Consider the following 288358-nt stretch of genomic DNA (forward strand, 5'->3'; position numbering starts at 1 on the left):
AAGAGAACTTTGTGCTTTTACCTAGCTACAAGAGATATTGAACTTATGTTTGTTAATGATGCTCCAAATTAATTCGATGATATTGTATTTATCGGCTCCATGTGAGGTCAAATAGGGTGCTTAGGCTGAATTTATATTCTTCTAGGCTGACATGGTGTGGAGGATACATAAATCATATTTGACTCAATACTTAACCTTTCTACATGATTCAAAAGCCCAAGAAGGGTCTCTTTAAAAGTACAATAACTCTATTGACTCAGAATAAATCCTAGAAGTCCTGAATTTGGACTTTGACCTTAAACATGGTGACCCAAGCATGAAACCCATGCTTTAATAAGTCACAATAATAATAATAAAATTCTTTTTCTTTATTCTTTTGACAAGTATAATACATGATGACTCAAGTACATTAATGAAGACCGAACATTGTTACATTTTCCAACACTCCCTCTTAACTTGGGAGATATTCATAATGTACAAATACAATGGAAGATCTCAAACTATATGAACCATGAAGAAATTTAGGCATCACAATGCCATGGACTAGATTCTTGATGAGGGAAATCTATCCAAGTGGTCTCTGAACAATTTAGGCACCGCAATGCGACAAACTAGATTCCTGACCAGGGAAATCTATCCATGTGGGAATAAGATGGACTCAACATTTCAACCCCTATAGGTACCCTCAAGCTTACTTTCCAACCACTAACCCAAAAATTCGTGTATCCAAAACATAGCTCAATAACCAACACCACCTTTCCAACTTCGAGACCCAGACATCAACACAAAGTGCTGGCCAGATGTCTTCCCAGGCAATGCTTCACTCACAAGGCCTCGGAACCCCTTGATCCAGCAGAACAGGGATGACCAATCTCTCCTAATAAAACTGATTGGTAACTGGCATGTTATCAAAACCTTCGAGAGATTCACCTCTACAAACACAATCCCAATCAATAATATACTTTCACATCTACATAATAAAATACAAACCTTCGGGGTCGTTCTAGATGTTTCTCCTCAACTTAATAGGACTATCAACTGAATATTTGATAGAATATTCCTCAATTATATACTTTTCTTTCCTACTTCTCATGCAACAACATATCCTCCAAAATTCATTTTTTAATCAAAACCAAGTTATGCCATCCCTCTAAAACAGGAAGTGCATCTTCATCTGGACTCCCTCTTAATATTAGGGATATCTCTTCTATGAAGGATTCCTCTTAGAGATTAACTTCTTCTTCTTCTTCATCGGAGAATATTTCGTGGCTTTCAACCATTTCGTCATAGTTATTATCATCCTCATCATGATTGTCACATCGAGAATCTTCACCAAGTTGAAGATGGTGTACCTGCACAACTTAAATAGCAAGTACAACCAAAACTATAGAAGCATGAAGTTAGCCATATCAGAATCACATAAGCATTACAATATTATATATATCAGATATCTAGACTTAATTACAAACAAGAGATATATACTCTTCAACATCTTGTTAGGGACTTTGTCATAAACCCTAGACTACTTCACAACAAATTTCATTCCATCTAGGGTTTCAATGTTCCTTCCAAAGGTATGTCCTACCTTACTTCAACATATAGAAAACCCTAGAAAAAATTCAAACAAATATCTGCATGTGATCGACATCAGTGTGTATGTCTGACAAGATGTGTGCTCTCCTAGCACAACGTTGTTGCCAACCATTAAGATTGACAACTGACTTATGCACGGTGACGAACCTGAAGTATAACTTCCACATGACTGTCTCGAGACACAATACTTCATCAAATATCGCTTTCTTCAACTCCGCCCTGGCGGATTCTGTAGACTACTCTTCTCCCTTCTTGGCTACTTGTAGCTCCTTAGCCATGCACTCGTTCTCAGCTATCAAGAATCTTACACTTGAGTTGGTGGCTTTGGCATATGCCTTTGTAGCATCGGCCAATGTAGCTCGATGTCTATGCACATTAGACACGATCACTCGTTCTTCAAACTACACAGGAGATACATGGACATGCGGAGTGAGAACTATGTGTGAGTGCACAACTCTGTGTTGTGACTCATCCAAGGATATGTTGTGCACATCTGCTTCCAGATTGTCCTCAAGGATTTCAGTGTCTCCTTGATTGCTTGGGACTTACTCTGCTCCCAGATCTAGTGAATCCGGTGGGGTGACCCCTTTGTGTTTAGGCATGAGGTCAATGTCCTGATCTAGCTCGGGTTGAACCACATCCATGTCCATATGTTCCAACACATGTTCTATCTCCTGAGCAAAGTCCTGCTCCTATGACTTCTCACCCTGTTTGCTATCTGCCAGCTGTTCGAATGAATCAATAACCTGTATGGGTGCAGTTTCATCAATGTGTGCATGTTGCGCCTCCTACTATTTTTGTTCCTCCTACGCTTCCTTCTCTCTTCTGCATAGCTCTTGTTCTTCCCTTAATTGTTGCTTCAACTCCTGCAACTCCTTTTCTGCCTCCTCCAGCTTTTGCTTCTCCCTCTGTCTTTGCGCAATCCTTCTGTCGCACTAGTGCCTCTTCGCTTCAATATCCAAAGTTGCTCTCTATACAAGAGGATCTTCTTTGAACTTGCAGCTTTGCTCCGCCTCTGCACTGTCGGAAACCTTCCTCTTGCCTTTGTCAAGTGCAGGTCTTCTATCCTCTGCTGCTGCTGATGTTGCTTCTCTCTGGGATGTTGTTGTCTTCTGCATTGCTAACCATTCTACAACCATTCCGACTGGTTCATTGAGCCTTGAGAAGTTATAGTAGTATCTCCATGGATCTTCCTGAGGACAATGACATGCCCAGTGGATCCAAGGATGATACACTCTCGTACAGTGGTATTCCACTGAGCGATGTGGGTCATATGGATTGAAACTTCTGGTGTTGAAGGTGAGTCTATTGAATCCCTCTGTCTTGGCCTCGGCATGCTTGAGATTTTGGATCTCATACAACCCGATCTGCAAAGGAAGAGTGGGCCAAGGTACCTTCTTCTTCCTGTGCAGTCTTACTTACAACCTTATCAAGATGTGGTACGCAACCTCTTGCATGACCAACTTATCCATGGAAAACTTCGGTAAAACATGCAGAGCCTTCTCCGCATTGTACATTCGGATGAAGGTGCCAAGGGGTGAGACATACCAATCTGCTATGTTTACCAATGCGTATGTCGCTTCCTGTGACATGCAAGGTGGATCCTATTCAAATATCATCTTATACACTGGGGTGATGAAGTGGTCTGATAGCTATATTACAACTCCACGGAAGCTACATTCAGAGAACAACCTGCAATAGGTGTGCACATAGGTTTTTGAAGGTGTTCATGCCCAACCCAAGATAGGGAACTATTGATGGGCACAGATTGCATCAAGTATGTAAGCGGACATGAATAGATTTTCTTGCTGACCTTTGGGCGGATGTCAGGTATCTGTTACTTGTCCCTTCATCTAGAGAGCCAACATGTCAGACCAATTGAAAGGTCTTCCTTCGTTCGCCAGTTGATCCAAAACAATCACCCAACTCTACGGGAAGGTCTCTTTTCTCTCTTGGTCATATAAGCAACATGTGAAGATGACCAAGAGATCATAAGCCTTCCGCAGTATCCTTGTCTTGTAAACCTGGTTGGGTGTTGTCCTGAACTTAGATGGCTCTTTCACCCAGCTCTTCAATATGTCTCTTGAGTTTGCACTGCTGCTGGCCCTGGTGAAGGGTGCATCCATTATGATCACCGACTGCGGCAAGTGATACATCACCTGAAAGTCCTTTTCCCTGAAGGTAGCAAGTTATGTTCCACTGACACTGCTCAACACCATTGTCTCTAGATCAGTATGCAAGACAATCTAGTGGATCATGTCTATGCATGGAAACGTGGGATACTTGCATGCAACCTAGTACAAGCCAGACTTGTGTATGTTGACATAGACTCTGCAGTCCTCCATATTATCCTCAAAGGTACCTGAAAAATATGTCATTGATGTCCTTCCATTTGATATTGATCTCCTTGTCTATGAACAACTTAGTATCTTCATAGATGGGCAAGCTCATAGACACTTGCTCGACCATATCTCCAGATGCACTCTCAATGGTGTCCTTTGACCCTGCTCTCTTGGAAGCCATTGTACCTATACTGTTGAGAGACTGCTAAACACTTGTGATACCTAGAAAACCAAAAGAAACTTGAGGACTGACATCCAACACATCTGGGTGACTGACTGGAAGATTTGCACAATTTTCACTGGGAGGCTGGGAGACTGATTGCCAAAACTGCGAAAAACATAGTCCAGACTATCAGTGAGTTAACTAACTATTGAAACTACACAGAGCATAGTCCATCTTGGCCTGCTGAGGACTAAAACTGTGCATTGTGCAGTTTCAGTCAGCATGACTGCAACCCGGGAAAACTGCATTGCACAATTTTAGGGGCCAACTGAGGCACTGCCTCTCAGAATTGCATAGAGCACACTCTAGGAGGCCAATGTGAGGCAAGCTCTATGCAATTTTTTGGATCAAGGCAAGGCTTTCAATCCTAGAAATGCACAGTGCAAGCTGGGTAAGGCAAGGTCCAGGCCAAGGCTGTTCAGACCCGCCAACGGACGACTAAAAACAATAAGGACTGAATGCATGTGTGAAACTGGGTGCAGACATGAGTGAATGAACATGCATGCAATCAATGAGTGCAGGATTCAGTAAAATAGGAAAACAATGAAGTGTGTGAAATGAGTCACTGCGATGATGACCGTTAGTGCAGAAACAGTGTCATGCACGTAACAACAAGGAGATGCGATGAAAAACTTGAAACAATGCTTCTACAAGCTAACATGCATTAAAACTACAACAAGCATTCAATAAAACCAAGCAAAAAACATTCACACAAACCGAAACAAAAAAAGTGAGAAAAAAGCAGGAAAAGACATGAAGGGTAGACTTACCTAGAAAATGTTGAGCTGAGTGTGCTGAAAGTTTCTAGATGCGATGGGGAATGCTGGAAATCTAAGATCGAAGTGAGGAATGAGCTTTGAAGCATAGAATAAATAGTTTTGACAAGATCGAGGCTTATGACGTGCATGCCACAAATCTAAGAAATAATGACACTTGGCAGGAGGTTTCTAAAATGGTTTTTGCATGTAACCCACAACTGCTAAAAATAGATCCCTAAAATCTAGGGATGCTCTCTGCTTTTTTTCTTTTTTCTTTTTCGAGAAAAAGCTGCCCATGCATGCAAAGCAAGATTTCTCAGTCCTAGAGGGAATCGGTCAACTTGGGTGCACATGCAATGGACTGCAAGCCTCTGGATGACTTCTGCACAGTTTTTGGGTTGAGTGGCTCTGGCTGCCCCTCAAGCTCTACACAATTTATGCACTGAAGCCAAGGCTATCAGCCAGAACTAAGAAAATTCTGAGACCAAGCCCAGTCATGGGCTACTCTACGCAATTTTCAAATGGAAGGCACTCTGCTTGCTTTGTGCATTTCTGGAGAGTAGCAGGATGCCTTGATGCTCTGCATAATTTTGGAGAGCAAGGTTGGTTGCCCTCTAGTTATGTGCAATTCTCCAAGTGAGCACAAGAGCCAGTTGAAGACCAAGTCACGGGATGTCAGCTTGTGAGTGAAAGGAAAACAAGTTAGCAAACACAAGCTGATAAGCCAAGAAACTCAACTGGAAGCATATGTACCTAGGAAGTGCAAGACATGCTGCTAAGGATGGTTGGTAGGGAGGCTCCAAAATGAAGCTAAGGAAAAATTTTGGAGGATGGTTGTAGCTGATACAACATTGACGACACACTGGTAGAAATCTAGCTCTCTGAATGGACCTTGTTTCGTGAAAAGCAAGTTTAACTCCTCCGGAAGTATTGTTCGATTCTTTGATCATCGTGGTTTCCACACTAGATTGAGTGAAAGATGTAGCACTTACCATGCTCTTGATCAGTCAGCACACATTCCAAGCCAAGTCAACTTAGTTGTTTTGATTGGGGATGAGGGGTATATTGGTGCACAATTAATATGACTATCAGAGTTTAAGTTTCATCTCTGGTGTTTCTCCACTGCCAGCATGCCTGGACAGTACCTTGGCAGAGTCATGTAGGAAAAAAAGCATCACTCTGCTGCCAGCAAGCCTGGTCAGTACCCTGGCGGAGTTACTTGCATCACCTCTCCGCACAGGAAGCCTTTCTCTTCTTTCGCCTTATTCATTTTTTCAAAATTTTCATATTTTCATTTTTTTCATTTTTCAAAGCACTGTGCATAGGAACTTATTTATTTCAGAGGCAGAAGAGGGATCACGACTTATTGAGAGCAGAAGAGGTTGTTCCTTCAGAGAAGTATGTTATGTATACCTCTGACATACTTGTTAAGGTTCCCCCCCTCACCTTACTCTACTTGACTGAGTTGAAAAGGATTAATCCAAAATGATCGACTAGAGTAGGTGGTACTAGTTAGAGCGCAAGTGTTGTGTTTTCACCAAGATTCACTTTGAACAGAACGTATTTTCCATTGGTGTATCATTGATTGAAGATAACAAGTTGCATAAAGAGAGAGGATTCCAGATAACCAAGTGTTGATATTTGTACAAGTCCTCTTGTACTTTACCCTGCTTGTCTTAAGAGTCACACACGGTTTCATGCGAAACTATCCTACGTACGTAAACAAGCAACAAGACAATAAAGCAAAGAGCAAAATAAAATGCGAAAGCAAAGAAAGTAATCAAAGTAGGAAATCAAGAAAAAAACAAACAAATAAAGAAATAAAACATGCATGCAAGCAAATACTACTCCTACTCCTAAGCTAATGATGCATGGGTTTGCTCACGTGAAGTGATATTTCCAATGCAGCCACTGGTGAATTGGTTGACCCATGTTGGTGAAGGCATGGTTTGTGAAAAGAAAAGTTAAGTGAACCAACAAACATGAAAGATATAACAATGAATACTAACACACTCTGAGCTTAAACGTGTCCATAGAAAAGAAAAGAGTGAAAGCACATGACAAGCACTCTATGGACTTACCATGGTGCTGTGACACACTACGTGTAGATGATAAGCATATGTACTCTCTTGACTGTGACAGATAAGAAAACATGAGAAAGAGAGACAACTTACGTCTTTCAAGTGTGATTGTTGTGTATGACTCCTCCAAAGCATGAGCAATGGGATCATGTGATTCGGGTGGAGGAAGCACAATATGTGTGTTGGATTGATCTTCAATGCATACATATGAGTGATGAGGAGCCTTGGGTAGTTCAACAATTTCCTGATCAGAAGTGAAACTAACCTCAGCACAACGAGGGCCTAACATAACCATCAGCTCATGCTGAAGTGCCTCGACAGCCTGCGGGGTTTCGACTTCATCGATAGATAGATCATCCTAAACAGGTGCCATTGAAATATCAACAATGATTGAATCATCATGATCGAATATAGGAGTAAAGAGATCATGACAACTACGATCAGAAAAATCAATGAGTTCATCGACATTCTCATGATTTGATGAATCATACAGATGGGTAGATGAGAAGCAAGAATGTTTACCCTCTGCGTTTCCGGAAAAAGTAGATGAAAAATCGAGTGGATTTTCAATGAAGAATTTGTCCTCTTCGCTATCAAATGATGGACTGACATTGGGTGTGTTTTGTGAATGATCAGAAGTAGATGCATTCGTGGATGGATTTACACAAGGAAAATCAGAGATAGTAGAATCACCAAAGATGTTAGGAAAAATCACAAGAGGCGCAGACAGAAGGAGATCATCCTTCACCGCGGGTTCAAGCTCAGATTCCCAGTCATACTCATCGTGAATGAGAGCACGGGTTGGTTGTGCAACACCAACTCGTCGATGGCTTGATTCTTGTTCACAACAGGTGTAGAGTCCGGAATGGAAGAACACAAGACAGTACAATCCGGAGGATCAGTAGAACGCGGGGACATAGATTGGGGTAACAAGTGCATGTGACAACCCATGGGCTTCCCAACCAAATCTATGCAGAAATTAAGAGTAGTGAGGGTGGGAGAATGTAACAGTTGAATAGTATTATGTGCATGCTCTCCCATACCACTCTGCGGGGGTGGAGCTACTTGATGAGGGCAAGGCGGGTAGTCACTTGTGACAATGACTGTGTCCGCTTGTGATTACGCAGCTCCATCATCGAAGTATGTTGAGGGGGGTTTCAACTTTTTATTCACTTTAAGACGAAGTGATTTGTGACATACATACTCATATATGTCCATAAGATATTGGAATTTCATCTGACTTTTCAGAGCTTCAAAAGAGAGTAGACGAAAGCGCACCCAAAATTCCATTAGCGATTCATGCGGGGCCTTCCATTGTTTTAACATATTCTTATCAAGTGCTTCAGGATCAAAATGATGAAAAATAGATTCTATTAGATCATTGAACTGCTTGAATGAGTGCATGCAATTAGGAGGCAGTTCATGGCACCATAGTGACATGAATTCGCGAAGTGTGTGTGCAAGCAACATACTGACCTCTACTTCATCAAAACCTTACACATTCTCCATGAATGAAAGGAAGTCATGTAAGTGCTCAGGCCAGGCCACTTCACCTTCACCATCATATGTGAGTTCAGACAAGTCATCAAAGAACCCCTTCTTGACTTCAAAGGGATGTCCGTTGGACAAACATTGCGGAGGGTTAACTATAACAATATCCATGATAGATGTGCGAAGATTCAAAACAGGACGGTGCTAGACACACCAACATGTCAGGTGATATCCCTAGTATGAAGTCCCAACTAGACCTCAAACCATTTGTAGTAGGGGTCCCAGCAGTGGGTAGTACGGTATCGCCTTGACTGCAGTTACTCGCAGAGGTAAGTAAGATGTCCTTGTTGGAAGTAAGGGTGTGACCTTGCAGCAAGTCAAGGAAGGTGTATGAAAGGCTATAACACACGGAAGGGGAGAAGAGTGTGCCCCTTAGAAGCCTCTGATACCATGCAACTTGAAAGGGAACACATGAGATGAAAGACATCACAAGATGGAAAGTAGGATAACCGATGATCAAAAGTGATGGATTATACCAACCACACACTTCTATAAGATTCATACAAAGACATACAGAATAGTCCATACATACATGCGTAAATTACAACTACATACATCATTTGAGTAACTAGGATAACTGAACTACAATAACAATATATGCATGAAACATGTTTCCTTTGTTATATTAAAAGAGTGAAAGATCCAATCATACATACAACCATGACAACCACTAGCCCCGATAGCGGAACATTATAGTCACTGTCGCTTGCTCCTCCAAAGAGATGTACTAGCTCTGCACTGTGGAGAAGCCAAGGCTCGTTACAATACACTCCAAGCTTTCTCTAAGTTATACCTATCAGAAGCTTGGCTCCCAAAAACCTGTACAATGAGTTATGAGGTTCTATATATAGAAAAGGGTGGGGTGACCCTTGAAATTCCCCTTTGTGACTCTTCAACTACCCTCATGACTCTTCAACTTACACATGATTGTTTACATTCTACTATTGACACTTGGTCTTTCACTTTACAACATGTTTACAATACAATCTGCACATGTACCCATGTGAGACAAGAATAAGCTTGAGTAAGCCACACAAGACATCACTAAGACTCGGACAACTGTGGGAAGGCTAACTCGTCGACATCCTCTTGATGATCGATGGTGGCGAACTGATTCCAAGCTTGGTAGTATGTTATGGTGTCTGCGTACTCTGTGGTGACATCCTTCTAAAAGTGAACTCTTGCCTCCGTTGCATCTAGGTACACTAATTTGGCACCTCTCTCCAACTAGTCAGATAACATGCGCATCATGGTCTTGAGTGCAGCCATACCAATGACATACTGGTGCATAGTGCATGCGATCATCTGCAAGTCTATGCTGGTGGCTATGCGCATCAACTAATCGAAGTACATGTCAAACTCAAGTCGGACTTGGTTCTTTACTTTCATCTCGGTGAGTGTGCCAATGGATGGGATTGCATGCGTGTGCACAATGACATCCATGCTTCTGAACACTCGTGCATGTGAAGCCTGTAAGATGGTGATGAGTTGTGGGAGTTCCTCATAATTCTGGATTTGACTCCGGATGCGTGCCTTCAACTCCACTACCTTTGGCTTCATCACCTTTGGCAAGTGCAACGGGGCTCCCTTGTACCTCATTGTCCATATCTTCATGTGATCGACAACAGTGTGTATGTCTGACAAGATGTGTGCTCTCCTAGCACAACGCTACTGTGAACCATTAAGATGGACAACTGACTTATGCACGGTGACAAACCTGAAGTACAACTTCCGCATGACTATCTTGAGAGACGACACTTCATCAAGTATCGCTTTCTTCAACTCTGCCCTAGCGGATGTTGTATCCTACTCTTCTCCTTGCTTGGCTGCTTGTAGCTCCTTAGCCATGTGCTCATTCTCATCTATCAAGAATCTTACACTTGAGATGGTGGCTTCGACATATGCCTTTGTAGCATCGGCCAATGCAGTTGGATGTCTGCTCACATCAGACACGATCACTCGTTCGTCAAACTATGCAGGAAATACATGGACATTCGGAGTGGGCACTCTGTGTGACTACACAACTCTGTGTTGTGACTCATTGAAGGATATGTTGTGCACATCTGCTTCTGAATTATCCTCAAGTATTTCAGTGTCTCCTTGATCTCTTGGGACTTGCTCTACTCCTGGATCTGATGAAGCTAATGGGGTGAACCCTTGGTCCTTAGGCATGAGGTCAATGTCCTGAGGTAGCTCAGGCTGAACCACATCTATGTCCATCTATTCCAACATCTGTTCGATCCCCTGAGCAAAGTCCTACTCCTGCGACTACTCACCCTGTTTTCTATCTGCCAGTTGTTCGAATGAATCAATAACTTGTATGAGTGTAGTTTCATCAATGTGTGCATGTTGCACCTCTTGTTGTTCCTATTCCTGCTACACTTCCTTCTCTGTTCTACGTAACTCTTGTTCTTCCCTTAGTTTTTGCTTAAAATCATTTTATGCCTCCTCTAGCTTTTGCTTCTCCCTCTCTCTTTGCATAGTCCTTATGTCATGTTGTTGCCTCTTTGCTTCAATCTCCAAAGCTACTATCAATACAAGAGGATTTCCTTTGAACTTGTAGCTTTTCTCTGCCTTTGCGATGTCAGAAACCTTCCTCTTGCGTTTGTCAAGTGTAGGTCTGTTGCCCTCTCCTACTACTGATGTTGCTTCTCTCTGGGATGCTACTACCTTCTGCGTTGCTAATCATTCTACAACCATTCCAACCAGTTCATTGAGCCTTGAGAAGTTATAGTAGTATCTCCATGGGTCTTCCTCAGGCCAATGACACGCCTCGTGGATCCAAGGATGATACACTTTCGTACAGTGGTCTTCCACTAAGACATCCACATCATATGGATTGAAACTTATGGTGTCAAAGGTGGATCTCTTGAATTCCTCCGTCTTAGCCTCATCATGCTTGAGATTCTAGATCTCATACAACTCGATCCGCAAAGGAAGAGCGGGCCAAGGTGCCTTCTTCTTCCTGTGCAGTCTTGCTGACAAACCTGTCGAGATGTGGTATGAAACCTCTTGCATAACCAACTTATCCATGGAAAACTTTGGTAAAACATGCGAAGCCTTCTCCACACTGTACATCTGGATGAAGGTGCCAAGGGTGAGGCATACCAATATGCTAAGTTTACCAATACCTCCATCGTTTCCTATGACATGCGAGGTGGATCCTATTCAAAGATCATCCTGTACACCGGGGTGACGAAGTGGTTTGATAGTTGTATTATAACAACACGGAAGCTGCATTCGAAGAACAACCTGCAATATGTGTTCACATATGTTTTTGAAGGTGTCCATGTCCAACCCAAGTGAGGGAACGGGCACAGATTGCATCAAGTATGTAAGAGGACATGAATAGCTTTGTTTGTTGACCCTTGGGCGGATGTCGAGCATCTGTTACTTATCCCTTCTGTTGGAGAGCCAACATGTCAGACCAATTGAAAGGTCTTCTTTCATTCGCCAGCTGATCCAACACAATCACCCAACTCTATGGGAAGGTCTCTTTGTTCTCTTGGCCGTATAAGCGGCATGCGAAGATGACCAAGAGATGATAAGCCTTCCGCAGTATCCTTGTCTTGTAAACTTGACTGGGTGTTGTCCTGAACTTAGAAGGCTCTTTCACCCACCTCTTCAAGATGTCTCTTGATTTTTCACTGTTGCTAGGCCTAGTGAAGGGTTGTTGTGGCAAGTGATACATCACCTGAAAGTCCTTTTCCCTGAAGGTAGCAAGTTCTGTTCCACTGGCACTTCTCAACACCATTGTCTCGAGATCAATATGCAAGAAAATCCAATGGATCATGTCCGTGCATGGAAACGCGGGATACCTACATGCAACCCGGTACAAGCCATACTTGTGTATGTTGACATAGACTCTGCATTCCTCCAGATTCTCCTGAAAGGTAGATGAAAATATGTCATTGATGTCCTGGCATTTGATCTTGATATCCTTGTCTATGAACAACTTAGTATCTTCATAGATGGGAAAGCTCATAGACACTTGCTCAACCATATCTCCAGTTGTGCTCTCAATGGTGTCCTTTGACCCTGCTCTCTTGGAAGCCATTGTACCTCTACTGCTGAGAGACTGTTGAACACCTATGGTACCTGGAGACAGAGCAAAACTCATGGCAAGCACAATGTTAGTTGAAAACCAAAAGAAACTTGAGGACTAATATGCAACACACGTGGGTGAATGACTAGAAGATTTGCGCAATTTTCACTGGGAGGCTCGGAGACTGATTGCCAAAACTATGCAGAACATAGTCTGGACTATCAGTGAGCTAACTGACTACTGAAACTATGCAGAGCATAATCCAACTTGGACTGCTGAGGACTGAAACTGTGTAATGCGCAGTTTCAGTTAGCATGACTACAACTTGAGAAAACTTCATTGCGCAATTCTGGGGGCCAAATGAGGCACTTCCTCTCAGAATTATGTAGAGCACACTCTGGGAGGCTAGTGTGATGCAAGATCTACACAATTTCTGGGAGCAAGGCAAGGCCTTCCATCCCATAAATGCGTAGTGCAAGCCAGGCCAAGGCAGCTCAGACCCGCTGACGGGTGACTGAAAACAGTAAGGACTGAATGCATGTGAGAAACTGGGTGCAAACATGAGTGAATGAACATGCATGCAATCATTGAGTGCAAGATTCAGTAAAACAGGAAAACAATGAAGTGTGTGAAGTGAGTCGTCACAACGACGACCGTTAGTGCAGAAACAATGTCATGCATGCGACAATAAGGAGATGCAATTAAAAACTTGAAACAATGCTTCTACAAGCTAACATGCATTAAAATGACAACAAGCTTTCAATAAAACCAAGCAAACAACATTCAAACAAACCCAAACACAAAAAGCGATAGAAAAGCAGCAAAAGACATGAAAAGAGGACTTACCCTGAAAAAGGTGTGTTGAGTGTGCCGAAGGCTCCTAGATGTGATGGGGAATGTCAGAGCTCCAAGATTGATGTGAAGAATGAGATATAAAACGTCGAATAAATAGTTTTGACAAGAAGGAGGCTTATGACGCACATGCCACAAATCTAGGAAAAAGTGACACTTAGTGGGAAGTTTCTAAAATGATTTTTGCATGTAACCCCCAGCTCTGAAAAAATGATCCCTAAAATATACGGATGCTTTTTGCTTTTTTTCTTTTTCTGGAAAAGTCTACCCATGCATGCAAAGCAAGATTTCTCAGTCCTGGAGGGAATCGGTCAACTTGGGAGCGCATGCAATAGACTGCAAGCCTCTAGATGACTTCTGCACAGTTTCTGGGCTGAGTGGCCCTCGCTTCCCCTCAAGCTTTGCACAATTTCTGGACTGAAGCAAAGGCTTCCAGCCAGAACTGCACAAATTTGAGAGCAAGCCCAGTGATGGGACGCTCTACGCAATTTTCAAAGGGAAGGGAGTCTGCTTGCTCTGCACATTTCTGGAGAGCAGTAGATTGCCTTGATGCTCTGCGCAATTCTGGAGACCAAGGCTAGTTGCCCTCTAGTTCTGCGCAATTCTCCAAGTGAGCAGAAGAGCCGGTTGAAGACCAAGTCATAGGATGTTAGCTTGCGGGTGAAAGGAAAAAAAGTTAGCAAACACAAGCTGATAAGCCAAGAAACTAAACTAGAAGCATATGTACCTGGGCAGTGCAAGACATGCTGCTAAGGATGGTTGGTAGGGAGGCTCCAAAATGAAGCTAAGGAAAAATTTTGGAGGGTGGTTGTAGCCGCTACAATAGGTCCCCAATAACAATTTGGGAGTATAAAATTAAATATTTAAAGACAACCATCAAGAAATTGGTCAAGGAGAGGAAAGAGGATAATGCATCCAAAATTATCCAACATAAAACCTCCTTGAAAGGAACTTAAAAGATAATAGAGCAAGACATTGTGTCAAAAGAACTTCTTCTCCAAGAATGGAAGGAGTTTGAATAATATCATAAATCCCTTAAAGAAGAGGAAGAGGTGTAGCGTCTTGAATCCTACAAACTTCGACTTTAAGCTAGGGATATTAACACATAAAATTTTCATAATCAAGTAAAATATTTCCCATGGAAGAATAACATTGAAGCCATTTTGGTAGATGGCACCTAGCTCAATGAATTTGGAAAAATCAAGAAAGAAGTGGTCTCCCATTACAAAACGCTCTATTTTGAGCCACAGGTTCCGAATGTGGTTGTCATTACATATATAATAGAGGGAATTATGCCACAAATATCCATTACAAAACACTCTATTATGACCCACATGTTCCGAATTCGATTGTTGTTGCATATATAATAGAGGAAAATACTCCACAGAGGAAAACACAGACTTGTTGAAGGAAGTAACAAAAGAGGAAGTCAAAACATGTTTTCCCTATGTTGGAACAAAGCACTTGGCCTAGATGATTTCCCGACTCATTTCTATCCATTGTTTTGGGAGGTGATCAAGTTCAATTTAATAAGGAAAGTAGATTGTATGTTCAAAAAAATTGCATAGGGCTCCTTCTTAGCCTTAACGCTCAAGGAGGTCAGTCTGTCCTCTTTTGCTAGATTTTGGCCAATTTCTTTGTGCAACTTCTTATACAAAATAATCTCCAAAATTTTAGCGCAAAGATTGAAGCCTATTCTCCCAAAACTCATCTTAGAAAATCAGGGAGCATTTGTTGGGTCAAAGGAAAATTATTGATCACATTGTGCTAGTGCTTCACTGATCCTCTTGTTTAGTTGGTTTTACATTTAATGTTGGATTTAGTGGGTCTCTGATCCTTTTGTTTGGTTGGTTTTGTATTTAAGTTAAGATTGAACTTTTTGAGCTAATTTTGTTGTTCTATCAAAACAAAATATAATTTAGCTTTTCCAAAATTTTGTGATGTCAATTTAACTCATTTCTAATTTAGAGTATTGTATGGAGCAAGTATTTTTAAAAAATAAAAAATGTATTGCAATAAATAAAGGATGTATTTTGTTTTATAAGATAAAAAGAAAAATGTATATGTGTATTAAAAATTAAAATATAATTTTTATATTATTATATGTCTTTTTTAAGGATTCTCAAATGTAATCTCTAATCATTACTATTATATTTGAGAATGGTTTTTCCTTACTTATATTTGGTGTATTTGTAATTTCTCTTTGTATATTTTAATAATTTAGACTCTTGTGTGTTAGTATTAAATTTGTTCTACTTCAAATAGGGTGGCAAGATAGTTTCAGGACATTCCCGATGGTAGCAGATGTAGCATGATCTGGTAGCCAACTAACCATAAGAATATGAAATTAAGGTTATAAAAGGGCTCTTTAACATTGTCCATCGACCACTATTAGTTTAACATTGACTAATGAAATTTATAATGTTTATTTTTCAAAACAATATTTTTTCAATATTATTAAAAAATTAAATTTAAAATATTTTAATTATATATATGAACTTTTTTTATAAAATGACATCCCACATAGCCAGGCCCCTTGGCACACTAGACCTTGAAGAGATACCCAACCTGTGAACGCCTTTGACCAGTGAATCCCTGACCTCCAATTAGACATTAGAAACCATTATATTTCAAATGTTATTGTATACATATTTAGATGGTAAAAGAAACCCTAAAACACCTCTTAGTGATGAGCTCATGGATTGAGCAAAGCATAATTACATAAAACCAATGCAATATGGTGCATGTCAACATTTCCATATATGTCTTCTTCCGCTTTAGTCTCATTGTTTCAACAAATTTAATTTCTAAGTGTTTACTTGCTTGATTCATTGTCTTCCCTATTAGCTTGTGGTTATCTCTATATCCTCGGTGCTTCTATGAAGGCATCTGATTGTTGGGACAAACTCACTAGATTTAGATAACCCACCCATGTCCTACTTGCAACCCTCTACTTTACCAATTCCTTCCAATTCCACCCCACCCCTAGCTTCTTAATTCCTCATGCTTTTCACATCCTTGTTTCCTAAAACGCTACCGCTACATCATTCTACATTCATCTACACTTCTATTGGCATGTATTTGCACCCTTTTTGGTGCAAATGCTAGTATACTTTGTTTGGATCCTTTTGTCAACCTAAATAATTGAAGCTATGTTCCTTCTAGTCCATGGCTACAATTTCCCATTTTCATAAGAACTGAGTTTTAATCAATTGGATATCATGTTCGACTTGTTAATTTCTCTAGATGTATACTATGTCTAATGAGAATTATTTAATTCCTTTATTCATATTGACTTTGCAAGGGGTTGTAATTGTTTGGTACAATTCTTTACCCATTAATTGCATTTCCTATTGCAATGATATGAGATTACTATTTCTTAAACCTTTCTCCAGATTTGAAGATGATAAATAATTCCACATGATGAGCCTAGTCCTCTAGTGAAGTTTTCTTGGTATGGATTTGATGAGGAAGAGATCTCAATGAAGAAATGGAGAGAGAATTAGGAATTGCATCCTTAGACTACATGGAGTGTGAGGATTTAATCTTTAATGGGGAAGAAGCACATTCTTCTTCTAATATTCACACAATATGCAAAAACATGAAGATGATGAAGGAAATGAACAAATATATTGGATCTTATGTAGGGAGCTCAATGTATTAGGTGGGATTTATTGTTATGGGTTTGATTTTAAGAAACTATATGTCAAGAAATATGTAAAGGGGGTGAACCAATGAGTGGATAAGACAAAAGTTATGGATCAACATTCCATAGCTATCACATGAACTAATTTGATATTTGAAAGGAGTTTGGACTTTGTGTGGTTTCCCAAGAATCATCACATGAGCTATTGTCATGTTTTAAGGGACTAGTTGAATTATGACATCATATTGAAAAGCACTATTATGAAGGTTCTACCCACTCAACTGTTACATGAATGGTTGCACTGAAATTATATTTAGATGAAACTTGTGTATACTTAAGGTAGGTACCTAGGGTATTCAATAGATAGGTCATTCCTTGTTTCATTTTCATGGTATTAGAGTTTGGTTCCTTAGAGATGAGTTTCATTCATTTCAAAATTATGTTTAATTAGAATCCTAACCATTGTATGCCCTAAAATAGCTAGCTATAGAGTGATATCTAACCCACACGAGTGTATCCCCTAATAGTTGGTGTCATTTGATAACCCATTTGGGGTACCCCTCTAAAACATTTTTTGGAAACTTGCATATAGTTAAGGAAGTGGTTGGTTGCAAGTCACTTCTTATGAATGTTTATTGACCCTCATAAAGGTGGTTAACAATAGTTTAATCTACAATATATTTTTTACAATGCTTCTTAGCTTGGATCTAAATATATATTAGAACTTAAATAGGTTGAAGTTGCATCAAATATAAGTCTATTTGGGATCAATAAAAAACCTTGGGTTATATGGATGGGTGAGTGCGAGTAATATATTGACTATGTTACTTTAATTGCCAAGATAATTTGATGGCGCTTCATAATGCGATTTCATAAAGTGTTGGCCCAATCATTATGTCAACCAATGTTGATCTATGTAAAGGATATACATTTAGCTACATCTATCCTAATACCCTAAGATCTATATTTTAAGTAAACTAACATGATCAACCTACCTTGTACACCAATACAATGATTCCACGTTTGCATTGTACTTGGAGGCATATTAGTCATAAGTCAATGAAACTTCAACAATGATGCTAACTAGATGAAAATGTCTACTACTTGCAAGTGGACATGTACTTCATCTAGCAAGTACATGTGTTTTCCTTGTTGTAGGCATCACTTTGTTAGGGTAGTTTGTGTTGTAGAACTCCAAAGGAAAATGGGTTTTACTTGGATACCAAATGACTTGATCAACCAACATTCATAGTGCACAATTTTTTTAGTGTTGACCCCTCATTAGGTCAAGGGATGTAAATTAAGACATCATTATGTTATCCAAACTCTACTATTATACCCAATACCTTTTTGAGATCTAACCCCAATTAGTGAAAACATGCACATTGCATATCAAAATGACTTCAGTTATATAACGAGAAAAGATGTTGAGCAAGATGGCTCAGATGCTTTAATTAATGAAGTTGATGATGACTCTTCCAAAGATCAATTCTTATTCCACATCTTTTAGAAATGGGTTCGAGAATAAAATATGTACAGATTTGAGGGACAAGTAGACATACAAATTAGAAAAGTGGAAAACTAAAGGCAACTAGACACCAAATGAAAGTAGAATATTATGCATGAGACTATGTGGTGAAAAGCATTATCCTTCTTCCTTGTGTTTTTCATTCCTTAAATATTTATTGCTAGACTTTTGCTTGACACAATTCCAACATTATATAGGAGTAATGGCATCTTCATGAGGCCCCCTTCTTCCACACTTTCCTCACATAAATTGCATTTAAATAATGGTATAACCATAAAAACATATGAAGCATTGCATGTCTTTGATATTGTATTTCATTTTCTCTATAAAATCATTGCAAAATAAACTTAGTTTATTTTAAAAGTTTTGAAAAAAATACATTTAAATTAATTTCATTGTGGTTTATAGCCCAAATTACTCCAACAAGTTACCCATTCACAATGGTTTAAAATAAAAATAATAATAACAATAATCTAATTTTGATATTCTAGTATAGCCAAACATCAAGTTATTGTATGAGGCCCTCTTGTTTGTAAACAAAAAATTGCTTCTACATAACAATTTCATTATTTATATTACCAATAAGTATATATTCTACCATTTCAAATTGAAATCTATATCTTACCAGAAAAAGATTTTTTTTTTAATAAATAAGTCTACTCAAATTATACTTTATATTTAAAAAATATTCATTATTATACCAAATATGAAAAAAAAACCACCCTATATTAATTAAAATTAATAAATAAAATATCCATTATTCGAAAGATCTAATTTTTCAAAATAACCAAATATTATAAAGGCTATTTCTGAAATGTGAAGAATTCCATACTCAACAAATGCCATTAATTCTTTAGATGGGGAGGACCAAGAATTCCAGCTATAGGATTGTTAGAATCAACCGATGAATTATATTAATCAAATAATAAAAAGCATAGCATTTAATATTTTATAAAAAAACCTCTCACATAATTAAATTTGGAATTGAGAGGTACCCATTCAGAACGTAAAACAAAATGTCATTACATAGTTTTCCTGTACCCAAAGCAGAGGACATAGTTTTCCTGTACCCAAAGCAGAGCCTCCTCTACATTACATGATGAACCCACAACTTTCCATTTCAGAGCACTGAAAAACGTCCATTGAGAAGAGCTGAAAGAGTACATAATCGATGAAAAAGTCTGCATAATTATTAGGGAAAAAAATCAATCCTGGAAGAGTACGTCTGCCACGATGGAAGTAGCAGCTCAATATATATCAGAGTAGAAGTCACTGATCATGATCGATGAAAGAGTACGCCTTTTTCCATTTCAGAGAGCAATGAAAAACGTCCACTGAAGAACCCCAAATTTGACATTAACAGGGCATTGAAATTTCTGAAAAATGGATAACGATTTCATTGAACCGAGCATTGAGAATACTGAAAAATGGATAACGATTCATGCTGACTTCAAATTTTGAAATAATAAGAACTTTTAACATACCTTTGAGAAAAGACTAATTGTTCGAAGCTCCTGGGACTGTCTTGGGATTAAAGCTCCATTTTTAAGTATTCTATAGAGTATCGAAAATTGATTAGTACATACTGGGAATATATTTAAGTAGCAAACTTCATGATATAAATCTTCACACTTCCCACTGTAAACTAACAGAATGCAATTAATTTCTTTTCCATTTCTGTTTAATTTATCACATATAGTTTAATAGTATCACATATAGTTTGGGACCCTAAAATTCATGCCAAATTCTTCACTTAATGAACAGGTTGATCTTCTTTCTAGAATCAATCATAGGAATTTGGTATCTTTACTGGGTTACTGCAACGAATCCAGAGAAGTTATGCTTATTTACGAGCACATGCGTGGAGGGTCGTTAAGGGACCACCTTTATGGTAAATAAATTATATTGCTCACAGAGGTATCTTCGTTTCAGTTTATAGAATAACCATGGTATCGAACACGCAATTGGCTATTATTTTATTTTCCAGGACCTAGAGCAGAACATTCCAAACTAAATTGGAAAACAAGGCTCAAAATAACTTTAGATGCAGCCCAAGGTAGCGCTTTCTCTTCTAATCTGAACACTGGTTGTTTCAAGTTATACCGATTACAGTAAAATAAAAGTACATTTCCAGCGTAAATATAATATATCTCATGTGTTCTACCTGCGAACTGTATTTGAAGGATTGGAATACCTGCACGTGGGTTCCACAGCAAAGATAATTCACAGGGACGTCAAGACCGCGAATATCCTAAATGCAATTAATTTCTTTTCCATTTTAGTTTAATTTATAAATACTATGAAAGAAGAATAAATCTAACCAAATTTTAATCGACTGTTGAAAAAGCATCTAAATTTCATATTCGGGGTAATTATAAATAGATAATACATGGTAACAGAAATTTGTTTGAAATTTTTAAAATAAAAAATAAATATGAGATTGAAAAAATAATGATATGATTGAAATATTTTGTACTTACAATTGTCACACTAGAATGTTGAAGAACTTTGGTCATTTGGTGTTATGGAATTTATATTTGGTGCATTTGTATGGCCAAGTAAATTGGATATACTTCTTCTTATAGCAATTGTTTTTGCCACCAAATCTTCTTTGAGATTTTCCAACACTATTACCACATCTCTCATAGTTGGCCGTTCATCAGGTGAATCTTTTGAACAAAGTAAACCAACTCGTAGCAAAGAAAGTAGACAATTGTGTATATTATTTTCTTCAAATCCAGCTCCATCCTGTGCACTAAACAGATTGTTGTCAATCACCTCCTTCACTTTGTTTGGAAATGCTAGGCTCACCCACTTGTGCAAGTTTAGGTCTCCAATAAACATGTTGTTGGTTGGTCGTTTTCTGGTAAGCATTTCCAATAACATAATGCCATAGCTGTAAACATCTCCTTTGGTAGAAACTCTCTCACCCAATCCATACTCTGCATTAAAGGAAACCTCAATAAATATTTATCTCACTAGTGTATACAAAATTGTTGATGAAAAATGACAATTAAAACTAATTTTTAAAAAATCCATACCTGGAGCAATGTAACCCATAGACCCTTTCAAAGTAAGTGTTGAAGTAAGTGAATCACCAAAGTCTGCACCAATCAATCTTGCAAGACCAAAATCTGTCACATGGCCTATCATGTCTTCATCCAACAACACATTGCTGGGTTTTATATCACAATGCACTACTTGCACATGAGAATAATGATGTAGATATTCAATGGCATGGGCCACATCAATGGCAATGTTTAGTAGTGTTTTTAATCCCAGGCCACACACTTCCTCATCATTGTTGTCATTTCTGTCATGATACAAATGCTTCTCTAGGCTTCCGTTAGACATAAATTGGAACACTAAACCTTTGAAATGGAGGTTGGAGCAAGAGGTTATGATTCTCACCAAATTTCGATGTCGAATCTTTTGCAAGACAGCACACTCTGCTTTGAAACTCTTCTCACCTTGGTCATTTTGCAATTGGAAAACTTTCACAGCAACAATTGTGCCATCACTCAAAATTCCTTTATAAACAGATCCAAAACTACTTGATCCCAACAAGTTGCTCCTGCTGAATCCATTGGTTGCTATGTGAAGCTCTTGAAATGAGATCCTTTTGTGCTCTAACTTTTGAAAAATGGATTCTGAGAAATCAAAGCTTTGCACATGTATATTTCGTCTCCAAAGGAACCCCAAAAGTAAGCAACATAGTATAAAAACAATAGCTCCACTCATTGGAAATAGTATTTTCTTCACAAGTGCAAAATGACTTCTTGATGTTGGACATGCAGGTAACATGAATACTTTTGGTCCACAAAGGCCTGGATTCCCAATGAAGGACATGATAATTGTTTGATTTGCAAAAAATCCCGCTTTTGGGATTTCCCCTGTGAGATTGTTGAAAGACAAATTCAAACACTGAAGCATTTTCAATTTTTGGAGAGTCACTGGTATTGGACCTGATAAGGAGTTGAAAGAGAGATCTAGGTTCACAAGACTTAGTAAAGTTCCAAGTGAATCTGGAATAGAGCCTTGGAAGGCATTTCTAGATAAATTCAATGTTTGTAGTTCACTGCAACTTCCAAGTGTAGGTGGAATGAGCCCAGTCAAGTGATTGGAGGAAATGTCTATAGCTTGAGCCATTGCAATTTTACTAATCTCCATGGGCAACGAGCCATCTAATAAATTCCATGACAAGTTCAAATAGAATTGTAGATTAGAAAGTTTAGCAATTTCTCGTGGAATGCTTCCAGTGAGCATATTGTGAGACAGGTCAAGCAATTCCAAATTTATATAGTTTCCTAAGATGGCAGGTATGCTCCCTGATAACTTGTTGTCATGAAGTAAGAGTCTTCTTAGTTGTTTAGACGGTGGAAGGGAATTGGGAATCTTTCCAGTGAGTTTGTTTCTACTAATGTCCAAGAGACCAAGTCCTTGTAATTGTTCAAATTGATTGGAGATGTTACCTTCTAATTCATTGTTTCCTAAGTCCAATCTTTCTAATTTTGTAAGGTTTCCAAATGGTGGAATGGTACCATTTAAAAAGTTTCCACTTAAATTTAGAAAGATTAGGCTACTAAGATTGCCAATATGTGGAGGAATGTTTCCTTGTATTTTGTTGTTTGCTAATGAAAAGTAAGACAAATTGGTAGAAAGTCTCCCTATGGAAAGGGGCAAGACACCACTTAGTTTATTGTCACTCAAGTGTAGTTTTTGTAAGTGAGAACAATTCGTAAGAGATACAAGAAAAGGCATGGTTGTGGTGCTACCACTGTCAAGCTCATTATTATGCAAGTATAATTTTTCAAGGAGGAATAGGTTACCCAACTCTATTGGAACACTCCCACTCAAGTTATTGTAGTGTAGATAAAGTATTTCAAGTTTGGAACAATTCCCAATGGTATTTGGTATGTTCCCACTAAGTTGATTTCCCCATAAAGAGAGCTAGTTCAAATTGTTGAGTTTGGCACCAAATTCTAATGGAATGTGCCCTGTAAATTTGTTTTTAGAAATGTCCAAGTGAGTCAAAGTGGAGATATTGGACAATGAAGGGGGAATGCTGCCAGACAATTCATTTGTATAAAGGTAAAGAGTTTGCAGATGGGTGAGAAGGCCCAGTTCTTGTGGAATGCTGCCAGTGAGGTGGTTGGTGGAAATTGCCAAGTGAGTCAAAGTGGAGATATTGGACAATGAAGGGGGAATGCTGCCAGTGAGGTGGTTGTTGGCAATGTCCAACTGAGTCAAAGTGGAGATATTGGACAATGAAGGGGGAATGCTGCCAGACAATGCATTTGTATGAAGGTAAAGAGTTTGCAGATGGGTGAGAAGGCCCAGTTCTTGTGGAATGCTGCCAATGAGGTTGTTGATGGAAATTTGCAAGTCAGTCAAAGTAGAGATATTAGACAATGAAGAGGGAAGGGTACCTGTTAGACTGTTTTCGCCCAAGTAAAGCTCTTGCAAATGTGACAGGGAAGACAACTCCCCGGGGATATTTCCGCCCAGATTGTTGTAGGAGAGGGCCAACGAAACCAAATTTCTGCAGCTGCTGAGTTGATGTGGTATATTTCCTTCCAATTGATTGCTCCAAAGCCAGAGCCACTTCAAACGAAAGAGGCGTCCCAATTGGGGTGGGATATGACCGTGGAGCTTATTGTCTGAAATATTGAGTGAGCGTAGGAACGACAAATTGCCAAGCGAAGGGGAGATGGTGCCGCGTAGATCCATGCCATCGAGATCGATTGCGACGACTCTGTCTGGATGACGGCGGCCGCAAGTAATAGCAGTCCAGTTGCAAAGGGGGACTGTGGGGCTCCAATTGGCCAAGGAATTATTGGGATCGCTAGTAATGAGCTTCTTAAATGCCAACAGGGACTGTGCATCATCATGAAAATGAAATGAATGCGCAGAGGAGAAAGGGAAAAGGAAGAGGAGAAAGAGCGCAGGCAAAGCGAAAGAGGGAGACGGCATGGCGATGGAAATGAAGGGCTTCCGTTACAGTGGGTATGGGGATTGTGGCAACGAGTGAGTATTTATAAAGGGCAAGGGGAGGTCCCTTAAGGGCTTCAGGAGAGACACAGAATTTCAGTGGAGAGGAAATGGTCGTGAGAGGTGTGGACGGAGTGAAGATAGGAAGTGGATTGATTAATCCCTTAGCCGTCCTTTCGACACTCGTGAAAAGTCACTCATTTCGAAGTGCACATTATCTGGAATGGATCCCTACGAAACCCATTTTCCATTTAAATTAATAATTTACTTTTGGAATATAGGAATTCAATACCTGTTTTACTTGGAGTCAATTACTTAACGCACAATTGTTATTTTAAATAAATTAATTTACTTGTGCAACTCAAATTTATTAAAAAATTAGTTTGCCTTAAATAGATTAGCCCAGCATCATAATTTTCATATTAATTATTTTATTTTTACGTGGATTCATTAATCCCTTAACTTGTCGTTGTGGTGAAGCTGCGAGTCCGCCCGGAGAAAGTGAAGATGGGAAAGACGTAACGGTAGGATGAGAGTGAGCATGGATGGATAGGATTAATTGAAGACGAGGGAGAAAGTGAAGATGGGAAAGACGTAACGGTAGGATGAGAGTGAGCATGGATGGATAGGATTAATTGAAGACGAGGGCATGATGATTGCGAAAATTAGTGGGTTTTCCAAATATCATTTTCACTTTGTTTATTGTGATTAAATATCAGTAGGATTTTATAAAATCATATCTAACAGGACTATGTGAAATAAAAAAATTATAGAAATAAAAATAATAGTAATTTTTTTAGCAATTCAATATTTAATATTAAAATATGAAATAATAATAATAATTATTTATTAATATTCAATTTTTTCATAAAAATAATTAGTTATTTAATTACTTTTTATTATATTTAATATAGAAAGTAATTTATATTTATTTTTTATTACATTTTAATATTCAACTAGGGAAAATGGAAAAAAAAATAATTATTTACAGTTTTCATCATATTTCAAGTTTAATTACTTTTTATTATATTTAATATAGAAAGTAATTTATATTTATTTTTTATTACATTTTAATATTCAACTAGGGAAAATGGAAAAAAAAAATAATTATTTACAGTTACTTTCATTATATTTCAAGATGGAAATATGAGAGGGAAAAAAAGAAACAAGTAAATTAATAAAATGTAAAAATAACTGATTAATTACTCATTTTTCATATGACATCTTAATATGAGAATATTAGTAGGAAAAATGAAAAATTTGTACAAATTTTTCAAAATATTAAAATAATTAGATATTTATATTTATTACTTATTAGATTATTTTAATAGGGTATGAATGGAAAAAGAAAACATTATACAAATGAATAAAAATAATTTTTTTTTTTCTATTTCATTTTCACATTGAAATATGAGTGATTTTTTTTTTCAATGAATAAAAGTTATTAATGTTCTACAACATTCTCGTCAATCTCCCAACGGTTTAACTAGGCCCTGGTGTCTTTATACCAACCTCATTTGAGCCTTAAATGGTTTTGGTTGGAATTTAAAGCTAGCTTAGGTAGTCTATGGTCTCCTATGTTATTGAGTTTGTGTTTGTACACCAGAAGCCTAGTCATAGCTAGGCTCTCGATAGGGGAAAGACCCACTTCTATAAGGAGAATAGGATGAGGTGTGTTGTTTTTAATCTTGAGGTTATACATTATAAAACGCTTTTAGATTTTCTCAATCTTTCTTCAGGATTCACTAGAGATGCTTCAACCCCAAACCTCACAGCCATATAAGATAACAGGAGTGACTAACGTTTCAAAGAGGAACTTTTTTCTATCCCACATTACGAGGTTTCCCATTTTACAATTATTTTCAAGACCAAAATAAGTTTTCCACCCGCCATTAATCCTTTTATCAATGCTATAGTTCCAGTTGAGCTTGTGATGAATATAAATTCCTAGGTACTTGTAAGAACACACTTCCTCCAAGTTACTATTGTCATACATAAAATTAGCGTAAGTGTCCTTCTTGGATTTGGTAATCATAACTTTTGTTTTTTTAGTGTTAACAGTCATAACCATGGTAGAGCAGAAATCCTTTAGGAGTCTAAATTTCTTATCGAGATCAGATGAGCACCTTGTGAGAAGAACAATATCGTCAGCATAGAGAAGAAGGATAATGACTATCTCAGCTAAGATCATGTCAGCATAGTCTGGTTCCTCTAAAAAACCTTCTAGCTTGTTGATGTAAATGCCAAATAGGGTAGGGGAGAGGGAGCAACCTTGTTTAACATCGATATTACACTTAATATCTTTCGACCACCCCTCATTGCTCTTTAACTTGGCAATTACATTATCTTATAAACTTATAGCAGCAGCTCTCAACTCAAAAGGAACCTTTAGCTCTTCTAATCTATTCCATAGGTTGTTTCTAGGAACCATATTGAAAGCCTTTCTAAAGTCCACAAAGCAACAAAAGAGATTGGATTTATCATTGCAACATTCCTCCACAATGATCCTAAGTGTAACGAGGTGGTCCATTGTTGAGTGTTGCCTTCTAAAACCCATTTGGCCTTTAGCCCGCTTACATTCACTTTCAAGCCATACATTCAACTTCTTTTCCAAAATAATACCATATAACTTGGCTAAGAGAGGGTTGATCATAATTGTCTGATAATTGGAGGGGTTATTTGTATCCACACTTTTAAAAATAGGGATAATGAGGCTCTGAGTCCATGGTTTAGGGAACCCTCTCTTGATTTCTTAATTGAAAAGCTTGTGGATGTGGGGGATGAGTACGAGACCTCCAATTTTTAAGATTTTCACCTGGTAACCTTCAATGTCCTTAACTTTCCCATTTTCCAGGCGTTTAACCCAAAAATCAATGTCTTGTAATCAGAAAAATTATTTTGTTGTGAGCAGGGTTTCAAAGTTATCCATGTCATTTGGAGATTCATAAAGCTTTTCAAGATAGGAATTCCAGTCGTATAAAGAAATTTTATTATTACCTTTAGTTTTCCTAATTAGAATCTGCCTCCAGAATTTCTTACCAGCTACCTTAGAGAGGTGTAAGAGATTCTCTTGTCTTTTACGAATATATACTGCCTTTTTTTCCTTTTAGTTAGGGCTTTATATATTTAAATTATCTTGCCATTTTTAAGAGATTCATCAACAAATTTCTTAATTGCTCTCCTCACACTTTTACACTCTTTGTCATACCATGGGTTGGTTTTGTTATTTCCTTTATTACTTGAAACTTCAATTGAGAACTTGTTAATAGCATATGAGAGGGTTGTAGTAAAATTATGATAGAGGTATTCTATGTTGTCTATACTAGATAAATGAAGCAAATTAGTTTTTAATTCATTTAGAAAGAGATCGTTTTTATTTCTATCAAAGATTAAGTTCTTTTGGCTATAAGGATTATCTTCTATGGGATCTCTAGGCATGAAGAAATTGAGAGTTATAAGTAAAGGCCTATGATCAGAGCTAGGCTCGTGGTCGTTTAAGATGTCAAAATTTATTATTTTGATTTATAAAGGAAGATCGGAAATAAAATAGTCTACCACATTGTTACCAAGCCCATGGATGCAAGTCATTTGGCTAGAATTGGGCCACTTCTTTAGACCGTTGCATAATATGAGATCCTTAGCACTACAGAGCTTGACTAGCTCCGACCCAAACAAATTCTCCCTAAGGTCTTTAGAGATCCTTTTGTACTGGCTAGCCAGAGTAAGGTCTTTGTCTAACTAAAGAGGATTAGGGTTGGAATGATTGCTCTGTCTGTCTTCTCTCTTAACATCCCTCCCAGCAATCCCTCGACCTCGGTTCAAGGGACCCCTCAAGAAACATCATCAGCGGCACCTCCATCGGGTAGCTACACGATAGTGCCCCCACTCTCGAAACCTATCCCTACGGATGCACATCATAGCACTGAAAGACCTCCCTCAAACCCTTCTCCACTATAGGAACAACCAGACTCCTCTGAAGTTGCTGTTAGGCCAAGCAAGAAGCGAAAGTGCTTCAAGCCGAAAGGTGAAGACATCATCATCAGGCTTGGGGAAGATATCTAGTGGGGCGACACCATGGATACGATGGACCGCGTTCTGGTTGGAAGGATCTAAGGTAGAACCTACACAGCAGCTCAATTGAAGCTTTGGACCTCAGAGGTATGGGGGTAGCACCTCGCTGACCTTCCATTTGTACAAACTTTTGTTAGGGGTTGGTTCACTATGTGTTTGCCAGAGCTGAGCACACGAATTGGGTCCTATCCTCCTTCTGGCACTTTGAACATGCTTTTGTCCTCCTCTGCCATTGGAACCCTCTATTCGATCCGGAAAAAGAATAGATAGGAGTCAGGCCTATTTTGGTTTGGCTTCCGGGATTGCCCCTCCAATTCTGGTCAGAGGACATATTTCAACGCATCGGCAACACCCTTGGCACATACCTTGAGCACGATAGATCGTATTTAGCTACTGGAATGATGGCTTATGCCAGGGTTTTGGTTCATCTGGACACAAGGGGGGGCCTCCAGGAGCATATCACATTACAATGGAGATCTTTCTCTCGACAACAAACCCTGGATTACGGAGGGGTCTTGTTCCGTTGTAGACGATGCCATAAGGTGGGACACCTTTTCAAGGACTTCCCCTTGAATTGGAAGGCAAGAGATGGAGAAAAGGAGAAGGTCAATACGCAAAAAAGTTCTCACTCACAAGGAAGCCCCCCCGCGATTAAAGAGGCAGTAAACTTGGCACAGGCTGATGCAGAGAAAGCACCCTCAAAGGATCTCAGGAAGAAGCGTGGGAAAGCACCTTTCGGGCCACCATCTCCTCCTCTGACCAGAGCAAGGGCGGTCCCCGAGGTTTCATTCTCCACAGATATGTTGGATTCATCCTCCTCCTCTTCTTATACTACTGCTTCATCATTTTGCATTGCATCAAATAATGTTCAGCTCTCTGATCACTGCAATATACCTCCCATTACTCTAGCATGTCCCCTAAAACCCTCTTCTCCCATCATATCCTGCGCCTCACCATTTTTCCCGAGGATCCCACAGCCATCACTTCCATTCCTGCACCCGTCCCTCCATCCACTAGATACCCTCTATGTTCTCGGATTCAATCACAGGCTCCTGATTCCCTGGGCATTAGTCTGATTTCTTCTCCCCCACCTTCGAAACAACCTCGAGGCAGACCCTCCTCCTTATCTAAAGCCATTCTACAAGCTGGGGAAGAGATTGCAGCTGGCAGACAACATTCCATCGATTGGGTACTTAGAGCAGTGAATACCCTTGTGCACCCCCCTCCATGAAGATGTTATCCTTCAACTATCGAGGGCTGGCTAGCCCTGACAAAAAACTAGCCATGCAAAGACTACTAAAATCTGAGATGATCGATGTCCTCTTTCTACAAGAAACCCTAGGTCAGGCTAGGTTTATCACTCACCTTCTCGAATCATGGCTACCAGGGTGGAATTTTCACTCTCTTTATGTAATTTGCCACTCAAGGGGTTTGGCTCTGGGAATTAACAACCGTACCATCAGAATTTGTAACATATGGGGAAGCTCTGGGCACATTGGGGCAAAAATATACTCATTTGAACTTGATACAGAGCTCAGGATTTTTAACATCTATGGTCCCTGTCACAATAGGGAAGAATACTAGAACAGGCAGCTAAAATCTCAAATTTTGCAATAGGATAAGCTCATTTTTTTTTTTGGGGGGAGGACCTAAACTTTTCCATTGGTTTTGCGGAATCATGGGGGCAAAATGCACAAAGAGGCATCCTCTCGGATTTTTCTGAGACCATTCTGGAGGATCATAATCTTATTGATATCCCCTCAACCAAAATTCAACCTACATGGAGAAACAACAGATCAGGCGAGGATAGCCTATCCAGGAGACTTGATCGATTCCTCATTAAGGAGGACCTGCTGAACATGGGACATAGATTTAGACAGTGGGTCGGATCAGGGGGCATATCGGATCATAGGCCAATTTACCTGGAAATAAGGAGAGGAATGAACAAACCTAGGCCCCCCTTCATATTCAACTCTGCATGGCTAAGAGACATAGAATACATCAGACTAGTCATTGAATTCTGTAAGACTCATCCCCCAGTGGCAGGAAGGAACATCACAGAAGGGTTTTCTCAAAACCTAAGAGAACTGAAGAATCTCTCCAAAATATGGGAACACAAAAAGTGAACCCTGGAGGACCTTACCCTCAAGGCTACTAAAGAAGAAATAGAGGCTTTTGAGAATGATCATCGAGGGATTTACTCCTCCCCAGGACACAAGGATAAAATTACATCCCTTCTGGCTAGAAGGAGTCAGATATGTAAGGATTGGGAGGCAATTTGACGAATGAGAAGCAGAGCCATTTGGCTTATGGAAGGGGATGATAATACTAAGTTCTACCACAAATTTGCGAACAAGCGCAAAGCTATTAATACAATTTGGCGGCTAACAGATGAGGAGGGAGAAACAATGAATACCTTCCCTAAATTAGCTTCCCTGGCTACATCTCATTTCAGGAACATTTACAAGGCCCCTCAAAATGATACTCTAGCTGAAGTCATGAGAACAACTCAATTGTTTCCCAGGTTCGTCGACCAGGAGGATGCATTGGAACTGACAAAGGAAGTCACTTTAGGAGAGCTGGAAGCCACACTAAAATGGTTCAAATGAGACAAAAGCCCGGGCCCGGATGGATGGAATGTGGAATTCTATCTAGATTTTTTTGAAAATATTGGAGGGCACCTCTTAAAATTTGTAGAGGAGTGTAGATCCAATGGAAATATGTATGAGGCCTACAACTCACCCTTCATTGCTCTCATCCCCAAATCTGACAATCCCACCTCCTTCAATGGCTTTTGTCCCATTTCCTTGTGCAACTGTATTACAAAATCATATCCAAGATCATAGCCAACCGCCTGCAGCCGATCCTGTCTAACCACATATTAGCTGAACAAATCACTTTCTTGCAAAACAGACAAATCCATGAGGCTGTCAGAACTACACAAGAAATCCTGCACTCCATTCAGACAAAGAAACTTAAAGGTATGGTCTTGAAAGTAGATCTCTCGAAAGCTTTTGACAGAGTTAATTGGTTCTATATTAGAATGTTTCTAACTCACTTAGGATTTCCATATGAGTTCATAAGATGGATTATGTGTTGCATTACTAATTTATCATTCAATGTCCTTGTAAATGGGGCGGCATCACCCTTCTTTCACTCTGAGAGAGGTATCAGGCAAGGATGCCCACTATCCCCATTACTATTCTTACTCATCATGGAAGGTCTCAGCAGAATCTTAAAGGAGGAACATCGTCGGGGAAGACTAAGAGGTATCAAGATCGCAGATAGATGCACATTGACGCACTTACGCTTTGTAGACGATGTTCTTCTCTTCCTAAATGGGAGTATTGGTGATTTGACCTCACTACAAAACACTTTCTCTATTTTCCTATCGGCCACAAGCATGATGGTGAATAATGCAAAGTCCACTATAACGACTATTGGGTTCTCCCTATACAAGATACACTATGCTCTGAGCAGATTCCCTTATACCCTACTGCAACTAGACGAGGGTCTCAAACACTTGGGCTAAATATTAAAGCCTCATGGATATAAGATCGCAGACTAGATTTGGCTCATCACCAAGATGGAAAAACAGCTTAACATTTGGTACCACAAATATTTATCGAGAGTAGGCAGGTTGATCCTCATCAAAGCAGTTTTGGAAGCCACACCAGTGTACTAGATGTCGCTAGGCTGGATACCAAGGGGAATCCTTTCTAGAATAAAAAACCTATGTTGCAGATTCTTGTGGAAAGGGAAGCAGCCAAGGAAAATATTTGCTTTCGGAGCATCGGTCAGACTAGGGATAGACCCTTGGATCGGGTGTGGAAACACTCATAGGCTCCCTGAGGAGCTAAGAACCCATCTCTCTGCCAAGGGGATCACTCATCTCAATCACATAGCAGACAGAGAACGCTCAACATTTGCACAATAAGCCTGGAAATCTGGGAGGGCACTGCAGATCCCTCCTCTATGGCAGCAACATTGGAAGGAATGCATAGAGGCCCTTACTGAATCACATATTAGAATACTGGAAGGAGAGGATGAGCTAATATGGGCACCAGCAAAGCATGGGAAATACTCACCAAAAGAAGGCTATATAGTACTAATGGACTCTAAAAAACCACCACTATGTGAAACTTGGTGGAGCAGCATATGGAAGTTAAAAGCACCACCTAGAACAAGGCTCCTCATGTGGACTATTCTGAGGAACAAGATCCTCACAGGAGATAACTTAAGCAAAATATCCTTCCATGGACCCTTCTGGTGCGGTCTATGTAAAGCTGCTAATGAAACTATGGATCACCTCTTCCTCATGTGCTAGGCTATAAAAGATCTATGGAGTTCTATACACTCTCATCTACTCTCTCTCTCCCTTAATGGTAGGGCATGTCCGTTCGTGGGGCTTGGGAAGCATGGTGGTCTGTTTCCTCCTCGACGAAAGCCAGAAATATCCCTATTCTCACATGGTGGGGTATCTGGATTGCCCGAAATCGATGCATTTTTCATAACTCTCCCCCTTCTGGTTGACTATCACAGCTTGCATCCTATCTGATTACCAAATCATTCTTGAGGATGAATCTATCTCTACTCCAGGACATATTATCCCTGAAAGCATAAATCATTCACATCCATTGACTTATTTTGACGGCTCAACACAAGACATTGGCTGTGGGGGTGGTGCCATACTACACCTTTTGGAATCTCATTCTTTCAAAACATAAATGGGACTGGGCAGAGGCACAAACAATTTTGTTGATCTTATCACAGCCAAATATACCATACAATTTTCACTGGAAAAACATTGCAGAAACTTACAATTATATGGGGACTCAAAAATTATATGCAATTGGATAAACAAAACTGCAAATTGCAATGCATATTCTCTGAGACATATCATGGAAGAAGTTCATAGACTCATCAATATTTTTGAAACTTTTGTTTGTCATCATATATATAGGGAGTGAAACACAGTTGCCAATCTCCTATCCAAGGAAGTAGCGCACAGGCCTATAAGGACATGGAGGATACTGGAGTAGAGGGATGGAACCTTTCATCAGCATTACCATAGACCTTATATAGACATATCAGATTAACCAGCTCTGAAGGACCCTGAAAATACTTTTTGTTTATATAATTTTATATATACATAATGATACTAGACTTATATATGACAATTTAATACTCAGTGAGTAGAGTAACTTTTTATCTTATTTTGAACCTCAGTGAGTGACAGTACAATGTCTCCCTCGGTGGAGTACACCTTTTTTTTTTACTACACAAACATGATGGGTTTTATGCTTCACGTACAACATATGCTTTTGCATTTTCTTTGCTTAATGAAAATTACGACTTTTTCAAAAGGAAAAAAAAATAATATCAATTACTATGCAACAATATTATTTACGTTATATTACTATTATTAATTATAATTATTAAGCATCAATATTATTAACTCAGTTTTGTTTTCTTCGATTATTAATAATAATTTATGGATTCACTCCAAAAAGTGTTACAATTTCAAGTGAAATTTTGATTTCTCTATTTTAAAAATATACAAAAGTTTAATATCAAATATTAAATAATAATTTTAAATAGCAATTTTTATTTATTTATATGATATATTAAATTTTGATTTTAAAAAAATATTTAATTGTGTTAAGCAATGGAAAAAAACAAAAAAAATATTTAACTAATCAACCATAAAAATAAATAAATAAATTTTAAAATATATAAAATATAATTTTATAATAAAAAAAAATAATTAAAATATTAAAACAAATATATTATCAATAATAAAGCATTCAACATAAAATCTTATCAAAATTGATTAAATTAAATCAGTGGAGTAAAACATAGAAAAATAACTTACTAACAAAATAAATAAAATAAGTTTTATCTTAATAACTCTTATCTATATATATATATATTATAGTGACATTAAATATATATATAGAGTTCACATTAAATTTAAATTTAAATAGTTATAATATTAAAATTAAAATTAAAATAATATATTAAATAATTAATTATGTATTAATATATTTTTATTATTTTTAAATATTTTTATATGAAAATTTATTTTTTATATTATTTAATTTAATTTAATAAAAAATAGTTTTAGATTAATTTAAAAATAAAAATAAGAATAAGAAATAAAAATAAAAAAACAAATATAATATATGAAATAATTAAATATTTATCAATATTTTAATATATTAAAAGTTTAATTTTAGTATCTCAAATTAAATGTATAAAATCATCCGGACTACGAAGGATAACCCCTTGATAAATATTTTCAAAGTACCAAATCACGCAGACTGCGAAGGAGAACCACTTCAAAGATATTTTCAAGATTGCGAAGGATAACCACTTAATAAATATAGCACAATTAAAGGTATGAATTGGTGAGGATTACGAAGGATAAGCCCTTAATAAATATTTCAAAGTACCATACCATCCGGATTGCGAAGGAGAACCACTTAATAAATATTTTCAATGTCAAATCACGAGGCTTGCAAAGGATAACCACTCAATAAATATTTTTAAATCATCCGGATTGCGGAGGAGAACCACTTAATAAATATTTTCAAAGACTGCGAAGGATAGCCACTTAATAAATATTTTCAAAATCAATTCATGAAGATTGCAAAGGATAACCAGTCAATAAATATTTTTGAAGTATAATAACCAATCGTCAGGACTGCTAAGGATAATGGCCACCAGGGTAGGAATTTCAAATGTGACGCATTGGTTAAATTTAATAATTTATTTAATTTTAATGTCTGTTTCCACCGTTTAAATATTTAATGTTTCAAACATTTTAATACATAATTTTGATGAGTTGAAAAACATTTTAATACATAATTTTGATGAGTTGAAAAACTAAACTGTATTTGACTGATAAATAACCCAGTCAAATTTAGAATTTCAAATTACCCAGCAAATCACCCTGTTCATTTTGTCAAATCCCATCTCTGAATAAATATTTTCAGAGTATCAAATCATCAGGACTGCGAAGGATAACCACTTAGAAAATATCTTCGAATCTTCAACACAAAATGGGAGAGTCCGTTTTCCATGTTGTTGCTTTCTTTTATACTTCTCGTGCTGCTGCTTTAGCGTGGTAACATGGGAGGAATCATTCACTACTCTTGATGGTAAATGAGGTAAATTAAGTGTTTAATTTTGAAGTATTTTAAAGGATCAAGAAAGTTGAACTTGTGATTTTTTCATTTTTTTTTCTTGAGATTTAAATCATAATTATTAAAGTAATTTTACAAACTTAAAATTTCTCAACTACTTAATATATAAATATTAATAAAATATTAAATCAATTTTTTTTTATTAATTTTATATATATATATATATATATATATATATAATTTTTATAATTTCTACTTGTGATTTATCTAATTTTACAAACCTAATATTATTTTATATCTAGTCAATTCTTAATTCTCTCATACATTTATTTTATTGTTAATAAAAAATTTGTTAATACAATATTAAATTTATTATCACATATGTTAACCCTTTCATTGTAATTATATTTACTAATTTTCCATATCTCCATTACATTAATATTCTTTTGCATGTTGATAAAAAAGTCTAAAAAATTTTGAATTACCTTGTTATTTAATTCAACAAATAGTTTTTAATTTTAAGATTTATGATAATATATTGTTAAGTTATTATTTTAGTGAGATATACATTATATCATGTTTTTTAAAACAGTAGGAAAACCTATCATAACTTTGTTGTAAAATCTCCTATGAGGACATCTATCTCTATTCAAGAAAATGCAGGCTGACACATTATCACTACTCAAGAAAACACCCCACTTTATCACTACTCATGAAAAAACCTCACAAGTTAGTAAAGAGACAAGCTTTCACTCCTGCCATATATCTCTAAGTCTTAAATCTTTCCTTAGGTCTAAAAAAATAACTCTTATCCAAATAAAATAAATATACATATTATAAATAAGATTTATAATAATTTATTTTTAAATTTGTTAGATTCATTTTCATTTCGACTTTAACAATCATTCATAATTGTATCTCAAGCCTAATTATGAACTCACAACTAGCTTCCAAAATACCTTAAAATCAAAATCTAATTACCAAGATTTTAGGCATAAGAGTAGATTTTTTATTAGATATAAAAGATAAAAAGATTATCTTAATATATCGGATAAAGAGATTCTCTTAATATATAGACCTTCCCTATCTCCATTATTTGAGTTGTGAGACCTATATAATCCTTCCCTTCCCGTCCCTGTCAAAGAAATGTCGGGGACGGTGATGGTTTAACAGTAAATAAATAAGGCGACCGCGAAATATCGCAAAGTCTTTTGAGTTCTCTCACCAAGTCTTCTTGTCACAGTTAAATGTGTTCAACACAACACAAGATAGTTACATGTCTCAAATGATGGATAACCACTTAATAAATATTTTCAAATTATCAAATCATGAGACTTCGAACCATAACCACTTAATTGATATTTTCAACGTTTCAAGATTGCGAAGCATAACTACTTAATAAATTTCAAAGTTTCAAGATTGCGAAGGATAACCACTGAACAAATAATTAATAAATATTTTCAAAGATTGTGAAGGATAACCACTAAATAAATATTTTCAAATCACAAGACTGCGAAGACTAACCACTTAATGAATATTTTCAAAGTTTCAAGATTGCGAAGCATAACTACTTAATAAATATTTTCAAAGTTTCAAGATTGCGAAGGATAACCACTAAATAAATATTTTCAAATCACGAGACTGCGAAGACTAACCACTGAACAAATATTTAATAAATATTTTCAAAGATTGTGAAGGATAACCACTAAATAAATATTTTCAAATCACGAGACTGCGAAGAATAACTACTGAACAAATATCTAATAAATAAATTCAAAGTTTCAAGATTGCGAAGATAACCCCTAAATAAATATTTTCAAATCACGAGGCTGCGAAGAATAACCACTGAACAAATATTTTCAAAGTATTAAATAATGAGGAATGCGAAGGATAACCACCGGATAAGTATATTCAAAGTATCAAGTATCAGTGTTTTCAAACTTTCAAGATTGCGAAGGATAACCACGTGATAAGTATTTTCAAAATATCAAGTATCAAATCATCATGAGTGTGAAGGATAACGATTAGGGTAAGAATTTCAAATTTGAAGTATTACATCATGGTTTTTTTTGCATTTTTAAGGTTTGTTTCTATTATTTTAATATAGAATGTGGATGAGTTGGAAAAAAATAAATTTGATGGCTTATACAAAATGTGGATGAGTTGGAAAAAAAATTAGTTTGTAATCATTTTGTTATTAACAGTTTGATCTTCAAATTCCATCTATGATAACCATTTAATAAATATTTTCAAAGTATCAAATCATCATAATTGTCAAAGATAACTACTTCATAAATATTTACATAGAATCTATATCAAATCTTCACCATTGTCAATGATAGTCAAATTAAATCACAATCAAATCACCTTGTGACTAGTAATTTACCTATCAAATTCCATACTCTATTTACCACTTAATAAATATTTTAAATGCATGAAATCATCAATATGTTCACCTGACATTTTCTTCTACACATGGCATTTGTGCATTAAATGACCTCACATGTTTACCCTTTTTGTCTATGCATGATATCTGTGCATCATATAACCTCACATTTTTACATCTACGTCCTGACATTTTTGCACCATATGAGTGTGAATTTTTATTCATTACCACCATATGAATCTGAATTTTTCTTCATTACCACCATATGAGTCTGAATTTTTCTTCATGGAGTCTATGCAAGACAATGCTTACTTTTCCATCTCACTCATGTAACCTACAATGTTATGTGTACATGCATTCATTAGTGTGTTTCTTCATAGGATAAGGATTATCCAAAACCACCCTTTTTTTGGCGAATAAAACTAGGTAAAATCTAGCAGAAATTCAGTGGTCTCACATAGTTCTATGGGGTCAATGTTCCTCCATGCCCCTAGGGGATTTTGATAGCCTCTGAATCAACAAAGAACCTTGGATTTTTGAAAAAAAAAACAGAGGGTTGAATGAAACTTGGACTTTTTGTTTTGCCTAATTCCAATCCTAGTACTTTATTACAACGATACAACTATCATTTCCACTTGCTCCATTTTCGGAAGTGTGGCTGCAAGACTTTGCGAGCAAGTTTCATGGTGCATGCCCGCACAACCAACACTTGTCGTGCACAACCAACACCCTGCTATTTCCATGACACATGATCAACACATTTTTTATTGTCTCGGGTCAAAGTAAGTTCATTAGCAATATTATCTACAACGAAGTTGTGTATTTTCCCTCTTTGTATTTATTTTTTCTCATTTACCTGCTTCTATTTGTTGTTTCCCAGTTTGAATCATTGGGTAATCTTGTTTGACAAACAAAATCATTTAATGCGAGCAACTGAGATTAAATTTTCATATATGGAGCCCATAGAGACCATAGAAGGTAGGTGAGTACAAAGCTTTCGTAATTTTATATTTTGAATTTTCTTTCTTCTGCCATGGAAATTGATGCGGAATAAAATGCATTTAGCTTTGTGGGAGAACCATATATTTATTTTTAAATCTATGTTAGGGTTCATGGCCTTATTTACTCTTTCTTTAGTCCTTGTGATGTCTGAAGTTTGAACTTGTTATTATGTGGGGATTGCACTCGTGACTTCCCTTATAGGAAATGTCACTCTAAAATTAAGGCGAAATTATCATTTCATCACTCCTTATTTGCATCTTCCAACACTATTTTCTTGGTGGAGTTCCCCATGGAAATGGAGTCAAATCAATTGTTGCATTCGAGATGCGATAGTGTTATTTGTGGGGAATTAGTATCCATGTTATGGGAATTTAACTTGTCAACCTGGTAACTATTATGGAGTCATCGAAAGTCATACATGAAACTTCCTTTATATAGGCCTTGCATTTGCACTATCCTTCATAATATGACGATATCGTTCAAGCACAATGAACCTTTTGGATTCGCACACATGCATCCATGTTGTAAGGAATTAATTTTTTTTAGCACAAGCCTTAGAGATGTTTAGTGTACTTAATCTTGCCTTAGGCTTATGTAGTGATATCAATATCGCTTAGAGTTTGAGCCATCACCTTCCACTACAGAGGAAATATCTTAGACTTAACCCATATTCCTTCCATGTATAAGATAGTTTTTCAAAATCTCTAATTTGTTTCATTAGAAAAGCTCGAAATTAAGAAAACTTGCAGCATAAGAAAGTTTCGTGAGATGGTCATTACCACCATATGATTTTGAATTTTTCTTCATGGAGTCTATGCCAGACAATGCCTACTTTTCCAACTCCCTCACGTAACCTAAATTTTTATGCATTCATGCATTCATTGGTGTGTTTCTTCATAGGATAAGGATTATCCAAAATCACCCTTATCTCTCGATGTGAATAAAACATGGTAAAATCCAACAAAAATTTGGAGGTCTACCATTGTTCCGTGCGGTCAAAGTTCTCGGGCATATTTCCTCCATTCCCCTAAGGGTTTTTGATGGCTCTTAATTGACAAAGAACCTTGGATTAAAAAAAATAGAGGGTTGAATGGAACTTAAATTTTTGTTTCGCCTTATAAGATATAATCTTGTGCAGGATGAACTTATGTTTTCTTTCAATCTTTTGTAAAGCGGACAAGGACTAGGTAATATGCTTTCAGTATAGAAAGTGTAGGGTTCATATTTTACCATTTGGACATCTCTCCCTCCATATATTTCTCACCATTTCGTTGAAGGTGGAAAACAAGATAAATCCTTCCATTTGTCAACTAACTGAATCTTAATGAAAGGATAATACTTTAGCTTTAATATTTACTTGTTAGCCATGCTCATTGTTCTTTCATAATTCAATTTTAATTTTTGATCATAATTGTTTCCTGTTTTCATAACATTACCTTTGAATTGTAGAATCCATAATCCATTCTAAAATAGGGAATCGTTAGGTAGTTAGCTTAAAATAATGGTTAAAGGAGATGCACAAGTAGAGTTGTTTCAAAGGATCATCATGTGTGGCATAAGATTGCTCCAATATTTCGCTATGAGAAAAATAAAAAAACCCATGCATGATTAGTAGTAAGCCAACCAACATAAAGTTTCGCTTAGGAAGATCTTTACACTCTTTAGTATAATTTCCAACAATGCACGCGATTCTCTAAGGTTTGTAGGCAATGTGCAAAAGCCTACAAGGAATTATAGGATATTTCCATGCTTATTAAGGAGTTTTATTTGACTGTAGAGATGGACAACTGCACGCAGACCTCCGCATCACCCCTAATTGTGTTCGCTATCAACATAGTGGCATGTGCTTGTCATAACATCCAAAATTGAAACACTCTTGGCAACCCCCCTTGTAGATAACAACAAGAGTCAAAGGACAGAGCCTAACTCTATAAAGTTTGGTATACACAACACCACACATGCTAAGTTCCATCCTAATGTGCACCATGTCAGCATTGTGTACAAACACCTATAACTAATAGTGTCAATTATCACCCAAAAAATTTATGGAAGATCAATCATATTTGTAACTAAGTCTTCGCATGATGCCCATAGAAATGCCAACTATCAACTAAGACCATTCTGGACTACGAACAAGTATGTGGTGATTGTCACTCTACAATCAAGTTCATCTCCAAGATTCTTGTAACACCCTCCTCTCACATTTACCCAAGCTAATCGATTCACCGGAGTAAACATGTGATGAGAGGCTACTATGCTGTGATTCAAATCCCCATGTACATTTAAGCAAGTGGAACCGACAAAACATAACCAATATGTCCTTCCTTAGGATTTACAGGCCCTTCAGGAGGTAACCAACCCTTCCAGGTGTTTAACCCATGAGACAACTTGTCTTTTTGTTGATCTGGACCCTCAGTTGCTCCCATGACAACCCATGCATGCGACTGAGTCCCTCTAATCACTCCCATAGCATGGCATGCTAATGAATGTGGCCTTTTTTAGGAAGTTTTGAGCCAACGACCCTAGATTATGTGCCACTTTTTCAGGGCTAGGTCTCAGGCCTCTACCCAAAACTTCATGAAACCTTCAGAAATGATAAATAACTATGAATAAAAGCTATTAATGCAAACATTGATACAAGGAATTGACCAAACCCCCACTATCCATGACAACCATTTCGTCAAACATATCACAAATATGCAATCTACAGGTCATAACAACAAATTTGAGCCAGGGGGTCTCATAATTATATGAGATTCGTAATGAAGCATTGATGTCTTATCAAAATAGTTGCATTATCATCTATTAGGTAATATATTAATTCACATTTCATTTATCAATCAAATCATGATGATATCCATAATCAAAGTTTGTCATGAACCATACTTATAGCCAACATATAAGAAATAGAAATAACAAGGATATAACAACCATAAAGACAACATATTAACAAGTACATTTACACATGAAATACTAAAGGAAAACAGGTTCTTATTAATGAATGCATAGACCAACTAGGTCAGGGACTTCCATGTTGAAAATAGAAACAAGAAATGGTAAAAATAACATCAAGAAAGATCCTGATTTAATTTGTCCTTGAATTACATTGGGAATAAAATTATAATTCCAAATCTCATGAAAAATTGTAATAGTTAACTAAATTAATTTGACTTAGTTGGCTCAGCTAATTCGAGTTGAGGGTCTAACTCGAGTCATGTAGAGTGTCTCATACAATTAGGAGCACTAGTTGAGTTTATTTTGAGTTGTAATTATTTAATTCACTCTAACTAAGTTAAAGTTAGTTAAATTAGTTCCAACTTAGGGAGGAATTAGTGGGAGGTCCAGTAGTGGGGTATAACCTGCTGTTAGGCCCCTATACTACTAGTGTAACCCCTTATTGTTATTAGTACAACCCACTTATTATATTGATGTACCCATGTAGTGCCCATATTATTACTATTGTGCCCCATAGAAGCCCACTATTGTTATTATTGTGCCCTTACATTATTATTGTTATGTCGGCTCTGATTATGTTATGACCCCTTAGACTCCTATATATAGAAAGGAGGTCTTTTCATTTGTATCATCCAAGAATTGTTCATTTATGTAATGTAAAGGAGGTTTCCCCCTCGAAGAGGCTGAATTCTAAGGCGTTTATCTATCTTTTCTTGAGCTGGTTCCATAACATTTGGTATCAGAGCTTTGGATTCTAGGGTTTCTCTACTCCAAACAGGTCATCGTGGCATTGTCGCTATAACTTTTTTTCTATGACGTTTCAGAAGTTGAAAAAAAAAACCCATTTGAGAAGAAATCGCTCTGAACCTTGGGTCCAAATTTCAGATCTTTTCGCGCGATATTTGCAGAGATATCATCTGAGGAAGTTGGTCTCTTTTCAGACTCCTGAATTACATTCCAAACAGGTGACCTGGGGAAAATCGTCATAACTTTCTTTCTGAGCATCGGATTGAAATTTCGCAAAAAGGTACAGAAAGAGGACGGGCTGTAGTTTTCTTTTATATATTTTTTAGAGTCAAAGCTTGAAACAGTGACACGTGGCACTTCATACAAGTTCGCTCTACTGAACTAGTCTACAATCAGGTCACTACGGGAGATTGTGCATAACTCTTTCTTGGAGAATCCAATTTGGATCATACTAGTGGCATTGGAAAGAGGACACAAAAGGCTGCTACAGGTTGCAATTTCAGAACTTAAAGAAAAAAAATTACAGAGTTACAGTCATTTCAAGGTCAAGCTCCTAAAATCAAGAAAAAGCAAGATGAGGAAGTTTGATGGCAAGGATCCGGTAAATTGGATACTTCAGATGGAGCAATATTTTGATCTACATGGTGTACAACTGTTACAAAACGTATGTATTGCATCTTCATATTTAGAACCAGATCCATTTTTATGGTACAAAGGGCTTTGTTCTCGTAAACAACTTGTTACGTGGTCAATTTTCACGGAGGAAATGATAGCACATTATGAGGATACAAAGAGCAACACATTCTTTAGAGCAACACCACAACAATTGGAAAGAGTAAAAGGGCTTTGTGACATAGTGGAAAGCAAAATTATGGAAACCAGGAGGCGTACCCCTCACAACTATAAAGATGGAAGTGTTGTTTCTCCTAGTCTTCCACAACCTACAAGGGTTACACCACAACAACTGGAAGAAAAAAGAGAAAAAGGGCTTTGTTACAATTGTGATAGCAAATGCACTAAAGGTCATAAGTGTGTTGAGAAGAAATTATTTTACATAGAATATGAAGAGGAGGAAGAAAAGGATCAAGAAACATCAAAAGAAGAAGATATACGCCAGGACCCCACCCCAGAGAAAGAAGAAACGAATCAGACCATATCTTGTAAAGCATTGGCAAGAATTACCACTCCTCAAACTCTCAAGATAGAAGGGCATATCAAGAAGAAAAAGGTGCAAGAAGTGAAAGATCACATCGAGAAAGAAGAAATGAATCCAACCATATCTTGTAATTCATTGTTCGAAATTACCACTCCTCAAGCTATCAAGATAGAAGGACATATCAAGAAGAAAAATGTTCAAGAAGTGAAAGATCACATCGAGCATCAAGAAATGAATCCGACCATATCTTGTAAAGGATTGGAAGAAATTACCACTCCTCAACCTCTAGAGATAGAAGGACATATCAAGAAGAAAAAGGTTCAAGCAGTGAAAGATCACATCGAGCATCAACAACAAGTTCTCCAACTTTTAAAGGATAACGCCACTTCGGTGCAAAATCAAATGAAACAGCACGTAGATCAACATTGTAGTGAAAAATGTTTTGATGTAGGTGATTGGTTATCTTTACCGCTACATCTCAAGCAAGCTGTTACACAGTAATTTGTCACTGCCTTCCTGTCAGTCACCCTGCTGTGTCAATCACTAAGCTTCATGCCTTCTGAACTAGCCCAAAAACCCATTTTTCTAAAGTTTTATGCATCAGCGCGTCTGTTTGAAAAATAACCGCGATGACCGGCGCTCCATAGTGCATTCCGTGCGCTGCCAGCGCGGAAGAACATCCCTTTCCCGCGCTGGTGAACATCGCGCCTTTCCCGTGTGCTTCCGCGCTGACATGATTGTCCCAGTTATTGAGATGCGCCGACAGCGCGACAGTTTCCTCATTATCCGCGCTGATCCAGTTTGGGCGAATTCGTTCAAACAACCAGCCTTCCAGATAACTCCAGGCTTGGTTGTTAGCTTTGTGAATGTCGACTCCTTTCTATGGCATGACTGTTCGACCCTTTGCAACCGTTTCCCTCAAAGATAAGCTCATCCTTCCACCCTTTTAGGAGACCCCTTCTCCTATATAAACTTCCGCCATTACCATGAGCAGCTAGTTAGACTTAGCTTGGAATAGCCTGGATTGTACAGAGCTTGTAGTGCTCGGATTGCTGCTATAGGTGTGGTGTGCTAGGTGTGGAAGTGATTGATTGCTTAGGGAAGGTTGTTTTGTGCTATTTGTGTGAGAGAGAGAGTTGTTTGTCTTGGGAGAATCATCCTCAAAGGTGAATGCTTGAGATACATGCTGACTGGCCCCTCCTGAGAAGGTTACCGACGTCAGAACATTTGGTTGTACTCTTCTCTATTCTGATTAATAATAGATGACTGCTATTATTGTTCCATTCTCATTTGTCTATGCAATGTTTAAATGTGAATTACATCTTTTCTGACTGATGTATGGTTGCTTTTACTAGATTTCACGCTTGTGTTTGTTTCCCTTTCGTGTGTGCAGGTATCTATTCGCGGAGATCGCGGAGGATTGCGACCGGCCGAAGCGGAGGAGCGAAGGCAACATCTCTTCGTCAAACGACAAGCGCAGGAATCCAAGTAGGTGCTCTTTACCTCTTGTTTAATTGCAATTAGGAACATGCGTAGCAGCATTGTGTGATTGTTGCTAGACCCCTGCTGGGCTAGTAGGGATCGCCTCTATCCGTAGAGGGGATTTACCTCTCCAACAATTTGGCAACTCCGCTGGGGATCAGCCTTTTTGTCTCTTGAGTCCACTTTTGTGTTTGGCTTTGATTGATCTCGTTTCGAGTTTTTGGGATTGTCTCTTTTGCTTATGAACTTTCTGGGCGTTTCTGGGAAGCATCTTTATTGTTAAAAAGCTCTTGCCTTTGGTTTGGGAAGTTTTTAGTTTGGCCATGGTTGTTTTTGCGCTCAGCGCGTTTTAATTCCAAACAGTCGTGCTGACATCGCGTTCCTGTTCTTTGGTTTTCTTTCCATCGCGCCTGTACGTCTAACAGTCGCGCTGACCTCGTTTTCAGAGACAGCGCGCTTTATTCGTGTCCTTCCGCGCTGACATCGCACCTCCGCTTCTTTGGGTTTCTTGTCATCGCGTCTGTGTGTTTTCTTTCCGCGCTGACCTCGTTTTTCCGAGACAGCGCACTTTATTCCTGGCTTTCCGCGCTGACGTCGCAAAGTTGCTACAGGCCTCCCCCTGTCAGCGCCGAGTTGCTGAAGGCTACCCACGTTGATCCTGTAAAACTCATTTTTGACCAAATTGGCCTCCTGAACCTCTTGCTGTGACTTTCCCTTCTTCTCTCCTCCTGTCTGATGACTTGTTTTTCATTGTTTGAGCTTCGAACTGCTTGATTGCGGAGCTTGTTTCCATAAGGTTTCATTTTTGCTCAGTTTTAAGTTTGCAAATACCTTCCCTTTCTTGCTTTCGCTACTTGGTTCGTGTTCCCATCATCACTTTTGCAATTGCTGGATTGTGTTGTGTCTCTACTTGACTGGTTGTGACTCTCGTCCTTCGGGTGTTTGCCTTTTTCTATTGATTTCGCACTCTAACTCTAGGACATCTAGAGGCTGCGTGTGTGTCAAGCCTACCGTAGGGAGCTTGTTTGCTTGTTCAACCAACCAAGTTCAGATCTGTTCATGCACTTGTTCAGTGATTGTTGGAGTGTTTTGGTTTGTGTTTCCAAGTGGTTTCTTTTCGCTTCCTCCTTGCTTGCGATCCTTGCTTGTCTTGCAGAGCTTAGATCACATAGCTCGTGCAGACCTTTGTTTTCCTTTGATTTGGAAGCTTTGGTTGAATGTTTTGGGAACTTTGTGTGCCTTCATTAAGTAGTTTACTTGGTGTTCCGGTTCCTCCAAATTATTTTAGATGCTTTGTGTCACTGAAAGAAAATCAAACTAGTGGCTTTGCTTTTGAAAATTGAAAAGGAAAAGAACATTTCATTGATTTGCATCTTCAAAAGAAAAGTTTCCTTTCCTCGCTTTAGTTGCATTAAGTTGCTTGTTTGCTTGTACTTGTTTTGTTTGGAAGAAAATTTCTTGCCCTCTCGTAGCTAGAATTCATCAAACAAAACGAAATTCTTTGGCATATAGATTGCATCTAGGTAATTGTGAGCGAACATACGATAGAGCTTGAAATCGAAACTTAATCTCAAGATCAACTATAAAATGAACCAAATGAATCTAAAAACGCATTGGAACTAAACGCAAATATCTAGAGGTCTAGGTTAGAGACGTGTTCCGGCGTCTTTAAACATAGTCACTGTTGTTTCACATTAGGTTGGGTGATTCCTCCTTCTGTGACTCGATAGTGGTCTAACACGGACTGCGCTCCCACGTACCGTCGCGTATATAGGGAGACCCCACTAGGCTTTTATCCTTTATCCATAGGAAGCCGAGTCGGCCGCCCTACGATTCGCAATGCAGTGAACACAGCATTCACGAAGATTGACCACCCGTACCCTAAAAAGTATTCTGTGGTTTTGCGAAAAGTTTGGCACACCCTCTACCTAGAATTCCAGAGCAGTCACTTTTGATCCTTTTCGGACTCCCTAAACGAAAAGGTGCCTGTGAGCGTCTTGTCACTTCGTGCTCATAAAACATTCGAAGGAGACTGGAGTCATCTTTTCGTCCTTTTCTCGACTCCTGAAACATGAAAAGGTCAAGTTTGGTTCTTGTGTCTTAAAATTAATTTGGCCACGATAACATCACCTATTTTAGATCTTGTGTGCGATAGTTTTGAGTAGGGTTTTATCGTTAGTTTCCTTTAGGTTTTCTAAGGGGTCTGGTCATCCTGGCTGATCCATCAACTCCCGGTCCAAGTGATCAAGGTTCTCCGTCCTCTGTTGCTCCAGAGGTACCAGTTGTAAGCGGTACTCTTCCCATTGTTCCAAGTATCCGACCTATCAACGTACGTGCCCCAGGCGACGAAGATTACATAGAGGATTGGAATCCCATCTGGGAGCCCGATTATACCCCCCGTACCCCTCGTACCCCTCTCGGTATGTCGTCTCCAATGTCTTCTTCCCACATGGATGAGACAGCTTCCAGCACCGGTGAGACACCCGTGGTCACAGACATCGAGACCCCGATCCCAGCTTCCTCTCCCCTCCCTCCACGATATCAATCACTGAGGGATAGGTATGCCGCTAGAACGACTTCTACAACTATATGAGATCCTAGTCTTGCTGCTTCCACTGGGCCTTTTGTTTCGCAGCCCCTTAGTACACCCCTTACGTCAGGGCTTAACATGCTCGTCACCTCAGTTCCCACTCAACCTACTGTCTGTGTAGCACGTTCGACTCCGATCGTCAGTGCTGTACCGGTTTCCTCGTCTGAAATCCCTCAAGCTGGTTCATTTGTTGGTGGAATTCCAGGATCAGGGCCGTATGATGCTTATGGGGAACCCATAACGGACCCGGATTACGAAGGTCCCTTCTTTTTCTATGATGAAAATGGTGAGTTCCTTGAGAGCGTCTCAGGCCTCCCTCATCGCCCTTTCGAAGAAAACGAGGAACCCTTGAATGTCATGTACGATTACACTACTCATATGTTCAAAGGGAACCGGGATCCTCCCAGGCAGCCTATAGGACCACCCAATCAAGGCCAGCCATTCTACGTGCAAACCCCCCAGGGGCAACCACTTTATGGCCCACCTGACCCAAGACAATCTGGGGGCCCACAAGGTCAACCTTACCAGGAACAACCCATGGGCATTGGAGGTCTGCCATATGCATATCAAAATCAACCCACTGGACAACCGGAGCAACCTTCTTTTCAACAAGGCCAACTCGGTTTCCAGCAAGGGTACCCCTCTAGACAAACTGGCTCAGTTTACAATCCTCCAAATCAACCAGTAGTCCAGCAAGGGTATCCTCTTGGGCAGGGTGGACAACCCTATGTACAACAGGGCCAACCTACCGCCCAGTCTGGTCAATTCCCTGGGCAGGGTGGACAACCCTATGTTCAACAGGGCCAACCCACCCCTCAAATCACGAATCCTTCTGGGCAAGGGGGGCAACCTGCTATACAGCAAGGCCAACCCTCTGCTCAGCCCATACACCAAGGAGGGCAGCCTGCCATGCAGCAAGCCCAACCCTCTTCTCAATTTGGTCACGCTGGGGGACAAACGGGCCAACCGTCTATACAGCCAAATCAACCCGGTGTCCACCCTCATCGTCAAACTGGACAAGCTGGCCAACCTCGGCGTCAACCAGCTATCCAGCCAATTCGACCATCCGTTCCGCAAAGACAACCCTTGGTGGCGCATGGACAACCTGGCGCCCAGCAAGGCTACCCTGCTGGCCAACCAGGTCCATCTCGAATCCGACCAAGTCAACCTTCGGGACATATGGTTCAACCCCAGCCGGTTCAAGGACATTACTCTGGGCCTCAAACTCAAACAGGTTATCAACCTTCATACCAAACGCAGCCTGCCTACTAGGCTCCGTATGGGACCCAACAGTCATCTGGCTACCAGCCACCCCAGGGGCAAAATCAGTACGCTCCTTATCAAAATTATCAGCAACCACAGGTCACTCCTTATCAAAATTATCAATATGGTCAACCTGTCGGGCAAGCTGCTAATACTTGGGGAGCTGGGGGGCAGACACAGGGACAGCCGTCCGCATATGGCCAAAATCCATACGGACAAAACTCCTACGGACAAACTCCCTATGCACCAGGTCCTTTTGGACCAGGTCCATCGGGACAAAATTCCTACGCGTCAGGTCCTTTTGGGCCAGGCCCGTCAGGACAAAGTTCGTGGGGGCAACCCCAATCTGGGTGGAACCCTAATGTCGCCTCGAATCCGCAGCCACAGATGTCCTTCAACCCGCAGCTACCATTTTTGGCAACGTTGGAACTACCTGATGTGTCCAAGTTAACAAATGACCCTATCTTGCATAATCCATATTGGCCACCGGTTCCAACCAAAATACCAGGTGACTATCCAAAGTTCGACGGCAAAGCCGGAGAGGATCCTCAGGCCCATGTAATGACTTATCACCTTTGGTGCTCATCTAACTCATGGCTTGATGATTCTATCCGACTTCGCCTCTTCCAAAGGACCCTCACTGGTTCAGCTGCTAAATGGTACATCGAACTCAATCGCGGCATGTTTTCTGATTTTAACTCGTTGGCTATGGCCTTTTTAACTCATTTTCAGTTACCCATTCGGTACAAGACTGGGACCCATCTTCTCACGTCTCTAAAACAGGATACGGCAACGCACATCTCCGATCATATACATGAATGGAGAAGGCGTCGTCGCTTGATTAAATTTTGGATCCCTGATCAACTCCTGACCGACTGGTTTACCACGTCCTTTGTCCCTAAAATTGCCAAAGATATCGCAATGGGGGCGTGTGTAACTGAGGAGCAAGCAATCGCGCGAGCTCAATACCTGGATTTAGTGTATTCCCAATCAGGTACTTTGTATGAGTATTTGCCAGATGCCCCGAGGCCCGGACAACCCAAAGCTCCACCAAAGCCTTCTGTTGATGGAGTCATTGGTTCCGTAAACTCCTCATCTAAGAAATCGGCCGCGAACCCTGGGAAGCAAAAACAAAATGCCTCTAACGAAAATGCTTCTCAGAGCCAATCTATTCCTGGGAATACCTCCGAGGTAAATGCCGTTCAGTCCACCGCGGCAGACAAATCCTCGAAAGGCAAAAAGAAAGGGAAGGCCAAAGATAAATCTGGACAGCCTAAACAGAACCCTCCTAAACCTCCCTCTGATGAAGGAGCCAAACGGAAGCCTAAGTATCCTTGTCTCATTTGCGAAGAGGATCACTACACCAAGGATTGCCCTAGGCGGTCCGAGGTTAGTCGGCTTTTGAAAGGTGCTCCAGGGTCCCCTGCCGTGCTTAAAGAGCCTTTCCCGTCCCAGCAGACGCATCAGGTGGCAGATCCTTCTCAATCCTCTTCCTCGTTCGGTTCTCAGGTATTCATGGCTGGAAACATCCCCATCCATGTTACAACTCGAGCGAAAGATTATCCATCTTCAGCCGGGAAGGAGCCGGAAGTTCCCTCCAACGCTCCTCCGTCCAGTTCTGGTCCCCTTCACATCGAAAGGCCCAGCACTGAGACGATCCCCCGACCCCCTCCCAAAGGTGTACTCAGGAAGTCATCTTATAATCCCAATGCTCGTGCTGCACAGCATTATAGCATTGTCGAGGACTTAGCTCAGGCTCCGTCTGCTATGTCCGCATTAGAAGTCCTCCAGAGCTGCCCCTCTCAGAGGAAGTCCCTGCTATCAGCGATTGGTGGCATCGACCCGACAGATTCGGATTTAATCTCTTTTGATCTCGAGGGTTTCGCGCAGAGATTGCCTCACCAGGTGGCCTTCCTTATACAGGTTCTCATCAACGGCAAAACGATTCATCGTACGGTCATTGATGAAGGTGCCTCAACCTGCATTATGTCGGTTGCTTGTTGGAAAGCTATTGGTTCTCCTGCTCTGAGCCAGTCTCCTACCACCCTAGAGGCTTTCGATGGAAGAGAATCTCATCCATATGGTATCCTCCCGCGATTGCCTATCTCTTTAGAAGGGAAAACGGTAGAGGTCGAGGTTGAAGTCATTGACGCTAATCTCACTTACAACCTCCTCCTTGGACGAAGTTGGACGTATGCCATGCATGCCGTGGCTTCCTCTTTGTTCCGTGTCGTTCGTTTTCCTCATCAAGGGAAAATCGTCACAATGGACCAGCTGTCCTTTTTCGCTTCCTCTTCTGAAGGGAATGTGCCATTCATAGAGCATACCTCCAAATCGCTAGTGAGTGTGGGTGCTGGATTATTTAAAGATCCCTCCCTGATGGGAGTCTTTCCCCTCCCACCTCCAAATCTCGCCTCCGTTAACATGATCGCAGTGCGTTCCGATCCATGGGCTCTCCCTCCTTTGAATCAGGAAGACTCTTGGGGCGAGATGATGCCGTTGAGTCCCGCCGAGCTCAACTACATCGAAATAGTCGCTGCATCGGCTCCACCTCCTGAACCTACTTTTTTAAGCAGCATTCCCGATTCATATGACCGCTTCCCTTGGATGGGAGGAGTGGCCACTTCGGATCCCCTAAAGGAATCATTTCCCTCCGACGAGGCTATCATTGAGACTATGTCTCCCGAGGAGCTCCCTTGGTCAGATTACCACCATCGCTCTTCGTTTCTCCCTCCTCATTCAGAAATGGCCACATGTCTCGAGCGGTTTGCCTCATGTGTCCCATTTATCCCTCTCCAAATGCCTGTTCAGTTGTATCAAGTGTCTTCGGAAGGAAACATGGGTAACATTACGCAAAATCTGGCTATCGACATCTCTGTCAAAACAGGGGTTGTCGAAAATATTTATATTGGAGTCACATGCACTCCTGAGGAAATTCAACTTTACACTGATTTATTTCGTGAATTCTGTGACGTTTTCGCATGGTCTTACGAGGAAATGCCCGGCATTGACCCCAGTATCGTAGAGCACGAAATCCCTACTTATCCCGGCGCTAAGCCTGTTCGTCAGCGTTTACGCCCAGTGCACCCTCGAAAGGCTGCAGCCATCAAGGCCGAAGTTGAAAAGCTCCTTCGAGCTGGTTTCATCTATGCCATTCCTCTCACGGAATGGGTATCGAATATAGTCCCTGTGAATAAAAAATAGGGTACTATTCGGGTTTGTGTTGATTATCGCGACATCAATCGCGCCTGTCCAAAAGATAACTTTCCTACGCCTTTTATTGATCAGCTTATCGACGATTGCGCAGGAAGCGAAATTTATTCATTTATGGACGGCTTCTCTGGTTACAACCAGATCAACATAGCCCCCGCAGACCAGCACAAGACTGCTTTCATTTGTCCTTGGGGCACCTTCGCTTACAAGAAGCTACCTTTCGGTCTCAAAAATGCCGGTGCCACTTTCCAGCGTGCGATGTCGTATGCTTTTCATGATATCCGACACATCGTACAGCCTTACCTGGATGACCTACCAGCTCATTCAGCTAAACGTCAAGACCATCCATCTCATTTACGCGAAATCTTTCTCCGCTGTCGACACTACCGTATTCGACTCAATCCGCATAAATGTGTCTTCTGCGTAGAATCTGGCCGACTGCTCGGGTTTATCGTCTCCCGGGAAGGTATCCGTTTGGATCCCCTTAAAGTCGAGGCCATTTTGAATCTTCCTCCCCCTGCCTCTCTACAGCAGTTACAGAGCTTGCAGGGGAAAGCCAATTTTCTCAGACGATTCATCCCAAATTATGCCGAGGTGGCTAAGGGTTTCACACGATTATTGAAGCGAGACACGCCCTTTCGCTGGGACGCTATCGCTCAGCAATCTTTTGAGCGTCTTAAAGACCTTCTGGTCTCAGCTCCGCTCCTAAGACCTCCAAATTACCATCGTGACTACACCCTTTATCTGGCCGCCGCCGATACCACCATCGGCATGGTTTTAGTGCAAGATGACGACGATGGCACCGAGCATGTTGTATATTATCTTAGCCGCAACCTCCTGGATACGGAAACTCGCTATGCATACGTCGAGAAGTTGGCATTGGCAGCTGTCTGTGCCGTCCAACGTTTCCGTCATTACATCCTGTTGCGCACGACGACCGTGATCTCTGATTGCAACCCCATGACCTATATTTTGTCACGTCAGTTGCTGGGGGGCAAATACTCGAAGTGGATCGTAATCCTCCAAGAGTTCGACTTGGAATTCACTGCAGCCAAGTCTAAGAAATCGCTGGTCTTCGCCGAACTGCTCTGCTCCTTACCATCTCAGTCTACACCATCTCGTTCAGAGGAACATATTCCGGATGAAACGCTATTTCTCATTAGCACTCTCGACCCGTGGTACGGGGACATTATCGTATATTTACAAACCTCTTCATTTCGTCCCAACACATCGAAAGATGCTCGACGACGAATTCGTCACCAAGCTCAACCATACCGCATTTTAGGCGATACCCTGTACCGCCTCGGTGTCGATTCTATTCTTCGCCGATGCTTAACCCTTGAAGAGGCTGAGCGAGTCTTGAATGACTGCCACTCCGGCGCTTGTGGCGGCCATATGTCCAGATATGCTACCGCTCAGAAGATCCTCCGCGCTGGTTATTTCTGGCCTTCTATCTTCAAGGATTGCATCCTTGTTGTACGTGCATGTCACGAATGCCAGGTTTACCACCGGAAGATGCGTGCACCTGTTGCACCACTGCACCCTGTCGTAACCGTAGGTCCATTTGCAAAATGGGGCATCGATTATACGTCCTGTAACCCTCGTTCGGCCGGGGGGCATGGGTACATCATCGTTGCTGTGGACTATTTCACCAAGTGGGCCGAAGCGATGCCTACATTAAATGAAGACGGTTACACCGCGGCGCAGTTTTTATTCAATCATGTTATCAATCGTTTCGGAGTCCCTCAGGCTATTGTTACAGATCATGGAAAGCATTTCCGAAATCATATGATGACGGAGCTAACAACCCAACTAGGCTTGCGCCAAGATAGTTCGACACCGTACTATCCGCAATCCAACGGTCAAGTCGAGGCCGTGAACAAAGTTTTGATCACTATGCTTCAACGCACCATCAATACGCACAAGTCTAATTGGCACCTTATGCTTTTCCCAGCCTTGTGGGCCTACCGGACTTCTGTGAAGGATGCCACCGGTTTTACCCCGTTTCAGTTAGTTTACGGACTGGAGGCAACCCTTCCCGTCGAATGCGAGATTCCTTCATTAAAATTAGCTGTCGAGTTGCTTCCCAACACCACTCCGGTGGAGGAACGGCTTCTTTACCTAGAACGGTTAGACGAGACTCGTCGTTTGGCTTCTCTGGCTATCGAAGCACAGAAGAAGAGAGTCAAGGCTCATTTCGATCAGAATATTCATCCTCGTTCCTTTGTTGAGGGAGATTTAGTACTGCTCTACGATCAAGCTAAGGATAAGCTGGGGGCAGGAAAACTCGAATCCATGTGGTTAGGTCCCTACATCGTGAAAAGAGTTTTACAAAAGGGCGCATATGAGTTGATTGATTATGAAGGAAATCCTCTGGACAAGCCCCGCAACGGGCTGTATCTGAAGAAATATTATGCATAACTTCGCGCATTCACTTTGTATATACGTGTGTTTTGTGTGTTGTGCATGTTTTCGTTTTGCCTTGGTGTGAAAGCGTGTTTGCCTCTTATTGTGTTTTCTTCTTCTTGTGCAGATGTCTAGTGCACCTTATGTTGGTTTCGTTGATGGCGCCTGTCGTAGTACTTGCAATTTGTCATCTACGGCGTGGGTGATCTACGATCCTCACGGAGAATTGGTAGACCTTCAGGGTGTCTGCCTAGGTCGTACCACTAACAACGTTGCCGAATACAGCGCTGTAATTGAATTACTTGCCGAAGCGGTTGACCTCAGTATCCGAGAATTAGTAGTGAACCTGGACTCCCAGTTGGTCATCCATCAACTTAACGGGCGATATTCCATCAGAGACCAACGCATACTAAGGTTGTACCTACGTGCAAGATTGTTGGAGCGGAATTTTGATTATATTACATATCAGCATATTCCGAGACGATTAAACACATTGACTGATGCATTGGCAAATCATGTGTTAGACAGACATTTGCGAAACAGATAACATCATACAAGAAGACATAGAAAGCATAATAGATTAAAGCATATGTAAATAAATCATTTCAAGCATATTTTGCATATGGGTGCTTTTAAGCTTGCATTAAAAAATATAAAAATTCATGGGTCATGTGTCGTGCAAATTCATACATGAGATCACAGTTGTACTGAACAATTGCATAACATAAACAAAACATCATCACATGTAACAATGATCCATACAAAAACCGGTATGTATATATATATATATCGTGTGGCGCACTAAGACGCTAAAAAATAAGTGTATATGTCCAAAAATCAGTATGTCTGAGTCATGAGTCTCAAAATGACAGTGGAAATAAAGCCTAGGTGACTATTCGGCTGGATGATGCTCTCTGTAGTACACAGCTGCTCGTGCCACCCGCCTCAGAAGGCGGTGCACCCTGGGTTGCACCCCCACTGTATGGATCTGATGCTCTAGGGGGACCTCTTCGACCCCCTGGTAGTCAGGCACTCCCTCCAGCAACCCCTCAAGGTTGCGAGCTACAGTCTCTGACGTATCAACCCCTGGAGGGACTAAGGCCAGGGCTCCAGCTCCCTGTCCTTCTCTCCGTGTCGTGGCAGCCATGCCAATCGGTCTAGTAGGCCCCACATCTGCATACCATGACATTTGTCAAGACATGTACATCAAAAATCCAAAAACATTTAAAAAATTCAAAAGTCAAAATGTTATACCTGCATCATCCCACTGTTCACCTGGGGGCAGTGCCAGATCAGGGTCATTGCGGAAATCCATGCCCGCATATGGCCAGTCCTCTACAAAGATCTCCTGCTGATCCAGCCAGTCCCGGAAGAATGTCCCCAGGCATGTGGCCAGCCACCACCTCCGCGTGGCATGATGCGAGCCCATCGTGTGGCCCTCGTCTCCCGAGGATCCCCAGGAGCATCCATGGCCATCGTCTGCAGCCGCATGGCTGGCACTCGCTCCAGAATGAGCGGGACTAAGATGGACCCGTAGCCGAACTGTTTCGTCTCCCCGCGACGACAGTTGCTCAGCTACCTCTTCATGTTATTGGTCACTGCTGTGCACCAATCAAACACTGTAGGCTCAAGGCAATCGAGAGCTAACAGGAGGTGAGTCTTTGAGGCCTCGTGGTTGGCCATACTACCCGCTGCCCGGGTCACCATGAACAGAATGGTGCGAAGCACTATGTTTCCCACTGTGGGGATTGCTACTTTCCCACTTCGCGCTTTCTCAGCCTCCGGACATACCCGAGCCATCAGATCATCTAGCGTGCCGCCGCTAGGTCGCTGTCCCTCTATGATGGGCCTCGCACCTCGGCGTGACAGCCCGGTCAAAAAGAAGATATCCATGTGGTCAAATTCGATATCCTGGCCCCGGATAGTGAATTTCATATCCACCGGGTTCCATGCCCTGATCAGTAGCTCGAGAAGATCATGCTGAGCTCTTAGGCGAGGTGTGAGAAAAAATTTCATAAAACCGCAAGCCCGCATGGCATTGCAGCAATCCACATTCCCCCAAGCAGCTATATCTTCCACATCGTGCACTCTTTCCTGCCATTGGAAAGCCATGGTGTCCTGCACAAGCCATAGAAACCAATTAGAAGCGCTAGCATTGGAGATTTTACGTTCATTTTAAAACAAAATAATTTTTCCGTGCCAGCGCGGCTGTTTTAAAAACAGACGCGTTGGCCTCGACAGCCCTTTGTTAATTTTCGAGGTCAGCGCGGAAGAACAAGGGTTTTCCGCGCTGACCCGAAGTTGGCCACATTTTGTTCTAATTCGGTCAGCGCGGACCTGCGTGGGATATCCGCGCTGACCGAGGGCGCATCCATGCACCAAAAATTCACCCAATTGGGCAAATTTAACCGTTAAAATCCTACCAAAAACGACCAAAATGCAGGGCAAGGGAGCGAGAACCTACCTGGAAGAAGCGGTTCGAGAAATGGTGTCCGTACGGGCTGGAAATCACTCCGTCAATTTTCTGGCTTCTCCACGTCCTTCACATCCAGAAATGGTAAAATGGTAAAAATGAGTTTTCACCCTCTTCTATTTATAGCAAAAACTCATAAAATTGTCGTATTTTTGGGTTTTTTGCTATCTTTTGACATAAATTTGGCCCTAGTTTTGTCAAATACATGTTTTAATATGTTTTTTACTCATATTGAATGGATTTATGCGGGTAGTGCTCTTGTGCAGGTTACTATAAACGGTGGAAATCATCATGGTCCTGAAATCGCTTTGTCCCAAATATGTCGTCTTTAAGCTCTTTTCCGACATTAAACAAGAGAAGATAGCCGAGCCTCCTTTCAGCTCGTTAAAAGGAACGAGAGGCGGTCATTTTAAGCTCTTTTTCGGACCATGTAACTTAAAAAGATTGCCGGGTGTTTGTCGTTTCGCACTCGTTATAGGCCCTAAAACGACGTGTTTTCGACCGCTTTTTTACTTTTTCGGGTCAAAAGCACTATTTACGAAAAGTACTCCTCGATCGTAATGGTCGAGCGGTTCTTTCGAGCATAGTTTTATACTTTTTCGGGCTCGAGAGACACAACTGTACGAAAAAGGACCCCCCTGGAGTCTTCTTTTTGCTGTCTTTTCAGGCTCTCTAAACAAGAAAAGACGCCGAGTTTTTCCTTTGTCAGGCTCGTTAAACACTTAATGACATCGGGTATTGTCAAAATGACACTCTTCGAGCATATGCTATCCCCGTCAAGCTTGTCATCCAAAAATAACCGGGGTACCTGCCAGAAATGGTGGGGAAAATGGAACTGTAATCATAGTCGTGTCGGCAGTATGTCGCTCTTGAACATGGCACTCTTCTGCTTCGTGTCTGGGTGGGACCATCTCATCTTGTCTTTCACTGGCCTCCGTGGGTTTGGGTTATCCTATTTGACCTCTCATCTGCTTATTGCCCTGTCACCATGACCCTTACTCATTTGATGTCAAATACTGCCAAGCCTGCCGCAGTGCCGCCGATATGTTCAAGAGAAGTTGACTTCTGTAATAATACAACCTCATCTGCTATCTCACACAAATCATTTTTCCTCTGTCTCGCGTCGATGATGTGGGAAACATTATGGCCCACCTTCGATCAAGGTCACTTCCTGTCGACTTCAGCTCATTATCTGGGAAGGCGACTTAGAGACTCCCTTCAGGTGCCTTAGAGCCTGCATGCCTCAATGGCAGGTTCTTCGTGTTCGACGAGAGGTTTTCATCATTGGCCTCCGATCGAATGATTCCGTGGATGTTCGACACCAGCTCATTGATTCACATACCACGGATTGTACCTATAGTACCTTGAGGGCCATTGTCATTATTGGTGGTACCTCTCGCGTCTGTTAACAGTTTTCACCATTGACTGGTAATCAGACGATGTTCATGCATGTTCGACTTCGACTCATATATTCACATGTTTGAACTTGTACTTTGTTCGGATCGGGACGGAGCACAAGACCCTGGATCCGTGTCTGTTGTGGGCCAGGTTGCGATTTTGTGGATGATCATTACATGACTCATTGATGGATGGCTGCGCCCATACCCGAGTCTTCATGGATGGCTGCGACCATACCTTGTCATTATTATGGTCTCTTTAGCTGGGTGGCTGCGTCCATTCCACAGACCTTTTCGCATGTCTTTTGGATGGCTGCGCCCATGCCTAGACTGCATGTACTTGATTATCAGAGATGTTTCGGTCCTTCCTGGTGGTGTTCCAGTTCGGCGTGTGTTGTAAAGCATTTCACCCCTCCCACTCTCTCGGTCTTCATGCTTTAGGGGGCATCTGTTACACAGTAATTTGTCACTGCCTTCCTGTTAGTCACCCTGCTGTGTCAATCACTAAGCTTCATGCCTTCTGAACTAGCCCAAAAACCCATTTTTCTAAAGTTTTATGCATCAGCGCGTCTGTTTGAAAAATAACCGCGATGACCGGCGCTCCATAGTGCATTCTGTGCGCTGCCAACGCGTAAGAACATCCCTTTCCCGCGCTGGTGAACATCGCGCCTTTCCCGTGTGCTTCCGCGCTGACATGATTGTCCCAGTTATTGAGATGCGCCGACAGCGCGACAGTTTCCTCATTATCCGCGCTGATCCAGTTTGGGCGAATTCGTTCAAACAACCAGCCTTCCAGATAACTCCAGGCTTGGTTGTTAGCTTTGTGAATGTCGACTCCTTTCTATGGCATGACTGTTCGACCCTTTGCAACCGTTTCCCTCAAAGATAAGCTCATCCTTCCACCCTTTTAGGAGACTCCTTCTCCTATATAAACTTCCGCCATTACCATGAGCAGCTAGTTAGACTTAGCTTGGAATAGCCTGGATTGTACAGAGCTTGTAGTGCTCGGATTGCTGCTATAGGTGTGGTGTGCTAGGTGTGGAAGTGATTGATTGCTTAGGGAAGGTTGTTTTGTGCTATTTGTGTGAGAGAGAGAGTTGTTTGTCTTGGGAGAATCATCCTCAAAGGTGAATGCTTGAGATACATGCTGACTGGCCCCTCCTGAGAAGGTTACCGACGTCAGAACATTTGGTTGTACTCTTCTCTATTCTGATTAATAATAGATGACTGCTATTATTGTTCCATTCTCATTTGTCTATGCAATGTTTAAATGTGAATTACATCTTTTCTGACTGATGTATGGTTGCTTTTACTAGATTTCACGCTTGTGTTTGTTTCCCTTTCGTGTGTGCAAGTATCTATTCGCAGAGATCGCGGAGGATTGCGACCGGCCGAAGCGGAGGAGCGAAGGCAACATCTCTTCGTCAAACGACAAGCGCAGGAATCCAAGTAGGTGCTCTTTACCTCTTGTTTAATTGCAATTAGGAACATGCGTAGCAACATTGTGTGATTGTTGCTAGACCCCTGCTGGGCTAGTAGGGATCGCCTCTATCCGTAGAGGGGATTTACCTCTCCAACACAAGCTATTTATGAGAAGGAAATGTTGGCAATACTACATGCACTTAAAAAATGGCAACCTTACCGAATGGGAAGACTCTTCAAGGATGAGGATGTGGAAGCATTGTTTTGTGCTATTTCTATTATCCAACGAGATTGGATAAACAAAGCAAGGGATGAATGGAAGAAGGACGAAGAAGTATGGCCACTTATTCAAAAGTTGCAAAAGATCCCAATTCAAACAATATTGCCAGAAATTGAAGAGGAATGAAAAATCATATTGGAACTTGGAGCAGTCATAGAAACAAGAACTCGACAGCTACGAAATCGATCAATTTCAGAGTATCTCATCAAGTGGAAGAACTTACCCACTGAAGATTCCACATGGGAGGACAAGAATTTTATACAGAAGCATCAAGAACTACTCAAGCGTTGAGGACAACGCTTTTTGAAGGAGAGGGGCATGTTAGGCCCCTATACTACTAGTGTAACCCCTTATTGTTATTAGTACAACCCACTTATTATATTGATGTACCCATGTAGTGCCCATATTATTACTATTGTGCCCCATAGAAGCCCACTATTGTTATTATTGTGCCCTTACATTATTATTGTTATGTCGGCTCTGATTATGTTATGACCCCTTAGACTCCTATATATAGAAAGGAGGTCTTTTCATTTGTATCATCCAAGAATTGTTCATTTATGTAATGTAAAGGAGGTTGCCCCCTCAAAGAGGCTGAATTCTAAGGTGTTTATCTATCTTTTCTTGAGCTGGTTCCATAACACCTGCAATAGTGGGGCGTAACCTACAATATTGGGGTGTAACTTGTCGAACAGTGGGGTGTTTCCTGAAGTGAAGTGTGGTGCCGCCTGTAGTGATCAACAAGGAATTTGAAGATTCACTCATAATTAACTCATGCATGTCAGATTAGAGAAATACCAAGGTGATATTGGAGTTAAGGGATAATGTACTATAAGTTGTAAAATCATCTAAATTAAACAAATGGTGCATGTAGTCAAAAGGAGGCCTAAAATAATCATTCCTTAATTAGAAAACTCACTAATTTTAATCATTTGAATTGCCTTTAGAAGGAGGAATGAAGGCACAAGTTTAATCATTGTTTTGGTGAGCACAAGGAATTAGGAGCTTGGAGGCTTGGAATTTTAGCTAAGTATTGGCCAAGGGTAGTGACTCAAGGAGAGGATAGAAAATACTTGTGTAGGTTGAGCTCGAGGTTGAGCTAAGCATATTTTATTCATCCATATTCTTTGACTAATGCAATATACATATAGCAGGGGTTTTTAGTTGTGGCTTTCCCCAAGAAATCATTGTGTAATGTGTTGATATAATTCTTTCTCTTATATGCTTCATGATTTCATTAATCATTTATTGTTTCTGTTGACGAGTAGAGTAGATTTAAGTCTATTGTTTTAGCATCTTACAATTAGCAGTTTGAATCTACAAGGAATTTCTACATGGTATCAGAGCTAGATTTGTAGAAATTTCTACATGGTACCAGAGTTGGATATGTAGAAATTTCTACATGGTATCAAAGCTAGATTTGTTGAAATTTATACATGGTATGAGAGCTAAAATTATGATAGAAGAGAAGAATTCAAAGTTGTCCTTGCACGTGAATAGAATTTGCATAATCATTCTTCAGAGCTAGCAGAATGTCCTTCTATGGATTGAGACTCTAATATGCCCTTTAGGGTAGTTCAAATTATATTTCTTGGAAGGACAAGATCAAGGCAATGTTGGAAGATAAATAGCTTAAGCAATTCATAGATCATGATATCCCAAAACCTCCAACATCTGATGCTAAAGATCTAGAAAAGTGAAATAAGAGTGTAGAAAGAGCCAAGAGGATCATCTAGAGGGCGTGAGAGACCACATAATCTTGAAAATACATGGAAAAGAGAATCCCTTTGGTATGTGGAAGAATCTCAATGAGTTATTCGATAATACCCATGAAGCCAAGAAACTTGAATTGATAGAGAAATTGAGGATTGAAGACAATGGGTATGAGGTAGTATTAAGAGATGGAAAGGCCTGCCTCAAGTGCCTTGCTTCATGTCAAATCAAGAAATTTGGTGTCAGGGTTGAGAGAGGAAGAGTCATTCATAGCCTTGAGGAGAAAGGCAGGGATTAGAGATGTTGTGGTTGAGAGGAAGCATGATTTATCTCTCAAGAGGAAGCCTCATCTAGTTAGCAGTTGGGCTGACCAGGAGGATGATAATGAATAGGACTTGTTAAAGACCTACAATAGGAGGAGAGTTTGAGCCAAGTGGGATGAGGGAGCACATGAAACTATACCTCCATGAGTAAGGTGGAGCGACGTAGATTCTTAGTCTCAGGAGTGTAGAGATTTGGGTAGGGTCCAACGTAGTTGCAACAAGGAGATCAGTCAAATCAATTCTAGATTGTTGCACTGAGACCACCACCTTTGCTATAGGAGCCCACAATATTATAGTTGTAGATTCAGTGTCAGCAGGTGTAGGAAGTCATCCAGATGACAATTGCATAACTAGTTAGAGTCATTACCTGGGAGACAGTTGCAGAACTAGTTGCAGTGACACAAGCAATGCGAATTTCTTAGTTGTAGTATATAGGTGCAATTCCAACCAGGATATTCCTAGCATAGAGCTTTGTAGTCCAGGTCCTAGTGTAGGAGGACAATGCAAGTTTCCAGGAGGGAGTAGAGAGATTTCCCTAGGGAGATCGAGACTTAGAGGGAGTCTAGCTTCAGAGGGAGACATCTTATGGAAGCTAGTGCTTCATGATCAGAGAGATCAGACTCACTATTGCAGTAGTTGTAGAAACATTGAAGAGGTAGCAACAATAGTATGAGTAGATCAACGTCCCGGAGTTGGGGAATTTGGGCATGATCCATTGAGGTGTGTTTGTCTCATGGATCATTACCCTTGCTACAGGGCCCACAATATTCAGTAGCAGGAGGATCAGTGTTAGTCAGATACTGAGGAGTGCAGAGCAGAGTTGAAATTAGAGTAGGAGGCTCAGTAGCAAAGTTAGCAACAACACAATTTTCCTAGTAGATAGTTGCAGACATAGTTGATTCTATTTACTTTGTTTGGATTCTTTTTTGTTTTAGATGTCGCTGTAGAAACAACAATAGTGACAAGAGTTGCATGCATAACATTCCAAAGGTGCCATATTGAGATAGATTTGATTTCCTTTCTAGTTGAGAGGGAGTGTTGAAAATAACAACAAGAAATATTAAAAATAACATCAAGAAAGATCCTACTTTAATTTTTCCTTGAATTAAATTTGGAATAAAATTGTAATTCCACATCTCATGACAACTTGTAATAGTTAAATAAGTTAATTTGACTTAGTTGGCTCAATTAATTCGAGTTGAGCATCTAACTAGAGTCATGTATAGTGTCTCCTACAATTCTGAGAACTGGTTGAGTTTATTTTGAGTTGTAATTATTTAATTCAGTCTAACTGAGTTAAAGGTAGTTAAACTAGTTCCAACTGATGGACGAATTAGTGGGAGGTCTAGCAGTAGGGTGTAACCTGCAATAGTGGGGTGTAACCTGCAATAGTGGGGTGCAACCTGCAATAGTGGGGTGTTGCCTACACTGTGTGGTGCTTCATGCAGTGGTCAGCTAGTAAACTGAAGATTCGTTCATAATTAACTCATGCATGTCACATCAGAGAAATATCTAGTTGATATTGGAGTTCAGGGACAATGTACTATCGGTTTTAAAATCATATAAATTAACAGATGGTGCACGCAGTCAGTAGAAGGCCTAAAATAAATCATTCCTTAATTAGAAAACTCACTAACTTTAGCCATTCAGTTTTCCTTTAAAAGGAGGAAAGAAGGAACAACTTTAATCATTGTTTTGGTGAGCGTGAGTTGGTGAGACGAAGCAATAGGAAGCACAAGTTTTTTCATGGAGCTTGTGAGGGCAAGGAATTAGGAGCTTGGAGGCTTGGAAATTTGGCTAAGCAGTGGCTAAAGGTAGTCAGTCAGGAAGAGGATAGAAAATACTTGTGCAAGTTGAGCTCAAGGTTGAGCAGATCATATTGCATTCATTCATATTCTTTAACTAATGCAATATACGGATAACAGGGGTTTTTAGTTGTGGCTTTCTCGAGGAAATAGTTGTGTAATGTGTTTATTGAATTCTTTCACTTATACGCTTTGTAATCTTATCGATCGTTTATTGTTTTCTCTAATGCGTAGAGTAGATTCAAATCTATTGTTTTAGCAATTTGAATCTACATGGAAATTATACATTAAACTTGGAATAAGTTTCCCATGACCTTGGTTATTATTTTACCTTTATTAACTTTATTACGTGGAATTTTGACAAGGGTTGTTAAAAGAACCCTCCCCCTAGGTGAACACCGTCCTTGGTGTTCAATGACACCTACAACCAGCAAGACCGCTAAAAAGAAAAACATATTACCCATGGAGCTTTATAACTTAGCTTGATCCAATGTTTATGTAGCGTTAGGATCCCTACAATTAGTTTTGGGGTTAATTTAACCCAAATTTTGTATAAGTGTTTGTAAAAGAATGTAAAGTCTCTACGATATGTGGATGCGGAGCATGCAACTAGAGAGGAGTCAAAGGGGTCTTAGCCCCTTGTTTTTTGTCAGTTTTAAGATTCTCCCATGGTCTATGTGTAGAATTTTCTCTACAAATCAGCTAGCTCACTGATATCATGTAGAAATTTCACCTGCAGATCAAACTAATATATGCAATACATGTACTAAAGCATAATACTAGATCTACATCTACCATAAACTTAGCGGAAGCTTAATTGAAAATGAGCAACATCAAGCATGAACAGATACAACTGAGAATGAGAAGTAATCAACCATAACATAGAAGATATAACCTGGGGAAAGCACCAGCCTAAAACCCCATCTATATATTATCAATCAAGTGGAAATCCTTAACAACATACAAAAAGAATCAGCTCAAAAGCTATCCTGCTCTCTCTGTACTCTTATGATGTAGCTCATGGACTACTTAGGCCTGTATATATAGGCTGCACAAATCCTCCAAGCTCCTATTTACTTGAGCAGTTTTGATTGGGGTCCAATGTCATAACATGTGTGAATTGGCCATATCATACCTGCTGTAACGTCAGGTCCAACTACGCAATCCATAAGGAATAATATTCCTTCTACATGCAAGGAATATTCAACAAGGAATATCCTAGCAACTAATAGTACATTGTCCCTCCATCTGATCTCAACTAGGTCTCTGTCTGAACTAACATGCATGAGTTATCCATGAGTGAATCTTCAGTTATCTGAAAATACCAGTTGTTACATGCATGCAAGCATTAACAAACTGAATCTCATTAATTTAACAACTTGTTAAATTAATCTAACTAGACTTAACTCAGTTAACTGAGCCAACTAATTAAAACTCATCCTCATCCTTTAACTAACGGTTAAATCCCTCAATAAAAGGAGAAAATGTTGCATGTCCTCACATAGACTTCAAGTTCATAATTCCTTAACTAATTAGCTCAAACTGAATTAATTAATTAATTTACAAACTGCTATTAATATCAAATTCGAATTTTACTTCCTATTTCTAGTCCAGGGACTAACTAAAATAGGAATCCACACTAAATTACTAAAAATAGAACTTCTATTTTTAGCACTTCCATTTTTCATTCCTTGTTGCCCAATCCAGAACTGATACCCAAACTTCTATTTTTAGTAGTGCTATTTTTAGCACTTCTATTTTTAGCAATTTCTTGTTGCCATTTTTCAACACTGTGGACAATGGTATTGTATGGAAGGAAGCTATAACTAGTCGAGTCATAGCAAGTCTTAGAGATAACTTTTGATGAAGAATTGGGTACGCTGAATGGTTTTTGTTGTCTTGGGCAAGTGCTAAGGCAGGAAGGCTCTGATTCCTGTACTTAGGCGAGAAAGGGATGGCTCCTGAAGCTGAGTGCACAAGAGGCCTTGGATAAGTCCATAGCTGAGTGCGTGGACCCCTGTAGCTGAGTGCGTAGGGTGAAGGAATCTATAATCCGAACATTGAAGATCAATAAAGGTTGTTTTTGAAGAATTACTGTGCAATATGAGCATTTCTGTTGATTCCATTTATGTTATGATTTGTCTCTTATAATGTGTTTTCTATGGAATAATGAATAAATGTTGAGCGAAATCACTGGATCTGTCTGATTTATACATGTTTTGAGTATTTATCTACATTCGCAAAGTTAAGGACTATTTATGTTATGTTTTCTGGTGAATTAGGTAGATCCGCACGAAGGCAGATCTAGGGTTCTTTATTGATGCAGGAAAGTAGATAATCTATTTGTTTAAGGTCTGCAAAGACTGATTGTAGACCTTTGCAAAGGTCTAAAAGCCATTTTACCCTAGTCATAGTAGTGAGCCCTAGGAAGATACCGATCTACACGAAGGAAGATATGAGCTCCAAAACTACTTATCACATGTCCTTGGATGCAGAAACCTAGTTCTAGTATCTCCCAATACTGCTTTAGGTGAGACTACAGCCTGCGCTACGCAGTTTTTTGCCAAAAGGGCCAGCAGTTGAGGATTTTTTTGGTTGATGTGAACAACTCTAAACCTGGGTCAGCCCCCCTTAAGCCAACAAATGGTTCCGTTGTCAGGACCGCGATCTGTCTAAGAGATGTGTGATAAATGGTTTTCTATGAAGAAAGAGCTTGATAAATGGATTGATTGGAAGTTGCACGCATTCGTGACTCAGGAGAACAAGAGCCCTAAATTATCCAAGGAGTAGTGGTTTTAGATATTTTGTATACAGACGAGACCGACACGTTCTTTTGTTTCTTCCTTGGAGAACTATACCAGTGGTTGTCTAAATTGGTCGATAGTCAAGCGAAGTGGAGGCTCGAAGGTCCTATAGTATGGACTCCTTAATTGGTGTGACATTTGGAGGTGTCAGGAAGAAATATCACGCGGGATGTGGATCACTGGATTGATCGCACATTGGGAAGCTTTGTGACTTATTTTGTGATTGACAGGAACATCAACTATAGCGAAGCGGAACAAAGAATCTTTAAAGGACTGTGAGGTAAGTATTTGAACTCACTGAAAATATGGATTAAAATGTTGTTATATGAAAAGAGGGTTATGCAGTTACCTTGATGTTTGGGGCTATGCAAAGTGAGAGGTTCTTTAGAAGAAATGGAGGATCTAGCCCAGAATATAGTCTACTCATTGAACCCACTTCAAGCGACGACGAATGGATGGTGTTGACTACACCGCAAAGTGAAGTTCAGTTGATAATGCAGGGTATTACAAGGACCCCTCATCCATCTACTCTGCCTCCACCTCCACCTCCACCTCACACACCTTCACCTACACCTCCACCTCCACCTCCACCATTCAACATGGTGAACATGATGAAGATGCCGATTTTTAAAGGAACATGGACTGAAGATCCAGAACAGTTTTGGTTTGTTGCAAATGATGTTTGGACAGAACAACAGATTATGAATGATAATATTAAGAAAGTGTAGTTGGTTACAGCCTTACAACACCATGAATTAACATGGTATATCAAGTATTATACTGATAATCCCACCGTTTCATTGGCAAATACCTAGCTAGCTTTGAACAAGGAGCTTAGTAGGCCTAAGTCGGAGGCGCAATTAGTAATTGAATTTAAGGAGATTCAACAGAAGGTCGATGAGAAACCTTGGGACTTTGATTAGAGGTTGAAGTGCCAGATCAGGCAGGCTAATATTAAAATCTAAGATACCCAGCATCGCGACTAGTTTATAGCATCACTCTTGCCACATTTAAGAATACCTTTGTCACAGCAGAAAATAGCAACACAAGAAAAAGCTTTGGAGATCATGATGAGGCTGGATGCATCACTGATTCAAGATACAAACCTTGGGGTGCAACATGTTCGTTCACAACTGTAAAGTCTGCACTTGGAGCTACAAAACTTGAAGAAGGGAAGGGAAGGGAAGCTGGAGGTGCGTGCTGATATCTAGTGTCTAAAATGTAAGAGTCATGGACATGATAAGTATCATTTCCTGGTCCTTAAGAATTATATTATAGGGGGAGGACCTGTTCCTCTAAAACCAGAGATAAATGTTGGGATTAGCGTGAGAGCTGTGCTATGGTGCGCTATCTATCAGGTTATAGGGCAGCATGCTACTGATAACTTCCATTTGTTGCAAAAATTTGTATAGACCCCTCAGTAGTTGTTTTGTAATTTCTGTAATTCTGTAGGACATGATGAACGCCATTGTAGGAGCTATGATTTGATGATGGATAGAACCCCTACCTATAGAATGCAGGCAGAAACCCGACCTCTAGATTAGGGCACAGGGGCTGCGCACGGAGGATTCCAAGGCCGAGGACGAGGAATGGGCATTGGACCAGATCGAGGGCGTGGGAATGTAATCTGTTATAACTTATGGTGAAGCAGGGCACTTCACGTGAGATTGTACAAACCCCACGCATCCATCATGCCAGTATTGTCGATAGTTTGACCATGTCATAGAGGAGTGTCCGGTCCTTTTGGAAAATATGCAAGAGAAGAAGGTGTAGCTGCAGCAGCTTACACGGAACATTTAGATGATGAGGGCTGAACCCTGTGAAGAGGATCTCAATTGCAAGGTTGGGTGTGCAAGATTGCTAAGAAGGAGATAGGTTTTGATCTCAATTTCTAAGGAAACCTTCATGGAGGCTAAAAATAACTTTGCTGAGGCCTCTACCTTAGGAAGTCAAGAAAAAGCAGCTGAGGCTAGCGCGACGCAAGAAGTAGATCCTTCAGTGCTAGCTACGTTTCTGGAGACTTGTATGAAGTTGTTCCATGATCAGAAAGAAGTAGAAGGCTTGCAAGATTTAATTAACAAGTGCGCACATAAAGAAAAAAATCCCACTGAACAATGCACAATTAGAAAGATTTCTAAGCATAAAGCACAAACAGAGCATGAGATGAGGCTAACCACGTAGATAGGAGAATACGAAATGGACCAAGTAATTTTAGATCTGGGAACGGATGTGAATGTCTTGCCTAAACAGACATGGGAAAGGGTGGGGTGACTTGTGCTGCAGTGGTGTCCTATTCAGTTGTTTATGGAAAAACAAAAGAAAATTATTCCGATGGGATGCTTATATGGTCTAATGATGGACATTGAGGGAGTGAGCATGTTGGCTGACTTTGAGGTCATCGAAGTAGTGGATGACTGTAATCCCTACCCTGCGTTGCTAGGGATTGACTAGGCTATTGATATGAATGGGGTAATCAACTTGAAGAAGCAGATGATGTCTTTTGAACGGAAGTCGCTCAGGGTTATTGTGTCGCTAGACCCTGCAGAGGGAGCGCGGTATACTAAACATGTCCACGACTATGTAGAAAGTGATGATGACCTGGATCAAATATACAAGATAACAACGCAAGACAAAGATTGGATCAATCCCACATCTGATGGATGAATTGCGTGGGACAGGGATAGTTCCTATGCCTTAGATTCGGATGAAGAACTTGAGCACTGGTAGAATCGACTGCATTTAGTATCTACGCTCCATTGTAATATGATGACCAAATCATTGTGGTGTGTCTCAACCGAGGTAATAAATCTTCCGCATCATGATGGTTTGAGTGATGTGGAGTTGTTTTTGGATGAATTTGAAAGGGAGATACCGAAAGAGCATCGATTCGAGGCACTAGAATTGTTGTTGCGCACTACGCCTGCCCGTTGGTGGGGTACGCACAATGAAAACTTTAGTGGATGGAAAGAATACAGAAGGATGATGAAGTTAAGATTAGGGTATGCTAATACAAAGATGACAAAAAAATACAGTGGGAAGGATGATCTGCGTGATCATTTAGCATGATGGACTAAGACCTGGGGAACCTAACCTCAACCAAAATGGGTGCGTGTTTTCTGTCATACCTTGGATACAATCCCCATGAACTAGTATATGGAAATGGAGCTTCGCCACGGAATAGCTGAATGGGACATTTAAAGTGAAAGATTCTTGCTAACTTTTAGCTTTGAGTATGGGTTTTCCTATAACGACGAAGCGCTCCAGGAAATTAAAGCAGCGATATTTAGAACGCTAAAGGAACCGTAGAATGGGCTCAACCTGATTGGGGTACGCAAGTGCGCCATGCGCTGGAATGTTACAATGTGACCACTGAACACAATGATGATGATCCACGGAATATTAACATTCCAGAGACAGAAGGATAGTGCGAAGTTGAAGGAACTAAGGTGGCGAACTTGGGTATATCAGAACCATTGAAAACTCGGCAAGTGAACATTGGGTCTGAAGCAAAACCTAAGTTCGTGAAGATTGGAGATTACTGGGTTGATGATACAGTCAGTAAGGTGGCTGAACTTCTGCGTAAGTACCAGGATTTATTCCCAATGAAGTTCTCAGATTTAAAAGGGATTGTTGAAGATTTAGGTGTTATGAAGGTTACGTTAAAACCAGATGTGAAGCCCATTAAGCAGCAGCCTTATCAGTTGAATCCAAAGTATAAGGAAAAGGTGCACCAAGAACTTGATAATGTGTTGGTTGCCGATATTATTGGACCTCTTGAAGAGTCTGATTGGGTAAGCCCTATGGTGGTCCATGAGAAGAAACAACAAAGACGAAACTTAGATATGCGTAGATCTCAAGAAGTTGAATGATGCATGTTAACACGATCCATTTCCTACGCTATTCACAGATGAAGCATTGGAAAATTTTGGGGGACAGGAGGCATACTCCTTTATTGATGTTTTCTCGGGATATCATCAAATCAAGATTAGGTCGGAAGATCTAAGCAAGACAACCTTCGCGATAGAATGGGGTTGCTTTCAGTATACAATTATGCCATTTGGATTAAAGAATGTGCATGTAATCTTTTCTCAGGCCGTGAGCGCGACGTTCAAAGAGTTTATTCATAGATTTTTGGAAGTATATTTTGATGACTGGATGATGTTTGGCTTAGTAAAGTGCCATGTTGTGAGTCTACGCCTTATGTTGGATGCCTGTCGAAGGTATAAGATCGTGCTAAATCTAAAGAAATGTCTATTTTGTGTCCCTTTTGGAATTTTTCTTGGACACGTAGTATGTAAACAGGGATTGATGCTGGACCATGCGAAGATCGATGTCATTGTGAATTTGGAGGCTCCAAGAAACGTGAAACAATTGCGTGCAACATTAGGACACACTCGGTATTACAGGAAGTTTATCAAGGCATATGCCCAGATCACCGCGTCGATGGAGAAACTATTAAACAAGGATGCGATGTTTTGTTGGGACAAAGAATGCCAACGCAACCTGGATGTCCTGAAAGAAAATATGGTGACAACACCTATTTTGGTATCTCTGGGCTAGAAGAAGGAATTCCATGTGCATGTTGACGCCTCTTGCATTGTGCTTGGAGCGTTATTAATGCAAGATGGTGAGGGTGAGATTGACCATCTGATAGCTTTTGTAAGTAGAAAGTTATCCAAAGTTGAGAAGAATTATTCCACTACAGAGCGCGAAGGTCTCGCGATGGTCTACGCGTTGCAAAAGTTCAAAAATTATTTATTGGGTAGACACTTTAAAATGTACAAAGATCACTCCGGGCTGAAATACCTGGTCAATAAGCTTATGTTGGGGGGGGAAGATCTGCTGATGGTTACTGTTGTTCTAGGAGTATGAATTTGAAATGATTGTGAAGCCGTGTAGGTTGAATGTTGGACCAGACCATCTGTCAAGGATTGAAACAGGGGAAGAACCAAGTTATTTGGAGGAAGGATTACTGGACATGTAGCTCTTTGCAGTGCATGTCGCGGACGATCATTTTGCTGATATTATTCAATTTTTAACAACAGGAACTACTCTTGAAGGTTATTCCACTTAGCAGAAGAAGGAGTTAGTAGTCTGTGTTGCGGATTTCTCTATGATTGCGAGTCATTTGTATAATATGGGAACGAATGAGATACTATGACGGTATGTTCCATAGTTTGAACGTGCTAGTATACTATCTGAAGCCCATGGAGGAGTGGTAGGAGGCCACTATGTCAAGAAAGAAACCACGTATAATATTTTACGTGTTGGGTTATGGTGGCCTATGTTACATAAGGATTCTAAGGAGTATTTTAAGGCATTCGATGCTTGCCATCGGACGGGGAAACCTTTGCAAAGAGACAAAATGTCGTTACATCCCCAGGTTTCACTGCAGGTATATGATAAATGGGCCATTGATTTCATAGGTCCTATCCAGTCACTAGGAAAGAAGATAGGAGCACGTTATATAAACACTGCTACAGAATAGTTAACTAGATGGGCGAAAGCGCAACTGATGAAAGATTGTACCACGACCATTGCCGTGAAGTTTTTATTTGAATATGTCTTAACTAGGTTTGGTTGTCCTAAGATATTGATGAGTGATAGGGGTACCCATTTCTTGAATGTGACTATCAGCGCGATGCTTGAGGAATTCCAGGTGTATCATTAGAATAGCACGCCCTATCACCCGTAGGCGAGTGGAACAATGGAGGCTTTTAACAATATTTTGGAGAATATGTTATCACTCAGGTTGTCCCTTGGCTCCTTAAGGGATACGACCGAGGTAACCACAAACCAATATTTGGGCTGCAGGTCCTAGCCTACCCGCAGTCAGAGAGGGCTCTCTCTTAAAAATTTAGCTTTGTTTTGGGTTGATTTTAGGCTAGTTATGGTGTACATGGGTTTTGTTTTTTATTTTGGTGGGAAGGATGATGTTTTCAAGCAGAGTTGGGATGCATAGTGTGAGAAATTCAAACCATTGGGCATGGAGTCATGGATTAGGGCTTGTTGTTGCATTTTCTTGGTCACAAGAGGAATACAGAGCAGGATAGCTACACATAGAACAATATCAAGCTGGAATAAAGATGGAATGAAGGTTAGAGATGAAAGGCAACTAAGAATCTTTCATTAGCTAACAGAGAGGGAAGGTGAATGAAAGTTTATCTAGGAGCAGTCAAGAATTCCTAAATAACAGTCATATGTGAAAGAAACAGTGTAAACATGATCATTTAAGTATGCATATTCATAACCATTTCTAAAGAAAACATATAGAAATAACAAGAACTGAGCATAGAGTGCAGTCAAGCAAAGCCTAAGCTATTCTTCTTTCTTGATATTTAGATGGTAACACAATGGTGGCATAAACATATAAAAACTATAAACAAAGGTAAGAAAACACTTATTGAGCCATGTAGTAGAACAGGAATTCCAAAGTCACTCTTCAGCCATTAAATAACACAACAGACAGTTCTTCATCCAAAGCATTCCAACAGTCTTTGATTATAGAGCTCTCAAAGTATACAACGCAAGTCTAGAATGAGGATTATCAACCAACCAACCCTTTAAACAATGAACAGGGTGGTTTATATAGAGAAAATATCCACAACAAACAGATCTAAGATAGATCTGATGAAATAACTGTCTTAACCTAATTTGTACTGAAATAAATGCAAGAAATATCTATCTAAGCTGCGCTGGAGGCAGCAGCATTCAAAATGAGTAAATATGGTGTCCTTTGAGGCCTGCGCTGGCCAATTTATCATAACTGCACTTTTAATCTCTTGTCTGCACCTTGTAGGCGGTTCTGCTGCTTTTAGGTGGCTTTAATATGCACTGATCTCGATCTGATGAGCCTTAATGGGCTTTCACTGCTTTCTTTGACTTTGATGGAGGCTATTAATGTTCACCTGCTTTGATTTTGTCGATCTGATACTCTTTTCCGCTTCACTGATACTCTTTAATTGAATCTGGGCTTTATCTTTCCTCTGATACTTTTTAACACTTGAATCAGGCCACTTTCTCTCAATTGATATGCTTGAAACTATCAAATCGCCCCTTTTCTGCCCTTTGAAGGCAAAAATAACTGCTGCAAATGCTTTCCGTGGCCTCTAGAATGCTATCGAAGCTGGCCGATTGAATATGAACATACATGAAGAAATACTGCAAAATAATGGCGGAGGAATGCTTTAAAGATAACTGTGTTGGGCCATGCCTCTTGTCCAGAGCAAAATCTGGACTTTGGAGCGATCAAAATGGCTTAAGAATGCATGTTTTCCCTTGACTGGGCGTGCGCAGGCGCAGATGTGAAAACAGCGAAGAAATGGCCTCCTTTCCTTTTACAAGGCAAAAAACCCATTTACACGCAAAAATCGCGAAAATTTGGAGCGGGAGCGACACTGTATTAAGAATTAAATCCTGGTTGTTGGATTGCGCGAAGGCAGATCCAATGGTTGGTGCTAAATCGGCGATCGGCGGATCGGCGGATCCCAACACATAAAACCTCCGAAATGCGATGAAGCCCGCGGAGCCGAAATGCATTACAGGCCCACTTTTTATTGAGATCGGGTCCGGCCCATCGGCGATTTCTTATCGGCGGATTTTAATAAAATGGATAAGCGGACCCGAAATCCCTTTGAACTGCTGTTTATAACTTTTCAGCTCCGGCCAATCGGAGCTTTATATGGGAGCGATGCGACACAATGTGGACCATTGATCTGAGGGCCCAAATGGGCGACCGAGATTAACTCGGCATTTCACTATCGGCGGGGACATGGGGTTTATACATATGCGATCGCCGAAATGATCTGAGTTGTTGATGTGGGGATGCAATGGACGGCTAACATTAATTCGGTGATCGGCAATCGACGAGGACATGGGTGCGGGCCTTTGTATATGCCGATAGTGAAATAGCGGAAAAGCAATGAGGCTTGCGATACATGGAAAATGCATGTTTTGCGATAAAACTTAAGTTTTATGAAAAACTTAGGTTATAACAATAAAGCGGGATTCAACGATAAAATATGTATATGCGGAATATATGGAAAATGCGACAGGAATGGTTCCCGATAGCGATATCGCTTCGGGTGCAATAGCGATATCGCATCGGCGGAAAGGGGAAGGGGCATATAACATTGTGATACACTGATTGCGAAATCGCATCGGTGACTATCCATCAGAGAAATGCATAAAAGAGCCAACTTTGTCATTGCCACCTCCGACAGCGATATCGCGTCGGAGGGGGGAAACTTTGATTGGAAGCATGTTTTATAATTCAGCCAAGGGTTATTGTGATCGGAAGAAGGATTTCGCAATCGGAAGGAGTCCAATGCAGTCGGAAGAGGGTTTTTTGATTCGGAAAAAGGCTATTGCAAATCGGCTAAGGGTCCATGAGATCGGAGGTAGATCCTTTTGATCGGAGATGGGCTTAGATGATTGAAAGAAGGGTATATATGCTTTAGGAAGGGTCCTTAATGCATCGGAAGGGGTCCGGTAACATTTGAAGGGGGTTTTATGCCTTTAAAAGGTGAAAACAAGGTTAAATGGAGGGTTTTTATACATCGGAGGAGGGATTTTATGCAATGGAAGAAGTCCAAATTCATTTGGAAGATGGTTAAGGAGGAAAAAGAGGGTTCTTGCTAAGTTTCGGGCAAACTTAGCAATACCCAAGCATACTTATGGTTATTTTTCAACCACAAGGAGGGGATATATACATAGACGAGCTATTTAGCATATTTTAGTAAGGGGAAGGGAAAATAGATAGGGATTTACATAGTAGAGTTAAAAATTAATATGGATTGTGACAAGGAAGCGCTAAGTTTAGAGATCTTAGGCTTAAAAGGGGAGATAGAACTTTGTAGAGGACATATGAGCACTCCTTAAGTAAAGCAAATCTTTACTAAGGGAAATGATATGAAACATGATGGGTTTAAGAGATATCAATCAGATCTGGACCTCTTTAGGGGAATTAGTGAGTGATTTTGGGAAGAGGAAGAAGGGGAAGCTACACATGCCTCGCTTGAGCTGATCCAAATGGAAAACTGCCTCATACTTGTGATCTGAATAGATATAACACTTGAAAACACAAAACTGATCACAATCATTGATTCTGCAACCTCAAAACTACCTACCCAGCCTACTTACCTAGCATTTTCTCTTCTTTTTGGTTTGGGTGCACTTGAACTAGCAAACCCATCTTTTCAACTTTTCTTTTGGCTATCCTCCTATCTAAATCTTCCCTTATAGCTTCTAGGGGCTCAGATTAAGCTGTTGAGCACCCTTGTTTCTCTACCTATCTAATGATTTGCCAAGATTAAACAGTTTGGACAGATATTTATTCTCTATCTCTACAACAAGAAATTTTAAACCTAGGGAAGCCAAGATTAAGCTGTTTGGCCTTCCCTTAACTGAGAAATCCTTCAAAAATGGAAGTTTTGCAGCATGGAAAAGATGAACATTTTTGGCACTTCCACTGTCAATCATGAAAAATGACACCTATTGCAATAGGAGGCTAACAGAATACATTAACGAAGGTCTGCAACATGTAGAGGACTAACTGGAACATGCGCATACCTACTATGTTATGGGCTTATAGGATGACTTGCAAGAAGTTGATAGGTTAAACTTCGTTCAGGTTGGTCTATGGGATTGAAGCAGTAATGTCGATGGAGTATATTGTGCCAATTTTACCGATTGTAGCCTTGACTAAGATGGTGAACCGACCTTGGAGGAATGACTTGTGCAACTGATGGAGTTAGAAGAAGACCACTTTCTTGCAGGATTCCATCAGCAAGTGCAAAAGGAGCACGAGAAATCATGGCATGATAGGCATATTAAGCTTCACATGTTCAAGGTAGATGATTTGGTGTTGTTATATGATAGCAAGTTCATGAAGTTTCCAGGAAAGTTTCAAATGCACTGGTTGGGGCCGTATGTTATTAATGAGATGATGGATGGTGGTGCATTTCAGCTCGCAAAGCTGAATGGGGAACCATTCCGTGGTAGAGTGAGTGGAAGTAGGCTGAAGCTGTAAATAGGGGATCTTGCCCCTATGCAATGAATATATGGTAGAAGGATAGTCTTAGTAATCCAGGCAGTTGTAAAGGATTGCGAGACTATAAACTTTGCTACCCAACGAAGTGAACAAAGTAGAAGGAGGGATGCGCGAAGGATGACAGGGGTGCACCAGGCGAAGCTGCGGTGGATGAGTTGTGCCATGGAGGATGGTGTCGTGTAGAGGAGTCAAAAAGTAGCTTTTGAGATTACCATTCATGATTTGATGGCCAAAAATCAGTTAAGAAGAGCGGGTAAGCACTATTTATGCCAGAGATATTTGGAGATCTGCCACCAAAGTTACATTTATTACCAGAATTTGGGGGGAATGGTCGAATTTGAATTCAAAACTTTCTATGAATTACGTGTGTTGGTCCAACAGAGAACAATTTGCATTCTGAGAGTTAGTTGGGCACTTTGCTATTTGAAGCTTATGAATCGTGAGTTCTGAGAAGAGTTCATAATGAACCCCTCTTTTGCAAGCTACTTTGCAGCAGCCCGTGAGCTATTCATTGAGCGAATGACTGCTACAAACCCCACCGAAGCCGTAAGTTATAAAGCCATTGTGTCTGACGCACTGGGCCCTGAGAGTTCAAGTATGGAAGCTTCAACCCTTGTACCTACCACACCGAGGTCGCTAAGGACATAGAAATGTGTAGCAAAAGAGAAGAAATATGTTGCAAAAGAGAAGCAATCTGCCACAAAAGAGAAGTAATCGATCGCAAAGGAGAAGCAGAAGAAGCCGGTGCGGGTAAGAATGTCACCGAGGAAGAATCTGGAGGTGTGCCAAAAGGAGAAAAAGGAAAAATACCCAGACCAAGTGGTTGATTTAGAAGAGGAGGAATACCAAGGTGTGGAAGAAGTGGATGCCAAAGAGGTTGAGCCTATCTCCTGACTTCATGAGTAAATCCCTCCATGAAAGGGAAAGACCAAACTTACTAAGGACCCGAATTCTGGGAAATTTTCACTTTCAACACCCCTGTTGCCTAAGCAGGTGGAATTTGAAGGTACTACCTTAGTGCACTTTCTAGTGCTGAAAATGGAGGATTGGGACGTCGCGGACCATGAGAGTTTACCACATTTGGCAACCAACAAGTACATGGCCAAAATATACTATGAGTACACAGGGGTTACGTACTTAGAGCCCATGAAGTTGGTTAGAGATGTTGAGTAGGTTGGGTTGTTAAACATGATTTGCAAATCGCATTTTCATCGCTCAACTATCAATATGGTATGTGTGCACTAACTGGTCGCGATGGTACATGATGGGTGTGTATGGATGGGGGAGCCCATCGTGATTACTAATATGTTAATTCACCAGATTACGAGGCTACCTTACAAAGGAGCAGACCCTGCCAAAGAGTTTGTAGAGAAAACTGGGGAAAACGAATTAGCAGATAAGATGAAGACCGAGTATGGGCTTGTTAAGAAGTCACGCGGATACTCTATTCGCTCTATTCAGGACCAGGCGGTGCAGTTCACTGCACAAATTCTTACAGGAAAAATCATGAGGAAGTGTCCCACAGATGAGGTTCCGGCGCCAGTAGTGTCATTGGCATCCCAATGCGCGAAGGGAGTGCAATACAACTAGTCAAAATATCTATGCAAGGAGTTCCTCGCAAACTGTCGGGAAGCTCAAGAGGAGAGAAAGCCATTCCATTATGCATGGATTTTGTTATGTATTATCTTAGTAGCTTGGAGATTGTCGGAGGACAGTTAGTTCCCCCCGCACAAGGAAGATTTACCTGAGGTAGCATGGTTCACCTCGTTATGGTCAACAAAGGATCCGACGAGGATCAAGGAGTAAAAAAAAAATTGGATTTTTATAAAGATGGACCGTCATATGGTGATCAGTCAGAGGCCAAGGTTGTCCCCAACCTTGTTCATGCATTTGACAACTTACACAGAGTTCAAGGACGATTTCCACAATGTGTCAGTCAGAGTGCGGAAGGACCCAAAACACACATGGAAGAATTTTCCCTTTTTGGTATTTGAGATGGACTTATAAGAGATTGTGGGCTATTGGCTAGTAGAGTGGCACGAGCCCACAGGGGGTGATGTAGGCACTAACAAAGGTGAGGAGAGCTCTACTGCACAGAAACATAGGGAAGCTGCTTAGAAGGCTACAAAAGCTGTCGCTGAGCCGAAGAAAAAGGAAGCTGCTACTAAGGTAGCTATGGAGGAAGAGCAGGAATCAAAAGAGTGTGCTGCCAAAGAGCAGGTGTAGAAAGAGCGATAGGATAAAGATGAGGGTGAAAAATCATCTTCGTAGCACACTAATGAGTAGGAGCTATTAGACCATGAAGGAGGCGGTGGTGAGGAGCAGCACACTCCTTTCTCCTTGAAGAGACGAGGAAAGGAGTAGACTATTGGACAATGCAAGAAGCATAAGTCTGATAAGCAGACACACATCGACCCAATGGTGCTGATAGAAGGCGATCTTGATGAGATCGGTGACAACATTAGAGACACGATGACTAAGGTGTTGCAACAGTTTGAGAAATAGTTTATGCAGATGCTGGGGAGCATCTAAAAGGATTTGCATGAGCTGCAGATCTAGGCTAACAGGATTCAGGTGGGTGTCGGGCAAGTGAGTGGGATACAAGCGAGCCTGACACAGGGGAGTGGAACAGTAGTAGAGCTAGAACGAGCTCTGGACTTCAAAGTCATACCATTGCCAGAAGGGTCCATTCACGTAGAGTCAGATGAGGATCGCGCTGTGATCAACACAGTGAAGGAGATGGGGCTGAATTTGGCTGCACTGCCACTCTAGACCTTCCATGTGTTGCACCAGGGGGTTTCAGATGAACTGAAGATTTGAGAGCAGCGTGCACTCACAGTCGTCAGTGAGTTTAAAATCACCAATGAACAGATGTTCGTGGAGAAAACTCAGGCACTGAAGGCATAGGAGGAGATGCAGACATGAAAGCAGAACTTGGAAACTGCGATTAAGCAGGCCTGCAAGACAGTGCCAGAATGAAATATCCCAGAGGATGTTGAAGCTTCGAAAAAAGTAAGGAAACTGGTTGCTTCAGCACGTGCATCTAAGGATGAAGTTGGCAGGGTTACTTTTGATTTTCAAATGAAGATATCATAGCTGCAGTTGAAGTTGTAGCCAATGACTTTGCCAGAGGTCCGGGAGAAACGTGGAGAAGCAATTAAGGAAAATATGATGACATTGGATACCGAAGTCACAAACTGTGGCATGATGTTTGACGTAACAATGCAAATATGGACTAACCTGCAGGAGGAGCCAAATTTGCAAACGCTGCAAACAGATGTCAGAGAAACACAACAGAAGTATGATGAGGTCTGAGAGACTGCACACAGTGGCTCGTGAAGTTGCAAGAAGGCTAGCAACTGCAAGCATAGGCGAAGGAATTGTAGAGGAAAGAGGCCCTTCTGAAGGCAAGACTGAAGTTGTGGCTAGAGGAAGCTTTTCAGCTTACACTTTCACTTCAAGAAAATCTCAAGGGGCTCCAGTAGACGCAGAGGATGATGCGCCTAGCAGTGGAGGGTCCGACAAGAGAAAAATGGTGGAAGAAATTAAGCAGGTTGCGGCAAAGAGCATTGCTAAAGTTTCAGTGTTAAAGGTTGAGCTTGGTGGTCTATGTGGCAAGATCGGGGTGCCAGCTGAGTGACTCGAGGGTGAGTCACGATCTTTGTGTTGGGGGCCTGCTGGGTTAGGGTCGCTAGGGTTAGTTTTAGGGTTAATTTAACCCAAATTTTGTATGTGTTTTTAAAAGAATGTAAAGTCTCCACAATATGTGGATGTGGAACGTGAAACTAAGTAGGAGTCAAAGGGGTCTTAGCCCCTTGTTTTTGGTTAGTTTTAAGATTCTCCCATGGTCCAAAAACCATGGTATTTTATGGAAGGAAGCTATAAATAGTCGAGTCATAGTGAGTCTTAGAGATAAGTTTTGATGAAGAATTGGGTAAGATAAATGGTTTTTGTTGTCTTGGGCAAGTGCTAAGGTAGGAAGGCTTTGCTTGTTGTACTTAGGTGAGAAAGGGAAGGCTCCTGCAGTTGAGTGTGTAGGAGACCTTGGGTAAGTCTGCATCTGAGTGCACAAACCCCTGCAGCTGAGTGCGCAGGGTGAAGGAGTCTGTAATATGAATATTGAAGATCAATAAAGATTGATTTTCAAGAATTACTATGCAATCTGAGCATTTATGTTGATTCCATTTATGTTATGATTTGTCGCTTATAATGTGTTTTCTATGGAATAATGAATAAGTGTTGCATGAAATCATTAAATTTGTCTAATTTATACATGTTTTGAGTATTTATCTTCATTCGCAAAGTTAAGGACTATTTTTGTCATGTTTTCTGGTGAATTGGATAGATCTACGCGAAGGCAAACCTAGGGTTCTTTATTGATGCACGAATGTAGATAATATGTCTGTTTAAGGTCCGCAAAGACTGATCGTAGACCTTTGTGAAGGTATAAAAGCCATTTTACCCTAGTCACAATAGCAAGCCCTCGGAAGATACTAATCTGCGCGAAGGTAGATCTAAGCTCCAAAACTGCTTTATCACATGTCCCTGGATGCAAAAACATGGTTCTAGCATCCCCCAATACTGCTTTGGGTGAGACTGCAGCCTGTGCTATGCAGGTTGTTGACAAAGGTGCCAAGAATTGAGGGTTTTGTTGGTTGGCGCCAACAACTTTGAACCTGGGTCAGTCCCCCTTAAGCCAATAGTTTACAATGATCAACCCATTGAAAAGAAAACCAACATGAAAACCATAACAGTCATAACAACCATAATGAAATGACACCCATACCGCTTATTGGAGCTTTATAACACAACTCATGGTGGTATTTACATCCGTATATATATATATATATATATATATATATATACCAAAACATATGCTAAAAACATTTGCTCAACCAGTGAATAGAGAAGGATACATAGCCCGCATATGATTAACCATCTTCCATGTAGCTTCATTGGGCCTAAAGTGCTTCCACTACACTTTAACCTACTCAATTGCTTGGTTCCAGAGCATGAGAATCTTTCTCTACAAAATACACTAAAGTTCCTGCTAGAATTTTCGTTATGGATTTACCTACAATACAGACTAGTCAATCACATGATCAACATCTATAACATAGTTCTTAATAAATGACACAGGGAAAACCTCATGGAATTTCACTGCAAGTCGATAAGGAACTGGTCCAATCCTTTTAAGAATCTTGAAAGGTCCACAAAACCGAGGTGCCATCTTGGCACATCATCTAATCCTCAAGGAGATCTTCTTGGGCTTGATGCACAAGTACACCTATTCCCCAACTTGAAGCTCCTTAATCATCATGTTTCGGTCTGCATAACCTTTCTACCTGTCCTGTGCTACCTTCAAATTCTTCTTGATTACCTATATTTCTTGTTCCATATTTGCCAACATGTCTAGTCTAATCAACACCTTGTTCACTAGACCACTCCAAATTATGGGAGTGTTGCAACTCTGCCCATACAATGCCTCAAATGGACTCGTCCCTAGTGACCCTTGATAACCATTATTGTAAGAAAACTTAACCAATGGAAGGCACTCCTCCCATCTACTCTGTTGATGCATCACATACATCGTCGGCATGTCCTCAAATATCTTGTTGACCCTCTCTATATGTCCATATATCTACAGATAATAAGCAGTGCTAAAGGCCAAATATGTCCCCATACTTGCAAACAACTCCTTCCAAAATTTGGAAGTGAACTTAGCATCCCCGTTTGACACAATATTCCTTAGAACACCATGCAACCTCAATATATCTCTGATGAAGACCTGTGCTACATCATTAGCTTAGTAGGTAGACTTCACTAGAATGAAGTGCACTAACTTTGTCAACTGTAAACCACAACCATGATGGAATCATGTTGTCTAAATTTTCTCGACAAATCTATGATGAAATCCATGGAAATAACCTCCCATTTCCACTCTTGAATCATAATAGGCTCTAGTAAGGCACCTAAGTACTTACATTCTAGCCACAAAACCTACCACTTCCTTCTTCAAATTTAGCCAATAATAAAACTTCTTTATTGTTTTCAATGCCTTATGGTATCCTAGGTTACCTGAATACGGTTTAGAATGAAATTATTGCAAGATAGTCTTCTTGGTCTCATTGTTATTCGACACATAAACCATGTCCCGAAATCTGACGAAACCATATACTATGAGACGATAGTCCACATCCTGATCACTTGTACCCCTGTTGTAGCTTGTGCATAAGCTCCATGTACCTGTCATCCTTCTATCCTTCCTGAAATATCTGATTTTGTAAATCTATCCCATAGGAGCTCATAGCTTCTATAAGATTCATTTGTTCTCTCCTGCTAAGATTTTCTGCAACCATGTTTTCCTTCCCTTTAATATACATGATATCAAATCTGAACTCATTGATCATGGCCAACCATCTAGTTTGCCTCGTATTCAGGTTTGGCTGGTCAATTAGATACCTCAATCCATTATGATCGCTCATCAATACAAACCTCTTGCCAACAAGATAGTGTGTCCACATCTTTTATGCATGGATGATTGCTACCAACTCAAGATCACGTGTCAGATAATTTTTCTCATGCCCATTCAGGTTTCATGACACATAGCACAATACTTGTCCTTTCGGCATTAAGCCTTCACCAAGTCCTCTCTTGGAAGCATATGTACAAATGACAAACTCTTTGTCCTTTTCAACAATCTTTAGAACTGGAGCATTTGTAAAAAAATGTTTCAATTGCACAAAATCGTCTGCACATTCCTCTGTCTATTCAAATTTCTTACCTTTTCTCTGCAGTGACGTAATAGGATATGCAATCCGAGAGAAGTTTCTGATGAACCTCCTATAATAACCTGCTAGGCCCATAAATGATCTTACCTCATCCACATTTCTAGGAACTATCCACTCCATGATAGCTCTTATCTTCTCCAGGTCCACTAGGATGTCTTCCTTAGAAACAACATGTCCCATGTAATGTACCTTTGTCTCAAAGAAACTACATTTACTAAGTTTCGCATACAACTGATGCTCTCTCAGCAATCTCAATACTATTACTAAATGCTCAACATGCTCTTCCTCATTTTTAGAATATATCAAGATGTCATCAATGAACAGAATAATAAAATTTTCCAGAGAAGGATACAACACACTATTCCTCAAGAACATAAAGGTAGTTGGAGCATTAGTAAAACCAAATGGAACTACAACAAACTCATAATGCCAATACCTATTCTCGAAAGCAGCCTTGTAAATGTACTCTTCTTTAATTTGTACATGATGGTATCAAAACCTAAGAGAACTGAAGAATCTCTCCAAAATATGGGCACACAAAAAGCGAACCTAGAGGACCTTACCCTCAAGACTACTGAAGAAGAAATAGAGGCTTTTGAGAATGATCATCAAGGGATTTACTCCTCCCCAGAACACAAGGATAAAATTACATCCCTTCTGGCTAGAAGAAGTCAAATATGTAAGGATTGAGAGGAAATTTGGTGAATGAGAAGCAGAACCATTTGACTTATGGAAGGGGATGATAATACTAAGTTCTACCACAAATTTGCGAATAGGCGCAAAGCTATTAATACAATTTGGTAGCTAACAGATGAGGAGGGAGAAACAATGAATACCTTCCCTAAATTAGCTGCCCTGGCTACATCTCATTTCAGGAACATTTACAAGGCCCCTCAAAATGCTACTCTAGCTGAAGTCATGAGAACAACTCAATTGTTTCCCAGGTTTGTCGACTAGGAGGATGCATTGGAACTGACAAAGGAAGTCACTTTGGGAGAGCTGGAAGCCACCCTAAAATGGTTCAAACGAGACAAAAGCCCAGGCCCAGATGGATGGAATGTGGAATTCTATCTGGATTTTTTTGAAACTCTTGGAGGGGACCTCTTAAAATTTATAGAGGAGTGTAGATCCAACGGAAAGATGTATGAGGCCTACAACTCATCCTTCATTGCTCTCATCCCCAAATCTGACAATCCCACCTCCTTCAATGACTTTTGTCCCATTTCCTTGTGCAACTGTATATACAAAATCATACCCAAGATCATAGCCAACCGCCTCCGGCCGATCCTGTGTAACCACATCTCAGCTGAACAATTTGCTTTCTTGCAAAATAGACAAATCCATGAGGCTGTCAGAACTATACAAGAAATATTGCACTCCATTCAGAGAAAGAAACTTAAAGGTATGGTCCTGAAAGTAGATCTCTCGAAAGCTTTTGACAGAGTTAATTGGTTCTATATTAGAATGCTTCTAACTCACTTAGGATTTCCATAGGAGTTCATAAGATGGATTATGTGCTACATTACTAATGTATCATTCAATGTCCTTGTAAATGGGGCAGCATCACCCTTCTTTCACTGTGAGAGAGGTCTCAGGCAAGGATGCCCACTATCCCCATTACTATTCTTACTCATCATGGAAGGTCTCAGCAGAATCTTAAAGGAGGAACATCGTCAGGGAAGACTAAGAGGTATCAAGATTGCATATAGATGCACATTGACGCACTTACTCTTTGTAGACGATGTTCTTCTCTTCCTAAATGGGAATATTGGTGATTTGACCTCACTACAAAACACTTTGTCTATTTTCCTATTGGCCACAGGCATGATGGTGAATAATGCAAAGTCCACTATAACAGCTATTGGCTTCTCCCCATACGAGATACACTATCCTCTGAGCAGATTCCCTTATACCCTACTGCAACTAGACGAGGGTCTCAAATACTTGGGCTACATATTAAAGCCTCATGGATATAAGATCACAGACTAGATTTGGCTCATCACCAAGATGGGAAAATGGCTTAACATTTAGTACCACGAATATTTATTGAGAGCAGGTAGAGTGATCCTCATCAAAGCAGTTTTGGAAGCCACACTAGTGTACTGGGTGTCGCTAGCCTAAATACCAAGGGGAATCCTTTCTAGAATAAAAAACCTATGTTGCAGATTCTTGTGGAAAGGGAAGCAGCCGGGGAAAATATTTGCTTTCGGAGGATCGGTCAGACTAGGGATAGACCCCTGGATTGGGTGTGGAAACGCTCACAGGGTCCCTGAGGAGCTAAGAACCCATCTCTCTCCTAGGGGGATCACTCATCTCAGTCACATAGCGGACAGAGAACGCTCAACATTTGCACAACAAGGAGGGCATTGCAGATCCCTCCTCTATGGCAGCAACATTGGAAGGAATACACAGAGGCCCATACTGAATCACATATCAGAATACTGGAAGGAGAGGATGAGCTAATATGGGCACCAGTAAAGCACGGGAAATACTCACCAAAAGAATGCTATATAGTACTAATGGACTCTAAAAAACCACCACTATGTGAAACTTTCAGAAATGACTCAAGTCATGTGACTCAAAAGGCCATAACCCATCACTATACAAGATCATATGATTTAGAGGAGGTGAATATGACAAGATAGGCTGCAGGCCAATGTGAACAAGGTGTAAACATTCATCCGATCATCTATATGAACCTGCAAAGCACTCAAAATTCAAACTGTATCTATTGAATTCAATTTATTTACTTTATCTAATTCCTTTTCTCCAAAATATTACTTAAATAATGAATGAGGACATAAAATGAACAAAATTAGGGTATTCTAAATTTTCATAAAACTTTTTAAATATATAGTTTTTTGCTTACAAGAATTTTTTTTGCAAACTTTGTGAATACTTCCTCATTAGGGGAAGATGGTAAATGAGGTAAATCAAGTGTTTAATTTTGAAGTACTTTATGTTAAAGGATCAAAAAAGTTGAACTTGTGATTTTTTCAATTTTTTTTCTTCAGGTTTAAGTCATAACCATTTAAAGTAATTTTACAAACTTAAAATTTCTCAGCTACTTAATATATAAATATTAATAAAATATTAAATCAATTTTTTTATTAATTAAAAAAAATAATATAAAATCTTTATAATTTCTACTTTTGATTTATGTAATTTTACAAATCTAATATTATTTTATATCTAGTCGATTCTTAATTCTCTCACACATTTATTTTACTGTTAATAAAAAAATTGTTAATACAATATTAAATTTATTATCACATATGTTAACCCTTTCATTGTAATTATATTTACTAATTTTCCCTATCTCCATTACTTTAATATTCTTTTGCATGTTGATAAAAAAGTCTACAAAAAAATTTGAATTACCTTTTATTTAATTCAACAAATAGTTTTTAATTACCTTTTTATTTAATTCAACAAGTAGTTTTTAATTTTAAGATTTATGATAATATATTGTTAAGTTATTATTTTAGTGAGATATACATTATATCATGTTTTTTAAAACAATAGGAAAACCTATCATAACTTTGTTGTAAAATCTACTATGAGGACATCTATCTCTATTCAAGAAAATGCAGGCTGACACATTATCACTACTCCAGTAAACACCCCACTTTATCACTACTCATGAAAATAGCTCACAAGTTAGTAAAGAGACAGGCTTTCACTCCTGCCATATATCTCTAAGTCTTAAATCATTCCTTAAGTCTAAAAAAAATAACTCTTAACCAAATAAAATAAATATACATATTATAAATAAGATTTATAATAATTTGTTTTTAGATTTGTTAGATTCATTTTCATTTCGACTTTAACAATCATTCATAATTGTATCTCAAGCGTAATTATGAACTCACAACTAGCTTCCAGAATACCTTAAAATCAAAATCTAATTACCAAGATTCTAGGCATAAGAGTAGATTTTTTTATTAGATATAAAAGATAAAGAGATTATCTTAATATATCAGATAAACATTGTAATTATGGTAAAGTTTCGTATGCAGAAATGAATTGTGGTAGAATAAGTTGAATAACTAACAAAGTAAGTCAATAACAATTAAGGGAAAGGTAATTTTGTCGTTGTTGATAGATTATCCAAAGAGGGGCTTACAATGCTTCGAAAGCAAATCAGGTTGGGATCCTTTCCATGTAGCTAATGGTCATACCATTTTTTCTTTCCATGATTGTTTATTGTTTTTTGCAAAAGTGAAGTCCTAATTTTGATTTCTGGCAATCTTCTATAAATTTTCAGTGTGTGATAATCATGTATTGTGAGCTACGATTTTTATCTAGAAAGCTGGTAGATTCTCAATATAGCCAATAGTCTACTACTAGCAATGTTATAGGTTTATTCCTCTGAAAACATTTGTGTAAATCCTGATAAAAATTTAAATCAATAGTAAGTTTTGAATATTTAATATTTACTTAAATTTATAATTTATTAAGTCAATAATAAGTCTTGAATATTTATTTAAATTTATGATTTATTTTATAATATAATGATTTCTAAATTTCTCCTGATCAAAATAACATATGAAATAACATTAATTTTTTTTATTAAATTTACTTGATTTTATTTCATTATATACATAATTATTTAATAATACTCTTATTCTATTATATTGTATACGTAACTATTTAATAATAAATGCATTAATAAATTTAAATATTAAAATAAATTTATGATTTAAGTTGTGAGACTTATATAGGCCTTCCCTATCTCCATTATTTGAGTTGTGAGACCTATATAATCCTTCCCTTCCCGGTCAAAGAAATGTCGGGAACGGTGATGGTTTAACAGTATCGCAAAGTTCTTTTGAGTTCTTTCACCAAGTCTTCTTGTCACAGTTAAATGTGTTCAACACAACACAAATGAACTGCTACAACGAAGACAGCAGTAAAGACAGAAATGTACATATGGAGCGGGAGATGAGAAATGTGCGTATGAAGCGGGAGATAGAGACTTGACTCGGGTTCGTAAAAGGCGCAGCTGAAAGCAATGAGGTGCAAGCAGGGGTTAAATTTGACGCCCGTATGCCCGTTTTTAAGTTTTTTACACGTAAAATACGTTTTAATTTCGAATATCCGCGTCAGGGGTAACTTGCTATTAATTTTTAATACCGTCAATATGACGGGCATGTTTGAAAATGGAAAGTTTTAAGTTTTTTTTTAATAATTGTTATATATATTTAACATTGCAACTTCCGTGTTACCCGTCCGCCGTCCACCAACTTTCAAGAATGGAAATAAATTTTGTGGGGTCGTCTGATCGCTGGAGCATTTACTGTAAACTTACCAAATACAAGTACCAGACTACCGCGGCCCGCGTGTCCAAGATATGGAAAGATATGGAAACAGGAAACTTAAGTAACAAGTTACAGAGTCGCAAGGAAGAGTCCTTGTCCACAGGTTGCTTCCGACTGGTCTCGATCCATTGCTTGCCGCCCTCCTCTGTCATCTTTTTGGATATTTAATCGCCTATAGAAGGAGCAATCCTGCGCGTTTCTCTGCGTTCTTAGCTCCCAAAGCGGAGAAACTGTGCATCTGAAATTCCCCTTTTCTTCCTCTTTATTTCGACCTCAAAGATTTCTGTGCTTTCGACCTCAAAGATCGACCGAGTGTGGCTGTTTTTAGCAAATAACGGAGGTTGTCTGTGGTATAGCCGGTTTAGGCTCAAGACGGCGATATCTAAAGTATATCGGACGGAATTCGGCGCTGATCCGGCTTCTTTCAGGTTAGATTTTGGCGAATCTATGACGTTTTCTTTTATTCTTTCTTCTGCGTTATTCATTTCAAAGACTAACGGCTTCCATAAAATCTCAAGCTTTCTTGGACCTAGCGATGTAGCAGATTCGTAATTCATAAGATTAAAGCATTAAGTCAGCCAAAGTAGATGAGTAATTAAAGCTATCTGTATGAAGAAGCAGCAGGGGAATCGATACAGAAATCATAAAGCTGTCGTTGCGTTGTTGGTAGAGAGGGAAGCTGCCGTTGTTCGTCCAGAGGACAAAGACGGTTGCGCCTGTTCGCACAATTTCATTTAGAAATCCGCGTGCAGATCATTTTGATTGATGGAACCTGTAGTTTTCCGCACAGGTTGGAGATATAGTTGTTTTTCTCTGTATTTTTAATTTTAGAATTTGCTTTTACAAAATTAGATTCATCGTTATATGGAGTTCCTTTTAAATCTATGGGATGACTATTTATAGTCCTTAATAATAAGGTGAAATGATTGTTTTTGTTTTGGTTTGAAATTGTGGTTATTATTAATTCTTAAATAATAAGGTGAAGCCATCGTTTTTGGGTGTCAAATTTATTTTTGAGTTTCATTATACAGTTATATTTGATGTTAATTTATTTATTAATGACTGTATATATGTATTCAGTATTTTAATCAAGAAATCCCATACTTTTATAATTAAATGGTTAATGATAAAATAATAAAATCTCCTGGAAACGAACAACCATGTTAGACTCGTTCATACAAACAATTGAAAAGATTAAAAAAGTTAAACTGCTTTTTTTAGATTTTTGACCGAAAGAAAGAATCGGACAAAATATCGCGATTCGCGGGCATGATGGTCCGGGGAAATGAGGAAATGACATGTGCCATACCAAGAACGCTAGTGCTTTTCAAAGCCGCAAGACCAAAGGCCGAGTAGTTTGAGAAATTACCTTCTGCAAGCTGAGCAAATGCCAGAGTGTCTTGAAAGTATTCAATTGAAATTTGATGGTAGTGATTTAGCAGTGATTTCACTGTACGTTCACAGGGAATAACAAATTCAGCCTTTCTGTAATTTCACTTGAGTAATCTGGATTTTGCATTTAATGATTATCCATGTTAAATATGAAATATAGGGTTTTTATAAAAATTTTCAGATTAATTATATTATAAGTTGTTGGTTAATTTGAAAGACTATTAAAATCAATATAAATTATAAAAATCTAAAATCTAGGTTATAGAATTTGTAATTTAATAAAACAATTTGTAATGTCACTAAATAATTTTTTTATTATCAAAATTTAATATAAATTACAAAAATTTTAAATCAAATGTATAAATTCTATAATTCAATTGAAACAAGCTTTGGGACCTTGCTGCAGGGTTTCTTAATGTAGTGGATAATCAAGTAGAAAACGATTCCAACATTTCAGAACAAATCAGAGCAGTGGGCATGGCGAGTACAATGACTGTGACAAGAACCGCAGACTCAGAGCCACTGGTAATTTCAAGATCCTTTACTGGAGAGTAACTTTGCATTTATAAAATATCAGTTTTATTTGTTTGCTCAGAAAGCATTTGAAGGTCTAAGAGATAATATAAAGAATATAGAGAAAACTTTATTCAGAATTTTGATCTCAATTATTTCAAAAGATGTTTTAAACAGCAATGTAGACATTTTTGTGGTGGTTTGTTGGTAAACTAAATGATTTAAATTTTATTTTGTTTATTTTTTATATGTATTAAATTAGAAAATATTATATATATGCCGTTCTTAAATAATTGTTATTTATTTAAGGTATTCAAATTTTTCTTTGTAAGAGGTATATTTAGGCTTATCATTTTTTAAAAAATGTAAGAAGCATGGAAGTGTTGTAGATTTATTATTTTTCTATTTTTTATTAATAAGGTGAATTATATATATATTTCCCATCTATTTTATCAGTGTTTCCATTTTAAACAAAAAAACTCAGAACATTTGAACAATCTGGAAAATTTGCAGAAAAATTTGATCAGCAGGTGTCAAAACAAAGTGTAGCAATGAGACTTGAGCCGAATTGTACAACAAAAAATGAAAAATTTGAACAATTATGAGTACAATTTGAAATTAGATGAAACTTGTACAAATAAATTTTAAAAGTCATATGATGGGCAGTTTAAAAATAAAAACGTCATAAAAAAATTCCTTGACGGGTAGGGTCACCCGTCAAATTTAACCCCTGAACACAACACATAGTTACATGTCTCAAATGATGGATAACCACTTAATAAATGTTTTCAAAGTATCAAATCATGAGACTTCGAACCATAACCACTTCATGAATATTTTCAAAGTTTCAAGATTGCGAAGCATAACTACTTAATAAATATTTTCAAAGTTTCAAGATTGCGAAGGATAACCACTAAATAAATATTTTCAAATCATGAGATTGCGAAGACTAACCACTGAACAAATATTTAATAAATATTTTCAAAGATTGCGAAGGATAACCTCTAAATAAATATTTTCAAATCACGAGACTGCGAAGAATAACTACTGAACAAATATCTAATAAATAAATTCAAAGTTTCAAGATTGCGAAGATAACCACTAAATAAATTTTTTCAAATCACGAGGCTGCGAAGAATAACCACTGAACAAATATTTTCAAAGTATTAAATAATGAGGAATGCGAAGGATAACCACCGGATAAGTATATTCAAAGTATCAAGTATCAGTATTTTCAAACTTTCAAGATTGCGAAGGATAACCACGTGATAAGTATTTTCAAAATATCAAGTATCAAACCATCATTAGTGTGAAGGATAACGATTAGGGTAAGAATTTCAAATTGAAAGTATTAATCATGGTTTTTTTTGTATTTTTAAGGTTTGTTTCTATTATTTTAATATAGAATGTGGATGAGTGGGAAAAAAATAAATTTGATGGCTTTTGTAATTTTAATGTTTGTTTTAATTACTTTAATACGAAATGTGGATGAGTTAGAAAAAAAATCAGTTTGTAATTACCTTGTTATTAACAGTTTGATCTTCAAATTCCATCTATGATAACCATTTAATAAATATTTTCAAAGTATCAAATCATCATAATTGTCAAAGATAACTATTTCATAAATATTTTCATAGCATCTATATCAAATCTTCACCATTGCCAATGATAGTCAAATTAAATCACAATCAAATCACCTTGTGACTAGTAATTTACCTATCAAATTCCATACTCTATTTACCACTTAATAAATATTTTAAATGCATGAAACCATCAATATGTTCACTTGACATTTTCGTCTACCCTTTTCGTCTACGCATGGCATTTGTGCATTAAATGACCTCACATGTTTACCCTTTTATTTATTTTTAAATCTACGTTAGGGTTCATGGCCTTATTTACTCTTTCTTTAGTCCTTGTGATGTCTGAAGTTTGAACTTGTTATTATGTGGGGATTGCACTCGTGACTTCCCTTATAGGAAATGTCACTCTAAAATTAAGGCAAAATTATCATTTCATCACTCGTTATTTGCATCTTCCAACACTATTTTCTTGGTGGAGTTCCCCATTGAAATGGAGTCAAATCAATTGTTGCATTCGAGATGCGATAGTGTTATTTGTGGGGAATTAGTATCCATGTTATAGGAATTTAACTTGTCAACCTGGTAACTATTATGGAGGCACATTATGGAGTCATCGAAAGTCATACATGAAACTTCCTTTATATAGGCCTTGCATTTGCACTATCCTTCATAATATGACGATATCGTTCAAGCACAATGAACCTTTTGGATTCGCACACATGCATCCATGTTGTAAGGAATTAATTTGTTTTAGCACAAGCCTCAGAGATGTTTAGTGTACTTAAGCTTGCCTTAGGCTTATGTAGTGATATCAATATCGCTTAGAGTTTGAGCCATCACCTTCCACTACAGAGGAAATATCTTAGACTTAACCCATATTCCTTCCATGTATAAGATAGTTTTTCAAAATCTCTAATTTGTTTCATTAGAAAAGCTCGAAATTAAGAAAACTTGCAGCATAAGAAAGTTTTGTGAGATGGTCATTACCACCATATGATTTTGAATTTTCCTTCATGGAGTCTATGCCAAACAATGCCTACTTTTCCAACTCCCTCACATAACCTAAATTTTTATGCATTCATGCATTCATTGGTGTGTTTCTTCATACGATAAGGATTATCCAAAATCACCCTTTTCTCTCGACGTGAATAAAACATGGTAAAATCCAGCAAAAATTTGGAGGTCTACCATTGTTTCGTGCCGTCAAAGTTCTAGGGAATATTTCCTCCATTCCCCTAAGGGTTTTTGATGGCTCTTAATTGACAAAGAACCTTGGATTAAAAAAACAGAGGGTTGAATGGAACTTAGATTTTTGTTTCGCCTTATAAAATATAATCTTGTGCAGGATGAACTTATGTTTTCTTTCAATCTTTTGTAAAGCAGACAAGGACTAGGTAATATGTTTTCCGTATAGAAAGTGTGGGGTTCATATTTTACCATTTGGACATCTCTCCCTCCATATATTTCTCACCATTTCGTTGAAGGTGGAAAACAAGATAAATCCTTCCATTTGTCAACTAACTGAATCTTAATGAAAGGATAATACTTTAGCTTTAATATTTACTTGTTAGCCATGCTCATTGTTCTTTCATAATTCAATTTTAATTTTTGATCATAATTGTTTCTTGTTTGCATAACATTACCTTTGAATTGTAGAATCCATAATCCATTCTAAAATAGGGAATCGTTAGGTAGTTAGCTTAAAATAATGGTTAAAGGAGATGCACAAGTAGAGTTGTTTCAAAGGATCATCTTGTGTGGCATAAGATTGCTCCAATATTTCGCTATGAGGAAAATAAAAAAAACCCATGCATGTTTAGTAGTAAGCCAACCAACATAAAGTTTCACTTAGGAAGATCTTTACACTCTTTAGTATAATTTCCAACAATGCACACGATTCTCTAAGGTTTGTAGGCAATGTGCAAAATCCTAAAAGGAATTATAGGATATTTCCATGCTTATTAAGGATTTTTATTTGACTGTAGAGATGGAAAACTGCACACAGACCTCCGCATCACCCCTAATTGTGTTTTCTATCAACATAGTGGCATGTGCCTGTCATAACATCCAAATTGAAACACTCTTCGCAACCTTCCTTGTAGATAACAACGAGAGTCAAGGGACAGAGCCTAAACTCTATAGAGTTTAGTATACACAAAACCACACATGCTAAGTTCCATCCTTATGTTCAACATGTCAGCATTGTGTACAAACACCTATAACTAAGAGTGTCAATTATCACCCAAAAAATTTATGGAAGCTCAATCATATTTGTAACTAAGTCTTCGCATGATACCCATAGAAATGCCAACTATTAACTAAGACCATTCTAGACTACGAACAAGTATGTGGTGATTGTCACTCTACAATCAAGTTCATCTCCAAGATTCTTGTAACACCCTCCTCTCACATTTACCCAAGCTAATCGGTTCACTGGGGTAAACATGTGATGAGAGGCTACTATGTTGTGATTCAAATCCCCATGTACATTTAAGGAAGTGGAACTGAAAAAACATAACCAATATGTCCTTCCTCAGGATTTACAGGCCCTTCAGGAGGTAACCAACCCTTCCAGGTGTTTAACCCATGAGACAACTTGTCTTTTTGTTGATCTGGACCCTCAGCTGCTCCCATGACAATCCATGCATGCGACTGAGTCCCTCCAGTCACTCCCATAGCATGGCATGCCAACGAATGTGGCCTTTTTCAGGCAGTTTTGAGCCAACGACCCCGGATTATGTGCCACTTTTTAGGGCTAGGCCTCAGGCCTCTACCCAAAACTTCATGAAACTTTCAGAAATGATAAATAACCATGAATCGAAGCTATTAATGCAAACATTGATACAAGGAATTGACTGGACCCCCACTAGCCATGACAACCATTTCGTCAAACATATCACAAATATGCAATCTACAGGTCATAACAACAAATTTGAGCATGGGGGTCTCATACTTATCTGAGATTTGTAATGAAGCATTGATGTCTTATCACAATAGTTGCATTATCATCTATTAGGTAATATATTAATTCACATTTCATTTATCAATCAAATCATGATGAGAGCCATAATCAAAGTTTGTCATGAACCATACTTATAGCCAACATATAAGAAACATAAATAACAAGGATATAACGACCATAAAGACAACATATTAACAAGTACATTTACACATGAAATACCAAAGGAAAAGAAGTTCATATTAATGAATGCATAGACCAACCAGGTCAGGGACTTCCATGTTGAAAATAGAAACAAGAAATGGTAAAAATAACATCAAGAAAGATCCTGATTTAATTTGTCCTTGAATTAAATTGGGAATAAAATTATAATTCCACATCTCATGAAAAATTGTAATAGTGGGGCGTAACCTACAATAGTGGGGTGTAACTTGTCGAACAGTGGGGTGTTTCCCAAAGTGAAGTGTGGTGCTTCCTGTAGTGATCAACAAGGAAACTGACGATTCACTCATAATTAACTCATGCATGTCAGATCAGGGAAATATCAAGGTGAGATTGGAGTTCAGGGATAGTGTACTATAAGTTGTAAAATCATCAAAATTAAACAAATGGTGCATGTAGTCAAAAGGAGGCCTAAAATAAATCATTCCTTAATTAGAAAAATCACTAATTTTAATCATTTGAATTGCCTTTAAAAGGAGGAATGAAGGCACAAGTCTAATCATTGTTTTGGTGAGCACGAGTTTGTGAGACCAAACAATAGGAAGCACAAGTTTGTGCATGGAGCTTGTGAGGGCAAGGAATTAGGAGCTTTGAGGCTTGGAATTTTAGCTAAGTATTGGCTAAGGGTAGTGACTCAAGCAGAGGATAGAAAATACTTGTGTAGGTTGAGCTCGAGGTTGAGCTAAGCATATTGTATTCATCCATATTCTTTGACTAATGCAATATACATATAGAATGGGTTTTTAGTTGTGGCTTTCCCCAAGAAATCATTGTGTAATGTGTTGATAGAATTATTTCTCTTATATGCTTCATGATTTCATTAATCATTTATTGTTTCTTTTGATGAGTAGAGTAGATTCAAGTCTATTGTTTTAGCATCTTACAATTAGCAGTTTGAATCTACAAGGAATTTCTACATGGAATCAGAGCTAGATTTGTAAAAATTTCTACATGGTATCAGTGCTCGATATGTAGAAATTTCTACATGGTATCAAAGCTAGATTTGTAGAAATTTATACATGGTATGAGAGCTAAAATTACGATAGAAGAGAAGAATTCGAAGTTTTCCTTGCAGGTGAATAGAATTTTTAGAATCATTCTTCAGAGCTAGCAGAATGTCCTTCTATGGATTGAGACTCAAATATGCCCTTTAGGGTAGTTCGAATTATATTTCTTAGAAGGACATGATCAAGAAAATGTTGTAAGATAAATAGCTTAAGCAATTCATAGATCATGATATCCCAAAACCTCCAACATTTGATGCTAAAGATCTAAAAAAGTGAAATAAGAGTGTAGAAAGAGCCAAGAGGATCATCTGGAGGGCATGAGAGACCACATAGTCTTGAAAATACATGGAAAAGAGACTCCCTTTGGTATGTGGAAGAATCTCAATGAGTTATTCGATAATAGCCATGAAGCCAAGAAACTTGAATTGATGAAGAAATTGAGGATTGAAGACAATGGGTATGAGGTAGTATTAAGAGATGGAAAGGCCTACCTCAAGTGCCTTGCTTCATGTCAAATCAAGAAATTTGGTGTTAGGGTTGAGAGCCTCTACACATTAGAGGAAGAGTCATTCGTAGCATTGAGGAGAAAGGCAGGGATTAGAGATGTTGTGGTTGAGAGGAAGCATGATATATCTCTCAAGAGGAAGCCTCATCTAGTTAGCAGTTGGGCTGACCAGGAGGATGATAATGAATAGGACTTGTTAGAGACCTACAATAGGAGGAGAGTTTGAGACAAGTGGGATGAGGTAGCACATGAAAATATACCTCCATGAGTAAGGTGGAGCGATGTAGATTCTTAGTCTCAGGAGTGTAGAGATTTGGGTAGGGTCCAATGCAGTTGCAACAAGGAGATCAGTCAAATCAATTCTGGATTGTTGCACTGAGACCACCACCTTTGCTATAGGAGCCCACAATATTATAGTTGTAGATTCAGTGTCAGCAGGTGTAGGAAATCATCCAGACGACAATTTCATAACTAGTTAGAGTTAGTACCTGGGAGATAGTCGCAGAACTAGTTGCAGTGACATAGGCAATGCGAATTTCTTAGTTGCAGTATGTAGGTGCAATTCCAACCAGGATATTCCTAGCATAGAGCTTTGTAGTCCAGGTCCCAGTGCAGGAGGACAATGCAAGTTTCCAGGAGGGAGTAGAGAGATTTCCCTAAGGAGATTGAGACTTAGAGGGAGTCTAGCTTCAGAGGGAGACGTCTTATGGAAGCTAGTGCTTCATGATCGGAGAGATCAGACTCACTATTGCAGTAGTTGTAGCAACATTGAAGGGGTAGCAACAATAGTATGAGTAGATTAGCGTCCCAGAGTTGGGGAATTTGGGCAGGGTCCATTGAGGTGTGTTTGTCTCATGGATCATTACCCTTGCTACAGGGCCTACAATATTCAGTAGCAGGAGGATCAGTGTTAGTCAGTTATTGAGGAGTGCAGACATAGTTGATTCTATTTATTTTTTTTGGATTTTTTTATTTTAGATGTTGCAGTAGAAACAACAATAGTGACAAGAGTTGCATGCATAACATTCCAAAGGTACCATATCGAGATAGAGTTGATTTCCTTTCTAGTTGAGAGGGAGTGTTGAAAATAACAACAAATATTAAAAAATAACATCAAGAAATATCCTACTTTAATTTTTCCTTGAATTAAATTTGGAATAAAATTGTAATTCCACATCTCATGACAACTCGTAATAGTTAAATAAGTTAATTTGACTTAGTTCGCTCAGTTTATTTGAGTTGAGCATCTAACTAGAGTCATGTATAGTGTCTCCTACAATTCTGAGCACTAGTTGAGTTTATTTTGACTTCTAATTTTTTAATTCAATCTAACTGAGTTAAAGTTAGTTAAACTAGTTCCCACTGATGGAGGAATTAGTGGGAGGTCTAGCAGTAGGGTGTAACCTACAATAGTGGGGTGTAACCTGCAATAGTGGGGTGTAACCTGTAGTAGTAGGGTGTAACCTGTCAAATAGTGGGGTGTTGCCTACAATGTGTGGTACTTCATGCAGTGGTCAACTAGTAAACTGAAGATTCGTTCATAATTAACTCATGCATGTCACATCAGAGAAATATCCAGTTGATATTAGAGTTCAGGGACAATGTACTATCACTTTTAAAATCATATAAATTAAATAGATGGTGCACGCAGTCAATAGAAGGCCTAAAATAAACATTCCTTAATTAGAAAACTCACTAACTTTAGCCATTCAATTTTCCTTTAAGAGGAGGAAAGAAGGAACAACTTTAATCATTGTTTTGGTGAGCATGAGTTGGTGAGACCAAGCAATAGGAAGCACAAGTTTTTGCATGGAGCTTGTGAGGGCAAGGAATTAGGAGCTTGGAGGCTTGGAAATTTGGCTAAGTAGTGGCCAAAGGTAGTCAGTCAGGAAGAAGATAGAAAATACTTGTGCAGGCTGAGCTCAAGGTTGAGCAGAGCATATTGCATTCATTCAGATTCTTTAACTAATGCAATATATAGATAACAGGGGTTTTTAGTTGTGGCACTCTCGAGGAAATAGTTGTGTAATGTGTTGATTGAATTCTTTCACTTATACGCTTTGTAATTTTATCGATCATTTATTGTTTTCTCTGATGCATAGAGTAGATTCAAATCTATTGTTTTAGCATATTACAATTAGCAATTTGAATCTACATGGAAATTAAACATTAAACTTGGAATAAGTTTCCCATGACCTTTGTTATTATTTTACCTTTATTAACTTTATTACGTGGAATTTTGAGAAGGGTTGTTAAAATAACCCTCCCCCTAGGTGAACACTGTCCTTGGTGTTCAATGACACCTACAACCAGCAAGACCACTAAAAAGAAAAACATATTGCCCATGGAGCTTTATAACTTAGCTAGATGCAATGTTTATGTTGCATTAGGATCCCTACAGTTAGTTTTGGGGTTAATTTAACCCAAATTTTGTATAAGTGTTTGTAAAAGAATGTAAAGTCTCTACAATATGTGGATGCGAAGCGTGCAACTAGAGAGGAGTCAATGGGGTCTTAGCCCCTTGTTTTTTGTCAGTTTTAAGATTCTCCCATGGTCTGTGTGTAGAATTTTCTCTACAAATCAGCTAGCTCACTGATATCATGTAGAAATTTCACCTGCAGATCAAACTAATATATGCAATGTACTAAAGCATAATACTAGATCTACATCTACCATAAACTTAGCAGAAGCTTAATTGAACATGAGCAACATCAAGCATGAACAGATACAACTGAGAATGAGAAGTAATCAACCATAACATAGAAGATATAACCTGGGGAAAGCACTAGCCTAAACCCCCATCTATATATTATCAATCAAGTAGAAATCCTCAACAACATACAAAAAGAATCAGCTCAAAAGCTATCCTGCTCTCTCTGTACTCTGATGATGTAGCTCATGGACTACTTAGGCCTGTATATATAGGTTGCACAAATCCTCCAAGCTCCTATTTACTTACGTAGTTTTGATTGGGGTCCAATGTCATAACATGTGTGAATTGGCCATATCATACCTGTTGTAACGTCAGGTCCAACTACGCAATCCATAAGGAATAATATTCCTTCTGCATGCAAGGAATATCCTAGCAACTGATAGTACACTGTCCCTCCATCTGATCTCAACTAGGTCTCTATCTGAACTAACATGCATGAGTTATCCATGAGTGAATCTTCAGTTATCTGAAAATACCAGTTGTTACATGCATGTAAGCATTAACAAACTGAATATCATTAATTTAACAACTTGTTAAATTAATCTAACTGGACTTGACTCAGTTAACTGAGCCAACTAATTACAACTCATCCTCATCCTTTAACTGGTGGTTAAATCCCTCAATCAAAGGAGAAAATGTTGCATGTCCTCACATAGACTTCAAGTTCATAATTCCTTAACTATTTAACTCACACTGAATTAATTAATTAATTTACAAACTGTTGTTAATATCAAATTCGAATTTTACTTCCTATTTCTTGTCCAGGGACTAACTAAAATAGGAATCCACACTAAACTACTAAAAATAGAACTTCTATTTTAGCACTTCCATTTTTCATTCAATGTTGCCCAATCCAGAACTGATACCCAAACTGCTATTTTTAGTAGTGCTAATTTTAGCAATTTCTTGTTGCCATTTTTCAACACTGTGGACCATGGTATTGTATGGAAGGAATCTATAACTAGTCGAGTCATAGCAAGTCTTAGAGATAACTTTTGATGAAGAATTGGGTATGTTGAATGGTTTTTGTTGTCTTGGGCAAGTGATAAGGCAGGAAGGCTCTGCTTCATGTACTTAGGCGAGAAAGGGATGGCTCCTGCAGTTGAGTGCATAAGAGGCCTTGGATAAGTCCATAGCTGAGTGCGTGGACCCCTGCAGCTGAGTGCGTAGGGTGAAGGAATCTATAATCCGAACATTGAAGATCAATAAAGGTTGTTTTTGAAGAATTATTGTGCAATATGAGCATTTCTGTTGATTCCATTTATGTTATGATTTGTCTCTTATAATGTGTTTTCTATGGAATAATGAATAAATGTTGCGTGAAATCACTGGATCTGTTTGATTTATACATGTTTTGAGTCTTTATCTACATTCACGAAGTTAAGGACTATTTATCTTATGTTTTCTGGTGAATTAGGTAGATCCGCACGAAGGCAGATCTAGGGTTCTTCATTGATGCAGGAAAGTAGATAATCTGTTTGTTTAAGGTCTGCAAATACTGATTGTAGACCTTTGCGAAGGTCTAAAAGCCATTTTACCCTAGTCATAGTAGTGAGCCCTAGGAAGATACCGATCTATGCGAAGGCAGATATGAGCTCCAAAACTACTTATCACATGTCCTTGGATGCAGAAACCTGGTTCTAGCATCCCCCAATACTGCTTTAGGTGAGACTACAGCCTGCACTACGTAGGTTTTTGCCAAAAGGGCCAGCAGTTGAGGGTTTTTTTGGTTGATTTGAACAACTCTGAACCTGGTTCAGCCCCCCTTAAGCCAACAAATGGTTCCATTGTCGAGACCGCGATCTGTCTAAGAGATGTGTGATAAATGGTTTTCTATGAAGAAAGAGCTTGATAAATGGATTGATTTGAAATCGCACGCATTCGCGACTCAGGAGAACAAGAGCCCTAAATTATCCAAGGAGCAGTGGTTACAAATATTTTTGTATACAGACGAGACCGACGCGTTCTTTTGTTTCTTCCTTGGAGAACTATACCAGTGGTTGTCTAAATTGGTCGATAGTCAAGGGAAGTGGAGGCTCGAAGGTCCTATAGTATGGACTCCTGAATTGGTGTGATGTTTGGAGGTGTCAGGAAGAAATATCACGCGGGATGTGGATCACTGGATTGATCGCACATTGGGAAGCTTTGTGACTTATTTTGTGATTGACAGGAACATCAGCTATAGTGAAGCGGAACAAAGAATCTTTAAAGGACTGCGAGTTATTATTTGAACTCACAGAAAACATGGATTAAAATGTTTTTATATGAAAAGAGGGTTATGCAGTTACCTTGGTGTTTGGGGCTACGCGAAGTGAGAGGTTCTTTAGAATAAATGGAGGATATAACCCAGAATATAGTCTTCTCATTGAACCCACTTCAAGCAATGACGAATGGATGGTGTTGACTACACCACAAAGTGAAGTTCAGTTGATAACGCAGGGTATTCCGAGGATCCCTCATCCATCTACTCCGCCTCCACCTCCACCTCCACCTCACACACCTTCACCTACACCTCCACCTCCACCTCCACCATTCAACATGGTGAACATGATGAAGATACCGATTTTTAAAGGAACATGGACTGAAGATCCAGAACAATTTTGGTTTGTTGCAAATGCTGTTTAGACAGAACAACCGATTATGAATGATAATATTAAGTAAGTGTACTTGGTTACAACCTTACAACACCACGAATTAACATGGTATATCAAGTATTATACTGATAACCCCACCGTGTCATTGGCAGATACCTAGCTAGCTTTGAACAAGGAGCTTAGTAGGCCTAAGTCAGAGGCGCAGTCAGTAATTGATTTAAGGAGATTCAACAGAAGGTCGATGAGAAACCTTGGGACTTTGATTAGAGGTTGAAGTGCCGGATCAGGCAGGCTAATATGAAAATCTGAGATACCCAGCATCGCGGTTGGTTTATAGCATCGTTCTTGCCACATTTAAGAATACCTTTGTCACAGCATAAAATAGCAACACAAGCAAAAGATTTTGAGATCGTGATGAGGTTAGATGCATCGTTGATTCAAGATACGAACCTTGGGGTGCAACATGTTCATTCACAACTGTAAAGTCTGCACTTGGAGATGCAGAACTTGAAGAAAGGAAGGGAAGGGAAGCTAGAGGTGCGCGCTGATATCTGGTGTCTAAAATGTAAGAGTCATGGACATGATAAGTATCATTTCCTGGGCTTTAAGAATTATATTATAGGGGGAGGGCCTGTTCCTCTAAAACTAGAGATAAATGTTGGGATTAGCATGAGAGTTGTGCTATGGTGCGCTATCTGTCAGGTTATAGGGCAGCATGCTACTGATAACTGCCATTTGTTGCAAAAAATTTTACAGACCCCTCAGTAGTTGTTTTGTAATTTTTGTAATTCTGTAGGACATGATGAACGCCATTGTAGGAGCTATGAGTTGATGATGGACATAACCGCTACCTACAGAATGCAGGCAGAAACCCAACCTCCAAATTAGGGCACAGGGGCTACGCACGGAGGATTCCAAGGCCGAGGACGAGGAATGGGCATTGGACCAGATCGAGGGTGTGGGTAGGTAATCTGTTATAACTATGGCGAAGCAGGGCACTTCACGTGAGATTGTACAAACACCACGCATCCATCATGCCAGTATTGTCGATAGTTTGACCATGTCATAGAGGAGTGTCCGATCCTTTTGGAAAATATGCAAGAGAAGAAGGTGTAGCTGCAGCAGCTTACGCGGAACATTTAGATGATGAGGGCTGAACCCTGTGAAGAGGATCTCAATTGCAAGGTTGGGTGTGCAAGATTGCTAAGAAGGAGGTAGGTTTTGATCTCAATTGCTAAAGAAACCCTCATGGAGGCTAAAAATAACTTTGCTGAGGCCTCTACCTTAGGAAGTCAAGAAAAATCACCTGAGACTAGCGTGACGCAAGAAGTAGATCCTTCAGTGCTAGCTACGTTTCTGGAGACTTGTATGAAGTTGTTCCATGATCAGAAAGAAATAGAAGGCTTGCAAGATTTAATCAACAAGTGCGCACATAAAGAAAAGACTGCCACTGAACAACACACAATTAGAAAGATTTCTAAGCATAAAGCACAAACGGAGCATGAGATGAGGCTAACCGCGTAGATAGGAGAATACGAAATGGACCAAGTAATTTTAGATCTGGGAACGGATGTGAATGTCTTGCCTAAACAAACGTGGGAAAGGGTGGGGTGACCTGTGCTGCAGTGGTGTCCTATTCAGTTGTGTATGGAAAACCAAAAGAAAATTATTCCGATGGGATGCTTATATGGTCTAATGATGGACATTGAGGGAGTGAGCACATTGGTTGACTTTGAGGTCATCGAAGTAGTGGATGACAGTAATCCCTACCTTGCGTTGCTAGGGATTGATTGGGCTTTTGATATGAATGGGGTAATCAACTTGAAGAAGCAGATGATGTCTTTTGAAAGGAAGTCGCTCAGGGTTATTGTGTCACTAGACCCTGCAGAGGGAGCGTGGTCTACTAAACATGTCCACAACTATGTAGAAAGTGACGATGACCTAGATCAGATATACAAGATAACAATGCGAGACAAAGATTGGATCAATCCCACATCTGATGGATGAATTACGTGGGACAGGGATAGTTCCTATGCCTTAGATTCAGATGAAGAACTTGAGCACTCGCAGAATCGGCTGCATGAAGTATCTATGCTCCATTGTAATATGATGACCAAATCACTGTGGTGTGTCTCGACCGAGGTAATAAATCTTCCGCATCATGATGGTTTGAGTGATGTGGAGTTGTTTTTGGATGAATTTGAAAGGGAGGTACCGGAAGAGCATCGATTCGAGGCACTAGCATTGGTGTTGCGCACTACGCCTGCCTGTTGGTGGGGTACGCACAATGAAAACTTTAGTGAATGGAAAGAATATAGAAGGATGATGAAGTTAATATTAGGGTATGCTAATACAAATATGACAAAAAAATATAGTGGGAAGGATGATCTACGTGATCATTTAGCACAATGGACTAAGGCTTGGGGAACCTAACCTCAACCAAAATGGGTGCGTGTTTTCTGTCATACCTAGGATACAATCCCCATGAACTGGTATATGGAAATGGAGCTTCGCCATGGAACAGCCGAATGGGACATTTTAAGTGAAACATTCTTGCTAACTTTTAGCTTTGAGTATGGGTTTTCCTGTAACGATGAAGTGCTCCAGGAAATTAAAGCGGCGATATTTAGAACGCCAAAGGAACCGTAGAATGGGCTCAACCTGATTGGGGTACGCAATTGCGCCATGCGATGGAGACAATGTGACCACTGAACACAATGATGATGATCCACGGAATATTAACATTCCGGAGACAGAAGGACAGCGTGAAGTTGAAGGAACTAAGGTGGCGAACTCGGATATATCAGAACCATTGAAAACTCGGCAAGTGAACATTGGGTCTGAAGAAAAACCTAAGTTCATGAAGATTGGAGATTACTAGGATGATGATACAATCGGTAAGGTGGCTGAACTTTTGCGCGAGTACCAGGATTTATTCCCAACGAAGTTCTGAGATTTAAAAGGGATTATTGAAGATTTAGGTGTCATGAAGATTACGTTAAAACCGGATGCGAAGCCTGTTAAGCAGCGACCTTATCGGTTGAATCCAAAGTATAAGGAAAAGGTGCACCAAGAACTTGATAATGTGTTGGTTGCCGATATTATTGAACCTCTTGAAGAGTCTGATTGGGTAAGCCCTATGGTGATCCATGAGAAGAAATAGCAAAGACAAAATTCGGATATGCGTAGATCTCAGGAAGTTGAATGATGCATGTGAACACGATCCATTTCCTACGTTGTTCACATAAGAAGCGTTGGAAAATTTTGGGGGATAGGAGGCGTACTTCTTTATTGATGTTTTCTCGGGATATCATCAAATCAAGATCGGGCCGGAAGATCTAAGCAAGACAACCTTCACGACAGAATGGGGTTGCTTTCAGTATATAGTTATGCCATTTGGATTGAAGAATGTGCCTGCAATCTTTTCTCGGGCCGTGATCGCGACGTTCAAAGAGTTTATTCATAAATTCTTGGAAGTATATTTTGACGACTAGACGATGTTTGGCTTAGTAAAGTGCCATGTTGTGAGTCTGTGCCTTATGTTGGATACCTGTCGAAGGTACAAGATCGTGCTAAATCTAAAGAAATGTCTATTCTGTGTCCCTTTTGGAATTTTTATTGGACATGTAGTATGTAAACAGGGATTGATGGTGGACCCTGCGAAGATCGATGTCATTGTGAATTTGGAGGCTCCAAGAAACGTGAAACAATTGCGTGCAACATTAGGACACACTGGGTATTACAGGAAGTTTATCAAGGCGTATGCCCAGATCACCGTGCCGATGGAGAAACTATTAAAGAAGGATGCGATGTTTTGTTCGGACAAAGAATGCCAGCGCAACCTGGATGTCCTAAAAGAAAATATGGTGACAACACCTATTTTGGTATTTCTGGGCTAGAAGAAGGAATTCCATGTGCATGTTGATGCCTCTTGCATTGTGCTTGGAGCGTTATTAATGCAAGATGGTGAGGATGAGATTGACCATCTGATAGCTTTTGTAAGTAGAAATCTATCCAAAGTTGAGAAGAATTATTCCACTACAGAGCGCGAAGGGCTAGTGATGGTCTACGCGGTGCAGAAGTTCAAACATTATTTATTGGGTAGACACTTTAAAATGTACAAAGATCACTCAGCGTTGAAATACCTAGTCAATAAGCTTATGTTGGGGGGGAGGAAGATCTGCTGATGGTTACTGTTGTTCTAGGAGTATGAATTTGAAATGATTGTGAAGCCGTGTAGGTTGAATGTTGGACCAGACCATCTATCAAGGATTGAAACAGGGGAAGAACCAAGTTATTTGGAGGAACGATTACTGGACGTGTAGCTCTTTGCAGTGTGTGTCATGGACAATCATTTTGCTGATATTATTCAATTTTTAACAATAGGAACCACTCTCGAAGGTTTCTCTATGATTGCGGGTCATTTGTATAAGATGGGAACGAATGAGATACTGTGACGGTATGTTTCGTAGTTTGAACGTGCTAGTATATATCTGAAGCCCATGGAGGAGTGGTAGGAGGCCACTATGTCAAGAAAGAAACCGCGCAAAATATTTTACGTGTTGGGTTATGGTGGCCTATGTTACATAAGGATTCGAAGGAGTATTTTAAGGCATTCGATGCTTTCCATCGGATGGGGAAACCTTTTCAAAGAGACAAAATGTCATTACATCCCCAGGTTTCACTGCAGGTATATGATAAATGGGCCATTGATTTCAAAGGTCCTATCCAGTCACCAAGAAAAAAGATAAGAGTGCAATATATAAACACTACTACAGAATAGTTAACTAGATGGGCGAAAGCGCAACCGATGAAAGATTGTACCACAACCATTGCCGTGAAGTTTTTATTTGAATATGTCTTAACTGGGTTTGGTTGTCTTAAGATATTGATGAGTGATAGGGGTACCCATTTCTTGAATGTGACTATCAGCGTGATGCTTGAGGAATTCCAGGTGTATCATCAGAATAGCACGCCCTATCACCCGTAGGCGAATGGAACAATGAAGGGTTTTAACAATATTTTGGAGAATACATTAACGAAGGTCTGCAACGAGTAGAGGACTAACTGGGACATGCGTGTACCTACTATGTTATGGGCTTATAGGACGACTTGCAAGAAGTTGATAGGTCAAACTTCGTTCAGGTTGGTCTATGGGATTGAAGCAGTAATGTCGATGGAGTATATTGTGCCAAGTTTACCGATTGCAGCCTTGACTGAGATGGTGAACCGTGAGACCTTGGAGGAATGACTTGTGCAGCTGATGGAGTTAGAGGAAGACCACTTTCTTGCAGGATTTCATCAGCAAGTGCAAAAGGAGCACGAGAAATCATGGCACGATAGGCATATTAAGCTGCACATGTTCAAGGTAGATGATTTGGTGTTGTTATATGATAGCAAGTTCATGAAGTTTCCAGGAAAGTTTCAAATGCACTGGTTGGGGCCGTATGTTATTAATGAGATGACGGATGGTGGTGCATTTCAGCTCGCAAAGCTGAATGGGGAACCATTCCCTGGTAAAGTGAATGGAAGTAGGCTGAAGTTGTACATAGGGGATCTTGCCCCTATGCAATGACTATATGGTAGCAGGATAGTCTTAGTAATCTAGGCAGCTGTAAAGGATTGCGAGACTATAAACTATGTTACCCAACAAAGTGAAAAAAGTAGAAGGAGGGATGCGCGAAGGATGACAGGGGTGCACCAGGCGAAGCTGCGCTGGATGAGCTCTGCCATGGAGGATGGTGTCATGTAGAGGAGTCAAAAAGTAGCTTTTGAGATTACCATTCATGATTTGATGGCCAAAAATCAGTTAAGAGGAGTGGGTAAGCGCTATTTATGCCAGAGATCTTTGGAGATCTGACACCAAAGTTGCATTTATTACCAGAATTTGGGGGGAACAGTCGAATTTGAATTCAAAACTTCCTATGAATTACGTGTGTTGGTCCAACAAAGAACAATTTGCATTCTGAGAGTCAGTTGGGCACTTTTCCATCTGAAGCTTATGAATCGTGAGTTCTCGGAAGAGTTCATAATGAACCCCTCTTTTGCAAGCTACTTTGCAGCAGCTTGTGAGCTATTCATTGAGCGAATGACTGCTACAAACCCCACCGAAGCCGTAAGTTCTGAAGCTGTTGTGTCTGACGCACTGGGCCCTGAGAGTTCAAGTATGGAAGCTTCAACCCTTGTACCTACCACACCGAGGTCACCAAGGACATATAAATCTGTAGCAAAAGAGAAGAAATCTGTTGCAAAAGAGAAGCAATCCACCACAAAAGAGAAGTAATTGATCGCAAAGGAGAAGCAGAAGAAGCCGGTGCGGGTAAGAATGTCACCGAGGAAGAATCTGGAGGTGTGCCAAAAGGAGAAAAAAGACAAATACCCAGAGCAAGTGGTTGATTTAGAAGAGGAGGAATACCAAGGTGTGGAAGAAGTGGATGCCAAAGAGGTCGAGCCTATCTCCTGACTTCATGAGTAAATCCCTCCATGAGAGGGAAAGGTAAAACTTACTAAGGACCTGAATTCTGGGAAATTTTCACTTTCAACACCTCTTTTGCCTAAGCAGGTGGAATTTGAAGGTACTACCTTAGTGCACATTCCAGTGCTGAAAATGGAGGATTGGGACGTCGTGGACCATGAGAGTTTCCCACATTTGGCAACCAACAAGTACATGGCCAAAATATACTATGAGTACACTGGGGTTACATACTTAGAGCCCATGAAGTGGGTTAGAGATGTTGAGCACGTTGGGTTGTTAAACATGATTTGCGTACCGCATTTTCATCGCTCAACTATCAACACGGTATGTGTGCACCAGCTGCTCGCGATGGTACATGATGGGTGTGTATGGATGGGGGAGCCCATACTGATTACTAATATGTTAATTCACCAGATTACAAGGCTAACTTACAAAGGAGAAGACCCTGCCAAAGAGTTTGTAGGGAAAACTGGGGAAAACAAATTAGCAGATAAGATGAAGACCAAGTATGGGCTTGTTAAGAAGTCATGCGGATACTCCATTCATTCTATTCAGGACCATGCGGTGCAGTTCACTGCACAAATTCTTACACGAAAAATCATGAGGAAATGTCCCACAGATGAGGCTCTGGCGCCAGTAGTGTCATTGGCAGCCCAATGCGCGAAGGGAGTGAAATTCAACTAGTCAAAATATCTATGAAAGGAGTTCCTCGCAAACTGTCAGGAAGCTCAAGAGGAAAGCAAGTCATTCCATTATGCATGGATTTTGTTATGTATTATCTTAGTAGCTTGGAGATTGTTAAAGGGCAGTTAGTTCCCCCCCCCCCCCATAAGGAAGATTTACCTGAGGTAGCGTGGTTCACCTCGTTGTGGTCAACAAAGGATCCGACGAGGATCAAGGAGTAAAAAAAAATTGGATTTTGATAAAGATGGACTGTCATATGGTGATCAGTCAGAGGCCAAGGTTGTCCCCAACCTTGTTCATGCGTTTGACAGCTTACACAGAGTTCAACGCCGATTTCCACAATGTGTCAATCAGAGTGCGAAAGGACCCAAAACACACACGGAATAATTTTCCCTTTTTGGTATCTGAGATGGACTTATAAGAGTTTGTGGGCTATTGGCTAGCAGAGTGGCGCGAGCCCACAGGGGTTGATGTAGGCACTAACAAAGGTGAGGAGAGCTCTGCTGCATAGAAACATAAGGAAGCTGCTCAGAAGGCTGCGAAAGCTCTCGCTGAGCAGAAGAAAAAGGAAGCTGCTACTAAGGTAGCTATGGAGGAAGAGCGGGAATCAAAAGAGTGTGCTGCCAGAGAGCAGGTGGAGAAAGAGTGACAAGATAAAGATGAGGGTGAAAAATCATCTTTGTAGCACACTAATGAGTAGGAGCTATTAGACCATGAATGAGGCGGTGGTGAGGAGCAGCACACTCCTTTCTCCTTGAAGAGACGAGGAAAGTAGTAGACTATTGGACAATGCAAGAAGCATAAGTCTGATAAGCAGACACACATCGACCCAATGGTGCAGACAGAAGGCGATCTTGATGAGATCGGTGACAACATTAGAGACACGAAGACTGAGGTGTTGCAACAATTTGAGAAATAGTTTATGCAGATGCTGGGGAGCATCTAAAAGGATTTGTGTGAGCTGCAGATCTAGGCTAATGGGATTCATGCGGGTGTCGGGCAAGTGAGCGGGATACAAGCGAGCCTAAAACAGGGGAGTGGAACAGTAGTAGAGCTAGAACGAACTTTGGACTTCAAAGTCATACCATTTTCAGAAGGGTCCGTTCACGTAGAGTCAGATGAGGCTTGCACTGTGATCAACACAGTGAAGGAGATGGGGCTGAATTTGGCCGCACTGCTATTCCAGACCTTCCATGTGTTCCACCAGGGGGTTTCAGATGAACTGAAGATTCAAGAGCAGCGTGCACTCACAGTCGTCAGTGAGTTTAAAATCACCAAAGAACAGATGTTCGTGGAGAAAACTCAGGCACTAAAGGCATAGTAGGAGATGCAGACATGAAAGTAGAACCTGGAAACTGCGATTGAGTAGGCCTGCAAGACAGTGCCAGAATGAAATATCCCAGAGGATGCTGAAGCTTCAAAAAAAGTAAGGAAACTAGCTGCTTCAGTACGTGCATCTAAGGATGAAGTTGGCAGGGTTACTTTTGATTTTCAAATGAAGATATCAGAGCTGCAGTTGAACTTGTAGCCAATGACTCTGCCAGAGGTCTGGGAGAAATGCGGAGAAGAAATTAAGGAAAATATGATGACATTGGATACCGAAGTCACAAACTGTGACATGATGTTTGACGTAAAAATGTAAATATGGACTAACCTACAGGAGGAGCCAAATTTGCAAAAGCTGCAAACAGATGTTAGAGAAACACAATAGAAGTATAATTAGGTCTGAGAGACTGCACACAACGGCTCGTGAAGTTGCAATAAGGCTAGCAACTACAAGCACAAGCGAAGGAATTACAGAGGAAAGAGGCCCTTTTGAAGGCCAGACTGAAGTTGTGGCTAGAGGAAGCTTTTTAGCTTACTCTTTCACTTCAAGAAAATCTCAAGGGGATCTAGCAGATGTAGAGGATGATGTGCCTAGCAGTGGAGGGTAAGAAAAGAAAAAAATGGTGGAATAAATTAAGCTGGTTGCGGCGAAGAGCGTTGCTAAAGTTTCAGTGTTAAAGGTTGAGCTTGGTGGTCTATGTGGCAAGATCGGGGTGCGAGCTGAGTGACTCGAGGGTGAGTGACGATCTTTGTTTTGGGGGCTTGCTGGGTTAGGGTTGCTAGGGTTAGTTTTAGGGTTAAGTTAACCCAAATTTTGTATGTGTTTTTAAAAGAATGTAAAGTCTCCACAATATGTGGATGTGGAGCGTGAAACTAAGTAGGAGTCAAAGGGGTCTTAGCCGCCTGTTTTTGGTTAGTTTTAAGATTCTCCCATGGTCCACAAACCATGGTATTTGATGGAAGGAAGCTATAAATAGTCGATTCATAGTGAGTCTTAGAGATAACTTTTGATGAAGAATTGTGTAAGCTAAATGGTTTTTGTTGGGTTGTGTTATATTATTTCCATGACTAACCTACGTAGTGAACCGGGGGGTTAGAAGGGGGGCGAAGCCCCCCCTTCGTTGCGCCGATTGCGTAGAGGGGGGGCGGCAGCCCCCCCTAACTGGGGGGTTTGAGGGAGGCGGGTAGCCCCCCTCTACGGGGTCCGGGGCAGTGCCCCGGGGAAATTTTTTTTTGGACCCTATATTAGGTTGGGCGAACCTACCTATGGTTTTCGGTCCATGGTTTTGGACGCGATGGTTTTTCGGTCCATGGTATTGGATGCTTCGGCATGTATAAATATGTATTGTAACATTGAAAGGAATATAATGAAAAATCAAGCTGGTAGTCCCGGTTTTGGGATCCAGGGGAAAATCTCTGTGTATATGTGTTTTATGTGTTATGCTCTCGCATTGTTTTTTTTTTTCTGTGATTTAGAATTCGTATGCAGGTAATTTCTGTACGGGGTTAAAACCTACATTTTTTTTTGTCTTGGGCAAGTGCTAAGGTAGGAAGGCTCTGCTTCTTGTACTTAGGTGAGAAAGGGAAGGCTCCTGTAGTTGAGTGTGCAAGAGACCTTGGGTAAGTACACAGCTAAGTGCACAATCCCCTGCAGCTCAGTGCGCAGGGTGAAGGAGTCTGTAATCTGAACATTGAAGATCAATAAAGATTGATTTTCAAGAATTACTATGCAATCTGAGCATTTATGTTGATTCCATTTATGTTATGATTTTTCACTTATAATGTGTTTTCTATGGAATAATGAATAAGTGTTGTGTGAAATCACTAAATCTATCTAATTTATACATGTTTTGATTATTTATCTTCATTCACAAAGTTAAGGACTATTTTTGTCATGTTTTCTGGTGAATTGGATAGATCTACGTGAAGGCAGATCTAGGGTTCTTTATTGATGCACGAATGTAGATAATATGTCTGTTTAAGGTCCGCAAAGACTGATCGTAGACTTTTGTGAAGGTATAAAATCCATTTTACCCTAGTCACAATAGCAAGCCCTGGGAAGATACTAATCTGCGCGAAGGTAGATCTAAGCTCCAAAACTGCTTATCACATGTCCCTGGATGCAAAAACATGGTTCTAGCATCCCCCAATACTGCTTCGGGTGAGACTGCAGCCTATGCTATGCAAGTTGTTGACAAAAGTGTCAAAAATTGAGGGTTTTGTTGGTTGGCACGAACAACTTTGAACCTGGGTCAGTCCTCCTTAAGCCAATAGTTTACAATGATCAACCCGTTGAAAAGAAAACCAACATGAAAACCATAACAGTCATAACAACCATAATGAAATGACACCCATACCGCTTATTGGAGCTTTACAACACAACTCATGGTGGTATTTACATCCGTATACATATACCAAAACATATGCTAAAAACATTTGCTCAACCAGTGAATAGAGAAGGATACATAGCCCGCATATGATTAACCATCTCCCATGTAGCTTCATTGGGCCCAAAGTGCTTCCACTACACTTTAACCTACTCAATTGCTTGGTTCCAGAGCATGAGAATCTTTCTCTACAAAATACACTAAAGTTCTTGCTGGAATTTTCCTTATGGATTTACCTACAATAAAGACTAGTCAATCACCTGATCAACATCTATAACATAGTTCTTAATAAATTACTTAGGGAAAACCTCATGGAATTTCACCGCAAGTCGATAAGGTACTGGTCCAATCCTTTTAAGAATCTTGAAAGGTCCACAAAACCGAGGTGCCATCTTGGTAGATCATCTAATCCTCAAGGAGATCTTCTTGGGCTTGATGCACAAGTACACCTATCCCCAACTTGAAGCTCCTTAATCATCATGTTTTGATCTGCATAACCTTTCTACCTGTCCTGTGCTACCTTCAAATTCTTCTTGATTACCTACATTTCTTGTTCCATATCTGCCAACATGTCTAGTCTAATCAACACCTTGTTCACTAGACCACTCCAAATTATGGGAGTGTTGCAACTCTGCCCATACAATGCCTCAAATGGACTCATCCCTAATGACTCTTGATAACCATTATTGTAAGAAAACTTAACCAGTGGAAGGCACTCCTCCCATCTACTCTGTTGATGCATCACATACATCGTCAGCATGTCCTCCAATATCTTGTTGACCCTCTCTATATGTCCATCTATCTACAGATGATAAGTAGTGCCAAAGGCAAAATATGTCCCCAAACTTGCAAACAACTCCTTCCAAAATTTGGAAGTGAACTTAGCATCCCCGTTTGACACAATATTCCTTAGAACACCATGCAACCTCAATATATCTCTAATGAAGACCTGTGCTACATCATTAGCTGAGTAAGTAGACTTCACTAGAATGAGGTGCACTGCCTTTGTCAACTGTAAACCACAACCATGATGGAATCATGTTGTCTAAATTTTCTCGACAAATCTATGATGAAATCCATGGAAATAACCTCCCATTTCCACTCTTGAATCATAATAGGCTCTAGTAAGCCACCTAAGTACTTACATTCTAGCCACAAAACCTACCACTTCCTTCTTCAAATTTAGCCAATGATAAAACTTCTTTATTGTTTTCAATGCCTTATGGTATCCTAGGTGACCTGAATACGGTTTAGAATGAAATTATTGCAAGATAGTCTTCTTGGTCTCACTGTTATTCAACACATAAACCATGTCCCGAAATCTGACGAAACCATCTACTATGAGACGATAGTCCACATCCTGATCACTTGTACCCCTGTTGTAGCCTGTGCATAAGCTCCATGTACCTGTCATCCTTCTATCCTTCCTGAAATATCTGATTTTGTAAATCTGTCCCATAGGAGCTCATAACTTCTATATGATTCATTTGTACTCTCCTGCTAAGTTTGTCTGCAACCATGTTTTCCTTCCCCTTAATATACATGATATCAAATTTGAACTCACTGATCATGGCCAACCATCTAGTTTGCTTCGTATTCAGGTTTGGCCGGTCAATTAGATACCTCAATCCATTATGATCACTCATCAATACAAACCTCTTGCCAACAAGATAGTGTGTCCACATCTTCTATGCATGGATGATCGCTACCAACTCAAGATCACGTGTCAGATAATTTTTCTCATGCCCATTTAGGTTTCATGACACATAACACAAGACTTGTCCTTTCAGCATTAAGCCTTCACCAAGTCCTCTCTTGGAAGCATATGTACAAATGACAAACTCTTTGTCCTTTTCAACGATCTTTAGAACTAGAGCATTTGTAAAAAAATGTTTCAATTGCTCAAAATCGTCTGCACATTCCTCTGTCTATTCAAATTTCTTACCTTTTCTTTGTAGTGACATAATAGGATATGCAATCTGAGAAAAGTTTTTGATGAACCTCCTATAATAACCTGCTAGGCCCATAAAAGATCTTACCTCATCCACATTTCTAGGAACTATCCACTCCATGATAGCTCTTATCTTCTCTAGGTCCACTAGGATGTCTTCCTTAGAAACAACATGTCCCACGTAATGTACCTTTTTCTCAAAGAAACTACATTTACTAAGTTTGGCATACCACTGATGCTCTCTCAGCAATCTCAATACTGTTACTAAATGCTCAGCATGCTCTTCCTCATTTTTAGAATATATCAAGATGTCATCAATGAACACAAAAATAAAATTTTCCAGAGAAGGATACAATACACTATTCCTCAAGAACATAAAGGTATTTGGAGCTTTAGTAAAACCAAATGGAACTACAACAAACTCATAATACCAATACCTGTTTTGGAAAGCAACATTGTAAATGTACTCTTCTTTAATTTGTACATGATGGTATCAAAACCTAAGAGAACTGAAGAATCTCTCCAAAATATGGGCACACAAAAAGCGAACCCTAGAGGACCTTACCCTCAAGACTACTAAAGAAGAAATAGAGGCTTTTGAGAATGATCATCGAGGGATTTACTCCTCCCCAGAACACAAGGATAAAATTACATCCCTTCTGGTTAGAAGGAGTCAGATATGTAAGGATCGAGAGGAAATTTGGTGAATGAGAAGCATAGCCATTTGGCTTATGGAAGGGGATGATAATACTAAGTTCTACCACAAATTTGTGAACAGGCGCAAAGCTATTAATACAATTTGGCAGCTAACAGATGAGGAGGGAGAAACAATGAATACCTTCCCTAAATTAGCTGCCCTGGCTACATCTCATTTCAGGAACAGTTACAAGGCCCCTCAAAATGCTACTCTAGTTGAAGTCATGAGAACAACTCAATTATTTCCTAGGTTCGTCGACTAGGAGGATGCATTGGAGCTGACAAAGGAAGTCACTTTGGGAGAGCTGGAAGCCACCCTAAAATGGTTCAAACGAGACAAAAGCCCAGGCCCAGATGGATGGAATGTGGAATTCTATTTGGATATTTTTGAAAATCTTGGAGGGGACCTCTTAAAATTTATAGAGGAGTGTAGATCCATTGGAAAGATGTATGAGGCCTACAACTCATCCTTCATTGCTCTCATCCCCAAATTTGACAATCCCACCTCCTTTAATGACTTTTGGCCCATTTCCTTGTGCAACTGTATATACAAAATCATATCCAAGATCATAGCCAACCGCCTCTGGCCGATCCTGTCTAACCACATCTCAGCTGAACAATTCGCTTTCTTGCAAAACAGACAAATCCATGAGGCTATCGGAACTACACAAGAAATCTTGCACTCCATTCAGACAAAGAAACTTAAAGGTATGGTCCTGAAAGTAGATCTCTCGAAAGCTTTTGATAGAGTTAATTGGTTCTATATTAGAATGCTTCTAACTCACTTAGGATTTCCATAGGAGTTCATAAGATGGATTATGTGTTGCGTTACTAATGTATCATTCAATGTCATTGTAAATGGGGCAGCATCACCCTTATTTCACTCTGAGAGAGGTCTCAGGCAAGGATGCCCACTATCCCCATTACTATTCTTACTCATCATGGAAGGTCTCAGCAAAATGTTAAAGGAGGAACATCGTCGGGGAAGACTAAGAGGTATCAAGATCGCAGATGGATGCACATTGACGCACTTACTCTTTGTAGACGATGTTCTTCTCTTCCTAAATGGGAATATTGGTGATTTGACCTCACTACAAAACACTTTCTCTATTTTCCTATCGACCACAGGCATGATGGTGAATAATGCAAACTCCACTATAACGGCTACTGGGTTCTCCCCATACGAGATACACTATACTCTGAGCAGATTCCCTTATACCCTACTGCAACTAGACGAGGGTCTCAAATACTTGGGCTACATATTAAAGCCTCATGGATATAAGATCGCAGACTAGATTTGGCTCATCACGAAGATGGAAAAACGACTTAACATTTGGTACCACGAATATTTATCGAGAGCAGGCAGGCTGATCCTCATCAAAGCAGTTTTGGAAGCCACACCAGTGTACTGGATGTCGCTAGCATAGATACCAAGGGGAATCCTTTCTAGAATAAAAATCCTATGCTGCAGATTCTTGTGGAAAGGGAAGCAGGCGGGAAAATATTTGCTTTCGAAGGATCGCTCAGACTAGGGATAGACCCCTGGATCGGGTGTGGAAACGCTCACAGGGTCCCTAAGGAGCTAAGAACCCATCTCTCTGCCAAGGGGATCACTCATCTCAGTCACATAGCGGACAGAGAACGCTCAACATTTGCACAACAAGCCTGGAAATCTGGGAGGGCACTACAAATCCCTCCTCTATGGCAGCAACATTGGAGGGAATACACAGAGGCCCTTACTGAATCACATATCAGAATACTGGAAGGAGAGGATGAGCTAATATGGGCACCAGCAAAGGATGGGAAATACTCACCAAAAGAATACTATACAGTACTAGTGGATGCTAAAAAACCACCACTATGTGAAACTTGGTGGAGCAGCATATGGAAGTTAAAAGCACCACCCAGAACGAGGCTCCTCATGTGGACTATTTTGAGGAACAAGATCCCCACAGGAGATAACTTAAGCAAAAGATCCTTCCATGGAACCTTCTAGTGCAGTTTATGTAAAGCTTCTAATGAAAATATGGATCACCTCTTCCTCATGTGCTGGGCTATAAAAGATCTATGGAGTTCTATATACTCTCATCTACCCTCTCTCCCTCAATGGCAGGGCATGTCCGTTCGTGAGGCTTGGGAAGCATGGTGGTTTGTCGCCTCCTTGATGAAAGCCAGAAATATCCCTATTCTCACTTGTTGGGCTATCTTGATTGCCCGAAATTGATACATTTTACATAACTCTCCCCCCTTCTGGTTGACTATCATAGCCCGCATCCTATCTGATTACCAAATCATTCCCGTGGATGAATCTATCTCTACTCTCGAACATATTATCCCTGAAAGCATAAATCATTCACATCCCTTGGCTTATTTTGATGGCACAACACAAGACATTGGCTGTGGGGGTGGTGCCATATTACACCTTTCAGAATCTCATTCTTTCAAAATACAAATGGGACTGGGCAGAGGCACAAACAATTTTGTTGAGCTTATCACAACCAAATATACCATACAATTTGCACTGGAAAAACATTATAGAAACTTACAATTTTATGGGGGCTCAAAAATTATATGGAATTGGATAAACAAAATTGTAAATTGCAATGCATATTCTCTGAGACATATCATGGAAGAAGTTCATAGACTCATCAATATTTTTGACACTTTTGTTTGTCATCATATATACAGGGAGTGAAACACAGTTGTCGATCTCCTATCCAAGGAAGCAGTGCACAGGCCTATAGGGACATAGAGGATACTGGAATAGAGGGATGGAACCTTCCATTGGCACTACCATAGACCTTATATAGACATATCAGATTAATTAGCTCTGAAAGGCCCTGAAAATACTTTTTGTTTATATAATTTTATATATACATAATGATACTAGACTTATATATGACAATTTAATACTCAAAGTACCAAATCATGCGGACTGCGAAGGAGAACCACTTAAAAGATATTTTCAAGATTGCGAAGGATAACCACTTAATACATATAGCTACCAAACTGCAGCACGATTAAATGTATGAATTCATGAGGACTACGAAGGATAGCACAATTAAAGGTATGAATTCATGAGGACTACGAAGGATAAGCCATTAATAAATATTTCAAAGTACCATACCATCCGGATTGCAAAGGAGAACCACTTAATAAATATTTTCAATGTCAAATCACGAGGCTTGCAAAGGATAACCACTCAGTAAATATTTTTAAATCATCCGGATTGCGGAGGAGAACCACTTAATAAATATTTTCAAAGACTGCGAAGGATAGCCACCTTAATAAATACTTTCAAAATCAATTCATGAAGATTGCAAAGGATAACCAGTCAATAAATATTTTTGAAGTTAATAACCCATCGTCAGGACTGCTAAGGATAATGGCCACCAGGGTAGGAATTTCAAATGTGACGCATTGGTTAAATTTAATAATTTATTTAATTTTAATCTCTGTTTCCACCATTTAAATATTTAATGTTTAAAACATTTTAATATTAAAAAACTAAACTATATTTGACTGATAAATAACCCAGTCAAATTTAGAATTTCAAATTACCCAGCAAATCACCCTGTGCATTTTGTCAAATCCCATCTCTGAATAAATCTTTTCAAAGTATCAAATCATCAGGACTGCGAAGGATAACCACTTAGAAAAAATCTTCGAATCTTCAACACAAAATGTTAGAATCCGTTTTCCGTGTTGTTGCTTTCTTTTCCACTTCCCGTGCTGCTGCTTTAGCGTGGTCACTTGGGAGGAATCATTCACTATTCTGGATGGTAAATGAGGTAAATCAAGTGTTTAATTTTGAAGTATTTTAAAGGATCAAAAAGTTGAACTTGTGATTTTTTCATTTTTTTTTTTTTTGGGTTTAAGTTATAGCTATTTAAAGTAATTTTACCAACTTTAAATTTCTCCCCTACTTAATATATAAATATTAATAAAATATTAAATCAACTTTTTTTATTAATTTTTAAAAAATAATATAAAATCTTTATAATTTCTACTTTTGATTTATCTAATTTTACAAATCTAATATTATTTTATATCTAGTTGATTCTTAATTCTCTCACACATTTATTTTACTGTTAATAAAAAAATTGTTAATACAATATTAAATTTATTATCACATATGTTAACCCTTTCATTGTAATTATATTTACTAATTTTCCATATCTCCATTACTTTAATATTCTTTTGCATGTTGATAAAAAAGTCTACAAAAAAATTTGAATTACCTTGTTATTTAATTCAACAAATAGTTTTTAATTACCTTGTTATTTAATTCAACAAATAGTTTTTAATTTTAAGATTTATGATAATATATTGTTAAGTTAATATTTTAGTGAGATATACATTATATCATGTTTTTTAAAACAGTAGGAAAACCTATCATAACTTTGTTGTAAAATCTACTATGAGGACATCTATCTCTATTCAAGAAAATGCAGGCTGACACATTATCACTACTCAAGAAAACACCCCACTTTATCACTACTCATGAAAACACCTCACAAGTTAGTAAAGAGACAGGCTTTCACTCCTGCCATATATCTCTAAGTCTTAAATCTTTCCTTAGATCTAAAAAAAAATAACTCTTAACCAAATAAAATAAATATACCTATTATAAATAAGATTTATAATAGATTGTTTTTAAATTTGTTAGATTCATTTTCATTTTGACTTTAACAATCATTTATAATTGTATCTCAAGCATAATTATGAACTCACAACTAGCTTCTAGAATACCTTAAAATCAAAATCTAATTACCAAGATTCTAGGCATAAGAGTAGATTTTTTTATTAGATATAAAAGATAAAGAGATTATCTTAATATATCAGATAAACACTGTAATTATGGTAAAGTTTCGTATGCAGAAATGAATTGTGGTAGAATAAGTTGAATAACTAACAAAGTAAGTCAATAACAATTAAGGGAAAGGTAACTTTGTCGTTGTTGATAGATGTTTCTAAAGCAAATTAGGTTGGGATCCTTTCCATGTAGCTAATAGACATACCATTTTTTCTTTCCATGATTTGAAAAACTGTTAATTGTTTTTTCCAAAAGTGAAGTCTTAATTTTGATTTCTGGCAATCTTTTATAAATTTTCAGTGTGTGATAATCATGTATTGTGAGCCATGATTTTCATCTAGAAAGCTGGTAGATTCTCAACATAGCGAATAGTCTACTACTCGCAATGTTATAGGTTTATTCCTCTAAAAACATTTGTGTAAATCCCGGTAAAAATTTAAGTCAATAGTAAGTTTTGAATATTTAATATTTACTTAAATTTATAATTTATTAAGTCAATTATAAGTTTTGAATATTTAATATTTATTTAAATTTGTGATTTATTTTATAATATAATGATTTCTAAATTTCTTCCCATCAAAATAACATATAAAATAACATTATTTTTTTTATTAAATTTACATGATTTTATTATTTAATAATACTTTTGTTTTATTATATACATAATTATTTAATAATAAATGCATTAATAAATTTAAATATTAAAATAAATTTATGATTTAAGTTGTGAGACCTATATAGGCCTTCCCTATCTCCATTATTTGAGTTGTGAGACCTATATAATCCTTCCCTTCCCGTCCCTGTCAAAGAAATATCGGGGACGGTGATGGTTTAACAGTAAATAAATAAGGCGACCGCGAAATATCGCAAAGTCTTTTGAGTTCTCTCACCCAGTCTTCTTGTCACAGTTAAATGTGTTCAACACAACACAAGATAGTTACATGTCTCAAATGATGGATAACCACTTAATAAATGTTTTCACGAGACTTCGAATCATGAGACTTCGAACCATAACCACTTGATGAATATTTTCAAAGTTTCAAGATTGCGAAGCATAACTACTTAATAAATATTTTCAAAGTTCCGCAATCTATTTTCAAAGTTTCAAGATTGCGAAGAATAACCGCTAAATAAATATTTTCAAATCACAAGACTGCGAAGACTAACCACTGAACAAATATTTAATAAATATTTTCAAAGATTGTGAAGGATAACCACTCAATAAATATTTTCAAATCACGAGACCGCGAAGAATAACTACCGAACAAATATCTTATAAATATTTTCAAAGTTTCAAGATTGCGAAGATAACCACTAAATAAATATTTTCAAATCACGTGGCTGTGAAGAATAACCACTGAACAAATATTTTCAAAGTATTAAATAATGAGGACTGCGAAGGATAACCACGGGATAAGTATTTTCAAAGTATCAAGTATCAATATTTTCAAACTTTCAAGATTGCGAAGGATAACCACGTGATAAATATTTTCAAAATATCATGTATCAAATCATCATTAGTGTGAAGGATAACGATTAGGGTAAGAACTTCAAATTTGAAGTATTAATCATGAAGTATTAATTATGGTTTTTGTATTTTTAAGGTTTGTTTCTATTATTAGTCCCTGTCTGGGACTAATAGCGATCGATCGATCATTGACCTACCATTATTTAATATTTTGACAGGTTTTATTTTCCGTGTTTTCACATTTTAATCTAAGTTTGATGCTCCCAATTTTATTCAACAAAATTTTATCCAAAGTTTTTGGTTCGGCAAATTATTGAGGTCTTATTGCAGCCTTCACGTTGCCCGATGCAAAAAATATTGAGACAATCTCAGCTTATCCAAAGTACGCTTTGGTTATTTTATCCATATCACTTGTTCAATGGATTTTGATGTAAAAAGTTTATTTGATTTTGCACCCTTTTGCATGGTAGAAAAAAATCATAGGGGCAAATTTGAGTTATAGATAGGTATGGAAAACTTTCATGTTTAGAGAATAATTAGTTATTTTTTTCCAATTTTAAATCGTAAAAATATATAATTAATTTTATTTTTTAAATTTTAGATAGTAAATGGTAAAAGTATAATATTAATTTTACTATTTATTTTGTAAAGATCATCAAATTGACTCTTCTACTGTACGTTTTCTAAAATTAAATAATATATAATTTATTTTATTTTTTTATTAAAGAATTTTTTAATTTTAATTAATTAAAATATTATATTTTTATTTTTCCCTCTTTGACCTTGATATATTTTTAATATATTTTACATCTTAAAAAACAATCATACCCTTAATGTTTAACTATATAAAAAAAGATATATAACAACCTACAATGTTGCTTTTTAAATTTATAGTTTTTTCTTAATTTTAAATAATTAAAAAGTATGACTATTTTATTAAAAGAATATTTTTAGAACTATGGAAATGAAAAAAGGGCCTATGACAATTTATAAAATAATTAATTAAATTTAATAAATGATAGGGAAAAATGTGAATACTGAGGCAATACAATTTTATCCAAAGTTCAGAGAGAAAGCCAATATACTTCGAAGCTAGTAGCCCTTTAGTAGCCCTTTCGAGGTCCTTTCCACATGTATATCAAGGCTCCTTCCACATGGCTATTAGCATGCAAGGCCCTTCCATATGGCTATTAGCATGCAACTCTGGTATGGTATGGTAAAAGATAGTCGCCCCGTGCCTAGAAGAGTCTGCAAGATTACAATTGCAGTCTTTGGACGTGCTCAGAAGAGTCTGCAAGATTACAATTGCAGTCATTGGACGTGCTCTGTTATCTACAAGCTTGAGTCGCTTGAGTCTGCAAGATGGCATTGTGGAAGGCAATGGCATTGTAGTTTGCGACCTGACAGACCTGGTATGTACCAGACTATCTTTATGTATTTGGGCAAACTTCAGATGCAGCTAACTCGGAGAAGTACTTTACTTGTTATTTTGTGTTATTACTCTAGCTGCAAGGGATCTACCTGCAGAGGATCATGGAGAACCTGTTAATTTAAAGCATAAATTTAGCACCGTGGCTTCAAGGTGAAATTACCAAAACCTTAATAAAAAACTCAACGAGAAATGCATCCATTTTGTGCTTTAATTTCCTCTGCTTTAAATGCATCGTTTTTTTTTTCTTTAACTGTTTTTATTTACTGCAGGCGATATTAATGATATTGAACATGAAAAACTTACTCAAAAACTCAACCGTAAATAACGGTAAATGCCTAATTTAGTATTCTCATTTAGTATTCTCAAGATCTTTAACGTGTTCTGGTGCATTCGAGAGAATGAGCCGAAATATTCTGCAAAACTGGAAAAGCAGAGTTTTTATTGAATTATAATTTCATATTTTATTATAATTTAAGTTTATTTAAATGGAACAAAACTGTTGGGTGCTCAAAAAATTGATTATATTTCGACCATAGTTGGGATTCTACCCAATTCTTATCAAATTTGTAACTGACAAAAAAATATATACCGTAGAAAAGTCTGTTTTCTACATCTGTGTATAGTAAACTGTAACAAAGAAAACATCTTTCAAATCATTAATTAAATGCAAATTATAATTAGGAGGTTTTTCAATCACATACCTGAACTGCAAGCAAAGGCAGAGACTGGCCGTCTGCACAAATAGAATGGTTAGCCGAGAATCTAATTTAAATAAAATTAATCTAACTTTTATAACTCACACCAAATTACTTCACCGAGAAGGTAATTTAAATAAAATTAAACTAAAGAAAAATTGAATTACCCCTCAACTACATCACAGTACACTAGTGGAGAAACTAAAGTTAAACACATTGGAAAGGTATAAACGTACTTGCAAATGAAACTACAATTAATGGAGAAAGTACAATAATTTAATAAGTGGGGGCATGGATGGGATAATCTGAATAGAATTGAATAATAGTTGGATGGGCAGGAATTGCAGTAATGAATGGACGGGGTAATTTGAATAATAACGATGGACTGGATTGATAATATATAGAAAACTGTAGGAAAAAAAGGTTAAAATAAATTTGATTATATACCTAGGAATATATAATAATATATTAATTATCTAGATAACAACTAAGCGGCAATAAATTTCATTTTGAGTAAAATGTGAAAATTTTGTATGAAATTATAATTATATAAACGTAAGAAAATTCGTAGTGTCACGGTCTAGTTTTACATTGTTGTTATATATTTGTTAAACTATGTTTTTAATAATTATAAAATTTTGAAAATGTGTTTTATTCATTTTTATTAAAAATAAGAATTTATTGTATATAAGTATATTTGATGATAATAGTTGAATTTTTCTTATTCATTATTTCTTTAGTAATAAACTTTCCCATTAGTAAGCGAAAGAAGTATGGTTGAGGGTAGATTGCATTCTTAAGGTTTAGAATTTTTTTCCTTATTTAATGTTGATGTGTATATGTGAAATAAACAATTATAAATAACCAAACATGCTTTAAATGGCATGTAAAGATACAAAAACTAAATTCTATAATAATTACATATATTTTAAGATAGTGTGATTTAACATATAGGCCATGTTATTCTATAGTGTTTAATTGCAAATCAAGTCTTGAAGTAAATTAAAATACCATTCATTATTATTTTATTTTTAGGTGTTGTCCTTCTCTAATTGACATAACTTTATGTTTGGAGCATCACTTTTATAAATTGTGGTGATTTTCAAGAATCACTTAAATCTCAATATATTTAATTTTTGGTGCTATAGGACCAAACTAAAAAATTATTATGCTTTCTTTTTTAAAAAATTACTTCTTTTAATATATCTCTCAATTATTATGCAAAATGAGAATTTATCGTATATGTATACATTTGATAATAATAGTTGATATTTTTCTATTCATTATTTTTACCATTAGTAAGCGGAAGAAATATGGTTGATCCTTAAGGTTTAGGAAATTTATTTTCTATTCATCAATGTGAATATGTGAAATAAATAATTATAAATAACCAAGCATATTTTAAATGGCATACAAGGATGCAAAAATTAAATTTCATAATTACATATAATTATATTTTAAGATAGTGTAGTTTAACATATATGTCATGTTATTATATAATGTTTCATTGCAAATCAAGTCTTAAAATAAATTAAAATATCATTCATTATTAGTTTGTCCTAAGTTTTTGCTACATATTCTCCGTGTCATGCATGCAGTGTCCTGCATCCTGCAAGTGCCATCTGTTTGCATATGCAGGGGCGTCCATGGTGGTCTACAAATGCCTTGTTAGGAGTGCGGAGTAAGTTCAGAGCATAGAGTGTCGAGCATCGAGCAGCTAATTCTCCGGAGTAAGTTCAGAGCAGAGAGTGTGGAGCAGCTAGTTTGAGAGGCAGAGGAGCAGAGAGCGGAGCTTCACCTTTACAACTTGAGGAGCAGAGGAGCAGAGAGCGTCCAGCGGAGCTTCACCTTTACAACTTGCTTCACCTTTACAACTTGTAAGTTCCCAAACCGAACGAAGCATTCCCCATCTAATGTAATATTCACCATAAAAAAATGTTGAATTTCTACAAACGTTTAACATGGTTATTTGATGGCATGTAACTCTTTGCACTGTTCCCTTCGTCTATTCATGGTAATAGTTTTGCTTCTATCACTCAAGCTTTCACTATATAAAGTGTTTTCTTAATTCATCAGGAATTAATTTCACTCTCATTTCATTATTATTTCTTTGTTATATGCTTCGGAGGTGGTTTTTCCGATTTCATATTTAAGGTTTGTCCATATGCTTGTGTTTCTAACCTTTTCACTCTCATTTCATTATTATTTCTTTGTTATATGCTTCGGAGGTGGTTTTTCCGATTTCATATTTAAGGTTTGTCCATATGCTTCTGTTTCTAACCTTCTATCATAGCAGACAATGTGTCAAACATTCCAAAATCCCGAGCCTTTTGCGGTAAATAGTATCATCTTTCTATTTTGAAAAGAGTTATTATTGAAAATATGCATTATTATTATTGAAAATATGCATTATTAACCTTTGCAAGCCTGACTATGAATGGAAAATCTCTTTTATTCTGAAATTTGGTGGTTTTATTTGAAGTTTTATGTCTTTCCAAGTATTGTTTAGTGTCATAATCTGCATTGTTGAATCCAGATTTAATTTTCCACTCTAGGATTGCAGACCTAAGTGCATGATTTGGAATGAGGAACTTATTGTCTAGGGTCTGGTTATTAGTCATTGGGGACGTATTGATCTTGTTTTCAAGCCAAGTGTTGATGGTGCTGTACTCATATGTGAAACCATCAGCCGCGATATGGGGATCGTCCATGCAAGTGGCCGCATACTCCCACACGACAAGCAGAGCCCGACCTTTCCTTTGGAGGATAGTTTGACATGGCCAGTAATTAAAAGGCAAAGACTGGTCTGAATGGCCAAATAACCATTCAAAATATTTCATCTCCAACCGCGTCTGACGGCATGTAGAATTCACTTGAATCTGTAATTTTCATATTTTTATCATGAAAAAATACTGAAATGCTTTTGTTAAAAATTTTAGTATTGCTTAAAATATTTTATAAAACATGAAATTTGGAAGAGTAACTTACTCGTACGCATGTGTACATGAGCACTCATTCTGGTTTTTCCCCTGCGAAAGTTCTGCACTTTGCAAGTAATTCTTCAGATTATGGTCTTACTGTAATAGAGCTATTTAACTTGCAATTTCCACTCATTTATCAAGAAAATGTACTTTCAATATTTTAAATTCCATTGCTACTTCAAACCAATTTTTACATATTTATTTCAGTTTTCTACCTTGTTCACGTTCAAATAGAAACATGTATTTATGTTTTCAGTGTTTTACCTCGTTCACGTTGAAGAGGAAATATTTATTTATGCATTTCAATGTTTAACTTGCTTCACGTTGAAGCTGAAATATTTATTTATTATTGATATTTTTTATTTTCCTAAATATCACATATTAATGTATTTTTAATATATTAAGCTGAAATGTTTATGGAAATTGAATTTATATTAGTTATTCAGCTGAAATATTTATTTATTATTGATATTTTTTATTTTTCTAAATATTACATATTAATGTATTATTAATATATTAAGCTGAAATGTTTATGGAAATTGAAATTTCTGTTGTCGCTTCAAATTTTAGTCATAATGAGCTTGTTGTAAGCCATCTTGTTTTGTTAGTTTTTGTTTTTTTGGATAATGTGGGTAAGGGTTCAGGAAAGAAGGCTGGAAAGTCTTTATCATATAAAACCTATGGTTCAAAGATTGTAATCTCCATCTTTCGAATTGAAAATCTCCATCTTTCAAATTCACTTCGGGTTAAAACATTGAAATTCCCTACCTCAGTGAAAATGGGATAGAGCTTATGGTGCCGCGTGTTGTATATATAACTGTGCCAATGGGGCAAGTATATATAATATAATATATGCAGGCATATAATAATATAATGAGAGTTATGTCTCAAGTTGGCAACGCAATTATGTTACTGATTACTTATTAGTTAGTTTGTCTTAAAGTAAGTGTCATAGGTATATAAAGTTATAAAGTTAATGAATGAATAGAAAAGTAGATGAGAAAAGTAAGACCATGTTTTAGTATTTTCACTTTAGTAATATTTGTTGTTTGGATTGGAGTGAAAATGTCTATTTAATTCTACCACATAATTGTCTTAACCAGTTTATTTTATTTTATTATTATAAATTTTTAATAAATTTTATTATTTTTTATGAATTAATTAAATTTCCGAGTGAAAATGTGTATTCAATTTTACCAAATAATTGTCTTAACTAGTTTATTTTTATTTTTTATTATAAATTGTCAATAAATTTTAGTATTTATGTTATGCATCATTACATAATTGTATTTGAAATTTGATATTACTTTTATATATATATATATATATATATATATATATATATATATATATATATTCAATTACTCTACTAATATGTTATAAGAAATAATAATGTAACACTTAAAGTCTACACTACTTGTGGATGCTATGTTACATCTTTGTTTTTCAACATTTACAATAAAAGAATTTTTAGTTTTTTACATGGCTTGAATTGTTTCTGTTTCTGTCCTGTATTTAATTTAATTCAGAATAAATTAATATTGGATGATTGAAGATGATAGCAATGAGTTTTAGCAAAATATTTTTACATTTTAACATGTTCTTTGTGTTTTTTTACATTTCATATTACTGTAATACAACAATTTACATGACAATAGACAAACAATTTACATGACAATAGGTTTGTATTGTATTTGGTATTATTTTACCTATGTTTTCGTCTTTTCAATAAGCAACCCTACGCTAACACCATGTAAATAAGTTAATGGAAATACAATCTGTGACCACAAAAGCAAAAGGAAAAGGAAAAATTGCACCCTTCATAAGCTCTGTTTCAGCTAATCAGTAAGTCTAACTAAAACAAAATCCATAGGTTTAGAATAAAACCCAATTTCATATCAAATTTCGCACATCACCGTGGATTTGACAGCTCTAGGTGAACTATTTCAGTTCCATTTCAAATCCCATTTCAAATCAGATAGTATACAATCCATTTGTGTTGTCCTTGCAGACCTCGGCAGGGACTACCGCCACGGCAGTGGCTCCTTGTTTTAATATAGAATGTGGATGAGTTGGAAAAAAATAAATTTCATGGCTTTTGTAATTTTAATGTTTGTTTTAATTATTTTAATACAAAATGTGGATGAGTTGGAAAAAAAATTAGTTTGTAATCACCTTGTTATTAACAATTTGATCTTCAAATTCCATCTATAATAACCATTTAATAACTATTTTCGAAGTATCAGATCATCATAATTGTCAAAGATGACCACTTAATAAATATTTTCATAGCATCTATATCAAGTCTTCAGCATTGCCAATGATAGTCAAATTAAATCACAATCAAATCACCTTGTGAATAGTAATTTACCTATCAAATTCCATACTCTATTTACCACTTAATAAATACTTTAAATGCATGAAATCATCAATATGTTCACTTGACATTTTCGTCTACCCTTTTCGTCTACACATGGCATTTGTGCATTATATGACCTCACATGTTTACCCTTTTAGTCTATGCATGATATTTGTGCATCATATGACCTCACCTTTTTACATCTACATCCTGACATTTTTGCACCATATGAGTGTGAATTTTTATTCATTACCACCATATGAATCTGAATTTTTCTTCATTACCACCATATGACTCTGAAATTTTTCTTCATGGAGTCTATGCAAGACAATGCTTACTTTTCCATCTCACTCATGTAACCTACAATGTTATGTGTACATGCATTCATTAGTGTGTTTCTTCATAGGATAAGGATTATCCAAAACCACCGTTTTTTGGCAAATAACACTAGGTAAAATCTAGCATAAATTCAGGGGCCTGACATAGCTATGTGGGTTCAATTTTCCTCCATGCCCCTAGGGGATTTTGATAGCCTCTGAATCAACGAAGAACCTTGGATTTTTGAAAAAAAACAGAGGGTTGAATGAAACTTGGACTTTTTGTTTTGCATGATTCCAATCCAAGTACTTTATTACAACGATACAACTATCATTTCCACTTGCTCCATTTTCGGAAGCGTGGCTCCAAGACTTTGCGAGCAAGTTTCATGGTGCATGCCTGCACAACCAACACTTATCGATTTTTTATGGTGCACAATCAACACCCTGCTATTTCCATGACACATGATCAACACATTTTCTATTGTGTCGGGTCAGAGTAAGTTCATTGGCAATATTATCTACAACGAAGTTGTGTATTTTCCCTCTTTGTATTTATTTTTTCTCATGTACCTGCTTCTCTTTGTTGTTTCTCAGTTTGAATCATTGGGTAATCTTGTTTGACAAACAAAATCATTTAATGCGAGCAACCGAGATTAAATTTTCATATATGGAGCCCACAGAGACCATAGAAGGTAGGTGAGTACAAAGCTTTGGTAATTTTATATTTTGAATTTTCTTTCTTCTGCCATGGAAATTGATGCGGAATAAAACAAATTTAGCTTTGTGGGAGAACCATATATTTATTTTTACTTCTACGTTAGGGTTCATGGCCTTATTTACTCTTTCTTTAGTCCTTGTGATGTCTGAAGTTTGAACTTGTGATTATGTGGGGATTGCACTCGTGACTTCCCTTATAGGAAATATAACTCTAAAATTAAGGCGAATTACCATTTAATCACTCGTTATTTGCATCTTCCAACACTATTTTCTTGGTGGAGTTCCCTATGGAAGTGGAGTCAAATCAATTGTTGCATTCGAGATGCGATAGTGGTATTTGTGGGGAATTAGTATCCCTGTTATGGGAATTTAACTTGTCAACCTGGTAACTATTATGGAGGCACATTATGCAGTCATCGAAAGTCATACATGAAACTTCCTTTATATAGGCCTTGCATTTGCACTATCCTTCATAATATGACCATATCGTTCAAGCACAATGAACCTTTTGGATTCGCACGCATGCATCCATGTTGTAAGGAATTAATTTTTTTTAGCACAAGCCTCAGAGATGTTTGGTGTACTTAAGATTGCCTTAGGCTTATGTAGTGATATCAATATCACTTAGAGTTTGAGCCATCACCTTCCACTACAGAGGAAATATCTTAGACTTAACCTATATGGCATATTCCATCCATGTATAAGATAGTTCTTCAAAATATCTAATTTGTTTCATTAGAAAAGCTCGAAATTAAGAAAACTTGCAGCGTAAGAAAGTTTCATGAGATGGTCATTACCACCATATGATTTTCAATCATCCTTCATGGAGTCTATGCTAGACAATGCTTACTGTTCCAACTCCCTCACATAACCTAAATTGTTATGCATTCATTGGTGTGTTTCTTCATACAATAAGGATTATCCAAAATTACCCTTTTATCTCGACATGAATAAGACATGGTAAAATCCAGCAAAAATTTGGAGGTCTACCATTTTTCCATGCGATCAAAGTTCTCGGGCATATTTCCTCCATTCCCCTAAGGGATTTTTATGGCTCTTAATTGACAAAGAACCTTGGATTAAAAAAAATAGAGGGTTGAATGGAACTTAGATTTTTGTTTCGCCTTATAAAATATAACCTTGTGCAGGATGAACTTATGTTTTCTTTCAATCTTTTGTAAAGCGGACAAGGACTAGGTAATATGCTTTCAGTATAGAAAGTGTAGGGTTCATATTTTACCATTTGGACATCTCTCCCTCCATATAGGTCTCACCATTTTGTTGAAGGTGGAAAACAAGATAAATCCTTCCATTTGTCAACTAACTAAATCTTAATGAAAGGATAATACTTTAGCTTTAATATTTACTCATTAGCCATGCTCATTGTTCTTTCATAATTCATTTTTAATTTTTTATCATAATTGTTTCTTGTTTGCATAACATTACCTTTGAATTGTAGAATCGATAATCCATTCTAAAATAGGGAATTGTTAGGTAGTTAGCTTAAAATAATGGTTAAAGGAGATGCACAAGTAGAGTTGTTTCAAAGGATCATCTTGTGTGGCATAAGATTGCTCCAATATTTCGCTATGAGAAAAATAAAAAAACCCATGCGTGATTAGTAGTAAGCCAACCAACATAAAGTTTCACTTAGGAAGATCTTTACACTCTTTAGTATAATTTCCAACAATGCACATGATTCTCTAAGGTTTGTAGGCAATGTGCAAAAGCCTAGAAGGAATTATAGGATATTTCCATGCTTATTAAGGAGTTTTATTTGATTGTAGAGATGGACAACTGCACACAGACCTCTGCATCACCCCTAATTGTGTTCACTATCAACATAGTGGCATGTTCCTGTCATAAAATCCAAATTGAAACACTCTTGGCAACCTCCCTTGTAGATAACAACGAGAGTCAAGGGACAGAGCCTAAACTCTATAGAGTTTGGTATACACAACACCACACATGCTAAGTTCCATCCTTATGTGCACCATGTCAACATTGTGTACAAACACCTATAACTAAGAGTGTCAATTATCACCCAAAATTTTTATGGAAGCTCAATCATATTTGTAACTAAGTCTTCGCATGATACCCATAGAAATGCCAACTATCAAATAAGACCATTCTGGACTACGAACAAGTATGTGGTGATTGTCACTCTACAATCAAGTTCATCTCCAAGATTCTTGTAACACCCTCCTCTCACATTTACCCAAGCTAATCGGTTCACCGGGGTAAACATGTGATGAGAGGCTACTATGCTGTGATTCAAATCCCCATGTACATTTAAGGAATTGGAACTGAAAAAACATAACCAATATGTCCTTCCTCACGATTTACAGGCCCTTCAGGAGGTAACCAACCCTTCCAGGTGTTTAATCCATGAGACAACTTGTCTTTTTGTTGATCTGGACCCTCATTTGCTCCCATGATAATCCATGCATGCGACTGAGTCCCTCCAGTCACTCCCATAACATGGCATGCCAACGAATGTGGCCTTTTTCAGGCAGTTTTGAGCCAACGACCCCGGATTATGTGCCACTTTTTTAGGGCTAGGTCTCAGGCCTCTACCCAAAACTTCATGAAACTTTCAGAAATGATAAATAACCATGAATCGAAGCTATTAATGCAAACATTGATACAAGGAATTGACTGGACCCCCACTAGCCATGACAACCATTTCATCAAACATATCACAAATATGCAATTTACAGGTCATAACAACAAATTTGAGCATGGTGGTCTCATACTTATCTGAGATTCGTAATGAAGCATTGATGTCTTATCACAATAGTTGCATTATCATCTATTAGGTAATATATTAATTCACATTTCATTTATCGATCAGATCATGATGAGAGCCATAATCAAAGTTTGTCATGAACCATACTTATAGCCAACATATAAGAAACAAAAATAACAGGGATATAACGACCATAAAGACAACATATTAACGAGTACATTTACACATGAAATACCAAAGGAAAAGAAGTTCATATTAATGAATGCATAGACCAACCAGGTCAGGGACTTCCATGTTGAAAATAGAAACAAGAAATGGTAAAAATAACATCAAGAAAGATCTTGATTTAATTTGTCCTTGAATTAAATTGGGAATAAAATTATAATTCCACATCTCATGAAAAATTGTAATAGTTAACTAAATTAATTTGACTTAGTTGGATCAGCTAATTCGAGTTGAGGGTCTAACTGGAGTCATGTAGAGTGTCTCATACAATTAGGAGCACTAGTTGAGTTTATTTTGAGTTGTAATTATTTAATTCACTCTAACTAAGTTAAAGTTAGTTAAATTAGTTCCAACTGATGGAGGAATTAGTGGGAGGTCTAGTAGTGGGGTATAACTTGCAATAGTGGGGCGTAACCTGCAATAGTGGGGCGTAACCTACAATAGTGGGGTGTAACTTGTCGAACAGTGAGGTGTTTCCTGAAGTGAAGTGTGGTGCCGCCTGTAGTGATCAACAAGGAAACTAACGATTCACTCATAATTAACTCATGCATGTCAGATCAGGGAAATATCAAGGTGAGATTGGAGTTCAGGGATAGTGTACTATAAGTTATAAAATCATCTAAATTAAACAAATGGTGCATGTAGTCAAAAGGAGGCCTAAAATAAATCATTCCTTAATTAGAAAAATCACTAATTTTAATCATTTGAATTGCCTTTAAAAGGAGGAATGAAGGCACAAGTTTAATCATTGTTTTGGTGAGCATGAGTTGGTGAGACCAAAAAATAGGAAGCACAAGTTTGTGCATGGAGTTTTTGAGGACAAGGAATTAGGAGCTTGGAGGCTTGGAATTTTAGCTAAGTATTGGCTAAGGGCAATGACTCAAGCAGAGGATAGAAAATACTTGTGTAGGTTGAGCTCAAGGTTGAGCTAAGCATATTGTATTCATCCATATTCTTTGACTAATGCAATATACATATAGCAGGGGTTTTTAGTTGTGGCTTTCCCCAAGAAATCATTGTGTAATGTGGTGATAGAATTCTTTCTCTTATATGCTTCATGATTTCATTAATCATTTATTGTTTCTGTTGATGAGTAGAGTAGATTCAAGTCTATTGTTTTAGCATCTTACAATTAGCAGTTTGATTCTACAAGGCATTTCTACATGGTATCAGAGCTAGATTTGTAGAAATTTCTACATGGTATTAGAGCTGGATATGTAGAAATTTCTACATGGTATCAAAGCTAGATTTGTAGAAATTTATACATGGTATGAGAGCTAAAATTACGATAGAAGATAAGAATTCAAAGTTGTCCTTGCAAGTGAATAGAATTTATAGAATCATTCTTCAGAGCTAGCAGAATGTCCTTCTATGGATTGAGACTTGAATATGCCCTTTAGGGTAGTTCGAATTATATTTCTTAGAAGGACAGGATCAAGGCAACATTGTAAGATAAATAGCTTAAGCAATTCATAGATCATGATATCCCAAAACCTCCAACATCTAATGCTAAAGATCTAAATAGGTGAAATAAGGGTGTAGAAAGAGCCAAGAGGATCATCTGGAGGGCGTGAGAGACCACATAGTCTTGAAAATACATGGAAAAGAGAATCCCTTTGGTATGTGGAAGAATCTCAATGAGTTATTTGATAATAGCCATGAAGCCAAGAAACTTGAATTGATGAAGAAATTGAGGATTGAAGACAATGGCTATGAGGTAGTATTAAGAGTTGGAAGGGCCTCCCTCAAGTGCCTTGCTTCATGTCAAATCAAGAAATTTGGTGTTAGGGTTGAGAGCCTCTACACAATAGAGGAAGAGTCATTCATAGCATTGAGGAGAAAGGCAGGGATTAGAGATGTGGTTGAGAGGAAGCATGATTTATCTCTCAAGAGGAAGCCTCATCTAGTTAGCAGTTGGGCTGACCAGGAGGATGATAATGAATGGGACTATTAGAGACGTACAATAGGAGGAGAGTTTGAGCCAAGTGGGATGAGGGAGCACATGAAAATATACCTCCATGAGTAAGTTGGAGCGATGTAGATTCTTAGTCTCAGGAGTGTAGAGATTTGGGTAGGGTCCAACGCAGTTGCAACAAGGAGATCAGTCAAATCAATTCTGGATTGTTGCACTGAGACCACCACCTTTGCTATAGGAGCCCACAATATTATAGTTGTAGATTCAGTGTCAGCAAGTGTAGGAAGTCATCTAGACAACAATTGCATAACTAGTTAGAGTCAGTACTTGGGAGACAGTTGCAGAACTAGTTGCAGTGACACAGGCAATGCGAATTTCTTAGTTGCAATATATAGGTGCAATTCCAACCGAGATATTCCTAGCATAGAGATTTGTAGTCCAGGTCCCAGTGCAGTAGGACATTGCAAGTTTCCAGGAGGGAGTAGAGAGATTTCCCTACGGAGATCGAGACTTAGAGGGAGTCTAGCTTCAGAGGGAGACGTCTTATGGAAGTTAGTGCTTCATGATCGGAGAGATCAGACTCACTATTGCAGTAGTTGTAGCAACATTGAAGAGGTAGCAACAATAGTATGAGTAGATCAACGTCCCAGAGTTGGGGAATTTGGGTAGGGTCCATTGAGGTGTGTTTGTCTCATGGATCATTACCCTTGCTACAGGGCCCACAATATTCAGTAGCAGGAGGATCAGTGTTAGTCAGATACTGAGGAGTGCAGAGAAGAGTTGAAATTAGAGTAGGAGGCTCAACAGCAGAGTTAGCAACAACAAAATTTTCCTAGTAGATAGTTGCAGACATAGTTGATTCTATTTATTTTGTTTGGATTCTTTTTTGTTTTAGATGTTGCAGTAGAAACAACAATAGTGACAAGAGTTGCATGCATAACATTCCAAAGGTACCATATCGAGATAGAGTTGATTTCCTTTCTAGTTGAGAGGGAGTGTTGAAAATAACAACAAGAAATATTAAAAATAACATCAAGAAATATCCTACTTTAATTTTTCCTTGAATTAAATTTGGAATAAAATTGTAATTCCACATCTCATGACAACTTGTAATAGTTAAATAAGTTAATTTGACTTAGTTGGCTCAATTAATTCGAGTTGAGCATCTAACTAGAGTCATGTATAGTGTCTCCTACAATTCTGAGCACTAGTTGAGTTTATTTTGAGTTGTAATTATTTAATTCAGTCTAACTGAGTTAAAGTTAGTTAAACTAGTTCCAACTGATGGAGGAATTAGTGGGAGGTCTAGCAGTAGGGTGTAACCTACAATAGTGGGGTGTAACCTGCAATAGTGGGGTGTAACCTACAGTAGTGGGGTGTAACCTGTAGTAGTAGGGTGTAACCTGTCAAATAGTGGGGTGTTGCCTACAATGTGTGGTGCTTTATGCAGTGGTCAACTAGTAAACTGAAGATTCATTCATAATTAACTCATGCATGTCACATCAGAGAACTATCTAGTTGATATTGGAGTTCAGGGACAATGTACTATCAGTTTTAAAATCATATAAATTAAACAGATGGTGCACGTAGTCAGTAGAAGGCCTAAAATAAATCATCCTTAATTAGAAAACTCACTAACTTTAGCCATTCAGTTTTCCTTTAAAAGGAGGAAAGAAGGAACAACTTTAATCATTGTTTTGGTGAGCATGAGTTGGTGAGACCAAGAAATAGGAAGCACAAGTTTTTGCATGGAGCTTGTGAGGGCAAGGAATTAGGAGCTTGGATGCTTGGAAATTTTGCTAAGTAGTGGCCAAAGGTAGTCAGTTAGGAAGAGGATAGAAAATACTTGTGCAGGTTGAGCTCAAGGTTGAGCAGAGCATATTGCATTCATTCAGATTCTTTAACTAATGCAATATACGAATAACAGGGGTTTTTAGTTGTGGCTTTCTCGAGGAAATAGTTGTGTAATGTGTTGATTGAATTCTTTCACTTATACCCTTTGTAATTTTATCGATCATTTATTGTTTTCTCTTATGTGTAGAGTAGATTCAAATCTATTGTTTTAGCAATTTACAATTAGCAATTTGAATCTACATGGAAACTATACATTAAACTTGGAATAAGTTTCCCATGACCTTGGTTATTATTTTACCTTTATTAACTTTATTACGTGGAATTTTGACAAGGGTTGTTAAAAGAACCCTCCCCCTAGGTGAACATCGTCCTTGGTGTTCAATGACACCTACAACCAGCAAGACCGCTAAAAAGAAAAACATATTGCCCATGGAGCTTTATAACTTAGCTCAATGCAATGTTTATGTTCCGTTAGGATCCCTACAGTTAGTTTTGGGGTTAATTTAACCCAAATTTTGTATAAGTGTTTGTAAAAGAATGTAAAGTCTCTACGATATGTGGATGCATAGTGTGCAACTAGAGAGGAGTCAAAGGGGTCTTAGCCCCTTGTTTTTTATCAGTTTTAAGATTCTCCCATGGTCTGTGTGTAGAATTTTCTCTACAAATCAGCTAGCTCACTGATATCATGTAGAAATTTCACCTATAGATCAAACTAATATATGCAATGTACTAAATCATAATACTAGATCTACATCTACCATAAACTTAGCGGAAGCTTAATTGAACATGAGCAACATCAAGCATGAACAGATACAACTGTGAATGAGAAGTAATCAACCATAACATAGAAGATATAACCTGGGGAAAGCACCAGCCTAAAACCCCATCTATATATTATCAATCAAGTGGAAATCGTCAACAACATACAAAAAGAATCAGCTCAAAAGCTATCTTGCTCTCTCTGTACTCTGATGATGTAGCTCATGGACTACTTAGGCCTGTATATATAGGCTGCACAAATCCTCCAAACTCCTATTTACTTGCGCAGTTTTGATTAGGGTCCAATGTCATAACATGTGTGAATTGGACATATCATACCAGTTGTAATGTCAGGTCTAACTACACAATCCATAAGGAATAATATTCCTTCTACATGCAAGGAATATTCACCAAGGAATATCCTAGCAACTAATATTACATTGTCCCTCCATCTGATCTCAACTGGGTCTCTGTCTGAACTAACATGCATGATTTATCCATGAGTGAATCTTCAGTTATCTGAAAATGCTAGTTCTTACATGCATGCAAGCATTAACAAACTAAATCTCATTAATTTAACAAATTGTTAAATTAATCTAACTGGACTTGACTCAGTTAACTGAGCCAACTAATTACAACTCATCCTCATCCTTTAACTGATGGTTAAATCCCTCAATCAAAGGATAAAATGTTGCATGTCCTCACATAGACTTCAAGTTCATAATTCCTTAACTAATTAACTCAAACTGAATTAATTAATTAATTTACAAACTGTTGTTAATATCAAATTCGAATTTTGCTTCCTATTTCTAGTCCAGGGACTAACTAAAATAGGAACCCACACTTAACTACTAAAAATAGAACTTCTAATTTTAGCACTTCCATTTTTCATTGCCTGTTGCCCAATCCAGAACTGATACCCAAACTGCTATTTTTAGTACTTCTATTTTTAGCAATTTCTTGTTGCCATTTTTCAACAATGTGGACCATGGTATTGTATGGAAGGAAGCTATAACTAGTTGAGTCATAGCAAGTCTTAGAGATAAATTTTGATGAAGAATTGGGTACGCTGAATGGTTTTTGTTGTCTTGGGCAAGTGCTAAGGCAGGAAGGCTCTGCTTCTTGTACTTAGGCGAGAAAGGGATGGCTCCTGCAGTTGAGTGCACAAGAGGCCATGGATAAGTCCATAACTGAGTGCGTAGACCCCTGCAGCTGAGTGCGTAGGGTGAAGGAATCTATAATCCGAACATTGAAGATCAATAAAGGTTTTTTTTGAAGAATTACTGTGCAATATGAGCATTTTTGTTGATTCCATTTATGTTATGATTTGTCTCTTATAATGTGTTTTCTATGGAATAATGAATAAATGTTGTGCGAAATCACTAGATCTATCTGATTTATACATGTTTTGAGTATTTATCTACATTCGCGATTTAAGGACTATTTCTGTTATGTTTTCTGGTGAATTAGGTAGATCTGCACGAAGGCAGACCTAGGGTTCTTTATTGATGCGGGAAAGTAGATAATCTGTTTTTTTAAGGTCTGCAAAGACTGATTGTAGACCTTTGGGAAGGTCTAAAAGCCATTTTACCCTAGTCATAGTAGTGAGCCCTAGGAAGATACCAATCTACGTGAAGGCAGATATGAGCTCCAAAACTACTTATCACATGTCCTTGGATGCAGAAACCTGGTTCTAGCATCCCCCAATACTGCTTTAGGTGAGACTGCAACCTGCGCTACGTAGGTTTTTTCCAAAAGGGCCAGCATTTGAGGATTTTGTTGGTTGATGTGAACAACTCTGATCCTGGGTTAGCCCCCCTTAAGCCAACAAATGGTTCCGTTGTCGGGACCACGATCTGTCTAAGAGATGTGTGATAAATGGTTTTCTATGAAGAAAGAGCTTGATAAATGGATTGATTGGAAATCGCACGCATTCGAAGTTGTCCTTGCAGGTGAATAGAATTTGCAGAATCATTCTTCAAAGCTAGCAGAATGCCCTTCTATGGATTGAGACTCGAATATGCCCTTTAGGGTAGTTTGAATTATATTTCTTGGAAGGACAGGATCAAGGCAATGTTGGAAGATAAATAGCTTAAGCATTTCATAGATCATGATATCCCAAAACCTCCAACATCTGATGCTAAAGATCTAGAAAAGTGAAATAAGAGTGTAGAAAGAGCCAAGAGGATCATCTGGAGGGCATGAAAGACCACATAGTCTTGAAAATACATGGAAAATAGACTCCCTTTGGTATGTGGAAGAATCTCAATGAGTTATTCGATAATAGCCATGAAGCCAAGAAACTTGAATTGATGAAGAAATTGAGGATTGAAGACAATGGGTATGAGGTAGTATTAAGAGATGGAAAGGCCTGCCTCAAGTGCCTTGCTTCATGTCAAATCAAGAAATTTGGTGTGAGGGTTGAGAGCCTCTACACATTAGCGGAAGAGTCATTCATAGCCTTGAGGAGAAAAAGAATGTTCACCCTCTACGTTTCTAGAACAAGTAGACGAAAAATCGAGTGGATTTTCAATGGAGAATTTGTCCTCTCCGCTGTCAAATGATGGACTGACATCAGTTTTGTTCTGCAATGATCAGAAGTAGATGCATCTATGGAAGGATTTACACAAGGAAAATCAAAGATAGTAGAATCACCAAAGATGTTAGGAAAAAGCGACGGAGGCACGGACAGAAGGAGGTCATCCTTCACTGTGGGTTCAAGCTTAGATTCCTAGTCATACTCGTCGTGAATGAGAGCACAGGTTGGTTGTGCAACACCAACTCCGTCGATGTCTTGATCCTCGTTCACGATAATTGTAGAGTCTGGAATGGAAGAACACAAGACAATACAAGCAAAACGTGGGGACAAAGGTTGGGGTAACAAGTGCATGTGACAACCCATGGGCTTCCCAACCAAATTTGCGCAGAAATTAGGAGTAGTAAGGGTGGGAGAATGTAACAGTTGATGGGTCTTATGTGTACACTCTCCCATACCACTCGGTGGGGGTGGAGTTACTTAATGAGGGGAAGGCACACAGTCACTTGTGACAACGACTTTGTCCACTTGTGATTGCGCAGCTCCATCGCTGAAGTATGTTGAGCGGGGTTTGAGATTTTTATTCACTTTGAGACGAAGTGATTTGTGACATACATACTCATATCTTTCCATAAGATATTCTAATTTCATTTGACTTTTCGGAGCTTCAAAAGAGAGTAGATGAAAGCGCGCCCAAAATTCCATTAGCAATTCATGCGGGGCCTTCCGTTGTTTTGACATTTTCTTATCAAGTGATTTAGGATCAAAATGATGAAAAAAAGATTCTTTTAGATCATTGAACTACTTGAATGAGTGCATGCAATTGGGAGGCAGTTTGCAGCACCATAGTGACGAGAATTTGCGAAGTGTCTGTGCAAGCAGCATTTTGACCTCTACTTCATCAAAACCTTACACATTCTCCATGAATGCAAGGAAGTCATGTAAGTGCTCAGGCCAGGCCGCTTCGCCTTCACCATCATACGTGAGTTCAGACAAGTCATCAAAGGACCCCTTCTTAACTTCAAAGGGATGTCTATTGGACAAACATTGCGGAGGGTTAACTATAACAATATCCATGATAGATGTGTGAAGATTCAAAACAGGATGTGAGGACTCAACTTGTCATCTGGCCCTCCTTCTAGTGCTCAAAATGTTGATGGTGTTGGACCCACCAACATGTTAGGGGATCTCCCTGGTATGAAGTCCCAAGTAGACCTCAGACCGTTTGGAGTAGGAGTCCCAGTAGTGGGTAGTACGGTATTGCCTTGACTGTGGTTACGCGCAGAGGTAAGTAAGATGTCCTTGTTGGAATCAAGGGTGTGACCTTGCAGCAAGTCAAGGAAGGTGTATGAAAGGCTCCAACACACTGAAGGGGAGAAGAGTGTGCCCCTTAGAAGCCTGTGATAGCATGCATCTTGAAATGGAACACACGAGATGAAAGACATCACGAGATAGAAATTAGGATAGCCGAAGATCAAAATTGATGGATTATACCAACCACATGCTTCGATAAGATTCAGACAAAGACATACGGAATAGTCCATACATACATGCGTAAATTACATCTACATACATCATTAGAGTAACCAGGATAGTTGAACTACAACAACAATATATGCATGAAACGTGTTTCCTTTGTTATATTAAAAGAGTGAAAGATCCAATCATGCATACAACCATGAAAACCACTAGCCCCAATAGCGGAACATTACAATCACTGTCGCCTGCTCCTCCAAGGAGATGTACTAGCTCTGCACTGTGGAGAAGCCAAGGATTGTTACAATACACTCTAAGCTTTCTCTAAGTTATACCTATCAGAAGCTTGGCTCCCAAAAGCCTGTACACTGAGTTATGAGGTTCTATATATAGAAAAGGGTGGGGTGACCCTTGAAATTCCCCTTTGTGACTCTTCAACTACCCTCGTGACTCTTCAACTTACACGACTATTTACATTCTACTATTGACAGTTGGTCTTTCACTTTACAACATGTTTACAATACAATCTACACATGTACCCATGTGAGACAAGCATAAGCTTGAGTAAGCCACACAAGATATCACTAAGACTCAGATAATTATGGGAAGGCTAACTCATTGACAACCTCTTGATGATCGATGGTGGTGAACTGATGCCAAGCTTGGTAGTCTATTATGGTGTCTGCGTATTATGTGGTGACATCCTTCTGAAAGCGAACTCTTGCCTCTGTTGCATCTAGGTACACTGATTTGGCACCTTTTTCCAACTCGTCAGATAGCATGCACATCATGGTCTTGAGTGCAGCCAAACCAGTGCCATACTGGTGCATAGTGTATGCGCTCATCTGCAAGTCTACACTGGTGGCTATGCGCATCAACTGATCAAAGTACATGTCAAACTCCAGTCAGACTTGGTTCTTTGCTTTCACCTCCGTGAGTGTGGCAATGGATGGGATCGCATGCATGTGCACAATGACATCCATGCTTCTGAACGCTCATGGGAGTTCCTCATAATTCCGGATTTGACTCCGGATGTGTGCCTTCAACTCCACTACCTTTCGCTTCATCATCTTTGGCAAGTGCAACGGGGCTCCATTGTACCTCATTGTCCATATCTGCATGTGATCGATAGCAATGTTTATGTCTGACAAGATGCGTGCTCTCCTAGCACAGCATTGTTGCCAACTGTTAATATGGACAACTAACTTATGCACAGTGACGAACCTGAAGTACAACTTCCACATGACTGTCTCGAGAGACGATACTTCATTAAGTATCACTTTCTTCAACTCTGCCCTAGTGAATGTTGCATCCTACTCTTCTCCCTGCTTGGCCACTTGTAGCTCCTTAGCCATGCACTCGTTCTAATCTATCAAGAAGCTTACACTTGAGCTGGTAACTTCGGCATATGCCTTTGTAACATTGGTCAATGTAGCTGGATGTCTGCACACATCGGACATGATCACTCGTTCGTCAAACTATGCAGGAGATACATGGACATCTGGAGTGGGAACTCTGCGTGACTACACAACTCTGTGTTGTGACTCATCAAAGGATATGTTGTGCACATCTGCTTCCAAATTGTCCTCAAGGATTTCAGTGTCTCCTTGATCGCTTGGGACTTGCTTTGCTCCCAGATCTAGTGAAGCTGATGGGGTGACCCCTTGGTCCTTAAGCATCAGGTCAATGTGATGATCTAGCTCGGGTTGAACCACTTCCGTGTCCATCTATTCAAACATTTGTTTGATCCCCTAAGAAAAGTCCTACTCCTGCTACTGTTCACCCTATTTTCTATCTGCCAGTTGTTCAGATGAATCAATAACTTGTATGGGTGTAGTTTCATCAATGTGTGCATGTTGCACCTATTGTTGTTCCTGTTCCTGCTACACTTCCTTCTCTCTTCTACGCAACTCTTGTTCTTCCCTTAGTTTTTGCTTCAACTCCTTTTATGACTCCTCCAGCTTTTGCTTCTCCCTATGTCTTTGCACAATCCTTTTGTTGTGTTTTCGCCTCTTCGCTTCAATCTCCAAAGCTACTCTCAATACAAGAGGATTTTATTTGAAGTTACAGCTTTTCTCCGTCTTTGCGATGTCAGCAACCTTCCTCTTATGTTTGTCAAGCATAGGTTTTTTGCCCTCTCCTACTACTGATGTTACTGCTCTCTCATATGTTCCTACCTTCTACACTGCTAATCATTCTACAACCTTTCTGACCGGTTCATTGAGCCTTGAGAAGTTATAGTAGTATCTCCATGGGTCTTCCTTGGGCCAATGGCACACCCTGTGGATCTAGGGATGATACACTCTTGTAAAGTGGTCTTCCACTATGCCATCCACATCATATGGATTGAAAATTCTAGTGCCAAAGGTGAATCTCTTGAATTCCTCTATCTCGGCCTCAACATGCTTGAGATTTTGGATCTCATACAACCTGATACGCAAAGGAAGAGTGGGCCAAGGTGCCTTCTTCTTCCAGTGCAGTCTTGCTGACAACCCTACCGAGATGTGGTATGAAACCTCTTTCATGACCAGCTTATCCATGGAAAACTTCGGTAAAATATGCGGAGCCTTCTCCGCACTATACATCTGGTTGAAGGTGCCAAGGGGTGAGGCATACCAATTTGTTATGCTTACCAATGCCTCCATCACTGCCTGTGACATGCGAGGTGGATCCTATTCAAAGATCATCTTGTACACCAGGGTGACAAAGTGGTTTGATAGTTGTATTATAAATCCATAGAAGCTGCATTCGAAGAACAACCTGCAATAGGTGTTCACAAAGATTTGTGAAGGTGTCTATGCCCAACCCAACCCAGGGAACTGATGATAGGCACAAATTGCATCAAGTATGTAAGAATACATGAATAGATTGGCTTGTTGACCTTTGGGCTGATGTCGGGCATCTGTTACTTGTCCCTTCAGTTGGAGAGCCAACATGTCGGACCAATTGAAAGTTCTTCCTTCGTTCGCCAGCTGATCAGGCACAATCACCCAACTCTACAGGAAGGTCTCTATGTTCTCTTGGACATATAAGTAGCATGCAAAGATGACCAAGAGTTGATAAGCCTTCCATATTATCCTTGTCTTGTAAACTTGGCTAGGTGTTTCCCTGAACTTAGAAGGCTCTTTCACCTACCTCTTCAAGATGTCTCCTGAGTTTTCACTGTTGTTGGGCCTAGTGAAGGGTGCATCCATTGTGATCACCAGTTGTGGCAAGTGATACATCACTTGAAAGTCCTTTTCCATGAACGTAGAAATTTTTGTTCCACTGGCATTGCTCAACACCATTATCTCTAGATAAATATGCGAGACAATCCAATGGATCATGTCCGCACATGGAAACGCGGGATACGTGCATGCAACCCGGTACAAGCCATACTTGTGTATGTTGACATAGACTCTGTGTTCCTCCATATTCTCCTCAAAGGTAGCTAAAAATATGTCATTGATTTCCTGCCATTTGATCTTTATCTCCTTGTCTATGAACAACTTAGTATCTTCATATATCAGCAAGCTCATAGACACTTGCTCGACCATATCTCCAGTTGCGCTCTCAGTGGTGTCCTTTGACCCTGCTCTCTTGGAAGCCATTGTACCTCTACTGCTGAGAGACTGTTGAACACTTGTGATACCTGTAGACAGAGCAACACTCATTGCAAGCACAATGTTAATTGAAAACCAAAATCAACTTGAGGATTGATATGCAACACACGTGGGTGAATGACTGGAAGATTTGCACAACTTTCACTAGGAGGTCCTGAGAATGATTGCTAAAACTGCATAGAACATACTCTGGACTGTCAGTGAGCTAATTGACTGTTCAACTGTGAAAAGCATAGTCCAACTTGGCTTGTTGAGGATTGAAACTACGCAATGCATAGTTTCAATTAGCATGAATACAACCCAGGAAAACTGCATTGTGCAATTTCAAGGGCCAACTAAGGAACTACCTCTCAGAATTATGCAGAGCACACTCTCGGAGGCTAGTTTGAGGCAAGCTCTATGCAATTTCTGGGAGCAAGACAAGGCCTTCCATCCCATAAATGCGCATTGCAAGCTAGGCAAGAAAAGTCCGGGCCAAGGCAGCTCAAACCTGCCGACGGGCGACTGAAAACAGTAAAGACTGAATGCATGTGCAAAACTGGGTGCAAACATGAGTGAATGAATATGCATGCAATTAGTGAGTGCAAGATTCAGTAAAACAGGAAAAAAATGAAGTGTGTGAAGCGAGTCATAGCAACGATGACTATTAGTGCAGAAACAATGTCATGCATGTGACAACAAGGAGGTGCAATTAAAAACTTGAAACAATGCTTCTACAACCTAACATGCATTAAAACAGCAACAGTCATTCAATAAAACCAAACAACAACATTCACACAAACCGAAACACAAAAAGAGATAGAAAAGAAGCAAAAGAGATGAAAAGCATACTTACCGAGAAAAAGTTGAGTTGAGTGTGCTGAAGGTTCCTAGATGCGATGGGGAATGCTGAAAATCCAAGATCAAAGTGAAGAATGAGCTCTAAAGCATAGAATAAATATTTTTGACAATATCGAGGCTTATGACGTGCATGCCAGAAATCTAGGAAAAGATGACACTTGGTGGGAGGCTTCTAAAACGATTTTTCCATGTAACCCCCAGCTGCTAAAAATAGATCCCTAAAATCTAGAATTTCTTTTTTCTTTTTTGCTTTTTTCTTTTTCGGTAAAAATATTCCCATGCATGCAAAGCAAGATTGCTCAGTCCTAGAGGGAACAGGTTAACTTGGGTGCACATGCAATGGACTGCAGCCTTTGGATGACTTCTATGCAGTTTCTGGGTTGAGTGGCTCTGGTTGCCCCTCAAACTCTGCGCAATTTCTAAACTGAAGCCAAGGCTGCTAGCCAGAGCTATGAAATTCTGAGAGCAAGCCCAGTGATAGGTTTCTCTGCGCAATTTTCAAATGGAAGGCACTCTGCTTACTCTGCGCATTTATGGAGAGAAGCAGGTTGTCTTGATGCTCTGTGCAATTCTGGAGAGCAAGGCTGGTTGCCCTCTTGTTATGCGCAATTCTCCAAGTGAGCATAAGATCCAGTTGGAGACCAAGTCACGAGATGTCATCTTGTGGTTGAAAGGAAAACAAGTTAGCAAACACAAGTTGATAAGCCAAGAAGCTCAACTGGAAGCATATGTACCTAGGGAGTGCAAGACATGCTATTAAGGATGGTTGGTAGGGAGGCTCCAAAACAAAGCTAAGGAAAAATTTTGGAGGGTGGTTGTAGCTGCTACAATGGTTCCCAAATAACAATTTGGGAGTATAAAATTAAATATTTAAGACAACCATGAAGAAATTGGTCAAGGAGAGGAAAGAGTATAATGCATCCAAAAATTATCCAACATAAAACCTCCTTGAAAGAAACTTAAAAGATAATAGAGCAAGACATTGTGTTAAAAGAAATTTTTCTCCAAGAATGGAAGGAGTTTGAATAATATCATAAAGCCCTTAAAGAAGAGGAAGAGGTGTGGCGTCTTGAATCCTACAGCCTTCAGCTTCAAGTTGGGGATATTAACACACAAATTTTTCATAATCAAGTAAAATATTTCCCATGGAAGAATAACATTGAAACCATTTTGGTAGATGGCACCTAGCTCAATGAATTTGGAAAAATCAAGAAAGAAGTGGTTTCCCATTACAAAATGCTATATTTTCTGCCACGAGTTCTGAATGCGGTTGTCGTTGCGTATATAATAGAGGGAAGTATGCCACAAATATCCATTACAAAACACTATTTTATGACCCACAGGTTCCAAATTTGATTGTTGGTGTGTATATAATAGAGGAAAATACTCCACAAAGGAAAACATAGACTTGCCGAAGGAGGTAACAGAAGAGAAAGTCAAAGCATGTTTTCGCTATGTCAGAACAAAGCACCTGGCCTAGATGATTTCCTGACTCATTTATATCCTTTGTTTTGGGAGGTGATCAAGTTCAATTTAATAAGGATAGTAGATTATGTTTTCAAAAAAATTGCATATGGCTCCTTCTTAGCCTTAGCGCCCAAGGAGGTAAGTTTGTCCTCTTTTTCTATATATTGGCCAATTTCTTTGTGCAACCTCTTATACATTATTATCTCCAAAATTTTAGCGCAAATATTGAAGTCTATTATCCCAAAACTCATCTTATAAAATTAAGGAGCATTTGTTGGGTCAAAGGAAAATTATGGATCGCATTGTGCTCGTGCTTCACTAATCCTCTTGTTTAGTTGGTTTTATTTTTAATGTTGGATCTATTGGGTCTTTGATCCTTTTGTTTGGTTGGTTTTGTATTTAAGTTAAGATTGAACTTTTTGAGCTAATTTAGTTGTTCTATCAAAACAAAATATAATTTAGCTTTTCCAATTTTTTGTGAAGTCAATTTAACTCATTTCTAATTTAGAGTATTGTATGGAGCAAGTATTTTTAATAAATCAAAAATGTATTGCAATAAATAAAGGATATATTTTGTTTTATAAGATAAAAAGAAAAATGTATATGTGTATTAAAAAATAAAATATAATTTTTATATAATTTTATGTCTTTTTTAAGGATTCTCAAATGTAATCTCTAATCATTACTATTATATTTTAGAACGGTTTTTCCTTACTTATATTTGGTGTATTTGTAATTTCTCTTTATATTTTTTAATAATTTAGACTCTTATGTGTTAGTATTAAATGCGTTCTACTTCAAATATGGTGACAAGATAGTTTGAGGACATTCCCAATGGTAGCACATGTAGCATGATCTCGTAGCCAACTAACCGTAAGAATAGTAAATTAAGGTTATAAAATGGGCTCTTTAACAATGCCCATCGACCATTATTAGTTTAACATTGACCAATGAAATTTATAATGTTTATTTTTCAAAACAAAATATTTTTTCAATATTATTAAAAATTTAAATTTAAAATATTTTAATTATATATATATATATATATATATATATATATATATATATATATATATATATATATATCTATATGAACTTTTTTATAAAATAACATCCCACATAGCCAGGTCCCTTGGCACACTAGACTTTTAAGAGATACCCAACCTATGAACGCCTTTAACCAGTCAATCCCTAACCTCCAATTAGACATTAGAAACCATTATATTTCAAATGTTATTGTATATATATTTAGATGGTAAAAGAAACCCTAAAACACCTCTTAGTGATAAGCTCATGGATTGAGCAAAGCATAATTACATAAACCAATGCAATATGGTGCATGCCAACATTTCCATATATGTCTTCTTCCGCGTTAGTCTCATTGTTTCAGCAAATTTAATTTCTAAGCCTTTACTTGCTTGATTTATTGTCTTCCCTATTAGCTTGTGGTTATCTCTATACCCTCGATACTTCTATCAAGGCATTTGATTGTTGGGACAAACTCACTAGATTTAGATAACCCACCCATGTCCTACTTGCAACCCTCTACTTTACCAATTCCTTCCCATTCCACCCCACCCCTAACCTCCTAATTCCTCATGCCTTCCACATCCTTGTTTCCTAAAATGCTACCTATGTATCACTCTACATTCATCTACACTTCTATTGGCATGTATTTGCACCCTTTTTGGTGCAAATGCTAGTATACTTTGTTTGGATCCTTTTGTCAACCTAAATAATTGAAGCTATGTTCCTTCTAGTCCATGGCTACAATTTCCCATGTTCATAAGAACTGAGTTTGAATCAATTGGATATCATGTTCGACTTGTTAATTTCTCTAGGTGTATACTATGTCTAATGAGAATTATTTAATTCCTTTATTCATATTGACTTTGCAAGGGGTTGTAATTGTTGGGTACAATTCTTTACCCATTAATTGCATTTCCTATTGCGATGATATGAGATTACTATTTCTTAAACCTTTCTCCACATTTGAAGATGATAAATAATTCCACATGATGAACCTAGTCCTCTGGTGAAGTTTTCTTGGTATGGATTTGATGAGGAAGAGATCTCAATGAAGAAATGGAGAGAGAATTAGGAATTGCATCCTTAGACTACATGGAGTGTGAGGATTTAATCTTTAATGGGGAAGAAGCACATTCTTCTTCTAATATTCACACAATATGCAAAAACATGAAGATGATGAAGGAAATGAACATATATATTGGATCTTATGTAGGGAGCTCAATGTATTAGGTGGGATTTATTGTTATGGGTTTGATTTTAAGAAACTATATGTCAAGAAATATGTAAAGGGGGTGAACCAATGAGTGGATAAGACAAAAGTTATGGATCAACATTCCATAGCTATCACATGAACTAATTTGATATTTGAAAGGAGTTTGGACTTTGTGTGGTTTCCCAAGAATCATCACATGAGCTATTGTCATGTTTTAAGGGACTAGTTGAATTATGACATCATATTGAAAAGCACTATTATGAAGGTTCTACCCACTCAACTGTTACATGAATGGTTGCACTGAAACTATATTTAGATGCAACTTTTGTATACTTAAGGTAGGTACCTAGGGTATTCAATAGATAGGTCATTCCTTGTTTCATTTTCATGGTATTAGAGTTTGGTTTCTTAGATATGAGTTTCATTCATTTCAAAATTATGTTTAATTAGAATCCTAACCATTGTATGCCCTAAAATAGCTAGCTATAGAGTGATATCTAACCCACACGATTGTATCCCCTAATAGTTGGTGTCATTTGATAACCCATTTGGGGTACCCCTCTAAAACATTTTTTGGAAACTTGCATATAGTTAAGGAAGTGGTTGGTTGCAAGTCACTTCTTATGAATGTTTATTGACCCTCATAAAGTTGGTTAACAATAGTTTAATCTACAATATATTTTTTACAATGCTTCTTAGCTTGGATCTAAATATATATTAGAACTTAAATAGGTTGAAGTTGCATCAAATATAAGTCTATTTGGGATCAATAAAAAACCTTGGGTTATATGGATGGGTGAGTGCGAGTAATATATTGACTATGTTACTTTAATTGCCGAGATAATTTGATGGTGCTTCATAATGCGATTTCATAAAGTGTTGGCCCAATCATTATGTCAACCAATGTTGATCTATGTAAAGGATATACATTTAGCTACATCTATCCTAATACCCTAAGATCTATATTTTAAGTAAACTAACATGATCAACCTACCTTGTACACCAATACAATGATTCCACGTTTACATTGTACTTGGAGGCACATTAGTCATAAGTCAATGAAACTTCAACAATGATGCTAACTAGATGAAAATGTCTACTACTTGCAAGTGGACATGTACTTCATCTAGCAAGTACATGTGTTTTCCTTGTTGTAGGCATCACTTTGTTAGGGTAGTTTGTGTTGTAGAACTTCAAAGGAAAATGGGTTTTACTTGGATACCAAATGACTTGATCAACCAACATTCATAGTGCACAATTTTTTTAGTGTTGACCCCTCATTAGGTCAAGGGATGTAAATTAAGACATCATTATGTTATCCAAACTCTACTATTATACCCAATACCTTTTTGAGATCTAACCCCAATTAGTGAAAACATGCACATTGCATATCAAAATGACTCCAGTTATATAACGAGAAAAGATGTTGAGCAAGATGGCTCAGATGCTTTAATTAATGAAGTTGATGGTGACTCTTCCAAAGATCAATTCTTATTCCACATCTTTTAGAAATGGGTTAGAGAATAAAATATGTACAGATTTGAGGGACCAGTAGACATACAAATTAGAAAAGTGGAAAACTAAAGGCAACTAGACACCAAATGAAAGTAGAATATTATGCATGAGACTATGTGGTGAAAAGCATTATCCTTCTTCCTTGTGTTTTTCATTCCTTAAATATTTATTGCTAGACTTTTGCTTGACACAATTCCAACATTATATAGGAGTAATGGCATCTTCATGAGGCCCCCTTCTTCCACACTTTCCTCACATAAATTGCATTTAAATAATGGTATAACCATAAAAACATATGAAGCATTGCATGTCTTTGATATTGTATTTCATTTTCTCTATAAAATCATTACAAAATAAACTTAGTTTATTTAAAAGTTTTGAAAAAAATATATTTAAATTAATTTCATTGTGGTTTATAGCCCAAATTACTCCAACAAGTTTACCCATTCACAATGGTTTAAAATAAAAATAATAATAACAATAATCTGATTTTGATATTCTAGTATAGCCAAACATCAAGTTATTGTATGAGGCCCTCTTGTTTGTAAACAAAAAATTGCTTCTACATAACAATTTCATTATTTATATTACCAATAAGTATATATTCTACCGTTTCAAATTCAAATCTATATCTTACCAGAAAATGATTTGTTTTTAATAAATAAATCCACTCAAATTATACTTCATATTTAAAAAATATTCATTATTATACAAAATATGAAAAAAAACCACCCTATATTAATTAAAATTAATAAATAAAATATCCATTATTCCAAAGATCTAATTTTTCAGAATAACCAAATATTATAAAGGCTATTTCTGAAATGTGAGGAATTCCATACTCAACAAATGTCATTAATTCTTTAGATGGGGAGGACCAAGAATTCCAGCTATAGGATTGTTAGAATCAACCGATGAATTATATTAATAAAAAGCATAGCATTTAATATTTTATAAAAAAACCTCTCACATAATTAAATTTGGAATTGAGAGGTACCCATTCAGAACGTAAAACAAAATGTCATTACATAGTTTTCCTGTACCCAAAGCAGAGGACATAGTTTTCCTGTACCCAAAGCAGAGCCTCCTCTACATTACATGATGAACCCACAACTTTCCATTTCAGAGCACTGAAAAACGTCCATTGAGAAGAGCTGAAAGAGTACATAATCGATCCTGGAAGAGTACGTCTGCCACGATGGAAGTAGCAGCTCAATATATATCAGAGGAGAAGTCACTGATCATGATCGATGAAAGAGTACGCCTTTTTCCATTTCAGAGAGCAATGAAAAACGTCCACTGAAGAACCCCAAATTTGACATTAACAGGGCATTGAAATTTCTGAAAAATGGATAACGATTTCATTGAACCGAGCATTGAGAATACTGAAAAATGGATAACGATTCATGCTGACTTCAAATTTTGAAACCATAAGAACTTTTAACATACCTTTGAGAAAAGACTAATTGTTCGAAGCTCCTGGGACTGTCTTGGGATTAAAGCTCCATTTTTAAACCTGTAGAGTATCGAAAATTGAGTAATACATACTGGGAATCTATTTAATCTAAAGAGGTCAAAAAAATTGTATAATAAGTAGCAACTTCCTGATATAAATCTTCACACTTCCCACTGTAAACTAACAGAATGCAATTAATTTCTTTTCCATTTCTGTGAAGCTAGTTTAATTTATAAATACTATGAAAGAAGAATAAATCTAACCAAATTTTAATCGACTGTTGAAAAAGCATCTAAATTTCATATTCGGGGTAATTATAAATAGATAATACATGGTAACAGAAATTTGTTTGAAATTTTTAAAATAAAAAATAAATATGAGATTGAAAAAATAATGATATGATTGAAATATTTTGTACTTACAATTGTCACACTAGAATGTAGAAGAACTTTGGTCATTTTGTGTTATGGAATTTATATTTGGTGCATTTGTATGGCCAAGTAAATTGGATATACTTCTTCTTATAGCAATTGTTTTTGCCACCAAATCTTCTTTGAGATTTTCCAATACTATTACCACATCTCTCATAGTTGGTCGTTCATTAGGTGAATCTTTTGAACAAATCAAACCAACTTGTAGCAAAGAAAGTAGACAATTGTGTATATTATCTTCTTCAAATCCAGCTCCATCCTGTGCACTAAACAGATTGTTGTCAATCACCTCCTTCACTTTGTTTGGAAATGCTAGGCTCACCCACTTGTGCATGTTTAGGTCTCCAATAAACATGTTGTTGGTTGGTCGTTTTCTGGTAAGCATTTCCAATAACATAATGCCATAGCTGTAAACATCTCCTTTGGTAGAAACTCTCTCACCCAATCCATACTCTGCATTAAAGGAAACCTCAATAAATATTTATCTCACTAGTGTATACAAAATTGTTGATGAAAAATGACAATTAAAACTAATTTTTAAAAAATCCATACCTGGAGCAATGTAACCCATAGACCCTTTCAAAGTAAGTGTTGAAGTAAGTGAATCACCAAAGTCTGCACCAATCAATCTTGCAAGACCAAAATCTGTCACATGGCCTATCATGTCTTCATCCAACAACACATTGCTGGGTTTTATATCACAATGCACTACTTGCACATGAGAATAATGATGTAGATATTCAATGGCATGGGCCACATCAATGGCAATGTTTAGTAGTGTTTTTAATCCCAGGCCACACACTTCCTCATCATTGTTGTCATTTCTGTCATGATACAAATGCTTCTCTAGGCTTCCATTAGGCATAAATTGGAACACTAAACCTTTGAAATGGAGGTTGGAGCAGGAGGTTATGATTCTCACCAAATTTCGATGTCGAATCTTTTGCAAGACACTACACTCTGCTTTGAAACTCTTCTCACCCTGGTCATTTTGCAATTGGAAAACTTTCACAGCAACAATTGTGCCATCACTCAAAATTCCTTTATAAACTGATCCAAAACTACTTGATCCCAACAAGTTGCTCCTGCTGAATCCATTGGTTGCTATGTGAAGCTCTTGAAATGAGATCCTTTTGTGCTCTAACCTTTGAAAAATGGATTCTGAGGGATCAAAGATTTGCACATGTATATTCCGTCTCCAAAGGAACCCCAAAAGTAAGCAACATAGTATAAAAACAATAGCTCCACCCATTGGAAATAGTATTTTCTTCACAACTGCAGAATGACTTCTTGATGTTGGACATGCAGGTAACATAAATACTTTTGGTCCACAAAGGCCTGGATTCCCAACAAAGGACATGATAATTGTTTGATTTGCAAAAAATCCCTCTTTTGGGATTTCCCCTGTGAGATTGTTGAAAGACAAATTCAAACACTGAAGCATTTTCAATTTTTGGAGAGTTACTGGTATTGGACCTGATAAGGAGTTGAAAGAGAGATCTAGGTTCACAAGACTTAGTAAAGTTCCAAATGAATCTGGAATAGAGCCTTGGAAGGCATTTCTAGATAAATTCAATGTTTGTAGTTCACTGCAACTTCCAAGTGTAGGTGGAATGAACCCAGTCAAGTGATTGGAGGAAATGTCTATAGCTTGAGCCATTGCAATTTTACTAATCTCCATGGGCAACGAGCCATCTAATAAATTCCATGACAAGTTCAAATAGAATTGTAGATTAGAAAGTTTAGCAATTTCTCGTGGAATGCTTCCAGTGAGCATATTGTGAGATAGGTCGAGCAATTCCATATTTATATAGTTTCCTAAGATGATAGGTATTCTCCCTGATAACTGGTTGTGATTAAGTAGGATTCTTCTTAGTTGTTTAGACGGTGGAAGGGAATTGGGAATCTTTCCAGTGAGTTTGTTTCTACTAATGTCCAAGAGACCAAGTCCTTGTAATTGTTCAAATTGATTGGAAATGTTACCTTCTAATTCATTGTTTCCTATGTCCAATCTTTCTAATTTTGTAAGGTTTCCAAATGGTGGAATAGTACCATTTAAAAAGTTTCCACTTAAATTTAGAAAGATTAGGCTACTAAGATTGCCAATATGTGGAGGAATGTTTCCTTGTATTTTGTTGTTTTCTAATGAAAAGAAAGACAAATTGGTAGAAAGTCTCCCTATGGAAAGGGGCAAGACACCACTTAGTTTATTGTCACTCAAGGCTAGTTTTTGTAAGTGAGAACAATTGGTAAGAGATTCAAGAAAGGGCATGGTTGTGGCGCTACCACTCTCAAGCTCATTATGGTGGAAGCCTAATTTTTCAAGGAGGGATAGTTTACCCAACTCTAGGGGAACACTCCCAATCAATTTGTTGTAGGATAGAATGAGTATTTGGAGTTTGGAACAATTCCCAATGGTATTTGGTATGTTCCCACTAAGTTGATTTCCCCATAAAGAGAGGTAATTCAAGTTGTTGAGCTTGGCACATAATTCTAATGGAATGTGCCCTGTAAATTTGTTTTCGGAAATGTCAAAGATAATCAAAGTGGAGATATTGGACAATGAAGAGGGAATGCTGCCAGACAATTCATTTTCAGAAAGGTGAAGAGTTTGCAGATGGGTGAGAAGGCCCAGTTCTTGTGGAATGCTGCCAGTGAGGTGGTTGGTGGAAATTGCCAAGACAGTCAAAGTGGAGATATTGGACAATGAAGGGGGAATGCTGCCAGACAATTCATTTGTAAAAAGGTAAAGAATTTGCAGATGGGTGAGAAGGCCCAGTTGTTGTGGAATAAGACCAACCAGAGTGTTTTCAGCAATATCTAAAGTAATCAATGCTGAAAGGTTTCCTAAAGAAGAGGGAATGGTACCTGTGAGGTCGTTTACTGCCAAGTAAAGCTCTTGCAAATATGACAGGGAACCCAACTCCCCGGGGATATTTCCGCTCAGATTGTTGTAAGAGAGCGATAACCAAACCAAATTTCTGCAGCTGCTGAGTTGATGTGGTATATTTCCTTCCAATTGATTGCGGTAAAGCCGGAGCCACCTCAAACGAAAGAGGCGTCCCAATTGGGGTGGGATATGACCGTGGAGCTTATTTTGTGAAAGATTGAGTGAGCGTAGGAACGACAAATTACCGAGAGAAGGGGAGATGGTGCCGCGTAGATCCATGCTATCGAGATCGATGGCCACAACTCTGTCTGGATGACGGCGGCCGCAAGTAATAGCAGTCCAGTTGCAAAGGGGGACTGTGGGGCTCCAACTGGCCAATGAATTATTGGGATCGCTAGTAATGAGCTTTTTAAATGCCAACAGGGACTGTGCATCATCATGAAATGAATGCGCAGAGAAAGGGAAAAGGAAGAGGAGAAAGAGCGCAGGCAAAGCGAAAGAGGGAGACGGCATGGCGATGGAAATGAAGGGCTTCCGTTGCAGTGGGTATGGGGATTGTGGCAACGAGTGAGTATTTATAAAGGGCAAGGGGAGGTCCCTTAAGGGCTTCAGGAGAGACAGAGAATTTCAGTGGACAGGAAATGGTCGTGAGAGGTGTGGATGGAGTGAAGATAGGAAGTGGCGTAGACACGTGGATTGATGAATCCCTTAGCCGTCCTTTCGACACTCGTGAAAAGTCACTCATTTTGTTGTACCATTCAGTCTCATCAGTTCTTTAGCAGAGGCAAAATAGTATTTCTGATTAAATTGAACAAACAAAAAATCAATTATAGCTTCTCTCACAATATTCATAGTGAAGTACAGAGTCTTCTCAAGAAACTTGCGTGAAGTGGCGTTTTACCTGGACTTGAAAGGTCAAATAAATCATTGGAATGGCTACAAACAAAACTTGCCATGTTACAACAGCCACAACTCCAAGACTGCTATAAGCATTCATGGTAGACGACATGGCAAAGACAAAAGAGAAAGGAATGTCTACATCGAGAATGCTGAAATCTGAAGAAACCTGAAAAAGGAGGTGGGGAAGATAAATGTCAGTAGTTTACTACCCTGATGTACATCAAATTTCACTTTTTGTTTTAAGGAGCGAAAAGAAAAGAAGGAAGCCCACGGTGATTACATAAAATACTTACTCTGCTCAGAACTCTTCCCAATGGAGTTGCATCAAAAAATTCCATTGGTGCTCGGAATAAAGAACTCAGAAGCTCAGAAAAGAAGGACTTTGATGCCTCAAGCCCCCAAATAACACAAAGCAATGACCGAAGGAATAAGAACAATATAGATGTGAACCCAATGGCTGAGTACACTGTTATTAAACTTAATACACTAACTTGAAGACTTTGCACCTTTGCAGCCATCCAAATATTTCCTGAAATCTGCCCAATCAGAAATATAAGATGACCGAGACCAACACAAGAACAATATAAGAAACCTTTATTCTATTTCAAATAGTCAATATATGGCTTCAAACCAGTGTCCCCAACTTCCTTCTCTTCCCTTTTAACTAGCTGATCCCCCTTGGGAGCTCTATTTGAAATCAGTCGTTCTTTCTGTGATTTGCTCCTTTGAATTTCTCTCTCGTCATTAATCGGTTCATCTTTTGTGGATGGCATCGTGGCTGTTGATTCATTGGAACCAACAATATTCTTGTGTGCATTCACAAGCTCCCTAAATACTTCACTCGAGACCAACAGTTCCTGATATTTCCCAGTTTGATGAATCTCCCCATCTACCATCAACTACAAAAGAGAGAAACTTTAGTGTAGAAATTCAAAGAAAAATTGCCAAAGCTATGAGCATTAGATATGTTAAAATTACAGGAGTTATAATTATGTGCAATCTGTTAAAAAACTTCGTCAAAATGTTGTATACAAGCAAACAAACAGCTTCCACATGGCTAGGACAACTGTTTACTAACCAGAATAGCATCAAATGCCGGGAGAAAATCAACTTGGTGTGTTACAAGGATTACTGTCTTGTTTGACAGTGCTCCCATTATGTATTCCTACACATCAAAATCCGTGATTAATAGGATCTGCGAAAGCTAAAGAAAATGAAAATCATTGCTGTATAAAGGTGCAACAAGCAAATTAGTAACAGCTACATAATAACTTTAAAAACCTTTATATTAGAAGGAAATCGCCATATTAACCTTAAGCAGGCTAGTAGCTGTATGAGCATCAACAGCACTGAAAGGATCATCCAATAGATAAATATCAGAATCTTGATATAAGGCACGGGCAAGCTGTATCCGCTGTTTCTGGCCACCGCTGAGATTGACACCTCTTTCTCCTATTTCAGTCTGATCACCGAAGGGAAGATTCTGGAGGTCTTTATCCAGCGAAGACTTGAGGATAACTTCCTGATATTTCTGCTCGTCCATGGGACGCCCAAATAATATGTTGTTTCGTACTGTTCCAGTTTGAATCCATGCAGTCTGAGAAACATATGCGAGGGTGCCACAGACTTGCAACTGCAGAGGCAGGGTTGAGAACAATAAGAAAGAGAATCAATCAATTTAAATGGTTGACAATGTTAAGGTAAGGAGGTAAATAATTCATACTCACACTGCCCCTTAACTTTGGTACTTCTCCAAGTATTGCAGCTAAAAGAGTTGATTTTCCAGATCCAACTTCTCCACAAATTGCCAATTTTTGGCCATGTTTAACCTCCATATTTATGTTTCTCAATGCGGGCTTTGATGAACTGGAATCCCAACTTATTGTTGCAGAACTGATAAGAAGAGAGTGGTCAGAACGATTCATTGTCTTTTAATTGCCTCCAAGAATGACAAAAAGACTGCCAAAGCAGAAAAATACAGTTACATTGTTTTATTAGCAACGTATCATCGTGCTCTTTCTGAAACTGAGATAAATGTTTGATGATGGGACTTGTATGTCCATTATTGGCATTGGGAAGTAAGAATTACATGGTGTTCTACCTCCTTTCACATGGTCTAATATAAAACCTAGAAGTCCACAAATGAAGTGGAAGCCCATTTACCAGAGATTTACCCAAATACTTTATATTCACCAAATCAGACAAACAATGACTTGAGTATGGCTATAATCAAGAGAAACTTCAACATATAATTATCCAAAAACCACACCAAGATAAGGCAGAAACCTGCCCTTCCATACAGAAACAAAGGTTCATTTCTCTGCTAGTAGAAGAGATGCATAGCATTACCTGAAAACCATGTTAGCATATTGTCTTCAATTTCCAATCAAAGTCAAGAAAGAACAGAACCATAAGAAACACCCTGAAGTAATATTGTTTGACAAATTGCCAAATTCACTAAACCGTCAAATCTGTGTTAGCGCACCCTCTGCAACTTCCAATCAAAATCAAGAAGGAATAGAACCATACGAAATACCCTGCACTACTATTGTCTAACACATTGCCAAATTCACTGAAAGTTATCCAATACACCAAAAATCCCATAAGGTCAAAAATAGATATACATATATATAATTGCAATACTTAAGCCACTAAATGAAACATCCAGCTCCCCCATAAACTTTATGTAATGGATGACCTCGTATACTCCCTGTCATTAAAGGACAAGTAATGATTTCTGTCATGGATGCCTCCCATATAATTTAAGGGTTCTCCCATTGAGATTTCCGCAAATGGATGGGCTCTCAAACACTCTGCCATTAAAAGACAAGAAAACCATTTATATTAAAAATAAGATTATATGAGTCAAAAAAATTCGAACAATATCCCTAGGAATTCGAACAATCAATGTCAAGTTATACAACGAAAGGCTTGGGCTAAGTATGTGGGATGCCAGAAAATGAATAAAAATACAAGTTCATCAATCAATATGACGTTATTACAAATAAACAAATTATATCACATTCCTACACAAATCAGAAGCATCCTCAAGCAAGCCTAATTATAGGCCTTTCTGAGTAAATACCTGAAAAATGTCATGGATTGCTGAACATCTCTCTTAAATTATATCTTTTTTGGTACTTGTTTCCCAACATCACTTTTTTTGACAGTGAAATTACAGGAATCCGAAAAGGGAGCACATTTGTGTTCAGATCAAAAATTCATTGCTTATATAGAAGCATCAGCTAATATATGGAAAGACTGGAGGGATAACTAAGAACCTAAAAATGCTAACACCAAAATACAATTATTTAGCCTGGATGAACTACAACTGACCATAAGATCATTACAATTGTATTATAAAGTTCAAAAAAATGCAGAAAGAAAACATATAAGCGTTAGATATATATATAGAATCTCATTCCAAGTTGAAATCTTTACACAGTATTAAACTGGGCAAGAAGCCCAATAACGTCACTATTAAAGAAATCCCATCTCAAATCACTAACTTAAAGTGTACACACTCCTTACTCATATCGTACCATCAATATGCCTGCAGGAATACAGCCAAGAATGTTTTGATATATCCCAGTTATCTTTGTTTGGCTTCTGTAAAGAAATACTCCCATTATGCCTTGAATCTGCAAGGCCAGCTAAGATAACAGCCAGAAGCTTAGCTGAAAATTCATGCTCTTTTGCTTCTGCTATAGATTTGTTTTTTCCCTTAAACACAGTTCTCTAGTAAGTGGCTTTCTCAAAGACTCAAATGCAATCCAGCTGACCATGTCTCCAATCACCAGATCAAACCAAACTTTTAGCTCCTCACAGCCACCAACCAAGAATCTAATCAACAGTTGAGCACTGCGGCTTTTGAACTCAAAATTTTACTCTCCAACACGAACACTAATATTGTTTCTGCGAACTTTAACTTTGCCTGGTTGATGAGATTTCCTCAGATTCTCTCCAGCATCATCATAGCTTTTGAGAGACTGAATTTCACAAGCATCCATTTGGGCTTGTTCCATGAGTCTATTCTCCCAAATCTTTGCAGCCATCCAACGTTCTAACCAGCTCCAACCCCAACTATTTTTGTCTGGCTCAATTCTAGCATAATTCATGTTTGTTTTCGAATTGCTTCTCCATTGCTGAAAAGAGATTCAACACCCATAAAAGTTACTAGTATACAAATTTCAAAATGTCAACCTGGCATCTACATCTAAGGTCTTGTGCAGAGGATTCTACCACAGCATTTAAAATCTGCCAGAAATAGAGTGTTCAATCAAGGACTTATACAAATGAATATGATATGGTAAATTTTCACAATGGGAAGCTAACTTAAATGTTCAGAATCATACAACAACTCTTACATGAATGTAGATCCAGAAATATCTCTGCAAACATTCTGTCGACTTAAAACTACATAAATAAAATTACCAGAAGAGCATAAAAATATGTCCATTTTCATGAAATGCATAGGAAGACAAATAATAGCATAGAATCCATCATTCAGAGCGGCAGAAGTGAAAGAAACAATTAACTCACTCGTGCAGTTCCTTTCCTGTGGATACGGTAGCTTCGACCATCTTTATTCTCTCCATACCAGTAGAAGGTCTAAGTCTCTTCAACATAAATTATTCCTCCGCCATGTGCCTGTATGGACCTGCTGTCTGTGTCACACCATTCTCTGCCAGGATAAAAGTAGTACTTTCTGCTATCTTCAATCTTCAGAGGGTTCACTGCAAGATTTTCCTCTGGAAAGTAAAGGGATCTTCTTTGAGATGTGACATCAAGAAAATCATCTACTGGGGTATGTCTCCTTCCATCTTTGTTGGACTTCAAAACCCCTATCCTCTATATTGTATTTCATTTTCTCTATAAAATCATTACAAAATAAACTTAGTTTATTTTAAAAGTTTTGAAAAAAATATATTTAAATTAATTTCATTGTGGTTTCTAGCCCAAATTACTCCAACAAGTTACCCATTCACAATGGTTTAAAATAATAATAATAATAACAATAATCTAATTTTGATATTCTAGTATAGCCAAACATCAAGTTATTGTATGAGGCCCTCTTGTTTGTAAACAAAAAATTGCTTCTACATAACAATTTCATTATTTATATTACCAATAAGTATATATTCTACCATTTCAAATTCAAATCTATATCTTACCAGAAAATGATTTTTTTTAATAAATAAGTCCACTCAAATTATACTTCATATTTAAAAAATATTCATTATTATACAAAATATGAAAAAAAACCACCCTATATTAATTAAAATTAATAAATAAAATATCCATTATTCCAAAGATCTAATTTTTCAGAATAACCAAATATTATAAAGGCTATTTCTGAAATGTGAGGAATTCCATAATCAACAAATGTCATTAATTCCAAGAATTCCAGCTATAGGATTGTTAGAATCAACCAATGAATTATATTAATCAAATAATAAAAAACATAGCATTTAATATTTTATAAAAAAACCTCTCAAATAATTAAATTTGGAATTGAGAGGTACCCATTCAGAACGTAAAACAAAATGTCATTACATAGTTTTCCTGTACCCAAAGCAGAGCCTCCTCTACATTATTGGGAGCTCATCTTTAGATGATGAACCCACAACTTTCCATTTCAGAGCATTGAAAAACGTCCATTGAGAAGAGCTGAAAGAGTCTGCATAGTTTTCCTCTACATAATCGATGAAAGAGTGTGCATAATTATTAGGGAAAAAATCAATCCTGGAAGAGTACGTCTGCCACGATGGAAGTAGCAGCTCAATATATAGAAGTCACCGATCATGATCGATGAAAGAGTACGTCTTTTCCATTTCAGAGAGCAATGAAAAAACGTCCATTGAAGAGGGCATTGAAATTTCTGAAAAATGGATAACGATTTCATTAACCTGGGAGATGAACCGAGCATTGAGAATACTGAAATATGGATAACGATTCATGGTGACTTCAAATTTTGAAACAATAAGAACTTTTAACATGCCTGTGAGAAAAGACTAATTGTTCGAAGCTCCTGGGACTGTCTTGGGATTAAAGCTCCATTTTTAAACCTGCAAAAATCTGTAGAGTATCGAAAATTGATTAATACATACTGGGAATATACTTAATCTTAAGAGGTCAAAAAAATTGTATAATAAGTAGCAACTTCATGATATAAATCTTCCCACTTCCCACTGTAAACTAACAGAATGCAATTAATTTCTTTTCCATTTCTGTGAAGCTAGTTTAATTTATAAATACCATGAAAGGAGAATAAATTTAACCAAATGTAAATTTACAGTCTGTTTAATCAACTGTTGAAAAAGCATCTAAATTTCATATTCAGGGTAATCATAAATAGATAATACATGGTAACATAAATTTGTTTGAAATTTTTAAAATAAAAAATAAATATGAGATTGAAAAAATAATGATAAGATTGAAATATTTTGTACTTACAATTTTCACACTAGAATGTAGAAGAACTTTGGTCATTTGATGTTATGGAATTTATATTTGGTGCATTTGTATGGCCAAGTAAATTGGATATACTTCTTCTTATAGCAATTGTTTTTGCCACCAAATCTTCTTTGAGATTTTCCAACACTATTACCACATCTCTCATAGTTGGCCGTTCATCAGGTGAATCTTTTGAACAAAGTAAACCAACTCGTAGCAAAGAAAGTAGACAATTGTGTATATTATTTTCTTCAAATCCAGCTCCATCCTGTGCACTAAACAGATTGTTGTCAATCACCTCCTTAACTTTGTTTGGAAATGCTAGGCTCACCCACTTGTGCATGTTTAGGTCTCCAATAAACATGTTGTTGGTTGGTCGTTTTCTGGTAAGCATTTCCAATAACATAATGCCATAGCTGTAAACATCTCCTTTGGTAGAAACTCTCTCACCCAATCCATACTCTGCATTAAAGGAAACCTCAATAAATATTTATCTCACTAGTGTATACAAAATTGTTGATGAAAAATGACAATATTTATCTCACTAGTGTATACAAAATTGTTGATGAAAAATGACAATTAAAACTAATTTTAAAAAAATCCATACCTGGAGCAATGTAACCCATAGACCCTTTCAAAGTAAGTGTTGAAGTAAGTGAGTCACCAAAGTCTGCACCAATCAATCTTGCAAGACCAAAATCTGTCACATGGCCTATCATGTCTTCATCCAACAACACATTGCTGGGTTTTATATCACAATGCACTACTTGCACATGAGAATAATGATGTAGATATTCAATGGCATGGGCCACATCAATGGCAATGTTTAGTAGTGTTTTTAATCCGAGGCCACACACTTCCTCATCATTGTTGTCATTTCTGTCATGATACAAATGCTTCTCTAGGCTTCCGTTAGACATAAATTGGAACACTAAACCTTTGAAATGGAGGTTGGAGCAGGAGGTTATGATTCTCACCAAATTTCGATGTCGAATCTTTTGCAAGACAGCACACTCTGCTTTGAAACTCTTCTCACCTTGGTCATTTTGCAATTGGAAAACTTTCACAGCAACAATTGTGCCATCACTCAAAATTCCTTTATAAACAGATCCAAAACTACTTGATCCCAACAAGTTGCTCCTGGTGAATCCATTGGTTGCTATGTGAAGCTCTTGAAATGAGATCCTTTTGTGCTCTAACTTTTGAAAAATGGATTCTGAGGAATCAAAGCTTTGCACATGTATATTTCGTCTCCAAAGGAACCCCAAAAGTAAGCAACATAGTATAAAAACAATAGCTCCACTCATTGGAAATAGTATTTTCTTCACAAGTGCAAAATGACTTCTTGATGTTGGACATGCAGGTAACATGAATACTTTTGGTCCACAAAGACCTGGATTCCCAATGAAGGACATGATAATTGTTTGATTTGCAAAAAATCCCGCTTTTGGGATTTCCCCTGTGAGATTGTTGAAAGACAAATTCAAACACTGAAGCATTTTCAATTTTTGGAGAGTCACTGGTATTGGACCTGATAAGGAGTTGAAAGAGAGATCTAGGTTCACAAGACTTAGTAAAGTTCCAAGTGAATCTGGAATAGAGCCTTGGAAGGCATTTCTAGATAAATTCAATGTTTGTAGTTCACTACAACTTCCAAGTGTAGGTGGAATGAGCCCAGTCAAGTGATTGGAGGAAATGTCTATAGCTTGAGCCATTGCAATTTTACTAATCTCCATGGGCAACGAGCCATCTAATAAATTCCATGACAAGTTCAAATAGAATTGTAGATTAGAAAGTTTAGCAATTTCTCGTGGAATGCTTCCAGTGAGCATATTGTGAGACAGGTCAAGCAATTCCAAATTTATATAGTTTCCTAAGATGGCAGGTATACTCCCTGATAACTTGTTGTCATGAAGTAAGAGTCTTCTTAGTTGTTTAGACGGTGGAAGGGAATTGGGAATCTTTCCAGTGAGTTTGTTTCTACTAATGTCCAAGAGACCAAGTCCTTGTAATTGTTCAAATTGATTGGAGATGTTACCTTCTAATTCATTGTTTCCCAAGTCCAATCTTTCTAATTTTGTAAGGTTTCCAAATGGTGGAATGGTACCATTTAAAAAGTTTCCACTTAAATTTAGAAAGATTAGGCTACTAAGATTGCCAATATGTGGAGGAATGTTTCCTTGTATTTTGTTGTTTGCTAATGAAAAGTAAGACAAATTGGTGGAAAGTCTCCCTGTGGCAAGGGGCAATACACCACTTAGTTTATTGTCACTCAAGTGTAGTTGTCGTAGGTGAGAACAATTCGTAAGAGATACAAGAAAGAGCATCTTTGTGGTGCTATCACTATCAAGCTCATTATTATGCAAGTATAATCTTTCAAGGAGGAATAGGTTACCCAACTCTATTGGAACACTCCCACTCAACTTATTGTAGTGTAGAGCAAGTTGTTCAAGTTTGGAACAATTCCCAATGGTATTTGGTATGTTCCCACTAAGTTGATTTCCCCATAAAGAGAGGTAATTCAAGTTGTTGAGCTTGGCACACAATTCTAATGGAATGCTGCCAGACAATTCATTTACAGGAAGGGCAAAAATTTGCAGATGGGTGAGAAGGCCCAGTTCTTGTGGAATGCTGCCAGTGAGGTGGTTGTCGGCAATGTCCAACTGAGTCAAAGTGGAGATATTGGACAATGAAGGGGGAATGCTGCCAGACAATTCATTTGTATGAAGGTGAAGAATTTGCAGATGGGTGAGAAGGCCCAGTTCTTGTGGAATGATGCCAGTGAGGTGGTTGGTGGAAATTTCCAAGTTAGTCAAAGTGGAGATATTGGACAATGAAGGGGGAATGCTGCCAGACAATTCATTTGTATCAAGGTAAAGAGTTTGCAGATGGGTGAGAAGGCCCAGTTCTTGTGGAATGCTGCCAGTGAGGTGGTTGGTGGAAATTGCCAAGTCAGTCAAAGTGGAGATATTGGACAATGAAGGGGGAATGCTGCCAGACAAATCATTTTCATCAAGGTAAAGAGTTTGCAGATGGGTGAGAAGGCCCAGTTCTTGTGGAATGCTGCCAGTGAGGTGGTTGGTGGAAATTGCCAAGTCAGTCAAAGTGGAGATATTGGACAATGAAGGGGGAATGCTGCCAGACAAATCATTTTCATCAAGGTAAAGAGTTTGCAGATGGGTGAGAAGGCCCAGTTCTTGTGGAATGCTGCCAGTGAGGTTGTTGGCGGAAATTTCCAAGTTAGTCAAAGTGGAGATATTGGACAATGAAGGGGGAATGCTGCCAGACAATTCATTTGTATACAGGTAAAGAGTATGCAGATGGGTGAGAAGGCCCAGTTCTTGTGGAATGCTGCCAGTGAGGTGGTTGATGGAAATTGCCAAGTCAGTCAAAGTGGAGATATTGGACAATGAAGGGGGAATGCTGCCAGACAATTCATTTGTATCAAGGTAAAGAGTTTGTAGATGGGTGAGAAGGCCCAGTTCTTGTGGAATGCTGCCAGTGAGGTGGTTGGTGGAAATTTCCAAGTCAGTCAAAGTGGAGATATTGGACAATGAAGGGGGAATGCTGCCAGACAATTCATTTGTATAAAGGTAAAGAGTTTGCAGATGGGTGAGAAGGCCCAGTTCTTGTGGAATGCTGCCAGTGAGGTGGTTGGTGGAAATTGCCAAGTCAGTCAAAGTGGAGATATTGGACAATGAAGGGGGAATGCTGCCAGACAATTCATTTGTATAAAGGTAAAGAGTTTGCAGATGGGTGAGAAGGCCCAGTTGTGGCGGAATGGGACCAACCAAACTGTTTTCAGCAATTTCTAAACTAATCAATGCTGAAAGGTTTCCTAAAGAAGAGGGAATGGTACCTGTTAGACTGTTTGCTCCCAAGTAAAGCTCTTGCAAATGTGACAGGGAAGACAACTCCCCGGGGATATTTCCGCTCAGATTGTTGTAAGAGAGCGCCAGCGAAACCAAATTTCTGCAGCTGCTGAGTTGATGTGGTATATTTCCTTCCAATTGATTATAGGGAAGCAAGAGCCACCTCAAACGAAAGAGGCGTCCCAATTGAGGTGGGATATGACCGTGGAGCCTATTTCCCGAAAGATCGAGTGAGCGTAGGAACGACAAATTACCAAGCGAAGGGGAGATGGTGCCGCGTAGATCCATGCCATCGAGATCGATGGTCACAACTCTGTCCGGATGACGGCCACCGCAGGTAACAGCTGACCAATTGCAAAGGGGGACTGTGGGACTCCAATTGGCCAAGGAATTATTGGGATCGCTAGTAATGAGCTTCTTAAATGCTAACAGGGACTGTGCATCATCATGAAAATGAAATGAATGTGTAGAGGAGAAAGGGAAAAGGAAGAGGAGAAAGAGCGCAGGCAAAGTGAAAGAGGGAGACGGCATGGCGATGGAAATGAAGGGCTTCCGTTGCAGTGGGTATGGGGATTGTGGCAACGAGTATTTATAAAGGGCAAGGGGAGGTCCCTTAGCTTCAGGAGAGACACAGAATTTCAGTGGACAGGAAATGGTCGTGAGAGGTGTGGATGGAGTGAAGATAGGAAGTGGATTGATCCCTTAGCCGTCCTTTCGACAGTCGTGAAAAGTCACTCATTTTGAAGTGCACATTATCTGGAATGGATCCCTACGAAACCCATTTTCCATTTAAATTAATAATTTACTTTTGGAATATACGAATTCAATACCTGTTTTACTTGGAGTCAATTACTTAACGCACAATTGTTATTTTAAATTAATTTACTTGTGCAACTCAAATTTATTAAAAAATTAGTTTGCCGTTGTGGTGAAGCTGCGAGTCCGCCCGGAGAAAGTGAAGATGGGAAAGACGTAAAATTATATTTAAAAATGTGTGAAGAGAAATAAAAATAATAGGGAGTGTGGCGTGTGCGAGGAGGCGTAATAAGAAGAGCTCCGTGATTGAGGGGCGAAGACAGAATCGCGAGAGCAATCTGTCTCAGAGTCTCGAAGTAAAAATTTATATTTACTTTATATTACTTTTCAATATTTAATTGGAGAATATGAGAAAAAAAATAATAAAATATTAAAAATAAAATTAATTATTTAAGTTTACTTTGATGGAAAAAAGAAACAGATAGATTAACAAAAAAAAAATAACTGATTAATTACTCACTTTTTATATGACACTTTAATCTGAGAATATTAGTAGGAAAAATGAAAAATTTCTACAAATTTAAAAAAAATATTAAAATAATTAGGTATTTATATTTACTACTTATTAGATTAATTATTAATTATTTTTTGTTTTCTATTTCATTTTCACATTGAAATATGAGTGAAAAACATTTATTTTTTGTAAAAATGAATAAAAGTAATGAAAATTAATTGATTATTTATATATGTATATTTTTTAAATTGTATAAATGAATAAAAATAATGAAAAATAATTGATTATTTATATTATTTTTTTATTGGATTGAAATAAATAAAAAGTTTGTACAAATAAATAAAAATGATAAAAAAATAATTAATTATTTATCCTCCCTCACTTTTATATAAGTATGTCGATATTTTATTGATAATATATAATAGTCTTATATAAATATATTAACATTTTATTAATAATATATAGTTTTATTAGTAAAAAATAAAAAATAATTAATCAATTTAATTGAAAAGAAAAAAGATCATAGCTATCTTGGAGGTAAATCTTAACTTTTTATTTGTGCATCCTACTAATAATATTCTACATTATTCTATGGATTTTAAATCCCTCCCATCCACCTAATAATTCTTGATAATTATAAAAGCCCTATTAAAAAATATAAACTTCTATTAAAATAATTATTAATAATTTTGAGTTTATTTAATGATTTATTTTCAAATAATTAATTAACTTGATTTGATTTATAGAGTAACAGTTCTATCTATTATATTATTGTATGGTTTTATTGTCTAGCCATCAAAGTGATATCAAAACTCTAGATAACCACCATCATTACACCATAAATTAAAATTTGAAAAATATAAATAATATTTTTCTTTTAATATTTTTAGCGGTGGGATCCTCAACAACTTTTTTTCCCTTTTTCCACAAGTAAAAAATGTTCGACTTTCTCAAGGGTTACAAGACACATGAATAATTATCACATTTAGAGAGTTTAATGGTTGTTGTTGTATGTACCAACAACACTGCAAGCTGAGCTAGATGTCCTTCAAGCCGCAATCTCTGACTTTGCCCCGGTGCACACAGAAGACGAAGACGTTTGGGGCTGGGGTAAGACCGAAGTATACACAGCCAGCCAAGGATATTATCAGATGCAGAGCAAAAAGGATTCGCCACACCCGGAATCCGTGTGGAAGCAGATTTGGGACAACTTCGGCATTCCCAAAATCAACTTCTTCTTCTGGACTCTGTTCCACAACAAAATTCTGACTGGAGATAATTTGTGTAAGAGGAACATAGCTGGACCACATAGATGCGTCCTCTGCAAAAGAGCCTCGGAAACTGCAAATCATCTGTTTTTAGCCTGCGAATTTGCAAAGGCGGTCTGGTCTTTCTTCCTCACCGGGCTGAACGTGTGTCCTCCAACTCAAAGCACGATTGACACCATGTTCTCCTCTTGGAATGACAGATATCCCTTCAGCATAGTCAGCAACTCAATTTGGCAAAAGGTGTGGATAGCTGCACCAAAGTATGTCTGCTGGAAACTTTGGTTAGCTCGGAACGAAATAATATTTAACAACACAGAATTGCCCGCAGCAAAAGTGGCGGAACAGGCAAAGAATCTCCTCTTAGAAACTCTGAACCACTCCTCAGTCAAAGACGACAACTCCTTGCGAACCGAAGAAAGGGTGTGGTTGGATGCTTATACAGGAAAGGCCAGTCTTCCAGCACTCAACCGCCCAATGCATAAGGGAAAATGGCAGATCCGAGAATCAGAGGATAGCTTCCAGCAGTGGTGGAAATCTCAGGGCAAGTGCACCATTTTTTTCGATGGAGCCTCAAAAGGCAATCCAGGGAGGTCTGGAGCAGGAGGGGTGATCTTCTTTCAGAATGGGAAAAAAGACGACTTCAGTTGGGGTCTTGGAATGAAAACCAACAATCAAGCTGAAATTCTCAGCCTCTTGAAAGCCTGCCAAATGGCCAGAAAAGGAAATCCAGAAGAAATTCTAATCTTTGGTGATTCAGAACTGCTGATAAAAACGATGGTAAACAAGAAAAGGCTCAAGGACCCGGTGCTAAACAAACAGCTTTCAAGAGTGACCAGAATTCTGAAAGACTTTCCATCGATTCAATTCTTCCACATTCTCAGAGGATTAAACAAGGAAGCAGACAGATTGGCGAATATTAGATGCACTTTACAGGACGGAATGATCAGCATAAATGCAGAAACATCGACCATGGCAATCATCCCCTAAGTAGAAAGAGAGCTAATGTAAATTCTAAAAATTGTAATGGTTGTTTAGGCTTTGCCCAACCTGTTTTCTATCAATAAAACATAACCGTTCCAGTTAAAAAAAAACAACAACAACAACACTGCAAGCTCACATATTGGCATTATTTATAAAATTCAATCATTTCATAAATTTTGATAAAAAATGTTGTTATAGCATTGACCAATGCAATTTATAATATTTAACATTGCAAAAATTAATATTTCAATATGGATATGCCTCATATATTTTATGTCATTATTTATAGATATTCTTGCTATATTTGTTGGTGATTTTTAAATGAGTGTAGTGACTTTTTATTCTTAAACTTTAAAAAGGAAGATTGTAAATGCTGAAAGAAAGTCAAGGTCAATCCACACCATTCTTCATGCAAAGCAGATTAAGAAACATAAAACTCTTTTAACAATTTTGCACTAATTCTATCCAACCCACCTTGATGCACTAGAGCTTTGAGGAGATTAGAACTTGGCTTACTAAAAGCATCATCACACATTTTCAAGTGAGTTTATTGTGCAAATAAAATAGACCTAATTTAAATATTTCCACTCTCTCTCTTACTGTAGCAATTACATGTCTTTGAAATAAATGACACCTGGAAGAAAACACATCAAATGAATATTCAAAAGATGAATTTGTCAATCTAGGTGTTACCATTTATCTAAAAATGTATGCATTACTGCGGGCTTCAAAATCATAGAGGTCTTCTAATAATGATAAGTAGTGCGGGCATATTGAATTCTCAAGCCCTCAACACATTTTGAGACCAATGCAAACATTTAGAACTAGAATAATTTTGATGGATAAAAAGCACACTAACCCCTACAGCTTGACATCAGATACATTGTGCATCCTTCATCACAATCGTTAGGGTAGAGGTGACAAATCGAAATTAGTGCGATATTACAAAACTCAAGTTCTAGCTGAATCAAAAGATGCATGGTCATCGCCTAGAGAAACAAAGTCTCATAAGCCAAAGTATAAATCAGAATGACCAATTCAAATCACAAAAAATATTTTGAAGATTACACAGCATGAATATGCATAATTCAAAGGAAGAATGATAGATCACTAGCCTATCATTTTTCATACAAAATTCATTCTATACCAGGTAACAATTTCCGCAAGTAAAGTAAAAAGAGATCAGAATGAAAAACACTTTAAGAGACCCTACAGATCTAACATTAAGCACACCACGCCACACAGTAAATGACAAATTCAATATACTCACTCAACAAATAATAACATACCCTAATCTCATCAAATCAGAGTAGTGTCAAGCTGGTTTTGTGGCCAACCCAGCCAGCTCACACCCTCTATCAACAATTTAGCTCACGCAGAGATTATAATCATAAAATGTATAACATAATTAAACAAAACCTAGTGTGAAGTGCTTTGATTAATATTTGAAATCTCAGCCTTTACATGGTGCAGGAAAAGATCAGACTCCAACAAACAGAGGGAGTGATCCACATATTGACTATACTCGCGTAATGTTACATTGAAACTGTCTCTCCCCAGGCTCAAGGCCTTCTTTCAGTTTGTATATATCTTTACATTACAAATCAGCCTATTTACAAGCCAATCGAGTACAGAAGGAACAAATTACAAATCGTAACAATTTTCCATGGATAAAAGTCGGATATAGTTCTGGTGCAACTAAATTTCAAATAGAGGAGTTGAATCTGGTACATGAGGGACTGTTTTGGTAAATCGCTCCTCTTTTCTTATCCTGTGACTGGTGGTGAAAACTAATTGCAATGTTGACCAACAAGCATTTCCCAAAATATCCTCGAACTGATATTCAAACTTCCAAGTAAGTAATGTCCTCTAAATTTGAATAATTGAAGTAGTCTACATATTCTTTGCCTTTAGTGCAGGAATGTGAGTGTAGGAACTTGATGTGTGGTGCAGGAACCCTTCAAAGTGTGGGTAGTCTATAACTTATAATAAACTGGTGCAAGAATCCTCATGAGTACATGAATCCCAATTGGTGCAGGAATATGATGCATAGTATAAGGAGGTGAGTGCAAGATCAAGGTCTGTTGGCATATGCATAAAAAGGTAATCAACTAAGTTTAAACCTGCAAACACACGAACTATTATTAATGATGCTTTTAATTTTTAAATCTCATTAAAACAAGGGAATCATGGAAAATAGTAAATAATTACTTTATTATCTCCAAGAATGCACAAAACCATGACAATAACCATTCAAACTAAACAAAATCATCAGGGATTTTTGAGTAAAAGGTGATATAAAGAAAGAGAAAACAGAGGCCTGACATTCCCCCATGTTGATCATTTTGCATGTCCTCATGCAAGAAAAGCAGTTGTTGTACTATCGCTCCTTGCAAATTTTTATTTATTAAAACATCTATGGATGACCTTTACACTCATAATAGTGTTCCTGCAACTTTGTGTAATCAACATTTCCTTTGCTAGATAGAGCTTGTTCTAAAAAAATAGAGTGTCTGTTGGACTCTTTATTTATTAAGACTAATTTCAAGAAAGTCTAACACAAGGGCTACCATAGGAATACTAAATTGCGAGGATGGTGTTATTACTGAATAAAATATCCAACTATTAAAATTTCCACGAGTATCTCAGGGACAACATTGATCATAAGTTTTACTTTAATATCCTCATTGTAAATATAAGTGACATGATTTGAAATTCATGGTGTTAAGAATAGACAGAATAATACCTTCCCACAGTGACCGTCTTACCATTATCTAACATATATTTGAAGCTCCTCTTATCCAGGAAAATTGAATCACCTGCACTAAGGGTCCCGCCTCCATAGTAAAAAAATAAAAAATTAAAAGTAAAAAAAAAAATTAAAAAAAATAAATCCAAAAGATAACTCCAAAGCATAATGTCGGAAGAATCCTAAAGCCATTCTTAGGGAGATATGATAATGAGTTTAGGGAAAGACAAAAGCAACCAAGTAAACCACAGTGTAAAATCAACTCTTATACCATAGGCATGGCCTTGCTGCCAGCTAGTGTCTATAACCTCAACAAGGATGACTTTTAACCCCACGAAATGCATCTGTCCCATCTATTAGATATAGATTTAGAGTCAATTGAAAGCATTTACATTTGTTTAGAAATTAATTGAAGGCTATTGTCCTGGCTTGGTAACCAACTAATGACAATGTCATCACAAGAAGTAATAAGAATGAATAAGCCGACTCGTGATGAGACTGGTTGTCTTCCAACTTTTCAACTGAAAGCCATTACCCTGGTTTGGGGACTAGTAGCAGTAATGTCATTTTCGTTAGGACCCGTGATCATGGTAGGTTGGCTCATAATGAGACATCCTATCCCTCAACTAATATGTTTATGAAAAAAACTATGATTATGATTGACCTCAGATAGGTTACTTAATAGGTGGGGAGGAAAATCCACTCCTTAAGAGCATAGTATGGCATGAAAAGTTTTTAATTACTAATATTTATTGATTGGTCCTTCTACCCTAAAGACTCATTTTAAAGAAAACATCTTAGATAATGACTAAAATATTCCTCGAATTGATCATGCTAGGGTTCTCATGATAACTCGTTAGGGTTTTATAGGAGTGGTCCACCATAGGAGTATTTTCATCAATACCTTCGAAGAGAAATTTGAAAAGGTTTCTTGGATGGTAGTTTGTTAGAATGAATAGGCCAGAAGTAGCATTTTCACCTTATGAATAGAAAGTATTAAACACAACTATAACAATATCCCTAACTGAACCAATGGATAATATCGGTCAATAATCAAAATCACTTTATCAATTATGAGGCATTTAGAGTGAATTGTTTTTGACAAGTCTGTAACCAGGGGATGTTACAGACCCCTCCTCCTTGGGGAACACCATCCTTAGTGTTAAACCACATCAAGACCTCAACAAAACCACTGAAAAGAAAACATATTTCCCATGGAGCTTTATAACTTAGCTCGTTGCAGTATTTACAATGAATGACCTGCTCAAAATCAAAACATCATGACAACATGAAAAGATAACAACCATACTTCTTATTGGAGCTTTATAACTTAGCTCATGGTGGTATTTACATCCATATACATATGTACATATACCAAAACATCAACAAAACATATGCCAAACATATGTCAAACATCAAACCAAAACTGCTTTGCCTCCACTAGAAAACAAAGAAGGATACATGGCCCACATTTGATCCACCATCTCCCATGTAGCTTCTTTGGGCCCAAAGTGCATCCACTACACTTTAACTTGCTCTATGGATCTGTTCCTGAGCATGAGTTGCTTCCACTGCAATATGCACTGAGGCTCCAACTAGAATTCTCCTTCTTGCTCCACCTGCAATATAGACCACTCAATAACATGATCAACATCCTTTATATACCTTTTAAGTAATGAAACATGGAAAACATCATGGAATTTCCCTATTCAAGGCAGTGTAAGTCGATAGGCCACCGTTCCAATCCTCTCAAGGATCTCAAAAGGCCCACAATACCGTGGTGCCAACTTGGCACATGATCCAATCCTCAAATAACTCTTCTTGGCCTTGATGCGCAAATACACATGCTCCCCAACCTGAAACTCCTTGAATGCTATATGTTGGTCCACATAAATCTTTTGTCTATCTTGTGTTGCCGTGAGATTCTTCTTTATAACCTGCATTTCCTATTCCATGTTTGCCAACATATCCAGTCCAATAAGTACCCTGTTCACTGGATCACTCCAGTTGATGGGAGTATTACAACTCCTCTCATACAATGCCTCGAAATGACTCATCCTCAATGAATCCTGATAACGATTTTTGTATTTGAACTCAACCAATGGAAGATAATCCTCCCATATTATTTGTTGGTGCATCATGTACATCCTCAACATATCCTCCAAGATCCTATTGACCCTCTCTGTCTGTCCATCTGTCTGCAAATTATAAGTTGTATTGAAGGCCAACTCAAGATCATGAGTCACATCGTTCTATTCGTGCTCATTCAACTTCCTGGACTCATAGCACACCACCTGTCCCTCTTTCATAAGGACTCCACCAAGTCCTATTTTACATGCATCTGTACACACTACAAACTCTTTATCTGGATCTGCAATCTTAAGGAATGGAGCATTGGTCAACAATGGCTTCAACTGCCTGAAACTCGTTGCACATTCTTCTATCCATTCGAACTTCTTATGTTTCTTCTACAAGGATTTCATAGGATATGTAATGCATGAGAAGTTCCTGATGAACCTCCTATAGTAACCTACCAATCCCATGAATGATCTCACCTAATCCACATTCTTTGGAGCTTCTCACTCCATGATGGCCCTTCTTTTTTGCGGATCTACTATTATGCCTTCCTTGGAAACAACATGTCCCAAGTAATGCACCTCTATCTGAAAGAAGCTGCACTTGCTAAGCTTGGCATACAATTGATGCTCTCTTAGCAATCTCAATACTGCTGCTAAATGCTCAGCATGCTCTTCTTCATTCTTGGAGTATATCAAGATGTCATCAATGAATACAATAACAAACTTTTCCAAATAAGGACACAACACATTATTCAGCAAACACATAAATGTAGCTAGGGAATTAATAAAACCGAATGGAACTACAACAAAATCATAATTCCCATACCTGGTCTTGAATGCAATATTGTAGGTATCCTTTTCCTTGATGCGTACACGATGGTATCCTGATCTCAAGTCGATCTTAGAGAACATTGCTTCTCCCTTCAACTGATCAAACAAATCAACAATCCTCGGCAATCGGTACATGTTATTGATCATTACCTTGTTCAACTGTCTGTAATCAAAGCACAATCTTATAGTACCATCTTTCTTCTTTACGAACAACAATGGTGCACCCTAAGGTGATACACTTGGCCTAATGTATCCCTTGTCAATGATCTCCTTTAAATGTAATTTCAACTCTACTATCTCTAGAGTACTCATCCTGTAAGGTGCCTTTGATGTTGGTGTTGCCCCTGACACCAACTCAATAGAGAAATCTGTACACACTACAAACTCTTTATCTGGATATGCAATCTTAAGGAATAGAGCATTGGTCAACAACGGCTTCAACTGCCTGAAACTCGTTGCACATTCTTCTATCCATTCGAACTTCTTATGTTTCTTCTGCAAGGGTTTCATAGGATATGTAATGCATGAGAAGTTCTTGATGGACCTCCTATAGTAACCTACCAATCCCATGAATGATCTCACCTAATCCACATTCTTAGGAGCTTCTCACTCCATGATGGCCCTTCTTTTTTCTGGATCTACTATTATGCCTTCCTTGGAAACAACATGTCCCAAGTAATGCACCTCTATCTGAAAGAAGTTGCACTTGCTAAGCTTGGCATACAATTGATGCTCTCTTAGGAATCTCAATATTGCTGCTAAATGCTCAGCATGCTCTTCTTCATTCTTGGAGTATATCAAGATGTCATCAATGAATAAAATAACAAACTTTTCCAAATAAGGACACAACACATTATTTAGCAAACACATAAATGTAGCTAGGGAATTAATAAAACCGAATGGAACTACAACAAAATCATAATGCCCATACCTGGTCTTGAATGCAATATTGTAGGTATTGTTTTCCTTGATGTGTACCCGATGGTATCCTGATCTCAAGTCGATCTTAGAGAACATTGCTTCTCCCTTCAACTGATCAAACAAATCAACAATCCTCGGCAATTGGTACATGTTATTGATCATTACCTTGTTCAATTGTCTGTAATCAAAGCACAATCTTATAGTACCATCTTTCTTCTTTATGAACAACAATGGTGCACCCTATGGTGATACACTTGGCCTAATGTATCCCTTGTCAATGATCTCCTTTAATTGTAATTTCAACTCTACTATCTCTAGAGTACTCATCCTGTAAGGTGCCTTTGATGTTGGTGTTGCCCCTGACACCAACTCAATAGAGAAATCTACTTCCCTGTGAGGAGGTAACTATGGAATCTGTGCTGGAAACACATCTTGATACTGCTGCAATATAGGGTACGTCTTGAATATTTCTGCATCCTCAACATCTTTACCCTTATCACTAGATATATGGTGCAAACATCACACAACCTTTTCTGCAACTATGCTTATCCTGCATAGTGGTAACCATCCTCACTGATGTAGGCTTATTCTTTCCCTGCAAAATTCTATTTTCCCCATTATCATCCAAGCACTTAATGGCCTTGTCGAAGCAATCCACTTTGGTCCTGTGAAGGTACAACCAATCCATACCCAAAATCATGCTATACAATCCCAATGGAAGTACATTCAAATGTATTGTTGTAGGCATAGCATGTAACTCAAATGCACAAGCTCTTACCCGATGGTGAACTCTCTTATTTTTACTTGTATCCAACTGTACGAACCAAGATTCTGCATGCACTTTTTTTCTCAAACCACACTTATCCACCAGGTCATGATTAATATAACTATAATTTGATCTAGGATCAATCAAAATAGAAACAAATTGATCACAAATCTTACCGTCCATATCAATGATAGATGACTGATGATCTACCTGCCTGTTGTCCACAACTGCATAGATTTGAGGAATGATATGATCAACATCACCAATTGTATGCGCCTCCTTAGAACTATAGATCTGGGGTCTGCCACCATGATACTGCGGACACTCCCTCTTACGATGATCCTTTCCACATATCCAACACTACAACGATGCTCTACCATTGCCTCTAGTCTGCTACTCTCCATGTCCCTTCTCAACTGTATTGAACTTCTTGTAAGGGACTACATTTTATTTCTCACTTGCATCTTGAGGTCTTCCTCACTTTGGTGGCCATTGTCCTTTAACTTTCTCATTTCCTTTCAAGTCACGCTTATGCTCAACTTTGCACTTCGACTACCCATAACAATGTTTCAGCTTTCAGATGGCCTCCTCCAATGATATAGGCTCATCGAACTCAATTCGGTCTGTGTATGCTACTGGAAGTCCACTGATGAATCTCTAAACCTTGGCCTTCTCCTCCTTGAGGTAAGGCACATATCTCAATAGCTCCAAGAACCTGCTAGTATACTCATCGTCTGTCATGGAACCCATCTACAACTCATAAAACTCCTTAGCTCTATCATCATAGTACCTTTCTGAAAAATACTTCTTCTTGAAGAGCCTCTCAAGCTCATTCCAATTCAAGTCATTCTCATGAATACCTCTAGCATTCTTCACATCATCCCACCAAATATTTTCTTTCCCTTTAATACTGAAAGTGGCTATCTTTTCTTTCATGTTTTTTGAATAATCATGCAATCTAAAGAACTTCCTCATACCAAGAAACCATGCCTCAAAATGCTGTGATTTGTTCATCTCTCCAGCGAATGTAGGTGGCTTTGCTTTCTTAAACTCATCCAGAAAATACCCCTTGTCACTGCTTCTGTAAGGATGATAAAAATGACGATCATAATGCCTATCCGAACTAGAATTAGAGTAGTACCTGTGCCTATCACCCCTCCTATCTAGAGTATCCAAGGACCTGCCATCTCTGATCGTGTCCTCTCCATCCAACCTGTACTCACCATGAGACCTGCTGCCATATGCCCCATTAGTTTTTTCCTCCTGCTCATGGATGATCTGAAGTGGCCCCTATCGCTGCAATTTTGAAAAACTCTAAAGGAGTATTGCATTATCCTCTACTAGTTTCTCTTGTGCCTGCATGATTTTTTCATTGTTCGCCGTAAAACTCCTTATTTTTTCCTTCAAGATTCTCAACGTGTCTGCTAAATCAGAAGAGTGCCCAACACCACGTTGCTTATCTAATCCATAGGGAGAGCCTTGGGAACTGTAGTCTACAATATTGCTAGTCATCTTTAATATTCTTCCTGCAAGGTATATCATGTCAGCTAAACCAAATCATAATAAACCAACTTACCTTAGTATAATTCGAGGAGGATACCTAGTCTCCAAGATGAACAAATCAACATAATACATGGATAACATAATCATGACATCATATAGAAATATAGCACATAGTATGTAACCATATATCTATCATTCTAACTAGAGTCCAGTCATCAATGCATGACCATATCAACTACACATACCATGAACTCATGCATGACAACAACAACCATATCACTGTACACTTGACCACATGTGAATACTAACATGCATAAACAACGTGTAACCAATCATACACTCATGATGACAAACTTCACACCAACAACATCCTCTTTCACATGGAGACATCACTACAACCATGACCAACACCATGCATATGCAACAAGCACATAGACCACAAGGATGATTAACACACGTGCAACTGATATGAATGCATGAAAAACACACATCCCATCTAGTCTGAGGGGTGAACCATGCTCTGATACCACTTTGTAATGCCCTCCTCCCACATCTACCCAAGTAACCAGCCAACCGGGGTAAACATGTGACGAGAAGTTACTATGATATGATTCGACCTCCTAAGTAACCTTAAGGAAGTAGAATCGATGGAAACACACCATACAAGACCTTCTACACCTAGTACAAGACTCCCAGAATGCATCCCAGTCATTCCCCTAACCAGCCCCTGGGTCTCACTGAAATTTTAGACCTATAAAACCCTAAACGCTCCCTTGATATGGGCAAGAGTGCATTTGAGGACCTATGGATGCATGCACAACATGTGTGTGCCAGCATCCAGGGACTTTTCTACCCAGCATTGTGCCTGCAACACCGAGATTTGAGCCAATTTTTCATGCCCAAATCCCAATTCACTGCTCATAATTCAATGACACTTTTAGAATCCATGATTTACATAATAATAAGTCTTACAAATCAAAAATTGACACCAGGACTAGCTCTAACCATCCCCAACCGGGACTGGCATTTTGTTAAACACTTGGCATCAATGTAATTTACAGGAAATGAATACAAGATAGAGCATAAATGACTGATAACTCATATGAGACTTGACAAGGAGGATCACCATGTGTTGAAAAATGTGCAACAAGAAATGTTAAATTTAGAATGTGCTAAAAATAGACCTGCTAAAAATAGCATTTTCTGGGTCCCTTCCTATTTATAGTAGTCCCTAGTCTATCTATAGGAAGTAAAATTAATTTTGGTCTTAACAGCAGTTGGAAATATTAATTAATTAATTCATTTGAGTTAATTAGTTAAGGAAATTCGAATTTGAAGTCTTTGTGAGCATGCACATGAGTTGTCCCACTGATTGAGGAATTTATCCTTAATTTCCTCCACTGATTGAGGGAATAAGTATGAGTTCTATAATGAGAGAATCAATTGACTTAGTTCTAACTAGTCAAGTCTAGTTAGATTATTTTAACAAGTTGTTAAAATAATAAAATATAGTTTGTTAATGCTTGCATGCATGTGACAACTATTATTTTAGATAACTGAGAATTCACTCATGGATAACTGTTGCATGTCAGTTCTGTCAGAGACCCAGTTGAGATTAGATGTGGGACAGTGTACTATCAGATGCTTGACTATTTCTAGTAAGTAGTTTTTGCATGGTTGAGGAACTAGTGTCCTCAAGGATTGCGTAGTTGGACCATTGGTTAACTTGGTATGTTTGGAATTAATTGCATATGCTTTTGCTATTATTTCCTAAGCAAACTGCGCAAGGAAATAGGGATTGGACCATAGGTAAAGCCTTTATATACAGGGCTTGGTTGGTTCATGAGACACATCTTCACATCTTCATAGTTCATTGAGAACTGGATAGCTTGAGAGCTGATTCTTTTTGTATTGTGAAGAGGATTTCCACTTGATTGATAATACATGGTTGGGGTTTTATGCTAGTGCTTTCCCCTGGATATATCTTGTGTTATGTGTGATTATTTCTCTTGATCAGTTATGCATGTTTCTACTTGATGTTGCTCATGAATTCGATTATGCTTAAGCTTAATGTTTCGTAGAAGTAGAACAAGTATTATGCTTTAGGACATTGCATATATTGGTTTGTTCTACAGGTGAAATTTCTACACCATGCTCTTCCCTTAACTGTTTTGACATCAATTATCTCTTGCATCCATTATCCTTTCAGTTACAAGTAAATACATGAAATAACCATGACAATAACCAGTCATATAACCATGCTTATAGCCAACATTAAACCATGAAAATAACAATGAGATAACAACCATTAAATCCACATATTACTAAGTACCAAAGCAAGAGAACTTAGATTTTATTAAACATAGGAAAATTTGACCAGGTTCGGGACTTCCACATACCACCCGACTGTAGACATGGCTAAACAAAACATTTATTTCAGCCAGTCACCCTCATGCCATATTCCAAGCATGAATGTGGGATATCGTGGATAAACCAATCCAAAAAAAGCAAGGGAATCCAGAGGTTAAACCACCTCTACTCTCACTAAACTGTGATCTCACCAAAACTGACACTGATATCACAAAACCAAACTGAGCTAGGAATGCCTCCAGACTCCATCACTATCCTTAAGGAATTTTCTATCTCCTTGTCTCTCAAGCTTTACTACAATCCACACTAGATCACTAGGCCCTAAACCGAGACACCAGTCTCTCAGGATTTATAGAAATCCACACAGGATTACTTGGCCCTAAACCAATACTCCACCCTTAGTCTTTACCATGTATCCCACCAAAACCAGTCAAGGAATTCCTAGGCCTTTGGGATTTTCCTGAGACCACCTCTGCCCCGGATTCCGAAACCATCTGGAAATTCCAAAGCTCAAAAATGAGAAAACAATCCCATCACACCATTCCTATCCAGAAAAAGGAAAGTCTAGGCTGAAAACCACTGTCATAACCTGACAAAACCTTGCCACCCACAACAAGAGAACCATACACCAACACGCAAATCCATGCATGTCAAAACCAACTAGGAAATCATAGATGAAATATATTACCTGCAAGTATTCTTGCTGAAGTTGCTTGATCATGCTCTTCCTTGCTTGATCCTCACTTTCCTTCCTTTCCTTTTTGTTGCTTTTCCTTCCTTACCCCAAGGCTAGAGTGCTCCAAGAAAACTCTAATTGTCCAAGAGAGAGAGAGAGAGAGAGAGAGAGAGAGAGAGAGAGAGAGAGAATATTGAGAGAGCTCCAAAACTGAACTGACAAAAGGTACCAACTAATCCTGAGAAGCCTTTTTATCAATTAGGCTTTTATTTTCTTCATTTTCCATTATTTTCCTTCAATTTCCTCATCACATGCAACCTGTGACCTTTCACCTTCCTTTTCTCCTATTTTCCTTTATTTTCATAAATAAATGTGCCAAAAATACTTTTTTTCCTTTTTAATGCCTTAGCCATTTCCTTTGCCAATTTCCCTTAGCCATAAACACATCCAGTGATGCCCACTAGGATATATCTGCCCAACATTCAACTTGGAATAAGTGTCGCTTAATCATGGTTGTATTTTTCCTTTATTAACTTTCATTACATGAACTTTTAACCAGGGGTTGTTACATAGAGAATATGTGTAAATAGAGAAGGTTAGAATCATTGGAGATTGTTTAATGGGTTGTAGATTCACAATATTAGTATTCACTCATTTCACCATAAGTAGATGAGGAAATAAGTATGTTTAAGATGTGCCCACCTTTGGTTGGTTATCAATCCCATTTCCACAAATCTAAAATGTCACATTTCAATAATAATTTTTGCCAACAATATCAACAATCCAATTAGATTCCAACATGCTAAGATTCAAGCCCTCAATAAATTTTCAATAATAAACCTTTCATTCATAGTTTTAGAAATAACATAATCAATATTTTGAAAACATCTAATTATAAACGGTCGCTAGCATGGGAGATTGGATGGCACGGTCTCACAGCTCTGAAACCCTGGATGAGAAGGGTTAGGGATTCCCTCATCTTTTTCGTTGCAGTCACCTTTTATTCTCTCACCCTTGCTGCACCGCTATCACCGCTACGGTTGACATCCTAACCATTATCTCCTATGTTGTCATCCTGCTACCCTACTTTCTCACGATGTCGTTGTTGCTGTCTACAGAATGTCGGCAATGGATGTCGACGTGCTTGACTATTTGGAGGATCCAAACCCCGAAGGGTCCATCTGGACAAGTCCCAAGTCTACGTCGGAGCAGACAGATAACAGACCTCTGGGCACAGTATCTCCAACTTCGCAGGATTACTCTCACTGTCGTTTCGACCCGGGACCCTCCTCGCACCCCATTCTATCTGCCGACTTCTCCATTGGAACACCGGGTCTCGAGTGCCCTCCCCTCTCACTGGAAACCCTAAAATATCTCATTTCTTGCATACCTTTGTCCCCTACCTTTGACTTCGTGCCTTTGTACACCCCCCATCTGACTCCCCCTTCCATAAACCCTCACGCGGCCGGACAAGACTCTGTTTTCGCCTCCCCTCTGCATGCGGTCGTTTAACACTTCCCGCCTCATTCCTTGGCTACTCTTGGCCTCTATTCATCCCCATATGGGTGTTTTGATACTCCTATTGTTAAAGCTTGCTCCAGAACCCCTCTATCTCGGCGGCATGCATCGGGCTCACAGGACCCTCTTCGGGAACATCCCACTTCTCCGTGGACCGGAAAAGATAAGAAACAGAAGTGTGTCAAGGCCACTCGAAAGCAATTGGAGATCAGCTTTGGGGTGGGTGTGTGCATGGGGGAGGTGGTGGACACAAATAACTTGGTGCTGGTTGGTAGGGTTCGAGGACGTGCCTACACTGCTTGCAGATTACGACAATGGGTCATGGAAATTTTGGGGCATATACTTACAGAACTCCCAATTGTAACCACTTTGGCTCGAGGGTAGTTCGCTCTGAGTTTTTCAAGAGAGGAACAAAAAACATGGGTCCTATCGTGATATTGGCATATTGAGATGGCTCCCGTCCTACTAAAGCGCTGGAACCCTTTATTCGACCCTGAGTGCGAACAATTGGGAGCTGGACCAATTTGGGTCAGGTTACCGGCCTCCCCCTACATTTCTGGTCTAAGGATGTTTTTACACGCATCGGGAATGTTCTTGGAACATATCTAGATTTTGAAAAGTCATATGAATCAACCGGTAACAAGACCATGGCTTGAATATTGGTTTATTTGGATATCAAAGAAGGATTGGAGGAACATATTACTTTGCACTGGCAAAGATTCACATGAATTCAGCTCTTGGACTATGAAGGCATGCCCTTCCGCTGCTGGAGGTGTCATAAAGTGGGGCATCTATTCAAGGAATGCCCATTCGTTAAACCTGTCGTCTCCCCTACCAAAGCTCTGGAAGCAGCTTCCACGGGAGAAGCATCTACTGCAGAAGAGCCGACTTCACGATCTCAAGGGACGCGTCACACTATTTGCGAAGATGCTCAGGTCCCTATTTTGATTTCTCCCAGGCCTCCTTCACCACCTATGACGAGATCCTGGGCTGCAGTCACGGCTGCTTGATCATCGAGTACTTCTTCTCCCCTCTTCTCTGCATCTCCTATTAATTCTACTGTTTCTATTATGCATCATCATGTTGCATTTTCATCCATCCCCGACATCACATCGTCCCTACTTTCATGCCCTCTGGACTTGAACCCTCCAATTATATCCACCACTCTGCCTTCCATACCTGATATTCTCTCCGACCCACCCCCAGAGATTCCTACTTCCTCTGGGCATTCACACTCATACAATCTCCAGTCTAGGGCATCCCTTCCACCCGATCTATCTAGGATTGGGCTGATTTCCCCTCCTAAATCCTCCAAGTCCACCAAAGGTAGACATTCCTTCATCTCCAAGGCAATCATCCAGGCTGGGGTGGATGTGGCTTTGGGAAGGAAATCCACACTCGAGAGGGTTCTTAGAGCATCGAATACCCTTAATCAGTTTCTATCATGAAATGGTTATCTTTTAATTGCAGGGGCCTGACAAGCCCTGTGAAAAAATATGCCCTTAGAAGGTTGTTGGAATCTGAGACCATCGATATCATTTATCTTCAAGAAACCCTGGCCAATGCTGACTTGATCATCCCCATTCTTCATTCCCTGAAGTCGGGCTAGACTTTCCATGCTCATGATGCCATCAGAATATATGGAGGTATTGCCTTAGGTATCAATCCATGCACCATTAAGATTATCTCCACCTGGGGTGGAGCTGGGTTTATTGGAATGGACATTTTCTCCTCCAAATTAGGGATGGAGATCAGAATATTAAATATCTACGCCCCCTATCTCAACTGGGTTGATTTTTGGACTCATCTGCTCAACTTATCCCTTGTAAATTCTAACAATCTTATCCTAGGAGGGGATTTGAATTTCTCTATTGGATATGGGGAATCCTAGGGCAATAATGACCATATTGATCCACTTTCGAACATCATGTCTCACCTCATGGAGAAGCACCAATTGATTGATATCGCCATGCACAAATTGATGCCTACTTGGCGTAATCGAAAAACTGGAGATGCTACATTAACCAGGTGATTAGATCACTTTCTCATAAAGGGACATTTGATTCAGGCTCTTCCTAATTATCGTCAGTGGGTTGGAATGGGTGGAATCTATGACCACACTCCTATCCTCCTTGAGCTCTTTGGGCCCGTTCCTAAGCCTAGGGCTCCCTTCAAATTCAATTCCTCTTGGTTAATGAACCTTGACTACATCAATTTGGTCATGGATTTCTGGCATACCCACCCTCCATCCAGGGGGATATCTATAGCAGAGGGCTTCTGTCAGAATTTACTCGAGATCAAGAGCCTTACTATTAAATGGGCCAAGGAAAAAAGGGACCGGGATGAATTAGCCCTCTCTACCATTGAACAACAGATGGCGAATCTGTTAGATGAGCATGGAAGAGGGTTTATATTGGATGATGCTAAAACTCACCTCACTAACTTAGAGTTGTTGGTGCACTAAGATGACTATTAAAAGCAACCTTAATACCTACATTAGTTATCAAACCAGGGTAAGTCTGTTTATTTTAAGAGTGTTCAACATTGTCTATGTAAGTGAATTCAAAGGCTAATTCATAATGAAATGATTTAGAATCGTTGCAATGATTAATATCTAATTCTCGAAGTTCAATCCAAAACAAATCTAAAGGAAAATCTTAAAGAATTTGCAAATCTATCTTAATCTATTGTGCAGAAAACTGAATCTGAATGCAAGTAAAAAGAATCACTCTTAGTAGATTGACTAGTATCAACAATAATTGATTCAGCAAGAAAGAAAGCTACAACAAATGAACAACAAGAAACTATTCAAACTTTTAACTGAAAGCAATCAACTGTAAACTCAAGATCTCTGATAACACTTCTTCAAAATGAACAACAATCAAATACTTAAACTAATATGATAAATTCATCAAAGATTAACACACAGCTGTAAATATAGCAAGATCTAGATTCTAGTTTGAATGGCAAAGGTAAATCGTAACAACCAATACTTACAAGAATCAGAATAATTCTAGTTTCATGAAATAACAGGAATAAACAATTACAAGAGTAAATAGAAATAAGTATGGCACAATTAAAGCAGTAAATCTCCTATCGACCAGGCCCAGAGTCTCCAAAAGTCACTGTCGAAATATACTCAGAATGCGATTACAAGTCAAACACGGTATTTCTCATTAAACTCAATAAAGATACATCATCACCGTAGTGAGAATACTCTATGTCAAAAGTGAATAGTTACAATCTCTCAATTCCTCACTAGCTTAACTTAGTTACATTCTACTTCGCCCATCGACTTTATATAATTAATGAGATATAAATGGATAGGAGCGAATCCTGAGGATCAGGAGATCTTGAGGACGATTCTCCTAGTCTTACGCTATCCTTCATGAGCGAGACATTTGTCCTTTTCCTTTTCTTGGTCACTGTTGTTCCATCATTTGAACATCAATTGTTCAATTCATATTCCTGCATATAAAAATAGCGAAAGTTACCTTTAATGCCCAAAATTACCCAATTCATTAATGATTGATTTTATCTAGCTTCTACAATCGTTTCTTCTAAATTATTTTCTAAAATGAAGATAAAATTAAAGATTAATTAAGCTAAGATGAGGATAAAACATACCTTTTCCATGGCCCAACATACTCCCCTGCTTACCTTATTGCATGTCCTCATGCAATCAGATGATTGAGGTGCAGTTGTATCAAAGAATAGGCAGGATAAAATTCTTCTTTATATAGCCTGAAACCATTTTTTTGTTTTAAGTATTGCAAAATCCTGGTTTATATGGTAATCTCGCAAATCATAATCATAGTAATACCCTTCAGGGGGGTACCAGATAATAGGACATCTGTAACGGCATCCTATCCAGGTAGGAGCCATGCCTAGGACCATATTGTTGTACCTGTTTAGGCGAGCAACAACTGCTTTAAAGTTTCTGTACCCAAATGGCTCCTGGTTCTTGACATTGTTAGTGGAGGCTTCCCATCTTTGCCTTGCTACCAACAAAGCTTCCTCCTTAATGTCCTGAAAGTATTCTCTTCCTGCCTGTATAATATATGTATGGAGTGGTCCCAATTTAGCCACAGCCTCCTTTTGTTGCATAAACCTTTTATGTTGGACCGAAAGATGTAAGGGTTTCGTGGGTTCTCCTCTGACCCACAAATCTATACCTTGTTCCCTTTTCTGAAAAGTGTTATAGGCTTTAGCCCATTTAACATGATTGGTAGCAAAAGGGAGGAAAGTTTGGAATTGAATGTCCCCAATGAAGGGGCTAGGATTACTATCCAGTTCATCCTCCAAGAAGAAATTGTGCAGGTATAATTCGCATAGAAGGCATTGTAATTTCTCATTTTGTTCCCTAAACCATTGGACAAAGTCTGGAGTGGTCATGAATTCTGCTGACTTACCTACCCTGACAGCTTTAACTTTCAGCAATAGGTAGCTTTCTAACAAGAATAGCGCATAATTAGTGGCAGGTGACCGGCAAGACAAAGCATCAGAGTAAAGAGAAAAAATAGTTTCAATTTTTTCCTTGGCCTTCTGAAGCTTGGCTTGTGCTTTCTCTAATTTCTTCTGCTCATCTTTGAAGCTAGAAAAAGTCTCGTCTTCTGTTGCAGTAAGTTCATCGAATTTCTTCTGCAACTCCTGGTGTACCTGTAACAGTACTACTTCTTCCTTATGTTGAGCCAACTCCTATTGGGTCTTTGTTAATTCATTCTGCAATTTCATGTTAACAGTTTCCCTTACCAGAGGAACATAGTGAGGGGTTTCCTCTATTTGAGTTTCACTATCATATGTTATCACTAAATCAGTTTGAACAACAGCTTCAGCTGTTTCTTGGGACATACAACAATCTTCTTGGGCATTCTCCTCAAAATCAGTTTGAACAACAACTTCGACTATTTCCTAGGGCATACAATAGTCTGCTTGGGCATTCTCCTCAGAATTGGTTTGGAAAGCAACATCTGTAGGAAAGTCCATTTGGGTCTCCATTGAGCAAACACAAGGACTTTCAGTCTGAGTCCCAATATTCGCGAAAGGACATTGTTCTGTTTGGGTCCCGATTGAACAAACACAAGGACTTTCAGTCTGAGTCTCAATATCCTCCAAAGAACAATGTTATGTTTGGGTCCCTATAGTTTCCAATTCCACTTTCAGTTTCCGAGCCTTAACTGCTTCTTTTAACCACTCTCTCAATTGTTTGACTTTTTCTTTTGTTTCTTGTATTTCTTAATCAGCTTCCTCAATATGTCCTTGTACGATTTTTTCTTCGAGGGGTTTCTGATTGGAGCTGGCACAGTCGTATTTATTTCGGGTTCATGAAGATCTATGCCAATATCAGGGTTATGTTCCAATGGAACAGTATCTTCTGATTGATTCTCGTCTTCAAGGTCTTCTTCTACATGGGCTTCTTTCTCAGGGGATTCCAATGGAACAGTATCTCATAAGTGATTTTTGTCTTCAAGGTCTTTTTCTGTATGGGCTTCTTTCTAAGGAACAATATCTCCTGATTGGTTTCTGTCCTCAAGGTCTTCTTCTGCATGGGCCTCTTTCTCAGGGGACTCCATTACAACAATATCCCCTGGTTGATTTTCATCACCAAGGATTTCTTTTGCATGGGCCTCTTTCTCAAGGGACTCATTCATAGAGGGAACTGATTCCCTCTGATCCTCCAAATTATTAGAAGATGGAAAAGTTTCAGTATGGACAGAACTGCCGACAGAGGCGGACTGGTTAAGGGAATGATTTTTCCCTTCAGAGTTTCCAGATGGATCCTTTTCTTCACAGTATGTACCCATATTCTCCAATACTTGAGTCATTTCTTCCTCATATTCCTACAGAAAATCATCTTGCGGGCTTGGAGAGGGCATATGAGATGACCCTTCTTCTTTTGTTGGAATTGGGGTGCACTACTATGATTTTATCCTTGTAGAATGCCTACGTTTCGCTGGGCTAGAGGCCAAAGAAGTATTCCTTCTTTTTCTTGCCCTTTTTGGACCTGTTACCTTTACTCTTTGTTGTTCAGTATCTGTGTCATCCATGTTTCTATCATCTATCCCTGTCTGTGCATCTGGGTTTCCTTCTAGTGGGGTTAAGGAAGGATTTACAAAGTTATCCCAAGTTAATTATTGTTGGGCCAATCCATGAATAATGATTAACTTAATTAGACTGATAACAGAATGTGGGTCTTTAGCCTTCCTAACCCAACTAGCAATATCATGCAATAAGGAATTTAAATAGATTGGAAAATTAATCATAATTTTCTACTTCAGAATAGCTAACAGTTTGAGTTGTCGAGGTTTTACCACATCTTGACGTCCATCACAAGTGATGTACCTCTAAACAATGGTCATCAATTCCTCACATGGTTTCTTTAAAGATGTGGGGTGAATCCCTTTTCCTTTGCATACCAATTGTTCATCTGGGTCTTGGAATACCGCAACTATGCCTTGGAGGAGAACATGCTTATCAGTCCATCTTGTGCCTTCTGCTAGAAGTCCAGAGACTTCAGCTATAACTGCTTTAGAAACTATTATATTTCTACCCTTCACCGTCGTGCATCCATCCTGTAGATTTTGCAAGAATTCAAGTGATATTTCATCATGGGATCCCTGTAACTTGGCCAGGTACTGAAGCCATTCGATGCGCTCAAGAATTTCGTGAGCCTATTCTGATACTCAGAGTACTGTAGGTTCACTACGGATAGCTTTTCCTCCCATGGTTGTTGTTTCTCAGTAGCTGGTTCACTTCGCACTTTTGCATGTGCTTCCTCACAAATTCTTAGTTTGGAACAACACAATAAACCATATACAAAATGTTAAAGCTATTAAAAGAGCAATGACATCGATTTAAAGTTGTTATTAAAAGGCGATGATGTTGTTTGTCACATCTGCATTTTTTGGCACACTTAATAATTAATTCACATGCTATCCATAATGCCTACATTCCCCCCTCCACGACCATAAAGCATGGGAAAAATGGAAAGGGCATTGGGGATTCATAAATACAACCGGACAACAATCAGAGTGGCATAAATACAGCAGCAAATGGTCAGACCAGTACAGGTCGCAAAGATTTGAAATGACCGCAAAAGGAATAAGACAGAGAATGGATCATTATGCGAAGAGATATTTTTCTTAGGTGGAAAAAAATGTGACGAAAGCATGACCAACGGTAAATGATAACGACTGATGGTATCGATTGGTTAGACAATATTGATATAATGCATATAAAAGTATATTTTACCATGCACCTTGGTTAATTTAGTTATAAACGTTGTTCAAATGGTAAATTCACCTTTAGAAATGGATCAATAGGAAATAATAGGATAAGAATAATTGGCAATGTAACATAGAACTTCAATACCACAAGCAAAGCCACTGCTGCCAGCATGCATTCATAGCCTTGACAGGTTGCTTTTTAACCCAAAAATGAGCCAGAGCCCTCCATTTAGTATTTTGATGGTTTTCTTTTTTATTGCTATAAAGAGACCACTATGATGGCATGGTAACCAGATAATCATAGTGCCATTCACCAGGATATAATAAAGTGATCAGGTCGGCTCGTGATGAGACCCCCTATCCTTCTGAAAGTTTTGACTATCTAGAAGGTCATTACCCTGGTGTGGTGGCCATAATGGAATGTCACTTGTTACATCCTTATGATCATGGTAGGTTTGGCTTGTGATGAGACCCCCTATCCTCTTCAAGAAGATTTGTATTGTATTTTCATATTTCCATATTTCCATATTTTTATTATAAACAGGGGGAGGCTCATTTACTCCTTAAGAATTAGGGATGGCGTGAGAAGTAAAAAAAATGCCAATGAAAGTTATGCTTTTATCCCTATATCATCATACCAAAGGGAATTATCAATTGAAAGTGTGAAAGATAAACCAGTGTTGGCTTAGGGGGTCCTGACATAGGTCCAGAGTTAGTTGCGCCAAACAAATCCCTACACTACTGGCCCTTTTGGCATCAATCCATGGTGCGCGGACTGAAGTCTCACCCGAAGCAGTATGGGGTGATGCTGGAACCAAGTTTCCACACCCAAAGATCAGTGTGATTTCTTCTTGAGGCCTGGATCTGCCTCCGTGCAGATTGATAAGCCTTTATGGCTTATCACTATAGCTTCCCTTAATCAGCCCTTAGACCTTCACGAAGGTCTACGACTGGCTTTTTCGGACCCTGAACAGGCAGATTATCTACTTACGTGCATCTTATATTACCTTTAGATTGGTATTTACTCAGATCTACCCGAGTGTTCGATAACTTTAACAGACAACGTTAATATCTTCGAGTAAATAATTAACCTTAATTGTGTTTAGATAAAACTACATATCAAGTAAAATCGTGTGTCAATACATTGTTATTTCATAAAGGCATCATTCATCATAGTATATATCGCAATCATACATAACAAAAGTAAAGAGATAAAACACAGGGATTTCCGTAACAATCTCCTTTATTGATCTTCAGTGTAAGTTTACAGACTCAATACTTCCCTATGCACTTAGCTGCAGGGGTCCATGCAGTCAGCTGCGGACACTACTCTAGGCCTCTGCTCACTCATTTGTGGAGCCTCTTCCTCCTCTAAGACTTATACTTCTGCGCTAAACTTCTTTCGTCATACACATAGACTACTTCCTCCTTTTCCTTGCCTTAGACTCTCTAAGACAGACCTATTTATACAATTCCATTGTCCGCGAACCATGGGTAGATCTCAAAAATCGACTCAAGTTTACATAAAAGAGGGTAAAAACCCTTTTTGACTCTTAACTCTCTACGTGCTCCACGACCACAACTTGTGGAGACTTTACATCTTTTTATATCAAAACTTGGGCTTTTGCCCCAAAACTGACCCAGGGGACCCCATCCCAACAACCAGCATGGTATTTAGATAGTGAATCATTTTATGATATGTCCAAAGAGAAAATATTCAACCAGCTATTATATAGATGAACCAGGTTAGTTTCAGAATAAAGATAACCATCAAAGGTTTTACAAGTCATAATGGTACTAATATTACTATTTTTCCTTTATCTTGGGTACATATTCCAAATCCAAAAAGATAGTTTTGATAAGAAAACATGGGACAGAAAAATGGAAGTTTGATTAAAAATGAATGGCGATGGAACAACAATTATTGGTCTTAAGAAAAAGAAATCGTAGTTGTTCGTTCTACCGAACAGCAGCTGTTCAATTGACTGAACAACAGTTGTTCAATGGATTGAACATCAAACACACAAAAAATAAATCAAAGTTGTTCAATTGACTGAACAACAATTGTTCAATTGTTTGAACAACAAACACTCAAAAAAGAAATCGGAGTTGTTCAATTGACTGAACAGTAGTTGTTCAATTGATTGAACAACAAAACACACAAAACAAGAAATCGAATTTGTTCAATTGAATAAACAACAAAACACACAAAAAAATAAATTGGAGTTGTTCAATTGACTGAACAGTCATTGTTCAATTGATTGAACAACAAACACACAAAAAAGAAATCAAAGTTGTTCAATCTGCCAGACAATAGTTGTGTAGAATTTTCTCTACAAATCAGCTAGCTCACTGATATCATGTAGAAATTTCACCTACAGATCAAACTGATATATGCAATGTACTAAAGCATAATACTAGATCTACATCTACCATAAACTTTGCAGAAGCTAATCAACCATGAGCAACATCAAGCATGAACACATATAACTGATAAGAAGGAATTAATCACACATAACACAGAAGAATTTACTCAGGGAAAGCACCAGCCTAAAACCCCATCTTTGTATTATCATACATAGGATTTATACAAAGCCTTAGCTCTCACACAGCTAGCCAGCTCTCAGTACAATCCTCACAGATGAAGGTGGAAATACATCAGGATTACACAAAGCCTTAGCTCTCACAGCTATCCAACTCTCAGTGCAATCCTCCTGGATGCTCATAGGCAATCAAGACTTCTCCTAAGCCTTCTCCTCTGCCCTCCAAGCCTCCTATTTCCTTGCACAGTTTTTCCTGGGTGATCCTCCTGTTACCAAGTGTAACACTGATCTCTCACACTGATCTCACACCCTGTAAAACTGCACAATCCTCAAGGAACCTTAATCCTTCTGCTTGGATGATTTTCCTTTATAGGAAAAAATCCATCCAACTGATAGTACACTGTCCCTTCTCTGATCTCAACTGGGTCTCTGTCTGAACTGACATGCATGAGTTATCCATGAGTGAATCTTCAGTTATCTGAAATACAGTAGTTACATGCATGTAAGCATTAACTAACTGAGCTCTCATTAATTTAACAAACTATTAAATTAATCTAACTGGACTTGACTCAGTTAACTGAGCCAACTAATTACAACTCAATATTACAACTCATCCTTATCTCTTTAACTGATGGATAAATTCATCAATTAATAGATAAACTGTTGCATGTGCTCACATAGACTTCAAGTTTGATTTTCCTTAACTAATTAACTCAAACTGAATTAATTAATTAATATTCAAACTACTGGTAAGACCAAATTCGAATTTTACTTCCTATTTCTAGTCCAGGGACTAACAAAAATAGGAATCCACACTGCACTGCTAAAAATAGAACTTCTATTTTTAGCACTTCCATTTTTCATTCCCTGTTGCCCAATCCAGCACTGATGCCCAAACTGCTATTTTTAGCAGTTCTATTTTTAGCAATTTCTTGTTGCCAATTTTCAACAAGCTGTTCAATTGTCTAAACAACAACTATTCAATTGATTGAACAACAAATACTCAAAAAAGAAATCGAGCTGTTCAATCTACTGAACAACAGTTGTTCAATTGACTGAACAATATTTGTTCAATTGATTGAACAAAAAACATGCAAAAAAGAAATCGGAGTTGTTCAATTGACTGAACAACAACTATTCAATTGATTGAACAACAAACACACTAAAATGAAATTGCAATTGTTCAATTGATTGAACAACAACTGTTCAATTGACTGAACAATAGATGTTCAATTGATTGAACAACAATTATTAAACACAAGAAAAAGAAATCGCGGTTGTTCAATTGATTGAACAACAATTATTAAACAAACAAAAAAAACAAGAGAAATCCCCGTATTTACACAGTGATGCCTAAAATAAATTACAGCCAACCGTACGAAAAATATATACATTATTTATAGCTGAAGAGAGATAAATTTTCATGAAAGTAAAGCTGTCGGGTCATCACTCCTTGCAGCTAAAATTTTCATAGTGGGATCATCACGTACTTGTTGGAAAAAAGACTCTTTGGTGAGTGGTTTATGATAAAGACATACCCGATGTCCATTCACCTAGAAAGAATGACCAAACTCATCAATTGTGGTCAGAGTGAGAGTGCCATTGTTGTGCACCTCTTGAATTTCATATGGGCCAAGCCACCTTGTGTGTAACTTACCCAGAAAGTCTTGAAATATGGAATCATAGAGGAGCACCCAATCTCCTTTCTGAAACGTCTTCTTTTTAATAAGGTTGTCGTGCCACTTAGCCCTTTGCTGCTGAATAATTGTGGTGCGTTGTATAGAAAGTAGTCGAGCTTCATCCAATTCATTTATTTATTGAAGTAATTTAGTTTGGGCCTCCATCAGATCCAATCCCACTTCCTGGGCTGTTCTGATAGTCTTTATTTCAAATTCAATAGGAAAGATGGGTTCTTTTCCAAATAAAAGTTGGTACGGAGAATATCCAATAGTATTTCGCCAAGTTGTGCGATAGACCCACAAGGCCTCTGGCAGTCTAGCAGCCCAGTCCCACCGATGTGTCGAAATTGTCTTGGTCAAAATTGTTTCGATGACCTTATTATTGCTTTCAACCTGCCCGTTCGCCTGTGGGTGATATGGGGAAGTGAATCTATGTGTGATGTGGTGGTTCCGTAGAGTGGTTGTAATCTTATGTCCTAAAAATTCCCCCCCTCCATCTGTTATCACTTCCCTAGGTGAACCATACCGCACAAATAAACCGAAAAGGAAATTAATTACGGCTTCTTCTCTAGCTCTTGGCAAATCTACTATTGTTAGAAAATTATATATTACAGAGAAATGGAACACATAAATTATATTGCAGAAATATAAACACAGAAAACACATAAAACAAGAGAGACACAGATATACGTGATTCCCCCAATTTGGGCTACGTCCATGGGAAACAGCCAGTCCTTCCTTTTATATTATCCAACAAACTGAAGAGATACAACCTACAGCAGATCTGCTATAATTCCCTCTTCGCTCTCACACAATATCCTCTCTCTTTCTCACTCAGAATAGAGATCTACATAGATGCAATACAATTCCCTCATATATAGCGAGGGGTTGCCTTCTCGGACAAAAAACCCTAAATTAAACATAACTTCTACCGTCAGATCTTCGCCTAATGAACGACCCAGATTGACTACGAAATTACAACATTTACAAGGCAATTTTACATCTATTTTTAGCTTCGGGGGCACTGCCCCCAATCCCCCGCACCCCTGGACCCCCCTTGCAGCGCAAATATTATGGGCAGCATTGCCACCACATTACGAACTGGGGTCCAATGCTTAATAAAGAAGATAATCAGGCTCCACACTCAACAATTGTTTCTACCCACTTTGTTACATAGTCTTTAGCAACCAGTATGTAGGCCATTTGGTTTGATGGCGAATGAAATGGGCCAACAAAATCCAATGCCCATAGTTCGAAAGCTTCTATTACCAATTGGGGCTGCAGCGGAATTTCGTCAGATTGACTAGGACGACCCATCCTCTGGTAGCTATCACAAGCCTAGACATATTTCTTAGCGTCTTTAAAATGGTGGGCCAATAATAGCCCATCTATAGTATCTTATGCCCAGTTCTGCAATCTACGAAGTGTCCTCTACAAGGCTCATCATGGAAGGCCTTCAGGATGTCGCAAATTTCATCTTCACGAATGCATCTGTGTATGCACATATCAGATCCTGTATGAAAAAGGTATCCACCAATCCAAGAAAATTGGGCATTGCGCTGGACAATTTGTTTCCTTTCCCTTGTTGTCAAGTGTCTGGGAAACTTTCCTACTGCTAGATAGTTTGATACATCTGCATACCATGGCATTTTAACTGCTATGGCAAACAAATGTTCTTTGGAAACTGGTCATCCACTACCAGCGAATCATTTATATTTGGAACCCGAGACAGAAAATCCACGACTGGGTTTTCTTTCCCTGGACGGTCTTTAATGGTGATATCAAACTCCTGCAAAAGTAACAACCAACGAGTCACTCGACCATTTTTAATTGGTTTGTTAGCTAAGTATCTAATGGTGGAATGATCAGTATACATAAAAACTTGATAGCCAGTTACATAATGTCTAAATTTGTTTATGGCATAAATGACAGCTAAAAAATCCTTTTCTGTTACTGTATAATTAAGTTGAGCAGTAGTAAGATTTTTACTGATATAATAAATAACATAAGGCTTTCTGTCCTCCTCTTGGCCGAGGACAGTGCCTATTGCTGCATTTGATGCATTCGTAGAGATATGAAAGGGTAGTTCCCAGTTGGGTCCACGCAATACTGGTGTCGTCGAAACCAATTTCTTCAAATCTGTAAAAGAAGTGTCACATTTATCAGACCATTTAAATTCAACATTTCCCATTAAAGCATACAAAGGCGCATCAATTTGTGATTTTTTTATATAAACCTACGATAGTAACCTGCATATCCAAGGAAGCTACGTACCTTCGTCTGAGTACAGGGTGCAGGTAGTAGGAGAATTACCTATATCTTCGCTGGATCTACCTGTATCCCAGCCGCAGAAATGTAGTGTCCTAGAAATATGCTTTATGTCATCATCATGTGACACTTGACGTTACTTAAACACAGGCTGGTGGAGATACATCATTCCAACACCTTTTCTAATGTCTGTACCGCTTGGTCAAAGTCATCCCCATACGGGGTAAAGTCATCCATGTAAACTTCAAGTCCTTCATTTATCAGATCAGCAAAAATACTGAGTATGGCCCTCTGAAATGTAGTTGGGGCATTGCATAAACCAAATAGTAACACTCTGTAAGAAAACGTGCCCCATGGGCAGGTAAAGGTGGTTTTGTCTTGGTCTTCAGGGGTGATTTGGATCTGATTATAGCCACTGAAGCCATCCAGAAAGGAAAAGAATTGTTTTCCTGCTAGTGTATCAAGGACTTGATCAATAAATGGAAGAGGGAAGTGATCTTTCTGCATGGCTTTGTTCAATTCCCGATAATCCACATAGATGCACCACTTCCCATTTTTCTTGGGAACAACTACCAGTGGAGAGACCCACTTACTATCCGAAATGGGATAAATAAAATTCACGTCCAACAACTTCTGTAGTTCTTCTTTTACAATATCTTTGAGATGCAGATTTAATCTCCATTGAGGTTGCTGAATAGGACGAGCATCCTTTTTGGTGTAGATATGATGTGTACATAATTGTGGGTCTATGCCCTTCATGTATGGATAGTCCCAAGCAAAATCCCCCTTATATTTTTGCAGAACTTGAATGAGCTTTAGTTGTTGGTCACTCTCCAGACTATCATTGATGTTTAAAATCTTGCCTCGTTCAATTTCAACAGGCTTTTTGTTATGGACGGTAGTTGTCAGGATATGCTGATCATTGGTATCTTTCAAAGGGTCTTCCAAGGCTTCATTGTCAAGAATTTCTTTTAACATTTGACATTTAACATTAGTCATAGTGACTGGATGATTAATAAAAGTATTGATTACATCGTCATCAGTCTGATTCTTGAACTCAAGCGCCTCTGCTGTTGTAAGTGGTGAACGAATAGTTTCTTCTAGGTATGTGGGTGGTTGTTTATGTACTTTCACAATGGGAGGACTTGGTTTGGTAGGAGGATATAAAACAATATTCTTTACAGCGTCTCCCTTAGCAATGGTCATGCTGCCCTCATGAAAACCTATGTAAGCATCGACTGTTTCCAACCAAGGTCGACCCAAAATTAAAGGGTGCCCATCTAATTGACTTTTTGGGGTTATAACTAGAAAAACCACTGGGTACTCCCATGAATCAATGGAAACCATAATGTCCTGTAAAGTTCCCTCTAGTTTTACCACCGAATGATCAACGAGTTCTAGCAGGGTGGTGGTTGGTTCCAGAGCTGTGATACCAAGTGTCTCACAAGTTTCCGCGGTTAAGATGTTAATGGATGCGTCTAAGTCAGCTAGTGTGTTCAGAGAGGAGTGGCCATATATTTGGACTGTAACTATGGGATTCCCTGGATCTTCATATTTTATCGGTGTTTCCCTGCCCAAAAGTAAATCAAACAAGGTTCTTATTATATGGATAGTTGGTGAAGATTTTATTTTCCTCACAGGATTTTTTACACATAGTTCTTTAATCGTTTTAGCATAAATAGGAATATCTTGAATGGCCTGGAGGAGAGGGATTTTAATGCAAATATTTTTGAGTTCCCCTAAGGGATCAAAGTCTGGATAAACAATTGGTTTAGGTATTGTTAATCTTTCAGGGAACGGGGGAGAAGTAATTACAAGTTTTTCAGGATCTTTCTGCTCAGCTGTGTCTTCTCCCTATTTTATTTATGTGTCAGTCACAGTCGATGGTATATTTACAGGTGGTGTTTCTAACTCATTTGGTGGCTTCTCTCTGTCTTCCTCAGGAGTGATAATGCATCCTGACCTTAGCCTAAGTTAATTTCATTCTTTTTGTTTGGTCTCAAGGTCTAAGTTTTCAACAATTTGCACCAGCTGAACCGGTTTGTTATTGGGGTTTGGATTTGGTTGAGCTGGTAGTTGGGGATGCAGAAGGGGCTGAGGATTTTGTTGTAATGGATATGGGGCTGATAATGTAGGTTGAGGTTGAGGAACTATCCCCATAGCCATATTGGTTATCCCTAGAGGTCGCTGCCAATTCGGAGACCAGTTCGAATTTTGTGAAGTAGAGGCAAGCCACTGGGATGGGTATGGATTATTTTTCCAAAAAGGAGTAAAAGGAGAATTCGGCCAAACATTACCTGGAAAGGACTAAGTTGGCAAAGATGACATAGGAAATGGTTGGTACTTCCAAGTCGAGAAAGGTGATTGACCTTGCCACACCATTCCAGAATTATGCTACTAATTAAATGACGAAGAAGGAAAGAATTGAGATGGGTCTTGTGACATACCTGTGGATTGGCCTTGCCATTGTCGACGTTGGTTCATTAAGTATACTGGTTCTATCTCTTGTTATACTTCTTTAAAAATTCTTTCATCCCTGGAAGTGATGGACACTTCTCGGTGGCATGGTCCTTGGTGCAGATAGCGCATGTCTGGACCATGTCCAATGGACACTCCCATTGATTGTGCTTCTTTTAGCAACGTGGGCAAAAAACGACCAAATTCTGTTCTGCTAAGGCTTGTTTCTGTTTGGCCTGCAGGACGTCCAACTGTGTTGTAAGGGTGCCTATGATGTATGTCTTGAAGTCCTCTAGGAGGTTACCGATTTCCATTCTTATTATGCCTCCACTAGGCAGTTTGCTTCCTCTAATCATAGGATCTTGGCTTCCTGACCCGGTGTGTGTGCTACCTCGCGAACACCTAATACACAAGCGAACAATTTCATCGTAATCCTGTTGAGGAATGTCTCGCTTCCCCATCAAATTTAAAGTTTCTATCTGTTATCACCCTAAAATTTTTGTTTCTAAACTTTGGAAAGTTTGCCTTGTTTCTAGTCATAGTATTATAATAGGTTTTGAGTCATCTCATCTCAATAGTGTCATTCTCTTTTCCAAATAAAGTTTGACAGCCTCATTCCATGTCCTAGAAGCCTCACCATGTGTTTAGAAGCCATATCTCACATCATTTTGAAGAAATTTTGAAATTAGCTACGAATCCACGTTTTGTAGTGCAGACAGTGTAAAAATCCTATTTTGCGCTACGAAATCACTGAACTAGGAGTTTTCGTAGCGCGCTACGAAACCACTGAAAAAGCCTGTTTCAGCATAAAAGACTCTGTTTTCTGCTTTTACTAGTCAACTTCCAGAAGGGTTCCTGAGCAGCTGAGAACTCAATTTTGAAAAATAAAAGAGGCTTTCCTTCCTAACATACTAAACTACAAAAAACTCTTTCAGTTTCTTCAAATTCGCTATGAGGTGGGAGAAATTTATGGTTAAACTTGCGCTACGAAACTGCTGAAAGTCAAGCTTTGTCTTCTGGTTTTAGTAGTCTTTTTCAAGATCAGTTTCTGGTCACAGGAAAAGGTATTTTGGAATTTTGAAGGAGGTTTCTCTTCATCAACTCTCCAGCTACAATAACCTATCTCACTTTCTTCATAAGTGTTATCAGTTGGGAGATACTAAGCTTTCTTTGAAACCCTAATTTCAGAGAACAAATTTTTCCTGTTTTACATGTGTTTTTCAAGGACAAATTCTGGACAGCTGGAGAAGTGTTTTTAAAAACCAAGAGAGGTTTTTGTTCTAGACAACATGTACTACAAAAATCTCCTTCGGTTTCATAAAATATGTCATGGATGAGAAGATAAAGGCTCTGTCCCACGTGCTAATTTTCAAAGATCCTAAACCTAAAAACAGGGAAACATGTTCCCTAATTTCTAGGGTTTATCATCAGCAGTAAGGTGACAACGTGGGAGGCTTCATCAAATTCGACCTCATGAGGTTGTAGCTATCAAAGAATGCATTCAATGTTTAGTTAAGGTGGTTTAGTCATAATAAGGAGTTACACTCCTAGTTGTATTAGGTCTCTAGGACTGTTAGTTAACAGCTAGTTGTAATTAATAGTTTGTTTTAGGTATGAGTAGGTGTCAGATCAAGAAAATTCAAATTCTCTTGATGAAGGATCATGGAATCCTTATTGTAAAAGCTATATATGAAGCAAGAGATGAAATTAGAGGGGGTTGGCAATTTTCAAAGAAACAAGCACATTGTGTTATTGTATATGACTGTATGTTTTCAGGATTAATACAAAAAGTTGGTTTCACTACTCAGGATTCAGAAAGGGTTTTAATGTTTGATTTTCCTCATGGCTTCCTTCATATACTTACTTGCAGTGGTATAGACACATGTTACTTAGAATTCATTGATGGTGCTCTAACTTCCTTCATGTGTTTGTAGGCTGTGTTCTTTACATTATATCTCTGTTTTGCTTTTATGTTAAAACCCTCTATGCCCTGACTTCCATGTGAAATTGATCTTACTATTGTACTGAAACACACTTTGACTCCATAGCCCAATGGAAGTTTGTTAATTGGTATTTCAACCATTTATACATTGTTGTTCGAATTTTCCATAGAGTTAGCCATCTAATCTTCAAAGTAAAATCTTTAACCTAGTGAGAGAGCCCTCTCAGGTTGAGGAGGCTAAGCCTCAGCCAAAAGTTTGGTTTGAAATAGTTACTCAAAGTCTTCCTGATCAGCAGCCTATCAGGGGTTGATTTTGTGATAACATTTTGGTGCGTTTGCCGGGAGTCTGAAGATTAATCATTCTCGAAATCAAGAAGCTGAACTTCTGAAGGTAGCAGGAGCTCAGAAATCTTTTTGAGGCTGCAAAACTACCTTGGCAACTCCATTGTTGAAGAATTCACAATTCATAGATTCATGGTGATTCCACTAGAGTTATGAAGAACTCAGATGCTACCATTCTTATTTCAAGGTATGCATGCATAAATTTTTCAGGAATTCATGGTTTCCCAAATCATTTTCCCAAGGATACATATTTTCTAAGGAATGGTCCAAAATTCAATGGAGAAGATTTGAGTTTAACTTTGAAGCATATATCAGATTTCTGTGATTTTATCGAGTTTCTTAGAGTCAAACATGAGGATGTTTGCATTATGTTGTTCTATGATTCATTTCAAGGAAAATGTAAATAGTGGATTGAAAGCTTTCCTGCCAAATCTATTAAGTCATTTGCAGAATTTTGGCTTATGTTTTTGGAGGAATGGATAGATAGATAAGATTTGGTGGCAAACTCTCCTTCAATTCAAGGTTTCAAACAATGGAATGATGATCATATTAATGAAGAAATAGATGAAAATTTTTCTTTGTCCTTGTCTTCTTATCTAAAATCATTTGAGTGCAAGACAGAAGATAAGATGAAATTTTTGGATGAAGTTGCTAAGAACATTGAGAAAGACATTGAAGGTTTACAAGGTCAAATTCAATCATATAGTCTTCATGATCATGATCATACTTTTCAAAAGCTTTCTATGGCAGAATACAAAGAGAGGGTGTTGATTCCTTTCTCTTTTGAGATTGAGGAAGAATACATTATTTTTGAAAATCAATTTGAGGAGCAGTTTGAGAGCACACAGCTGAAGCCTTATGCAGATGATCAAAGTATTGGTGAGTTGTCCAAAGCTGCAGAATATCACAAGAAACATCAAACTCACCATGTGTTTTTTGACCCTATAGCTGACTACATGGAAAATATTTACTGTTCAGGCTTCCAGTTATATTTTCATCTTGAAGAACAGTTACACCTCATGCTGCTTTGGTTATTTCAGTATCTGGTTTATTTTTGCTTCAAGCACAGTCAAAAGATTCAAGTGTCAGATCAGATCGATGACTGGCTTCAATGGAAGTTTCATGTTCCTTGAGCTACAAGTGGAGATTGCAGCTGATAGGGTAGGTAGGAATGTGCAAATAAGCTCAGGGTAGGTTGACTGAGCATCTGTTTCAGTAGGTGCAATTTGAATTCCTCTTATAGAAATCATTAAAGGCTTGAGGAGCAGATTGGGTAGAAGTTCAGAGTTTTATTCTAGAGGATGGATAGCGGCACTGGAGCTATAGGTTCTTAGTGTACCACAAGGGCACACTATCCCTAGTGGAGCCAGTGTTATCACCCTAAAATTTGGAAAGTTTGCCTTGTTTCTAGTCATAGTCTTATAATAGGTTTTGAGTCATCTCATCTCAATAGTGTCATTCTCTTTTCCAAATAAAGTTTGACAGCCTCATTCCATGTCCTAGAAGCCTCACCATGTGTTTAGAAGTCATATCTCACATCATTTTGAAGAAATTTTGAAATTAGCTACGAATCCACATTTTCGTAGTGCAGACAGTGTAAAAATCCTATTTTGTGCTATGAAATCACTGAACTAGGAGTTTTCGTAGCGCGCTATGAAACCACTGAAAAAACTTGTTTCAGCATAAAAGACTCTGTTTTCTGCTTTTACTAGTCAACTTCCAGAAGGGTTCCTGAGCAGCTGAGAACTCAATTTTGAAAACTAAAAGAGGCTTTTCTTCCTAACATACTAAAATACAAAAACCTCTTTCAGTTTCTTCAAATTCGTTATGAGGTGGGAGAAATTTATGGTTAAACTTGCGCTACAAAACTGCTGAAAGTCAAGCTTTGTCTTCTGGTTTTAGCAGTCTTTTTCAAGATCAGTTTCTGGTCACAAGAAAAGGTATTTTGGAATTATGAAGGAGGTTTCTCTTCATCAACTATCCAGCTACAATAACATATCTCACTTTCTTCATAAGTGTTATCAGTTGGGAGATACTAAGCTTTCTTTGAAACCCTAATTTCAGAGAACAGATTTTTCCTGTTTTACACGTGTTTTTCAAGGACAGATTCTGGACAGCTGGAGAAGTGTTTTTAAAAACCAAGAGAGGTTTTTGTTATAGACAACATGTACTACAAAAACCTCCTTCAATTTTGTAAAATATGTTATGGATGAAAATATAAAGGCTCTGTCCCACGTGCTAATTTTCAAAGATCCTAAACCTAAAAACAGGGAAACATGTTCCCTAATTTCTAGGGTTTATCATCAGCAGTAAGGTGACAACGTGGGAGGCTTCATCAAATTCGACCTCATGAGGTTGTAGCTGTCAAAGAATGCATTCAATTTTTAGTTAAGGTGGTTTAGTCATAGTAAGGAGTTACACTCCTAGTTGTATTAGGTCTCTAGGACTGTTAGTTAACAGCTAGTTGTAATTAATAGTTTGTTTTAGGTATGAGTAGGTGTCAGCTCAAGAAAATTCGAATTTTGTTGATGAAGGATCATGGAATCCTTATTGTAAAATCTATATATGAAGCAATAGATGATATTAGAGGGGGTTGGAAATTTTCAAAGAAACAAGCACATTGTGTTATTGTGTGACACTGTATGTTTTCAGGATTAATACAAAGAGTTGGTTTCACTACTCAGGATTCAGAAAGGGTTTTAATGTTTGATTTTCCTCATGGCTTCCTTCATATACTTACTTGTAGTGGTATAGACACATGTTACTTAGAATTCATTGATGGTGCTCTAACTTCCTTCATGTGTTTGTAGGCTGTGTTCTTTACATTATATCTCTGTTTTGCTTTTATGTTAAAACCCTCTATGCCCTGACTTCCATGTGAAATTGATATTACTGTTGTACTGAAACACACTTTGACTCCATAGCCCAATGGAAGTTTGTTAATTGGTATTTCAACCATTTATACATTGTTGTTCGAATTTTCCATAGAGTTAGCCATCTAATCTTCAAAGTAAAATCTTTAACCTAGTGAGAGAGCCCTCTGAGGTTGAGGAGGCTAAGCCTCAGCCAAAAGTTTGGTTTGAAATACTTACTCAAAGTCTTCTTGATCAGTAGCCTATCAGGGGTTGATTTTGTGATAACATTATCCATTCTTCTTTCATTCCTTTAATTAAGATGGCTTTTAGGACTTCTTTTGGAAATGTGGAGTGAGGGGACCTCTACAAATTGTAGTGAAACCATTCAACATATTCCTCTAGAGTTTCATTATCCTTCGTAGACATTTTAAAGATTTTATCTTTTAATTCCTTAGTCCTACAATAGTCCTAATATTTTGTGAGAAAAGAAGTTTTCATGTCATCCCAAGAGTTAATAGTTCGTCCACCTAAACCGATGAACCACCGCAAAGCTCCTCCTTTTAGAGTAGAAGGGAACAACTTCAATTTTTGAGGATTGATGGTGTAATCATATCCTCTACATAGGATGTCAAACTCGAATAAGAAGGCATTCAGATCCTCATTGGTCATCCCATGAAAGGTTGGGAGGTTTTGCAAGGGAATAGCTTTCATTGGGGCATTGGCTACTGGATCGACTATGGGATATTCCAACATCGAGGTATGACCTTGAGGTTGTTGATTCACCATTTGGTCGAAAATGTGCCAATATCCTTTAGGGACTTCAGGGCGTGCTATCTGAGTAAGTGGAGTATTCTCAATCCAAGGTGGTTTTACAACACTGCTCAGATCTGGGATCAGAGGAGATCCTAGCTCAGACAACTGTGGCTCTGCCTTAGCAGCTCCACTAGTTTCTCCCTCTCCTTCTCTTAAATTGCACAATTTTCCCTCTTATGAAGGATCAGAATGTAAATTTTCAGTAACTTGAAAGCTCTATTTAGATCCTCTAGTTTGGCTATGAATCTCAACATAGGCTATAGATGGTGAGCCCGCTGCCTGAAGGATCACAGAAGGGTTTTTTCCAGATATAGTTCAGGGTCCTACTTATGCCTGAGATTCTTCTTTTCTTACGATTTCATCTATAAAAGTTGATCTTCCAAGGTTCACCGATCCATTTGGTTTTATGGATTTGGGTGGGGGGTTCTGATCTTTTTCTATCTTTTTATTCCTAGTCATTCATAAAAAACCCCTACTCCTATTTAACCTCTATGCATTTGCTGAAAAGAGGGTTGATGAGCAAGCACTTTACTTGCTGGTTACACAGGTTCTTACCTCCCGTTTTTAAAACCCAATTCTTTTACAGCAAGAAAAATAAAAAGAAATCACTTTGAAACACTCTCCCCGGCAATGATGCCAAAATGTTGGTGCACTAAGATGACTATTAAAAGCAACCTTAATACCTACATTAGTTAGCAAACTAGGGTAAGTCTATTTATTTCAAGAGTGTTCAACATTTTCTATGCAAGTGAATTTAGAGGCTAATTCATAATGAAATTATTTAGAATCATTGCAATGATTAATATCTAATTCTCGAAGTTCAATCCAAAACAAATCTAAAGGCAAACCTTAAAGCATTTGCAAATCTATCTTAATCTATTGTGCAGAAAACTGAATCTGAATGCAAGTAAAAAGAATCACTCTTAGCAGATTGACTAGTATCAACAATAATTCATTTAGTAAGAAAGAAATCTATAGCAAATGAACATCAAGCAACTATTCAAACTTTTAACTGAAAGCAATCAATTGTAAACTCAGGATCTCTAATAACACTACTTTAGAATGAACAACAATCAAATACTTAAACTAATTTGATAAATTCATCAAATATTAACAAACAACTGTAAACATAGCAAGATCTAGATTCTAGTTTGAATGCAAAGGTAAATCGTAACAATCAATACTTACAACAATCAGAATAATTTTAATTTCATGAAATAACAGGAATAAAAAATTGCGGGAGTAAACAAAAATAAGTATGGCATAATTAAAGTAGTAAATATCCTATCCACCGGGCCTAGAGTCTCTAGAAGTCACTACCGAAAGATACTCAGAATTGGATTACAAGTCAAACGCGGTCTTTCTCATTAAACTCAATAAAGATACAACATCACTATAGTGAGAATACTCTATGTCAAAAGTGAATAGTTACAATCTCTCAATTCCTCACTAGCTTAACTTAGTTGCATTCTACGTTGCCCATCAGCTTTATATAATTAATGAGAGATAAACAGATAGGAGTGAATCCTCAGGATCAGGAGATCCTGAGGATTTCACAACCGACAATCTGATTTCATTACAAAATAAACTCGATTCTCCTGGTCTTCCGCTAGCCTTCATGAGCGAGACATTTTTCCTTTTCCTTTTCTTGGTCACTGTCGTTCCTTCATTTGAACAACAATCATTAAATTCATATTCCTGCATATAAAAGTAGCGAAAGTTAGCTTTAATGCCCAAAATTACCCAATTCGTTAATGATTGATTTTATCCAACTTCTACAATCATTTCTTCTAAATTATTTTCTAAAATGAAGATAAAATGAATGATTAATTAAGCTAAGATGAGGATAAAACATACCTTTTCCATGGCCCAACAAGAGTCACACATAGCCAAGATTCTAAAATACCATGAGGAAACTTGGTGACTCAGGAGTAGGGCCATATGGTTAAAGGCTGGAGATGATAATACTAAAATTTTCCACAATTTTTCCAAAGGATAGAGGGCCAAGAACACTATTTGGAAAATTCCCACTGGAGACGGACAATTTGCCACCTCTTTTCACCAGCTGGCCCACCTAGGGAATTCACACTTCTGGAAGTTGTTCAAGGCCCCCCCTGGGGCATCCTTAGCTGAAATTGTTTGCATAACAGGGTTATTCCCTCGTTATGTTGATCAAGAAGACTTTGAGGATCTTTTCAAACCTGTTTCCATGGGCGAATTAGAGGGAACTATTAAATGTTTTAAAAAATATAAGAACCCTAGGCCGGATGGGTGGACAATTGAATTCTATATTTCCTTTTTTGATATCATTGGATAGGATCTGCTCAATGTGGTAGAGGAATGTAGACTTACTGGTCGTATGTGTGGGGCTATCAACTCCAATTTTATTGCCCTTATTCCCAAGGTGGATTTTCCCAACTCATTTGATGACTTTAGGCCCATCTCTCTTTGCAACTGCCTCTACAAAATCATTGCTAAGATTATCACCAACCGTCTTAATCCCATTATGTCTAATCATATTCTTCCTGAGCAATTTGATTTCCTGCACAATTGACAAATACATGAAGCAGTTGGCACTACTCAAGAGGTCCTCCACTCTATCAAGATGAAGAAGCTCAAAGGGACCATTCTCAAGATTGACTTATATAAGGCTTTCGACAAGGTTAGTTGGCTATACATTAGAATGATCCTCACTCACTTAGGCTTTCCATTATCATTTATCACCTGGACCATGAGCTGTATTACAACTGCTTCTTTCAGTGTTCTCATAAATGGCTCTGCCTCCTATTTCTTTCATGCAGAGTGTGGGTTGAGGCAGGGATGCCCTCTGTCCCCTCTCTTATTTCTCCTTGTTATGAAAGGGCTCAACCAACTCATTCACCAGGCTAGAAGGGAGGGGCGAATACTTGGTCTAAAGATCACTAATCACTATACTATTACCCACCTCATTTTTGTGGATGATGTGATTATTATTCTAAATGGGAGCATCCAAGACTTCACTGCTTTCCATGATATCGTGTTACTTTTTTTAGCTGCTACAGTTATGGAGCCCAATAGGATGAAATCCGTTATTACTTTCTCTGCTTTCTCAATTCAGGATATGTAGACAACCTCTCATAAATTCCCCTATCAATGTTTACAATTGGAGGCTGGACTTAAATATCTTGGCTTCCAGATTAAAACTCATGGTTACAATATTGCAGATTGGTCATGGCTGGTGGCCAAGATCGAAAAGAGGCTACTCAACTAGAACCATAGATTTATATCAAGGGCAAGGAGACTGGTACTCATCAAATCAGTACTGAAGGCAACGTCGGTGTATTGGATGTCATTAGCATGGATCCCTAAAGGAATTTTCTCGGATTCAAAAATTGTGATGTAGATTCCTTTGGCAGGGACATAAGGAAGGGAAGCCTTTTGCATGGGTGGGATGGACCCAAATCGCTCTACCAAAGAAGTGGGGGGGATGGGGATTGAAAGACCTACCAGCCTTCACCCATGCTCTAGCTGCTAAAATGGGCTGGCTTATACTCACATCCAACATTCTATGGATAGAGGTAGTGCATTTCAAATACATCTGGCCATTACAGATCATGGACTAGATCCGACTTCCTACTTGGCATAAAACGAGTATTTCTTCTATTTGGAGAGTTGTCCTCCATGCTCTACCTATTATTAGAAATGGTTTAGTCTGGTGCATTTGTGATGGTCAATCGGTGCGGATTGGCATTGATCCGTGGACTGGCAGTGGAAATATGCATCGGATCCCACCTGTTCTCATTCAACACCTCAAGCAAAATGATATACACAGGCTTGCTGCCATTGCAGATATGGAGAATTCCACCTTTTTCGCACAAGCATGGAAAACGACTGGGATTTAGGCATCCCAGCACAATGGCACCATGCATGGGATGAATACATAAAGGATCTATTAGAATCCCATGTTCGCATCAAAGAGGGGGCTGATGAACTCATTTGGGCTCATGCTGGGCATGGAATATATACGCCCAAAGAAGGTTACCATGTCATTCAAGCCTCTCTTACACCACCTGTGCTCACTGATTGGTGGCAACACATATGGAAGCTTAAAGCCCCACCTCGCACCAGATTACTCATGTGGAACATCTTGATGAAACAAAACACCTACAAGTACCAACCTTATGCACAGGTCATATCACAATCCCTCTAGATGTGTGTTATGCAAATAGGCTAAAGAATCAAACGACCATCTATTCCTCCACTGTGACTTGGTTATTGACTTGTGGTCACAAGTTCTTTCATCCCTCTCTATAAATGCACGATGGTCTGGGAACAACATTGTGGAAGCTTGGAACCACTGGAGAACGGGGACCTCAAACAAAAAACATCATTGTATACCTTTGATTTTATGTTAGTCCATATGGTTGAACCGAAACGGTTATATCTTTAGAGACAAAGCTATAAATTGTCCTATATCTATTCCATGCATATTAAATGCATACATGATATAACTAATGATGATAATATATCACCTGTTCGAACAGTGACCACCGAAGTCATTAACCACAATATATCATGGGCCTACTTTGATGGCGCTGCTCAGGAACAGGGATGTGGAGGGGGTATACTATTTCACCAATCTGAAAACCATATCTTTCGCATACAATTGGCTTTGGGGTCTGGCACAAATAATTTTGTTGAACTTATTACTCTTCGTCACCTGCTCCACTTTGCACTTGCTCATGACTGCAGACATCTTCAAATTTTTGGGGATTCAAAAATCATCATAAACTGGTTCAACAATGCATCCACTTGTCATATGCATTCACTCAGAAATATATTGGATGAAGCATTGCTTTTTAAATCCCAATTTGAATATATTTCTTGTCAACATATTTATAGGGAGCGTAATTAGGCTGCTGACCAACTATCCAAGGAGGCCATGATCCAGCCTAGGGGTATCTATCTCATAAAGGAATAGTAGGGAGATGAACACTTCCAATACTACCATCGACTGTACATAGATCAACACTACCCGAGGGCCAACATGCCCTCATTTTGTAGTATATATTTTTTTCTCAGTACATGATATAGTCCTATCTTGTATATATTATTACAGAATTGTTTAAAGTTCACCCTATAAGGGTTTTTTGTACAAAACTATTTTTTGATGGCCATCGGACCAACATATGCAATGCCACTCATGCATCTACAACATGTAATTTTCTTACTAATAGAAAATTACGATTTTTCCCTAGGGAAAAACATAATTAATATTTTAATATTTTACTTCATGAACATGTGTATTGGCATTCATTAATAAATTAAACCAAATTTAATAATGAACCCTAAGCTTCCATGGATATTCATGTGGACAATTCGTCACAATAGACCTGACAATAATATATTAAAATACTAAAATTTTACACTATTACATTTTATTAATCTTTAAGGTATGTGTATTTAACTGTAATTAGTGCATGCATGTGGATATAAATTATGCAGAAAGGTAAAGAATGAAAAAATAAGCTCACACACACATAAGACACAAGATATGCTCTCTGGGAAACCCTTTCGGAAGAAAATCCAGCTGGAAGGTGAGGTCGCTTCACTCTCTTTCTCTGTCTAGAAATATGGTTGCAGGTACAAAGAAGTAATGCTCGTGACTCGTGGGTTGCTACAGTGCAGAAATCCTCTCTGTGTGCTCTACCTCCTATCTCTCCTGGCTATCTTTTCTCAAATATGGAACAAAATGCTCTCGAAAGAATGGAATGCCTCTTCCCTCTTGTGGCCTGATTATAACACAACCCAATAACCTACTAGTGGTTAAGTTTGACTAAATCAACTCTTAACTAGAGTTACAAAATAGATTATTCTAGAGTATTTTACATCACAAACACGTGGCTATCCCATTTTCCATGAATAATGGGGGTTGACGGAACATCCTCCTGAACTGTAGGTGTGAAAACTGGAAGGTCAACTTCTGAGTGCAATAAATTTTTCATACGAACTCTGATTGACACGCTTATTACATTGTTGGAAAGGTCTCTGTGTGTAGAATAGCATGAAAAGGTGCTTCACTAAAGAAAAAACTTTTACTCCCAAAAAAAATTGTTTGATGCCTGAAAACGCACTCGGAAGGTTCCAGACCTTGTTTCGCCAAACTGGGTCCCACTAGTAAAAAGGGTCCCTTGAGCTGATTCCTCCATTTTTTCCACTCCAAATTCATCGAGATGGATGAAAAAAAATATAATGATCCAATTTGGATCACACCTCCCCATTTTGGGAGGATTTTGGTCCCAAAAATATTTTACTGAATGAGGTGAGAAACATTTTCCTCCACCTTCTCTCTGGTGTACCATTAAACTTTTGCTGGAAGTTTTCCCTTCAACCAAATCTACCAAAAGTCATGTTGCCCCTATCTTGTAGTTCTAGACCTCTTCTGCAAAATTGTATCTTCTGTCAACTCTACCTGAGCATCTGGTTCCAAATCCTCCATCCTCTTCCTGATCTAGCAAGGAAGGCTTATAGAGTTTCAAATTATCTACATTCACAATTGAGTAAATACGTGTATATGGTGGTAAATTGAAGCGATAGGCATTATCACCCACCTTTTCCAGTATCTCAAAGGGACCATACCTTAGAGCCTTGATTTTATTACCAAGCCCCTATAACCTGTCCTTGTTCAATTGTAGCCATACTCTCTCTCCCACCTTGAATGATTTCTCTGTTCTGTGTTGATCATGCCTGGCCTTATACTTCTCCTACGACTTTTGTAGTGTTTTTTGTACCTGTAGATGGATATGCCTGATCTTTTTTATAAAATTTTCAGCCCTCAAAGAATCTCCTGTAAGATCTTCCCTCACTCCTCCTTGCTACCCATATGAAATATCCCGAGGTGAAGGTGGAAAATATCCAAAACAAGTCTCAAATGGGTACTTTAAGGTAGAAGTGTGGACTACTCTATTATAAGAATGTTCTATATATACCAGATTTTCATCCCAGGTCTTCATATGCTTCTAGTTGTATCCCCTCAGAAGCTACACCAAAGTCTTGTTGACTACTTATGTCTGCCCATCTGTTTGTGGATGGAATGTTGTATATCTCTTCAAATTTGTGTCCATCTTCTCCCATAATGTAGTCCATAATTCACTAAGAAATCTTGTGTCCATGTTTGAAATGATGCTCCTTGGTATCCCAAATTTCACCTAAAGCTATCAAAAGAACAAGTTTGTTTCTTCTTGTCCACTGATGGTATTTTTATAGGTCATCATAATGCACATCTTGTTGAACCTATCAACTACCATAAACAAGTAGTCATGTCCCTTCCTATTTGTCAGTAAACCTCCCAAAAATTCCATTGAAATTCTTTCCTAATGATGAGTAGGTATAGTAAAGGGATGATATAGATCTTTTTTCCTGTTGCTAGGCTTGTTGGTACAAAAAAGCATGCATCTTCTAATGAACCTGGCTACCTCCTCTTGCATTTTGGGCCAGTACGCATACCTTTGCAAGTTAGCCATGGTTTTCCCTGCACCAAAGTGCCCTACAACCTTGGAGGTGTGAGCCTCTCCAATAGGCAGAAAATGCTCACCTTTAGGAACACGTAGCTTATCCAACCTATAGAGTAACCTATCCTAGAGATGGTAGTCAATGGTGTTCTCTCCATCATGCACATGACTCTAACTATGCACTTGATGATACACCTCCTTGAAGTCCTCATCTTCTAAATATGCCTCTCTGTATGCATCATGGGTGAATGGCTCCATGTGCATAAGAGTCCCCAAAACTATAATCTTTGATGTGGGTGACCTTGAAAGCATATCGACCAACTTGTTTGTGCTACCGTTCTTATACTTGATCACCAAATGAAATTGTTGTAAAAAACCCATCTACTTGAATTCTTGATCTGTTGTAGCTTACTCTGGTCTTGGAAGTACTCTAATGGCTGGTGTTCTGTGTGGATTACTGCCTCCTTTCCCATCAGATGATGCTTCCACTTCTTAGCAGCTTGCACCATGGCATAAATCTCCTTATCACATGTAGGGTAGTTAAGAACTTCCCCATGAAATACTTTAGAATGGTAGCAAACAAACCTTCCTCCTTGCAACAAGACAACTCCCATAACATACCCACTCACATTTGTCTCCACTTCAAAGGGCCACTGCAAGTTTGGTAATTCCAAAACTGGTGTGTGACTGATATTCTTCTTTAACTCATCGAAAGCCTTATGCTGACCTTTTCCCCACTGGAAACTCTTGCCAATTGCTGTTATGGCATGGAGAAATGTTGCTACTGGTAAAAGTAAGGTTGTAAATTTCCTCAGGTACTGTGATGCTCCAATGAAACTCTCATAAACATTAGTAGGCACCGACCATTTCATGATGACCCCAATCATGGAAAGATCTATCTCCAGCTCTCCTCCATCGATCACATACCCTAGATACACCAAAATGTTGCACAAACTCACACTTCTTGGGATTTGATAGTATCTAGTGCTTCTTCAATGTTTCCATCACTTGCATCAAATGTGAAATGTGCTCCTCCCAGGTCGAACTATATGCTAGTATATTATCCAGATAGATAATAACAAATGAATCTATAAAAGGGCGTAGTATATCATTCATTAATCTCATAAATGCAGCTGGTGCATTACATACGTAAAATGGAAAAATTAACCACTCATACAAACCTTGCTTGGTTTTGAAGGTGGTCTTCCATGTATCTATTTCTTTGACTCGAACATGGTGTGATCTCGACTTCAAGTCCAACATGGTGAAATACTTTGCTTGATGTAACTAATCTAGCATATCGTTTATTCCGGGCAAGGGGTATCTATTCTTAAGTGTGATTTTATTCAATGCCCTGTAATCTATACACATCCGCCAAGTCCCATCCTTTGGCACAATGATGATGGGTGGCCCACATGGTGATGTACTCAGTAAAATGACACCCTCTTCCAACAACTCCTGCAATTGTTTCTTCACCTCACTTGCTTCTATAACAGACTTTGTGTACAACCCAATATTTGGAAATGGGGAGTCTGGCAATAGCTGGATCTCATGCTCCACTTCTCTCTTAGGTGGTAACACTTTAGGATCTTGGAACACATCCTTGTATGCATGTAACAACTCCTCAAGTTTTTGTTTTCGTTTATTAGTACACCCCTCTAGGGATGCCTTGCCTCTTATTGACTCCTCTTCAAACTGACTTTCTCTTAAAAACAATAAAACATACTTCTTGCTGGAACTGATCAATTTCTTGGCTTGGTTGGCACTTGTGAGTGAAATTTCTGACTTTCCTTTATGCACGTTGATGATAAACAATTTTCCATCCTTGATGAGTAGGTAATAATTAGATCTCCTCATGAATATTTCATTATGCATGTACATGTATGGACTCCCAAACATGACTCCACATACATCAAGGGGAACCACATACATATCTACTTCATAAAAAAAATCAGCACTGATAGCAAATCTAGTTTTTCATCATTTTGTTACCTTTAGCTCTACATCCTTATTTACCCATCCCAGTGGATATGCTTTTGGATGATCACGAACATCTAGGGCCAAATTCTTGACCATCTTTGTTGCAATGAATTACTTGTGATCCTGAGTCAAACAGAGCATTAATCTTTGTCTTCTTGACTTGTATCTTTATATGGAAGAGTTTGGTCATTTCTTTCTCTTCATGTTGCTGAAGGATAATCAGATTCACCTCCTTTTGCACTGATGTACATACGATCTTCTCATCCATGTCTGAGCGGCTTTGAACTTGGTTTCTTGAATCATGGCCATGAGATTCTTCTTTTTATTATCTTCTTGTTTTTTGGGTTTAGCTCTGGATGCAACTTCCAACACTTCTCCTCTGTATGGCCATCAATGTTGCAGTGATTGCTAGGATCTTTGCACTGTTGTGCTGTGGCTGTCATATTTTTATCCTTTCCCCCTTTTTGCTTCTTCTTCCCCTCCTTAGAAGCTTCCATTTTCTCCTTCTGCTTTGATCAACTTGATTGTGCTCTTTTTAGGCCTAGATTCTCTAGGTATTATGCCTGTACACAAGCCTCGTCCACCAATTTGGGCTTGAACAACATCACTTGCTCACACAGGTGGTGTTGCAGACCCCCAAAATACTTGATGAGTATATTTGGGTTCTTTGGATACATACCCAACATTATAGCCATCTTTCTGAATTCTGTGGTGTACTCTTGCACACTTTGGCCCGACTTTTGCCTGAAGTAATGCCACTGGATCCACTAGTCCTCCACGTATCCAATGGGATAAAACTATGAATTAATGAGGGTTTTGAAATCCTCCCACTTAGTCACTAGAGGTTATCCCTCCAACCTCAGGGTTTCTATGCATCTCTCCCACCAATTCAATCCATGGCCCTCTAATTTCAGTCACGTGAATGAGATCTTTTTCCATTCCTCAATTTGATGGATGCTGAAATAAACTTCCAGTTGCTGCAACTAGTGCTTTAGATTTAGAGCTTCGATCTTGCCATGGTATGACTTGATATCGATTGTTTCTTCCATTTTTAACAGGGATTGATTCACGACACTCGAACTGTGTTGATCTTTTCTGTGTTCTTTCTTCGATTGGTTCTCTATGTCTTCCCAATCTCTTGATCCCCATTTTGATTTGTCCTCTACATTCAAACCCCCATCTTCTCCAAATATCCCCAACTTATTTCTTAGGGCCGCCATGAGGAGGTTTACATTTTGGTTTATATCCGTGACATGTTGTTCGAGCTGCCAAAACCTCACCTCTACAGGATCATGAGGTTCATTTACAGATTCATCGACCATGATTAGGGTTTTATGATTTTCAACCCCGACAAACTAGATCCCCTACAAATATCCACAAATACCCAAAGAAACCTACTATGATACCAAATGATCTGTAAACTGTCGTGCATATTCCAATGGGAAGTTCGTCACAACAGATCTGATAATAATATATTAAAATACTAAAATTTTACACTATTACAGTTTATTAAACTTGAAGATCTGTGTATTTAACTGTAATTAGTCCATGCATATGAATATAAATTATTCAGAAAAGTAGAGAACGAAAAAATAAGCTCATACACACATAAGACACAAGATATGCTCTTTGGGAAAACCTTTCAGGAGAAAACCTAACTGGAAAGTGAGGTCGCTTCACTCCTTTTCTCTGTTAGGAAATATGGTTGCAGGTAAAAGGAAGTCATCTTTGTGGGTCGTGGGCTGCTAGAGTGCACAAATCCTCTATGTGTTCTCTACCTCCTATCTCTCCTAGCTATCTTTGCTCAGCTATGAAACAAAATGCTCTCGAAAGAATGGAATGCCTCTTTCTCCTAGTGGCCCAGTTTAAACACAACCTGATAGCCCACTAGTGGTTAAGTTTGAATACAAAAACTCTTAACTATAGTTAAAAAATAAACTCTACTATAGTCTTTTACAAAAAAAACACGTGGCTAGCCGCTTTTCCATGAATAATGGGAGCTGGCGTGACATCCTCCCAAACTTTAGGTTTGAAAACAAGAAGGTAAACTTCTGAGTGGCATAACTTTTGGATACAAAATCTGATTGACACGCTTCTTGCGCTGTTGGAAAGGTCTTTGTGTGTAGAATAAGATGAAAAGGTGCAACACAAAAGCGGAAAATTTTTACCTCAAAAAAACGTTGTTTGATGCCTCAAAATGCTCTTGGAAAGTTTCAGACCCTATTTTGCCAAACTAGGTCCCGCCGGTAAAAACGGTGCCATGAGTTGTTTCTTCCACTTTTTCCACTCCAAATACATTGAGATGGATTAAAATCAATATAATTATCCAATTCAGATCAAATAATAAGTTTGGAATAAATTAATCCAAATGTACATTGCGATCCATCCAACATAGTGTTGCGAAAGTATAAAATTTTCTTGTTGCCAATAATCACATGTAGATATTGTAACACAATAATGTATATTTTTTTTTGAATAACGAGAAGTAATTTATTCTTTTTGGCTATTGTAATAATAATAGCAAAGATCATAACATTTTTTTGTTACAATATTAACAAACTAAAATGTAAAAGAACATTGATCATTGATGCAGAGGCATCATTCCTCGGTACATTTGTATTGCTAAGAAAATCATACCTATTTTTTCTTAACCTCCCAGAACAATCTACATTCTGCACCAAATCCTCTTTGAGAGTCTCCAACATCATTACCACATCTCTCATAGTTGGTATTTTAGTAGGTGAATCTTTTGAACAAAGAAAACCAATCGATAGAAAAAGAAAGTAGACAATTTATGTACATTATTTTCATCAAATTCATCTCTAGCCAACCGACTAAAAATATTGTTGTCAATTACCTCATTCACGTTGTTTGGAAATGCCAAGTTCACCCATTGGTGCAAATTTCAGTCATTAACAAACATTTCACTAGTTTGTTTATTTCTAGTAAGCATTTCCAATAATAAAATGTTGTAGCTATAAACATCTCCTTTTGTGGAAATTGCCTGACCCAATCCATACTGTGCATTAAACATAACCTTCATGAGATTTTAATCCACTAGACTATATAAAATTGTTAATGAGAAAACAAAAATAGATTGAATTTGTTAAAAATCCCAACCTAGAGCAATGTAGCCTATGGAAAATTTCAATGCAAGTGTTGAAGTAAGTGAATCACTAGAGGTTGCACCAATTAACCTTGAAATGCCAAATCTGTTACATGGCCTATCATGTCTTCATCCAAAAACACATTGCTAGGATTTATATCATAATGCACTAATTGCACATAAGAATAATGATGAAGATATTCTATGGCATGAGCCACATCTATGAGAATGTGTAACCTTTTTCTTAGTCCCAATTCACACATATCCTCACCATTGTTGTCATTGTTATCAGGATATAAATGTTTCTCTAGGCTTCCATTATGCATAAATTGAAATGCTAAACCTATGAAATAGTGGTTGGAACATGAGGTTATGATTCTCACTAGATTTTGGTGTTGAACCTTTTGCAAGACACTACATTTGATTTTAAAACTCTTGTCAACTTGGTGATTTTCTAATTGTAGAAATTTCATAGCAACAAGTGTTCCATCACAAAATATTCCTTTATAAACAAATCCAATACTGCTTGTTACCAACAAGTTGGTCTCGGAAAATCCATTAGTTGTTATGTGAAGCTCTTGTTATGAGATCCTTCAATGCTCCAACTTTTGAAAAATGGCTCGTGAGAAGTCAAAGTTTCCCATATGCAAAATTGTTTCTTGGTGTTGGACATGTAGGTAATTCAAATATTTGTGGTCCATGATTTCTAATGAAGGACACCACAATTGTCTGATTTGCAAAATGAACTCCTTTTCGAATTTCTCCTGTGAGATTGTTGAAAGACACATTCAAATGCTGAGGCATTCTCAAGTTCTAGAGTGTCACTAGAATTGCAATCGACAAGGAGTTGGAAGATAGATCTAGGCTCATAAGGCTTTGTAAATTTCCAAGTAAATCTGGAATGGATCATTTAAAGGAATTTCTAGATAAATTCAATTATTGTAGTTCGCTACATGTTCTAAGTATAGGTGGAATGATCTCAGTTAAACGATTAGTAGAAATGTCTATAGCTTGAGGCATTGCAATTTACCAATCACCATGGGCATGGAGCATTCTAAGAAATTCCATGACAAATTCAAATAGAGTTGTAGATTAGAAAGTTCAAACATGTCTTGTGCTATGTTTCCAATGAGCATATTATGAGACAAGTCGAGCAATTCCAAATTCATACAATCTCCTAAGCTGAAAGGAATGCCTCCTTATAACTGGTTATGATGAAGGATAAGTCTTCTTAGATGTTTAAGTGGTGCAAGGGAATTATGAATCTTTCTAGAAAAAATGTTTTTGTTGATATCAAAGAGACCAAGTAGTTGTAATTGTTCAAGGTCACTGGGATACTTCATTCTAATTTATTTATTTGCCTAATCCAATCTTTTTAATTGTAAAAGGTTTCTTAATGGTTGAATGATGCCACTTAATAGATTTCTACTTAAATTTAAAAAGGTTAAGCTAGTAAAATTGCTTATACACATTCATCACCCTAAAAATTCCATAAACACTTGATTTTTGCAAACTAAACAACTTAAAATTATGACTTTTAAAAATCTGTAAAATTATTTTATCTATTTTTTAAACTACCCTTTTACAAAAATATCATAAAATATTTTAAATTTTCATATTAAAAATAAGCAAAATTGGGTATTTCACATGCATCCCATCCCCGCAAATTTCTGTGGACTTGACTAGCCATTTTCCCTTTCGTATTTCACACGGCAAAGACGAAAATAATGATGAAATCGAGAATGCTAACATTTTTCCTTTCGTCTCTCACGCTCATCGTATCACTCATGTAAATCCCTTTGAAAACGAGTAGCAATCTTTTCATTTCTTAACGCTCATATTTCACACGGCAGCAAACATAAAAATAGTAAAGTCAACAACTTTAAGAAAATTTTCGTTGAAAACGAGTAGCGGTTTTTTCGTTTCGTAATGCTCGTATTTCACACGGCAAAAATTAAAATAGTAAAGTCAACAATTTTAAGAAATTTTTCATTGAAAACGAGTAGCGGTTTTTTCGTTTCGTAATGCTCGTATTTCACACGGCAAAAATTAAAATAGTAAAGTCAAAAATTTTAAGAATTTTTCGTTTGAAAATGAGTTGTAATTTTTCGCTTTGGTAATGTAAATATTTGATATTTTAATCCATGAGGTGTAGAAATATTTGATATTTTAATTGATGAGGTGTAGGCTAGTGAGTTTGCTTGGGTTTAGTTGCAGCTATGTTAAGAGTTTAATTATGGGTTTAGTTGCAGCCAGGTTAAGATTTTATTTTAACAAGAGGGTTGAACGGGAAAGTCGTCTAAACCTCACATAATCTTGCTCAGGATAAATTGGCTTTTTTTATCCAATAAAAAATATTGTAAAAATAATTCATTATAAAAAAAAATTATGTAAAAATAAACTATATAAAATATTTTATAATCTAATTTATAATAAATTATAATCTAATTTATAATAAAAACATCATACACAATTTACTTTTAAAACTATAGGTATAAAATCGACAACCCTATTCTAAACGACACTGATGAAGTCATCAACTCTAGAAATCTCTTTGGAAAATGAGGAGCATATGCCTTTGGAAATCTCTTTAGAAAACAAAAAGTTTGATTATTTCACATTCAGCATATCACGGCAATTCCACACGCCAAAAACAAAAATAGTGATAATGTCAACAATTCTAACAATTTTTTCTTCATATTACGGTAAATATATCTCTTCGTAAATATATTAAAATAATGTTATTATTTGTCATGTCAAGAATAAAAATAGTAATAAATTTGTAATGTAAAAGTTTTTGATGCTGAATCCTCTGTACACAGTTTATAAAAATATTTTACATATATAACATATGGATGAAGTCAACAACTATTAGAATTTTTTCTTACTTATTTCGCACGAAATATCTCTGAAAGCGAGTGACTATTTTTATCTTTGGTATTTCGCACGAAATATCTCTGAAAACCAATGACAATTTTTTTGTTGTTGTTGTAATGCTCCTATTTCACACGGGAAAACAAAAATTGCAATAAAGTAAACAATTCTGAGAATTTTTTCTTCTGTATCTCACACTCACCCTATCACGACAAATTTGTTTGGAAATTAATAGCAAATTTTTGTTTTCGTAATGCTCATATTTCACACAGTAAATTTGATTTTTTTTATTTGATAAGAACAAATAATAGAGTTCAGGCTTCTGTGATCCATATCAGAGAACAAATAATTTCCTGCTTTTGAATATAAGGTTGCTGAATTATTATTATTATTATTATTATTATTATTATTATTATTATTATTATTAGGGTGTGTCTAATGGTTAAGAGCATGCATTTCCTCTTAAGACATCACAGGTTCAAACTCAGAGGGGGTAGAGTATGTATGCCTTTGTAGACAGTCAAATGGCGCACATACAAACAAGCACAAACAAAGGGATCTCATACACCAATTTGGTGTCTGGCTTGGCCATGACCTTATTGGATAATAATGATAATAATAACTTCATAATAAATAAAATAGTAAATCTAATTTATTTTTTATTTGAATTAGGTTTTCTATTTGGAATGGAAGTAAAATATACACCAATTTGGTGTCTGGCTTGGCCATGACCTTAAAATTGGATAATAATGATAATAATAACTTCATAGTAAATAAAATAGTAAATCTAATTTATTTTTTTTCTTTGAATTAGGTTTCTTATTTGGAATGGAAGTAAAAAAATTATATACAAGATAAATAAATAATTCCAAAGAGATGTACTATAAAATTAGCATGATTATTACCACTTTAGATTTATCTTAACTCCTTATCTACTAATGGAATAAAAAGAGATTTGATTGCTCTAGCATCTTGGTAGAGTAGGAGTTATTTAGGTTTAATTAAAAAAATTGTGATAAAATTAAGTTAAAATAAAATATTTTGTTTGTGAAATGAGTTATGATTTTTGGGCATGTGGTATTGATAAGACATGGTATTAGCCCATGGTTTTGTAACATGGAATAAAAAGAGATTTGATTGCTCTAGCATCTTGGTAGATTAGGAGTTATTTAGATTTAATTAAAAAAATTGTGATAAAATTAAGTTAAAATAAAATATTTTGATTGTGAAATGAGTTATGATTTTTGGGCATGTGGTATTGATAAGCCATGATATTAGCCCATGGTTTTGTAACATTAGGAAGAGCTATTTCTCTAAACATTATGAATCATAGAAGCTTGAGTTGAGAAAATTTATAATCTTTAACTTTAAAAATGAATATTTATTTTTCAACATTATTAAAAAAACTATTTTTAAAACATTTGATTAGACCATAATTGAAGGCCTTATTGTACTATTTGGATAATATAATGCCATATGGATAACTGCATCACATATTTTATGTCATAATTTATGGATATAGTTTCAATATTCAGACATGACCTTTTATGCCATAATTTATGGATATAGTTTCAATATTTGTGTAGTGATTTTTTAATGCAAAAATAAAATACTTAAAAATATACCATAAGTTATTTCCTACCACAATTTAAGCAAGTCTTTGCATAAAAAATGGGTAGAAATATATGCAAATACATATACTTATTATGAGTGACTTTTATAGGAGTAAAACTGTAAATGTCAATTTATTCGCTCATTTAGAGATTTTTTTTTTTTTTTATATGTCAATTTATTAGCTCCTTTAGCAATTTTTTTTAATTTATATGGTTAAATAGCTCTGAATTTATAACGTTTAATGTGATATGTATATTATGTTTTTGTGAAATATTGTTAATAATTTATTAAAAAAATAAAATTACAATCTAACAAATTGAATTTTATTATTTTAATTACCTTAAACATTTTATTTTATTAATTGAAACAACATTGAAATATTTATACTCTTTATGATATCTTAGGTTATATATTACTTTTAATCTTTTATTTTTATTTTTTTCAAATTGAGCCAACATGTAAATGTTAAATATTATAGATATTTACCGCACTACAACATCACTCTCATAAAAAAAATCATATATATATATATATATATATATATATATATATATATATATATTTGAAAAATGTTGACATACTTACTTACATACACATCTGGGGTTTGTAGAGCACTGGATTTTCTTTAATTTTTTTTGTCAATGATAATGGATTAAAATCATTTTTTATCCTAGTAATTGTGATATTTAAAAAAAATACACTGAGTGTTAGCAAGTGAAGGAAATATTGTGTTATAGGAGATCACATGAGATGAGATGACATGCACATGCTCTGTTAGATCTAAGACTTTTGTGATCCATAATGTAGAGAACAGTCTTTTGTATTAATCACATTGTAAGGATTGGGTCGACGTTTCAAACCAACTAATGTGGTTCATCCTCAGGACAAGGTGAGAAGCCAATCAATCTGAGAGAATAAATAACAGGGATGCATCATTGTTCAAGGTAAGCCGTTCAAAAATAGTCATTGGTGAAATAAAATTATTTAGGACATACATTATTTGGTGAAATTATTATTTGGTGACATACATGCTCTATTTGTCATATGTATGTCCACTTCATTTGAATATGTGCTAAAAATCATATGCCTAATAGGGATAGTCATATATGGAAAGAATTTTAATCCCTATTCATCAAAAGGTAACTCGATCTGTGAGGAACTCTATTTAGTTATTGTCAGAAAAATATTACAAGAAATAGCCAGTGCTAAAAGTATGGACTCCAATGCTTGAAAAATAGTAGTTACAAAGTTTGACTCATAAAAAAGTAGAGTTGGTGGTTTTGTTAGTGGTCCTACTCCCTCTACCTAGAAGAAGCGCTTTACAAAGTTTGACTCATAAAAAAATAGAGTTGGTGGTTTTGTTAGTGGTCCTACTCCCTCTACCTAGAAGAAGCCCTTATTGTTTGTGGATCTGATTAACATGGAGTCCAACAAGAAGAAAAAAAACCCTCACAAGAGGCCCTTCCATTAGTAGATTTGGACACCATAGATGATTATGAGGAGTTAACAAAGGTGGGAACTTTTCATGCAGGGAATATATCCTTCTTAAGAGTATGCCATTGGCCCATTTAGAAAGAGGTTAAAAGATCAAACGCTTCGTGAATGTTTTTCATCTCAATATGGAGGAGGAGCTTCTATGATGGGGAAATATCATTGCAGTGAAGCAAGAAGTAGATTTTAGATATGGTATTAATATTATGTACTCATCAAATGAAGATGGGGAAATATCATTGCAATGAAGCAAGAAGTAGATTTCAGATATGGTATTAATATTATGTACTCATCAAATGAAGATGGGGAAATATCATTGCAATGAGGCAATAAGTAGATTTCAGATATGGTATTAATATTATGTACTCATCAAATGAAGATTATATTCTTGCTAGACTTAAAAAATACCATATGAAATCAACTAAGAAAAATAGAATAATAATGGAGGATGAGGGAGTAGAATAAGTTATAGGCATATTAGATTAGTTCCCATGGTACTCCTAGAAGGAAATCTTATCTCTCTCAAGAGAATAAATAAGAAGATAGAGAAGTCTAGCTTAGAAAGAAAATGGCTATTCAAGGGGCCCTTAGAATAGAAACATGTTAAGCCATAGACAAGCCCAATGTTAACCCTAAAATGCCTTATTAAGCCCTAGATATTGATTTATTGAATTTCTATTATTATACTATTATGTAGGCTAGAACCTTTCATTGCCTCTTTCATTGTAATTTTACCCTTTATCTCTTATATCTATATATACGAAGGAGATGTAGTCCTAGGATCATCATATTTTTTATTTTAGTTTATTCATTTTAAAAGGAGGTTCCACCCTCTGAGTGTAGTTTTCACTTCTTATCATTTTTAAGGTGCATAGCTCATAATATTTGGTATGAGAGCTATGATCCTAGGGTTTTTTTCTACTTCAATCAATATTTATTTTTTCCCTTCTAAAATGTTCTTTTAGAAGCTTCAAACAACAAAATCTTGAGAAGATTGAGGAGCGATAGTGAAGCACATCTAGCCAAAATTTTAAGTTTTTATTTGTTATACTTTCAAAGATGAACCTTATGGAATAAGGGTTTGTGAATGTTTTTGAAATCGATTTCAAACAAGCCATCTTGGAATTTTCACTATAAATGTTTTTTCTTGGAACATTCAGATTAGAAAATATTTTGGATATAGAGGAGAGATATCACGGTGTAGACAATAAGAATTTTGATACTCTGTTTTGTTATACTTTTAGAGATATAACCCATCAAAATTAAGGCATATTGATCTAAATTGGATCATTATATTGTTTTTCATCCATATCGATGCATTTAGAGTGGAAAAGGCGGAGGAATCATCTCACAAGACCGTTTTTATTGGCGGGACCCAGTTTGGCGAAACAGGGTCTGAAACCTTCCGGGAGTGTTTTGAGGCATCAAACGATGTTTTTTTGGGGTAAAACTTTGCCACTTTAGCGTTTCATCTTTTCATGCAATTCTACACAGAGACCTTTCCAACGACATAAGAAGCATGTTAATCAGAGTCCGTATTCAAAATTTATGAAACTTAGAAGTTGGCCTTCCTGTTTTCACAGCTATAGTTCAAGAGGATGCCGCGTCACCCCCCATTATTCATGGAAAATGGGATAGCCATGTGTTTGTAATGTAAAATACTCTAGAAGAGTCTATTTTGTAACTCTAGTTAAGAGTTGATGTAGTCAAAATTAACCACTAGTCAGCTATCAGGCTATGTTATAACTGGGCCCCTAGGAGGAAGAGGCATTCCATTCTTTCGAGAGAATTTGGTTCCATAGCTGAGCAAAGATAGCCAGGAGAGATAGGAGGTAGGGAACACAGAGATGATATGTGCACTGTAGCAGCCCATGGGCCACAAACATTACTTCTTTGTACCTGCAACTATACTTATAGACAAATAAAGAGAGTGAAGCAACCTCACCTTCCAGTTGGGTTTTCTCCCGAAAGGGTTTCCCAGAGAGAATATCTTGTGTCTTATGTGTGTGTGAGATTATTTTTTCGTTCTCTACTTTTCTGCATAATTTCCATTCGCATGAATGCACTAATTACAATAAAATCTATAGATCTAGAATTCAAATAAAGTTGTAATAGTGTAAAAATACAATATTTTAATATATTATTATCAGATTTGTTGTGATGAACTGTCAAGTGGAATATCCATGGTAGTTTACGGATCACATATTCTTGGTCCAAAAATAATTTTTTAAACTATTCATCTTGTTAGATTCACTATAACATTGTCCTAGAGAAGTTTCAGAATGTGAATTATTAGGGATATAAAAAGACATACTAAAGTAGCTTGAGTAAAAATTTCATAATCATATTTGAAAAATTGAAAACATGGCACATTGTACAAGTTCACTCTTGGGAAGAGGAAAAAAATCAACAAGTTTTGGGAAAGTCATCATAACTTCAACTTGGCACATCAAATCTTTATCAAACCTATTGAATTGTAGAGAAAACATATCAAAGTACTACACATTGTAATTTTAGACTCAGAAGGAATCAAATTTCATATTTTTGTCAAGAACAGATTATCCATCCAAACAATCTTCAAATCAGGGCTTGAAAAATATGTAACTTACAATTCGTATAACTTTTGATTATTGGTTATTGAAAATTTGTGATAAAGAGGAGAATTATTTTTTTCTTATATGGAAAATAGGTATATAAGAAATATTATTTGTACTTCTTAGAAAAACCCAAACATGAAATCTAAAGAAAGTGAAGACTTAGAATACAAGTTCTCCCAATTAAAGAATAATGTTGATGAAATGAATGGTAGTATGTTGAAACAAGAGGATTTATCATTTTTTTAGGAAAACATTAAAAGGGATGGTGGATGAAATGGAAAAGTGTTATGACCCCAATGGGGGCATATATTGGGTTAAATGTATATGGTATGACCCAAAGTGGGGTGGAAGGTGTTGGACATTTGAGTGTGTATGGATGGCTATGTAAGTGTTGGAGTTGATGTCAAACAAGGGTCATCATGATGATTGGGTGTTTGGGACTAATCCCATGGTTGTTACAGTGCTCTCTAGAGAATGACCACAGTAGCGGGCTTATTTGAAAAGCCATAAAATGATGACTAATGTGTTGATTAGGATGGAATCCCATGTTAACTGTAGGCTTCATGTAGAGAATCATCATAGTAGCAGGCTTACTGGAGAAGCCATAAAATGATGACTATGATGATTGGAAGTTCAGTATTCCAGACACAAGAAGAAGTGTCAAGTAGCAAAAAGTGGCAGAGAGTTTGCGACCATTTTATAGGCAAAAGAAGGACTCAAAGCCTACATCAGACCCTCCCCATTGGAAAGTGTTATAAACAAGCTTTCCAATGATATGTGTAAGTCGAAAAATGAACTCCGGGATAAAAGTTATGGCCTGCTGAATTTCAGGCATTTGAAGCCTTAGGAAGGACCAACATATCGGCATATCGACGATCAAAAGATTGTAATATCGTCATATCGGCAATCAGTAGATCGACACATCGGCATATCGACGATCGAATATCAGCACATCAACTGTATCAGAGGTTGGAATAAATCGAAACCCCAGAGATCGAAGAATCAAAACTTCTTAAACTAAGTGCAGCACATAAAGTTGTGATATCAGTTAGTGCCAATAAGCCTTTTAGAGTGCCGAGAAATGCCAAAAGAAGAATAACAAAGGATTTATGTGTGAAACCAAGGTTGATGGGTCCTCTTCTCTCTACTCTAGCCAGACACATGGCAACATCTGAGTGGCCCCGATAAGGACACATGGCAACATATGATTAGCTCTGATAAGATACAGTGGCAGCTGAAGTCATCATTACATGGCAGTATGAGAGGACACGTGGTAGGAATTTTTAACTGTATTGGGTAGGGTAATGGGCGAGAACCAAGTGACACGTGTCACCTCTAAGGAGTTTCCACGTGGAGGAGATGACATAATATCAGAGCTCGGTGTTACACAGAATTTTGTCACTATCCCTGTACTCCACATTCCATGATCCTGGAGGACCTCTACATTGAATCCTACATGCTTTCCCATCATGAAGAAACTCCCATCATGTCCCTCTTCGTGAGCAGAACAATTCCCTTTTGCATCATTTCCCAAAAATCTTCCTTTTACCCTAGTTTACAAGACCGACGCTAATGACCTGTGTCCTCCTCACGCCGATATGTAGAGATTAAAACTATCACTAGTGCCGATCAGAGCAACTGAGCCCTTTTTCAGTCACGTCGATCCTCCTTTGGCAATTTTTTTAAATATGGAGTCAAAGCTTCCAGGTCTAGAAGCTTCGTAACGGAAGTCTGGTAAATGGTTAAGCCGGATGGAGCCAAGGAAGTCAGTTTGGGATCCTTTCCCCTATTATGATGGAACTAACCCAAGAGATAAGGCCTTCTCCCATGATAAGAGGAACCATCTCCCCTCCATCCAAGCTATATAAACCTCTCTTTTTCCCAAGCACAAGCTAGTTTTGAGTTTCTATTTTGGAGTTTTTGGAGTGTAAAGTTTCAGCAAGACATCTATAGCTTGTAGCTCTCTAGTTTATGTTTGAGGGAGAATTGTGTGTTTGGTTTGGTTCGAAGACTAAAGGGAAGAGCCTTAAAACTTCCATTGTTGGGGCTATCCATGAGATGCTAGCAGAAGCGTGTGGGAACCCAGATATGTCGGAGGAGAACAACAACGTCAAGGCATTGGTTGTAATCTTTTTCTAAACTTATATGAATACAACTATTGATTGATTTCCTACATGAAGTGTTATATTACATCTTTATGGCTTAATGTTCCTTGACCTATTAAGTAGGTTGAGTGCAATTTGTATGTTGTCACGTTTGTTGTTTGTTGTTGTTTACTTGTTTCAGGTATTCGAAGAAAGGAAACGAAAGATAGCTGGAGTAAGGAAGAAAGATCATCACCAAGCGGAATAGCGTACTAAGAGGTAGGCCCTCTTATTTGATTCTAGCTTAAGGAGATTTTCCATAGATTGTTTGTTTGTGGCTAGACCCGCTCTCTCGGGCTAGAGGAATTGTTTGTGTCCACACTTAGAATTTACCTGCACCACAAATTGGTGACTCTGCTGGGGAGGACAATCCTTCTGTTTGATTGATTATCATTTTATGGTTTTGTATGAACTTTTCTAGTATCACCATTTCCCTTTAGTTTTCTCTGTTTTGCCTAGTTTACTGCTCTGGGTCTGAAATTTACAGTGGCAAGTCTGGTTTTAGCCTTTGAAATTTTTTTATTTTTCCTTGCATGCTCGGTCAACGCATTTATTTTCCTGACAGTCGCGCTGATCAGCGCGAGTTTCTCAAAAATAGTCGCGTCGACCCCCTTCTAGCGCTTTTTGTCAGTTAGGCAGTCACGTCGATGCCTGTAGGTGAAGATTAGGGTTTACCCTAGATCTCGACCAGTGTGTCTTGCTCTCTTGATTTTTGCCTTTTAGCTTGTTTTGACTATGTTCTCCGTGACTGGAAAGCTTCATTTGGCTTGGTTTATGTGCTCGTTGGTCCACCTTCTTTTCACTTGATTTCTTGAGTCCTTGGATGGTTTGTGGCCCTAGGACATCTAGGTCATCATCCATTCAGCTGATTGTGTGCTCAGTGAGTTAATTCGTTGGTGAATTTACTCCTTGCATTTCATTTTTAGTCTTTTTATTGCTTTAATCTCCCTTAATCAAGTTTGAAAAGTTTCATTTGTTGCTTAAGCATCTATTTTCGGGATAGATCACATTTCTTGTCTTGTTTTTGGTAGAGTCATTGCGTCATTAGTTCGAAAGAAATTTTCTTTTGTGCTTTTCATTTGCTAGAGGAATTGTTTGTTTTGACAATTTTTCAGTGAAGTGTTTATGAAAGATTGATTTTGTCATTTCATGAAAAAATACATAATTCTAGTTTGCTGAATCAATATGTTACATTAGTAAGCATCATTGAAGACTAGAGTTGCATCATCATTTGCATTTGAAAAGAAAAATAATTCTCTTTACTTTTGAAAGGACTGCTTGAAGTGCACTTTCTAGGAAAATAGGAATTGGAAAGAGTTTTTCATTATTTTGTTTTCGAATAGTGAAATAGTGAAAAAGTCATTTTGCTTTCAGTTGCTTGTTTGTTTGCATTTGATTGTGTTTTCTACTCTCTCTAGTGTAAACAATTCATCGAATTGAAAGAGTCTTGTCTCATTTAGCCGCATATAGGAATTTTTTGAGTCACATTGCTAAGACCTGAAAACCGAGACATAATTTCAAGATAAACTTTAAAATAAACTCAATTAACCTAAGGCGCATTTGAAACATAATGATCACATATAGAAGGTCTAGGCTAGAGACGTGTTTTGGCGTCTTTAAACCTAGCAGCTATTGTTCGCTTCGACACTAGACAACGCTAGTACAGACTTGTGCTCCTCGTACTGTCGTGTATATAAAGGGAGACCCCATAGGAAGCCGAGTATTCTGCCTTGTAAACGTGATACACCGAACACAACATTCGGGGAGATTTCCTGCCTGTACTTCTTGGTTCGCCGGGAGGTATTCTACAGTTCACAATTACCTAGTAATCCTTTTTACCTAGATCATCTTGAGTAGTCATTTGATCTTTTTGACTCTTTAAACTTAAAATATCATCCGAGTGCTTGTCCTTTCAATCTCATTTCAAACCGAAAGTGATAGAGTCATCTTTGCTTCTTTCTTGACTCTTAAAACATGAAAGAGCACCAGTTTGTTTATGCATCTTAAAATATTGTTGCCCACGATCTCATAACATTCATGTTAGTCTTTTCTAGACCAAATCGTGAGTATTCCTTTTAAATACATTTTAAAGCCTTGGAATCTATCTCTCTCTTCCTATTATTTGAGACGAAGACATCGTGGCTGAACCATCAGGTTCGCCTAGTTCCTCTTCCTCTCCTCTATCTAAAAGATTGTCTGAGGAGCCATTTCCTGAATTACCGCAGTCACTTGAGGACCAAGGTGTTGAACTTGGAATTGTTCTAAGCATTCAACCTTTTTCATCATGTCCTCCACCTCCCTCAGATACTGGGTCACTTTTTGACGTTGGCCCGGAATCTCCGGATAATCCTATCCAGACTCGTGAGAGTCTGTCGATTGCTGAAGGTCAGCTTGGACTAGTTGTTTATCTTCCGAATCCTTTGTTCGATCCTATTGTGATATCACTGCAATGTCCGTACAGTCCATACAATCAGCCGGGTATTCCTTTGGAATTATCCCCTCGAACATCTTCGGTCATTCATCATCATTTATTTCCACCCATGGAATCAGAGGGTGAAATCCCAGTCTCCTCTCTGGGTCACTCAGAGGTTTCCACTCCACACACCATCAAAGAGGAGGAATATCCTTTTCCTCCTGAAGGTTTCCCCTACACGGGAACCATTCCAACCAGTGTCCATCCTAAGTTACCACCCAATTACGTGACTTTAGCTCAGTTGGTTTCAGGTATGCCTAGTGCCTCATTACTTTATCATAACCCCATCTAGTCATCTGGTGCTAGACCTACCTCGGGTCCATTCATCTAGAACCCAACCTCCCAACCAATTGCGCATTCTTCAGTTACTTCAGTTCCGATGCAACCCACCATTCTGAATCCTCTTGTCTCATCGGTCCAAGTCACCCGTCCAGTTCAACTAATGGCCTCGAGTCATGTCTCTGTCAGTTCTTCGATACCTCCAATAAGTGGACAAGCTGTGCCACCACATGGGGGGTAGAATCTGAATGTTTCTATGATGTCCAGCCCAACCAATGTGAGTGGCTCACAAGCTCACATGGCTGGGATGAACCAGCCCTCTTCTGGTGCCATTCAAAACCCTGCTGGTCCTGCTGGATCAATCAATGTCCAGTACCAACAGGTTCAAAATCCTGTTGGTCCATCTGGGTCAAGCAACATCCAATATCAACAGCCTTATGGGGCTCAGGTTTAGTACTAAACTCCTTATGTTCCATATGATTCCCAAGGAATGGTCAATCCGCCTTACGTCCTTTAGCCTGGAAAGTATGTTCATCCTGGTCCATCCGCCAATCCTGGTGGCTATGGCAAGATACAGTTCGAAAATTTTCAAGGTGTCACTCTGGGAACTGTTCAAGTACCCTTGCAGCAACAAGGACAACTTCTGCAGCAACAAGGGCAACCTTTGTTGCAGCAAGGGCCATCCATGTAGCAGCAAGGGCAAATAGTGCCGCAGCAAGGACAACTGCAACAGCCGCAGGGGAAACCCTTGCAACAGTTGCAACAAACCATGTAGCCACAAATGCAGTATGTTCAGAAAACCTCCCAGCCTATGTCTTCGCAAGGCCAACCTCTATAGCCGCAGGGATAGCCTTTGCAGCTGCAAGGTCAACCCTTGCAGCAACAAGGCCAACCCGAGCAGCAGCAACCCTTATACTCATATCAACAGGGTCAACCTTTGTAGGGACAAGGTCAGGGTCAAGTCCTGCAACAGCAGGCCCCAAATCCTAATGTCCAAGGGCAACAGGTCCAAAATCCTTATGTCCAAGGACAGTAAGTGAAAAATCCTTATGTCCAAGGGTAGCAGGTCTTAAACCCTTATGTCCAGGGGCAACAGGTTCAAAACCCGTATGTCCAAGGACAACAGGTGCAACATCCATATGTCCAAGGTCCAGAGGCTCAATAACCTTTTAACCCATATGTTTCTTATCAACAACCTATGGCTGGACAATTTCAAGGCTTTCAAGGTCAAAATCCTCCCTATGGGCAAGGTAACCTACAGTGGGGATAAAATCAAATGCCATATGGACAAAACCCTCCACTATGGGGACAAAATCCTTACCAGCAGGGATGGGCTCCTCCGGTTGGACCCGCTTATCTGCCTCCAATGCCTTTCAATACTCAATTTCCATTCTTGGCTACACTAGAGTTGCCAGATGTGTCTCAACTCACGAATGATCTGATTCTTCATTCGCCATACTGGCCTTCGGTCCGTTCCAAGATCCCGAGCGATTTTCTGAAGTTTGAAGGAGAAGCGAAAGAGGATCCACAAGCCCATGTGATGACATATCACCTCTGGTACTCCTCGAATTCCTACGTTGATGATTCCATTTGTCTTCGGCTTTTCCAATGAACTCTCACTGGTGCTACATCGAAGTGGTATATCGAGCTGCCTCGAAATACCTATCACGACTTTAACACTCTCGTCATGGCCTTTCTCACACATTTCCAATTTCTGGTTCACTATGAAACTGACACCCATCTGCTAACATCACTTAAGCAAGACACTATGACCCACATCTCTGATCATATTCATGAATGGAGATGTAGGCGTAGATTGCTGATCAGTTGTTGACCGAATGGTTCACCAAATCCTTTGTCAACAAAATTGTTGAGGACATTGCTATGGGAGGATGTGTCACTGAGGAACAAACCATCATGCGTGCCCAGTACCTAGACCTCATCTATTCACAATCTGGCACATTATATGATGTGTTACCCGATGCACCTAGACCATCATCTAATCTGATGACATCTAAGTCTCCTGCTACACCTCCTATTGATGGAGTAATTGGTTCAGTGACTTAGACCCCTACAAAATCTTCTTCCAAACAGAAGTCGGTCTCCAACACTACTTCCAATGGGTCTTCTCATAATCCACCTGGCCCTGGTAAAACCTCAGAGGTCCACGTTGTTCAGTCTACCATAGCAGACAAATCCTCTAAAGGTAAGAAGAAAGGCAAAGGAAAGGGTAAAGTTGATGCCCCAAAACAGGGTCCTCCCAAGTCATCTGCTGGTGACGCTTCTCAACGGAAGCCCAAGTATCCATGCCTCATCTATGAGGAGGATCACTATACTAAGGATTGTCCCAGATGGTCCGAAGTTAGTCGTTTTCTCAAAGGTACCCTAGCTATCCTAAAAGAGCCCTTTCCATCCCAGCAGACCCAAATGGTAGACCAGCCTCAATCATCCGCTTCCTCAGGTTCACAAGTGTTCATGATGAGTACACCAATTAATGTGGCTACCAGGTCAAAATATTATCAAACTCCTACCCCGACAGCAGGGAAAGAGAAAGAAGGTGCCCCTTATTCTTCTACCCCGTCAAGTTCTGGTCCTCTCCATATAGAGCGACCTAATCCTGATTTCGCCATTTGACCACCTTCTCGAGGTGTGCTAAGAAAGTCCTTGTATAATCCAAATGCTCGAGCCACTCAACATTATAACATTGTTGAGGATTTAGCTCAAGCACCATCAGCTATGTCTGCTCTCGAGGTCCTTCAAAGCTGTCCTTCTTAGCGGAAATCATTACTGTCGGCTTTTGGGGGTATTGATCCAACTAATTCCAATCTTATCTATTTTGACCTGGAAAACCACGTTCCACGTTTGCCTCATCAAATTTTCTTTCTCATTCAGGTAATCATAAATGAGAAAACCATTCATAGGACCGTCATCGATGAAGGTGCTTCTACCTGCATCATGTCTGTCACTTGTTGGAAGGCAATTGGTTCTCCTACTTTGAACTAGTCCCCTAACACTTTGGAAGCTTTTGATGGGCGCGATTCATGACCATTCAGTGTCTTACCCAACCTTGCCATTACTTTGGAGGGCAAGACAGTACACGTCGAAGTAGAGATTGTTGATGCTAATCTCAATTATAATCTTCTGCTCGGAAGGAGTTGGACCCATGCCATGCATGTTGTAGCCTCCTCCCTTTTCTGCGTGATTCGTTTTCCCCATCAAGGGAAGATAGTCACAGTTGACCAACTGTCCTTCTTTTCCTCTTCCTCCTCAGATGGAAATGTTTCGTATGTGAAGCACACCGGTGCCCCTTATGAGAGTGTGGGGGCAGGGCTTTTTAAAGATCCTGCTTTGATGGGAATTTTTCCGCTCCCACCTCCTCATGTTGCCTCTATCAACATGATCTCGGTCAAATCTGATCCTTGGGTCATTCCTTCACCGGATCTTGTCGATACATGGGGCGAGGTTATGCCGCTAAGTCCCGCCGAAATCAATTACATGGAAATTGTTTCAGCTTCGCCTTCGGTGTCCTCTGATCATCCTATTTCGAGTACATCTCTCGACATGTATTTTCTTGAGAGGTTCTCTTCTGCACTGCCTATTGACATGTTAGTTGATCCTGATATTGTCAAGATCTTTCAACTGGAGGCACCTTTACCTCCTCATAGGTTCAGGTTTCTTTCCCTCCCCAAGTTTTTACCGATTTCCCATTATTGCAATGGGGTTGTCATCTGACTCGTGACCCTCCCTCGCCCAGGGGGCATAGGGCCACAACCTTATATGAGTTCTACTCTATTATTTGGCTGAGTCGATGCTCACTCGTCATGGCAACGGTAAAACTCTAGTTTTTATTTCAATTGATTGATTACCCGAGTCCGGCAACGGATTCTCTCAAAAAGTACTATGCTTAGGTCATCTTGCATGGCTACTTTTGTACAATAGTGTGTCATTCATTTTTTGTATAGTGTGGTTTGGTGTGTTGTTTTTCAAGCAACTTTCCTTCTTACTATATTTTTACCTGCTTTGCAGATGTCTGTAACTCCTCACATTGGTTTCGCTGATGGTGCTTGTCGTAGTACTTGGAATCTATCCTCCACGGCATGGGCCATTTATGACCCCGATGGTGAGTTGATTGATCTTAAAGGTATTTGTTTAGGTCGAACAACTAATAATTGTTGAGTATAGTGCAGTTATCGAATTGTTGTCAGAAGCCATTGCTCTTGACATTCGGGAATTGGTTGTCAACCTTGATTCACAACTTGTTGTTCTTCAATTCAGTGGGAAATATTCCATCAAAAACCCTCAGATATTGAGAATGTATCTATGTATTCATCTACTGGAGAGAAATTTTGATTACATTACATATCATCATATTCCTAGACATATGAATACATTGACAGATGCATTATCTAATTATGTGTTGGATAGACATTTACGAAACATGTGAAAAACGAAAACAAATCATTTGTACCATAGTAGGCAATGAAATATAGCGTATATATATATATCTATATATATATATATATATCTATATATATATATATATATATATATATATATATATATATATATATATATATATATGTCGATAATGTTTGATACATCAAAACCCCAAAAAATAATATATGTGTTCAAGTAACATCCATGGCTTGCAGGCCTAAAAAATGTGGAATGCTAGACCTATAAACTAATCAGCATGATGCTCATGGTAGCATGTGACTGCTCGTACTACATGAGTCAGCAATCGGCAAATCCGATCAGATACCCCCACCATGTGCCTCTGATATTGGCGTGGGATGTCTCCCACCGAGGCATACTCTGGGATACCATGGGTCAATCCCTCGAGGTTCCGTGCGATCTCCTCGTTGTTGCTTCCTTCCTTATAAGGAGCAACCTCAAACTGAAGAGCAACACGCCTGGCAATCAGGGACATCCCAACAGGACGCTCTGGTCCAACATCTGCATTGATAAAATAGAAATGTCATGAATGCATATATTTCAAAAAACAATAAAAAATTAAAAATTAAAATTGTTTGTTTTTTACCTCCATCATTATAATCCTACCCCTCTGGGAGTAACATATCTAGGTCATCGCGAAAGTCAGTACTGTTATACGACCAATCCTCCACTACAATCAGCTGTCGCCGTAACCATGAGAAGAAGGCAGTCTTATATGACATATGTTGGCCCCTAATAATCCTAGGAATGAATGCACTCCAATGGACCATCTATGGGTCTCGTGGCAATGGTGGTTCCACCTCAGCAAGCTGGTAGTGAAATAGCGGCACCCGCTCCAGAAAGAAGGTCACTAGAACAGGACCAAAGCAGAACTGCTTTAGGTCTCCCGCCTTGGCTTTTGATAGCTGGCGCTTCATGTTTATCTTCATGGCTTCTGCCCAATTGAAGATCGTTGGCACCGTACAGTCGATAGCATACTAAAACTTGGATTTGTTAGTTTCATGTTGCACTTGAGATCTGGCCACTCTGTTTATGGTCAGCAACAACACTCTCAACACAAGATCCCGAATAGTCATGATCTCTATCTTGCCGCTTTTTTATTTTAGTGCTTCCGGGCAATGTTCTGCAAGTAGCATGCTCACACTTGCCCCAATAGGTCTGGACCCATACAGATTGACTGGATCTCCTCGTCGAGACAATCCTGTGATGAAATAAATCTCGGAAGTTTCCAACTCCAATTCTTGGTCCCGGATGATAAACACTTCCCGATTGATATCCTAGAGACTGATCAGATACCGTAGAAATTCGGGTTGAGCCCACATCCCTGGTGTGAGGAAGAACTTGAGGAGTCCACAGTTCCTCAAATCATCCAAGCAATTTGGATCAGCCATTGCTTGTGTCAATATCCTCATTCTCGTGTTCCTTCCAATCCACCATTTTTCATGATTTTTTGGCCCCCAGTAATCCTAGGCATCAATGCACTCCAACGGACCATCTGTGGGTCTTGTGGCAATGGTGGTTCCACCTCAGCAAGCTGGTAGTGAAATAGCGGCACCCACTCCAAAAAGAAGGTCACTAGAATGGAATCAAAGCAGAACTACTTTGGGTCTCCCGCCTTGGCTTTTGATAGCTAGTGCTTCATGTTTATCTTCATGCCTTCTACCCAATTGGAGATTGTCGGTGTCGTACAATCGATAGCATACTGAAACTTGGATTTGTTAGTTTCATGCTGCGCTTGAGATCCAACCACTCTGTTTATGGTCAGCAACAACACTCTCAGCACAAGATGTTGAACAATCATGATCTCTATCTTGCCGCTTTTTTTTTAGTGCTTCTGGGCAATGTTCTGCAAGTAGCATGCTCACACTTTCCCCAATAGGTCTAGACCCATACAGATTGACTGGTTCTCCTCGTCGAGACAGTCTTGTGATTAAATAAATGTCAGAAGTTTCCAACTCTAGTTCTTGGTCCTGAATGATAAACACTTCCCGATTGATATCCCAAAGACTGATAAGATACCGCAGCAATTTGGGTTGAGCCCACATCCCTGGTGTGAGGAAGAACTTGAGGATCCCACAGTTCCAAAGGATCCAAGAAATTTGGATCAACCATTGCTTGTGTGTCAATATCCTCATGCTCGCGTTCCTTCCAATCCACAATTTTTCATGATTTTTTCCCTGCAAGAACCATATAATCAAGTCAATTTGGATTCGAATGGACAAATTGAGCAAAAAACAAGAAAAAAAATTCACGTTGCCAACGCGACTATTTTAAAAATAGTAGCACCGACGGTGCACTTAACAGTCTTCATAGCCCCTGATTGGCACGATTTCGTGCCCGGAAATCGCGTTGACCGAGGGTGAACTTTTTTTGACAAAACCTCCTCATGAAATCCAAAAAATGGTTAAAAATAGGGGAAATAAGTATGAAAATATAGCTTAATATCTTGGCTCTTACCTGCAACTGACGGCTCGGAAAATGGCCTCCTGGATCTCCCACAATTTGCTCTAGAAAAATTAGGGCACAAGTGGGTAAAAAGCTCTTCACACAAAGGTAAAATGGTAAATGGTAAAAAATAATTACTTTTTCCTCCTTTTATTCATTTTTTCATGAAATATTAGGGTTTTTAAGTATTTTTGACTGATTTTTCCTCAGAAATTGGATAATGCATTTACCTTTTTGTGCAGCAATAGGTGACAGATTCTTGATGATGGTACTGGAGTCACGTTTCAACTCTTTTCTCGACTCGTAAAACTAAAATGAAAAGATCGCCGAGTATTTTTCCCTTTTTGACTCGTTAAAGAGAATAAAATGGGGGGTCCACTTTCAAGCTCTTTTCCAACTCTTTAAACACGAAAATATTGTCGAGCTCTTGTTGTTTTGAACTCGTTAAAGGTTGTGAAACGTTGTTTACCCAGTATACGTTTACCCCTTTTTTTGGGCTGGGATAAGCTATTTACGAAACAGGTACTCGTTGACTGAATGGTCAAGTGGTTCTCTCAAGTATCATTTTCTACCTTTTCGGGCTTGAGAGACACAAATGTATGAAAAGGGACCATGTGGAGTTTTCTTTTCCATGTCTTTTTCAAACTATCTAAACATGAAAAAGATACCGAGTTACACCTTTTTCGGACTCGTTAAACATTAAATGACATTAGATTCGTCACCATGATGAACATGAGCTTCTCCTTCCTAGGGCTCATTAAACTTAGTAGTTCAGATTCATCCAAAGGATGAACTTACAGTGCAATCATATGCTATCCCCTTCAAGCTTGCAATTTAAAAAATAATTGGGGTACCTGCCAGAAATGGTGGGGGAAAAAATGGGAAATTTTATCAGTTGTGTCGGGAGCTCACTCTTGAACATGACACTTTCTGCTTCGTGTCGGGTTGGGATATCCTCATTTCATCATTGACCTTCCTAGGTTGGGCCCTTTATTTTTGCCTTCCATTTTATCTCTGCCATGTCATCATGACCACCAATCCTATGGATCCAAAATCTGCCAAACTCCAGAGTCGTGTCGCCGATATGTTCAAGAGTTGTCCTTCTGTAGTTACGCTCATTCCCAATTCTCTGTATCATCCGAAATCATTTGCATCCCTTTGTCTCATGTTGATGATGTGGGATACATCACGGCCCTCCTTCGACAAGGTCACTTCTTGTCGACTTTAGCTCATTATCCAGGAAGCTGGCCGCGAGACTCCTTCCCAGTACCTTAGAGCTTGCATGCCCTGATGGCAAGTTCTTCGCACTCGACGACAAGTTCACATCATTGGATTTCGATCGGGTGATTTCACGGGTGTTCGACTTCAGTTCCTTTATTCACATTCCGTGGATTGTGCTGATAATAGCTTGAGAACCATTGCCATTATTGGTGGTTTCTCTCACGCTTGTTAACAGTTCACATCATTGACTGGTAATCAAGCGATTTTCTAGCATGTTCGACATCAACACATCTATTCACATGTTAGAATTTGTACTTTGATCAGGTTGTGTTGGAGCACAAGACCCTGGGCTTAGGTTACAAAGTCCAGGTTGCAAGGCGATGTGACATGATTATGCTGATATACATGTCTCTTTCAAATGGATGGTTGTGACCATACCATGAGTTGTTATATGTGATCCTTCTCATTATTGGATGGTTGCGACCATACCTTGGTTTTGATATGATCCTCTTTATTGGATGGTTGTGTCCATGCCTAGATCCATTTACATGATCATTCTCTGAATGGCTGCGTCCATGCCATGATTCATGTATCATTTGACAGAGTTTTTAGTAATGTATATTTATATGTACTTGCTTGCAGGTTCTCTGACGATGGACTCCGGTTCCCCGCACTTATTCGTAAAGCATTTCACCCCACTCTAGTTCAGCCTTCACGCTTTAGGGGGCATATGTTACACAACATTTTGTCACTGTCCCTGTACTCCCCATTCCATGATCCTGGAGGACCTCTAAAGTGAACCCTACATGCTTTTCCATCATGAAGAAACTCCCATCATGTCCCTCTTCATGAGCAGAATAATTCCCTTTTGCATCATTTCCCAAAAATCTTCCTTTTACCCCAGTTTACAAGACCGTCGCTAGTGACCTGTGTCCTCCTCGTGCCGATATGCAGATATTAAAACTATCACTAGCTTCGATCGGAGTGACTGAGCCCTTTTTCATTCACACCGATCCTCTTTTGGCAAGTTTTTTAAATATGGAGTCAAAGCTTCCAGGTCTAGAAGCTTCATAACGGAAGTCTGGTAAATGGTTAGGCCGGATGGAGCCGAGGAAGTCAGTTGGGGCTCCTTTCCCCTATTAGGATGGAACTAACCCAAGAGATAAGGCCTTATACCATGATAAGAGGAACCATCTCCCCTCCATCCAAGCTATATAAACCTCTCTTTTTCCAAAGCACAAGCTAGTTTTGAGTTTCTATTTTGGAGTTTTTGGAGTGTAAAGTTTTAGCAAGACATCTATAGCTTGTAACTCTCTAGTTTATGTTTGAGGGAGAATTGTGTGTTTGGTTTGGTTTGAATACTAAAGGGAAGAACCTTAAAACTTCCATTGTTGGGGCTATCCATGAGATGTAAGCAGAAGTGTGTGGGAACCTGGATATGTCGGAGGAGAACAACAACATCAAGGCATTGGTTGTAATCTCTTTCTGAACTTATATGAATACAACTATTGATTGATTTCCTACATGAAGTGTTATCTTACATCTTTATGGCTTAATGTTCCTTGACCTATTAAGTAGGTTGAATGCACTTTGTATGTTATCACGTTTGTTGTTTGTTGTTGTTTACTTGTTTCAGGTATTCGAAGGAAGGAAATGAAAGATAGCTGGAGTAAGGAAGCAGGATCATCACCAAGTGGAATAGCGTACTAAGAGGTAGGCCCTCTTATTTGATTCTAGCTTAAGGAGATTTTCCATAGATTGTTTGTTTGTGGCTAGACCCGCTCTCTCGGGCTAGAGGAATTGTTTGTGTCCGCACTTAGAATTTACCTGCACCACATTGGAAATCGAAGGATTAAGATATCAAAACTCTATTGCAGTTGAAGTTTTGAAAAGTTCTGATATAGAGGGATTCTGATATGGGGCTAGCACATGGTCACAAGATCTCAACGAACTAAGGGCACAAAGAAGGTAACAAAGGGAGAATGGCCCTTGACAGGAGTGTGAAGAATTAACACCTTAAAGCTAAGTGATAGGTCATAGCTTGTAGTCCTATGATGAGAAGCACTATGAGGGTTAAGTAGAAGGAGCTCAGCAATTAAAGGATTAGAATATCAGAAAACTGCAACACTGTGATTACTGCGATATGGAATCACTCCGATAAGGAAGTACAGAGCTATAAATAATGTATGGGCTAGTAGCCGAAATATTGAATGAAGGCACAGAGGAGTTGGTAGTTGAAAAAAGACTAATCCTGTGGAAGAATCTGTAACAAGAAACCGAGGACAACATTGGCAGCATAAATGAATTCAAGTGCTCGAAGGAAGAAATCAATTGCTTCGCGTCCATGAATGGTTGAGGTAAATAAAAACAGAATGGTCACCCCTGTGGACTGTCAAGACCTCTGAAATGATAAATAAGCATAAGACTCTTGGAGGAGTGTGCAGGTCATCTGAGAATTTATTTCTCAGTACAGGATCTCTATGCAGGTAGACTATGAAGAACTAAGAGGACCATCTATGTTTTGGGTGATGTGACAAGAAACTATCAGGGGACGCAAGATGAACAATTGAAGCCATCCATAAGTACAAATTGGTAGCTTCAGAATAGTACAGAGAGACTCCCGTGTGCAGTGTGCCTCAGTGGAACAAAACCATCACCACCAATGGAAAAGATGGGGATGTGAGCATATGTGTGTGTGTGCAGAGCTGTGTGAGTGGGCATTGAAGTAGAGAGGTTGAAGAACCTGAGAAGACATAGTGTAATATAGCGGAAAAAGTAGCATGAGGACTATGTGGAGAGTTGCAAGGGTAGTGCTGAGGAGTTGTCAGTGAAGAGCCCTTGATAGTGAAGTGTTGACGGTGCTAGACCCGCCAACATGTCAGGGGATCTCCCCGGTAAGAAGTCCCAATTAGACCTCAGACCATTTGGTGTAGGAGTCCCGGCAGTGGGTCATATGGTAATGCCTTGACCGTGATTTCGCACAGAGGCAAGTAAGATAACTCTGTTGGTAGCAAGGGTGTAACAACTGTAGTGAGCCAAGGAAGGTTCATGAGAGGTTCTAACACACAGGGGTTGAGATGAGTGTGCCCCTTGGAAACCTATGATAGCACGGAGTTAAGAAGGGAACACACGAGCAAATATGCATCACAACATGGAAGGAAAGTTAGCAAGCAATCCAAAGTGATGGTTAAACCAACAACACATTTAAGAAAGAGTCGTACATACATACACAGATAACTATATATGCATGCGTAAGAAAACCAATACATATATCATTTAGAGTAAACCAGATAGCATAGAATACAATACAAAATATGCATGAAATGTGTTGGCTCTTGTTATATTAAGAAGTGTAAGTTCCATTCATACAATACATACATGTCCAACCACTAGTTCCGATAGCAGAACGTTACAACCACAACCGCCTTCTCCTCCAAAGAGATGTACTAGCTCTGCGTAGTGGAGAAGCTAAGGCTCATTACAATACTGTCCAATCTCTCTCCAAGATAGTCTTATCGGAAGCTTGGCTGACCAAAATCTTGTACAATGAGTTATGAGGGACTATTTATAGCAAAGGGTGGGGTGACCCTTGACATTCCCCTTTGTGACAGTTCAACTACCCTCATGACTCTTCATCTACTCTATGACTGTTACATCCAACTATCGACACTTGACTTACACTTGACATGACGTTACATTAAAATGTACATGTACCCATGTGAGACAAAATGGCTTGAGCAAGCCATGCTAGACATCACTCTAACTTAGACAACCATGGAAGTCCAACTCCTAAACATCCTCACGTTGATCAACAGTAACATGTTGATGCCAAGATCGATAGTCCTTGATGGTGTCTATGTGCTCCAAGGTGACATCTTTCTAGAACCTAACTCTTGCCTCCATAGCATCCAGGTACACTGCTAGGGCTCCTTTTTCCAACTCGTCTGAAAGCATGCACATCATTATCTTCAATGCGTCTGGACCAACAACATACTTGTGCATGATGTCTGCACTAATGGGCAAGTCTGGGCTGGTGGCAATGCGCATCAACTCGTCGAAGTACGAGTCAAGCTCTAGTCAGACCTGTGCCTTTGTCTTCACTTGGGTGAGAGTCCCAATAGATGGGATCGCATGTGCACGCACCACAACATCCATACTCTTGAATACGCGTGCATGGGAATCTTGTATACTAGTGATGAGCTGCGGGAGATCTTCATAGTTCCGGATTTGACTCCCAATACGTGCCTTCAGATCGGCCACACTGGCATTCATCATCTTAGGCAAGTGAAGCAGGGCTCCCTTGTATCTCATCATCCATGTTTGCATGTGATCAATAGGAGCATGCAAGTTCGCCAAGATACGTGCTCTTCTAGCACATCACTGCTGCCATCCATTGAGATGGATGACTTGCTTATGCACGGTACCAAACTTACAGTACAACGCTTGCATAACTGTGTTAATGGACAATACTTCATCTAGTATTGCCTTCTTCAGCTCAACTCGGGTGGACGTTGTCACCAACTCTCCTCCTTGCTTGGCCGTCTGTAGTTCCTTAACCATTCGCTCATTCTCAGATATAAAAAAGTGAACACTTGAGCTAGTGGCTTTGGCATACACTCTGGTAGAATCGGCCAAGGCTACTGGATGTTTGCGCACATCAGACATGATCACTCATTCCTCAACTTGCGTAGGAGATGTATGATCATCCGGAGTCGACACTCTACGAGACTGCACAACTCTATGTTGAGACTCATCGAATGAGATGTTGTGCATCTCTTCTTTCAGCTGATCTCTAAGGATCTCGGTGCCTCCTTGGTCACTTGAGACTTTCTCATCATCTGGATGCGGTGAAGCAGGTAAGTCAACCTCTTGGTGGTGAGGCATGAAGTCAATGTCATGTTCCAATTCTCGTTGCTCCATATTCATATCCAACTGTTGAAGTGCTTGCTCTATCTCGTGAGCGAAGTCTTGCTCCTACGATGGTTCACCCTGTCTGCCTGATGCCAGCTATTCTGATGAATCCACTACCTATACGGGTGTTGTTTCATCCGTTTGCACATGTTGCACCCCCTATTGCACCTGTTGTTTCTGTGCTTCCCTCTCCTATTTGCACAACTCTTCTTCCTTCCGGAGTTGCTCCTTCAACTCATGCAACTCCTTTTTTGTCTGTTCCATACTTCGTTTCTCCCTTTGCCTTTGCGCGATTCTCTTGACGCGTTGTTGCCTCTTTGCCTCTATAGCCATAGATGCTTTTTCCACAAGTGGATCTGCTCGGAACTTGCATCTTTTCTCTTCCTCCATGTGGTCGACAATCTTCCTCTTTCCCTTGTCGTGCACTAGTATGCTTGCCTCTGCTACTATTGTTGCTGGTGCTGGTGCTCTCTGAGACGCTACTTCATGTTGCTTTGCTAACCACTCCACAGTGAAGCTGACCTATTCATTGGGTCTAGAGAAACTATAGCAATATCTCCATGGGTCCTCCTCCGCCCAATGACATGCCCCGTGGATCCAGTTGAACTGTACTCTCGTGCAGTGATCTTTCACAATACATTTTGGGTCATACAGATTGTAACTTCGGAGGTCGAATGGAAACTTATTCATCTGTTCTGCTTCGAAATATTCTTGCTTGAAACTCCATATCTCATATAACCCAATATGCAACAGAAGAGCGGGCCAAGATGCCTTCTTATTTTGGTGTAGTCTAGTTGTCAATCCTGCCGAGATGTGATATGCTACTTCCTGAATGACGAGTATGTCCAAGGAAAACTTCGGTAGAACATGCGGAGGCTTCTCCACACTGAACATTCGTATGAAGGTGCAGGACAATGAGGCATACCAATCAGCAATGTCTATCAGTGCCTCCATTATTGCCCTCAACATGCGGGGTGGATCCTGTTCGAATATCATCTTGTAAACTAGGGTGAAAAAATGATCGAACAACCATGAGATAACTCCTTTGAAGCTGTTTTCAGACAAAAACTTACAATATGTGTTCACAGTAGTCTCCACCAACTCCAAGCCCACTCCAAGCCCAGGAACTCCTGTCAGGCACAGATTGCATCCTAGATATAGATGGACATATAGATCTCTGCTTGCATACCTTCGGGTGACTGTCGAGCCCTTGTTACCTGTTCCTTCAGCTGATGGGCCAACATGCAGGACCAGTTACATGGTTTTCCTTATCTCGCCAGTTGGTCCAGCACGATCACCCAACTCTGTGGGAAGGTTTCCGTGCTTTCTTGGCCACACAGTCAACCTGAAAATATGACCAAGTACTGAGACGCCTTCCACAGTATCTTCGTCTTGTAGGTCTGGTTGGGTGTCAACCTGAATCTAGCTGGCTCCTTTACCCAGGTCTTCAAGATTTCTCTGGAGTTGGCATTGTTGTTGGGTATGTTGAAGGGAGTCTCCATGATAGTCACGGGCTTTGACATTTGATACATCTCATCATAATCCTGTGCCCAGAAGGTTGCAATCTTCGTCCCACTGACACTGCTCAAAGTCATCGTCTTAGGATCAGTGTGTGAGACGATCCAGTATATCATGTCCACGCATGGGAACGCGGGGCATCTTCATGCAATACGGTACAAGTCAGACTTGTGAATGTTCACATACACCTGGCGGTATTCGAGGTCTTCCCTAAAAGTTCCTGCAAATGCTTCATTGAATTCTTTCCATTTCAGCTTGATGTCCTTGCCTAGAAACAACTTGGTATCTTCATAGATTGGTAGACATGCAGACACCTACTCAACTGCTGCTCCAGTTGCACTTCCGTCAGTGTCCTTCGATCCTGCTCTCTTGGAGGCCATTGATCCTGTATTGCTAAGAGGCGAATGAACACCTGAAATATATGGAGACAAAGCGACATGCATGGCAAGAAACCTGTCAGTGAAAACCAAAGCAAATTCGGGGAATGACATAACACATGCTTAGGGAATGATAGGCAAAGATTGCGCAATTTCTTCTGGGAGGCTGGGTGACTGGCTGCTAGAACTGCACAAAAGGTTGTCTGGGCTATCTGGGAGGAAAGATTGGCTGCTGGATTTGTGCAATGCACAATCCAGACTAACTGTTGACTGTTGGGATTGCGCAATGTGCAATTCCAGCTGGCAATGACTGTAGGCTCAGGGACTACATTACACAATTTTCTGGGCCAGAAGTCACTATCCCTCAGAAATGTGCAAAGCAATCCTAGAGGACAGTGCCTGGGTAGAAATGTGCATTTCTAGAGAGGAAGACAGAGCCTTCCTTCCCCGGGTTGCGCAATGTTGTCTCGGTGAGGTAGAGTCCGGGCCAAGGCTAGCCAAACTCACCGGCGAGCAACTGAAAGTAAATGTGAAAGTGAATGCATGGAGACACTAAGTGAAAGCAGAAGTGATTGATCATGCATGCAAACATTGAATGAAATATTTAGTAAACATATCAACATGCATGTGGGTGAAGCGAGTCGCCGAATCAACGACTATTCGTGCAAAACAATTTCATGCATGCGACAACAATGAGATAACAAAGAAAACTAAAATGGTGCTAGTACAAGCTAGTATGCATGTAAACGATAGCAAGCATTCAAACAAATCAAGCAAACAACACTCACACAAGCAAAAACACAAAAAGCAACAGAAATGCTGAAAAAGACAAGTTGAGACCACTTACCCATGAATAGCTGAGCCGGATGTGTCGAGGAGTCTTGGATGTGCTGTGGGATGTTAGAGCTCCAAGATCGATGTGAATGAATGAGATTTTATGCGTCGAATAAATAAGTTTGAGCTCATGACGTGCATGCCACAAATCTAGGAAAAAGCGACACTTGGAGGAAAGTTTCTAAAATGACTTTGCATGTAAACTTCAGATGCTAAAAATAGATCCCTGAATCAAGGGATGCTTTTTTCATGTTTCCTTTTGCTATTTTAGGAAAAGAAAGCCATGCATGCAAGTCAATTTTCCTTGGTCCTGAGTGGAACTGGTCAACCCAACTGCTCATGCATGAGGCTGCTCAACTGTTGGGAGGAAATGCACATTTCTGGATGGGAGCTGGGCTGGCTTCCCAGGATATTTGCACAATTTCTGGGCAGAGCAGCTGACTGCTACTCAGGATTGTGCAATTCCTAGGCTGAGCAGGCCTGTTGGGAAGGATTACGCAGTTTTCTAGGTGAAGCCTGACTGGCAGGATTGTGCAATTCTGGAGCCCAACAGGCTGCTAGACATAATTGCACAATTTCTATAGGGAAGGCTGGTTGCCCTCCAGAATTGCACAATTTCTTTGGGGAGCTGCTCAGCCTGCAGCTGGACCAAGTCCAGATGAACAACCTATGAGGGAATTGCATCAAGATTTGATCGACAGGCTGTCTTTGTGCAAGAAAATCACTGAATCTTGTGTACTTGACGAAGCAAGACAAGGTGTTGTGAAAGGTTAGTAGGGAGGCTCCAAAATGAAGCTAAGGCAAAATTTTGGAGGGTGGTTGTAGCCGCTACAAAACTTGGCGACACATTGGTAGAACTCCATCTCTCTGAATGGACCTTGTTCGTGAGAAGCAAGTCTAATACCTCTGGAAGTATTGTTCAGTTCTCAGTTCGTCTTCGTTTCACACTAGCTTGATTGTAAGATGTAGCATCTGCCAAGATCTTGGTCGATTGACACACATTCCAAGCCGAGGAAATGCAGTTGTTTCGATTGGGGTTGAGGGGTATATTGGTGCACAAGCAGTATAGTCGTTAGAGTCTTAGTTTCATCTCTGGTGTTGCTCCGCTGCCAGCAGGCCTGGATAGTACCCCAACGGAGTCACATAGGAACACAAGCATGGCTCTGCTGCGAGCGAGCCTAGGCAGTACCCCGACGGAGTTACTTGCATCACCTCGTTGTGCAGGAAGCCTTTCTCTTCTTTCGCCTTATTCATTTTTCATTTTGAATTTTTTCACTTTTCATTTTTTTATTTTTCATATTTTCAACTGTGCATAGCACTTATTCATTTCAAAGGTAGAAGAGGGATCCCAACTTATTGAGAGAAGAAGAGGTTGTTTCAGCATAGTAGTTTATTATACCTCTGACGTGCCTGTTAAGGTTTCCCCCCTCACCTTACTCTACTTGACTGAGCTGACAAGGGTTAACCCAAAAAACAACCGACTAGAGCAGGTGACACTAGTTAGCGCACAAGCGTTGTGTTTTCACCAAGGTTCTCCTCGAACAATACATATTTTCCTTCGATGTATCATGGACTAAAAGTAACAAGCTCTTCATAAAAAGGCAAGATGATAGATAACCAAGTAGTGATAGTTGCACAAGGCCTCTCTTACTTCACCCATCTTGTTTCAAGAGTCATACATGGTTTCATGCCAAACTAACCTACGAACGAAACAAGAAAACAAACAAACAACAAAGCAAAGTAGAAGCAGAAGAAAAAGTGAAAGCAAAGCGAGTAAGCAAACAAGCCAGCAAGCAAACAAACAAACAAATCAAGTAAGAAAACAAGCATGCAAGCAAAAAAACTGAAAGAAAACACTACTCCTACTCCTAAGCTAATGGTGCATGGGCCTGATCACGTGAAGTGATATTTCCAATGTAGCCACCGGCGCATTGGTTGACCCATGTTGGTGAAGGCTTGGTCCGTGAACAACCTGGTTGTGCGAACCAGCAAACAAGAAATATATAACAATGAAGACAACCACACTTCGTGTTTCAAAGTGCCCACATGACATAAGTGAGTGGAAGTGTATGACCAACAATCCGTGGAGTTATCACGCTGTTGTTTGACACCACATGCAACTTTGAAGCATATGCACACTCTTGACTGTGACATGCAAGCAAATGAAAGAAACAAAGACAACTTTCGTCATGCGCGTGTGCTTGTAATGTAAGATTCCTCCAATGCATGAGTGATAGGATCGTGTAGTTTGAGTGGAGGAAGTATGATCTGTGTGTGAGATTGATCTTCAATGCATATAGATGAGTGATGAGGAGCCTTAGGTGATTGAAAAATTTCCTGATCGGAAGTGAAACCAACCTCCGGATAGCAAGGGCCTGACATAACCATGAGCTCAGGCTGAAGTTCCTCGACAGTCTGGAGTGTTTCACCTTCATCATCAGATAGATCATCATAGACCAGTGGCTTCGAAAAATTGACTGCGATAGAATCATGATCGTGATCGAATATGGGAGTAAATGGATCACAAAATCCACGATCAGAAAAATCAATGATTTCATCGACATCCTCATGATCTGATGAATCAAATAGAGGGGTAGATGAAAAGCAGACAAATTCATCCTCTGTGTTTCCGGAGAAGGCAGATGAAAGATCAAGTGGATTTTCAATGAATAACTTATCCTCTCCATTTTTGGATGATGGATTGACATCTGGTGTGTTCTGCGAGTGATCAACGAAGGGTGCATACGTAGATGAAGATACACATGCGAAATCATGGATGGAAGGTTCACCAAAGATGTCAGGAAGGAACGGAGGAGGCTCGGACAGAAGGGAGTCATCCTTAGCTGAGTGTTGATACTTAAGCTCCCACTCATACTCTTCATGAATGACAGCGCATGTTGGTTGTGCAACACCAACTTCGTCAATGGCTTGTTCCTCGTTCACAACAAGTGTAGAGTCTATAATGGAAGAACACAAGATAGTATCATCCAGAGGAATAGCCGAGTGCGAAGATGGAGGTTGTGGAAAAAGATGCATATGAAAACTCGATGGACTCACAACCAAATCTGCGCGAAAATTAAGAGAAGTGATGTTAGGAGGATGTGATAGATGAACAGGTGTGTGAGCATGATCCTCAACATCACTCTATAGTGGTGGAGCTGTTTGATGAGGGGATGGTGGACAGTCACTTGTGACAGTGACTTCCTCCGTCTAGATTGTGTAGCTCCATCACTGAAGAATGTTGAGCAAGGCTTGATTTCAAAATTCTTCTTGGGATGAGCAGATTTCTTAACACAATACTCGAATTGGTCCCAAAGATAGAAAAAATCCATCTGGCTCTTTGGAGCTTGAAACTACAAGTCACAGAAGCACTGCCAAAAATCCATAACCAATTCATGTGGAGCCTTCCATTGTTGTAACAATTTTTGGTCAAGATGGTATCAATCAAAATGATGGGAAGTGTCTTCAATGAGATCACAGAAGTGTTCAAGTGAGTGCACGTTGTCAACCGGTAGGCTGCATAGCATGGATTTGGATATTTGCGAAGTGTGTATGCAAGCAGCATACTGGCATGTTCGTTAGAACATCCATCTTCCTCATGAAGCATGGAAAGAAAGTCATGTAAGAACTCAGGTTAGGCGACTCTGCCTTCACCATCATACGTGTAAGTGGACAAGTGATTGAAAAACTCCCTCGTGATGGTGACATATTTGTGATTGGAAAAAAATCACGGAGGGAGAAGAGTGCAAGAATCCATGATAGATATGCAAAGGTTCAAAACGGGATGAGAGGACACAACTTTTCATCTGGACCTCCTTCTAGCACCATAAAGGTTGACGGTGCTGGACCCACCAACATGTTAGGGGATCTCCCCGGTAAGAAGTCCCAATTAGACATCAGACCATTTGGTGTAGGAGTTCCAGCAGTGGGTCATATGGTAATGCCTTGACCATGATTTCCATAGAGGAAAGTAAGATAACTCTGTTGGTAGCAAGGGTGTGACAGCTGCAGTGAGCCAAGGAAGGTGCATGAGAGGTTCTAACACATGGGGGATGAGATGAGTGCGCCCCTTGGAAACCTATGATAACACGCAAGTTAAGAAGGGAACACACGAGCAAAGATGCATCACAACATGGAAGGAAAGTTAGCAAGCAATCCAAAGTGATGGTTAAACCAACAACACATTTCAGAAAGAGTCGTACATACATACACAGATAACTATACATGCATGCGTAAGAAAACCAATACATATATCATTTAGAGTAAACTAGATAGCGTAGAATACAATACAAGATATGCATAAAACGTGTTGGCTCTTGTTATATTAAGAAGTGTAAGTTCCATTCATACAATACATGTCCAACCACTAGTTCCAATAGTAGAACATTACGGCCACAACTGCCTGCTCCTCCAAAGAGATGTACTAGCTTTGCGCAGTGGAGAAGCCAAGGCTCATTACAATACTGTCCAATCTCTCTCTAAGATAGGCTTATTAGAACCATGGATTACCAAAATCCCGTACAATGATTTATGAGGGAATTTTTATAGCAAAGGGTGGGGTGACCCTTGACATTCCCCTTTGTGACAGTTCAACTACCCTCATGACTCTTCATCTACTCTATGACTGTTACATCCAACTATCGACACTTGACTTACACCTGACATGACGTTACATTACAATGCACATGTACCTTTGTGAGACAAAATGGCTTGAGCAAGCCATGCTAGACATCACTCTAACTTAGACAACCATGGAAGTCCAACTCCTCAACATCCTCATGATGATCAACAGTAACATACTGATGCCAAGATCGGTAGTCCTTGATGGTGTCTGTGTGCTCCAAGGTGACATATTTCTAGAACCTGACTCTTGCCTCCATAGCATCTGGGTACACTGCTCAGGCTCCTTTGTCCAACTCGTCTGAAAGCATACGCATCATTGTCTTCAATGCGGTCGGACCAGCAACATACTTGTGCATGGTATCTACACTGGTGGCAATGCACATCAACTCATCGAAGTACAAGTCAAGCTCTAGTCGGACCTGTGCCTTTGTCTTCGCCTCGGTGAGAGTCCCAAAGGATGGGATCACATGTGCATGCACCACAACATCCATACTCTTCAATACACGTGCATGGGAAGCCTGTATACAAGTGACAAGCTATGAGAGCTCTTCATAGTTCTAAATCTGACTCCAGATAGGTGCCTTCAGCTCAACCGCACTGACCTTCATCCTCTTAGGAAAGTGAAGCAAGGCTCCCTTATATCTCATCGTCCATGTTTGCATGTGATCAACAACAACATGCAAGTTCACCAAGATACGTGCTCTTCTAGCACATTGTTGTTGCCATCCGTTGAGATGGACGACTTCCTTATGCACAGTACCAAACTTGGAGTACAACACTCGCATAACTATGTCAAGGGAAAATAATTCATCTAGTATTTCCTTCTTCAGTTCAGCTTGGGAAGACGTTGTCACCAACTCTCCTCCTTGCTTGGCCGTTTGTAGTTCCTTAAAAATTTGCTCATTCTCAGCTATTAGAAAGAAAAAACTTGAGATAGTGGCTTCGACATACACTCTGGTAGCATCGAACATGATCACTTGTTCCTCAACTTGCGTAAGAGATTTATGATCATATGGAGTCTACACTCTACGCGACTTCACAACTCTATGTTGAGACTCATCGAATGAGATGTTGTGCATCCCTCCTTCCGATTAATCTCCAAGGATCTCAGTGCCTCCTTGGTCACTTGAGACTTTCTCATCATCTAGATGCGGTGAAGCAGGTAAGTCAATCTCTTGGTGGTAAGGCATGAGGTCGATGTCCTGTTCCAATTCCCATTGCTCCATATCTGTGTCCAACTATTGAAGTGCTTACTCTATCTCGTGAGAAAAGTTATTCTCCTACGATGGTCCACCCTATCTACCTGATGCTAGCTATTCTCATGAATCCACTACCTGTATGGGTGTTGTTTCATCCATTTGCACATGTTGTGCCCCCTACTATACTTGTTGTTGCTGCGCTTCCCTCTCCTTTTTGTGCATATCTTGTTCCTTCCAGAGTTTCTCCTTCAACTCATGCAACTCCTTCTCTATCTCTTCCATCCTTCGTTTCTCCCTCTGCCTTTGCACAATTCGCTTGTCGCACTGTTTCCTCTTTGCCTCTATAGCCATAGCTTGTTTTTCCACAAGTGGATCTGATCGGAACTTGCAGCTTTTCTCTTCCTCCATGTGGTCGACAATCTTCCTCTTGCCCATGTAGTGCACTGGTATGCTTACGTCTGCTGCTACTACTGCTAGTGCTGGTGCTCTCCGAGATGCTGCTTCATGTTGCTTTGCTAACCACTCCACAACGAAGCCGACCTATTCATTGGGTCTAGAGAAACTATAGAAATATCTCCATGGGTCCTCCTCCGCCCAATGACATGCCCCGTGGATCCAGTTGAACTGTACTCTCGTGCAGTGATCTTTCACAATACAAGGTGGGTCATACGAATTATAACTTCAGAGGTCAAATGGATACTTCTTCATCTGTTCTGCTTTGACTTCCGCTTGCTTGAAACTCTGTATCTCATATAACCCAATCCGCAACGGAAGAGCAGGCCAAGGTGCCTTCTTCTTCTAGTGCAGTCTAGCTGTCAATCCTATTGAGATGTGATATTCTACTTCTTGCATGACAAGTATGTCCAAGGAAAACTTTGGTAGAACATGCGGAGGCTTCTCCATGCTGAACATTCGTATGATGGTGTCAGGCAGTGAGGCATACCAATCAGTAATGTCTATCAGTGTCTCCATTGCTACCCTCGACATGCAGGGTGGATCCTGTTTGAATATCATCTTATAAACTGGGTGACAAAATGATTGGACAATCGTGTGATAACTCCTCTAAAGCTGCATTTGGACAACAACTTACAATATGTGTTCACAACAGTCTCCACTAGTGACCAAGCCCACTCCAAGCTTGGGAACTCCTGTTGGGCATAGATTGCATCTAAGATATAGGTGGACATGTAGATCTCTGCTTGCATACCTTCGAGTGAGTGTCAAGCCCTCGTTACCTGTTCCTTTAGCTAATGGGCCAACATGCCGAACCAGTTACATGGTTTTCCTTCTCTGGCCAATTGGTCTAGTGCGATCACCCAACTCTGTGGGAAGGTTTCTGTGCTTTCTTGGCCACATAGTCGACATGAAAATATGACCAAGTATTGATACGCCTTCCGCAGTATCTTCATCTTGTAGATCTCGTTGGGTGTCAACCTGAATCTAGCTGGCTCCTTTACCCAGGTCTTCAATATTTCTCTAGAGTTGGCATTGCTACTGGGTATGCTGAAGGGAGTCTCCATGATAGTCATGGGCTTCGACATCTAATACATCTCATCATAATCCTATGCCCAAAAGGTTCCAATATTCGTCTCACTGACACTTCTCAAAGTCATCGTCTTGCGATCAGTGTGCGAGATGATCCAGTGTATCATGTCTGCGCATGGGAACGCGGGGTATCTAAATGCAATCAGGTACAAGCCAGACTTGTGAATGTTCACATACACCTAGTGGTCTTCGAGGTCTTCCCTAAAAGTGCTTGCAAATGCTTCATTGACTTCTTTCCATTTCATGTTGATGACCTTGTCTAGAAACAACTTGGTATCTTCATAGATCGGTAGACATGCAGACACCTGCTCAACTGCTGCTCCAGTTGCACTTCCGTCAGTGTCCTTTGATCCTGATCTCTTGGAGGCCATTGATCCTGTACTGCTAAGAGGTAGATGAACACCTAAAAGATCTAGAGAGAAAGTGACATGCATGGCAAGAAATCTGCCAGCGAAAACCAAAGCAAATTCGGGGAATGACATAACACATACTCAAGGAATGAAAGACAAAGATTGCACAATTTCTTCTGGGAGGCTGGGTGACTGGCTACTAGAACTGTGCAAAAGGTAGTCTGAGCTGTCTAGGAGGTAAGACTAGCTACTGTATTTGTGTAATGCGCAATCCAAACTGACTACTGACTGTTGGGATTGCATAATGCACAATTCCAGTTGGCAATGACTGTAGGCTCAGGGACTGCATTGCGCAATTTTCTGGGCCAACAGTCATTGTCCCTCAGAAATGCACAAAGAAGTCTTGGAGGATAGTGTCTGGGTAGAAATGCACATTTCTGGAGAGGAAGACAAAGCCTTCCTTCCTCGTATTGTGCAATGTTGTCTCAGTGAGGGAGAGTCTGGGCCAAGACTGACCAGACTCGCCAACGAGAAACTGAAAGAAAATGTGAAAGTGAATGCATGGTGACACTAAGTGAAAGCAGAAGTGATTGATTGTGCATGAAAAAATTCAATGAAAGATTCAAAAAATAAATCAACATGCATGTGGGTGAAGTGAGTCGTCGAATTGGCGACTTTTCGTGCAAAACAGTTTCATGCATGCAACAACAGTGAGATAGCAACGAAAATTGAAATGGTGCTAGTACAAGCTAATATGCATGTAAATGAAAGCAAGCATTCAAATAAATCAAGCAAACAACACTCACACAAGTGAAAACACAAAAAGTAACAGAAATGTTGAAAAACACAAGTTGAGACCACTTACCTGTGAATAGCTGACTCAGTTGTGTTGAAGAGTCCTAGATGTGTTGTGGGATGTCAGAGCTCCAAGATCGATGTGAATGAATGAGCTCTAATGCATCGAATAAATAAGTTTGAGTTCATGATGCGCATGCCACAAATCTAGGAAAAAGGGACACTTGGAGGAAACTTTCTAAAATGACTTTGCATGTAACCTCCCGCTGCTAAAAATAGCTCCCTGAATCAAGGGATTCTTTTTGCACATTGCCTTTTTCTATTCCAGGAAAAGCAAGCCATGCATGCAAGTCAAGTTTCCTTGGTCCTGAGTGGAATTGGTCAACCCAACTTCTCATGCATGAGGTTGCTCAACTGCTGGGAGGAAATATGCATTTCTGGATGGGAGTTGGGCTGGTTGCCCAAGATATTTGCACAATTTCTGGATAGAGAAGCTGACTGATACTTAGGATTGCACCATTCCTGGGTTGAGCAGGCCTACTGTGAAGGATTGCACAATTTTCTAGGTGAAGCATGACTAACAAGATTGTGCAATTCTGGAGCCCAGCAGGCTGCCAGAAAAAATTGCGCAATTTCTGGAGGGAAGGCTAGTTTCCCTTGAGAATTGTGCAATTTCTTTGGGGATCTGTTTAGCCTGCAGCTAGACCAAGTTTGGATGAACAACCTGTGAGGGTAATGTATCAAGCTTTGATCGACATGCTGTATTTGTGCAAGAAAATCACTGAAGCTTTTGTACTTGACGAAGCAAGACAAGGTGCTATGAAAGGTTAGTAGGGAGGCTCCAAAACGAAGCTAAGGAAAAATTTTGGAGGGTGGTTGTAGCCACTACAACATGAAGGTAGAGCGCAGAGGATGTGTTTCTATGAGCAGAAAGAGGAGATCTACTGCAAGTGAGCATAGAAGGAAGAGTTCAAAAGTCGATGTGCAAGTAGCCATTGTTGGTATTTTACTTTTATTATTGTATGCCTTTGTTTTCAGTTTGAAAATTGTATGAAATAGTATAACAGTGGCAAGGGCAGGTTGGTGCTTGCATACTAAAGTGGTTGGTGCCTCTAGGCAAGTTGGTGCTTGCTAACTAAAGGGGGTCGGTGCCTCCTGTGAGTGGGTGCTCACAAAACAAACATTTGAAATTAAGTGGGTGCTTAATTTAGATCATAAACAAACAACAAATTGGTGTTTTTTTCCCTCTGGGTTTCCACGTGAAAAACATTTTGTCAAATGTTTTCTACTCATGTGATTGTTGTTTGAACATGTGTGTCTGAAATATTGTTGGCTCACCGTATTTGTGCATGAATGCTCTCACAAGTTAAAAGAATATAAGAAGGGACTAAAAGCATAATAATAAAAAGAAAAGAGTTTCTCAATTACTGATGCAACCCACCTTCTCAACAGTTCCTTATTTCAACAATTAGTATCGGAGTAAGGTTTCCTTCAGCAACAGTTTAAACACTTGAAGGTAGATCTATAAGGAATTATGTCTAGGCAAGAGAGTCAAGATGGTCTTACTCAAGTAGAATACCAGTCTTTAATGGTACCAACTATGCATTTTGGAAAGTGAGAATGGAAGCATACCTTATGTCCCTGGGAGTATATGTTTGGACTTCAGTACTAGTAGACTACAATGTCCCTGATATTCCCCCCACTGATGCATATGGTAAAAAATTATATGGGAATAATGCTAAAGCCAATAATGCCATTCTTTTTCGTCTTAGTCAATTAGAACTTGTAAAATTTATGCATTGTAATTTTGCGAAGGAAGTGTGGGTAAAGTTTAACCAGAGTCACGAGGGAGATGACAAAGTCAAGCAAGCAAAACTTTAGACTTTCAGAATGAGGTTTGAAAGCCTAAGAATGAATGAGAATGAAAGCATAGAAGAATACTTCCTCAGATTTGATGAAGTGACTAATATGATTAGAGGACTTGGTGAAGAAGTCAAGGAAGAGATGATTGTTTAGAAAATATTAAGATCTCTACCCATGAGATTTAATGCCAAAATCTTAGCTATTGAGGAAATGGCTAACTTAAAGGATCTCAACATGGATCAACTGCATGGCACTCTCACAACCTATGAGATGAGAGTAGGAATAGAGAAATCTGAACCAAAGGAAGTGACGTTCAAAGTATCCAAAAAGGGCAAGGAGCACAAAGATCATCAAGAAAACTCTAGTTGTGAATCTGATCAGGAGTTGGCTCAACTAGCCAGAAAAATGAAGCGTGGCTCAGGAAAATATAAAGGGAAGTTTACATTTAAATTTTTTGACTGTGGAAGAGTTGCACATTTCTCTTTCAAATTCCCTCATAAAAAAAGCGTTGAAAGGGAAGAGGATCTGAAATATGGAAAACAAGTCCTAGACACATTAGAAGAAAAAGCCCTATAAGAAGAAGGTGTTCTACTCAAAAGAGGATAACACAACACCAGATTCAGACTATGAAGACTCATCATAAAATGAGTCAGATAAGTATCTTCTTATGGCCTTTGAGACAGACTCCAAAAAACAGGGTATTATGGACTTTGAAGAGGAAGAAGAAGAAGGAGTAGTAGACCTTGAAGGGGAACTCATTAGTGCCCTCGACGAGTTGAAGAAAGCAAGGAGGAAAAATAAGCAGCTGAAGGAAAAGTTACAACATGCAGAGAAAGGTATGTATAACTCTGATAATGAGAAGTCTGCCTATCAAAAGGAAAAGCTTGAAGAAGATATCAAGAGCAAGGACAGTCTAGCCCTTCTACTGAAAGAAAAACAAGGTAACTATGAGAGACTGGAAGATGAGAACAAGAAGTTGAAATAGGAGTTGCTCAAGTTCAAAAGGGAAACAATCTCATATATATGGAAAGATGATATTCTGTCTTTGAAAGTTGAGCTGGAGGAGGCCAAATGAAAACAAGTGGGTTTCAAGAGCTGATTCAAGAATGGGAAGAAAAATGTCAGAGTCTTGAAGCAGAGGTTGTCTCTCTGAGAACCGATCTTGAGAAAGAAAAGACCAAGAAGGGTCTAAATGAAAAATTTTCTGAAGCGATAAGTAGACTAGATCAGATATTGAATAGTCAAAGGCCCTCAAGAATCAGAACCAGTCTAGGATACTCTAAGACACAAGAATCTTCTATTGGGAATATAAAATTCAGCTCCACAAGATCCAAAGAATCACAGATCTAGGAGAAGAAGCATCATGAAATAACTAATGACGAAAAAAGAACAGTTGTGCAAAGAGGAAATCGTCAACAGAGAACGAACCAATCAATCATACGACCAAGGTATTTTCCTGCATAATCTCATAATGCTTCCAACAATAGGAATGCCTATTTGTTTTATGGTCACTGCTATAAGTGTCATATATTTGGAAATAAATCCATTGATTATAGAAGGATCAAAGTATAAAGAGATGAAAAGCCTAGATATAATACGTAATAGATTTCTAAGTCTCAAAACATTTCTCTCCAAAATCAGAATGTCTTCTCTCCCTTGCTAAGTGAAGTAGAATGCTTCAAATGTAATAATTTTGGGCACAAAGCCAGTGAGTGTAGAAGTAAGTTTGAATACTTGTCTAAGTCCCAAAATTTCAGATAGACACCTATCCAAAAGGATAAAGGAAGCTGGAAACTAAAGAAAAAAAGAGCATAAAATGTGGACTTGCCTTATCAGCTCATAATCAAGAAAACAAATGGTATGTGGATAGTGGTTGTTCCAAACATATGATTGGGGACAAGAGAAAATATTGATGCTAAAGGAAAAGGACAGAGGAAGAAATGTCACTTTTGGAAACAACTCTCCAACAAGAATCAAGGGAAAAGGAGTAGTCAGTCTTGATAAAAAAACAGAAGCACAAAATGTGCTGTATGTAGAAGGTCTCAACCACAATTTGCTCAATGTTAGCCAAATGTGTGACAATGGCTATGATGTGACCTTTCGATCTAAATATTGTGAGATCCACAACATAAAGGATGAAAAACTAGTGGGAAAAGCAATCAGAACCCACAATAATGTATATGTGTTTGATGGTTCTGGGGTCAACTGCTATTTGATAAAAACAAGTGAAGCACGACTGTGGCACAAGAGGCTCGGGCACATGAATTTTGACATTTTGATAAAGATAAGCAAGATGGGAGTAGTGAGAGGATTACCAAGACTGTAAAAGCCTAATAACACAATCTGGAAGTCATGTCATTTTGGCAAGAAGACTAGGAGATCATTCAAACAGATATTTGTGGCCCAACTAGAGAAAAAACCTCAAAAGGAGAAAGGTATTTCTTGTTTCTCATTGATGATTTCACCAGGGCTATTTGGATTGTTCTCTTAAAAGAAAAATCATAAGCATTGAAGCATTGTAAGAAGTTTAAATCTCTAGTAGAAAATGAGAAAGATTTAAAGATAAAATGATTATGATCAGATAGAGGGGGAGAGTAAACCTCAAGAGATTTTGAGGAATTTTGTGAAGAACACGACATTAGGAGGAAATACTCAGTGGCTATAATTCTTCAGCAAAATGGAGTAGTTGAGAGGAAGAAAAAAAATCCAGGATATGGCCCGAGCAATGTTAGATGAAGCAAGAGTGTCTCACAACTTCTGGGGAGAAGCATCCCAGACGACAGTATATCTATCAAACAAAAATCAAGTCGGGCCTAATAATGATAAAGATCTCTATGAGTTATGGAAGGCAAGACCTGCACCAGTTAAACACCTCAAGGTGTTTGGGAGAAAGTGCTTCATTAAAAGGAATGAAAAGAACCCTGGGAAGTTTGACTCACGTGTTGACGAACAAATATTGCTTGGATATTGTATTCGAAGCAAAGGATACAAGTGTTACAACAAGCGGATAAGGAAGATTGAGGATTGCATCGACGTAATAGTGGATGAAGTAGGTTCACAACCTGAATCCTCTAAGAGTAATATGAACTTAGATGATGAAGAAAGTTTAGAATTGAGGTCTGCTGATCTAAATGAAATAGATTCAGAATGTGAAGGTGAGAAAGTAGGAACCTCTTCAAGGCCAAAGACACCCTCTAGGCATGTACAGAAGGAACATCTTGAGAGTCATATTCTTAGAGATCAAAGACAGGGTGTCCAGAATAGAAGGAAACTTGTGGGTAGTAAAAGTTATGCAAATTTGTCTCTACTGTCACAGATAGAACCCAAGAACCTCTGTCAAGCAAGTGAAGATAAGTTCTAGGTGAAATCCATGAATGAAGAACTGGGTGATATTGAAAAGAATGATACATGGGAGCTTGTTCCAAGGCTGAGAGAAAATTTTTATTGGAACCAAGTGGGTTTTCAAGAAAACACTGAATGAAGAGGGTCAATTAATCAAGAACAAAGGTCGACTGGTCTGCAAAGGGTATGCCCAAATAGAATGGGTATATTTCGAAGAAACCTTTGCACCAGTAGCTCGATTGGAAGCTATAAGAATCTTTCTTACTCTTTCCATCCATAAGAATATCAAGGTATATCATATGGATGTGAAGTTTTCCTTTCTAAATGGAGATTTAGAAGAGGAGGTTTACATTGAGTAGCCATAAGGATTTCTACTCTCCTCTAATGAAGGGCTTGTATGAAAACTAAAGAAGGCCCTGTATGTATTAAAATAGGCCCCCAGAACTTGGTATGAAAGGTTGGATAGGTATCTTCAGCAACTAGGTTTTAAGAAAGGCACAATTGACAGTAACCTTTATGTAAAATCTGAAGGCTACCATTTTCTTATAGTAGTTGTGTATGTGGATGATATATAATTTGGAAGAAATATGGAATAGTTGGGGCATCGATTTGAAAAATGTATGCAAACAGAGTTTGAAATGTCCATGATTGGAAAATTGTCATTCTTTCTGCGAATTACTTAGTCTCCACAGGGAGTGTTTATTTCCCAATCCAAATATCTCAAGGAAAATTTGAAGAAATTTGGAATGGAAGATTGCAAACCTATCAGCACGTCCATGACTACAGGCTGCAAATAATGCAAAGAAGATGGAACACCACCGGTAAATCAGACTGAATACATGTCAATGATAATAAGCTTACTGTATTTGACAACTTCAAGGCCATATATCATGCAAGAAGTGGGGATTGTGGCCAAATTTCAGGCGTTTCCATGAGAAAGTGATGTTGTTGTTGTCAAGAGGATATTCAAATATCTTCAAGGTACAACAGAATATGGACTGTGGTATGCTAAGAGTGAATATTTCAAGCTGAAAGCCTACACAGATGTTGATTGGGATGGAAGTCTTGATGACATGAAGAGTACATCTGGTGCAACTTTCTTCCTACGTAAATGCTTGGTGTCATGGGTCAGCAAGAAACATGTCTCTATCTCTCTGTCTACTGCTGAAGAAGAGTATATCATTGCTACTACTTGTTGTACGAAAATTCTATGGATGAAGAAAACCTTGAAATATATATAGGTAGAGCTGGATGATCCTATTCAAATAATCTGTGACAGCACAAGTGCCATCAACATCTCCAAAAATCCATTCATGTATTCAAATACTAAGCATATTCCTATCAAGTAACATTTCTTGAGGGAATAGGTTGTAGCCCACACTGTCAGACTTGAATATGTACATACTAAGTAGCAAATGGCATATATCTTTAGCAAGCCACTAGCAAGGGAACCATTTGAATATCTCAGGTAGCAGATAAGATTCGTGACTCCTCCCTCCAAATGACTTCATTTTGGAAGGTGGTGGTAGCTACTCAGCATGTGGAACTCATCGGGGAGTAGACTGCTATGGTTTAGGGGGAGTGCTCGAGAAGTTTCCTTTGCCACTGATGTCAAAGGGGGATAAGATTGGCATCAGAGTAGACCATGCCTAGCTTGAGGGGGAGCTTATGGTGTTTCCATCAATGCCAAAGGGGGAGATTGCTAGACATTGGATGGTGTATGGGTGGCTATGTAAGTGTTGGCATTGATGTTAAATAAGGGTCAACATGATGATTGGGTGTTTGGGACAAATCCCATGGTTGCTACAGTGGTTTGTAGAGAATCGTCACATTACCAAGCTTATTAAAAAATCCATAAAATGATGACTACCGTGTTGATCAGGATCGAATCCCATGGTCACTACAGGCTTCATGTAGAGAATCATCATAGTATAAGGCATACTGGAGAAGCCATAAAATGATGACTATTGTGATTGGAAGTTTAGGGTTCCAGACACAAGACGAAGTGTCAAGGAGAAAATAGTGGTAGAGATTTTGTTACCATTTTATAGGTAGCAGAAGGAATCAAAGCCTACATCAGACCCTCCCAATTGGAAAGTGCTATGAATAAGCTTTCCAATGATATGAAAAGTCCAAAAATGAACTCTGGGATCAAAAGTTATGGCTTGCTGAATTTCAGGGATTTGAAGCCTTAGGAACGACCAGCATATCGACATATCAACGATCGGAAGATCGTAATATTGGCATATCGGTGATCAGTAGATTGGCACATCAGCGTATCAACAATTGGAGATCGACACATCGACTGTATCGGAGGTTAGAAGAAATCGGAACCCCGTAGATCGGAGAATTGGAACTTCTTCAAGTAAGTGCGCATAAAATATAGGTTAGTGTTGATAAGCCTTTAAGAGTGCCGAGAAATATCGGAAGAAGAATAAGAAATGATTTTAGTGCGAAACCAAGGTTGATGGGTCCTCTCCCCTCTCCTCTAGCTAACCACATGGCAACATCTGAGTGGCCCTGATAAGGACACATGGCAACATATGATTGGCTCTGATAAGCTACCGTGGCAGCTGATGTTAGCATGACATGACAGTGTAGTAGGACACGCGACAAGGATTTTTAACCGTATTGGGTAGGCTAGTGGGCCAGAACTATGTGACACATGTCACCTCTAAGAATTCACCACGTGGAGGAGATGAAATGATATCAGAGCTCGGAAATCATAGGATTGAGATATCGTAATTCTAGTGCAGTTGAAGGTTTTAAAAGTTCTGATATAGTGGGCTTCCGATATGGGGCTGTCACATGGTCACAAGAGCTCAACGAACCAAGGGCACAGAGCAATTAACAAAGGGAGAATGGTCCCCAACAAGAGTGTGAAGACATAGCACCTTAAAGCTAAGCGACAGGTCACAACTAGTGGTCCTATGATGAGAAGCACTGTGAGGGATAAGCAGAAGGAGCTCGGCAATCAGAGGATTAGAATATCGGAACACTGCACCACTATGATTACTACGATATGGAATCACTCTGATAAGGAAGTACATAGATTTAAAGAATGTATGGGCTGATAGCTGCAATATTGAATGAAGGCACAAAGGAGTTGGTAGTAGAAAAAAAGACTAATCCTGTGGAAGCCTCTGTAACAGGAAACTGAGGACAACATTGGCTGCAGAAATGAATTTGAGTGCTTGAAGGAAGCAATCGAATTCTTTGCGTGCACGAATGGTTGCGGTAAATAACAACAGAATGATCACCCCCGTGGAATTTCAAGACTTGTGAAACGATAAATAAGCATGGGACTCTTGGAGGAGTGTGCAGGTCATCTCAGAATTTATTTCTCAGTACATGAGCTCTATGCAGGCAGACTACGAAAAACTAAGAGCACCATCTCTGTTTTGGGTGCTGTGACAAGAATATATAAGGGGACACAAGAGGAGCAAGTGAAGCCATTCCTAAGTACATATTGGAAGCTATAGGATAGTGCAGAGAGACTCCCATGTGCAGTGTGCCTTAGTGGAAAAAAACCATCACCAACAATGGAAAAGATGGGGATGTGAGCATATGTGTGTGTGTGTGCAGATCTGTGTGAGTGGGCATCGAAGAAGAGAGGATGAAGTACTTGATAAGACATTATGTAATACAATGACAAAAGAACCGTGAGGGATGTATTGAGGGTTGTGAGGGTAGTGCTGAGGAGTAGTTAGTGAATATCCCTTGACAGTGAAGGCAGATCACGAAGGATGTGTTGTTGTGAGAAACAAGAGGAGATCTGCTGCAAGTGAGAATAGAAGGCAGAGTGTAGAACTTGAATCTGCAAGTAGCCATTGTTGGTATTTTAATTGTATTATTGTATGCCTCTATTTTTAGTTTGAAAATTGTATGAAATAGTAGATCAATGGCAAGGGCAGGTTGGTTCCTGCATACTAAAGAGGTTTGCGCCTCTAGGAAAGTTGGTGCTTTCTAACCAAAGGGGGTTGGTGCCTCCTATGAGTGGGTGCTCACAAACAAACAGATGTAATTAAGTGTGTGCTTAATTTACATGATAAACAAACAACAAATTGGTGGTTTTTTCCCTCTGGGTTTCCACATGAAAAACACTATGTCAAATGTGTGTTTTTCATGTGATTGTTGTTTGAACATGTGTGTCTGAAATATTGTTGGCTAACTGTATTTGTGCATGAATTCTCTCACAAGTTAAAAGAATATAAGAAGGGACTAAAATTATAATAATAAAAATAAAAGAGTTTCTTAATTACTGGTTCAACCCCCCCTCTCAGCAATTCCTTATTTCAACAGAGGGAGTGCATATATCGGGTTGAATGTATATTAGGAATGTGTAAATGTAAATGTAATAGGATTGACCTAGGGATGAAGGGGCCACATGTACAATGTGTGAATAAGTGTGTGTGTGTGTGTGTGTGTAGGAGGTTCTCCTATTTGTTAAGGAGTTGTTGTGTAACTTAGCTCTCTTATATATATTAGAGTTGTGCTCCATAATCACAATTTTGTACATGGTGTATACTTATAATTTTCTATGTATTTCGACCATAAAAAAATAAGATGAATGAAAATAATGAATAAATACAAAAATACATAAAGGAATAAATACAAAAGTTAATCACTTCTAGGGAAAATATTCTATCAAAGACAGGCTTCCTAAAACGGATATGAAGGCCCAGGGAAATCATGAAAATAAGGAGAACAATTGTTCTGGGAAGAAATCACATATGAGGAGTATTTTATCACAATTAGAGAGCACAAATATTAAATCATAGAACCATAACCATGATTTTTCACTCCAAGATCCACATCATCAAGGCTTTGAGTTAGAACCAAAAGCTACTTCATTTTGAAGATCCATATGAGGAAGTTTTATGGTAAAGATCCTATAAGATGGATATTCTATATGGAGCAATAATTTTATCTACACCAAGTGTTATCCTTACAAAAGGTAACTACTACATATTTGCATTTAAGACAAGATCAATTTGTATAGTACTAATGGCTTTGGGAAAGGAAAAAGTATTCTATTGTATCTTGGCCAATTTTTATGGTTGAATTGATAACACATTATGGGGAGATTAAGAGAAATATATCCTTTAGTGAACTGGTAAATCATTGGTAAAGAGGTCTAGTTACACAATGTATTCAACAATTCCAAAACTTGTTTTAGGGTAAAAAGTATTTTAGAAGATAATTTTTTAGACCTCTTTATGGAAATTTACAGGAAGTCATCCAACATGAGGTACATCTCTTTGAACCTAAATCCATACAACATGCTTTTATTTTGGCAATCAAAGTTGAAAATAAAAATATGGCTACTATAATAATGGCCACTAAAAAATATAACAAACATCATGCTTTTTGTCATGAAATCACCCAACTAACAAGGTCGATGCCTCAACAAATGAATGAAAAAGGGGCAATTATACTATGTTTTAATTGTGAAAACAAGTATATTGAGGAAAAATTATCCTATATACATTGTGAAGATGAAGAAGATCAAGAATTGGAACCTTCACAAGATGTAGAGATAGAAGAGAGTACCCGAGTAATATCTTTTCATGCAATGACTAACATCAGTTCTCCAGAAACCCTCAAGATAGAAGGATACATAAAAAGTAAAAGGTATCAATGTTTATTGATTTAGGATATACCCATAAATTTAAAATTAAGAATTAACAAAAAATCACAATTGCTTTCTATTTATAGCACTAGACTTTCAAGTAATGATTAAAGATGAAAGTATCATATATTGTTTAGGGAAGTACCATAGTATTAAGTTTAATACGAGGGAGTTTAATGGATATTCCCATGATTGCAATCCAAATGGGTAATTTTGATGTTTTATTATGGGTCCAATGATTAACATAATTGGAAATAGTGGGTCTTAATTTTCAATATGTTTTCATGAGATTTACCTAAGAATGCAAAGAAATTGAGCTTAGAGGTATCCAAGGGAAACATTCATAAGTGATAAGTTCTAACAACATGATAAAAATACTCGAAAAAGGATATGATGGTGTAATTACACAATTATTGTCACTACATGTTCAAACATCCATATCCTCTACTCCATTGGATCTCCAAAAAGTTATCAAAAATCATTCCAAGGTATTTGGAGAGATGCCTAAGGGTCTTCTACTTGCTCGAGATCATCACAATTCTATTCACTTGCAACTAGGAAATGCACCACCTAGAATTAGGTGTTATAGGTCTCAACATGAAAAAGTTCTCTACTCCAGTGGATGTCCAAAAAATTATCAACGATAATTTTAGGGTATTTGGAGAGATGCCTAAGGGTATTTTACATGTTCAAGATCATGCCATATTCATTTGCAACCAAGAAATGTACCACCTAGAATTAGGCCTTACAAGTATCCATATATGCATAAAAGTGGGAGATTAAGTGTATGGTTCAAGAAATGTTAGAGGTTGGCATAATTCAACTTAGACAAAGTGATTTCTCTTCACTACTGTTGATGGTTATAAAAGAGTAAGGTTCATGGTGTCTATGTCAAAATCATAGACATCTCACAAAATGACAATCAAAGATAAATTTCCTATTCTTGTCATTATGAGTTTTTCATTATGCCATTTGAACATACTAATGCACCTTCAACATTTCAAAGTTTGATGAATTATTTTTTCAAACCCTTCCTTAGAAAATTTGTGTTAGTATTTTTTGGTGACATACTAATCTACAAAATATCTTGGGAAAATAGTGTACAACATGTTTATAAAGTCTTTAACACTATTATAAGAACAACCATATGCAAAGTCTTCCAAGTGTACCTTTGAGGTTCAAGAAGCGGAATATTTTGGTCATACTGTATCTCATGAAGGTGTCAAATTGGACTCTAAGAAAATTGAAGCTATGATGGAATGACCAATATCAAATACATTAAAGAAACTCAGAGGACTCCTAGGATTGATAGGATACTACATTTTTTTTTTTTAAATTATGGTCGAATAGTATCATCTCTAATAATATTATTGAAGAAGGAAGAAATTTCTTAGATGTAAGGAGAAACCAAATATTTTGAAAAAAATAAAGAGGCTATGTGTACAAATCATGTTTAGGCCATGGCTTTGGTCTAGTTTTAATGCAAGAAGGAATGCCCCTTTCCTTTGAAGGTAGCCAACCTAAAGGAAAGAACTTACTTATACCCATCTGAAAATTAATTGTTGGCCATACTACATGCAATTAAGAAATGGTTTCCTTACCTAATGTGAAGCACTTCAAAGTAAAAATAGATCATGCTAGTTTGAAATATGTCTTGGAAAAAACAATATATTTAGAAGAGAACCAAAAATGGTATAAAAATATGCTAGGCTATGACTTTGAGATTATCTATTGAAAATGGGGAAAACATTGTGGCAAATGCACTCTCAAAGAAAGAGGAAGATATAGAGGGTTCATTATGTTCTATTTCCATTCCACAATCATATTAGGTGGAATAAGAAAGGATAAAATGCAAGCAAGATGAGAAGGTATGCAATATTATTAAAAAACTATATGATGACCATGCTTCCATAAGGTCCATGCTTGATCTTGAATAACCATTTTGAAGTCACCATGGATTTCCCCTTCGGTCTCAGAATGACATCCCATACATCATTATTCATAATTGATTCATATTATTTAGCCATAGCATCCTTCCAGACTTGTGTTCTTTCATGACTTCTTCAAAGGTGTGAGGCTCAACTTGAATCATATTTCTCATCGCTACAACATATCCCTGATACTTGCATGGATTCTTTCTTTCTCTAAAGGTTCCACGAGAAATAACATGTCTTTCTGCATCTTGTAATGTGTCACAAAGCCAAGATGGTCTCTTCCTAGCAAGCGGATCATATGGAGGAGGATCCAAGGGGTTCATTGGATCCATGGGATCATCAACAATGTGTCTCTCATATTCTAGTATGGAAGGACCTTATAGAGTATCCATATCATCACTTTCATTCTCAAGAGGAGGAGGTGGAGGAAGGTCCTTTGCTTTTCCAAGGGAAGCATCTTCATCAAATGTCACATACCTGCTAATTTCAACCTTTGTTTGATCAAGATTATATATTCTAAATGCTTTGGAATCTTAACAAAACCCAAAAAATGTACCTTTTCTTCTAGTTTCTTCCATCTTGTTTTTTTTTTTCAGCACATGAAAATATAGGGGAAAGCCAAATATCTTGAGACGAAAAATGTCAGCCTTGACACCTATGAATACTTCTATGAGAGTCTTGTTGTCCAATGCTTGGTAAGTCACCCTATTTTGAACATATACCATTGTATTTGTTGCTTCACCCCAAAGGAACTTCGTCAGTTTTTTATCATGGAACACATATTTCATTAAATTTGGAAGTTTTTTATTACAAGGCCTTCAACAACATTCATTCTTTTGTAAATTGCCATATTAACTTGATTCAACATTAAAATAATTTTAGTAATCTCAAACCAATTAGAAATCGTGAATGGGTCAAACATGGGGTTGTTATGTGCAATAGTATCAATACACAATAGGAGTGTGAAATCAAAAATAAATTACATTTATAAACTTATATGAATACAAATAACTAAATGAAATTCAATAAATAACTTCCCATTCATGTCTAGTATCAGCAGTGATTTTGTCCTCAAGTCATATTGGGTTCTAATAATGAAATTATTTAAACCACAAATAAACTATTTAAGAATTGAAAATGACAAAACGCTAATATGGATTGGAAAATCAATGTCCTATGGTGCAAAAAGTTTAAATACAACCATTTTTTACCCATCTCTTTAATGAGTCTAGATGGTCCATTTAACACATAATTTGTTAATTAATTATTCCATGTTTTATTAAGAAGAGAATTTTGTTTTGCATAGAGTTTTGTTTCAAAACAATACAATATGAGATTAATACAGTCTTAATAAATTACGTGATAGACAAATAAAAGTCAATAAATGGATTCCTTATTAAATTAAATGAGATGAGATGATTGCATATACAAATAGTTGATTTAAGAATATATGAAAAAAAAATTATGCGTTAAAAATTGAATACCCTACAACTTAACGAGTAGTATTCACTTATGAGCCATCACCCATTAGCCTAAATAGTCAACTTAATACTTATTATCAAGAAATTAAAAGACTTATTTTTCGAAAAAAATGCATCATAATATATGGATATTATAAATCACATTTATATACTCATATTAATGGACATAACTAAGTACAAGTCAATAATATAATTCTAGCTCAAGTGACGATTTCAGTTTATTTAAAATACGAATTTACAAAAAAATGACTTTAAATAATGAAATTAGATGCCTTACAATTCAAAAAGTTCAATGACATAATTCATCCATGATTGTGTCTAATCAAACCTTGATAATCCAATTATCAATTATTATCATCATATATATGCTTTTTTAAGAAATGCAAAATTATTTAGAATACATTTTTATCTCAAAAATTACATATCACATTTATGCGCTCATATTAGTGCATTTTATATGTAAACAATGAATGACTCACTTTGTACCTTGTTGATTTTCAATATGATATGATTGCAGTTACAACCATTAATTGATTCAAGCATATAAATTTATGAAAACTATCGATTGAGAAATCACATATCTTATGCTTCAAAAATATCAAATCATTTACCTATGACACATTTCTCATTAGCCTACTAGTGAATTATGCATTGTGAATAGTGAATATTGTAGGAATTTACAGGGTAAGTTCCTCAGAAAGAATACCAAAAGGACACCGCTCACAACCAGATCTCAAATCAATACACCAGTATTTTTGACGTGGTTAAAACCCTCAGAGTGCAAGGAGGGAAACAGTCCACGGCCTGTCCCAACGTGGGTACAGACAATTTATTAATCAAAGAATGAAAATTTACATAAGCTTCTCTCATGCACGGATTACCCGAACAATGACCCTCCATGCGCTTTAAATAGAACTCATGGACCAATCGGGTGTCAAGCCACGGATCAAGTGTCGGTAATACCGAGGTGAGAGTGAACCGTCGGATCACTACATATCGTGACCGTCGGATTGTAAATTACAAGATGTACAACGGTAAAGAAACACACTTTACCTAACTCTATGCTAGACCAAGTTGAACTTAACTATATCCTATGTGTCGGAATATCCTAACATCCCCCCTTAAGAACAACTTGGGATAGGATTGAAGGATTTACAAATATGACACAATAGGAGAAGGAAGGAGGCACTAGAGCCTATCCCCCCTTAGTGACAACTTCCTGAACTCCAAGCATATATCGAAGTTTAGTGAACTTCGCCTCTGTGAGAGCCTTTGTGAAGATGTCTGCAACCTGATCATCCGTTGGACAATATTGCACTTCAAGAACATGGTCATGAATGAGCTTTCTGATGAAGTGCATGTGTAGTTCAATGTGTTTGCTGCGCTGATGCTGGACTGGATCTTTGCATAGCTGAATGGCACTTTGATTATCACACCAAAGTGTGGTTGGATGCTGCTGCTCAAAGCCAAACTCTGATAGGATCTGACGAAGCCACAAGGCTTCCTTACTAGCTTCCACGGCACCACGATACTCTGCTTCTGCTGACGAAAGAGAAATGGCAGCCTGTTTCTTACAAGCCCATGTAATAGGTCCTGAACCAAGAGTGAAGACATAACCGGCAGTAGACTTCCGATCATCAAGGTCACCAGCCCAATCAGAATCAGTGAAACCAACTAACAGAGGAGCTGCTTTGGCACTGTAATGAATCCCAAACTGTACTGTACCTCGAACATAACGAAGTATTCTTTTAGCTGCTTTCCAATGACTTTCACGGGGGTTTTGCATAAAACGAGCAACAAGGCCAACAGCAAAGGAAAGATCAGGACGAGTATGGGTTAAATACAAGAGTTTTCCGACAAGTTGACGGTATAAGGTAGCATCAACTTCAGGAGAAGTACAAGAGACTGAAAGTTTGACTCCAGACTGAAAGGGAGAAGGGGCTGGCTTACAGTCTTCCATGTGAAAATGACGAAGAATATCACAAGCATACTTGGACTGGGAAAGGAAAATACCTTCTTGGGATTGCAAGACTTGAAGACCGAGAAAATAGTGTAAGTGTCCTAAGTCTGTCATTTCAAATTTCTTTTTAAGGCTGGACTTCACATGGTTTATAAGGTTGGGATCACTACCAGTAAGAATAAGATCATCAACATAAAGAACAAGGATGATAAGAGAGTTGCCCACTTTCTTGGTGTAGACAGTATTGTCAGAATGACACCTAGAAAAGCCAGATTCTAAAAGAAAGCTATCCATTTTGGCATACCAAGCCCGAGGAGCTTGCTTGAGGCCATAAAGGGATTTCTTAAGTCGACAAACGAGGCTGGAGTCTGTTTGTATGAAGCCAATGGGTTGTTCCATATAGATTTCTTCCTGCAAGTCCCCATGCAAGAAGGCAGATTTAACATCCATTTGATGGACTTCCCATTTTAAAGAGGCAGCAAGGGAAAGAACAAGGCGGATAGAGTTCATTTTGGCAACTGGAGAGAAGGTTTCAGTGTAGTCAATGCCTTCAACCTGTGAAAAGCCCTTAGCAACTAGACGAGCTTTATGTTTATCAACTTTCCCATCTGGTCCATACTTGGTTCTGTAAACCCATTTGCATCTAACAAGTTTGCGTCCCTTTGGTAGAGGAACAAGATCCCATGTATCATTTGTCATCAATGAATGATATTCTTCATTCATAGCTGCTTCCCAATGTGGATGGCCTGAAGCTTCTGCAAAAGTGTCAGGATCATGATTTACTGGAGCTTGAGCCAGTAAAGAAGAGGCTCTTTCAAACTGAGAACGTGTACGTCGCTGATCTGTAGGATCACCGGCAAGATCACCTGCTGCATCCCGAGTAGCACGGACCCATCTTGGAAGTTGAGGATCCTGAGAAGGTGGGGGAGGATTATCATCCTCGCTTTCATCATCAGAAGAAGAAATGTTTTCAAAGATAGAAGAGATAGGAAGAGGTGGCACATCCGCCGGACTAGGCTCGCAGGCCGATTTATTTTCATCAAATTTTACATCTCTTCTAATGATAACATTTTTGGACTTAAATGGAATAAGTCTATAACCTTTTACATCTTCAGAATATCCAACAAAAGTACATTTCTCACTCTTAGGTTCTAAAGCTTTATGCTTTTCATCTGGAATATGGGCCCATGCTTCACTTCCAAACACACGAAAGTGACTTACATCTGGTTTAATGGAACTCCAAGCTTCTTCTGGAGTGATATTCTCTAGAACCTTAGTAGGAGTGCGATTGATTATATAATTTGCACAATTAATTGCTTCGGCCCAAAAACTAAGACTGAGTCCTTTAGATTGCAGCATACAATTAGCCATTTCCTTTAAGGTGCGATTTTTCCTTTCAGCTACACCATTTTGTTGTGGAGTGTATGGAACAGTATGTTGCATTTGAATTCCATTTTCGGTGCAAAAGTTGATGAATGTGTTTTTAACATATTCTCCACCATTATCAGTTCTTAGCTTAAGAATTTGATGTCCAGATTGTTTTTCAACAAATGCTTTGAAGGCCAAAAAAGTGCTAAATACTTCGCTCTTGAGTTTTAAGAAGTATACCCAAGTGCGTCTAGAGAAATCATCAATGAAAGTTAAGAAGTACTTGCAGCCAGAGAATGAAGCAACAGGAAGAGGACCACATAAATCACTGTGCACAAGCTGTAAAGGGGCTGAGGCGTGCCAAGAGGCACGTTTGTCAAAACTGTCCCGATGATGTTTTCCGAGTACACATCCGGAACAAACACCATCTTTGCAAGATACCATAGGAAGACCTGTCACCATATTTTCTTTACATAGATGCTGAAGGGAGCGATAGTTTAAGTGACCAAACCGCTCATGCCAAAGTTTGCTCACTTCATCATTATGAGCAACAAACATTGAGGGAAGATGGGATGACCCAAAGTTGTGAAACTTATACAACCTTTTGGAATCATCAGCAAGACCAGTAGCTAGAATCTGTTTAGGATCTTTTAGATCCTTGATTACAACATCATGAGGTGAAAATTCAACAATTTTACCTTCACCTGAATGAGTTATCTGATAGACAGATAGAAGGTTGCAGGATAAGTTTGGAACACATAATACATCATTGAACTGACCATTGTCTAGATGAACAGTTCCAGTCCCTACAACATTAAGAGATCTATCATCACCAACATATATATTTTTGGTGTTACAATCATTTAAAGAAGAAAACATGGCTTGGTTTTTGGCCATGTGACAAGAGGCTCCAGAATCAATGAGCCACTCATGAGAATGAGAAGAAGAAGAAGATACATTTAATGCATAACCAGAATGAGATGATTGACGATGACATGCAGAAAGTGCCGTTCCGGAAGTTGAAGTTGAAGTAGGCTCCAGATGGATGTTATGTTTCTTCATTGCGGCTTCCAAGGCTTCCATCTTCTTAAAGCATTTAGATTCTAAGTGGCCATCTCGATGACAAAAGTTACAATGTCTGTCAGTCCTCTTCCATTTGTTTTTATTGGTCTTGTCATTTTGCTGAAATGATCTTTCATCTTGAGGCTGAGTTGGTTTAGGACCATTCCTTTGAGGATAAGACTTCTTAGGATTCTTTGAATTTGGTTGCTGCTGGGCGGTTAACGCTTTCGAGGAAGAGTTTCCAAGATTAAGAAGACCAAGGTGTAAGAGTTTTTCTTGTTCTCTTATTAAGGAATCACAAAAGGAGTCAAAGGAAGGGGGTTTGTAGTCTTTGCCTTGACAAATGAAAGCTTCCCTTGTAGAATGGAAAGTGGAAACAAATACAGAGTAGGCTGGTCCCAACTTAGTAAGGATGGAATAAATAAGGTTACCATCTTCTTTCTTAACTTTAACACCTTCCAAGAGATATCTAAGGGTCTTGAATTTGGACAAGAAATCTTCAATGCAAGAAAAATTATTAGGATCCAAAGTAAGCAACTCATTCTCAAGTTGATGGGCTCTAATTTCATTTTTAATCCCAAAAACTTTAGCAAGTTTTTCTAATGCTTCATGAGGAGTTTCAATTTCTGCAATGTGGAATCTAAGATCAGGAGAAACAGACATTCCTATCAAACCACGTGCTTGATCTTGTCTATTTTCCCATTTTTCGGCCTTGTCTTCATCTTTGGGTTTCTTCTCTTGGTCTGTGGCTATTCTGAAGAGACCTTTACTTCTAAGTAAATCTCCCATGTAGGCTACCCATTGGAAGTAGTTAGTGCTGTCAAGAATGACTTGGCATGGACTTTCCATTTTTTGAAAAAAAAACTGAAGCTGAAGATGCTGAAAGTAAGTGATCCAATGGATAGATCTCGAAAAAATAGGCGGTTTTAAAAAAAACGGCTCTGAAAAAGGCTTCCGGATGAAGAAGTTATGGCTTTTTGAAAAAAAATTGTTGACGTTGCCGGCAAAGTGCGCGAATGTGCGGGAATGAAAAAATCCGCCCCCACAAAATGGAGACTTGAACCCAAGACCTCTACTCTCTTAAAAAGTCTTTGAACCAATTGATCTATACAAAATATTTGAGAGTGAGAGAGAGAGAGAGAGAGAGAGAGAGAGAGGGGGGGGGGGGGGCCTTGATTTGCGTGCTTGCCTTGGGAAGGCTCTTTTCCCCTACAAAACACAAAACACAAAACCCAACACGAATATGCAAAGAAAAACGAACCTTACGGCTCAAAGTTAGCTTTAGCCAAAAAACTAGAATTTTAAAAAAATCTCAAAGTTAGCTTTTAACCGAAAAACTAAATATTTTTCTCAATGTTTCTGATTTTCCAAGATCACACTAAGGTGCAGGGAAAAGAGCATACGCATGAGAAAAATCCTTTCTTTCTGTTTCTGATTTCCCAGATCGCACAGAGTCGCAGGGCAAAGAGCATACGCAGAAATGAAAGGTATAGATCCGGGAAAAAAAAAGGCTAAATAAACCGAAACCGAAATAAGCAGAGAGAAAATGACAGTAAACTGCAAAAAAAAACACTGTATACCTCCCGATCTGAAAAATGACGCAGCTAGGGCTACCGGAAACCTTTTTGCGTGAAACGAAAGGGGTTCCTCACTGAAACAGATGCTCTGAACGCAACAGAGCAGTCCTCTCGGCCCGAAAGCAGTCAGAAATAGCAGATCTAGGAAACGACAGCCGCATGCAGTTCTACCGGCTTCAGATTTGGATCACCAACGGACGCGGCCCTCAAATAGCTCTGATACCATGTAGGAATTTACAGGGTAAGTTCCTCAGAAAGAATACCAAAAGGACACCGCTCACAACCAGATCTCAAATCAATACACCAGTATTTTTGACGTGGTTAAAACCCTCAGAGTGTAAGGAGGGAAACAGTCCACGGCCTGTCCCAACGTGGGTACAGACAATTTATTAATCAAAGAATGAAAATTTACATAAGCTTCTCTCATGCACGGATTACCCGAACAATGACCCTCCATGCGCTTTAAATAGAACTCATGGACCAATCGGGTGTCAAGCCACGGATCAAGTGTCGGTAATACCGAGGTGAGAGTGAACCGTCGGATCACTACATATCGTGACCATCGGATTGTAAGTTACAAGATGTACAACGGTAAAGAAACACACTTTACCTAACTCTAACCTAACTCTATGCTAGACCAAGTTGAACTTAACTATATCCTATGTGTCGGAATATCCTAACAAATATTGCACATAACATTTATCAAGTAAATTATTATAATTTCTTTAGTAAGAATAACACCTTTGTTTGCAAGTATTTTATTACAAGGCCTTCAACAACATTCATTCTTTTGTAAATCGCCATATTAACTTGATTCAACATTAAAATAATTTGCAAGTAATTTCAAACCAATTAGAGATCATGAATAGGTCAAACATGGGGTTGTTATGTACAATAGTATCAATACACAATAGGAGTGTGAAATCAAACTCTTAGAAGAAATTGATTTAAGCTAAATCATATTAGTATGTCAAACATAAAATAAAGATATTATAGTTATGGATAACATGCTAGATTCCTCAATGTTTAAATTTTATGTTTGGCAACTCTAACCCCCTTTCCCCCAACCTACGAGGGATTTGTTGATTGAATGACGGTGCTGTGAGGATGTTATTGTAAATGACAAGGATAGGTGTCCCTTGCATTGCATTTAGACTAGTCTACTAAAACCTTAGTAAAATGTTCTTGTGCTCAATTTCCTACGGTCCCTTTGTGCCTTTATGAAGCACTAATGAGGGGGTCATCATTCATCTTCATAGCATGCAGGCATCCACTATAAAAGTTATACATTGTTGATCTAGGTATTTAAAGAAGGTTAGGTACCATTGATCTATCTCCACTCAAATCCAAGTACATTTAATGATATTTCTTAAATGGGTATTCAAGTCATTCCATTATGATGGACAGTGTCACAAATTGAAGTGAACAAGAAACTTTAGTGGTGAATTCTTGTAAGTAGTGGAAGCAAGGGTTTTCAAATATTAGCATAGTTGATGGTAGTGTGGATATTTATCTCTCCTTGTAAACATTGTCAAAACCAATAACAGTCTCGATGTAAATTTAGTGTCAACCAATTGTATGGAAAATCATGATTGACCATTACTTTCACTAAGAAGAGAATATGATAAGCATTTTTAATGGGGAAGAAATAAATGTGAAACATAACTCATGTATTTTAGTTGAAATTTATATAAGTCCCTGTGTTCTTTAATTATTAAATACTTAATGTAAATACAAATAAATTATCATTAAGATATTGATTTTGAAGATTAAATATGTATTAAAAGGCATTCATCTATGACACTTGATTTTTCATGTAGCCTGAATAAACCACTTAAAGCTGATTATCAATTAATCTTAAATAGTTTTATATAAGATAAATCTTTACTTGCATTAATAGCTTTATTTCAAAAATAAATTACATTTATAAACTTATATGAATACATATAACTAAATGAAATTCAATAAATAACTTTTGAGTCTTGTTGGATTCTATGAGATTATTTTAAGTACAAATAGTTTATTTAAGAATTCAAATTTACAAAATGTTAATATTGATGGGAAAAGCATGTCATATGGTGTAAAAAGTTTAAAAGAATCCATTTATGGCCCATCTCTTGAATGAGCTTAAACAATCTACTTAATGCTCGTGGTGAATTTATTAATCCATGTTTTATTAGAAAATTCATTTTCTTTACATGGTTTTTTATTCTAGAAATAACAATTTCACATTTATACATTCATATTAAACCACATGATAGTAAAATAAAAATCAATTAATATTTTCTTGACTTATTGACTTATATGACATGATTACATATATGAACAATTGATTTAATAAAGCATGGTTAGAAAAAGTTGTCAATTCAAAATAGAATAAACTAGTTAGAACTCATAAATAATTGATTTTAAATTATTAATTTTCTAAAAAATATATTTTTTACTTACTTTGAGATCTTTATTTCAAAAACAAATTCCATTTATACATACATACATTCTAAACATAATTTAAGACATACTTGTCTTGTTGGTTTCTATGAGATTATTTCAATTACAAATAATTTATTTAAGAATTGAAATTTACCAAATGTTAATAAAGGTGGGAAAATCAAATGTCATATGTTACATAAAGTTTAAGTACACTTATTTATGACCCATACCTTGAAATAACTTTAGCAATTTACTTAACATTCATTACCAATTAATTATTCCATGTGTTGTTAGGAAAAACATTTCATATTACATGGAGTTTTATTTTATAGACCACTTAAAACTCATTATCAATTAATTATAATGTGTTTTGTAAAATATATATATATTTACTTACATTAAGGGTTACATTTAAAAATTGCATCACATTTATGAACTTCTATCAATGCATATAACCAAATAGAATTCTTCAAGTCATATTGAATTCTATGAAATTATTTAAACCACAAATAAACTATTTAGGAATTGAAAATGACAAAATGCTAATATGGATTGGAAAATCAATGTCTTGTGGTGCAAAAAGTTTAAATACAACCATTTTTTACCCATCTCTTTAATGAGTCTAGATGATCCACTTAACACATTGTTAATTAATTATTCCATGTTTTATTAGGAAAAGAATTTTGTTTTTCATATAGTTTTGTTTCAAAACAATACAATATGAGATTAGTACACTCTTAATAGATTATGTAATAGACAAATAAAAGTCAATAAATGGATTCCTTATTAAATTAAATGATATGAGATGATTACATATACAAATAGTTGATTCAAGAATATATGAAAAAAAATATGGGTTAAAAATTGAATGCCCTACAATTTAACGAGTAGTATTCACTTATGAGCCATCACTTGTTAGCCTAAATAGTCCACTTAATACTTATTATCAAGAAATTAAAAGACTTATTTTTTGAAAAAATGCATCATAGTATATGGCTCTTATAAATCACTTTTATACACTCATATTAATGGACATAACTAAGTACAAGTCAATAATATAATTATAGCTCAAGTGATATGATTTCAGTTTATTTAAAATATAAATTTACGAAAAAACAACTTTAAATAATGAAATTAGATGCCTTACGATTCAAAAAGTTGAATGACATAATTCATCCATGATAGTATGTAATCAAACCTTGATAATCCACTTATCAATCATTATCATCATATATATGTTTTTTTAAGAAATGCAAAATTATTTACAATATATTTTTATCTAAAAAATTACATATCTCATTTATGCATTCATATAAGTGCATTTTATATGTAAACAATGAATAACTAACTTTGTGCCTTGTTGATTTTCAATATGATATGATTGCAGTTACAACCATTAATTGATTTTAGCATATAAATTTATGAAAACTATCAATTGAGAAATCACATATCTTATGCTTCAAAAAGATCAAATCATTTACCTATGACACATTTATCATTAGCCTTAATAGTGAATAATGCATTGTGAATAGTGAATAATGCACATAACATTTATCAAGTAAATTATTATAATTTCTTTAGTAAGAATAGCACCTTTGTTTGCAAGGAGTCCTATTTCAAAACTTATATTTCACATTTATATATGGTTATTGATACATATAAGTAAACATAAGTCATTAAAAATAACACACCTCGATGGTTCATGTAAGATAATTTGAATGGCAAATAATTCATTTAAGAACACGTGCGCGCGCACACATATCTTAGAAAAAAATCGATACAACAAAGTCGTTTCAAAAACATTTATAAATAATAAGAAATATACATATTAATATAATTGGAAATTCCCATATATTTCACAAAATATAAAATCATACAAATTGATTCAACAAAAACCATGTCCAAAATGTATTGAAAAAATAGAATGTACTTTTCAACAAATTTATAAAAGAGCTTATCTTCATGAACTACAATGAAGTACATGTTCTATTGAACATTCGAATGTACTCATGTTTTTGTTTGATACGATGAAGTGTCTTAAGAAAGGGGAATAAAACTTGCATAAGCCACGTATCTCGCTCTTTTCCTGTTTATGATTTTATCAAGATGTGGTTTGATCGATATCTAATGAAATGAGAAGTATGCTTTTATGTATCTATTAGCAATACATTTTATTCTTCATAATTATCTCCATATTGGGACCACACATCAATCAACATTTTCTCGTAAAATTATCTTCCTTTCCCTACTTCCAATTTTGTTTGCAAATGACAATGAGACCTGTCCCATGCAAATTTAAAGTCCTCTATGTCAATAAAATATTTGATTTTTCAAGTACTTTTCAAATGTACTTGTCAGTGACATTTAATGTCCATATTGCGACATCATAATTTCTTAAGCAATATTTTAATACTTCTTACTGAAAAGGCCTTAAAAAATAGGACCTATCACCAATCTGCCAATCTGGTTCTCTTTGAATATGAAAATTTTGTTCATCTTTGGTGTATGATTGGAATAATACTCTTCCACTTCAAATATCAACAACATCTTTTGACTTGTAGTAATTCCCAACTGCATCTGCACTGCAACCACATGTATGATATTAATATATCTCCACTTCAACACTTCATTGTTTAAGGACATAAAAACCTATCATTTTAAAAATGATGTTAATATTTATCATGAACTATTTCCATTTGTATGCAAACGTAATTTTACAATGAGTTCAAAGTATCACAAAATACAAATACAATTGCCCCATTAAAATGAACAAACAAATAATATGTTTACTTTATACATAGAGCCTAATACCTTTATTTATTTTGTATGCAATAAAAGTCTTATAAGATGCATTGACCCACCATTTAAATCATTGATTTTAAGACTTGTAACGATTTATTTAATTGCAATTGAAAAATATAATTACAATGGTCTAGTGCAAGTAAACAAACTAATTATATATTAATTTTCACATACAATATAATACAATTTTTAAATTTCAAACCTAATTAATTATATGTTAATTTATAGAGTTTCTACCTTAGTTTTTTTTGTTGTTTCTTTTAGTACAAATTGTATGTTTATTGTTGGTGCTACATACAACTTAATATAATTTTTCAACTTATATGGAATAAAAAGGGTTATAAGAATGCAATGGGTCATCCTTCACATTACTAATTTCTAAGAGGTATAACGATAACTTAAACCACATTTAAAGCAAATAATTGTAATGATCTAATTAAAACAAATAGACCAATTATCTATTAATTTTACATATAATGTAATCCATTGTAAAATATATATATAGCATGGGAAATTTTGATATGAAAACATTAAATGACCATTCATCTCACCAAAAATAAAGAAAATCAAAATATTTTATTTTCAGTAATGACAAACCAAATCAACAATTCTTTTATTAGTGTTGTTAAATAAAAGTAATAATTCATGATGTCATACATATAATAGCATGATATAAACATCTGTAATCTTAAGGTACTTCTAAATGTAATTGAACATCCTTCAAAATAGCTCGCACATCCATAGCCTTTTGAGTTTATGCAATATTCTCCATAGCTCATTGATCAACCAATTATCCCCTTGATTTGCTCCAATGAATGGAGGGGCAAGAATCACATTTTCTTTTGGATTCTCTTTCACTCTCTCAATTAAAAAAACAACTATAATAGTACTGGTTGCATCATATTGGGTATGCATTTCCCACACTTTTTTCAATGATTTAGTGTGTATAACTTTCATTGGATTATCAATGACCTTATGTCCCTTTTGTGGCTTACAGTCTGAAGCAATCCACTTAAACACAAGTTTCTTGTAATGTCTCTAAAACCAATTTTTTCAGAAATCTTGTTGTGCTTTATTTCAAAGCTGTCGTCCAAATTGCAATGTCAAGAGATTCATTTTTGAAACACATTTCAAAAAATGATTTTGCATGTGGATGAATCCAAAATAATTTTTTCTCTATTGTGTAATCATCATCAGCTCCCATTTTCTCAATATGCTCGTTGTTTGTTGCTTCATCATCGATGCTATGATAAAAAAATGTCCTTTAGTTCAAAAATAACTAGTTTCTTTTCAATTATTTTGGCTGCAACACAATGGAAAATAATATAGTCAAACCATTTTATTCATGTTACAAAAATTACTAAAATAATTGTTGAAACGATACATTTACCTTGAGTGGTTTTTGCACTATTTATAAATGAAACAATAATTTCTTTTATCATCTTGATAGGACCTAGAGTAAACATATTAAACCTTCAATCAAATACCAATACCAAGAAAAACATTAGTAATGCAACCTTTAAAAAGAAACACACACACACACACCTTTAACATTACTTTGATTGTTAACTTTATCCTTTTTATTTCTTCCTATAATAAAAATATACAAAGTTATTGTAGTTACAAGCATTTGAGTTTGAAGAATAATATGACAAACAAGAAGACAAGTTATAAGTATCTGATATGACATTATCTTCATCTTTGTAACGTTGCATTTCCAAATTAAACATATAAAATATTTTGAATTGTGAAAATGAATATAATCATTAAATAACAAGGAAAACAAGTGGACAAATTATAAGTACATGATGTTATATTTTGTTCTTGATTAAAGTTTTGTTTAACTTTCATTTGATCAATGTCTCAGTTCTCTTTGCTTGTCACTATAATAAACATTAAAAAAATGTTATAAATTGTGACAATGAAAAAAATTCATTAAACAGCTATACAAAAAAAGAATCATCTATAATCATCCATAGTAATATTTTGGTCTTGATTGTAGTTTTGTGGTACAGTACCCTGGTCATTATATGCATTCTCTTTATTTCCAACTATAATCAACATATGAAATGATATGAATCACAATAATTTAAAAGAATAATAAAATAAAATAAAAAAAGATAGAGTCACAGCGATTAATACCCATTTCTATCTCCATCGTTCCATGGTCATTGTCTTGATTAATTTCATTCATCTCATAATTCCCTATAATAGTCATCCAAAAATGTTATGAGTATGGAAATTAAATAACTCGAAAAATTATCAAGAGAAAAAACCAAACAAATTATGTACCTGGTATGATAACTTCTTCCTCTCCTCCTCCTCCTATTTCTATCTCCATACTTTTTTCAACAACATGAGCACTATGTTGATTAATTTTTTTCTTCCCACTTTCATCATTCTCTATTTTAGAATCTCTATCATTAGTCATTTTAGTGAACTCTTTGACAATTAAGAAATATGAAAAAAATAGTATCCAAAGTATTATAAGAAGAAAAAAATGAATTGTAGTACCCGAATTTTCCAAGAAGTTAATGGATACCAGAATTGATAGTTGAAAAGATTTGTAATTATTTAACATGATTGTCCTTTGTGACTTTGTTTGTACAACACATGAAATTCTTCTTCCATATGTACAACAAGCCTTGATTAAATTTTTCCCCGCATAAAGAGAACTGACGACTTTTGCATCACTACATTGTTGGTGTTTCTCCACTAAATCCATCCAGAAATCATAATCTTTCTCATTTTCATCAAATGTGTCTTCAAATATGTGAGTATTTTATAGCCTTCAAAAATTTTAATTCTGAAGTATAGAAATGTATAATAAGAACTATATCATAACTATAATTGTTTTGGGACTTATATTCATAAATGTCACTAGTCATTTTATAGTTGAACTTGGATTTCTTTATGAAAATTTCTAAAGACTGGCATACATCATTACAAAACCAAAGTTCTACTAAGAGAACTATAGTAAAGTCATTCAACTCATTTTTTTCGATAAGAAATCAAAAAAATTCAATGTAATATCGCTTGTGGAATTGTTTTTTTCAAAGCAAGTGTATCCAAACCAACAAGGTCATATGTAAAATTGGTTGCAACTGACATGGAAATAGTGCAAAAGTGTTGACAAAAGATGAGGGCCCCCAAAATGACAACCAAATTCAAAATTTTTATCAACCTGTTGAACACTTGTTGATCTATTTATCATTCTATCAAGGACTCCACATGCTTGCTGAGAAAGGGACTCTATCTTTGTATTACGTGTTCCTTTGACATAAGTAGACCCCTCCACCGTGTTGCAAAAATTGGTAAATATGATATCATTAATTTCATAATGCTCAAGAATGTTGAATGTAGTAAGAGTCATCTCATTCAAATTTTGATCATGACTTTGACAATATGTAACGATTGCATCCAATATTTTTCTGTTGGTTTTCAATTTAGAACAATAATATTTTAATTTTATGGCATTTGATGGATGATTAATTGGAATAGAAAACCAAATGGTTTCATCCAATAGCTTATATGCTACTAAAGCAATTTCTTCCATGGTTAATCCCTGAATGGGCTGAAGAGTCGCTGGTGTCAAACTGTGTAAACTATTTCTCTTGTAGTTCTCAAAATCAAGTTGGCTTGGAGAACACTTTAATGTGCCTAGTTGGTAACAGTTAAAAACAGTGTCCCATTTATCCCAAATAGGTTCATCAAAATATAAGAGAATTTTTTTATAAGAAAAATTTGTAATTGGAGAGACAAAGAATGAGCACAACATTTCATCATCAACATGATAAAATAATAAATATAAACTAATAAAAATTCAATGGAAAAATGAAACTAAATAATGTGTTATAATCTAATGAGAAATCATTATAAATATAAAAAAAATATGACTTATATTATCAGCTTTAGTCATTTATCTACAACAAAAATAGATACAATAATAAAATGTTAAATGTAAAAATAATTAAAATTACATACCTTCTCTTCAACTGTCTCAGAACATCCAATCCTCCTTTTCTTTAATTTGTCATTGGCAATTAAGAAATGTCTTGCCGAGCGCACACAATCAATAAATGGAGTTTTGAAGAATACCTTATTTGCATAATTAATTGACAACAAATGCGGATCACCTCAGTGGGTTCAACTAATGGATGCAACAATCAAGCATTACATTTTTTATATTTTTTTCACTTCTCTCGATACATTATACTTAGGATTTGTTAAAAAAAATTTCACTGCTTGAATGGTATGTTGACCATCAACTATCCAAAAATTGATATTCTTAGAATTTAGATCTGTCTCATTTATAATTTTGATAGAGTTTACCAATGGATCAAGCTCATTGATGTCAAATGGAATCAGAAGAGCATCGGGTAATGAGGTTTGAATTTTTTCTAGGAATGATTTCACTAATACTTGAACATTTAAATTATCTTGTGATCTTAATTTGAACACTTTGGGGGCTTTTTTACATCTTTCGACAACCACTTTTGTATTAAAAGAGTTTGAAAATAGATAGCAATGCTTGAAGGCTTCATGAATCTCATCACATTGGTTTGCAAGGTTATAGTTGTTTCAAATTCAACTTTCCTAGTTTTTTGAAATTCTATAGTGAGCTTGAAATCACTTTTTGTTATATTCTCCTCCAAATCAAATAAATATACTCTTCTCAAAGCAAGTAATTGAGAATCAATTTTATCAAGAAATTTACCTTTTTGTTGTAAATGAAGAAGTACATATGATGTTTTTTTACTTCTTACATAGCGATATCTCAAAACAATGGCGATGCATTTTAAAAGATCTGCACAACTATTTAGTCCAGATTTAGAGAAGCTCTCAAAGTTATCCAACTTGAACATTGAAATCTTTATCGTATTTGTTGAATCAATACTTGAAGCTTCAATCAAATCTGGTTTAAAATTTGTATACTCCACTTGACATGAAATTAATTTTACCTCATTTTCTTTAATCATTTCCACTTGAAAGTCAATGTCATTTTCATTGTAAGCATAGCAATTAATTATTATTCCTAATATCTCTGGTTCGTTTCCATCTATTGATCCAAATAGATACATATCATGAAACATATTCATCGGAGCTTCTATTTGGATGTACCAATCTTGCACAAACTCATT

At 38.1% G+C, this 288358-nt stretch overlaps 6 protein-coding genes and 1 long non-coding RNA gene across 11 annotated transcripts; 3 read left to right on the forward strand and 4 right to left on the reverse strand.

Moving 5' to 3' along the window:
* Window positions 1-19737: 19737 nt before the first annotated feature.
* LOC149208442 (uncharacterized) lies at window positions 19738-169103 on the reverse strand. 3 transcript variants are annotated; one of them, XM_089396057.1, is made up of 3 exons: window positions 168377-169103; window positions 153834-153900; window positions 19738-19800 (listed from the first exon to the last, which is right to left on the reverse strand). In XM_089396057.1, the coding sequence occupies exons 1-2, from the start codon at window positions 168918-168920 to the stop codon at window positions 153881-153883; spliced, it is 564 nt and encodes a 187-aa protein (XP_089252183.1). In that variant the 5' UTR covers window positions 168921-169103; the 3' UTR covers window positions 19738-19800; window positions 153834-153880. The 3 variants fall into 3 exon arrangements, with proteins under 3 accessions (XP_089252183.1, XP_089252182.1, XP_089252181.1); XM_089396056.1 differs by lacking the exon at window positions 19738-19800 and adding an exon at window positions 153446-153725; XM_089396055.1 differs by lacking the exons at window positions 19738-19800; window positions 168377-169103 and adding exons at window positions 154263-154724; window positions 154824-157812.
* LOC149208443 (putative LRR receptor-like serine/threonine-protein kinase At5g48740) lies at window positions 20357-21093 on the forward strand. The gene is made up of 3 exons (XM_089396061.1): window positions 20357-20510; window positions 20607-20675; window positions 20803-21093. The coding sequence occupies exons 1-3, from the start codon at window positions 20357-20359 to the stop codon at window positions 20904-20906; spliced, it is 327 nt and encodes a 108-aa protein (XP_089252187.1). The 3' UTR covers window positions 20907-21093.
* LOC149208444 (receptor kinase-like protein Xa21) lies at window positions 20505-23537 on the reverse strand. The gene is made up of 3 exons (XM_089396058.1): window positions 21661-23537; window positions 21100-21561; window positions 20505-20870 (listed from the first exon to the last, which is right to left on the reverse strand). The coding sequence occupies exons 1-2, from the start codon at window positions 23378-23380 to the stop codon at window positions 21110-21112; spliced, it is 2172 nt and encodes a 723-aa protein (XP_089252184.1). The 5' UTR covers window positions 23381-23537; the 3' UTR covers window positions 20505-20870; window positions 21100-21109.
* LOC149208445 (uncharacterized) lies at window positions 89467-91310 on the forward strand. 2 transcript variants are annotated; one of them, XR_016252106.1, is made up of 3 exons: window positions 89467-89837; window positions 89928-90199; window positions 91208-91310. It is a non-coding gene; the product is annotated as an uncharacterized LOC149208445 (long non-coding RNA). The 2 variants fall into 2 exon arrangements; XR_016252107.1 differs by lacking the exon at window positions 91208-91310 and adding an exon at window positions 90631-90888.
* On the reverse strand, window positions 157852-163750 carry LOC149208446 (ABC transporter C family member 10-like). 2 transcript variants are annotated; one of them, XM_089396059.1, is made up of 7 exons: window positions 162604-163750; window positions 159789-159954; window positions 159374-159694; window positions 159140-159226; window positions 158355-158960; window positions 158063-158227; window positions 157852-157959 (listed from the first exon to the last, which is right to left on the reverse strand). In XM_089396059.1, exons 1-5 carry the CDS (start codon window positions 162687-162689, stop codon window positions 158661-158663), a joined length of 960 nt encoding a protein of 319 aa, XP_089252185.1. In that variant the 5' UTR covers window positions 162690-163750; the 3' UTR covers window positions 157852-157959; window positions 158063-158227; window positions 158355-158660. The 2 variants fall into 2 exon arrangements, with proteins under 2 accessions (XP_089252185.1, XP_089252186.1); XM_089396060.1 differs by having other exon boundaries at window positions 160411-163750.
* LOC149208447 (uncharacterized) lies at window positions 163849-168371 on the reverse strand (the record flags this gene model as incomplete). Its single annotated transcript, XM_089396614.1, has 4 exons — window positions 163849-163942; window positions 164063-164139; window positions 164518-164979; window positions 165125-168371. Coding segments are annotated over 2 exons (3699 nt in total), but the record flags the coding sequence as incomplete, so codon positions are not given.
* A 1707-nt stretch (window positions 169104-170810) lies between the features above and the next one.
* On the forward strand, window positions 170811-171914 carry LOC149208448 (uncharacterized). Its single transcript, XM_089398344.1, has one exon. It carries the CDS (start codon window positions 170811-170813, stop codon window positions 171912-171914), a length of 1104 nt encoding a protein of 367 aa, XP_089254470.1.
* The last annotated feature ends 116444 nt before the right edge of the window (window positions 171915-288358 follow it).

The sequence above is a fragment of the Pinus tabuliformis genome, chromosome 1_2 (assembly GCF_031772625.1).
Source record: "Pinus tabuliformis cultivar Carrire ecotype Pingquan chromosome 1_2, CPIR1, whole genome shotgun sequence".
NCBI lineage: Eukaryota > Viridiplantae > Streptophyta > Pinopsida > Pinales > Pinaceae > Pinus > Pinus tabuliformis.

Excerpts from the sequence above, each read along its gene's own strand:
- LOC149208446 (XM_089396059.1), bottom strand. The coding sequence starts at position 162,689 with ATGTTGAAGAGACTTAGACCTTCTACTGGTATGGAGAGAATAAAGATG. Across the intron at positions 159,227-159,373 it reads CAGCTACTAGCCTGCTTAAG|GAATACATAATGGGAGCACT; the intron begins GTTAATATGGCG and ends TTTGATGTGTAG. Across the intron at positions 158,961-159,139 it reads CGGCATTTGATGCTATTCTG|TTGATGGTAGATGGGGAGAT; the intron begins GTTAGTAAACAG and ends TCTCTTTTGTAG.
- LOC149208443 (XM_089396061.1), top strand. The coding sequence starts at position 20,357 with ATGCCAAATTCTTCACTTAATGAACAGGTTGATCTTCTTTCTAGAATC. Across the intron at positions 20,511-20,606 it reads GTTAAGGGACCACCTTTATG|GACCTAGAGCAGAACATTCC; the intron begins GTAAATAAATTA and ends TTTATTTTCCAG. Across the intron at positions 20,676-20,802 it reads AACTTTAGATGCAGCCCAAG|GATTGGAATACCTGCACGTG; the intron begins GTAGCGCTTTCT and ends CTGTATTTGAAG.
- LOC149208444 (XM_089396058.1), bottom strand. The coding sequence starts at position 23,380 with ATGCCTTTTCTTGTATCTCTTACGAATTGTTCTCACTTACAAAAACTA. Across the intron at positions 21,562-21,660 it reads TATGGGTTACATTGCTCCAG|AGTATGGATTGGGTGAGAGA; the intron begins GTATGGATTTTT and ends CCTTTAATGCAG.
- LOC149208448 (XM_089398344.1), top strand. The coding sequence starts at position 170,811 with ATGCAGAGCAAAAAGGATTCGCCACACCCGGAATCCGTGTGGAAGCAG.
- LOC149208442 (XM_089396055.1), bottom strand. The coding sequence starts at position 157,674 with ATGCCGTCTCCCTCTTTCGCTTTGCCTGCGCTCTTTCTCCTCTTCCTT. Across the intron at positions 154,725-154,823 it reads TATGGGTTACATTGCTCCAG|AGTATGGATTGGGTGAGAGA; the intron begins GTATGGATTTTT and ends CCTTTAATGCAG.